At 57.8% G+C, this 280159-nt stretch overlaps 3 protein-coding genes across 12 annotated transcripts in view; 1 reads left to right on the top strand and 2 right to left on the bottom strand.

Moving 5' to 3' along the window:
* RNF220 (ring finger protein 220) overlaps nucleotides 1–629 on the bottom strand; it is a 330094-nt gene extending 329465 nt beyond the window's left edge. The window contains exon 1 of one of the 6 annotated variants that reach the window (XM_075935811.1): nucleotides 433–629. The gene's annotated coding sequence lies outside the window, so the exon portion shown is untranslated. The remainder of the gene's footprint in view (nucleotides 1–432) is intronic. The other 5 variants (XM_075935812.1, XM_075935807.1, XM_075935809.1 and 2 more) reach the window with 5 other exon arrangements.
* A 43020-nt stretch (nucleotides 630–43649) lies between these two features.
* On the top strand, nucleotides 43650–230912 carry ERI3 (ERI1 exoribonuclease family member 3). Of its 4 annotated transcripts, none has more exons than XM_075935805.1 (8): nucleotides 43650–43776; nucleotides 55291–55565; nucleotides 78674–78790; nucleotides 87897–87956; nucleotides 95219–95310; nucleotides 115788–115860; nucleotides 173645–173744; nucleotides 229749–230912. In XM_075935805.1, the coding sequence occupies exons 2-8, from the start codon at nucleotides 55314–55316 to the stop codon at nucleotides 229829–229831; spliced, it is 777 nt and encodes a 258-aa protein (XP_075791920.1). In that variant the 5' UTR covers nucleotides 43650–43776; nucleotides 55291–55313; the 3' UTR covers nucleotides 229832–230912. The 4 variants fall into 4 exon arrangements, 3 of the variants coding, with proteins under 3 accessions (XP_075791920.1, XP_075791921.1, XP_075791919.1); XM_075935806.1 differs by having other exon boundaries at nucleotides 43691–43776; nucleotides 55297–55565; XR_012905823.1 differs by lacking the exons at nucleotides 43650–43776; nucleotides 229749–230912 and adding exons at nucleotides 45170–46324; nucleotides 142869–143086.
* Nucleotides 230913–231488: 576 nt separating this feature from the next.
* DMAP1 (DNA methyltransferase 1 associated protein 1) lies at nucleotides 231489–276015 on the bottom strand. 2 transcript variants are annotated; one of them, XM_075935802.1, is made up of 11 exons: nucleotides 275892–276015; nucleotides 271438–271547; nucleotides 267324–267415; nucleotides 266420–266615; nucleotides 256964–257122; nucleotides 255872–256039; nucleotides 254646–254831; nucleotides 252901–252972; nucleotides 239406–239478; nucleotides 234879–235186; nucleotides 231489–231881 (listed from the first exon to the last, which is right to left on the bottom strand). In XM_075935802.1, the coding sequence occupies exons 2-11, from the start codon at nucleotides 271537–271539 to the stop codon at nucleotides 231822–231824; spliced, it is 1416 nt and encodes a 471-aa protein (XP_075791917.1). In that variant the 5' UTR covers nucleotides 271540–271547; nucleotides 275892–276015; the 3' UTR covers nucleotides 231489–231821. The 2 variants fall into 2 exon arrangements, with proteins under 2 accessions (XP_075791917.1, XP_075791918.1); XM_075935803.1 differs by having other exon boundaries at nucleotides 234879–235162.
* Nucleotides 276016–280159: the final 4144 nt, after the last annotated feature.

The following is a 280159-nucleotide window of genomic DNA, read 5'->3' as shown; positions in this document are numbered from 1 at the left end:
ATCGCGGCTGCCCGGAGCGGATGCCGCCGGGCGAGCCTGGGGCCAGCGAGGGACTCACTCCCCCGGGGCAACAGCGAACTCCGCCAGGGGGTTCACACGGCGCTGCAACCCGGTTCGGCGTAAGCCGGAGCCGCGCCGTTTTCGGTCGCACTTGGAAAGCTGCTGCCCTGGCACCTGACTCCCCCTTGTACCCCCTGGCTGGTCCGGCCGCGGACGGATGAGGCGCCGGGGGGGGGGGTCCTCTCTTTTCTGGTCGCATTTACCCCGTTATCATGATCCGCGCCCTGCCCCCTCCCGGCCCCACTGACCAGCTGCCTCGGCCCGAGGGTGCGGGGCCGCCGGGAGAACAGAGCAAAATCCGACTTGCAAAGTTTGGCTCCTGCAAAGTTCGTCCCGGATCCTGCCTCCCCCGCTTCGCTCGCCAGTACTCACAGTGGAAACGCCTGGGGCGGGGGCGGCGGGGTCAGGCGCGGGGGAGCCGCAGCGGGGCGCGGGGCATGGGAAGTCCTGGGCGCTGGAGTCTCCCGCGGCGCGAGCGAAGGCGGGTGCTGCCTCGCCGGGCTGGCTCTAATCAGTGAATGAACCTCCACTCTCCGGGGGCTGGAGCCGCGCACACACACACACAGCCCGGCGGAGCACGAATACATTAGGGCACTGGGGGAGCATGGGAAATGGAGTCCGCAGCGCGGGGCCAGCCCGGCCCAGCCTCCCCACGGACCGCGCCCTGCGCACGCTTCAGCAGCGAGAGCTGGTGGAAGAGCCGCGTCTGCACCACGGGCCTGCGCCCCCCCCCCCCCCCCCCGGGCTGTGCCCACCAGCGCGCCCGGCCCTGCGGGTGGGTCGGTCTCCCACGCGCCACGTTCCGCGCCCGACAGTTGTGACTCCAGCCACAGAGCACCTGGCACCTCTTCCAGATGCTGGGCCAGTCCGCGGAGAAACCCCGCAGCCATTCAGAAGTGGTAACTGGAGGGGCACAGCCCATCCCCCCAGCCCATGAAACAAAAGGCAGGACTATGCGGCGCTTGAAAGACTAACAAGCTGGTTTCTTGGGTGATGAGCTTTCGTGGGCCAGGCCCACTTCCTCAGCTCTACCGCTATCCTATGCTCCTGGGTGTCATAACAAGGCTTCAGCGGGATACAGAAGAAACTTAAAAACCAACTAGTCTGGTAGCACTGTAGAGACTAACAAAACATGCAGATGGGATCGTGAGCTTTCGTGGGCACCGCCCACTTCTTCAGATGTAATAATAGTCAGGCGCATTTTGGTTCACACACCTCACACACGTAGCCACTGCTCCATTCAGTGATGTAGCCCCACAACAGCAGGGGGAGGCAGGGGCAGGTTAAAAACACTATGCAAGGGGGAAAGATAGGCATGGAGAGTATAAAGGTCCGTCTACACTAGCCCCTTAGTTCAAACTAGGGAGGCTAATGAGGGTGACCAAAGTTGCAAATGAAGCACCAGATTTAAATATCCCGCGCTTCATTAGTATGTTCCCGGGCGGTAGCCATTTTTGGAAACTGACTAGCCCAGAATAACCACCTTCATCTACACGCGACAGCCAAACTGGAGTTCGAAGTAAACCCCTGACTCGAATTAGCTGTTACTCCGCGTGGAATGAGGTTTAACAGCTAATTCAAGTTAAGGGGTTTACTTTGAACTGCCATTTCGCTGCCATATGTAGACGAAGGTGGTTATTCCGGGCTAGTCAGTTTCCAAAATGGCTACCGCCCGGGGACCTGCTAATGAAGCGCGGGATATTTAAATCTGGCGCTTCATTTGCAATTTCGGTCGCCCTCGTTAGCCTCCCTAGTTTGACGTACCCTAAGTGACATGCCCAAATCCATGCAAAAAATCAGTGGCAGAGCAAAAAAAAAAAAAAACTCAGGTCCTTTGCCACTCGGTTGTTTTGCTAACTATATGCGCACACACACATTTGTGCCTGTTCACAAAGGAATTATATAATTCCCCTACATCAGAAACTGATATCAGAGACATTTATGCACTGATGGAGGGGAATAATTTTTTAACATTAAAAAAGTCAGGTCTTTCCTTTTTTTAAATCAAATAATACAGCGACACGTTGTTTTGCTCCCTCTTATCTGACTGCTCATCAACACTGTTGAAGAGTAATGGGGATGTGTTTGCTATCCGCTCTTTATTATAGCAATTTGGGTTGTTGTCTCATGTGAGTCTGCATGATGTGAGTCACACACCTGTGTGTTCCTGTCATCCTCACTCTTTCATGGAGAATAGCAACAGCTTTTGTGCAGGGTTACTACCGTTGTCTAGAGCTTCAGTTTTGTTTCACTATCCAAGTGTTACATAGGAGCCCAAAGTCAGTGGGAGTTTGGGGTGGGGGTGGGGGTTAAGAAATGCAAGTTACTCTCCTGACACGTTGCAGACCACAAGTTTGCTTCTCTTCTGGCCTGAAATCTACCCACCCTTTTTACAACACCTCCGACAGACCAGGTTTCTTAGCTAGTCAGCATGGTTGTGTGCCGGATGCATGATTAAACCTTAAAAGGCTAAGTAGCCAAACAAAGCCTTTCTCCTTATGCTTAATATTTCAAAATAAAAATAACCTCACATTCCAAGCCTCTGAAATCAGCAAACACCTGTGCCTAAGGATGCTGCACATGCTTTATTTGCACTTTCCTACTTCCGCTGCTCCAGGACCTGCTGTAGGCCATGTCCTGGCAGAGCAATGCAGATGTTGGTACTCCAGGAAATACGCGTGCGACTGTTTGGAGGTGTCTGCTCCACCATTTCTTACAGCATGTGGTGTGAGTCAGAATGGTCCTTGGACAGACAGCAAAAGGCCTTTGTATTCCCTGGATTAGCCCGCAGCAGGCCAGGCTGGGAGGCAGGGATTATTCCTGGCTCTGTGACACACTCACGGAATGACTCACTGCGTTGCCATTTGTAAAATGCGGATAAGGATGCTTTGCAAAACTCTTTTACCCCCATGGAGGGAAATCACACCCCGTACCACCCAGCTGTGCTGTGGCCGGACTCATTCTCCCTGGGCCGGTGTACAAATAGGAACCTCCACGCACTGATCCGGCCTCCAAGCCCCTCCCACAAACCCCAGACCATCCAATCAGGAGTGCCCATGCTCTGAGGCTGGTGCGGAGTTGTGGCTTGAAGGGGGATTCTGGAGCCACGTTGGCACTGACACGGAAAGACCAGCAGAGGCCCCTGACGGAGCCAGCCTGGAGTGCGTGGATTGCCTGGGGCCGCGGGGAGGGGTTCTAGGACTGGAAGAGTGGCTCCCCCTGCCCTGGACAGAAGAATTCAGGGAAATCTCCACGAGAACAGCCTGGCGCCCTTCTCCCTCCTTCCAGGCAGCTTATTCTTGTGGGGGCAGAGCTACAACGTACACCAGGTACTTCTGAGGCATCCGTCGCATCCTAAGAAGTGATGCTCGGGCCATGGAGAATTTGAATGCGTGCCACGTTTCACAGCACCCCTCCTCTCTGGTTCAACCTTTTCCTGCCGGGGTTCCTCGTGGAACCCGACTGGCCGCCTCCCAGGAATGCCTCGTGCCCACGGACGTGAACAGCAGCCAGATTTTCAGAAGGGGACACTGATTTTGGGGCGTTCTCAGGGTGCCCCCTTTAGACAGCTAAGGCTGGAGAGCATCCCACACCCTCTAGCTTACTGGCTTCAAGAAATCCGAAGTGAGGTGTCTTAAGTTGCACGGCCAACTTCAAAGGCTGCTCAGAAGACAATTAGCCTGCGTGTTCTGCCCAAATAAACACTGAGTCCTTAGCAAGAGGGCAGCCTGGGTGGGGCAGCCGATGGACACCGTTCTCTGTGCTCGTGAAGGCGTCAGACGTTCAAGCTCGAAGAACTGCGTTCAAGGTTTGGTATCTCCAGCCTGGCGGGAAATAACGCAGTGTCAGGGAGCTGGTTTCCCGCTCGCTGAGCAGATGCATGGAAAGCGGTTCGACGTGCGGCATCACCTGCCCAAGGCAGACGGCCGCGGGAGACTTTTTCAAACGCTCACCCCACTCCTACACGTGTGTAAGCACATGTGCAACTTGACACAAGAAGTAAGTATGTGTGCAACTTGACACATGCCATGTGAGTAACGGTGCATGTTTGATTGTTGGCAGGATCCAGGCCACAGACAAAGGATCTTTGCAAATAATGAAACATTGTAATTCTAGATTCCCTTTACGGAAGAAGGCCGGGTACCTCCAAAGTCCTGAGATAGTGTTCTACTGTTATGTAAAAATTGGTCTTTAACCATTCCAGCTGAAGCTCTTTTGTTCTCATGTTCCAGCTCTCTATGCACCGAATCTAGCTATTTGTAATAGCCACCCTTTACCCCTGCTTACGGTTGAATTTCTGCAACTGAAATATACATTCAGAACCATCTAAAATAAAACAGTGCTTTTCATGTTGCTCACTTCCAACATCTTTTTTTTTTTTTTTTTTTTTTTCCAAACCTAAGCTGCTAAAAAAGCTGCAAAGGCAAACACACACACAAACACAAGGGTGCTCTTTTCAAGGCACTGGTTTTGCAAAGAGCTCCATACCGAGAGGAATGAACAATCAGCTCCTACCAGAATTACTCCTCTGGATTCATATGTATTACCCACATTTTAAATAATGGTATGGCTTTGACACACAGCAAGGAAATCAAGTTACAAATCAACACATCCCTTCCAGAAACATTTACAATTATTCTTTGAGAAAAACACGACTAATCACATAAGAACATACTATGTCCGTATCTTGAATACTGCATACAGTTGTGGTTGCCTCGTCTCAAAAAAGATATCTTAGCATTGGAAAAAGTTCAGAGAAGGGCAACAAAAATGTTTAGGGGGTGGGAATGGATGCCATATGAAGAGAGATTAAAAAGACTGGACTTTTCAGCTTAGAACAGACACTATGAGGAGATATGCTAGAGGTCTATAAAATCACGACTGGTGTGGGAAAAGTGAATAAGGAAAAGTTATTTACCTGTTCCCACAAGAACGAGGGGTCACCAAATGAAATTAATAGGTAGCAGATTTAAAACAAACCAAAGGAAATATTTCTTTGCACAACACACAGTCAACCTGTGGAACTCCTTGCCAGAGGATGTTGTTAATACCAGGACTTTAACAAGATTTGAAAAAGAACTAGAGACATTCATAGAGGATGGGCTAATCGATGGCTATTAGCTAGGATGGTGGGAATGGGTGACGGGGAGGGATCACCTGTTCTGTTCACCCCCTTGGGGGCTTCGGGTATTGGCTGCTGTTGGCCTACAGGACACTGGGCTGAATGGACCGTTGGTCTGACCCAGCCTGGCCATTGTTATACTCTTATGAGAACAATGTTACTAATCACATTCACATTACAGTTTACGAGGACAATTATAGAATTCTGGTTTAAAAATGTTTTAGGATAATGTCATATGTTCAGGTAGGTACAACGTTCTGAAAAAAAATGACCTTTTCAGTGTAAATTTCTTACTCTTGTTCTCAGCCAAAAAGCAATTACAACAATTTTGTAAGTTTGTAGAGTTTCTTAGTATGGAAAAAGGGGGCAATTCCTCAGACACAGTTAATACCAGCTGAAGACCTAGTGCTGTGTTTTAGACTTTAAGAAAATCGCTTTAAAAAGTGCAGGGGGATCTTGGTTTTGTGGTTGCATATAATTAGTTACAACACGTAGAGTAAAAAAATACAAACTTGGCACTTATCTTCTGTGAGAAATATCAGCAATGGCAAACTTGAGAAAATTACTGAATTACTATCATTAGATTGTTTAAAAAAAATCCTTATCTGTGTTACCAATGAAGGTCCTGATCCTGTGATCAGATCCATGAGCAAGGACTCTCACCTCAACCAACAAAACTCCCTTGAAGTTTGGGCCAAGTTTGGGCCTATTGGGAAGGAAAGAATTTGCAGACCATACCGCGTTGGCAATAACTCTAGACTTGCCTTTGTCACTTTTGTTCCCTTTCAAGTCAGGGATAGCTGTCAGATCCCCAAACACTAGCAGAGGGATGCAATGTTTGGATTGCAAACACTGCACACAGGATGCTAAAATCTGAATTAAATTAGCATATGCAAGACCTGATCCTACAAAGATATATGCACGCGCTTAACTCTGTGCACACTGACGTCAATGGGACAGCTCAGGGTGTGCCCAGTTCAGCGCATGTGTGAGAGAGCAGGCTCAAAGCCTTTGATGATTTGTCATGTCTGCATACCAGTGCCTAGAACAGCAGAGCTCTGCCCCTGACTGGGACCACCATACAAATAACCAGCACAGTAATAATTAATTGAATTAATTAATTCTAATGTTATGAAAATATTTCTGCTCGACCTCGTGTATGTAATTCAAAAAAGAAAGTTAAAGTTTGTCCCTACGCGACTGGCGAGCGTTCTGTTAAGACAGTTTTTCAACCTTAGGGTCATGACCCAGGACTGGGCGGGGGACGGCGGGCGCTGGGGCTCGTGGCTGCAGTGGATCAGGTGAGCAGTGGGGGTGCTAAGGCAGCTCCCAGCCTGTCCTGGCTCCACAGACTCACTGAGCCCCAGAAGCCCAGCTCCTAGGTGTGTGTGGGGAAGAGCGCTTAGGGCTCCGCTCATTGCCCCTGCCCTGCACACTAGCTCCACACTCCCACTGGCTGGGAACCTGCTGCTGGGCACAGCATGGTCTGCGGGGCCAGGAGAAGCAGGAAGCTGCCTTAGCCCCCCTGCTGCACCGCTGCCCGGGAGCTGCTCAAGGTCAGCCCCTCTTCAACTTGGTCATGAGAAAAAAACTTTGAAACCTGCTGGGTTAAGAAACAGAGACGGTTTCCGTGAGTGAGGGAAGCATGCAGGGTGTGGCGCTCTGGACAGATCTGTACACAGACTGAGGCCAACACCCATCTGCACTAGAGGGCTGTGTCTAGACTGGCCAGTTTTCTGGAAAATCAGCCACTTTTCCGGAAAAACTTGCCAGCTGTCTACACTGGCTGCTTGAATTTCCGCAAAAGCACTGACTTCCTACTGTAAGAAATCAGTGCTTCTTGCGGAAATACTATGCTGCTCCCGTTCGGGCAAAAGTCCCTTTTGTGCAAAACTTTTGCGCAAAAGGGCCAGTGTAGACAGCTCAGATTTGTTTTCCGCAAAAAAGCCCCGATCGTGAAAATGGCAATCGGGGCTTTTTTGCGGAAAAGCGCGTCTAGATTGGCACGGACGCTTTTCCACAAAAAGTGCTTTTGCAGAAAAGTGTCCGTGCCAATCTAGACGCTCTGTTCTGAAAATGCTTTTAACAGAAAACTTTTCCATTAAAAGCATTTCCGGAAAATCATGCCAGTGTAGACGTAGCCGAGGTGTAATAGTCTAGTCCAGTGTTTCTCAAACTGTGCTCCACGGAGCCCGAGACATCTCCGGGGCTCTGCGAGGTCGACAAACTGGAAACGTTGATAGGTACAACACATATAATCAGTGGACCACTGGGGCGCCACATACATTTTTAGGCATGTAAAGGGCTCCGGAGCCCAAAACGTTTGAGAACTGCTGTGCTAGTCGATTAACCGATTAACCGATAAGTAAAAGGTCGTAGCTTAATGCTGTAGACTACACACATTCTCCCCTCTACTTGCCAGTACTTTTTTCAGCAGCCTAGTGCAGTTCTGGCTTGAAAGAGGTGTGGGCCCTACCCCTGCTGCGGCTCTGCATTTCAAGTTCTTTAGGACCCGGGCGGGTAGGCAGCCCAGCTCAGTTTTGGCTCACACCGGGTCTGGGAGCTCAGACCCACCCTAGGGTGTGTCTAGACTGGCAAGATTTTGCGCAAAAGCAAATGCTTTTGCGCAAAATCTTGCCTCCTGTCTACACTGTCTGCGAGTATTTGTGCAAGAACACTGACTTTGTAATGCATAAAATAAGTGGTTCTTGCGCAAATACTCTGATGCTCCCACTCAGGGATAAGCCCTCTTATGCAAGTATTCTTGCACAAGAGGGCCAGTGTAGACAGCCAAGTTAATTTCTTGCACAAGAAAGCCCGATGGCTAAAATGGCCATCAGAGCTGTCTTGCACAAGAGAGCGTCTACACGGGCACGGATGCTTTTGCGCAAAAGCACATGCCAGTCTAGACGCTCTTTTGCACAAACACTTTTAACCGAAAAACGTTTCCATTAAAAGTATTTGCGCAAAATCATGCCCATCTAGACGTAGCCCTAGACAGGGCTGCTGCCACTCTGTGCTGCTGCCTCTGTTTCAGAGGCAGCAGTGTAGGGTGATAGGCAGCTGGCCCGTGAGGGGAGCTGGTTTTTAAACTGGCGCCCCTCACAGACAGCTCCCGCCTGGCACCCCGCACTGATCCAGAGGCAGCAGCGCAGAATGGCAGAGGGCTCCTCAGAAGTGGGGCCGGAGCGCACTGGCTGCTGGCCCCACCTCCGGGAACTATAGAATAGTCGAGTAACCGATAAGAATTCGTGAGGTTAACCGACTATTCAATTAACTGATAGTTAACATCCCTGGTCTACCCAAGCCCTGGGAGTCTCCCGGCCTCCTGTAAAATGGAGTTAATGTGCCAGAAAAGTGACAATGTAAAATCGGCCCCAGTCCAGACTCTGTTCTCCTCTCGTTTAACCCCAACGGAGGCCCTGGGCTTACTGGGTGAGTCCACACTTCAAGGCAAGAACTGGAAGCCACTTGGATTTTCCTGTCTCAGCCTCAGGCCAGCTCCGCAAGGGCCCTGACGATGAGGCTTTTACCTCTGTAGTTGGGACCGTTTTTCTGATCTAAGCAGCGGAGCTGGGCTTGCTCTAGTGACTGACCTGTAGTTGCGGGCGTTTGCCGTACTCCCCTCCCAGGGGTGCTGTTCTCTGCCAGTCCGTGCCGGGCGGTGTGGTGGGGGCTGGCGGGAACAGGCTGAGCCTCCCCACTGCATTCCAAAGGTCTGGAATTCAGAGCAGGCCACCATGAGGCTCCCTGTAGGAGCTCTGCTTTCCCAGAGTCTGGTGACTGGTGGCTCTAGACCAACATCACAAGCCCGTTCCTTTTCTTCACGCCCTCTGCTGCTGCTCCTTTCCGGCCGGGCTGTGCATCGCACAGGTCCTCTGAGGTCTGGCTTTCCCGTCATTCTGCAAAGCTCCCGGGATTCCACCCGGCAGCCAGGTCCTGGCCCACGCTGTATCGCTACAGCACGGCAGTTGACGCCCGGCATTTTGTGAGGCCCGACTCTGCTTTATGGAGCTTTTCAGGCTGCCACCCTATAAGCCCTGGGGACACCAACATGACTGCCAGAGGCAATCGCTTGAATTGCACATGGCTGTCTTACTCAGTCCCAGTGTCCTGGGGTGTGGCGTCGAGTTCTCCTCCTGACTCCCCACAATTTGTCCACGTCTTTCCTGAAGTGTGGGGTCCAAAACGGGACACAATACTCCATCTTAGGCCTCATCAGTGTCAAGTACAGCCGGCCAGTTACCACCTGTCTCTTACCTATGACAGTCCTTTTAATACACTCCACAAGATACCAGCATTTTTTGCATATTGTCGGCTCATTTCAGTGTGTGATCCACTCTAATCCCTTTTCAGAAGCACAAACATCTCACCAGTTATTCCCCATTTTGTAGTGGTAGATTTTATTGTTTCTTGCAGTTAACTTTATTTAATATTATCTTGCATTATTAAGATCAATTTTCCAATTTGTCGGGTCACCTTGAATTCTACTTCTCTCTTCCAGAGTGCTTGCAACCCCTCGTCTCTTGGCGTAATCCACAAGTTTTATAAAAATACTCTGCACTTCGTAATCCAAGTCACGAATGAAAATGTTGACTGGCACCAGACCCACGGTTGACTCTCTGTGTGTGCTTCCAGTCTGAACACAAAGCAAGGATAGCTACTTTTAGTAGCTTAATAATGGGCAATGATTCATAGAACTGGCCAGAATTTATGAATAAAAACTTTCATAATTGCTGACGCAGTCAGATATTTCTGTTAGTTGTTTAAAATGTTAACAGACTTTTAAAATTAAAAATACCTTTGTTGCTCTGTTCCCCCCCAATTGGCAGCAATAGAGAGGAATGTTTTATTGCCCATTTTGATTGATCATCTTAGGGTACATCTAGACTACAGAGTTTTTCCAGGATACCGGAGGTATCTCGGAAAAGCTCTGCCGCGTCCAAGGAATGCATCTGCTTTTCCGAAAAAAATTTCGGAAAAGCAGAAGTGTTTTTTCAGCAGCCCTGTAAACCTCATTTTATGAGGAAGAAGGGATGTTCTGAAAGAGGCTTTTTTTCCCTACAATTGTCAGAAAAGCCTCTTCCAGAAGAAAAGCGGAAAAAGATACGCAGATTGCGTATTTTCTGATAGAATTTTGTAGTCTAGACACAGCCTTAGTCAGATGCTGTGATTTCTTTCAAAATTAAAACAAATTTCCGTTGTGAAACATTTGCGTGAAGCTAAATAGCGCTGTGGGAGAAATGGGAATCGGGCCATGCCGCAAAACCAGAACGGAACCATAGTTGCAATTTACAACCCTTTTTGCAGTTATTTCCTTCAATCCTTGACCCAGCTCTGATCCTGGCAGGCTGGCAAAGAGCTGTGACCCTGGTCGCTACGGCTATTTTCGGACCGTTAGCGCTGGTATTTTATTTATGGAGAGCCCCGAGGTGATACAGCATGGCACAGCACACACCGGGGGGCCAGGTCCTGTGACGTGCTGTGCTCCCTCACCCGTCCCCCCCGACTTCCCTGAGAAAGGAGCGTGCTCAGTTCCTCTCAGGATTGGGCCCAGGCTCGCCGTGCTGAAGAGCCCTGGCCCTAACACAGACACGGGGATACCTGGGACAGCAGCCGAGAGAGGTGCATGGGCTGAAACCGGCCTGGGGGAGGTGACATGGATGTGGACGAGGAGAGAGGGCAGCCAGCCACACAGGGACTCGGGGGCTGTTCCAGGCATAAGGGAGGCGGGGGCGGAACAGCGTGGAGGCAGGCATGCTGTGGGACTCCAAGAAGGGAGGCTGTGTGTGAGGCCTCTCGCAGGATTGGGCCCATGGAGGCGAGAGTCCAGGGAGCAGAGTTCTGGAGAGCGTGCCGGGGCTGGAGGAGGGGACGGCTGGAGCAGCAGGACAGGAAGCGGACATGAGCAGGGGCACTTTAGAAAGGGTGCACAGTAGCATGCAGAGTCCCCCCCCAAAAGAGGAGGCTACAGCGCAAGTGGTGGGCAGCTCACGGCCCCTGGGGGTTTCACGTGTGGCCTGCAAGCCATTTTCTGCACCACGCCCAGGGTGGCCAGACTCCGGGGGGTTTCGCCCGCGTGGTTTTCTCCTGCCGTTGGTACGGAAGTGGCATGCACGTAGCGTGAGGGCCCGTGCAGGGAGCTGTGAGCTGGCTGCATGCAACACTGACTGTAGAAGTCGGGGCGCCTCCCCGCCGTCAATCCCAGCATGGCTGTAGGTCAGTCAGCACCGCCCGCAAACGCTAGGCACGCCAGCGCCAGGACCACAAGCACCCCATCCCAGGGACCGCCTTGTAGCTGCTGAGACGCAGAGGGCCCCTCGCTGCTCCAGTGGCGTGGACACGCTACAGAACACTGTCCCCCGGGTCCTGAGGGACCCACTCTCCTACTCTCAGGCCTCGGGACTCAGCAGGGAAAGGGAAAGACCATTCCCCCAGGAGCTGGAAACTTTGGCGCCAGATTCCCTTGTAGCTCAGCCCACCAGACGGCAGCCGGGTAGAACTAGCCAGCTTTGAAGGCCTCTCTCCCTTGTGGGTAGCGAGGGTGGAACGTGAGGTCCCTCGGTGAAGGGAGAGCCCCGGGGATAACCGGTGTGAGTAGGGGCTCGTCTCCTGAACGAGATTTCGAAGGGCCAGGCTCACTGTCGCCAATCGTATTTGTAGGGCGCTGTCAGGTGTGCTGTTGCTTTGCCATAAAGACAAAGACGCAACGCAATTCAGGGCGGGGCTGGCGTCCGCGTTCAGCACAGCGGGAGGGTGTGACAAGCGAGGCGGAGAGAAGGGGCCGGGTTTTAGAGCCAAACCTTCCAGCCTCTGGTGAGAGGTTTTCCACGCTGCCGTGTAACACGCCGGGGTTCCCTGCCGGCCAAGTGTGCGCGGCTTCGGAGGGCGGCCAAGGTGCTCCGGCGCGAGGCCGGTGTCAGCAGGACTCCCCGGCTGGGAGCGTAGGTGACGGCCGCGGTGCCTCCGCTGTCGCTGGCCCCCTGCCCGGAGGTGAGCTTCGCCTCAGCGGGGCTGTCCGGCATGCAGCGGAGCTTCCCCTTAATGGCCGCGCTCCCCGCTGAGACGGGCTGGGATACCAGCGCCGCGATGCCAGCGAGGGAGCGCCGGGAACCCACGCACCCCTCCAGCACGTTGACTGACCAGGGCTCGCGTAATGGCCCAAGGCGCTGGTGCGGTGCTAATGAGCCAGCCTTCCTGGTAGCCCACAGTGCTGTTGTCATGCCAACAAAATGGTCTTCGTCCCTGGGAAAAAAAACCCCAAATAAGTAAATACTTTCTGTCGCTGGACGGATGTTTGTTTAATAAGATTGGAGGTTAAACCTGGAGGGGGGGGAGACAGGCTGAAAAACCAAACCGATGGCAGTTCCAGGGCAAGCAAAATCCAGCGTGCGTCTCGCCCTCTCCGAGGCTGCCAGGAGGTTCCTCCCCACCCCCTTTGCCAAGAGCCCGCTGGGACAGCCGCCTGGTAGCAGAGCTCCAGCTGCAGCCCCTGCACACCCCACCCTGTTCCCCAAGGACAGAGCCGGGGGCGAACACAAATTCTGTGGGGCATCTGAATCGCCCGTCGCCATGGCCATGCAGCCTCTACGCTGCCCGCAATCGCTGTGAGGGGCACAATGTGCCTCTCCTGAGTCTGCCCCTATCCAACACAGGCTGCCTACGCCCCCTGCCCCGCTCCCCGACCACACGCTATCCTCAGGGGGACCGGCAGACGGGAATGTTGTGGCTATAGAGCCTCCGGACCCCTTCCTCCATCAGGGAGCCTCCTTTCCCTGCACTAGAGTCATGGGCGGCGGGTACGCTAGGCAGGGACAGGCGTTGCCTTCCCAAAGCACCAGGCTGGCCCCGCCCACACTCCGCCCCTGGAAGGCCTGCTGTAGGCGTAGTGAGAGCGGAGTCTTGCTGCCCCCGAGCGCCCTCCCTGTGCTCCGGGTCTGGGGAGGCTGGGGTCTGCGCCCCTACCTCCGCATGGTGCTGGGGGTGTGGCCTGGCTCCTGCAGGGGGCGGGGCCTGGGCAGAAGGGGTGGGGCTGGGAGCTTGCCTCCCCGAGTCCTACCTTCACCCACCACCCATGGTTAGAGTCTGCCGTGCGGCGGTGTCCCGGCTGTTCCCGGTGGTGATGGAACCCGGAGCACTAGCTTTGGAGCCAGCTGGCGCGGTTTAGTCTGAGCAAGTGAAACTGCTGTTGCTCTTTGCATGGCGCATCCGGTATCTCTGCTCCGCAGGCCGGCTCGGAACAGCAGCCTCCGCCAGTGAGAGCCTGAGCCGGCTCCTGCTGACATCCGTGGAAAGCGCTGGAGCCGGGTTCAAAGTCCTGCCACGGAGCGCACAAATGGGAGTGTGAGTCTCAAGATGTGGTGCAAATGGGCCAGGGCAGAGTTTACACGACATTCAGCCTATGCAGGTTCTGCGGCCTTCCGCACCTTGGTGTCTGACCCCGGCCTCCTAAGGGATACACAGACCATTCCAGGGGCACGTGGCAGGACTTTCATATTGAAATAGACTCTCTTCATTGCCTCACTTGCAGGGACTTCACCTTTTCCTGGTTGCTCGGTACCTGGAGGAGTCACCTTCCTCTCGCACTGCTCTTCTCAGCCTTTCCTGACTCCAGTCTCATGCCTCACCTCAGTCCCTCAGTCTGGCTTGCATTACGCTCCCAAGACATTATTCACAACACCAACAAGTGTGGAACTACCACCCTGCATTCCAGACATCACAAAGCCAGTCATCATGACCCACAAACCCAGTCATCAGGACCCCCATTTCCATACTGTCCACCAGTTTTGGGTGCCTCGTTTGAGTGTCAAAGGAATCACTCCTTCACACAGGGCACTATTCGTCTGTGGAACTCATTGCCACAAGATTCCAGGAACGTAAGAGGATTCAGAATATCCCAAACTGCAACAGTAAATATGAAAAAGCCCAAAATCAGCTGAGATTTTTGGAAGGGCTATAAAGTCTTCTCTGCAGGAAAAATCAGGGTCTCTGGTGTGAGGAGGAAACTTACGCAGAGAGCGGGCTATCCCTGTTGTGTATTTGAATCCTGTGGGATTTCTTGCATGTCCTCTGGACCATCTGGTGGGGGTCACTGTCAGTGACAAGCTGTTAGTCTAGATGGATAACAAGCCTGACGCCATCTGAAAAGTCGTACGTTCCCACCTACCTCCCAGTCAGAAATCAGTGGGAGCTGCAAGGACCCCACAGTGCTGAGAATGAGGCTTGCACTATTCCCGGTTGGGCACCCAACAGGAGTGAACCTTGGACGCTGAAAGCCGTTACTTTGGCGCCGCAGCCTTACCCTTCGCCTTTGTCTGTCCTGCATTGGGAAACTTACCGAGGGAGGCCTGTCCCCACACACGCCTGCCAAGCGCCTGGCTCTCCTATGCGCCAGCACACCTTACTGTTTTAGACATGCCCTGACTCCTCTCTGTGGGTTTGCTGCTGCTACTCTGGCCCAAGCAGGCTACTGCTGGAGGGCTCTTTCACAGGCCACGTCACAGGGAAACCAAATCTCCTTGGGGAGACACCAAGACAGAAATGGGCAGCAATTCCCTTTGTCACATCACTGGAGCTTAGCTGCTTTACTTGGGGGGGGTTGGCAAGATGGGTAGAGGCGAAACCTTCTCTCTTAGCTTATGTGAACTGCCGGGTTAAGTCAGGAGTTCGGTTACCTGTTTTTTCCTTCTTTGATTTCTCACGGAGATGAATTCCTACTGCAGGGTGGGACCTGAGTCTGAGGTCAATAGGATGAAGTTTAATAAAGACAAATGCAAAGTGCTCCACTTAGGAAGGAACAATCCATTTCACACATACAGAATGGGAAGCGACTGTCTAGGAAGGAGTACGGCAGAAAGGGATCTAGGGGTTCTAGTGGACCACAAGTTGAATATGAGTCAGCAGTGTGATGCTGTTGCAAAGAAAGCAAACCTGATTCTGGGCTGCATTAACAGGAGTGTTGTGAGCAAGAAACGAGAAGTCATTCTTCCGCTCTACTCTATGCTGGTTAGGCTTCAGTTGGAGTATTGTGTCCAGTTCTGGGCACCACATTTCAAGAAAGATGTGGAGAAATTGGAGAGGGTTCAGGAAGAGCAGCGAGAATGATGAAAGGTCTAGAGAACATGAGCTAGGAGGGAAGACTGAAAGAATTAGGTTTGTTTAGTTTAGAAAAGAGAACACTGAGGGGGGACACAATAGCCATTTTCAGGTATCTAAAAGGGTGTCCTAAGGAGGAGGGAGAAAACTTGTTCATCTTGGCCTCTGGGGATAGAGCAAGAAGCAATGGGCTTAAACTGCAGCAAGGGAGGTTTAGGTTGGACATTAGGAAAAACTTCCTGCCTGTCAGGGTGGTGAAACACTGGAATAAATTGCCCTGGGAGGTTGTGGAATCTCCATCTGTGGAGATATTTAAGAGTAGGTTAGATAAATGTCTATCAGGGATGGTCTAGACAGTATTTGGTCCTGCCGTGAGGGCAGGGGACTGGACTCGATGGCCTCTCGAGGTCCCTTCCAGTCCTAGTATTCTATGACCAGTCTGACACGAGGCTTCTCCTGTCTACCATGAGTTAGCATGAGGCGGTGAATGTCTCCTCCCTGTTTTCCACCGACCGTTATTCCTTTATTGGGTGCTCTTTAATGAGAACGATAAAAGACACGCAGCAAGGCCCCGCTCCTGGCATGGGAGCTGCCTGGCTGATGCTCCCTTGGAGCCAACGGGCTCCCCACAATTCCAAGATTCTGGCTCCGAGAATCCAGGTGGAGGCATTGGAACCCAAAGGGTTAAATTCGTCCCATTTTGGGTGCCTGTTATTTTCTATTCAATTGTTATTCGGTGCTAGCCCATGACTGCCAGTGGCCCTGCACAAGAGCCTGGATAGGCAGAAGGATTGAAATGAGATGACTCAGAGGGGTGGCCGTGGGAGTCTGTACCTGCAAAACCAACGAGCAGCCCTGCGGCACCTTGGAGACGAACGGATTTATTTGGGCATCCGCTTTTGTGCCTCAAACCCACTTCGCCAGATGCCCACGAAAGCGGATGCCCAGATAAATCCGTTGGTACGTCTTTAAGGTGCCGCAGGGCTGCTCCTTGGTTTTGAAATGAGTATTTTAAAACCAATTCAATATTATTTTCAACCCCTCCTCAGGTGTCTGACTGTGGCCGCAGAGTTACTGGCACCAGGCGCTTCCCGGGCCTTGCTCACAGCTCAGTCCTTTGGGCCAAATTCTCGGCTGGCGTAACTCCATAGGACTGGACTAGCTTCTGCCCTCTAGTGGCCGTGGGAGGTGAGTTACCAACTGGCCTTGCTGAGATGCACTGGACGTTACGGTAACCAGGTTTTGTATCTGAGTGGAGAGCGCATCAGCCATCGGAGGGCTGCTTGGAGCCTCCAGGAATTAAAGAGGAATCTTTAATGAAAGATTTATGTCACGTGATTAAATCTCCGAGAATGCCTCCGACCAAAACTGGCAACCCCGTCCGGCCGTGACCTGTCAGGTCTAGGTCCTGCTTGGTCCTGCCGTGAGCGCAGGGAACCGGAGCAGATGATCACGACGGCTCCCTTCCACTCCTGGGGTTTGTGAAAGGCCAGCGGAGTTACTCGATGTGTGTTCGGACAGACAAAGGGCTTCACGCCTGTTCCTTCCATCCCCCCATCCCCACACTCACCGGTCTGTGAGCAGCGCCGGGGAAGAGAGAACATTGCCAGCTCTCTCCATCCCCTGCCGCCAAGAAGCCAGTGTAGGTTCGGGTGGGGTTTCGTTAACTCACCTTTAAACACGAGGGTCCCATTTGAGGAACGGAAGGCTGGGTCTAGTCCTACTCCCACCGATACGAAGGGGAGCGAGGCCAGTCCCGTGTGGGCTCGGTGATGAGAACGTTCCTGGTTCCCCACTGCTGCCTCCTCCCTCAGCTCACCTGACGCTGTGGAAAAGGCGTGAGCTGCCGCAGTAGGCCTGCGGACACGGACATGAACAGTGCCAGTCTGGAATGGTCGGCGGGGACCCAGGCCTCGTTTGCACCTTCTCCCGCACACCCTGCGAGTGCAAGCCGCTCGGCTGGCATGCCACATGGCCGTATTTCAATGGACTAATTACACACGCCATCCATCTTGCGTTAACTGGATGCGAGCACAGCTAGACCGACGGCAGGAGCCCTCAGCTCCTTCATTCACACCATGCGCCGCTCTCTCTTGCTGCAGGCAAAAGTAATTTCCCCAGCCTGGAAATGTGATTTAATTTGACCTTGTTCACACCGGTTCCAAGCCTTTTTACAGCTCCACCCCCCCGTTTAACATGGTAGCCAAGGAAATGACTTGGATTCCCAACGTTCTCTCAGAGCTCTGCTCCGCGCTTTCCTCCTCCGGGTGCTTATCCAGGGAGGCCGAAAGATCCGCCTGGTGGGTGAGGAGACTTCTGGGGAGAGCGGGGGCAGGTCCGAAGGGGGCTGCTGGGCTGTGGTGTCTCATCCGGCGGTGTCCGGTGAGCCAGAGGGCAGGGTGTTTCCTACAAGCACTTTCGGGAGTTGGATGCGAAGTGGGGAGCGAGGGGACCAGAGGAGGCGTTACCAGAGCCATGCCGGGAGCGTTAGCAGGCTCCCAGACACCCTGCTGGGGCAGAGACACTGCTTGAGTCCTGCTTTTGGCCCCCCAGGACTTGGGTAGCACTTGGGCCAGCTAGTGCCGGCCTGGCTTCAGTGGCTAGGCCCTCTGGCCAGCGACAGCACATGGGAAACAGGCACCTCACTACTGGAGGGAGAGGTCCCCGCTGTCTGAGCTGGGAGGAGGCATCAACGCCCGTATCAGGCCTGGTGACTTCTAGGCACGGAGGAGGGGGGCTTTGACGGGCGTGCCCACCAGCATGGCCTGCTGCAGTCGCCCCACCCCTGGCTGCAGCCATGTGGTCCTGCCAGCAGTGCTGAGCGCCTGCCATGGTCCCCCTCAGGTTTCAGTTGTACAAAGCTACGAAGGCTTGGCTCTTGGTTCTTTAAAAAAAAAAGAGCTAGCTGGATTCATGGCGGGTGGGTCCATCGATGGCTGTCAGCCAGGAGGGGTATCAGGGTGTCCCCCGCCTCTGTCTGTCAGAAGCTGGGAATGGGCGATGGGGAGGAACCATGTGAGGACTCCCTGTTGTGATTCCTCCCTCTGGGGCCCCCGGCACTGGCCGCTGTGGGCAGCCTCGGCTGGACGGGCGGTTGGTCTGACCCCATGTGGCTGGTCTTGTGTTCTCACATTCTTTAGTGCACGCCGCAGGAGTGGACGCTTCTCCCCCTGGAGGTCTTGGTGCAGCCGCGCTGTGCCGGCCAAGAGGCTGGCTCCCGCGCTAGGAGTCAGCTGGCCTGACCCACCCGAGGATACGGAGGCGCTAACCCGATCCTTCCTCTAGCTCACGGGGCTGGGAGGGAGAGGAGGACCGCTGGCAGCCTTGACATAGAGCCAACGGAGACAGGGAGAACAATGGGGGGAGGGAAGACGGAATGCGCTAGGTCCCACCGGAGAAAATCCGAGCTCATCACCTTCTGGGAGAGGGTGGGCACAGGGACCCTGGCAAGGACGAGAGGGGGAAGGGAGAAATCAATAGGGAGGGTGGAAAAGTGAGGCCATGCCCGGGAACGCCAGGAACGGAAAGACGGGTGGCCCCGCAAGACAGATAGGTTAAAGAGAGCAGCAGAGCAACGCAGAGAGATGAAAACTCACCTAACAGCCAGATTAATGGACTTATAATTACGCAAAAGAGCACGCAGAGGTCCGGCCAGCCCCTGTGCACGCCGGGCGGGTGGCTACCTCGACCAGATCTGTAATCTACTTGTGATTTTCCGTCGCCCAGGGAGAAGCGCAGGCGGACAGCGCGCGTTGCCAGCTCTGCAGGTGGAATAAGTCATGGGGCTGGCAAGCCATTTGCCACCCGTCCCCCTCCCCCTCCGGAGCCGAAGCCGTGGTGACCTGCGGTAATACACTGCTGAGATGCACGGGAACACACTCGCAGTATTTTTCCAATAATGGAGATGCTAGCAACTGTCACCAAGCCAGACAATCTGGCAGCACATGTGTCACTCGGCCTTGTTAACACCGAGGCTTCCAGTCGGCTGCGTTCCCTTCCCTGCTGAATTACTGCGACAGACTTGGAAAATCCACTGGCAACATTGCCAAGTGGTGTAGCTTCTTTCCCCCCCAATTCAGAGGGATTTGCAACTCGTTACTTTTTAAAAAAAATCTGTTTGTGCGCAGTTTTCAAAGCAGATCTACCCAGAACCATGTGAAGTCCCTAATCAAGAGGTTACTGGGTCTCCCAATAGACAGAACAAAACGGTAAGATCTGATTTTCCACGCTCTGCTCTGGTGCTTGAGATAAAACGCAACTTGGATCAGAACAGGGCAAAGCCCAAAGCAGATTGATAAACTATACAGCCAGAAGGGACACGTATGGGCCCTAATCTGACCACCTGCCTGACAGAGGCTATGGAATTTCACCCACAGATTCCTACATCACACGCAACATTCAGCTGAGCTGGTGTGTAACCATCTGCAGGCAGATTTGAACTTGGAACTTCTGGAGCTTAGTACTGGAGCCTCAACTATGAAGCCAGCTGGCTCTCAGCTTAGGTTGTAGAGCTCCCTTGTTCTTATCTCTCGCTGCAGGGCTTAACACAAAATAAGCTACGCAAATTGAGCTACGTCAATTGCGCAGCTTATTTCAAAATTGGGAGCTCCTCCTACAATGAGGGTTACAGGAATCGGAGTAAGAAGTCCTCTGGCTTGACAGTGTTTTGTAACTGCCTGCTGTGTAGATGCGGAATAAGTTATTTCGGAATAGTGTTGCAGTGTAGACGTACCCTAAGTGGTGTAAGTGCCACTCCATGGGACAGTGACCGCCCCTAGGGGTGTGGGTTCCTCTAGGGCATGTCTATTGGAAGGAGAGCTGATCTCCAGTACGGACGCTGGGTGCTGGCTGATCACACTAGCCCAGGAGAGCTGTCCGGTGGGTTAATTATCCTCCCTGTTAAAAAGCTGAGCCTCATTTCTCGCCTGAATTGAGCTATTGGATTCTGAGATGGGCTTCGCCCATCACGGGTCCCCATGAAACGGTTTGAGGTCACTCCCGTTTGATTTCACTCCCTTCCATTGCAGATGATCCACGGAGGTCTCCTGCTTCGGCTCCACACTGATTACCTTGTGCATGTTGGCACCAGCCACGGAGATCAGTGACAGTGGACAACAGCACCTTTTCCATCCACGCAGCCACCTGACCGACCTACTCACCACAGGCCCGAGTCTTCACTCCGTCCCTGCGCTGGGGTGGGCAGACTGAACCCCGTGCCCGATGGTCAGTGCCCGGGAAGTCCCTCGTGCCTGGAACCACTCGCGTTCCAGGAGAGGCCCATCAATGGCTCTTAGCCAGGCTGGGTCGGAATGGTGTCCCTCGGCGGAGGCTGGGAATGGATCACGTGATGATTCCTGGTTGTGGTCACTCCCTCTGGCACAGCTGGCCCTGGTGGCTGGCGGGAGCCAGGACACGGGGCTGGATGGGCCTTTGGTCTGAGCCCGTCTGGCCGCTCTGATGGTCTGGTGACCCATCTCTTAAGCAGCAGCCCTGGAGAAGCGACAGGTGGCGGTGGGCTGTGACACCAGTGACATCCACGGGGCGACTAGCATGCTGCCCCAGGTACCACCCACGAGAGGGAGAATGAGGAGCAACAGGCCGTCAGCAACTCGGAGCCTCCCCACGTGGCGTAGGCGTACCCCCTTGGTCCGGCATGGACGCTTTGCACGAGCTGGGGCGCTTGGCAGCGGCTGCTACTCGTCAGGGTGACCCCCGGGGGGAGCTCCAGACCCGCGCTGACGTGGCATCCCCTGCTGCCTCACCAAGTGTGATGGGCTGGAGACGTGTCACTCACGCTGGGAGGGTTCAACGCCTGAGGGCCCAGTGCTGTGTGACGACCACCTGCTCCACGGGCTCTTCGCTGCGGCAGGATCTGTTTCTTCCTCACAAACCCCAGTGCGTTTTGGAGCCTGCTGTAAGACTCCAGCAAGAGCCAAGCATGGCCCTCCCAGGACGGACGGTCCCGCGCTCCGGCACGAGACGGCACCGGGACAGACCCAACCTGAGCTTCCAGCGTTGTCCCAGACTCCCCACAGCACCTTGGGTCAATCGCTTAACCCTTCCGTGCCTCCCTTCGCTCTCGCCTGCCCTGTCCGTCCTGTCTGGATCGCAAGCCCTTTGGAGCAGGGACCAGCGTTCCTGGTATGCCGGGCGCTTGTGCGGCTGTGCAGGAAAGATTCCAGTGCTTCCCCGCTGACTAGCAGAGTGCCCCCAGCTGGGTTTTGTGTCTCTTCTGGTGGTGCACATTCCCACATCTCTCAGTGCGCATACACACATTTTATTCTGCACGTGGATGGAAAAAATCCGCATATGCATAGAAAAATTAGAGGGAACATTGGTGGGGACATGCTGTTATTATGTACAGCCCCTAGCGCAAGCCAGGAACTTGACAGAGGCTGGGGCGTTATTTACAGGTGGTCAGACGAGATGGTCACAGGGGTCTCTTCTAGCCTTGGAATCTATGAACCAATGTCCCAATGATGGTTTTTTATACTCTGGCTAGGACAACACATTGCGGGGATTCTGGACAATGCTGCACATGTTTCTCAGGAGCTACGAGACCACCAGTTGGGGACACAAAGCGTCCTAGGGGTCCCCTAAAGCCAGGACGTGTTATTTCCAGAGCAGCAACCAAGGAGCTGGCCTTGCCCAGGCAAACTTTGTAGGGACTAAAATCCCTTTATTCTCCTCCCTTTCCCTGTCCCAGGGGTTATTTTAAGGCAGAGCTGACAAGGTTTGCCAGGGCGAGTGTTTGGACACAGATTGATCAGAGGTGACTTTATAACAGTGTCTTGTTTTGGCAGACGGCTGCATGTTGTTTTAAATTTAAAGAGAAGGGCATAAATATCAGTGAAGAAAGAGGGTAATAAGAAAAATATTAAACTACTCCGTGCAAATCCCAGGGGAGTTTCTATTGCAACAACTGACCTCCCCTATAGCACCATTTATTTCAGACACTGGCAGCTTTATAGGTGCTTGTACGGCTGTAGAAGAACACCAATTTGCCACTGCAGTTTGTTTTGATAACTGAAACTTTCAATAAATCTATATTAAAATCAAAGGGAAAATTAAATAGACCAAAGTCAGTGACACTCAAGATAAGGTAGCACATTACTACCCTGGCCTCTTTGGCTGGGGGGGGACCTATCGCTTAGTTCACACCTGGGTCACAAGCGTGATGAATTGTTGGGGTCTCAGCTATATTCCTGGGTGGCAGCCAGCATCCCCACAGAGTGACGGTGTCTACGGGAGCGGTGAGATTTCAAACAGCCCTTCTTTCCAGGGAGAAGGGACAGCTTCGCACAGAGCCCCCAGGCCGGAGAGCGCAAGCGGATCTCTCTCTCCCTGGCACGTTTATTCTCTTGGTTTTAGAGGGATACTCCGGTCAGGCCTCAGGGGCAGCCCCCTGGGGCGGTGGGAAGGGCGCGCCTCACCGGGGTTCCAGCTACACTGGACTGTGGGTGCCACCACGCCGGCAAAACTGGGGATGGAGGGTTGTTAAATAAATCAGAGGGAGCTTTGGGCTGGCAGACAGGAGTGCCCACTTCCCCCTCCCTGGCTTCTGCCGGGAAGGGAGGGAGAGGCGTAGCCGGAGCACCGGGAAGTGCCACTGGAGGTGGGAGGGAAAGAGCAGCGGAGTTGCTGGTAAGCACGAAGGGGAGGGGAGTCAAGGAAAGACTCCAGGGTGGAGTGCAGAAAAGAAGAGGGCAAAATCCACAGTGGGTGGGGCGCTGGGGGGGGGGGGGAGAGATGCCGAGTGAGGTGGGGCATCTGCCCCAAACTGGCAGAGAAGAGGTTAAAAGCAGCGTAGGGAGGCTGCGCAGGGAGCAGCCAATCTGAGAGAGGCTGTGGGAGAGTAACCAATCAGGGCCCAGCAGGCCTCCATATAAAGAGCTGCAGGGACAGAGGGGGTCAGTTGCTTCAGGGAGCAGTCGGGTTCCTAGGTGCTGGGATTCTGGAGACTGCCAGAAGAGAGTGCCTCAGACAGGGCTGCTGGACTGGGGAGCTAGAGAGAGAGAGAGACGTACAGACTCACGGTGCCGGGGCCAAGGAGGAATGGTCCATGGAACGGTGAGTAGGGGAGGCTGCTCATGACAGGGACCCTGGCCGGGTTCTAGAGTAGGAGGTGGGCCCAGGTGTCCCCCTGCCCCTGCCGTCATTCACCATTGGGAAGTGCCTGGACTCTAGGACAGAGCTTCTCCCCGCCCCAGCCCCAGCCGGGGGAACAGGAACGTGACAAAGCTGGGGCCGAGGCAGGAAGAGGACGCTGCAGTGCTGCAGAGGACTGGGGCAGGGCTGCAGGGGGTGGCCACCAGGAGAGGGCATACAGGCCAGCAGAGCTACTTCCCATGACAGCCAGCAGGAGGCGCTGCAGGGAAGAGGAAATGGGAGACGGCAGACGCTGTGAGAGAAAGAAGCAGGGGGAAAAAAACAAGGCTGAAAAATGGGAACACGGATCAGACTGGGGGGAGGGGGCAGAACACAGAGATGGAGGCACAAGGACGCTCCTGCCCTCTGCACCATTCTGAATGAGGAATAACTCTCCTGCAGTCAGCCTCTGCTGTGCTCTCTCTCCTCCCCAAGGGGCATTCAATTACATGGGGAGCTGGCAAATCCAAACCCGATAAAAGGAAAGATTTCTTCCCACAGCCACCAGCCAGACTGCGGAACTCACTGCTGCAGGACGTCATTGAGACCAATAACTCGGGAAAGCTCCAGAAAGAGATCGGACCTTTAGACCAGTGGTCCCCAACCTTTTGGGGCTGCCGGGTGCCCAGGGGCGGGGCTGCGCACAGGGGCGGATATAGGGCAGGGCGAACGGGGCGGCCGCTCCAGGCCCCACGCTTCTAAAAGCCCCGCGCATGCGCCGTGGCAAAGGGGGGCCCCGCGGAATTATGCTGCCCAGGGCCCCGCAAAACGGTCATCTGCCCCCGGCTGCGCATGTGCTGCACGCCTGGGGCCCGGGGTGCAAGAATGGTTTGGGCCAGCCCTGGTCACTCGGCAGGCGCACAGCCTGCGGGCACCGCGTTGAGGACCACTGCTTTAGAGGGATAAAATGTACAGCCAGAGTAAGAGTAGCAAAGCTAACCAAAATGTTGGAAGGGCTATAAACCAAAGTCCGTCAGCTTCGAACTAATAGAGATGAGGAGACCATGGGGAGCTGACTATCCCATGCCTGCTATTGTGGCATTCTTGTGCCTTTTGCTGAATCAGGCGGTGTTAGTCACTGTGGAACTCCTCGCCACAGGACGCTGTGAAGACCAGGACTTTATAAGGATGTCGTGAAGACCAGGACTAGATAAATCCATGTAGGTTAGGTCCATCAATGGCTATTAGCCAGGGTGGTAAGAATGGTGTCCCCAGCCTCTGTTTGTCAGGGGCTGGGAATGGGTGACAGGAGAGGGATCACTTAATGATTCCCTGTTCTGTTCACTCCCTCTGGGGCACCTGGCAGTAGCCACTGTGGGCAGACAGTGGCTAGATGGACCCTGGGCTAGATGGACCATCTGGCCATTCTGAGGTTCTTTCAGCGACAGGATACTGCACTACCTGGAATATGGACATGACCCCAGCCTGGCAATTCATTGCAACATAGAACATTGGCCTTTGCTTGCCCTGCATCCCTTTGTTCTTAAGAAACAATGAGGAGTCCTGTGGCACCTTAGGCTGTCTACACTGCACTCTACGCTCAAAATAAGATACGCAAATTGCGCTATGCAAATTGCGTACTTATTTCGAGTCTATTCCAAAATAAAGCGCTATTTCAAGCCATCCCTTACTCCTCGTACAACGAGGTTTATGTGGATGGCGAAATAGCGCGTCCACTATATTTCGGGATAGCGGCCGTGTTCAAAAGACACCTCTGGTATCCCGAAATAACTTTGATGTGTAGACATACCTGAGGGCTATGTCGACTGCCCCTTCTTGTGCAAAAAATATGCAAATGAGGCAAAGCATGGCCTAGCGCCGCACCTCATTTGCATAATTAATTAGGCTCCATTTTTGCACAAGACGCTTTTGTGCAAGAGCCATTCTTCCTTTTTTTTTCAGGAAAAAAGGTCCCTTCCAGTCCTAGTATTCTGATATTCCACGCTTCCCCTCATTTGCATATTTTTTTAGAAGTAGCTTTAGAGACTAACAGATTTATTAGGGCTTCAGTGGGCACAGCCCATTTCATCAGATGAGTCGGAGTGGAAATTAGAGGCAGGGGTATATATAAGAACGACAAAAGAAGTTACTTGTCAAGCGTAGGACCAGTATTAATGAGGCTAATCAAGTCAGGGCAGAAGTGGCTCATTTGCAGCGTTTGATGCGGAGATGTGACTATAAAGAGAGGGGAAATTGCTGTTATAGTGCGTTGAGCAGTTAAGATCCTTCTTCAGCCCTAAACTGATTGCACTGAATTTGCAAATGAACTATCTGGGCCATGTGTTCTGTGTGCCATTGAGCACGCTGTCTGGGCCCAAGTCAACAAAGAATCCAAAAGGTTCCATGTCACAGCTGGTTGGCCATTTTCCAGCGGCACAGTTTTTTTCCCCACGCAGATTCAACAAAAATTAAAAAAAAATGTCTTGAGAACATGTTGCTTATGTCCACATCTTCAACAGAAAGCTGTCAGAACATGAGCTATTGATAACACCAAGAGGTTTCCTTATGACTGACTTACAGCATATCTTTCAACAAAACACTTCAGCCTTATGAAAAAGAACTATTTCATTTTCCAAAAAAGTCAGATTTTGATTTTTTTAAAATTCTGATTCAAGGTGAAAGGGCATTGAAAAATCTCAGCCGTTCCTGGGGGACAGAAGTTCCATTTTTCAGCCATCTCTGTTCTATATGATTTCATACCACAGGTATTTTATTTCAAGATAAAATCCTACACACACAACCGACCCTCCACCTTTCCAGAAGGTGTAGTTGTGCGTGGGAAGACTCATTCTATAAGAGGTTTGTTCCTCTAACAGAAACACTTTATTGTAGATGTTTTTTCCATTTACACTTAAAAGTTCAAGACGGGTGTGCGGAGTCACTCAGTCGGTATTGGGTGGCCTGACAAGGCGTGGGAACCAGTCCTTCATGCTCGGTAACCCTATTAGTTAAAACACTGGCAAAGAGATTTTGGCAGGGTGTTGGTTTTTTACCCTTTAAAAATCCCATTTCAGAGCCGATGATATGCTCACTTTGAAATATAGCTCTCCTGCGACAACGTAGCTGTAAAATGCATTCAACTTTTCTTTTACTTCATAAGCAATAGAATTTTTGCTATCACCATTACAATATAAAAAATAAACGATACCCAACTGAGCAATGTTTTTTCACTAGGATTCATAGTAAAAATATAAAGCATAAGGGTTGACTTTTCTTGACTTTTTTTTGGATGGTATTAGAATGTCAAGATAAAAAAGTAGCCTTGCATGTACCATATGAATGAAACCTTTTACAGTAAAACCCGTGTTATCTGGCACGCTCGGGGATTAGGGCATTCCGGTTATCTAAAAATTCCAGTTATCTAAGGGTCCCATCAACCAAGGAAAACAAAGGGACAATATTAGTAAAACTCAAGTTTTTAACATTGGTAGTTTTGTAGTGTGAGGTAGTTGGTCTCACATTTCTATTTTGAGTTAAAGATGATTAGTACTACTTAAATAAAAAATCGTTAAGCCAATCATGGTAAACTAAGCCAGGCCTGTGTGCCTGAATATGTGACAGTATTGTGGCTGAGGGCAATGCCGGTTAACAAAGTTTTCTGGGTAACAGAGTGCCGGATAACAAAGGTTTCACTGTATTATATAGACTGCACATTAAAAAGAGTTTTATTTTTTGCATATGTGGACATCACTGATTGTCTCCCTCTAGGGCTGGATTCACAGGAGTTAGAGGCTATGTCTACAAAGATAAATCAGAAAAAGAAACGTAATTTGTGGTACGCAAATTGTATATCTTTTTCTGAATTACTTCCGAAAGGCTTTTCCAAAATTTGGCCCATCTACACGGGGCCAAATTTTGGGAAAAAACCCTTTTTCAGAACATCCCTTCTTCCTCGTAAAATGAGGTTTACGGGGATGTCGACAAAATGAGTCCGCTTTTCCGACTTTTTTCTGGAGGTATCCCGGAGGTATCCCGGAAAAGCTCTGCAGTCTACACATAGCCAGAGTTGGAGAACAGGTATCAGAACCTTTCATCTAGCTCCATTCCATCTATCAAGGATTGGCCCTGCCAGGACATTTTACTGTGCTTGATCTGGTTTTGTTTTAAAAGTATCAAGCAGTAGCACTCTGATCGCTTCTCTGGGGAGACGATCCCACATCCTGACATCTCGGGGTTAAGAGGTTTCCCCTGAGAGCCACCTTACATTTTCCTTTGCTCAGATCTATCCCATTCCCATGCCTCAGTCTGTCACCCTGATCCTTCCTCTCCCTCTTTGTTGCTTGCACCCTCTCTACATACGGGTGTAAGGATCAAGGAAGCTTTTGGGTCCATGAAGAGTCATCACTTACTGAAAATAGATAGAGGTGGCTCTTTTAATCTTTTCTAATGACTCCAGCTCTGCCACCCCCCGATCTCTTGTGTTGCTCTTCGCTGAACTACTTCCCTTTGGTTAGTACCTTGCGGTGCCTTTCCTTGCATGCAGTCTTCCCAGGGTGGCCTCACCATGGCCATGCAGCTAGGGTGTCTTTGTCCTGCTCCACAGTATGAGGCTTCTGCGCCTGAGGCCCCAAGCCACACCGGTCTGGAAAAACAAACACAAACCAGCCAACAAAACGGAGTTTGGTACTAAGTGCACCCAGCTGTGCTAGATGGGAGGAGGAGGAGGAGGAAGCAAGGCAATCTTCTTCAGCTATGAAAGGGGCAAGCCCTTCCAACCAGGAGTCACGGGAAAAATTAAGAAAGGGAAAAATCAGGATGACTATCATGACCGAGATGTATAAGGCTGCGGAATGGTCGCCCAATGGGCATGGGGATTCTCAGAAGTAAACTAGAAAGACACTAGAAAATATTAGGTCAGGATCAACCTGCATTGGTGCCTAGATAGCCTGGACAAAGCAATGTGTCTCTTCCGCCAGCCATCTGTATATTTTCATCCTTGTTCTCATGTGGGGATTTACCAGCGTGGTAAGGGTGCATGTAGTGAGGCTTGCTTGGCCTCTCTTGGACCTGTTCTAGTACAGTGTGCCTCCTAACCTCTAGGGTCCATCAATCCACCGGCCACTTGGGTTTGTTCTCTATTGTCTTGCATTTCATTCTCCCTGCGTGTTCTTATAGACACGGGGTTTTCTGAAGCAAGGACCTGTTGGTGTGACAGATTTTTGAAGAGCACGACGCACGTTTAGTAGATTGTGTGGCCAGGAGAGAGCGTTATGATCACCTACTTGGATCCGCTGCGTGGCACAGGGATTTCACCTAGTGATTCCAGCACGGAGTCCAATCAACTGGGGCCGATCTTTTACAAAGACTCCAACGCACGAAGATACGTACTTTGTGCAGAGTCCACGGAGTCACAGCTCAAAGAACAGTAGTCTCAGCCCACGAGAGTCTCTAGCCAGAAATCTTCCTGCACATGTTGTGGACCTCACCCAGCCTTGAGAAGCGCCCCGTCCAGCATCCCAGCCAGGCAGCCACTGTACCCCATACACCTAGGGTGCGTCTACACAGCTGTGTTATTTCGGAGTAACGGCCGTTATTCCAAAATAACAATGCGTCGACACGGCAATGCCGATATTTCAAAATAATTTTGAAGTAACCGACAGCTTATTCTGACTTCTGTAAACCTCATTCCACGAGGAATAACGCCTCTTCCGAAATAGCTATTTCAAAATAGCTGTAGCAGGGACGCTCCATTGCTGCTATTTTGAAATAGCTCCTCCCCAGGGCCATTCAAACTAAGTACTCCCCAGTGCCTCCTGGGGCTCTAAATCGAGGTAGGGTGTCCACATTAGGGAAGCCTGCTTGGACTAATTTTGAGGCTTTCTTGAAATGTAGACATGCTATTTCTAAATATGCTAGTTTGGAGTATTTCTTCCGGAATAGCTTATTTCGAAATAAATGTGCAGTGTAGATGTACCCCTAGCGTGGTTCACTGTCCCACGGAGTGGCACTTAGACCACTTATAGCAAGAGATAAGAACAAGGGAGCTCTACAGCCTAAGCTGGGAGCCAGCTGGCTTCATAGTTCAAGCGGTAGAGGCTCCTATACTAAGCTCCAGAGGTCCCAGTTTCAAATCCATCTGGTGGTGGATACACTACATTATTGAACCACACTTTGGCTATGTCTACACTTGCGCCTTCTTGCGCGAGTAATTTGTAAATGAGGCTAAGCGTGGAATATCGCCGAGCCTCATTTGCATACTTAATGAGCCACCATTTTTTTCGGAAGAGGCTCTTGCGCAAGAAGGAGCATCTACACTGCCCCTTCTTGCGCAAGAAAAACCCTCTTGTGCAATGCCGTTCTTCCTGAAAAGTAATAGGTGTAACGGCATTGCGCAAGAGGGTTTTTCTTGCGCAAGAAGGGGCAGTGTAGACTCTCCTTCTTGCGCAAGAGCCTCGTCTGAAAAAAATGGTGGCTCATTAGGTATGCAAATGAGGCTCGGTGATATTCCATGCTTAGCTTCATTTGCATATTACTCGCGCAAGATGCCACAAGTGTAGACATAGCCTTACTGTGGGTGCCCTACCGCTGGCACTCGTCCATGCCAAGCTTGCTTTAGCAACCTTCCTCCACTCATCCAAACCCCGTGTCTCACACCCTCAAGCTGCCCTTGTCTGACTGTCTCGAGAACAGGCGTTGCTCCTGCAAGGCTGTAAATGTACATGCAATGTAGGGAAGGGGAAGCGATTGCCTGGAGCATTTCAGTTCCAAAGCAGGAAGCATCTTAATGTCCCATCTCTTTAACGTCGGTGCCTCTGAGGCAGCGAGCGAGATGCTGGAGACAAGAGACAGAAGCGGTTTCATTGTACACTTGCTGCTAATACCTTTGCGTCTCTGAGTGTGGCTGGGTGTCACTGGCGCAGCTGTCACGAGTCCATGTCAGTCTCTTCTCGGAGTGCTATTTAGCATACCTTGCAGTCACACTACCCTGCTATTTCAGGCGCTCTACGCACTCCAGATCGGGGTGGAATTCCTTTGCCTTTTCAGCTGCCTGAGACGTGATCACTGTCGGCTTCTTTGCGTGACAGCTTCTGGCCTAACTTCTTTCTGCTCTTTCGAGCACTGTTTGCACCTCTGCTTGCAATGATCCTGTTGAGTTAACATCGTTGGCAACGCGCAGATGAATAATCGTTCATCTACCAACAGGTAAACCCTGTTGCCAGCTTCCCTCAGCGGCACTTCGTATGGTACCTCCTAGAGAAGAGTTGAAGAGAGGCAGTGAGAGCAAGCAGCCCTGTCTGACACCCACCTGCAAACCAAACAAACTTTGCTCCCGTCCCAGCCCCCACCACTGCTGCAGTCCCACAGTCGTATTACCTTTCATCATGTGCAACCGGCGGCAGAATTTCCTAACAAGGCGCGTGCGATCTGCTGCCAAATGCCTTGGCAAAATCCACCCCCACCATGCACCGCCTCCCCCTGTCCCTCCACACTTCTGTGCATAGCACCTGCAGGTGGAGTTAGTCTTCCCTGGCAACTCTTGAAGGTCTTCACCCAGTTTGCTCTTCAGTCGGAAGGGACTCTCTCGGGCACAGTCCGCTGGAGGAAGATGGGCGAGGGTATTTTGCTAGGATGTCAGTGAGACTGAGTGGGAATTTCCAGAAACAGACACTTTCTTGGATTCCAAGGCTAGAAGGGACCTTTGTGATCATCTTGTCTGGCCCTCTGTGTATCATAAGCCATGGAACTGCCTCAAGAGGACTCCAAGTAGATCTTACTGTTATAGTTTGAGCAGGAACCATCAGAGATTATGTCCAAGTCTTGGGCCATTGCCCAGACCCCCAAATCACTTTGACAAAAATGTTGTGGTTGCCTTGCCACTCCTTTTAATTAGTCCAGCCTGTATGTTACCCACTCCAGGAGGTTTATTGCTCTTCAGTGTCCTCACCACATCCTCTGCTTCTTCAGTCATAGCAGGAAGTTCATCAGGGTAAGATGAACTTGTGTCGCTCTCCTCTGCCGCTTTCACTTCCGACTCAGAATCCATTTCACTCGCATGGTACGGGGCCTGGCAGCACCTACCCCAAGTGTTGGATGAAATGGATTTTTTCTTGCTAGAATCATAGAACACTGGAAGGGACCTCGAGAGGTCATCAAGTCTAGTCTCCTGCCCTCACGGGAGGACCAAGCACCATCTAGATCCATGGTGTCCAACTCATTAGCCACATGTGGTTATTTGCCTGGTTGAATGTGGCTATTTGGCCGGTTGAGTGTAGTTAGTTGAGCATGGCTAGTTTGCTATAGTGGCTACTGCTTCAGAACTGGTTGGACAACCATGGATCTAGATCATCCCTGGCAGGTGTCTCTCTAACCTGTGTAGTGTAAGCCATATGTGGGCCTGCAGGGGTTAAACTTGTATTCCTCTAGGCCAGCGTTGAGCACTGCTAGTGAAAACACCAGGGCTGTGTCTAGACTGGCAAGTTTTTTCCGGAAAATCAGCAGCTTTTCTGGAAAAACTTGCCAGCTGTCTACACTGGCCACTTGAATTTCCGGAAAAGCACTGATGATCTCATGTAAAATCATCAGTGCTTTTCCGGAAAAACTATGCTGCTCCCCTTTGGGCAAAAGTCTTTTTCTGAAAAACTTTTGCCCAAAAGGGCCAGTGTAGACAGCACAGAACTGTTTTCCGCAAAAAAGCCCCAATCACGAAAATGGCGATCAGGGCTTTTTTGCGGAAAACTGCTTCTAGATTGGCCATGAACACTTTTCCACAAAAAGTGCTTTTGCGGAAAAGCATCCTGCCAATCTAGACGCGCTTTTCCGAAAATGCTTTTAATGGAAAACTTTTCCGCTAAAAGCATTTTCGGAAATTCATGCCAGCGTAGACGTAGCCCAGGTGTTCTTTATCAGACGGCCTTCACCAGCCAAAACTTCCTTGCTATGCTGAGAACCCCGTATGGAACAGATAACATGAACTCGGGTCTCAGCCCCATGGGAACGTTGAGAGTGGCATTGGGCCAACTCGCGCACACTCGGTAAACAGCTAAAATATAAGATCATTGGGAGTCCCGCCCCTCTGGGAGTCTCACCAATGACCTAGACTTCGGAGGGTGCCCTGGATCCCCCTAGTTAGAGCCACATCTACTGCAGCGCGGTGCAAGGTGACCAGAAGAGGACTCCCCACAGACTGAAGGGGCGTAAGCATTTCCAAGTGCCTGTTGCTCACTTTTATGCATTGCTCTCCCTATGCTTATTGACGTATTGCTGTGCATGTAGCCACCTGGCAGTATTAACCCTGTAATAGTAACGACGTAGTAAGATTAATAAAAGCAACTATCCCTAATCAACTCTCTTGTGAAGCGAATCAACAACCCTGTTGGGCTCCGGCCCTGTGAGCTGACAACCTGCTCTTAAATATCTCCAGGGATGGAGATTCCACAACCTCCCTAGGCAATTTATTCCAGTGTTTAACCCCCCTGCCAGGTAGGAAATTTTTCCTAATGTCCAACCTAAATCTCCCTTGAGAAACCTTACAGTGCCGTATAAACCTGTGAGTAATGGTAATGTTAATTGTTGTAGCCCCTAACGTCTCCCGGGAAACTGGCATTCTGCAAGCCACCCCTCCCTTTCACTGGAAACATGGTCCTGACGCTGGCTCTCCATGACCTGCACACTGAATTGGTTTTGAACCAAGTCTGCACATTTTGAAGTTAAAATATCCCTCCCCACCGAGTCTGCACATGTTTATTATGAAGCAAAGAGAATCGAGAAAAACAAAGGGGATGAGAAAGTTTCCAGCCCAGACCACCCTGGTGAAGGGGGAAAAGAAAACGCTTGTGTGTGCTAAGGTAAATGATGTTTGTTGGGTTGTGTGAGAAATATCTCTCAGCTGGGAGAGGATCAGTTGCTTTAGGGATTTCTTGTCTTTACTAGGCAATTAGCCCATCATAAAATGGGATTTTCAGGTCTCTCCTTCACGTCCTGTTCCCTTTCTATCTCAGTCTTCTCTCCTGAGCCTCCGGTCTCTCACTCCATCTCTCTCTCTCTCCCCTCCTCCTACTGCCTCCCTCCCTCTCTCTCTCAGGTGCTCTTCTCCATCTCCTGAGCTCTTCTCCGTCTCCTGAGCTCTTCTCCGTCTCCTGCCTCTTTCGCCGTCTCTCTTTCTCTTCTCCCCCTCCTGCTTCTCACTCTCTTTCTCTTCTCCTCCCCCTCCTGCCTCTCATTCTCTCTTCTCCTCCTCCTCCTGCCTCTCACTCTCTCTTTCTCTTCTCCTCCTCCTCCTGCATGGGGAGTGTGGCACCCAAATGGCCGTTTGCGCCGCTTGCGCCCGCACGGCAGCCCAGCTGAGCAGCTGCCTATGAGCTCCAGCTGCCCCCCTGCACCGTTTTCCTTCACCCCAGCACTGATCCTGCAGCCTCCCAGTTGTCCTCCACCTCCCCCTCGTTTCCCCGCCCTCCCTCTGTTCATGGCCAGGGGCAGGGCTTGGAGCCGCTGTCACGCCGCACGTCACCACCTTCCCCCCCTTCACCTCCCGCCGTGGCGCTCAGCTGACTTCTGCACCGCTCAGCCGGGCCGCCGCGCGGGAGCAAGCGGCGCAAGTGGCCGTTTGGGCCCCACGCTCCCCATGCAACACGGGGGTGCTGCATGGGGAGCACAGACCCCAAATGGCCACTTGCTCCTGCGCAGCGGCCCGGCTGAGCGGTGCAGAAGTCAGCTGAGCGCCACGGCGGGAGGCAACAGCGCCACCCAGAGGGAACAGCCAGTGTTACGGCATTACAGAGTCATAGACATTGGGCTACTATATATATGATACTGGGGTGATTGTTCTTCCCAGGCCAGAGCAACTCTATGCTACTCAAAACCTCTCTGCTTCTTCGCCCCCTCTCCCCAGAGCCATGTGCCGTACCTCCCAACCTTCTGGCCAAAGAGAACTGGATGGGAATGTGTTAGGGGTCCCTCTCGAGCAATACGAGGCACCTGCCCCACCATGAAGACTGAGTGCATTGCTTTCCCTTTTCAAACAATGGGCTTAAACTGCAGCACGGGAGGTTTAGCTTGGACATTAGGGGTGCGTCTACACAGCAGGGCTTAACTCGAAATAAGCTACACAAATTGAGCTACATCAATTGCATCACTTATTTCGAAATTGGGAGCGTCTATACCGCACTTATTACAAAATAGAGCACTCTTGCTCCAACTTCTCTTGCGCCTCCTACAATGAGGGTTACAAGAGTCATAGTAAGAAGTCCTCCAGCTTGTCAGTATTTTGACATTACAGGTGGCCCCCGACTTGCGATGCGATCGGTTCCTGGGGAAGCATTGCATGTCGGGGGTATCGTAACTCAAACCCTCGTTTACGATAGGTGTCGTGCGCTGTCCTAAAGACGGGATGAGGACATAAGTCGGGGATTTTTGTCCCCTTCTGCACTTACAAAAATGGTTGTAAGTGCGGGGGCTCGGAACTCGGGCAGTTGCATCTCGGGGGTTTCCTGTGTTTCGAAATAACTGCCTGCTGTGTAGACGTGGACTAAATTATTTTGAAATAATGCTAGTTATTGTGAAATAATGTTGCTGTGTAGATGTACCCGAGGAAATGGGTTTAAACTGCAGCCAGGGAGGTTGAGGTTGGACATTAGGAAACACTTCCTGCCTGTCAGGGTGGTGAAACACTGGAATAAGTTGCCTGGGGGGTTGTGGAATCTCCATCTCTGGAGATATTTAAGAGAAGGTGGACAGACACCTGCCAGGGATGATCTAGATGGTGCTTGGTCCTGCTGTGAGGGCAGGGGGCTGGACTTGATGACCTCTCAAGGTCCCTTCCAGCTCTCGGGTTCTAAGAGTCTATGGAAAGACCCCTCACCTGACAGCTAGAAGCAGCTTCACGTGATGACAAACTGTCATTCGCATCGCTCACCAGGGGGTACTATGGTGATGTGCACAGTATAAATGTTTAGAGAGAGAGAGAAAATCATCTGCCAGCAAATGTTTAAACCAAATACATTAACTGAGTCATGGATACAAGAAACAACAACATGAATATAAAAAATGTGTCTTGTGAATATTAGTATTCCCCTAGTATGTGTTCAAGTTGGTTAATGAGTCCCTCCGGTGGTGTTAGTACTGAAGGATTTGGGTTGGCACATTATTAACTTGTTAAATAGAAAATAGTGATACACGATTACTCCATGTGTGTATTATAAGGCATGCGAGAGTCACTTTCACCGTAAGCAGCTAAACAGACTTGAAGCCCTCGCTTTTTAAAATGAAGTCATGTGGTGTTATGTGACGAGCCTATAAAATCTCAAAGCTTAATTTGAGTTGGGCAGCTCAGTGCCTGGATGGGAGAGTGTGACACAGGTTTGCCCAGACTTGTCCAGGCAGGCATCGTATGCATATCTGACCAGCTTCTCCATCCCGCACTGAAGCAACGGGCCAAGTGTAGCCTGTGCCCAAGGCTAAGAACGAGCAGAGTGCCATGATTATGACAAGCTGTTTGTATAGGATATATTTGATGGAACACGTACTCTTCTCCTCCAAAGTTGCTTGAGATCATAGAATCATAGAGCTGGAAAAGATCTCAGGAGGTCATCAAGTCCAGCCCCATGCTCTAGGCAGGACCCATCCCAACTAAATCAACCCATCCAGGGCTTTGTCAAGCTGAGACTTAAACACCTCTAGGGATGGAGATTCTACCACCTCCCTAGGTAACCCATTCCAGGGCTTCACCACCCTCCTAGGGAAATAGTTTTTCCTAATATCCAACCTAGATCTCCCCCACTGCAACTTGAGCCCATTGCTCCTTGTTCTGCCATCCGTCACTACAGAGAATATCCTCTCTCCATCCTCTGTGGAACCTCCCTTCAGGAAGTTGAAGGCTGCTCTCAAATCCCCCCTCACTCTGCTCTTTTTCAGACTAAACAAACCCAAATCCATCAGTCTCTCCTCATAGGTCATGCGATCCAGCCTCCTAATCATTTTGGTCACCTTCTGCTGGACCCTCTCCAATGTGTCCACATCCTTTCTATAGTGGGGGGCCCAGAACTGGACACAATATTCCGGATGTGGCTTCACCAGAGCTGAATAAGCACGTCACGTGAGATGGGGCCAGTCACTGACCCAAGCGTAAGAACAATCCACGTCTTTCACCCCAGCCCAAGCCTGTGTTTACTACTTTGACCAGATGCAAGCTTGAGTGAGCATCTACAGAGCAAGGAACCCCAAGAAAAGCCTCTGAACAGACTAACAAACCACCCTGGTGATGAAAAGAGACAAAAAGTCTGGGGCTGCCTGAGAGCAGGGCCGGCCCACAACATTTTGGCACGTGAGGCGGGGAGCTCAAATGACGCCCCCATACCCCCTCACTTGGGCCAAAACTTTGAAAGGTCTCAATTCTGCCTTCTTCCTGTTCTACTCTCATGGTACTGCTCCTCCTCCTCCTCTCTCTCCCTGCAGCTCCTGCTGCTTTCTGTGATTCCCTCTCACCTTTTCTCCTGCCTGCCTGTTATGTCTCTTGTGCCCTCCTTCCTCCAGCACAGCACTCCACCATCTCTGTGCATCTAGAGCAGAGAGGAGACATCTGCACCAGCACAGACACAATGTTCTACACTCTGGGTCCTAGTGGCACTCCCGCCCCCAGTCTGGCACCCGAGGCGGCCGCCTCAGTTCACCTCATGATAAGGCCAGCCCTGCCTGAGAGCAGAGGAGAAGGCACAAGATGTTATCCACTACAGAGGCAGCGCCCTGCCAAGGGAGTGTTTTGGGAGCAGCTTTCTGGACTGGACGCACATTGCAAAGACTGGTCATTGGAGGAGAAATACTTTACTAAGCCAAAATTGAACTTCTTAAGAAGTCCTGGCTCTAGATTGCATTGTGTTTTCTTTTACCTGCAACATTGGCTCCAAATCTTTTCACTTGCTTTTAGTTGAATCTTTAGCTCAAGCTTTGTCAAATTCACTTTGGTTCGGTGAGATCAACCTGTCCAAGTGCCTTGTGCTAAGCAGAGCTCTGAACTGAGGTGCAGACAGTAAGTAGGGGGTGCATGGATTCCATGCAAGCAGCAGATCAGTGTCTAGAAGACAAGGGACTGGACACTTCCCTGTATACGTCCAGCTGTAGTAAGCTGAGGGCCTGAAACAGAAGCACAGGCTGGTGTGAGGCCTGAGGCTCAGCCAACAATGGTCAAGATTTTGCTAAAATAAAGCAAAGCTAAGCTGTGAGCAAGAGGCAGGCCCCTGCTCACTGAACGTGGCACGAACAGGGTGGAGAGTATAGAACACTGATTGGCAACAGGCTCATGTGCAGAACAGGAATTGGCACTGGGCATAGGTTGAAGTTACATTCCAGAAAGACGGTTCCACCACTTTGCAAAGAAGCATCTTGGTACCCACAGACAACAGGGACATACTGGCCCAGGCTCAGGAAAGGGTCTAAAATGACAGCATGCTGGACAGAGATGTGCTAATCGAACCACCAGGTTGAGGGCGATGGGTTGTATCCAAGTAACGTCGGAAGGTGGCAACTTGATACATCAAGAATGATGTATAACATGCTTTACCTGCAGATCAAGCGATGTCTTTGTCCGGCCGAGGGGGCAGTGTCTCATTCCTGGCAGTGACTGAGCCACGTCCGTTGTCAGGAGGAACATCTGCATAGTGGTTCAGCAGAGTCTACTGACAACTATGACTGTACTTCGTTTGACAATAAACTTGGCTGGGCATCTTTGACCCTTATCTGATTGTGTGGTCTTTGGGGGCTCTCTTAGAGTGTGCTGTGTTGACTACTGAGCACACATGCCGCAGGATACCTGTCAGGACACCACAATGGTGAATTCTGCCTACTACACCAGCCTGCAGTGAGAAAGAGCAGGGCTTGTGATGGCCCCACGTGGGACATTGCTGTGGCCTGCAGCTGGTAGCTTGAGGTGAGTTTCCTCCAGTGGGCACAGACCAGACTCCCTCACTTCATACACAGGTGGCAGAGATTCACCTCAGGACACCTTGGTCAACCTCGAAAAGAGCACGGAGACCCCCAGGGAAGAACAGCAGGAATCAGAACTGGTCCTTCCTTCTCAGTCGGTATGGAGCTACTTCCTTTGCCTAGCAGGAGGCCCACATCTTTTGGATGGAGAGGTCCCAGCATCTTCTTGTCATTAGATTCCGTGGCCCCGCTCCCAAGAGGTGGGGTCGCTTCTGACCCGACTGTCTCTGCGCTTGCACCTGAAAGATTGAATTCTGTGCTTCCTACGCTGTGTGGAGTGAAATGCTCCGTCACGCAGGACGTGCGGATGGGAGGTAAATGCACGGTGGCAATGTGTTAGAGCGGAGATGAACTAACAGATTGCACACCCAGGTCACTAATGTGTCTCTTGGGGATGCTGCTCAAAGAATGGACAAGCGAGAAAAGGAAGCTTTAAGTCACCTTTTGCCACTCATATTTTTAATCCAGCCCCTGGTGTAAATTAGAGCTGTCCTGGGGGTGGCTCAGAATTATGACAGTTTGCTGCCTATGAGCTGTGTCATGTCCCAAAACCTCCCCAGCAGCCGAAGTGATGGACAGGGCCCGCTTGCTCCAGGTGGGGGCTGGTCACTGTGACCCTGCCTCCCAGGTGAAGTGGCCTGTGGAGCAGAGTGGATGGGATGGAGAGAAGAGGCAAGGAGAAGAGGTGGAATTAAGAAATGTCCCACATGCATCGACCCTGCCCCAAGAATCAGCTTTTGTGACCTAAAATCGACACGCATCACAGAAAATGCCAACAGCTGTGATTTGGCTGGGGCAATACTTCAGTCACAAAAATGGCGGGAAACGTGCTGGTCCTGACACCGTTCTGTTTGGGTGTACCTCGGCCAGGTAGCTGAGAGGGAGCGGTTGGTGAGCATACGAGGGTGCAGGAAGTTCACAAGGTATTTGTCGGGTCATGATTGCTTCAAACTTGTAGCCGATGACAAGGCACTTGAAGCATCGTCAAAACCCACAAAAGGTGCTCCTCAGATGCCAGATGGCTCACATGGCTGATTGTTTAAGCCTTCTGTCGGACATGTACCATGGAAGACCTTACTGGTGGGTGACCCCTTGTGTATATAATTTTTATTACAGTAGTGCCCAGGGGCCTGTCGGAATTAGGGGCCCGTTATTCTTGGATGTTGGACAAACAGCGTTTAGAGAGTCTCTGCTCTGTGGAGTGTGCCGTGTAGAGAGAGGTAAGACAGAGGCACACAAAGTGCACTGCGCCCAGGGCGCATGCGCACGGCAGCTATTCCAAGGCTGGCCTTTCTCGGGCACTGGAGCAAACCGCCAGGTGGCAGCGCTCTGACTAGATTCCAAAGTGTGAGGGGGAGGTCAGTGCAGGGAGACCGCAGAGGGACAGTGTGGTGGCTGCAATGTCTCCTCAGAGCGCCCAGGCGGGGACACCTCAGTGAGAAGGAATCTATTGCTGACAAGTCTCAGAATGGCCCCAAAAGCGGCCGGTGGGGGGAAGTGCACTTGGATGAAGGACACTTTGACCCAGGGATCGGACTGAAGAGCTATTGGGTGCCATTTTCTGGAGGGCTGCGGAGTGCCTGACACCCCAGGCTGAGAGAGAAACTGCTTGTTAGGTTCATACACTGGCCCTAGGACGGGGAAGAGTATCTCGAAGGTATCGTTGGGTGGCATCTTGACTGAGGAGGAAGCTGTTGTATTGGGGGAGCCCCTGCTCTGCTCTCTTGGCTAACTACACAATTTGGCAGCTGAATTGTGTCTTTTATTTACTAGTAAGAGTACCGCTCACTAAAGGCAATTGGGAAGAGTCCTGCTGATTGCCTACGCTCACCAGGTGCTCGGGCTACTGTGGAAATATGCTCAGAAGCTGTTTTGAATGTTTTCAAAGTAAGAATAAGACCCTCCGGAAAAGGGCACTTTTTCCGGAGGATCGGGGCCAGTCTAGACGCTCTTTTCCGGCTTTTTTAAAAGCCGGAAAAAAGCGGCGGACATTTTTATTTAAATGCCGCGGGGGATATTTAAATCCCCCACGGATTTCCCTACGACGACTAGTGAAATTTACATGCCCCTTCCGGAAAAGGGGCCAGTGTAGACGTAGCCCCTGGGTTTAGTGGGCCAATGCTCAAACCACTGAGCTATCCCAGCTTGCCCCACAAGGTATGAAGGAAGATGTTACCTGGCTAGCACACTGCATTCCACATCCTAATGACTTAAAAAACCAAACAATGGGTACCTAAAAACAATTTGCACCTTCTTTATCAGCTTCATGTAACACAAACACTCGAATGGACTTTTTCCTCCTTTTCCCTTCCTTCTCCCCCCCCAGCCCCTATTTATTTTGGAACTGGACCTTTAATACTCCTGTCATCTGAAGAAGTGGGTTGTGCCATGAAAGCTTATGATACCATTGATGTTTTGTTAGTTTCTAAGGCGCTGCCAGACTACTAATTGTTTTTTAAGTTTTTCCAGTGACAGACTAACTCAGCTCCCCCTCTGAAGATTAGAAACTAGAACTGAATAAAACTGACCCAAAAAAATCATGAATAGGTTTGCAACCATGTTATATTTAAACTTTATAAATAGGATGACCTTATTACCCCATAAGAAAATGGGACACTGTATGGGGCTGGTCCAAGCCCTCTCTCTTCCACCCCAGCAGGGGCTGCCTAAACACCCCTTCCTCACACTAGTCTGACCCAGGCTACTTGCCCGAGACCCTCCCCCTACCATCCTGGGGCCGGGGTTACTGGAACCCTGCCTACCCCCTGCCCCATATTGCAAAGGGCTAGCAACTCTGCTAACCTTCCTGCACGTTCCTCCACATCGCAAGCTGCTTTTTTTGACAAGAGAGGGTGTTTGTCCCATTGGCTGTTTATCGGCCGTCATAAGCAAATTGGACAAATGCCCATTTTTGCCAAAAAATTCAGCACGGCCAGGACTGGGCTTTACAAAGGGCCTGTCTCAGCCAAGACAGGACGGTATGGTCGCTCTACTTCTAAGAACTACACAACTTGTATCCCAGCTCAGAACGGTAGAACATGCTTACAGCAGAGATTGTTTCCTAATGCTGAAAATCATTGTTCACCTTGTTAGTGAACATGACATGCGAAAACAATACTGATTGTTTCACCAGCCCACAGTCATCACTTGACATTCCAAAAATGAGGCACGACCAGCATCCACGTTTACAAGGCCTGGTTGACCCAGTTACCTGTTGGGGGAGGGGGTTCAGCTTGTGGTTGCGGTACAACGGCAGGTGGGCTCTCCAAAGAGAAAGGTCCAGTTGCCTACGGCAGTTGTAGCATGGTTCCACACTCCTTATAGGATAGCATATTGGAAAGGACACATATCACATGGTAGGTCTCACAAAATGCTGCGCCAGTTCGTGTTGAGATGCAGTCTAGGGCAGGACCTACCCACAAGGTGGAATCATGTGAGTTTTGCAGAATGACCAGAAAGCCAGACCTCAAAGGACTTCTTCAATGCACAGCACTGCCGGACAGGCCGTGGAAAAGAACAGCAGCAGAGTGTGAGAAGAAAAGGAACATGCTTCCCTGAGAGCCTTTGCCTGTTAATCTAGGACTGACAGAAATTCTGTCCCTCACAGATCCACAAGTCACTAGTCCTAGAAAAAGTATAAGGCATCTTCACTTATTCTCAGAGACAAACTCACTGTATTTGCCAGCTTTGAATTCCAAATTCTAGGAACACGTTATGAGTCCAAGTATGTTACTGCCAGGCAGTATGGACTGGCAGTGATCAGTACGACTTGCTGAGAGAATTATGCGAGAGAGAGACTCCATCTCAGCTCTGCTTCTCACTTCTCGCTCACCAGAGTAAGCTGAGCTGCCTCTGGGCTGACAAGACTGGCACAAACAATGCTGTCGAGTATCAGAGAGGTAGCCGTGTTAGTGTGAATCTGCAAAAGCGTCGAGGAGTCTCTAGCCTGATTCTGGCCTGCATATTTATACCTGCCTCTGGAAATTTCCACTACATGCATCTGACGAAGTGGGTCTTTACCCACGAAAGCTTATGCTCCAACACTTTGGTTAGTCTATAAGGTGCCACAGGACTCCTCGACACAAACAATGCTGCCACCCTCAGAGGTAAAGTGCTAGTTTAAAGTCTTCACTTCACTAGAGCTGAGGCTCAGCGATACTAAATGTCAGGCTAGGTTTACATCAGCACTTTTGCTGGTGAGGGGCGTGAAAAACCACACCAGACGCACCAACTAAAGTGTCAACTTGGACAATAAAAACATGAGTTTTGGGATAAGACTTTCTACATCACTAGCCTCCAGGCCTGTAATCCCCAAAAACCCAGTTGCACGGCAGTTGCCAACTCTCACCATTTTATTGTGCGTCTGGCCACATTTCGTCTTTTCCTCTGCTGGTGGCCTGGGAGGGGAAATTTTCTACTTCTCCAGGTGAGGGACAGAAAAGCTTGAAACCCTAAAAGCTCAAGAACCCACAGGAAAAGGGAGAGGTCCTGGCAGTGTTTTCAAAGCCTCGTGGTATGTGACTATGTGCAGATGGCACCGCTGGTGCCCCAATATGTGATACCGGTGACCCCCCCAAAGCAGGACTCCAATTTCTGCCCCCCCCCCGGGACCTGCCCCCAGAGCCGGACCGCAACTCCCGCCCCCCGGAACCTGTCCCCAGAGCTGGACCCCAATTCCTGCCCCCCCGGGACCTGCCCCCCAATTCCTGCCCCCCCCGGGATCTGCCCCCGCCCCCCCAGGACCTGCCCCCTATTCCCGCCCCCCCCAGGACCTGCCCCCAGAACTGGACCCCAATTCCTGCCCCCCGGAACCTGTCCCCAGAGCTAGACCCCTGCCCCCCCCGGGACCTGCCCCCCAATTCCTGCCCCCCCGGGACCTACCCCCTGCCCCCCCCGGGACCTGCCCCCCAATTCCTGCCCCCCCGGGACCTACCCCCTGCCCCCCAATTCCTGCCCCCCCGGGACCTGCCCCCTGCCCCCCCCGGGACCTGCCCCCCAATTCCTGCCCCCCCGGGACCTACCCCCTGCCCCCCCCGGGACCTGCCCCCCAATTCCTGCCCCCCCGGGACCTGCCCCCTGCCCCCCCCGGGACCTGCCCCCCAATTCCTGCCCCCCCGGGACCTGCCCCCTGAACTCCCGGGACCTGCCCCCAGAGCCGGACCCGATTCCCGCCCCCCGATTCCAGGCCCCGCTGCCCCTCCGCAGAGGAGCTGCTCCCCGGCTCCCGCCCCGCCGCTGCCCCGCCCCGCCCCCTCGCGCGGCGGGCGGGAACTACAGCCCCCAGCATGCTCCGCGCCGGGTGCCCCGCCGCCCGCCGTCCGCGCGCCTGCGCGTGGGCCGGCGGGTCGGAAGCCCCGCCCCCGGCGGCGGGCGCGGGCGCGGCGGTTGGCCGGGCGGGCTGCCGCTCAGCGCGGGGTCGGGGGTCAGAGTGCGCCGAGGTGAGTCGCTGGCCCGGGGACTCGTGGGGCCGCGCGCGGGGGCCCGGCCGGCGCTGCCCCCGCTCTAAACCGCCCGGCGGCGCGCGGGGCGGGGGCCCGGCGGGGGGAGGGGCCGCGCGGGGCCGGGGCGGGCAGGCCGCAGCCAGGCCCGGCCGGGGGGCGCCGGGGGGGATGGGCCGGGGGCAGCGGAGTCTGTTCCTGCCCCTGGAGGGGGGGGGCTGGTCTCTTCCCTGGGGGGGGGGCTGGTCTCTCTTCGTGGCTGGTCTCTCCCTCGGGGGGGGATGGGGGCTGGTCTCTCCCTGGGGGGGGAGGGGGACTGGTCTCTCCCTCGGGGGGGGGGCTGGTCTCTCCCTGGGGGGGGCTGGTCTCTCCCTCGGGGGAGGCGGGGGGCTGGTCTCTCTCCGGGGCTGGTCTCTCCGGGAGGGGCGGTGGGGAGCAGCCTGGCCTCTCCCTGGGGCTGGTCTCTCTGGGGGGGGCTGGGGGCTGGTCTCTTCCTGGGGGGGGGATGGGAGCTGGTCTCTCTCCGGGGGGGGGGGCTGGTCTCTCCCTGGGGGGGGGGCGGGGGCTGGTCTCTCTCCGGGGGGGAGCCTGGTCTCTCCCTGGGGCTGGTCTCTCCGGGAGGGGCGGTGGGGAGCAGCCTGGCCTCTCCCCGCTGGGGCAGGGCACTCAGTCTGCAGCCTTGCAGCAGTGCAGACCTGGCAGTTGCAGCCCTGCATTCCATGCCCCCTCTCCCCATGTCACCCTGCTGCCCCAGCGCCCCTCTAGCGTGGAGGGCAGGGAAGAAACTCTGTAGCTCATTAAGGAAGAGGGGCCCAGCGGCGCGCACCTAGGTGATGTTTTGCCTGGACTTCACCTTAGCTCTTACCGCACTTGGCCATTCTTCATCTCTTGTGTTTGCACCCCCAAACCCTAGGCTGGTTTTGACAAAGTACCCTCAAATCTTTGGGCCCCCGAAGTTGATTGACCACTGAGCTGGGTGTTGTGGGAGATGTGCTTAAAAGGGGCAAAAAATATTAATAGGGATTTTGGACACTCCCTGTGGGGTTTGGAGGTTCTGAAAGGGAGTGGATGGGGGAGTTAGTTTGATATGTGCAGTTACACTGATTGCACGTCTTCTGTGTGCGAAAGAGCATGAGACTCAGAAGGAAATTTGAGAGTTAAGAAAGACAATGTGTATTTGCTTGTTGCATGACTGGTCACAGGAATTTCTCCTCCCTCCCTTTTCTTGCTACTGTACTGTTCCAGGTGTTTCTCTCAAACATGAAGCATGAACAGACATTGTGCCTTATTTCTCATAGCTTCAGAGGGGTAGCTAAGTTAGCTACCCCTCTGAAGCTACGATACCATCTACATGTTTTGTTAGTCTTTAAAGTGCTACCATACTGTTTTTTAAGTTTTTCTCCTACTCTGTCTGTTGCAAGCCCTGTACCTGGTAGCTTTGCCTGGAAGTGATTTGTTCTTATGAAATAAAATCTGATGCAGACATGGTTCTCCCCCTTGGACTTCTGGTTTTAGAAATAGGGTGGTGGATCACTGGCTTTAGTTTAGTCAGATCTCCAGTATTCTTAAGGCCATGGTGCTAAAGGCTGCTCTGATTGGTTAGCTTGCACCATATTTCAGCTCAGAAGAGAAAAGAAGGCTTTAATCAAATGCTTTGGGCTATGGTATTTCCAAAAGGAATTGGTCCCGTCAGACATTGTAAACAGCTATTTTGAATGGTAACTCAATACTGTGAGGTTTCATAGCACTTTCACTGTAAACCGGGCATAGAAGATTTCACACCAAGAATGGTTTCTTAAATTATGTGTTAGACACCCAAAGGCAGTGGCTCTGCAGGGTGGAGACAGGTGGTGAAGTGACTTCAGAGGTGTTGAGTTTGGGTCGGGCTTTTTGTAACTGAATTTTGCAGGCTGTTAATTTAGACTGTCGATGAAATACTCGTGGTGTTCTCAAGAGAGACCCTTTCACGGCAGTTGCTTCTCTGAAACGTAGGTTGCTTTGAGTACAATAGCATGTGTGCGCACATTCATCAAAAGCTTCTTAAGTGCACGTAGCCGGACTTGAGTCTCAGCAATATCCAGAAGACTAAAACCTACTGCTTTGAAAAGGAAATGCTAATTAATTTGGGCACTAAACAAAGAAGTCCCTGAATAAGTGTACACAGATTGATATGACCTTTACTTTCATAGTTTTGATTGAAAGCTATTCAGCTGGGATTTGATGCTTTTTGAAGGATTGCTATAGCTGCTACGTTACCTATCTTGTTTTGGCTGTGTTAATTTTAATAGGTATTGAATTTTTCCTTTATTTAATCTAGGAAATAAAGTTCTGAAAGACATTTGGCATATAAAGTTCTCGCACTCACACTTTCCCTATCTTGGTCTACTGATAACCTTTCCATGAACTGCACTGGCCTTGTACAGCATATGGGGATGGGGATCCATGAACTAAATCTGAATGGGACTGGACACCATAAACTGTATTCATAAGAGGCCATTGGAGACACATCTTCAATCCTGCTCTTGGGTGAGAAGGACACGGAGTTGCTGTAAGTCCTAGAGAAGCTCAAAAAGAGGGGTGTTCTATTGGTTCTGAACCATTTCCCCATCATCGTGCTGTGGGTTAGGGATGTTAAATTGTGGGTAATCAGCTAATCGAGTAGTGGATGGATTTTCCATTGACTGCTCAATTAGTCGATAAGGGGGGAAACTGCAGAGCTACAGCAGGGTTAGCTCCCAACCCAGGAGCTTATCCCACTGTGGCTCTGTTGTGAAGACTAAGACTTTAACAGGTTTCAGAAAAGAGCTAGATAAACTCATGGAGGTTGGGATGGGGAGGAATGGTGTCCCTAGCTTCTGTTTGTCTGAAGGTGGGTGACAGGGGAGGGATCATGTGAGGATTACCTGTTGTGTTCCCTCCCACTGGGGTAGCTGGCATTGGCCACTGTCGGGAGACAGTATACTGGGCTAGATGGGCTTTTGGTCTGACCTTCTATGGCTGTTCTTATGTTATGTTCTCTGCCGTTTAAAAAGTAGAGGCATAGCAGGGGGACCAGGCGCAAGCTGGGAATCTGCTGATTCCTGGCTCGTGCCTGGTCCCCCGTTACATGGTGCTGGAGGGAACCAGCTTTTAAGCCAGCTCCCCCAGCACTGGCTCCTATTCACTATCACCCTTGCTGTCTCTCTTTTCACCTTAGAGGTGGCTTGATTTCATTGCCAGTGGGAACTTTCTGTGCAGTACGTCTGCCCTGTGCCTGTTTTCCAGGATTATTGTGAATTGGTGTGGCTTCGCAACATCTGGTTTTACCTGCCTTGAAGTATCTTTCAGCCCTCATGACCTGCAAAGGACAAACCTTCTTTAAAAATGTCTAGACTATATGATTGTAAAAAGAACCTCCCAAATGTGAACTAAATAGAAAATGGTGCAGAAGTGTCAACCCCAAACTGTTGTCAGCTGTAACAGTTGAGATGTGAAATATTCCGTTCAGCTCAGAGCGGTAACTCTTGAGCCTGATTGTGACAAAGAGCCAGAGTTTCAAATAACGTAGTACACAACTGTGTACCCGATTGGTGCCACAGCAGTTGGTTTTGCAAATCGCGTAATCACACCTCCCAGGTACCATATAACCGAAGGGTAAAAAGGCACAGGGTTTGGCTATACTTCCACCTCAGCAGGGTCATCTGCTAGCCCTGGGAGAGAGCTCTTCCAGCACTCTAGGTTAACCACCTCGATGAGGGGAGCAGCTAACAGCCCTGGGAACCTGTTTGCACAGCTGCTTTAGAGCCCTGTAACTTGCTGTGATAGGGGATGGGTTTTTTTCACAACTCTGAGCGAGAAAGTGACTGTGCAGTAACTTGCCAGTGTAGACAAGCCCATCATTCTAAAAGTGCTTGGTATTTTTACTTTGTACTAAATTAAACTGTGTGCAGCAGCTCTACTGACTAACTCCATTGCTGTTAGTGGGAGCTCAGCTGTGGACTGAGTGTAGCATGTGCCTTTAAATGATAAGCCAAGCTCAAGGATCACAATTAAAAATATAACTTGGCTCTTTCTACAGAACACTCTGAGGTCATCTGACAAAAGGTGCTGTACCACGTACCAAATATATTCTTCCACTCTAGTTTTATAGTCTGCCTACTCATGCCCTTCAGTTTTCTTCCCTCTCTACTTTCTCATTAAGGGGCAGTCCAGCTGTCCTTCCACGTGCAGACCTCCCTCAATTTCAGCATGAGATTAATTTGTGTAGTCACTGCTGCCGTTGGGGAAAATTTTAAAATACACTGTAGTATCTGTTTTAAGAGACTGATCAAAGAGCTGACGAAAGTTGGCTGCCTTGCAGAGCAAGCCTAATAAGTTGTATCGTGTATCTTGGGGAAATACTTAGGGGACAGCCCTGGATATAGGTGGTCTGATGAGTTCTGCATCTTGATTAGGTGTCGCTGTATGTCAAGTAAGTGCTGGTCCCTGTCATTCCCAGCACGCTGATTATCAATGGACCGGAAGCACTCTTCTTTGGAATCTTGCTCCTCTTCATCAGTCCCTGTGATCTCCCAGACCATTGTGTCTGACATCACTATGGAAACAATTCGGATGGTCTGTGCAGTGGTTTGGCGTGCCACGTCCCTGAAGAAATGGGGGAGGAGCAGGCTGCCTACATAGGAAAAAGCATCCCTACTCAAGGAATTCCCCCCGTGTTTAGTCAATCCTCTCCTCCTTCACATCCCTCCTTCACTCATTTCCACCAAAATGCCAACAGTGACCAATGCCAATAGTGCCAATATGTCAATAGTGACCTAGCCATAATTTATTTTCTTTAAATTGAACTATCAAGCCAATCCAGTCTCGGGGATCTGTAAAAAGACAATTTAACATGCAGTTTAGGGATGTTAAGGACTAGTCAAGCTATCCAATAAGCAAAAGCTTATGAGATAGTCGACACACTAATCGACTAGTCACTCTTCTTCCCCTCCCTCTCCCCCCCCCCCCCGCTGCCTCTATCAGAAAGAGGCAGCAAGCAGGGGCGGGGGATGCTTCAAAGCATCAATTCTGCATGGAGCCTAGGGCCAGACCCTGGACTCCACATGGCGCTGCTGCTTTGAAACACCGTGTGGCGCCCAGGGCCTGCCGCTTTGAAATGCCATGTGCAGCCTGGGGCCAGCTGGGGAATCTCCCATGACCCTGGGCTCCATGTGGCGCTGCCACTTTGAATCGCTATGGAGAGCATGGGGCCAGCGGGGGACTGCTTGAGTCCCCCTCTGGCTCTGTGCTCCCCACAACGCCTCCACCTTTGAAGTGTAGCTTCAAAGGCAGAGGCACCCATATTGACTAATTGAAGTCGATGCAAATTGCATTGACTATTCGATTAATCGATTCATTTAAATTTAACGCCCCTAACGCAGTTATATTGGTGACAAATAACTCATAGGAACAGTACACAGGTATTTCAGAGGAGTGCTTTGGGGAAGTTATGTTGAAAGTGTCCCAGAATGTGGGTTTGCTACACCCCTCCCCTCCCCCACCCCCGTGGAATTAAACTAGTGGTGTGCCTTTACCTACCGGAGGATCAACGTTCTGGCAATCCATCTTCCGGGTTCAATTTAGCAAGTCTAATAAAGACCCACTAAATTGATTGCTGAAGGTGCCCCATGGCACCGATGCTCCTTGCTGTCAGGAGGAGTAAGGGAAGTCGGTGGGAGTGTTTCTCCCATCAACCTCCCATTGTGGAGATGGTGCCAAGCTCGGCTTAAGGTACGTCAACTCCAGCTACGTTACATAGCCTAAGTTGCATATGTTAAACCAACCCTTCCCCCCGCAATGTAGACCTGGCCTAGGAAAGTATGTTGAACTAACTGTAAAAGAACAAATGGCCTGGTAGCACTTGAGTGCTACCAGGCCATTTGTTGTTGTTTTTTTCTGTAACACACTAACTCGGCTACTCCCTGAAGATCCTAATTGTAAAAGGATACTATCAGATGCATCGGTTAAACAAGTTTACCTGCTTGTCTAACGCTACTTGACATCATTGCAGCTTTTAGAATACTATTTTAGTACATGTTTACTCTTTTTAAAAATAAGTTTAAACAGAGCTATTAGACTAATATTTGTTTCTTTCATTTTTGTGGCTCCCATGCCACGCCAAAGCGCTGCGAGGTTTCAGTTGTAAATGCTTCAAGAAGAGACTTGGTATTTAAAAATCTTAAAGCATAGTTAAAGTCATGGATATGTAAGTGTGAGTCTTACATCTGTACAACATCTAAATGTGGGGCCTTGTTTGGCCTGAACGCCTCCCTTTAAATGCCGACTAAAGTGTGATCATTCTTGAGCTCTAAATCTGGACTGCTGTTACTGTCTTAACTCCAGGGTTTGCTCCCTCATAGATCATCTCTTCCTCCCCCCCAAACAGAGGCTACATTTTCAGTACAGACTGCGAGTCTTTTGAACAGTGACTGTGCCGCCCTTGAGTGGAAAGCAGGCTGTTGAAGTTAACTGATGGTCTCAGTTAACTCGGTTTGGCCCTTGTATGATTTTGATTTTCTTTAATTATGCTTGCTCAGTCACAGCTCGCACTGGGTCCAGGAACTACCCCTGCTGCAGCTCTGCTGTTTAAATGTAGTAGGAGCCGCCGCAGCAGGGGTAGCGCCTTCCCTTATCGACTAATCACGTAGTCAATACAAATTATTGTATCGATTACCCAATTACCTGTCTCTTAACATCCTTACTACAAACCACAAGGCAGGCTGGGTCAGGTCTCAAACTTCTACCGCCAGAGGAGAAAGTAGCTGACTGACACTGTTTGGTGGTTCCCTCTGTGGTACATGGACTCTTGGGATACACCAGGTGTCTCTGGGGGAGTTTCTGGGACAAATTGTCATGATGGATTTTATTAATTTTGCATAAGAGGTTTGCATTTGCATAAGACGCAGCTTTGAAACGCTGTGGGAATTTGTTGTATAAAATATTTTACTTCAGGGTGTGTACCAGTGAGCACGCAGACGCATTGATGTGCCAAGCCCTCACTTCGAATCACCGTATAGCACGGGGTCAAGCTGCCCCGCAATTGTCCATTTGGAGTTCAGAGCTTAGTGGTTTTTCCTGCTTGTATACATCGTGCTTCCACTATCTCTGTACATTACCTGTCGTTGGGCAGGATACATATCTCACAGTTCTTTTATAAAGAACACACAAATTATCTGTGATGTGACAGGTAGGTGTACACAGGCAGCTGGTAGATCTGGACAGGGTATGTGTAGATTTGTCTCTAGGGAGCATAGGGCCCAGCAAAACTCATCCCCCTCTGCCCCCCCGCTCCCATTCCACCCATTCCCCACCTCTTCTCCCTCCTTCCCTATCCCACACCTTCCTCTAAGCTCCCTCTTCTCAACCGCATGGGTAGTGGGCTGGGGATGGGTCACTCCATTCCCGCTTGTAAGTGCACGGGAGAGCCCAGCTCCTGCTGCTGGCACCAGGGCACCGTCCCTCCCCCCCGCTAATCCTCCGGACCCCTCAAAGCGTTGGGGCCAGGGGCAGTTGCCTTGAACCGTCTTATGGACAAGACGGCTCTGGGTATGCTGGTCTGGCTGGGAGTATGCAATAGGAAACATTTGGGAGCCTCTACTGTAGCGGACACTTGTGGTTCCCAATAAGCAGTTCCCTCCGATTCATTCCTTCTGATGCCTGAAGTGAGAGAGAGGCTAGTGCCGTTTTTTCCTCCATGGGGTCTCTGGCAGTTAAGCCTGTACAGCGGGTGCTTGCTGTCTTTTGGTTTTCCTTTCTTCCCGGAGCTTCGCTGTGGCACGCTGCCATCACTTGCGTTGCCCGCTGACGAGCGAGAAATCGACTGGCCTGGAATTGCGCCACACCGTTCTGGAGACAGTCTGACAAGCAGTTATTCTAACTTCCAGCATTCTGTAAGCAGCAGGTACCGGTCACAGCTGGTGAAGTTGTGTGTGACATTCAGAAATATACGGCCCATCAAACTCAAAGCAATGTTATCTTCCAGCCGTAGTCCCCGCAGGTGGAGATTTCCCCTGTGATTGGAAGTTACCAATGGAAATGCTGTAACCTTTTGCTGTGCCTATGTACAATCTGCAAAAATACTTCACAAAGGCCAGCCACAGTTTATAGTCCCATTATAGTTTATATATATATATATATATATATATATATATATATATATAAATATATGTAAAGATTGTAGCTGGCTAATATGAAGTATTAAACTGGTTGGATTGAGTGCCAGATGTAGCAGTTGACACTGTCTGAGATTATAATCTGTCCCTGTGTGCATAAAATACATTTATCACACTTCATTTAGGGCTGGAAATTGAATCATTCAACACGTGAGTTGGTCTGGGTAGGATAGGGTTTGTATTTGCCTTTTAAAGCTGTGTTCTGACTCAGTACCTGCATTCCTGTGTGTTGGAATAAATACAGAAGAATTAGTAACCTCTTTCATCTTCTGTAGTAGCTGCAAATGCTTTAAATTGCATCTGCTCACCAGCTCCCAAATGCTCTGAGACATGTTGCAGCCTCTTCCCAAAATACCTGGCAATCTAGAGGAGTGACTGGCTAATACTCTAGTTAAGACTTCACTTGCCAAAAAAGCAGAGAGCAAACGTTTGCCACTGGATTGTCCTTAGTCATGTGCTGGCTGCTGGGGGCTTAGCAAAATGTCCCATTTACATGCTGCTTCTCAGTGCTTGGCTTTATCAACCCATTAAAATGTGTTAAGTGAAATCCAGGTCTTACTCAGTATTCCCCTAGCCATATATATTATGTTATTAGAGGTATTTGATATAGGAGGCTAGTGCCTGTCTCTCTTCACTTCAGCTGTATTTTTCCCTTTTCAGAATAGGCTACATCACAGAAGCATAGAAATGTAGGACAGGAAGGGCCCTCAAAGTCATTTAATCCAGCCCCCTGTGCTAAGGCAGGACCAAGTCAACTTTGCTTATCCCTGATAGCTGTTTGTCTAACCTGTTCTTAAAACCCTCCAGTGATGGGGATTCCACAACCTCCCTAGGAAACTGTTCCAGAGCTTAACGCCCCTGAGAGTTACAAAGTGTTTCCTAAGATCTAATCTAAATCTCCCTTGCTGCAGACGAATCTCATCACTTCTTGTCCTGTGTGCAGTGGACATGGAGTACAGCTGGTCACTGTACTCTTTCGAACAGCCCTTAGCGCACAAAGATTGTGATCTGTTCCCCTCTGTGTTCTTTGCTAAAGACCAATCTTTACCACAGGATATTTCTAGCTGCTTTATTCCAAGATGTGTTGCCTGCCCTGGTAGACCTTCAGGTGCACAGCTGACAGCTTTGAAGATTTTAAGCATCAATATCTGTTATCCGGGCTCAGATGGAAGTGATTTCAGTTAGGCTGTGATGAATTTATTAATGACCGTAAAAGTTCTAGATGGAAAAGTGATAGGTATTGCTCAACACCTTTAGGATAATACAATGTTAGGCTTGCAGGGCAGCTGTTTATTACGGTTTTTGTTGCTGAGGTTTTTAGTTTTCCAGGCGACTCCTGCTTGCTGTGCTGCTTTAATAAAATATATAGCCCCCCAAATGCTGATGGCAGGAGGTGCAAACCAGTCTATACCGTGAAAGTCGGCGTGCAGGAAGTGACTCCATATGAAACCACCACAGTCCCTGATTCCCATCTGTACTGTGCATGTGTATTACTTCAACACAAAATCCTTCGAAGGGAAGGTTACAAAATGTGTATTTACCTAATGCACCTGACCCGCTCAGCTGCAATTATCTCTTAATCTGGGCGTTCTGGGTCTCTCTGGTAAATACAGCTTTAGCTGTGCTTCAAGGCATATTACCTCACTAAGTGTGTGTTTTGGCACGTGCATTATTTACCTGATAGACTAACAGATACAAAGGAGCCATTGCTGTCTCTTGTGTAAATAACCACAGGTCATCCTTTAGTTTCTTTGAGGCAATTTTTGTTTTGTGGCGTAAATCTGGCTCCTCTTCCTATCCACCCAGGGGTGTTTCCTGCCCTCTGGGCCAGTGCCAGAGACACTGTGCTTGCACCAAGGGGAATCTGCGCTTGGTTCCTCTGCACTCTTAAGAAACTAAGCAAAAGCAAGACATCCTCACTTGCACATCAGGGAGGATGTGTACCGCTCACAGCTGCCAGCACCTAGCTGTCCTGTGTCTTCTCTCCAGTCTAGCTTGGGCGCTGTTTGGAAACAGGCTCCGTACCTCCCTGCAGGTGCTGTGTATGAGACACTCCAGGTGCCGCAGGGTCACGTGACGGCTGAGTGATCTGTAAAACTGCCACAGAATTTTTAGGTCTCAAACAGAGTATTGAAAAAAATCCCCCTGAGTGTTTTATTTCAGGGCAGTGGGTGGAATCAATCCACCTTAACCAGTTTGGGTTTTGTTGAAAGGAAAATTCACCATTTAATGTCAGCATGTTAGATCAGTTCCAAACCTCACCTTGCCCCCACATCCTCTGTCCGCTTCCTCCTCTCTGTGCTCCAAATCTGTGAGCAAGAGATTGTGTGGCACCTGAGCCCTTCCCGGCGCAGCCAGACGGCATGGCCTCTGGAGGCATGTTATCGAGAGGCTGACATGGGAGTTGAGGGCGCTGTGGGTAGTGGAAGGGTCTGGCTTGACTCCGGTGGGAGTTGGCGCCAAGTGGATTTTGAAGGGTGATTTTAACGGCATCTGCACTTGTCTCATTGTGCCTAACTCCTATTACGTGTCAGTAGTAGGGATGTTAAATATCGGTTAATTGAATAGTCGATTAACCTCGTGAGTTCTTATCAATTATTGACTATTCTGTAGACTCTAGGGGTGGGGCTGGCAGCCAGTGCACTCCAACCCCACCCCCGAGGAGTCCCCTGCCACCCTGCACTGCTGCCTGTGATACAAGACAGCAGCGCAGGGTGGTAGCAGCCCCTGGATCCGGCGCAAGCTGGAACTGAACCGGGCTGCCTGCCCGCCTGGCTCCTAATACACTGTAAATGCAGAGCTGCAGCAGGGGTAGGTTCCAGACCTGACATGAGCCAGGACTGAGCTGGGCTGCTGGCCAGCCTGCTAAAAAATTTACTGGCAGGGGAAGGGGGGAAATGCATGTAGTCTATAGCGTTAACCTATAAGCTTTTGCTTATCAGTTAATCGACTACACTATTACATCCCTAGCTGGTAGACATGTATCAGGAGGCCAAGGGTCTTTCCACAGACTTCAGTGAGCTTTGCACCAGACCCCTGAGCAAGCTGTATAATGTTCTGTAGGGTGCAGACCCTGGAGCAGAGAGCGTAGTGGCCCTGTCTGTTAATGCAGAGCTAGTCGCAGAGGTGCAATCCAGGTTGCTGGTGGGCCTAGATGCTGTCACTCAGTCCCATGCTGTCTAGTGTATTTGCAGTAGGTCCCTGTATTACCTGGGTGCCTTGCCAGAACCTTGCACCAAGGGCCCCAGGTAAGTCTCTTGGTGGCAGAGACAGCTGTGCACACGCGGTGTGTGTATGCTAGTAACACAAGCCTCTCTCTTTCAAGTTTCAGATGCTTCTGGATTGTCAATGGTAGCGCTCTTCCATACTGGAGCAGCAAAGATTCCTCCAAGCTTACTGCTGAGGGTGAGGCCAGCTCTGTGCTCCCACCGCCCACGCTGTTTTCTCCAGGGGTGTGGCTCCATCGTACGCAGGAAACTGGCGTCCCACGGCTTCGGCGCGTCCATGGCAGCAATGTCATCCTTCCCTCCACAGAGATATCACTACTTTTTAGTGTTGGATTTTGAGGCCACTTGTGACAAACCACAGATCCATCCTCAGGTAAATATCCAGCCCGTAGCCACATGTATTCTTCCCTTGCAAGCTCTCCCCCCCACCTCCCATGCATGCAGCGGGATGAATTGCCTGTCCCCTCACGTCCCCACCCACAGTTCCGAGGCTTACCCCATGTCTGCCTGTTCAGCCCTCCTCAGCAGCTGTTGTCAGCCCAAGGGGTAGGTGGTGAGCAAAGGAGGCGTTCCTACCCCTTAGAATGGCCCTTCTGCACCACTGCCAGGCCTGTCAGTCCAGAGGGAGTGAAACCCGAAACTCAGTCTCCATCAAGACAGTGATAAGACGTTTGGGGTATGAAACTTCTCCTGTCTTAGGCCTCAGATGCTTGTCAGCTCTCTGGCTTGGGGATGGATTGAGCAGGTGCTAGCGGGGAACGCTGTGTTATTGGCTCATTCCAAGTGGCCTCAGCCGTTTCCACAGGAAAACATGTTTCTAGCTTATAAAGTGATGAAGGAGACAGTGCAGTGGTGCATCTAGGGGTCTGCAGGTCCTTAGTAAGAATGCCTCTGAAAGGCGTGCACTTCTCCAGGCTTATCTTCTCTGGACGTTGACTCCGAAGTCTAACGAAAATCAAATGCTTCAGGGGGTAGCCGAGTTAGTCTGTACAGGATAAACTTAAAAAACAACAAATGGTCTGGTAGCACTTCATAGACTAACAAAACATGTGCATGGTATCATGAGCTTTTGTGGGCACAGCCCACTTCTTCAGATGACCGGAGTTATGAGTTTAGGATGTGCAGACCCAAAATAAATAGGGAAGGGGGGGAGGGGAGAGGAAAAAGAGAAGGGATTGGGAAACAAGGAAATGAAAATATCAAAGGGAAAAACAAGTAGACGGAGCTGGTGCCTATAAGCACCTGAAGATTGGATAGTTAAAAGGAAACCGAGAAGGATCAAAGAGAACTAACACAAGAATCCACACAGAGAGCCGTTGGCACCTTCATTGACTGTTAGGTTGGTAATGTCCCAGCCAGCCATTGTCCGATTGAGGAGATGATGATAATTTAAATAGAAGCCTCCACTGAATCTGGATCTTGAGGGTGCTACTTTCAGCTTCTCACCCCTGACACTAACACCTGATGTAGACCTGTCCACGTGTCTCCATGTGCAGATGGTGGTTTCCTTGGCAGTGAAATGTAAAACGTGTTAATGACTGAAAATACTGTTCTTCATTCAAGAATGGCCATAATGGGACAGACCCATGGTCCATATAACCTAGTAGTTTGGCTTCTGACAGTGACCAGTGCCAGACACTTGAGGGACTGAAAAGGCAATCGTGGAGTGATCCAAATTCTAGATCTAGACCAATTTCTGGCATTACATGTGAGGGACACCCAGAATGTGGGCATGCACCCTGTCTTGGCTACTAACTGTGCATGGGCCTAACCTTCGTGAACATCTCTACTTCTTTTTTGAATCTTGTTACAGTTTTGGCCTTCACAAAAACACCTGGCAATAGGTTCCCCAGGTTGACTGTGCAGTGCGTGAAAAAGTACTTCTCTTTCTTCCTTTTAAACCTTCTGTCTGTCAATTTAGTAGATTGGCCCCTGGTTCTTGGGGTACATGAAGGGATAAATAACACTTGCTTATTCACTATCTCCAAAAACTCCACTATTTTATAGACGTCTGTCATTCCCCCCTTGGTTGCCTCTTTTCCAAGTTGAAAATCCCAGGCTTTTTAACGTCTCCTCAGACGGAAGCTGTTCCGTGCCCTTCATCATTTTGTTGCCCTTCTCTGTACCTTTTCCATTTTAATATAGCTTGTTTGAAATGAGCCTACCAGAACTATACACAGAATTTAGGGTGTGGGCATATCAATAGAGTTATGATATTTTCTGTCTTATCTACCCTTTGTCGAATGGTCCCTAACATTTTGTTAGCTTTTTTTGACCGCTGCTGAACACTGAATGGATGTTTTGAGAGAATGGTCTCTTTGAGTGGTAACAGCTAATTTAGACGTTTTGTATGTATAGATGGGATGATGTTTTTAAGTGTGCATTACCTTGCATTTATCAACCCTGAATTTCGTCTGCCATTTTGTTGCCCAGTCACTCAGTTTTGTGCGATCCCTTTGTAATGCTTTGCAGTCTGCTTTGCACTTAACTATCCTCCTTCTTCAGCCCTCAGTCAGACAGTTGGCCATAGTGATTGTTTGCCATTTGGTGTGTTCCTGCTCAACTGCGAAGGCTTGATGGCTTAAGAGTCCAACATCAGAACAGACTTGATGAACTCATGTATTAGGGGGTCTGCCTCTGGGCTGCCACCACCTCTTGGATGATGGAATTTTATCCCAGATGTTACAAGCCACCCAGGGAATGTTTTTTGCTGGAACATCTTGTGGCATCTTTGCAACATGTGACATGTCCGAAAAGCAGAAGGCACCTCCTGTGGACAATAGCCCCAGTAGTCTGTAGACCCTAATGATCATAAACATCTGCTTACAAATGAAGTCGTTCCACTTCATGCTCAGTATGTGACGTTGACCTTTTGTGTGGAAAGCCTCCAGGTTTGGCCAAGTCTGCTCAATCAATGTTGTATCCATGTTGTGCAGCTGTACAACAGAATTAATCAAAGCAGTCATGGGAAGGATACAGCTCGAATGGAACCTGACGCTGGTTATCCTGCTAAGATGATGAGTCAATATCCATTGTAAAATGATTCGATGGTTTCATTGTTCAAAGAGATTGGAGTCTTGCGTGGACCTGGTCGTAGATTTAGCAGCTTTGTCTTTGACCATGAAACATGGAGACCAATCTGAGCGGACTCCTCCTCTGTATGCTGGAGTGCCTCACAAGACCTCTTGGGGGGGAGGGGTCTGTACTAAAAGAACATCCTCGTCAGGGTCTGTGAGCGAGAGATCACTGGTCTCATTGCCTGTGGACCTGACACGGTGCTGACTTATGAAGTCCATTGCCCGGCAATAGAGTGCAGGGGCCAGAACGCAACCCTGCCTAGCACCAGACACTGATTTAAAAGGCGCTGACATCTGGTTCCCTGATCAGCAAGGGCAGCTCGTCTCATCAAGTCCAGCAGAGTGGTAGAGACACCTACTACGCCCTTTATAGCCTTCCATAAGGCGACATAGTCTGCTGAGTCAAATGCATCCTTACGCTCAACTGACACCCCGTGCAGGTGATTTCTGAAGTCATGGTGTATCTCCGACAACAAGTCAACAGCCAAAATGGTGTCTAATGTCTACTTGTTCCTTGTAATGCCTAACTGTTCAAGACAACTCTTCTGATCTCATAGATCATAGATCTCATAGACTTTTCAGGTGTGCTAGAAAAATCATGCGCAAGCACGTTTCCTGGAACACAGAGCAGGGTGATCAGCCAGTAGCTCCTACATTCGCTGTACAGTCCTGTGCCTTTATAGAGTGAAATCACAATATCGCCCTTCCAGGCAGTTGGCAGGGTCCCACCTCTCCACACCAGACGAAAGATGGCCAGAAGTGATTCTGCTGAAGGATCAATAGCCCGTTTTAGCAGCTCTGAGGGGATGCTTTCAGTACTGGTTGCACGCCCATTTTTCAGTTTACAGCTGGCACGCTTCTCTTCAGTGTTGGTGCATTGGTACATATGTCTAGATCTGGAACTGTAGTGACTGCCAGATCATCCGGCTCTGAACTAGCAGCAGCCAGAGGCTGGTTCAGGACACTAGGATCATATTCCACCCAGCAGGAGAGAACGTCATTGTCCCACCTACCTGGATAGCCTCGGTGGTGTTCCGGATGCTGTTGGTAGTAACAACCTGTCAAGATTGTTCCCCATTCTGGCACTCTGAGTGCAGAAGAAGGGGGAACCTGCAAGAGGCTATAAAAACCTTGCCTCTGTAGTTTCTGCTTACCAAAAACTCCCCAAGGTCACAGATTTCCTGCCTTGGGGGGCAGCTGCCACCATCAAGTGTAAAACCCCTCTTTCTGAAACCCAGGAAGAAGCACTTGAACTTCTTCCAGAGGGGTACCCCCCCCCCCAGCTCTTTTACCTCAAGAGAGCTTGGGAAAAACAGAAAACAAACTGCAGTCTCTGATAGCTGACCTCTCAGTCTTAGGCATGTCCTGTTACCTTCCAGGACACAAGAATCAAACCCTCACTTTAAAAAGGGTGATTTTTATTAACAAAACAAAAAGATAGATATAATAAAGCATACTTGGTTTCTAGGTGTTACAGAGCAACTGAGTAAAAACAAAGTAAAACACAGAGAAACATAATATCTCTGGGTGCAGCTTAGATATAGCGAATGGGGGTGGGGGGTGGACAGGACAAATGGATTTAGCATGGAGAAGTTTAACCAAACAACAAAACAAAGAAAAAGATCCTGATCGCGACTAAATATACATTTCCCTATCTACTCATGAGCCGTACTTCCAGGTCAAATCCATTTACAAGCCCAGCATTCCTTGAAGGCATGGTAGTTTTGCCTGGATTAATTCATCTTGTTTCCCCCAGCTCCTAGCTTACAAAAATCACACAAAGGAATAGCAGGCCAGTATATCTATTCAATTTAAATGTCAACTGTTTTTCCCATTAGCTTTCCTGGCTTCCTGCCAAAACCCCCTAGCTACCTGAGTTTAACCCAAGTGCTGGTCAGCACTCCTCCTATCCATCCCACAACCTCTTGACCACTGTGGTTTTGAATGGTGCAAAATGCTGGCTTCCGGTTGCCCCTAGCTAAGCTAAATGCAATGACCTCTGCCCCTTTGTTATAATATGCCTCATGATCATGAAGAGCCAGAGTATTGCATTTTCATTTCAGCTGATTACGAGGGCACTTATCACTGTGCAGGGAGGCTGTGGCCCTCAGTTTAATGATCTGGATCAATGTGCTGGATGCTGATAGTCGATCCTCTGCTCAGCAGAGTGGTTGTGGGTATAAGTGAACAGGGACCTGGAAACCTCCATCTTGTCTGGCAGATTATCTGAAACCAAAAATCTGTTGCTGCCATCCATACAAAACCTGTTGGCTAAACATGGCACCCAGAGTGCGTCAATGTCAAACTCCATCATCATCTCAGGGCTCACCTGCTTGTTGGAGTAGCAGTGTTGCACGGGCAACTGCTAGGTGGTGATCTGGGTTCACCGCGCAGTCTGCACGACAGTATACTCTATATGATGCGAAGAGAGACCTACTGCATGTAACTGTGTGGTCTCAGTCCTTCCGAGTGATGCCATCATGAGGGATCAGTGACATCGGGTGAATGCGCTGCCACTTGAACCATGTCCCAAGAAGGGAAAGCTTCTAGGGCACACCGAACATAAGCAGGTAGCGAGAGTTATCGTTATGACTTGTTCACATCCAGTTCTTGGGGGGCGAGTGGCTGCATTCAGGTCACGTGGGGTCACGAGAGGAGTATGTGGAGGGACTGTGCACTCTGAATGTTCCAGTTGATGCTACAAATGATCTTTCACTGGGTCTACAGATTCCTCTCTGGGTGAGTAGACTCCTGAGACATGGAGGCAACTGTGCCAATGTTTAAGATGTGTACTAAGTAAATGAGGAGACACGGGCATCCAGGTTGTCGGGGGGGCTTGGCCTCACCTGGCAGTAGTAGTGCTACCGCACATACATGGTTGGGGCTGCCAGAGTCCAGGAGTAAAGACTCTTCCACCTCATGACCTCCGTGATCTCTCAGCCTTGCTTCTGATGGTCCCGCGATGGATATGTGAATATGGTCCATCTGCGGTGAGACAGTGATCAGATGGCCGTGCCCGGGAAGGGGTGCAACATTCCCAGTTGCAATTTTGATGCCACTTTGCAATTATTCTGAATAATTTTATATTATCTGCAAATGTTGCCACCTCACTATTTACCCCTTTTCCGGATCATTTATGAATGCTGAACAGCACTGGCTTCAGTACAGATCCTTGGAGGCCACCACTATTCATCTCTCCATTTGTTACTGTTTTTTGTTTCCTGTTTTTTAACCAGATCCGTGAAAGGACCTTCCCACTTCCCCCATGACAGCTTACTTTGCTTAAGAGCCTTTGGTGGGGGACCTTGTCAAAGGCTTTCTGAAAGTCCAAATACACTTTATCCACTAGATAGCCCCTGTCCGCATGTTTTTTGATCCTCAAAGAATTCTACTAGCTTGAAGGCCTGATTTCCCTTTCTAAAAGCTATGTTGACTTCTCCCCCCAGGAATCTGTGTTCATCTTTGTTTCTGACATTCTTTTCTTTAGTGTTTCTTTATCTGTTTTCTAGAGTTAGCTTACTGGCCTGTCACTGTCCAGATCACTTCTGGGGTCATTTAAAACCGTTGGTGTCATATTAGCATCCTCCAGGCATCTGGTCCAGAAGCGGATTTAAGTGATAGGTTACAGACCAGAGTGAGAAGTTCTGCAATTTCTTCAGAACACTTCCCTGATTATCATATGGTGCTGGGGACTTATTGCTATTTTAGTTTATCAATTTGTTCCCAAACCACCTCAATCTGGGCAGCCCGTCAGATTTGTCACCTCAGTAGAATGGCTCGGTTGTGAGACACTCCTTCACATCATCTGCAGTGAAGACGAATGCCAAGAATTCATTTAGCTTCTCCATGATGGCCCTTGTCTTACCTAAGTGCTTCTTTTAGCACCTCCAGCAGCTTATACAGTAGGCTTCCTGCTTCTGATGTACTTCAACCGTCTTTTGCTGTTTGTTTTTCAGTCTTCTGCTAGTTGCTCTTCATATTCTTTTTTGCCTTTCCCTAATTACATGTTTTCACTTGGCTTGCCAGGGTTTGCCATTGTGCGTCTTGAGGTTTCCGTTTATATTGAGCCATTTTCTTAATTCCGCTGCTACGCAGGGCCCAGGGTAGTAATGAACAGCCAGTATCATAGTGTCTCAAAATAGTCATTGGGTTTGGTACATGTAAACCACAACTATGCTGGGAATTTGACCAGGCATTGGCAGCAGAGGGTGTCGGGTGATATGCTAATGACCGGTCTCATTTGTACTAAAAGTTACACTGTTTTCAACTCCGAGACAGGGGCTTTCACACCTGAGAACTGTTGTAAGCATCCACATCTGTAGTTACTGCAAACATGCTTGCACCTTAGAATGACACTTGTAGAGAGAGGTTTGCAGGTCTGGATTTAGCTTTCGTAGCATCTCCAATCCAGTGCCTTGCTCTGGGCAGGGCAGCCAGTCACACCGTTCACCTGCAAACTAATGGGAAATGGCCTCGTTTGGGGCTGTTCCCGCCCGAGGAGATGCTGAGGCATTGCCTCTCGTTCTGCTGGGAAAGCCGTCCCTCTGTCCAAGTGAAGTGTCGGGTATTTCCTGCACGCCCAGCCTCCGGCGCATAGACCTGTCAAAACCGTAAATTGGTTTTCCCTTGTCCTTCTCAATATGGGGTTGGGCTGCGCACATTTTGATGCAAAACCATGATGCATGTGGAGCTGGTTTACAGCTGGCAGTAAAATGGAGCATGAGTGGAATATGATTACTACTGTTTTAAGGAGCTCTGTCCCCAAGTCCTTGCCGTGGCAGTAATGGTTTGGACCAGAGCAGATCGGCTATATATTTTGCTAGTGAGATGGAATCTTTAAGGTGGGGATGTGTTTTGATTTTGTTTTTTAATTATTTGTGTTCAGTGCCTGCCTGCATCGTGCCTTGTTTGACTAGGGCTGACAGTCCCCTACCTCTGCAAAAACAGATGAGCCTGGAAACTAAAGAAATGCTCCTTATTTTGGGACTTACTGCCCTGGAATCAGCCCAACTGGTAATGTGCAAAGAAGGTGTCCTCAGAAAAGCAGCCATGTAAAATGGTACCTTCCCATTCCCTGTATCTGAGTCAGCAGCATGCTGTTGTGTGTTTTACTACTGCTGGTTCTCTGGGCTCCTCAGTACTCCTGGTGAGTGCTGGCTTTGTGCCGCCTTAGGTATTTCCAGGGACAATGCTGGCTGAGTTCCTGTTCTGGAATCTTTTATCAGGGGCAACGCAAGAGGCAGAAAATTTAGTCTCCGAGCTTTGGTCTGAGTACGGCACTTGGAGCCAGGAACAGCCAAGCCCTAATCTTCCCTCTGCTGCTGGTTCCTTCTGGGACCTGGAGCAGCTCATGTACTGGCTCTGCCTCCGTTTCGTCACGTGTAAGAGAAGCTAAGGGGGTGCTGTCAGGAGAGCGCTTTGGAGATGAAGATGCTGTTCACATGCTAAGTGGTGTTGCAGCAGCCACGAGCCAAATCCATTGTTGTGGCATGTACATTTAGCCTAGAAGTCACTCATGCGCTCAATGTGGTATCCCACAGTATTACTACTTGTCTCAGTAACTACCCTTTGAACTGCTCTCACGCTGAGTGGTGCGCCACAGGAGGAGTGATCCAAAGTGCATTGTTACAACATCTGGAGACCTTGCTCTATTCATAGAACCCTAGACTCCCAGGGCCAGCAGATACCTCAGGAGTCATCGAGTCCAGCCCCCTGCCCAAAGCAGGACCAGCCCCAACTCAATCAGCCCAGCCAGGACTTTGTCAAGTTGAGACTTAAAAATCTCTAGGGATGGAGATTCCTCCCCCTCCCTAGGTAACCCATTCCAGTGCTTCACCACCCTCCTAGGGAAATAGTTTTTCCTAATCTCTAACCTGGACCTCTCCCACCGCAACTTGAGCCCATTGCTCCTTGTTCTGCCATCGGCCACCACTGAGAACAGCCTCTCTCCATCCTCTTTGGAACGTCCCTTCAGGGAGTTGAAGGCGGCTCTCAACCCCCCTCACTCTTCTCTTCTGCAGACTAAACAAGCCCAAATCCCTCAGCCTCTCCCTGTCCACCCATGGGGAGAGCTCTGCTGTGACCAGCTCATGCTTAACTTTTTCTGTCCTTCAACGAGTTCTTTGCTTCCTTTTTGAATCTCTGAAGATCTCTCATCTGGGCCCCTTTTCACGCTCCGCATGTCTCCCCTTGGGGACCTCGTGTCTTGGCCACCATGGATTGCCTTAGGAAGCCAGCAGTATTGCTCCTTACCTGGCCACGTGATACGTGGCAGCTGCCCTGTAAGTCCCACGCCTGCACCAGATGCATGGTCTGTCCCCTTCCCAGCTTTCAGAGCCTGAGAGCGATGGTAGGTGTTTGCATGGGCACAGAGCCCTGCCGTCACCAGCTCATGTTCCGTCCGATCATCGTAAACTCCCTCGACGTTGATGGCTCCTCCCGAGGGACAAGTGTTACCGATGATGAACCCAAGCGAGAGCACGCCGCCCCAGGGAGTGTGCCAGGTTGTGGATTCGGTGGCTATACCACCAGGTGATCAGAACAGCCTGCGGTCAATAAGGGCTATAATTTCCCCCACCCAATTGCCAAACTCAAAGTTTCCCAGCAAGGTGGGAAAGTCCGAGAGGAGAAGTGCACTGTGTGTGTTGCAGAACGTTTGGAAGAGCCCCCACCACCTAGGGTTTCCCAAGGCAGAGGACTCTATTGCAGCAATCCCATCTGGAGGCCAGAAGGGCATACAGTAGATTAGCCCCAAAGCCAGCACCAAAGGGAATGGTCACTGTCCTAGCCAAGTGCAGATTAATCTTATGCGAGCCCTGCCTTCCCCGCTCCACCCCAAGTCCCTGCCCCTGATCCAACCTGAGGCCTAACCAGCTGCTTGGGGAGAAGAGGTGGACAGGAGAGAGTGGAGGCAGGGGGAGTATAGGAGTGAGCCATGGGTGGAGCCTCGGGGGAAGTGACAGCAGTGGGCGGGGCCAGGGTGGGCCATGGTCTGGGCTTGTACTGTTGTAAATGCGGTAAGACAGACCGGGAGAGATTCCAGTGCCTGTCTGCTGCTCTGCCCAGGAATCGGTAGGAGGCAGGTTGCGTAGCCCAGTGTTCACGTGGCCGTTGGACTGCTGTGACTGCGTTGTACATTACCTGACAAAACCCGCATTAAGGATAATTTTTAATTGCTCAGAAGTAAAGAAGTTCAGACTTGTTTCCTCTGGTGACCTTAACTCTGCTGCCTCCATGGATAATGGTTACAAGGGGAGCGGTGCATGGGCACTTAATCTCTGTGCAACTCCGGTTACAGGTGTCGTTTAAACACACAGTCCCCTCTCCAGCGTGTTCCTTGCTGTTACTGGAGACGAGCTATTAAAGATGCATGTGATATGACGATTCAAATGGCTTTGCTTTGTTACTAAAGTGATGCTAAGAACCTATGAATTGCAGAAACACACAGCGCTATAGACGTACATCTGTGGCAGTCCCTTTGTACGTGGTTTCCCACATAGCATGTGTCCCTGTTGCAGTGCTGTGGGAACCCTTCTGCAACACGCTCAGCCTTTTAGCTGGCATCTTATTGCAACCAATTGCATATCATCTCCCTCCTGTAAGAGGGGAAAAATAAAACAAGGAAAAATAAATTGGGAGGGTTGGGAGAGAATACAACCATAATTTCAGAACAAGTTCTTTAGGGTAGGAAAGAGAAGCTGCAGTCTGGTGCAGAAAAAAATCTGTTCTCCCTGGCAATTGTTTTATCTTGGTAGTGAGAGTCGTGTTGTGACCTGTTTGATCTGACACGGGGTGTTATGGCTGCAGAATTAACTATTTATTTGAAGCCCTTGGAGCTAGATAAGATGACCGGGAATCCAGGTCTCCTGCAGAGCTCAGTCACTAACTCACCAGGCAAGACATCTGAGGTATGAAAGTATTCAAAGCAACTTGCTCTTTAAAAATGTAAACCACCATTATTATAGCAGGAAGCCTGGAATACTAGGTGCTCAGGTGATCACCCAGAAAAGTACTGATTGGTCCAGACCTGCTTCGTTATTCGTCATCCGCTTTAAAGCTTAGCGCTTGCTGGGACCAATGACTCATAGCAAGTCGGTATGACAAAATTAAGTCGACTTAAGTTCCATCAGCGTACTGCACTGCAGTGATTGTCGCTTTTGGATGGCCACGCTGTGTTCCCTGTGTCGGTGGTAGGTATACTCTGCAGAGCGTTTGCCCCGATTTCCCTGTTGCGTGGGGCATGGCGGGCCGGCGTTGGTTAGTGTAAGGAGCGCCGTGTCTGAGCTGACCTGGTGTCAACCTAACTATATTGACCTGAGCGCTGTGCCCCTCACCGAGGCGGAGTTAAGTCGGGGCAGCGAGTGAGCGATGTCAGTCGCCATGATGTTTTAGTGTAGATACCGACGTAGGCCAGGGTTAGCTGCCCCGGGTCTACTTTGTAATGTAGGCCGAGGCTAAGTTATGGCAGGGTGCGCTAGTTCCCCCCTGCTGTCTGAGCACTGTGCCGTTAGCTATGCAAACCTTAACCCTGGAACGGGTACTCAATTGCAGGGCTACAGAGGGGGCACGTTGAAGCAAAGGGTAGTTGAGCATACCCCCTCCAAGTCAACCCCCTTCACCACAGACCCTATGTCACCTATCACCCCATGCTGGCACCAATCTGGGGTATCCAACAGCTACACCCCACCAGGAGACCCTGCTGCAAAAGAAAGCTTCAGCCAACCAGCCTCTTCAGGCTCATCGTCGGAAGCAAGCTGTCGCCTGTAGGGAACGTTGTTCACAGGCAGTCCCTCCATAGCTGACCTGTCAGGCCTCATCCACAAAGGATACCTGCACAGCAAAGAACTTTGTTAGATGTGTGAAATTATGGTCTCAATAAAGATGCTGGATTTACGGTGTATTACAGCAAACTATAACCCACTGACCTCCCTCTTTGCCCTGTGATTATAGGGGTGTTCCTGGCCACTCCTCCGTAAATGGCCGCTGAGAATATGTGCTAACTACTTGTGCTAAACTATTGGATCTTGTATTGAGTGCCGACCCTCTCGGTACCTTTCCCTGGCCTGAAGAAGAACTCTCGGGGTAGCAGGCCTCTCTCACCAATGCGCTGCTGGCCCAGTAAAAGATATTCAAATTGCTTCAGTGTAAATCTATTATATGCTCACTCCATCTTGAATACTGAATGCAGATGTCGTCATCCCATCTCAATCAAGATATCTTGGCACTGGAAAAAGTTCAGAAAATGGCAGCAAAATTTATTAGGAATATGGAACAAGAACATGATAAAACTGGGACTTTTAGGCTGGAAAAGACGGCTAAAAGGAAATATGATAGAAGTTTATAAAATCATGACTGGTATGAAGAAAGTAAATAAGGAAATGTTATTTATTCCTTCTTGTAACACAAGAACTAAGAGTCACCAAGTGAAATGAATAGGTAGCAGGTTTAAAACAAACCAAAGGCAGTATTTTTGCATGCAGCACAGTCAACCTGTGGAACTCCTTGCCAGAGGATGTTGTGAAGGCCAAGACTTAAGCAGGGTTCAGAAAAGCACTAGATAAATCCAGCTGCTGTTTTGGACTGATACTTCCATTTGGGAGTCTTACCCAAGCTGTCTCATCCAGAGACATGGCTGTGGCTTGGGGCAGCAAGCTGGAAAGGGAAGATATAAAATTAACATGGCCCACTTTATATGAATTAAAACCTGGCTTTACTGATGGGTCTCAAAATGTAAATGTAGAGAGAGACTCATCATCCAGCTGGTGTGTTTCTGTGGGATTCTGCAGGGATCTGTGCGTGACCCTGTGCTGTTCAGAAGATATAAAATGACCCTGAATAAAGTTTGCAGATGACACCAACATTTGGGGCGTGGTAAATAATGAAGCAGACGGGTCACTAATACAGGTTGATCTGGATCACGTGATAATCTGGGCACAAGCAAACAATATGCATTTGAGCATGACTAAATGTACTTACATGTAGCAGCAAAGACTGGAGACCATATTTACCAGATAGGGGACTTGATCCGGGGAATCAGGGACTCTGAAAAAGATGTGAGGGTCATTGTGGATGATCAGCTAAACATGAACTCCCAGTGTGTGGCCAAAAGGGTGGATGCAGTTCTTGGCAGCAAAAGTGGGAGCGCTGAATAGGAGTGGGGAGGTTATTTTACCTTTTCACCTACTCCTCGAGCTCTAACCAAGGAGCAACGTCAGGGGCTTAACCTGCTCTCCTGGGCAAGGTGGCTTGCCTAGCTTTGACCCCATTCTCCTACTGGAAAACCAGGGGGCCGAGCTGGTAGTGGCACAGAGGCACCCATTTTTCTGGGGCTCCCCAATTGGCCTGGACCCCTTTGGCACACCCTTTTGGCCCAGTGGCTAATCCATCACTAGGAGGCGGTTGAGCCAATGAGCATTTTTGGCCCACTATACAATTTGTGTACTCAGATGTGGCCTTCAGGCCAAAAATGCAGCAGTCAACCTGTGGAACTCCTTGCCAGAGGACGTTGTGAAGGCTAAGGTTTTTAACAGGGTTTATAGAAGAGCAAGATGAATTCATGCAGGCTAGGTCCATCAGTGGCTATTAGGCAGGAGGGGTAGGAATGGTGTCCCTAGCTTCTGTTTGTCAGAGGCTGGGAATGGGTGACAGGGGAAGGATCACTTGATGATTCCCGGTTCTGTTCACTCCCTCTAGGGCATCTGGCGTTGGCCACTGTGGGCAGACCTTTGGTCTGACCCCGTGTGGCTGTTCGTATGTACCCGTGCTCACCCTGACAATAAGGCATATCGTTTCAAAGGTGAAAGTAAATCCCCAATGTAACAATTTCCTGAGAGTCCAGGTGAATTCTTCATCACTGGCAGTTTTTAACTCTGTGTGTTTCTAAGAGATCTGCTCTGTGAATGATTTGGGGCGAGTCTCCAGCCAGTGTTGCACAAGAGGTCAAACAAGATGATCATAATGATCCCTGTTGGCCTTGGAATCTGTGTTAAGCATGTTAAAGACTAGTCTATTTCCCCCTTCCCCATCAGATAGAGGCAGCAAAGAGGGGAGGGAAGAGGAGGTACTTCAAAGGGCAGCACTGCATGGCTGAGCCTGGCTTAGGTGTGTGGAGCTGCCCCTTTGAACGCTGCCTTGGCGTTTCAAAGGGGCAGCACCGCCTGGAGCCTGGGGTCAGCTGGGGGACTCTGCTCCTGGGCTTTGCATGGCATTTAAAATCGGCAGTGCAGCATGGAGTCTGGAATCAGCAGGAGACTCCGACCCTGGGCTCCATGAGGGCGCTTCCACTTTGAAATGCACAAGAGCCTCCACTGAGTACTCTTGTACATTTCAAAGCTGGCACGCCTGCTTGCAGCCCAGTCAGCAGGACTTTCCGCTGGCCCCAGGCTGCATGTGGTGTTCCCCATTCCTCCTTTGGAATGTACAAGAGCCCCAGCGGGGACTCTTGTATGTTTCAAAGGAGGAATGTGAAAGTGCCTATCGAGTAGTTGATGAAAATTCCATCGATTACTCGACTAGTAAATTAACCGCAGTTTAACATCCTTAATCTGTGTATCTTGGTGTTGCATATTTCAAGTTTGCAATATTTGTTGTCTGTCTTAATGCTCACGTTCCTGGAGTCATTTGATTAAATGAATGCTGAAATTCTCAAATAAATAATATTAAAAAAATCATCGTGGTTGTGGAGAAAAGCCTGAGAATATGACCCCAGTATGATCTAAAGGCTTAGAAACCAGAAGACTGAAGAAAAAGAACCTCAGTTTATCATTTAAAGAAAATGTCATGATCATTAAGAGACTCTCATGATTTTGGGGGGCCTGATTCATGCTGTTTGAATGTTTGGGGTAGGCAGTTCACTGGTTCTAGAACTAGGGCGGGGTGGCAGGATGAAAACCCTTCATATTCCAAGATCCTGGAGTGGAAGCTGGCATCACGTCAACCTTTTCTGTGGGATTCGTTATCTTGTGGTGATTTCCATTGTCCCTTTTGTTCTTCCTTTGGGTGAATCTGTGTGTGAACATCTAGGGTTCCCCCTAAGCCTCACTTCTTCTGCTCTTCTCCCAAGGTAGATTTGTTCAAATTAATTGAACAGGCAGATGTGTATGCATGTCTGATTCCAGGTAGCTGTGGCAGAAGTAATTGCTGCTGCCCCAAAGGTCTCTTGACCAGGGCTGATTAATACGCAAAGTAACAGGCCTCAAAACATATGCTGCAGCATCCGTGTGTGTGTGTGTGTGTGTGTGTGTGTGTGTGTGTCTGTGTTGTTAGTGTGAGATGGGCATCATTCAGAAAGTTTGTGTGGCCTGTGGTGATTTTTTTTGGCCCCCCCCATCTTTCTCCCCTTTTTTCCCCTTCTGTTACTGACATCTCTGATGATATGTGTTGGTCAGTTTAATCGAAATGAGGTACTGGGGATAAGACCTATGAGATCATCTTCCAATTGCCCCTGGAGGCCAGTACAGGATTGCTCAACTTGAAAACAGCTTTACTTAAAATAATTAAGGAAGGGAAAAAAGACAAGTCTGTTAGGTTTGCGTGGTCCTTGCTCTGTCCTTTTTTTCTATTTTAATTGCTTTGGAAAAAAGGGAAAAACAAGCTTTTTAAAAGCTCTGATTCTTCCCCCTCTTTCCACCTTCCCCCCTCCCCTCCGGAAACTTGGAGGCATCAACTCTCATCTGTCAAAGTGTAAATCAGCAATTAAAACACAAACAGGGAAATGCCAAAGATGACCCGAAGCACAAAGCAACTGACAAACAAGTCCGGACAAATCGGTGGATAATTTATAAGCATTGCCCTAAAATCTAATTATTTGGCAATTCGAATTTGCAGCCGGCCATGGCTGTGCAATAAATTTAACCCGCCATAAATTATTTAGGAGCAGCCCATGGTGTAAATCAAAACCACGAGTGTTTGTTTAAGAAATAAACCCCTTTTGCATAAAATGACTTTTTTCTTGGATAGAAAAACAAGTGAACAGACTGCACTACCACTGAGCTTGTGTTCCCTCCATGGAGGGCCCTGCTGCGTCTGCCCCCTTTGGAAGGTGTAAATGGAGGGACTGTCCTTTTTCTTATCAAAAAATCCTTTTCCCTCCTTGGCAGCACCCATGGGTTTGTATTGCATTTTCAACAGTTGGCTCAGATTTGGACTGGTATCTTTTATCCTTTGTATTTATTAAACTTCTTCAGTTGTAGGGGAGCGGGGGGGACAGGGAGGAGGGCTGGAATGAATTGTACTCCTGGATAGTTTTTTAACGTAATGAGCCATGGTCTCTAACCTAAATAAATCCATGCGTGGTTTTGAGCGTGCCTTGCCTGCGTCTCACCTAGATGCTGGTTAAAGGGTTTGGCTAGTCTGCAAGATCATGCTATGTCTTTTATTCTCGTATTCTAATTATGTTAAGATTCCAAGATTATGGGCAAAGGATTCTGTGAATAGCAGTGTAATCTTGCTGTTTTATTTCTATACCCAAGAGGTTTCCCCATTGTGGGAGCATGTTTAGGGAGCGCAATTGTTAATTTCTTCATTATCAGCAGCATTAAAATTGCTAATTTCCCCTCTTCCTACATCCCCAGCTTGGTGTTTTAGGCAGGGGGTTTCCCTTAACTCTGGTGAAGCTGGAGAAGCCTGAGTTTGTAGAGGGGATTTCACTGCCTAATCCCTCAGAAAGGGAAGCCCTTTTTAGCTTTGCAGTTGCGATGCAGCCTATCTGTTGTTTCAAAGAGAACTGTCGTGAGACAGGCAGGTTATGCAGCATGCTTGCATGTGGTGTCTCTTTGGGGTGGCTGGGAAGAAGGGAAAAATGATCAGAGCGCTGTGATGCAATTTAAAGAAATGCAGACTCCTATGTCTGAGCAATCGGATTTGATAACAAGAGGCTTACACTTTTAACTTGTCCCATATGTGCATATTAGCACAATGTGGGGGGGGGAGAGGAAATGAGGGGGTCTCTTCAGACATGCTAAAATCAGTTTTGTTTCACAGTGTAATTGCAGCTGCCTGGGCCAGCGATTTGGAACTGTGTGCCAAGGAATTTCCCCATTCCAAATGTATTCAACTTTTCATGACATTTTTGGAAAGGCAAATAAAGAGTGTGTAACCTGTGTCTCATGTCAGTCTTGATTTCGGACATTGGCTTCAATTAAAACATTTCAATCTGGTTGTATCCCCAGCAATTGGAGTTCCAGCTTTTCTTTGAAGTTAGGCTACCCTGCTAAATAAAAGATACAGCTGAAGTGGGAATGGGCATTCACCATGGGATTGTTTGTATTCCTGGTAGAACATGGCTGTTTGCAGCCTCCAAAACAATTCCAGTTCATAGAACTCCTTGCGTGTGCAGTTCAACACGGGCTGCAGGAAATCCATGAGGAGAGAGAAGAGAGAGGAATGCTGGGTGGAACTGGAGCTGGGAGATACTGAAGTCAGCATTAATGCTCTCTTTGGTCAGTATTAGATGCGGATGCGTGTGACCGTTCTTACATTCATCTACAATGACCAATTTCCAGTATAACTGTAGCTTTACTGTTTTCCCCCCAAAATGGTTTGACTGTAGCTGTAACCTCGACAGGGGAGGGATTCCGTGAGGATTCCCTGTTGTATTCCCTCCCGTTGGGGTATCTGGCATTGGCCACTGTTGGCAGACAGGACACTGGGCTAGGTGGACCTTTGGTCTGACTCAGTTTGGCTGCTCTGATGTTCTTCTGTTAGAACTTCAGAGTTAGGCCATGTCTGTATTGGGAAGGTCGGACGACAAAAGTGTTGTTGATGCAAAAGTTGCCAAAACTAAAAACCAAACCAGTTTTCTGACTCCCCTTGTCGACATTTCATGGCCATGTAGCTAGCTCCCGTCACCAGATAGAGCAGAGCAGTGTGGGTGAGCATTCTACATTACTCATCTAACTGAAGGCAAGGGCGAAACCCACAGTGAGGTGCTCACCAGGTTCCAGGCTGGGGGCAATGCCTAGATAGCCAGAATCCTGGGTTGGAGATCCTATTACTTCCTGGGTGGTCACGGAACACAAGGGTGAAATCCTGGTTTATACACGTCCGTGGGAGTTTTGCCCTGGATTTCACCCTTGATTGTCCCCCACCCGTAGTAGCCAGGTTCCCCACACCCATCTCCACCCCACTCTGCTCTATGGGCTCCCCCCAACCTGTGGCTCCAGGGGGCCTTCCTCCACCAGGGAACAGCAGAGGAAGTATAAAGAGCGCCCTGAGGGTAGGGAGGTGGGGTGGATTCTCATGTGGCCTAGGGGTTAGGGCACTCACCTGGGGACCCCAGGGTTGTGGGTTCAAGGCCCACCCACCCATGAGCATCACCAGAGCCAGCCCCAGCTTCCTCCCTAGGAAGGTCAGATAAGGGGAGTCCTGAAGGTGGTGGGAAGGCAGAGCTGATCCCTGCGCTTCCCTCCCAGATCTGGGAGTACTCCATGCTGAGGAATGTCAAAGCAGCACAGTAGTCTCTCTGGCCCTCCCCCTGCAGCAGCAGTCTGCCTGCTGCTCTGTTCCTAGCAGGGCAGAACAGGAGCAGTCCAATGATTTGCTCTTGGTTTGTCCCCCAAACAGAGCAGCTCACTCAGTTGTCAGGCACTTCCCATAGCTTTGAAAGGGGAGGGTTTGCATGCCTGCAGGGCAGCAAAGATCACAAAACAGTGAGCACAGACATCAGGGCAGGCATTGTGGGACACTGGTAGAAGCCAGTTCTCTTGACAAAACAAACAAGAGAGTCCACACTGGCTCTTTGTTGACAGTAAAGGGAGGGGAAAAGACAAAAGTCTCTTGCAGAGGTGGAAGCTTTTTGTTCCCAGACTGGCTGTTTTTTTGCAGTGTAAATGCTCTCACTGTTTTGTCGTCAAAAGGCAGTTTTTGGCCTCAAAATGTGCCAGTGTAGACAAGGCCTTAGGCCACTTGTGAGAGTGACCAAGTGTCTAGCTGCCTTTCTGAATTGCAGTCTGTGGGGTGGAGAGAGATTTGACTCACTGTTTCGTAATAATTACTAATGAAATTCTAGATCTGTAATAACATTGTGGATATCTAAAACAAACCATTTGCTTGCTTGCTTTGTTTTTCAAAAGTGCAAACAGATCAACTTTAAGCCATACGTTCTTGGTAATAGAGGTCTTTTCCCCATTTATGTTTGATAGATATTTTTGTTTCCGCAGGAATGTCAAATCCTAATTTCATGATGCATCATGGGCTTAAGAAAATTGAATTTAATAAAGGCAAAAGATGAATGGCACTTTTAAAGGTCCCAACACTTGTCTTTATTAGTGGGACAAGTTGCAGGGTTTCCAAACACTACTTCTCTGCCAATGAAAGTTTAAATGAAAAGTACAGTGGTGTCACAGGTTACATTTCATCACAGGACTGGCTAATGTTGTTAGTGAAGGACTGGAGCTGATTTCATGGGGCTGGGATCTGTTGCCTTAGATACCAGCGGAGCAAACATTGCCAGAGACTGGAAAAATCTCTACTCTAGGGAGCGTTCGGATAAACAGCCTTTGGGAAGGTCCTTGCCACACCTTTGAAAAGCTGACCAAAGAAGCACCCCCCACTCCCCTTTCTTTCTCCCAAAAAAACCCAGCTACGTTGCTCGTTTTTTTTCTCTGTGATCATGTGCTTGTCATAGACGCGTGTTAATTCTTGATAGCATTACATTTCCCAGCTTTCTCCGTCAGCTTTTTATTCTCCCAGTCTGTTTTAATCTGGCCCTCCTGAAACTCTTTTTTGCTTCTAGTCTGGAAGCAAATGACAAACACCCTTGTGCATCAGATGCTTGGGTTCTCTTTTCAGCTCCTCTTTGGCTCCTGGTGCTTGGAGGGCCCCTCGGGGTCCGTTCCCTCTGGATAGCTCTCTGCATTGCAACACAAAAACGGTGGCTCTCTCTCCATCCGGGAGAAGAGCAAGTTCTTTTCGCTTCAACCTGTGATGGAGGTATCCTTTTGGACAGGCGTGCCTTCTGTGGAGCCCAGCCCCAGAAGGTGCGGGCTTCCTCAGCACCTGTTGAAGTCAGTGGTGTCAAAGGGATCAGCCCCTGGAAGGATGAATGGGTCCTTAAGCTTGAGAATGGACGGCTGGGAAGTAGGAGAGCAGTAGCTGCTAGCTAGCCCTCTTTTTAGCGAAGGCTACAAGATGCTTCCATTGCAACTCCCTTGTCGTGCTTTTTAGAACGCTCTCCTCCTGAGCTGGAGCGCGCAGGGCTCGGTGTCTGCTCTGCGCAGACGGTATAGCGGAAGAGGTCGAGCCAGACGCGTTCAGCCGTTCCAGAGTTACACAAGGGGGAAGAACGAAGCCCTGTTTCCTAGTCTGAGCGCGCTCTATTGCGGCTGAGTTTGGTGCGATCAGATTTACAATGGGGCTAGGTCTGCATGGTGCATGGGACCTTTGTGAAGTACCTGCTGCGTATCTACTAATGATCTGGAGCAGAGAAACGTTAAGCCTTCACTCAGGGCCGAGGCAGAGAAATCGTGTACGCCACAGTCAGGAAACAAAGTGCCTCCCGCTGCAGTGCTTGTTGGTAAGGCGTGGCATGGGGCAGGCTTAGCGTGGTGGGTGAGCCAATTGCTTTGGCATTTCCTGCTACTTGATTTCTCCACCTTAACTTTGCACTGAGGATAAATGTTGTGCTTATTTCTTCTTCAGTTGTCATGCCTTGCCCACACTTTCTACCCACCCCTTTCTATTCTCTCGACACCGTCTGCCCCCATCCTTGGATCAGGAACCATCAGGGGCCATCCATGCTGTAGTAGCGTATTTGGGTATACAATGCGAAGTGGATGTCGGTGTTAAGGATGTTAAATTTAGATTAATGAACTAATTGAATAGTCGATGCAATTTGCATCGACTGTTCGATTAGTCAATCAGGGCACCTGCGCCTTGGAAATGCAGTAAGAGCCCTGCCGGTTGTTGCTACATTACAAAGGCGGGAGCACCGTGGGGAGCATGGGGCCGGTGGGGGACTGCTTGAGTGCCCCCGCTCGTCCCTGCTCCTGCGGCGCTTCTGCTTTTGAAATGTACCAGGGACGGGGCTCTTGCTACGTTTCCAAGGCGGAAGCGCTGCCAGTTCCCCGCTGCGCCCCTACCCCCCTCATGGAGATGGTGCTGGGGGGAGCCGCCCCTCCTGCCTCTCTCTGATAGAGGCAGCAGGAACGGGGGGATTAGTTGAATGGACTAGTTGCTTACATCCCTGGTCTGTGTTGGGCGGTGGTTTCTTTCTCCCCTCACCCCCCTTCTTTCTCCCTTTGGCTTAAGCCAGCGGTGATGTCATAGATACGAGAGGATGACCTCACAGAGATTTCCAGGCCTGGGTCCCTGGGGTTGCAGTCAGGGCTCTGAAAGCTACCGTAGCCGCTCTGCAGTGGCTGTGGTTGGCACATGCTAATTTTATTCACGAGAGTTGCTTTTTATTTATTTATTTTGTATTCCTTCTTATTTGTCTCTTCCAGATGTTTTCAGGCAGTTTTTTGTTGTTAAACTAATTCCATTCATGTTTTAAAAATTTATGAAAGCGCTAATAAAAATGTCAAAGTGGTAAAAATGTTAGCTTTTGCTGTGCTTTGATTAAATTTTGCAAACTGTTTTTGAATATTAAAACGCAATATTTTTTTATTCTCTCTCTCTCTCCTGCTTTTCCCCCTCCTCTCCCCCCAGTGATTTGAGAGCCTTGGTGCGTGGTTATCACTCAATGGGCTCATTTGCACTCCAGAGCCCTGGTGCCATGCATCTCTATTAAACACAGAGACAAATTATTCTTTAAAGACACCAAACAAATTGTCACTTCTCTTGCATTAAACTTGGGGGGAGAAGGGGGGGCAAACACAAAGGATTTTATCGCCTTTATACAGCGGGTGGATCTTTTAATTTCAGATGTATATTTTTAATAATTGAGAAATCCATCGTAACAGGCTTTGTTTAAACTTTTTATTAACAGGCCCATGTAAATTTTTGATTGCTGATTATTCCTGTAATTGAACTCTCTCCTGATGAAGAACGTTTCTATTTCTCTATCAGCATAAATTCACTATAAGGAATAAACTGGCATTTGCTGCAGAGCTCTAACGAGCCAGAAAGGTTGCATTGGTGAGGAAGCGCCGGGTTTATCACAGAAGGATCTGTGTATTGCGGTGGTGGGCGATCTCCGGTCTGCAGGCCACCTGTGTCCCATTAGGGTTCGGTGTGTGGCTCGTGAGACTTTTTGTTTACTGTTGTCTCCCCCTAGGGTTGCCAGATTCCGATGTTCTCTGTCTGCGTGGATTTTTTTCCTGAAAGTATTACTAAACACGAGTCAACAGTGTGACACTGTTGCAAAAAAAGCAAACTTGATTCTGGGCTGCATTAACAGGAGTGTTGTGAGCGAGACACGAGAAGTCATTCTTCCGCTCTACTCTGTGCTGATTAGGCCTCAATTGGAGTCTTGTGTCCAGCTCTGGGCACCACATTTCAGAAAAGATGTGGAGAAACTGGAGAAGGTCCAGAGAAGATCAACAAGAATGATGAAAGGTCTAGAGAACATGAGCTAGGAGGCAAGGCTGAAGGAATTGGGTTTGTTTAGTTTGGAAAAGAGAAGTCTGAGAGGGGACATGAGAGCAGTTTTCGAGTATCTAAAAGGATGTCACAAGGAGGGAGAAAAATTGTTCTCCTTGACCTCTGATGACAGAACAAAAACCAACGGGCTTAAACTGCAGCAAGGGTGGGTTAGGGTGGACATTAGGAAAAACTTCCTGCCTGTCAGGGTGTTTAAACACTGGAATAAGTTGCCTAGGGGAGGTTGTGGAATCTCCATCTCTGGAGATATGTAAGAGCAGGTTAGACAGACACCTGCCAAGGATGATCAGACAGTGCTGATTCCTGGCTTATGCCCCTGCTTTTTAAATGTATTAAGAGCCATCATTTAAAAAGCAGAGGTACAGCAGTGGAGACCAGGAATCAGCTGTCCTGGCTTCACTCCTGGTCCTCCCCACTGCCTCGCTGCGCGTCTGCTTTTTAAATGTATTAAGAGCTCTGGTGGCTCGTAATACATTTAAAAGTCAGAGATGCAGCAGGGTTAGGACCTGGGCTGGGAGATAACCCTGCTGCAGCTCTGCAGTTTCCCCCCTTATCGACTAGTTGATGGAAATTCCATCCACTGCTCCATTAGCTGATTACCTGCCACGTAACATCCCTATTCCTTCCTGGGTGAATCTCCTGCTGGCGGTGCCCGTTGGGCCTAGCTCTTTCCTTTTTAGAGCTGTGTGATGCCTCTTCTTACAGTGGTGATGTGCTGGGTTGTTTCTGTGACCGTGGTGTCTCGGAGCCCCCATATGGGCTAGATCCATTGTGCTTGGTGCAGTCTGAAGACAGGACCCAAAGAGCTTTTCTTGCCAGCTGTTGCCTTTTTGTAACAACCTGTTTTCTTTTGTGCCTTGTGCAGGAAATCATTGAGTTCCCCATTCTGAAGCTAAATGGCAGGACGATGGAGATTGAATCCACCTTTCACATGTATGTGCAGCCGATGGTGCACCCTCAGCTTACTCCCTTCTGTACAGAGGTAAAACACGAGGGGCGCCCAGTGCTCTGAGTCGCGCTCAACCCGGGACACGGGGTTACCTGCTGCATGGGGCCTGGGGGAGCACAAAGGGTCACTCCAACTCCTTGTCGGTTATTAGAATAACAAGTTTGTTACATGTCTTGGCGCCTCAGTCCTGGAGCAAGGCTCGTTTGTGCGCTGCGGTACAAACAGCACTAACCGCTCTTGTGGCAAAGCTGTTGTTTTTGACTCGTACACAATGGCTGTCGACAACCTCTTTAATTGTGTGGTTCCTCAGTGCAGGGAGAGGTACTGGGGATCCTCTCCAGAGAGCAGAGAAAGGTACGTGTCAGCCTGTCGACACAGCTCCAACCCTGCAGTTTGGGGTGGAAGGTTAAATAGAGCATGTTCCAAATAACGCTGTGAGTCGAGGGATCTGCTGTCCTATCCCATGAGTCTCACTGCTCTGGGTTGATGACACCAGAACCCTCTAATCTTGTGATAAGACAAATTTTAAAAACTTAAAGATGATTTTCTTTGCAGGATGTGACTGTGTTCTTGTTTACCTGATTGCGTTCACCACGAAGGGCCATTGTTCACCTAGTCCTTATCCACCTCTTCCCAAATAGGGCACTGAGAGGATGAAAATGACACAAGGTCCCGAGGCTGAGACCCTTAGCCTCTAAAAGGGAGGGATAAGTGACCCTCTAGGAAGGAGTACTGCAGAAAGGGATCCTGGGGTCACACTAAATACGAGCCAACACTGTGACACTGTTGCAAGAAAAGCAAACGTGATTCTGGGCTGCATGAATAGGAGAGTGGTGAGCAAGACACGAGAAGTCATTCTTCTGCTCTGCTCTGCGCTGATTAGGCCTCAGTTGGAGTCTTGTGTCCAGTGCTGGGCACCATGTTTCAAGAAAGATGTGGAGAGGGTCCAGAGATGAGCAACAACAATGATGAAAGGTCTAGAAAACATGAGCCTATGAGGGAAGGCTGAAGGAATTGGGCTTGTTTAGCTTAGAAAAGAGAGGACTGAGGGGGGACATGATAGTGGTTTTCAAGTATTTAAAAGGGTGTTACAAGGAGAAGGGAAAAAATTGTTCTCCTTCACCTCTGTTGATAGGACAGGAGCATTGGACTTAAACGGCAGCACAGGAGGTTAGGTTGGACATTAGGAAACACTTTCTGCCTGTCAGGGTGGTTAAACACCGGAATGAATTGCCTGGAGAGGTTGTGGAATCTCCATCACTAGAGATATTTAAGAGCAGGTTGGACAGGCACCTGTCAGGGATGGTCTAGACAGTATTTGGTCCTGCCATGAGGACAGGGGACTGGACTTGATGACCTCTTGAGGCCCCTTCCTGTTCTAGGAGTCTGTGATTCTCTCTCTCTCTCTCTCTCTCTCTCTCTCTCTCTCTCTCTCTCTCTCTCTCTCTCTCAAAGAATTAAGAATTAGCATTAGTATGTACACTGAAGGTTTTCTCTAATACAGCTGTCAAAATGAAATAATAATCATATTTACAGGTTTGTGGGTGATAGGAGAAGCCTGGAGAAGGGTTAACATGGTGCCCATCTTTAAAGAGGAGCGTGGGTTTACTAAGGACAAATCAGGCCAAACCAGCATGATTGCCTTCATTGGCAGGTTAGCTGCTTTGGTTGGTTAGGGGGAATGTGGTGGTTGCAATATACCGGGACTGTAGCAAGGCTTTTGGCGCAGTCCCACGTGGCATTTTGCTAAGCACGCTGGAGAAATGTGGGCTGGACAGAACTGCCATGAGGTGGATACAGAATTGGTCATGTGGCCGCAGACGCAGAGTGACTATGGCTTGAATGGTGCTGGAGTGGGAGGAGGTCTCAAGTGGGGTCCCACAGTGGGCCTGGTGGTCTGGTGGTGTTTAGCATCTTTATTAAGGATCTGAGTGTAGGAAAAGAAGGCATGCTGATCAAATTTTGCAGCTAACACAGCGCTAGGGAGGGTTGCCAATGCTTTGGGAGAATCGCGATAAATTGGAAAACTGGGTTATCGAGGACAAAACGAAACGCCACAAAGTCCAAGGTGCACAGCGCCGTCCTTCGGGGAGAAAACTCCGCTGCACAAATACAGAATGGGGGATAGCTGGCTGGGCAGCAGCACGGCTGAGACGGATCTGGGAGTTGCGGTGGGTCACAACCTCAACGTGAGTTGGCTGTTACAATGCTGTTACAAAGAAGCAAATGCAGTGTTATGTTGCATGCAAGCCATGGGATTGTCAGTACCTGTGGATGTGACACATTGGAGAGGGTCCAGCGGAGGGCAACCAAAATGCTGAGGGGGCTGGAGCACACGACCTATGGGGAGAGGCTGAGGGACTTGGGTCTGTTTAGTCTGCAGAAGAGCAGAGTGAGGGGGAATTTGAGAGCAGCCTGCAACTTCCTGAAGGGAGGTTCCAAAGAGGATGGAGAGAGGCTGTTCTCAGTAGTGACAGATGGCAGAACAAGGAGCGATGGTCTCAAGTTGCAGTGGGGAAGGTCTAGGTTGGATATTAGGAAAAACTGTTTCCCTAGGAGGAGGGTGAAGCCCTGGGCTGGGTTCCCTAGGGAGGGAGTGGAATCTCCATCCCTAGAGGTGTTTAAGTCCTGGCTTGACCAAGCCCTGGCTGGGATGATGGAGTTGGGGTTGGTCCTGCTTTGGGCAGGGGGCTCGACTCGATGGCTCCTGAGGTCTCTGCCGGCCCTGGGATTCTATGATCCTATGATGATACTGCTCTACTTGGCGCTGATTAGGTCCGAGCTGGAGGACTCTGTCCGATTTCTGACACCAATGTACAGAAAGGATCTACAGGAAGTGGAAGGGGCTGAGAGACGAGTGAGACAGATGATCAAAGGGCTGGGATGCCAGCTTCTGAGCTGCGGCTGAAGGAAGAGGCTGTGTTTCGTTGGAACGAGAAGAGTCCAGGGGGATATGTTAGTGGTTTTTGAAGCCCTTGCCATTCGCGGTTTCATATTTTCGTGGTGTACTGCACCAGCCCAAGCATAGGATGCAGTGTGATGGCGCCTTTTCAGTGCACTCGAGGAACAGAGCCTGAACATTAACAAGGAAATGGAAGCTGCGGTGAGGCCGGACTGGAAGATTGCAGCTATTCTGTGTGTTTATTGCAGTATAACATGTAAACATTAATCTCTTGCATCATTACATCATTTTATATGGAAAATGTGGTGATGTGACGGGAACTCCCTTCCCCAGTATTCGCGGATTTCACTTTTCACAGCCATGTGAAGAACGTATCCCCCACGAATGACGGCAACTGCCGGTACTAGGAAGGTAGCCATAAAAAAGCCAAAGGTCTCGTACTCCTGCCTCTTGCCACAGAGGGCAGAAGAGGAGGCAGACGGCTCAAAGCACAGGACAGCAGAGTCGGATTAAACCTCGGGAGAAGCTTCCGAACTAGAAGAACGGGGAGACGATGGGACAGAGGTGTAGGGAGGTCGTGGAAGCTCCTTCTCTGGAGGTTTTCAAGAGGAGGCTGGAGCTATCGATCTTGGACGGTTCAGACACCACAAACCCTGGAGGACCCTCGCTGGCCCTGCTAGCCCCCTGGCTCTGTCACTATGGGCTGTTCTGATGTGACGTGTCCCACTGGCTAAAACCTTGGGCTGGGCTCTGTTCCCACTCTTCTTTTAACTCCGTGTGTGATTTGGCAAGTCGTTTTCCTCCTGGGTGCCTCCGTTTCTCCTTTAGAGGGATTAAACTTACCCTCACTAGTAAAACACATTGAGCTCTCTGGATGATATACACGCTCTGCTGCCCTGCTCACGTCCTCTACCCTCCCTGCCAGCGGTAACTAACCCTCATCCCCCAGCAAGACCCAGAGCTCCATTTGGCCCCCCAATTCAGTGGCAGATGGATCGGGTACCTTAGTGCTGGTCCCGTGCCTTGCAGCGTGTGGTCCGACAGGCTGCACTGGCTTGTTTCTGCCCGAAGAAGAGCTCCGTGTTAGCACGAAAGTCTGTTGGTCCAGTAAAAGTCTTTTCTGCCCACACCTTGTTTCTCCCTCCTGCAGGCATAAAACTCTCCTCAGAGACCATCCCTTCTTTCCCCAGCGTGAAAACAAATGCTTTTGTATTCCCTTCTCTGTAACTGAAAGCCATTCTGGGGGGGAGGGTTGTTCAAACTTTCCCCAAACCCTTAAGCATAGAAAACGGAATCCCCCGAGGGCGAGTGCTTCCAAAAGTTATCAATGGGGGAGAACAGGAGTGTAGCAGAAACGCACTGCAACCGCCGTAATGAGCATTGTGGGTAACGTACGTGTGTGTGTGAGAGAGAGAGAGAGAGAGAAATCTATAAACAGGCACATGCTGTACAGTATATTTAGAGGGACATTGCCTCGAGGATTTGGGTCCAAACTATGGGTCTGTACAAATTGACCTACATTTGCAAGAAATCCTCTCATAAAGTTTTAAATTGTGCAATAAAAATTGGAGCTGGGGGATTCAAACATTCCTTTGCTTTCCCCCTCCAAACTAAACATTGCAGCAGCGTGTTCCCGCACGAGTCCCCACAAGTGCAACTATTAGTCTTGCTTCCTCGTCCAAGCCGAGTGTGATCTAATGCACTAAGTGACCAGCTAGGGGCTGTCTGGCGCTGCCTTGGGAAAACACCTGCAGTGCTTGGGTGGCACTGCAATGGAATAAACGGCACGCTCTAGCTCTGGCGTGATGCAGGGATCCCGGTGGGAGGGTCTCTGGTCTGTGTGATGTAGGAGGCCAGGCGGGAGGGTCACAGAGGTCCCTTCTGGCCTTGGAATCTACAGCACTGGAGGCACAAATGTGTTTGACTCTGACCGACTCTCTCAGTATTAATCATGTGAGGATTTGTCAGAAGCATGGCCAGGGAAAATGATTGTGTACGTGCTAAATAAATAAGGCAACATGTCTTTAAAATATGGCTTTTGTTGTGGTCTAGAGACCACGCGGTTTGTGGAGGTGAATGTAGCCTGAACCCTGTGTTAGGCACAGGTCTTTGGGCCTTAAGAGATTTCCGGTTTCAGCCCTTTTGCTCTGATCATGGAGGCAAATCCCAAAGGACGTTGCCTCATTGGAGATTGAATACCATCTGGCTCCACCTGGCTGAATATCCAGTGTAGATCCGTCGCTGGCCGCCTTCTCCCACCACTCAAGAGTTTGGCAGTCGTGTGGTCGCCAGCCGTGCAGTGGCGTTTCTGGGTGATCGCTCTTCTGTTGGAAGTGGGACAAGAAGTTTTGATAGAGCAACCTTCCTTCAGCCAAGAGGAGTTCCCGCTTGCTGCCCAGCCCTTCCCTCTGCTGTCATGTAGATGCTCCTCACAGCTGATTTGTAGATTCCAAGGTCAAAGGCGGTCACTGTGATCAGCTAGTCTGACCGCCAGGATAACACGGGCCAGAGAACTGCCACAGAGTAATTCCTGGATCAGATCTGTTAGAATACTTGACACTGTGCTCCAGGCCTAGCCATTCCAGAAGAGTGTCCTCCGGATGTTTGGGTCTGGCCCCTCTGCCCAGGGACAAATTTTGCCTGAGGCATGTTCCCTAAAAACGGGGACACGGACTGATCGCCCTCGTCGTTTTACTAAACAAACCAGGGTGGATTGATTTAAATCATGATTTAAATGCCCCCCCCCCATCATACGTTTTCATATATTTCTTCAAACAATGGCACAAATCTGATCACTAAAATGTGCTAATGTGCAGCCCAGCATTTTACTACACGGAAGAGGGTCTACTTTATCTGATTTGTTTTAAAAAAAAAAGTGGATTTTTTTATCAATTTAAAAAATAGTCCGTAATCCTCATGACCTGTGTGGAGCTGTGGATGCAGCAACAGTCCATTAGGAATGGTAAGAAGTAAATCACACGCACAACCACAATAGCCCTTCCCTTTTGTTAAACTTAAGTCTGAAGTGTTACAGAAATGTTTGACGTGTGCAGTTGCAGCAGTCTCCCGAGTTGCCGGCTGACAGCTGTCCTTAGACCCTTTAAAGAAAAATTCTGATTGTATTAACCTAACGGAGGAGTCCTCAGAACACTAAGTGTACAGTGTCCGTAAAACTTCTGCAGCGAGCGAGCTCCCCTCTGCCCCACTCCCACGTTCATTGGGTTGCAGCTCTGATTCCAAGCTACCAAAACACCTGAAGACCGACTGTGCTTGGAGTACGCTCAATCGGGACGTAATCCCCACTGCCATCATGTAGTGGATGGGCTTCCTTTGGGCAGCTGAGTTCTGCTGAAGTAACACAGGGACTAGACTTACAGCGTCAGCGATGTGGTCTGTGGCCGCAATGTCCCGGGAGTGTGTGACATCGTATGAAATAAGAAAATGACACTCTGGCAGCTGGCAACTCGATTTCTCTCGCTGGTAGACTTGGGCGGTAGAGTCTGACCCTAGCTAACTAATTAAATAAGCACTAATGCCGTGGTCACCAACCAGTAGATCAGGTGAGCCTGGGCGTGAGAGCCCATTGGCAGGGCAGAGGGCTGTCTGTGACTCAGGCGCAGGTGGGGACAGCTGGCGCCTGTGGGGTTCGCGCTTGGGGATTGATTGGCAAGGCCAAAACTCAAAGCCTCAGTGGGGTTTTAGCCCCGCTGCCCCGTAGGGCAGCATAGCAGAGAGGGGGAGGTGGCTTACCCAGGGTCATACAGTGAGTCTGTGGCAGAGCTGGGAATAGAACCCAGCTCCCCTGCACTGCCTGCACTGTCCTCACTCCCTACAGTGTGCCCAGCGGTTCAGCCTGTGGCTGTAGCCCCCAGACGGTGTCATCTGGCCATGTCCCCATCTAGCCACATGCCCCTTCCTGGCCCTGCGCCCCTTTCCGGTGCAGCTGCAAAGTCAAGGACCTGCCAGTCGTGCCCGGAAAGCCGTGGGAAGCCATTCCTGAGGACAGAGGTCATGTGAGGTTTCCTCTGCCCCTTTCCAGAGCTTCAGCATGGGGCTCTCCCCACAGGGCTGGGGCCAGCTCTCCCACGAGGCAGTAATGGTGAGGGGTGAGTGACCCATTCACGCTGAGTGAGCGGCAGGAAAAACTTCCCCTAAGAAAGGAACAAAACAAGTCAAGCAGACAGAAGGCTAGAGAAGAGTGCGGTTCATCTCTTAAATGTATTTCCCTTTGGTGCATGGGGAGTCTGAAGGCAGCAGCGGCTGTACAATTAAAAGACAGATTAATATAAACGCAGTTTCTGGAACTCTAACAGTGTCTGTGTTTCTCCACTTCCTTAAAATGCCGCCTAATAATGACTTGATGAACTTCAGAAACCCACTTAGAGGAACTCAGCAGCCTTAGAATGAAAGTGTATTCCCCCAAAGGTATACGTTGCCGTTGCGTGTGAGTTGCCACAAGAAAATACTTTTCCCACTCAGCCAGCTTATTCTGCGAGTTAGGTCCTTTGCAGTCAGTAAATGTAATTACTCTTTAATTGGAGTTTAATCGTTTTTTGGTGGGTTTTTTAAAGTTTTGATGCTGTAAGCCAAGCAGCCAAAGAAGCATGGGGTGGGCTACATGCACAGGCTTCTGTCTGCTTAATAAGGCACCAAAGCCCCGGGCTTGTCGTAAGGCTCATGTTCTCAGATGGGGCTGAAATCTTCTACAGTCTAAGAGCTGCTCCTGGATTGGAGAGAGCCTGTCAAGAACGCTTCCCGGCTGCAGCTCATGACGAGACTGTCACGGCTTTGTGAATGGGGGGGTTGTATGTCTGAACAATCATTGTCTTCAGCCGTATACAATCTTCCCTGGACTGGGGTTCTGCTACGTTCCGAACACAGCGATACTAAATGAAGTAACACGGCTGGGTTTGGCTTTCCCACATCCCCGAGCCGTGTCATTAGACCGACACAAGTGGTGGTGTATACCATGTCCAAGGGCAGTTGGGGCTACCCTGCTCTGCCCCGGCCGGCTGGAGCGAGTCTGGTGAAGCCGCGTCGTGCCGATAGGTGTCGGCATTAGGGATATGACAGTGTAACCGTGCACACGGTTAAATGAAGAACCCGGGTTCATGGGTTAACCTTCAGAGTCACGTGCAGGCCGCTGGTGCGGCGGGGAGCCAGCTGTGCCCCCATGTGGAACTGTGGAATTTTCCTCCCCCAGTAGTTACATATTTACTTAAATGCATTTAAGATCCCAAGTCGGCATAGTTACACCACCTCCGTGAGAGGCAGAAGCCACGCCCCCCGACATAGTGTGGTGGGAACTCCACTCTCAGTGGATGTAATTTATATCGCTGGGGAGGGTGGCTTTTTACACGCCTGAGCGATGTAACTTCCATCACCTTAAGCGGTAGTGTGGACAAGTCCTAAGCACTCCCAACGCTGCCAGGCACTTTGTGGACACCCCCCGCCCCCAGCCTTGACCCTAAGGACACTCATGCATGTGCTGTGTGCGAAATATGCAAGTCATCCAGCTGACATCAGTGATACAGCGGATGTGCTTAAATGTGTGCAGGGTTAGCCCCACAGTCCGCCTCTGTCCCAAAGAGCTTACAGAGAAACCTTTACAATGAAATGGATTTTCCTCAGTTGGAATTACGTTGTTTTAAATATATATTTTTAGTGCCTGAGGCTTAGAATTTACAATTAGGGCGTTTTAAACTAAAATAAAGCACGAATACGCCTTTCTCTAACGGCAGTGGCGGACAAACGAACTCACCTCATTTGACGAGGAAGGTTTATTTTATGTATCAGTTGCGAGGCATTTCGGTTGTGTCCTCACCACAGCATGAGAATGCTGGAGGGCGGCTTGTGTGTATAATCAAATCTGGCTTTGTAACTTATGGCAGCAGCAACACTGATACTGAAAAGATTGGCCTATTGAAACGGGGAGCGTTCAGGGTATTACTGACTGGAGGGCTGGAAAAAATGATCTATTGTTCCCCGAAGCCAAGCCGTATTTCATCGCGGATGTGGAAGTGGTCGTTGCATAATGGTTTCGGGAATCGCGCTGTGTTCTTGCTTACCGAGGGGACGGTTCCCGGGGCTGCTGTCCTGCAGGTGACAGGGCGTGGCATTGCTCGAGCTGCTAACGAGAGTGCTGTAAGATTTCCGAAAGGCGGGCAGGAGAGGGGACCTTCTAATTATCAGTGTGATCTTCCCTCTGACTCCTATTTTCTCTCTCTTTTGTCCCAGCTGACTGGAATTATTCAAGGCATGGTGGATGGGCAGCCAAGTCTCCAGCAAGTGCTTGAGGTAAGCAGGATAACCTTTAGCTCCTGAACTTTGACCTCTGCTCCCCCTTCCTCACCCCCTCCTGGGAATCCAACCGCGTAATTTGACTATGATTACGGCTTCATTAGAATAACATTTGCTGTCACGTCGGTGACATGCTGTTGAGAGTATTGAACCATTGATCTGTCATTCCCAGCTGTTGATGTCAAGGGGACTGACAAGATGTCCAAACGCCTGCCCGGAGACAGGCGAGCTGGCGGGTCGGGCTTGAGCCAGGCTTAAAGAGCCAGGACGTTGCTTTACAGCTTTGCAGGGGAGCCGGTCCCCCCTTCACCATTAAAGTAATGCTCCTACCTATTTAAGTGCTCAATAAGACACAAAGTATAGGCCTCTAAAACCTAATCTGTGCGATGTGCAAATGCAGATAAAGTCCTAATAATGCCATCTGCTTAATGTTGAATGCCTGCCGCCTTTAGGATTAATTAGCTTTAAAGTATTTTGCCATCAATAGCTTTTGTTGTTAGTCAAACACTGAGGAGAGCCTCCTACCGGAGCGCGCACGCCGGCTGCCGCTCAATGCGCTGTCTGTCAGGAGGTGCGCTGCCGCGGGCCCTAATTGGTCCTACTAATGCCAGCGCCTGCCTGGGCAAGGGAATCGAATTGACGCCTTTCGGGCCCTCTGCGGAGACGGCACTTCCTAGGCCGGGAATGACCAACCCAATATGCAAAGAGCCAAAATAGTTGTGAATATAGCGCAAAGAGCCGAGGGGGGGAAAAAAAAACTTGCCCCTTTAAGAAACACGTGTAGAGGCTTTTTGGCTGCCACGGGCTCCCGCCGGCCGACGCCATCTTGAAGACACCATTTTTAATGGCCACGCTGGACGGCTCCCCTGCCCTGGTGAGCACAGGGAGCCAGGAGCTGTTTGCAGGGGCGTCTGTCCTAGGCTGTGAGAGAGGTTACGGGTGCCGTGTCCTGCTCCTGGGGCCCACGGGCGCAGAGGCAGCTGCAGAGGCCACGTGGCAGCCCCGGGACTCGAAGTGGGGCTGATGAACAGTCCTGCAGCAGCGGCAGCTGCTTTGACCAGCCTTGAGAGGCGCCTCCCATTCCACGCCCAGCCTGAAAGACGGGGGTCAGTGAAATAGGGTCGGGGGAAATTTGTGCCTGGCCTGGCCCTGCTGGCCAAACCGAACCCCTAAGCAGTCTGGAGGGAAGGAGCGGGACTGGGAGGAGCTAGCAAGTGCCCGAGTTAAAAGTTGGGGCCGGGGATTCTGCCAAGCCCTGCCAACGTTGAGGGGGAGCAGAAGGAGATGCCATTGGCATGTCTCTCGCCCAAGACCTGAGGTGACGCGGCAGGTTTTCTGGGCCAGGCTCCTAGAAGGGGAAGAGGGTTGGGTGGGGAGGCCTGTCACACTCTTTGGAACATGGTGGGCCCTGGGTCCCCAGGGTAAGTGGGAAGGAGAAGCTCTTTAAATAACACCAAGTGAGCAGCGAGCTCCCCCTGCCCTGGGGCACTGCAGCGAGGAAGTGCTGGTCACCTCGCAAGCCTGGCTCCCTCGCCGCCACACGGGCTCGCTCAGCACCTCAGCAGTCTCAGCACCGTTTCAGCGGGAGGTAGCGGGGGCCATTCTCCATTAAATGTACATGCTGTAAAACCACAGAGCTCACGGCATGCTCCCTCTGGTTCCTGCCTGCCAGGGCAAGCCCACGCTGTCGTGTGCTCCTGCTTTCATTCATTGCGCTGGTGCCAAAACTTCTGTCATTACAGAGAAGTTCAAAGTGTATTCAAGTTGAGTTGCTCTGGTTGTGTGTCTGTCTGCCCACTGCTGAGTGTATCCACAGGTGCACGCCAGCACCCCCACTGCAATAGCCTTCCTCTGAGAGCCCGTGGAGTTTTGTAGACATTACGTTCACAACGTGTCATAGAGAGTGAAACCCTCTCTGCAGGTTTTGGAGGCACTCAGTGTTCCCTCTCGTTTTCTCGGTCCGTGTGTGGAATGACTTTTGTTATGTGCACCAAAATGGGTATGGTGCACCACCTGACAAAAGGGCAGTGTGTGGTGGGGCTGGTGCCGAGGGGTTAGCATGGGGGAGGGGACTTAGGGCCAATGGTCCCACTAATATTTTCCATCCAAGTGCAGATTTTTTTCTGTCCATGTGCAGAATAAAATGGTTGTGTGCACTGAGGTATGTGTGACTGTGCACCACCAGCAGATACAAAACCCAGCTGTGGGCTTTCCGGTAAGCAACTGGGCAGCACTGGAACCACGCCGCGTGGTCGCACAAGTGCACAGCGTGCAGGGAACACTGCTCAGGGCTGGGGCAGAGGCTTGGGGGACGGGGTGAGGGCTCTGGGGTGGGGCGGGGGAAGGGGTTCAGGGTGCAGGTTGCCCCGGGGAGAGAGGAGATGTCCAGCCCTCTGTCACTGCAGTAGCTTGGGCCCTGGGGTGGGTTGCCTGTCCCCCAGCCAGGCAGGTCCAGGTTAGGCTGGGTGGGGGCCAGGGAAGCGGTAGCTCTGGGCTGGGGATTGTGGGTGGGGGCGAGGTGCGCTCCTCCAGCCCTAGCATGGAGCTGCTGCAGCTAGGGGGAGGAAGAGGCCCCTTCTTGCTGGAGCTGGTGGGGAGAGGCGCTTTTGCCCCGGCTGGGGCTGATGGGCAGAAGTAACCCTGAACCCCAGTGCGGGGCTTGTTAGGCTGCATTTTAGAGGAGACTTAGGAGGCATCCTGTAGAATTCTGTACCAGGGAACTAATTCCCTTGAAATCCTGTGCAATGATAAAACAGCCAGAGAGAGTCCCCCGCCCCCGGCAAGGTATTTTCTATTGCATTATAGAGCCTGTTTCCATAACTGTCTGGTCTGACTGTCCAGTCCTGCCGTGGACCCGCGCCTGCGCCCGTTGGACCAGGGACTGTCTCCTTTGTTCTCTGTGTCTAGTAGGGCTGGCAAGCAATTAAAAGAATGAATTGCGATCGTTCACACAATGAATCGTGCTGTTAAACAATAATAGAATGCCATTTCTTTACGTATTCGTGGATGTTTTCTACATTTTCAAATATATGATTGCAATTACAACCGAGAATAGCAAGTGTGCAGTGCTAACGTTAGAGGTAATTTTGATTAAAAATATTTGCACTGTAAAAACCATTCACCTAATACAAGTGCTATAGTGCGAGCGCTTTATCATGAATGCTGAACTTGCACAGCTACAAAAAAATAACTGCTTTCAGAAATGAAGCAGGGTAGAACTTTAGTGCCTCCAAGTCCACTCAGTCCTACTTAATCAGGCGGTTGCTCAGGCACGCAAGTTTGTTTACATTTGCAGGAGAGGATGCTGCCTGTTTCTAGTTTACAGTGTCACCTGAAGGCGAGGACCAGTGTTTGCATGGCAGGGTTGTAGCCAGCACTACAAGATGCACTAAAGAGCCATAGACTCCTAGGGCTGGAAAAGATCTCAGGAGTTGAGTCCAGCCCCCTGCCCAAAGCAGAAGCAACCCCAACTCAGCCGTCCTAGCCAGGGCTGTCAAGACAGAACTTAAAAATCTTTAGGGCTGGAGATTCCACCCCCAGGAAACCCATCCCAGTGCTTCTCCGCCCACCCAGGGAAATAGTTTTCCTAATATCCAATTCACCTGTCCCTTCAAGCTTCAGCCACCATTGCAGAGGACGGGCGTCCGTCTGCTAATGGGCTCTGCTGGAGAACGATCCAAGGCAGAGCGGACCGACGTGTGTTCATTTGCATGATCTAAGTCAGTTGCTACCAGCAGAAGGTTGAGTTTCTTTTTGGTGGTTCGGGTTCTGCACTTTCCACATCGGAGAGTTGCTCTTTTAACACCTCTCAAAGTAGGGTCCACACCTCGTCCCTCTTGGATTTTGGAAGGCCCTTCAGGTTCTTAAACCTTGGGTGGAGAGATGTAGCTATCTTTGGAAATCTGGCACTGCAAGCTGTTGCTCGGCCATCACCCGAGTCTATTGTAACAAAATATGTGGCAAAATGCAGGTAAAACCTGGGCACGGGAGACACACAATTCTCCACCTCAAAGTTCAGTCACAAATTTAATTAATGCATTTTTTAAACAAGAATCGTAAGCATGGAAGCATGTCCTCTGGAGTGGTGGCTGAAGCATGAGGGGGCATATGAATGGTTAGCATATGAGTCAGCAGTATGACTGACGTTGGTGCGAAAAAAGCAGACAGGATTCTAGGATGCATTAACAGAAGTGTGGTGAGTAAGACATGAGAAGTCATTCTTCTGCTCTGCTTTGTGCTGATTAGGCCTCAGTTGGAGTATTGTGTCCAGTGCTGGGCACCACATTTCAAGGAAGATGTGGAGAAATTGGAGAGGGTCCACAGAAGAGCAACAAAAATGATTAAAAGTCTAGAAAACATGAACTATGAGGGACAACTAAAAGAATTGGGCTTGTTTAGTTTAGAAAAGAGAAGACTGAGAGGGGACATGATAGCAGTTTTCAAGTACCTAAAAGGGTGTTACAAGGAGGAGGGAGAAAAATTGTTCTCCTTAGCCTCTGAAGTCAGAACAAGAAGCAATGGGCTTAAATTGCAGCAAGAGAGGTTTTGGTGGGACATTATGAAAAATTCCTGCCTGTCAGGGTGGTTAAACACTGGAATAAATTGCCTAGGGAGGTTGGGGAGTCTCCATCACGGGAGATATTTAAGAGCAAGTTAAATAAACATCTATCAGAGATGATCTAGATAGTGTTTGGTTCTGCTGTGAGGACAGGGGACTGGACTTGATAACCTCTCAAGGTCCCGTTCAGTTCTACTGTTCTATGATATCAGGCATGTAAATACCTTGCAATGCCGGCTACAAAAATGCCACAAGAACACCTTTTCTCAGTTTCAGGTGATGCTGTAAACAAAAAGTGGGCAGCATCTCCTCTAAATGTAAATAAACTGGTTTATCTGAGTGATTGACTGAACAAGAGGTAGGACTGAGTGGACTTGTAGGCTCTGAAGTTTTACATTGTTTTGTTTTTGAGTGCAATGATGTAACAAAAACATCTGTTTGTGTGTAACATACACGTTCATGATAAAGAGATTGTACCACAGTACTTGTATGAAGTGAAATGAAAGATACAGTTTACTGGGTCATTTTTACAGTGCAAATATTTGTAATATTAAGTGGGTGCTGGACACTTGGTTGTCAGTGTAGTAAGTGAAATCAATATACTTGAAAAAGTAGAAAAACATCCAAAATATTGAATGCATTTCACTTGATATTCTGTCGTTTAATAGTGTGATTGATCGTGATTAATTTGAGTTAATTGGGTGCGTTAATGGCAATGAATTGACAGCCCTCATCTGTACAGCTCCCAGCACAATGGGGCCTGGGATTTGATTGGAGTTCTTAGACTTTTTTGCAAAGCAAATAATCTACCTGTGTCTGGATTAAAATGTTGTTATGTATAAGAACCCTAGCACACTAGGACTGCAAGGGACCTTGAGAGGCAGCGAGTCCAGCTCCCTGCCCTCATGGCAGGACCAGGCCCCATCTAGCCCATCCCTGGCAAGTGTCTGTCCAACCTGCTCTGAAATATCCCTAGGGATGGAGATTCCACAACCTCCGTAGGCTTCTCTGGGACTTGATGGTTTATGCAGCATGTCTGCTGCTCCCTGTATTTCAAGTGTGGGTAAACAAGGAAGCTGTCGGCAGCCGTAGGTGGCTGTGTCCATTCCCCTTTCCTCCTGGGCTGTGTCTACATTGGCACCCCTTTCCGGAAAAGGGATGCTAATGTAGCACGTTGGAATAGGCAAATAATAAGAAATCTTCCGGAAAAGGCTTTATTTTCCGGAGAATAACGTCTAGACTGGCACTTTTCCCCGGCTTTTCCCCAAGCCGGAAAAAAGCGGCAGCCATGTTAATGCAAATGCCGCGGGGGATATTTAAATCCCCCATGGATTTGCCTATTCCAACGTGCTACATTAGCATCCCTTTTCCGGAAGGGATGCCAGTGTAGACGTAGCTCTGGAGTCCTGGAGGAAGTGTCTGAACGGTGAGGGTCAGGTCATAGCAGCCACTGTGCTGAGAATCCTGCACTGCCACTGCCTAGAATCTCTCCACATGCCATAGCCACCTGGCTGCCTCCGGGGGAAACATTGGGTTCCAGCCAGTGCATCCCGTCCCAGATGGGAGAGAAGACCCTTGGCCCACTACAATGTTCCTGGGAACGTAGTCGGGCGCAGTGCGTAACGCTGACGTGTGCAGTGCCCGCCTCGGAGGATCTCTGAGCATTCCACAAACACACCACCGATTCCCGCTGCCACAGTAGGAGTGGAGAAGGGAAGGAAAAGGGGCCCAGGGGTGTATTGGGTTTGTAAGAGTGGGATGCATTAGGGATAGGAAAGTGTAACCGTGCACGTGGTTACTCACAGGCTGCCAGTACGCACAGGGAGCCAGCTTAAAAGCCGCATCCCTGCACGCACCAGCTCCCAGGGAGCCTCACCCCACGTTGCGGCCTCTGCATCAGAGGCGGGAGTGGAGGGTGGAGGGAAGTGGGAGCCGCTACATGTGGTGAGGCAGCTTAAAAGCCGGCTCTCCACATGGACCGGCTCCCAGAGAGCCAATTCCCCCCACCCCGCGTATAACCGTGTGTCCACTGAAAATGTCAGCAGCTCCACGGTTACTTACGCCAACCCATTGTAACGGCCCTAGTCTGCATGGCTGTGCACCCCTAAGTGTCCCTCTGGTGCGTCCCCTTCGCTGCTCCCCAGGTTACGTGCTGTAGGTGAAAAACCCCATCCCACAATGGTTGTCCCTCCGAACTGGGCTGATGGCAGCGAGACTCTCGTTTGTATCTGTTCTGTTGCCTATTTTCTTTCCGTTTTCAGTCTGTGGGGGCTTCTCTAGGGGCTCTTGGTCAATTTCTGGCTTCCTTAAGAAGTCAGACTGTGCAGGACTCAGGGCCCGGCTGTATTGGAAGCAGTGTGGCACTCTCCTGGGACAGCTTCTTTGGGGAAGGGCTGCGAGAGGGGTGCCCCCAGCACTGCTGGAGCTGTCTTGCCCCATACACACTGCTTGGAGCAGAGCCATTGCCGCGTCTGATAAGATCGTCTCTGCGCCGGCCGCCTGATGCTTCCTGCTGGAAATCTTCAAAGGCCCAAATGTCTCTCGTTGAGCCGATGCGAGTGAAGAAGGGGGGGGCTCGGGGCAGCTGCTGGATAAGATCACAATTTTCTCCTTGTCTGATTGCGAGCGGCTTATCTGTGTTTCACTGTTGTGCCTCTTCCCTGCCTACAAAGCTCATCTTCGTTCCCTGCCTTCCTTCCAGAGGGTCGATGAGTGGATGGCGAAGGAAGGCCTCTTAGATCCCAGCGTCAAGTCGATTTTTGTCACCTGCGGAGACTGGGATTTGAAAGTAATGTGAGTATGGCCGGGGCAGGTGCCCAGGGCTTTGTACTGCATGCAAGTGGGGGGTGTTTCCTCCGCTCCTATTGGCTGGTGCTGTGGAATGAGGCGAGTCACTTCCCCCACCGATTGGCGGGGAGGGACAGAGCATGTGGATTATTCCTGTCCCTTAGTTCTGCGGGGGCGTGGCTCAGGTCAGACACCCACCTGCCTTCACAGGGGCTTCAGGGGATGCTGAGAAACCCCCATGGTCCCTCCAGACCAGCCCCGATTCCAGCAGCATGCCCTGTCTGCCTCCAGCCCCGACTGCTACCCGGCAGGGGCTCGGGCTGTCCCTGGTCTCGGCCCCTGGGGTGACCCTTGAGGGCCAGGCGTGGTCCGAGGTGAGAGCAGCCAGGGGAAGGGGAGGAAGACTGACCAAGGAGAAACGTGTTGTGCTTGGGCACTGGGGAGGGTAGCAAGCCCACGCCCCTGGAAGGATATAAACTGTGAACATCAGGGTGGTTCCTTTTTTATCCGTGATTGACGATCTGGTGAAGGCTGAAGGATGTTCCTCCTAACCCTTGTCACGGGCGCCTGGAGCCACACCCCTCTCCTGAGGGTGGCGTGTGGTAGGCTTCCCCTCCCTGGAGCCTGGGTCCACGTGCAGCCGCACTCCGTGGGGGCTGGCGAGTGCGACCGTGGCATGCAGGAAGAGGGCGGGGACGGGGGCTGCACAGAGGTAGGGCAGTCGCTGGCCGTAGGCTAGCTCTCCGAGGCAGGCCCTTCTCTCTCTCTTCCCCCCGGTTGCTGCCAGGCAGTCGTGTAAAAGGAGCCTAAAAGCGCAGGCCCCGAGCTGGCGTGCTAGATGGGGCTGCTATGGTTACAGGCTGGCTGGTGCTGCAAGTGGCCAGGCAGGCGGCGATGTCGCCATTTGCACACGTGCGTGTCACTGCACGCTGGGTTAAAGAGGGGCCCTCGCTGTCTCCGAAGGAAGTGACTGGAGCCCTGAACTCAGCGGGGTGCCCAGCATGTCTCTGCGGCTCTTCATTGCTGACGTGCTCGGCACAGGGCGCCGGTTTTACCGCCTGGATCAGGCCCAGGCATGGCACAGCACCGCTGACCGACACGGCTTGTGAGTTGAGCTGGGCTTGGCTTTGGGACATCCCTCCCCTGGTGCTAAGGTTCAATAAAACATCCGCGGCCCTGGGGAAAGCTCCCTTGCCCGTCCGGGCTTGGCGGCACTCTGATTAGTGAGTTCTTGTGAAATGGGGCCTGAGGCTGCGGCAGGAGCCTTGCGGAGACAGCAAACGAGCTCTCATCCAGGCAGGGTCATTGCTCTCTTGCCCTGTGTCGACAGCGTGCGCTATCAGGGCTGTGCTGAGGGTTTACTTGGCCGAGGGACGAGACTGGGTGATCGGTTAACCGGTTACTGGTAAGCATCACTCTTAACGGGAGATCCTTACCAGTTAGCCGGTACCCAGAACAGCGCTGTGGGTTGAGGGCTGCGCTAATCCAGCCTGCCCTCCCCGCGAGCCCCCATCTAATTGGTTAACCAGCTAACTCCAGCGTTTAACAGGTTAACCCATTGAATGGGCTTTTACATCCCTAACTTGGACACCCGTCCCCTGGGAGCGCTGCTGCGGGGTTTAATTTCCATGTGATTTGATATTCTGGGCACCTCCCGTGCGCGCAGTCCCACTGTCCTCTTCCTGCTGGTGTGTGTCGTACGCGGGCGCCCTCTGCCGTGGGCCTGACCCACCAGAGTCAGCCCCTCCCATGGGAAGGAAGGAGCCACCGTGGGGTGAGCGGGTCTCCCTCCGCCGGAGATGAAGCCTCTCTGCGAGCTGGCCAGCGTGCTGGTGACGCGGCGCGGTCTCCTGTTGGGAGCGCGGGTCCCCAGAGGGGCGCGGGGCATGGGAGGAGTGGTTCAGTTCTCGGCCTGTCGTTCTTTAACCATTCACACGAGGATTTTGTGTCAGCCTCTGCGGGGCACAGCGGAACGTGCCTTTCATGCTCCCAGCCTCGCCGACACGGCCTCTGCCTGGAGCCGGCGAGCGAGCCGCACGCCAGGCCGCAGCGGCGCCAATTGGACACAGCCGCGTAGCGCGTCATGTCTGATTAGCGGCGTGCCGGGGGACGGGGCGTGAGTGAGAACTCACTGCCAGCGCAGGCTTGTCTCATTTCCTATTACTTTTATCCATCACCTCAAATGCCAAGTCTCCCCCCTGAAGTAATTAAGTGTGCCTGAGTTCCGACACATTGCCAAATAGGGGTTAGCACGGCAGAACGGAGTAACGTCTCTCTCAGCAGTGACGGCAGCGAGCGCCGGGCCGCATGCAGCTTCTGGACTGCAGCATCCCCAGGAAGCGTTCCAACGACTAGCCTGGTGCTGCCGGGAGGGGTTCCGGGAAGGGCTGCCCCTTGGGCCTGGCTCTTCTCTGGTGGGCAAAGGAGCTGGCCACCTGTCCCAGCGTCGGTGGGGTGCAGCGCTCGCTGTGGAGCACCCTGGCAGCGTTAGCGGGCGCTGAAATCCTTGCACTCCACACTAGTAAAACTAGGTCAGACGCCGCTGAGCGCACATGCAGCCCTGCACAAGGAAGGGGCGTGTGTTTGAGGCTATGGCGGACGTTTCCGCGCGTCCCCCTCTTGGTGGACATAGTGAAATACCCTCTTGGGTGCATAGCCCTTTAGCCACCGTCTCCCTCGACAGCCCCCGGGCGCCTTCTCACGTGCCTCTGCCCACAGGTTCCTTCAGCTCTCTGCCGAAGCCAGGCCCCGTCTGGGGAGGAGCGTGGCAGCTGTCTGGGCTAGCTGACCTGCAGCCAAGGGGGCGTGAACCAGACTAACCTGCCGTTGAAATGACAAGGGGAATCGGCCAGACATGGAGCTTGGCCAGGACACCAGAATGAACCCCACTCGCGCTGGTGGAAGTCGGGATAGGGCCAGAACCTCAGCCCGTCGGGCAGCACAGTGCCCCTAGCCTCAGGGCCGTCTCCCTCAGGAGAAGAACGCCACCTGCTGAGTTAACACCACCATGTCACGCAGCGTCTCCTCACTTCTGAACTCGGCAGCAGGCCGAGCCAGGGTTTGGCCTGGCTTCCCACCCCATGGCGCCCCTCCTCAGGCGTCTGTGTCAGTGAAACGTGCCGCTTCTCCGGCACCTTTCGCCTGCGCGGCTCAAGTGCAAACCCGTCGAGGCCATCTCTGCCCGGGGGCAAGCACCCGCCTTTTACCCAGCCTCCCTCTACAGCGCGCTGGTCTCCTTTCCCACGAGGGGGAACGCGGGAGAGCCCCAGGCCTCGGACCCCCTGCAGCCCGATTTCATCCCCTAATGGCCCCTCCCCACTGAACGAGGCCCAGTGGGCATAGGACGATGGAGGGGAGGGGATGCTAAGCAGGTCCCTGCTGCAGGAGTTATAACACCAGACGTGCGCTGGCTCCCTCCCTGCCACCTGGTACAGGCACGGGGCTGGCAGGCAAGCAAGCAGGCTGGGCGGCAGCAGCTGTGGGTAGGAGGGGCAGTGCTGGCGACGGGGACCGGGTGGTAAGTACAGAACAAGCCAGGTGGGAAAAGCCAGCAGCGGGCTGGGGCTGCCTGCCCAGCCCAGAGGAGAGGTGTGGAGCGGCGCAGGAGTCCCTGCGGAGCAGGCAGCACCGTGTGAATGTGGGAAGCCCTGCTGCTTGGGGCTTGGACCTCTGTGATTGGCTTGCAGCCTCTCCGGTGACACGGGATCACTTGGCTCCCAGCCCTCGTTTCTCTTGGGAGCTGGAGCTCGCTTGACGGGCCCCCGATCTGGGCGTTTTCTGTTCCCTCCGCCTTCGCCAGCCACGGACGGGGATCGCAAGCACCCAGAGGCGGGGAGGGCCCCACCGCCACTCTGCAGAGCTCTGACGGGCCGCGGAGTCAGCGCGCGCAAAAGGGGAGCAGCGCTGTGCTTTGCCGAGGTGGCTCAGTGCTCTAGCAGGGATGGAGCGCCACGCTGGAAGGGGGGCTGGCAAAGGAGACGCTGGTCCTGTCTTTGTGTTTGGATCGGCTGCTGATGAGCACGAGCCGGGCTGGAGAGGGAGAGACGGCTGTTCTCCTTCCACCTCTCCCCTTCCCTCTTGTTAAGATGCAATTTCTTTAATGAGGAAAACCTCTTGAGTGGGAACATCACCTTTCTGAAGGCTTGTCCTGACAAGGCAATTCAAGCCGACAGTCACACATCAGCTTCAACAAATACGAGTCACTCATTATAAAACCTCCCTCCTCCCTCCTCCCATAGCTGTGTAAGACTCTCTGTCCCCAGACAAGGAAACGAATCCTGCTCCTGCGCTTGAATACATCATGACAGTAGTGGTTCTAATGAGAGAGGGCCATTCGTTCTGGGTGTAAAGTTCCCGGTGCCGGCACAGAAATGTTACTAATTAAAGAAGAGCTACCTGAAGCAAAGGATGAAAGCAGCCCCAGACCTGCCAAGCTAAAACACGCGAGTGAGGATACAGCCTCGTTAGGCGCACAGGCCCTTGACGAGAGAATTCCTTTCGCCACTTGCCAGGCGCGCCTTGAAGAGCTGCAGGGGCGTTCAGACCGGGTAGAAGCAGGCCCGGGTTCAGCCGCATTGCACCGGAGATGTAACTTGCACCGGGGATTAAGTGAGAAAACGTGCCCTGAGGTAGCATTTGACGACAAGTGTAACATCTGCCATGGGGGGTCAGAAAGGAGGAGCAGCTTGTGGGGGGTGATTTCCACGGAACTGGGCAGTGCTTGATTCTTGGCAGAGGTGAGGTCTTGTTCTGTAAGCTCCTTGGGGCAGGGGATTGGGGCTAGCATATTTTCCCTCTTCTAAAGTGCTGTCTTTTCTGTCGGGATGTGTGCACCCCATTGCTTCTCAAGCCTTCGTGGATATATCCGTGACCACCCGCCTGGCCTAGAGAAGTGTTCTCCCCCTTTTCTAGGAGTGAGCCACAGTGAGGCTAAATGCCATGTCCAAGGTCATCCGCAAAGTCTGTGGCAGAGCTGAGAATTGAGTCCCAGTATAGAGCTGTAGCCACAAGCCCATTCATCATGTCACTGAGGGGTGGGGAGTCACCAGGTCCCACGCTCCCCTCCACAGCCAGACATGTCTCTCAGCGAGCAAATCGAACAGGGACACAGCATAGCACAGACTTGCTGTTAACACAGGAACCAGGAGCTGTCGGGACAATCGAACTTGGGGGTGTCCTGCATCCTAAGCCAGTGGCGACTCACTCACGCTCTCAGCAACCTGCCCTAGCTCTGCAGGCCCCCCCGCCGCCTCCTTTGTCCAGCTTCCTGGGCAATAGGTGTCAGCTGAATGCATCTCCCCCCTAGGCTCCGGTTACAAGCCAGCCTGAGCCATTGTGTAGTGCTGGCCTGGACAGCCGGGAGCATCCTCCCTCACTGAGAGTCACACCCAAACCTCCCCTCCCCGGGAAACTGACACACACAGTTACTGCAGAACAGCACAGGACAGTAGGACACTCATACAACAGAGCGAACACTGTCCCCCCGCGTCACAGCATGGTGACAGCATTACACTGCGGTAACAAGCACATCAGGCCCCTGAGCATCCGGGGAGCGGCGCCGGCGGAGGCATTGCTGGCTGGTGTGCTCCGCAGCGGAGATGCTGACATAACGCGCCGCGGCGGGTCCACGGGGACGAGTCCACTGGGCAGAGAGCCACGTGCACAGAAGTTTTGATTGTGTGAAGTACGTGGCCAAAGGCAAGCGCTCTCCGCGATGGCGGTGGGACGCAGGGAAGTGGCTTGAAGTGTTGACAGCCCCAGTGCTCTTCTTGGGATGCACGCTGGTGAGCTCTTCGCAGCAGAAGCGGCCCGTGGCTCTGTCTGTTTCAATCTCCTTCGGCGAGTCGTGTGGCCAGTCAGTGGCACAGGAGAGCACACAGGCCCTCGCGGGAACAACAGCAGCCTGCCTCGGCGCGCTCCGGGGAGGAATGCTCTGCCTCTCTCAGAGCTGGGATTTAGCAGTTCTGGCGACAGCACCTTTTAGCCTTTGACCTCTAGAGGCTTGGGCTGGGATCCTGGTTTGGTCGTGAGGGAAAGCGACGGGATGGTGGCCGCGTTCCTCCGTGGGCGGGCTAGTCTACGTGGCAGTCTGTGATTGGCGGGGTGCTCGTAGGCCACGGTTCGGGCGCATTGACAGGGCCTGGTGCCGGCAGAGCTTGGGGTGTGGCAGGGCAGCGGGGAGGTGCGCACAGGCTGAGAGCAGAGCAGCATCGGCAGAGCTCGTAAGGGAGCCTTCCCACAGGCTCGGTTCTAGGCCTGCGGCGAGTCCTTCCCCGTCCGCTGAGCAGCAGCAGCACTAGCCAAACGCGCGTCCCCCTCAGCATGGCCCTTCGTCCCCCCTCCCAGGCTGTCTGAATACCGCCAGCACGGAGACCACATGCACATGCAAGGGCTCGGGCTCTTCGTCCGGGGAGTGCGTGTGCCTGTGAAAGCTACAGCGAGGGAGCCGACTGACATCGGACAGCCACATCCTCTGAGACAGCTTCCAGGTGTCAGCTTTGTCCTCAGGGCGTCCCGCCTCTCTCTCTCCCCATGCCTAGGAAGAGCAATTGTGTAATGCTGGGTGGGGAACCTCAGGCCAGGAGCCAGATCCGGCCCCCGAGGCTCAGGGCTTCTCGCTTGTGTGCGGCCCCCGACCCAGCACAGGTCCCCCACCCTGGCGTGATGGTACTGCCTTCCCGGTGGCGTGACCGCCAATGGCTTGGCCCGGCTCCTCTGGCTCGGGGACCTCCGGAACGGAAAAGGCTGCGCTGCACTCCCGTCCCTCCTGCTCTGCGGTCGCCAGGCAGTCAATGAGGCTGAACAGCTTGCCACTCGGACGCGGGCTTGGCAGAATTTTGTCCTTGTCTCCACCGCCGGCGGGGGCCCGTTCTCCGGATGGGCCCCGCGCCCTCCAGCCCTTTTCTCTTCACGCTCCTCGGTGAGCCGCCTCCCATCCGTCTCGGTGCTTTCCCTGCCGAGTGCTGGTGCCTGACCCGCCGCCTTGCACCCTGAGATGAAGAGCGGATGCTCAGGGCCCTTTAGGGTCCAGGATGGAGAGGTAGCCTCCCTCGTAACTAGCTGTGCCTGGCCGGGGCGCCTGCCCCTTGCTGAGCCGAGCTCTCCAAAGACTGCACCCCCGACCCAGACTCAAAACGGCTGCTCGCGACACACCGAGCAGACAGGGAGGGAAGAGGGCTACAGCGTTACGACGGGCTGCAGGGGAAGTTCACTCCGCCCCAGGTCGCATGATTGGGCACCAGCATTCCTCGGTCCTTTGGCTTTCTCCTCCCTGCTCTCCACAGCGCCCTCCTTCGGACGTGCCCCGAGTAACCTCCTCCGTGGCCGCCTCTCTCTGCACATTGGACCGTGGAGCCGGCTGAGCCAGTGCTGGGTTGGTCTGTCAGGCGGCCAAGAGGAGGCCCTTAGGCAAACGGGCCATGTACGTCCTCTTCACGCCGCAGGCTGGGGGAGGTTGCCTTGGCCTCTCCTGCATGGCGGCGTGCTGCGCTCCCTGCTCTGGGGGCCCCCTGGCGATCCCGTGGCGATTCCCTTCCCAGTGGCGATCCTGATTCCTCCCAGCATCTGCATGCCATCCCTTGGGTTTTAGAGAGCCCATGAAAGGGAGCTGCCCCTGCCCGTAATTCCGGGAGAGTCTGGCTTGTTTGGTGAGGTTTAATCTCTCCAGCCTCTCTCTCTGCTCGGAGGGTGAAGTAGCGCCCGTCAGAGCACGGCCCTTGTGGGGGGAAGCCCGTTCCTCTCCCGCGTGACACGACTCCCGAGTCGCTCAGAAGGAAATCCGCCGGCGTCCTGTGCGGAGATCAAGGGAGCGTCCGAGGCCGGCCGGCCGGGTGTGTCTCTTTCATCTGGCGACGCTTACGCTGTGTGACGCGTCGGGAGCCAAACCGGCTTCCGCTGCGCCGGGGCCTGAGCAGGCGTCCCGGGAAAGACTGATTGCCGTTGGCTGGCAAGGGAGCCGAAGGAGGGCTCGCGGGTCTTGCGTAGCAGGCCCATGCTGGGTGGCCGGGGGCGGTGAAGGGAGGCACCCGACCCGTCAGCGTGTTGTGGAAAACCCGTTGTCCGGCTGCCGCGTTTCAGGTGTAGCCAGCCTGCCCAGGCCACTGGCCTTGTGGAGTGTTCCTGCCCCGCGCAGCGCACGAGGCCGGCCCAAGGAGCACACAGGGCGGGCGCTGTGAGCAGCTCGGCCCCCGCGTGGGGGGCTGTCAGTGGTGTGGGGTTTCATGGCAGGCCGCTGTGCTTACGGAGAAGAGGCTCATGGCGCAGCCACAGGACGAGACCGTGGCGCTTGAAAGCTGAGCGCTGCGGCGCCGGTAGCCACAGGTCCCCGGGGTGGCTGCGGCCGGAAGCAGACAAACAGTGTAAGGAGCTCTCACCTGTCCCGGGGGGGGCTGGCTAAGGTGGAAATTAGAAGAGGGGGGTGGTTAATTCCCACCTCAGTGGCCAGGGGCCGCAGACTCTGCCTTGCCCCCGAGATGTTCCTTGAGAAGCTGGGAAGGTCTCTGGGGGTGTCTCCGGGTGCCTGCCAGTCCCTTTTCACTGCCGCCTGTCTCTCTGTTCAGAGAGTGACAGCGGCGTGACACTGTGAAAATAATTACTAACAAATCACCGGGCTGACTGCAAACAGCTCGCTCTCCTCACAGGCATGTCAGGGAGCATTAGAGCAGGCCTGCAGGAGCCGTCCCCGTCCCCGTCCCCGTCTCTCTCCCTCCTTCCGTCCACCCCTTTCCCCGGGCGTTACGCCTGGTAACGGCGCTGTCAGCAGGGGCGGGGGGCAAGGGTGGTAAAGCCAGATGCAAACACTCTGCCGCTGAGCTGGCCCTGGAAGAGCCCCCCCCTTCAGCGGGGGCCGGGTCTCCTCTCTCCCCCCGCGCTCCTGTAACACCAAGGACAACGGCTCTTGCTGCCTGCGAGTTGCCAGGAATTTGGGTGCCCCTTTATTGGCCCTGTAGCCAGACCCAGTCTCTGCCTTGGTGTGCTTAGTCCAGGCAAGCCGCAGGCGGGTGGGTGCGGGCGCGTGACTGGCTGGCTCCGTGGGGCAGCGTGCCGTGGGACGTGGTGGCGGCGCTGTCCCCGGGAAGGCCCGGCGTGTGAGCTCCGCTGAAGGCAGCATGGCCAGTGGTGGGCAGGGACGAGCTCGGGACGGACGGACACTACGGCGATGGAGGCGCGCGCGGAGGCCAGCGGGTCCGCATGGAGGCCGGCGGGTCGAGCCGCCATTGGGTGTTCCCGAGTCCGTCTCGGGGCGGAGTGAGTGGAGCTGGGCCGGGGGGCTCAGAGGGGAGGAAGCTGAGTTGGTCGGTGAAGGCTACCCCTGGGTGGTGGCTGCCTGCGTGTGGAGCGGGTGCCGGGGGCGGGCGCACTTACCCTCCCACTATGCGCATCCGCCCTTGTTTGCTGGGTGGCTGCGGGGGAGCTACAAGGCGCGGGGCCCCGTGTGCGCAGTTTGCGGCTGGGAAGCCGTGTCCCCAGGAGCACTGGGCCCGGGTGTGGCTGCCGCTGTATACGGGCTGGCGCTGAGGGAACGCAGCCTCTGCCCCACCTGGGTGCTCTGGCGAGCCAGGCAGCCGTGGCATGGGCCCCGGGGCCGTCTGTCCCGCACACGCCTTCCTGCGGCTTCTCTGCGGCGCTGGCTGCTCGCGGGGCCTGAGGCCGGGCCTCGGCGGATAGCGGATGGGAGGGTGCGTGTGGTGGGGAAAGCAGGGAGGCCTTTGGGATCCTGGTCCCTTAGCTGCAGTCGCCGGCTCCAGCCAGCACCCCTCCCCCCGCTCTGCCCCCTTCCCGGGTGATTCTTCCGACTGTCAGATGGGTAAGTAATGTGGCCGGCGTGTCTCGCTCCATGCGGTGGTGGAGGGGGAGGGCCGGCGCTTCGGGTGCTTGCAGAGGCCTCGCGCTCAGCTCATACAATATTTATACAGGGGCTGGGAGTCGGCGGCGGTGACCTGGCAGGTCGCGCAGTTAAAGAGCTTCTGCCCCCCCTTGCATTCTAATTGCTGCACTTGTCCTTTGCTCTGCAGACTCTGCCCACGCGGCGGCTGGTGAAGCACATGCTAATGGCAGCCGCTCGGCGACGGCGGCGCTCTGCAGGGAACGCCAAACTTGTTTACGCTCACACCGAGCTAAACGGGGCTTTGCGCGCCCATGGACAATCAGATTCACCCGCTAGCCGGGGGGGGGGGCGGAGCAGCGGGCAGGAGACGAGGACGCTGGCGGGGTAACCATGCTGCTTAGGGATCGCCTTCTGCCTTGCCTGGCGCAGGTGAGAGACGCTGTTCTGGTGAGAAGCCCGTCTCTGCTGGCTTTCCTCCCCGCCTGGCGTTGCTCCAGCTGCCTGCCGGGCCGGCGCACAAGCTGGGCAGGAGAGGGGAGCCTGGGTGGCAGCGGAGATGAACTCGCTGTGCAAAGGGCCGTGCCAGAGGAGGGCCTTTGTGTCGGGTTCAGGGGGGCAAAGGAAGCGCCTCTTCTGTGGTAGCTCATGCGGTGCTACTGCGGGGAGAGGAGGGCAGGTACATGCACAGGCCAGGAGAACTCTTGGTGAAGGGGCAGAAATGCCCCCCCTTCCGCCAGCAGCTGGGCGCGGGGCGTCCCTAGAGCGGAGCGTCTTTCCTGCTGAAACAGCTCCCCCCGCTGAGCCCACAGGGACCGCGCAGGCCCCCGGCCTTCAGTGGAAGAGCTGGGGGGAGTTTCCTGGTGTCCCTTTTCCGCCGGGGCTCCACGTGCCCCCAGGGACTCGGTGTTCAGCGCCTGCCAAGGGAGAGCCGACAGATTTCAGCGTCCCCTTAGTTAGTTCTGCTGTTGGCCGCTCCTCCCGGGCTGAGTTCTCTCCAGGTCACTCGACAGCTGCCACGGCCTGTCCCTTGTCTGCGAAGGTTTCGTGCTCACCCCACAAGATCTACATTCCTCAGAGCTCTCTGAAAAACTCCCCCCGGCGCGGGATCTGGCCCTTGTCGCGAATGGTTTTATGAGCCCTCTGGCTAGCCGCTGTCACGTCCCCCGTCTGCGGGAGCGGCTTTCGTCGTGGGGCTCACGATGGCCGGAGAACTGGGGCTTTGCCGGCAGATCCTCCGTTTCCAGCGTTTTCCAAAGCAACTTTTTTGTTCTAATCACATCGTGAGTTTCTACTTCACGTGTCTCCGTGTGGCGGCGCGTCGGGGTTCCCCTGCCTCCTGCACCCCCGTAGTGCCACGGACAGACTCCACCAGCCAGTAGAACAGAGGCAGTTTATTGCTTCTCCAGGATACAGCACAGCACAGATGTCATCTGGTCACAGGGCAGGCCTAGGATGCCTCAGCCCCCCTTGAGATGGGGGAGCCTGGGCCCCTAAATCCCAGTGCCTTTCCCTAGGCTGCTTCCTCTATGATCCCAGACAGAAACTGCCCAACTTCCTACCCTGCCCCCTGCACTCCGCCTTCCTCCCTTTGTTCCTCTCCCTGGGAGGTAGCCGGTAGAACAGGTTACCTACCTGACCCATCAGCTACTCGGCTGGGCCATGGTACAGACAGCAGCCAGTGGGGGTCACCCACGGCCCCAGCCTAGCAACCAGCAAGGTACCCACACTGCGTCACAGTCCGACACTTCCTGTTCACGAAGTCCCTCAGCTTGTCATGGGTTTCCTGAACCCTCATCAGTCCTGAAAAAAACCCGCAATCTCCACCCAGAGATTCTGAAGCCGGGGTAGGTTTTGGGTTACGTGTCTCAATATCCAGCCTCTTTCTGAGAAGTTACCTCATTCTGCGTGGCCCCGGCTGCCCCTGTGGCATTGCTCAGAGATGTTCCGGGCATTGCAGCTAGCAGAGCTGGCCGTCAGGATACACTTTTCCCAAACCCTGCGCTTTGGTTCATGCCCTCGGGCAGGTGCTGCCAGAGGCGACGCAGTTCTGGCTTCAGCCTCGGGCCTGGCTGTGACGCGCCTTCTCCCCAGGATGCTGCTCGGGAATCACCTGGAACGGATCACCCAGAGGGGCGTGACTGGAAGACGGAGCAACTACTCATGGGAGGTCTTTGAGATGTGTGTCCCTGGGGCCGCACCGCTTCCCTCCCTCCTTTTCCTCGGCTTCGGCGTTTTCTTTCATGAGACTAAGTGGCAGAGAAGTAACCGTGGATGGTTCAGCCCGGCACTGGGTGCCCTTGCTATTGGGCACGAGGATTCCTGGGAGGCATGCGTGGGCCAAACGGGGGTTGCTCCTGAAAATCCCCATGCACCTGAAGTGGAGCAGCCATGGAGATACGCATCTCACCAAACTCCAGCTCTCCCTCGCAGCCCCTGGACCTACCTTCCTCGATTTGGAATGGTGCAGAGTTGCTGCTGGACTGCGGTGCACAAGCCCAGATCCATGGTAATGTTCTTCGGTAAATGAAAACCAAACCCCCATTTTGATCTCCCTTCCACCGATACCTCATTGACTTCCCGTCCCAGAACTAGGCCCAGCAAACAGAGCCACGAGTCTGCGAAAGAGACGCTGCTGAGCGTTCGCACGTGGATTTAGTGCGGTGTCGCTTGGATGCAGTTCTCGATGAACATTCTCCTCTGAGCTCTGAACACCTGCTGCGCTGCAGCCCTGCTTTTAGCTTGGAGGTAGCAGCACCGCTCGGCTCCGGACAAGGCGCCTACCAACGAAGGGCTGGATCCTTCGAGTACCTCCGGATCTCGCTAGACTGAATGGCAGCTCCGGGCAGGCTGGCTTTTCTGGGGGAGGCCCGGAACTAATGAGTTGGATGGCGACTTCTCAAGCCTGCTGCCTTTGTGCATTCACCAAGTGGCGTATGAATCGCTCAGGGTACGTCTACATTACAGCGCTAATTCGAACTAACTTATTTCGAATTAGTTAATTTGAAATAAGCTTGCCGACGGCTGGATCCGCGCGGGAGAGGAGCGGCGGCGGCGAATGCCGACGGCTGGATCCGCGCAGGAGAGGAGGAGGAGGAGGGGCGGCGGCGAATGCCGACGGCTGGATGCTCGCGGGAGAGGAGGGGCAGCGGCAGCGGCAAATGCCGACGGCTGGATGTGCGTGGGGGGGGGGCAGGAGGAGGAGGGGCGGCGGTGGCATCCGCGTGGGAGAGGCGGAGCGGCGGCGAATGCCGACGGCTGGATCCGCGCGGTAGAGGAGCAGTGGCGAATGCCGACGGTTGGATCCGCGCGGTAGAGGAGCGGTGGCGAATGCCGACGGTTGGATCCGCGCGGTAGAGGAGCGGTGGCGAATGCCGACGGCTGGATCCGCGCGGTAGAGGAGCGGTGGCGAATGCCGACGGTTGGATCCGCGCGGTAGAGGAGCGGTGGCGAATGCCGACGGCTGGATCCGCGCGGTAGAGGAGCGGTGGCGAATGCCGACGGCTGGATCCGCGCGGTAGAGGAGCGGTGGCGAATGCCGACGGCTGGATCCGCGCGGTAGAGGAGCGGTGGCGAATGCCGACGGCTGGGTCCGCGCGGTAGAGGAGCGGTGGCGAATGCCGACGGCTGGGTCCGCGCGGTAGAGGAGCGGTGGCGAATGCCGACGGCTGGGTCCGCGCGGTAGAGGAGCGGTGGCGAATGCCGACGGCTGGATCCGCGCGGTAGAGGAGCGGTGGCGAATGCCGACGGCTGGATCCGCGCGGTAGAGGAGCGGTGGCGAATGCCGACGGCTGGATCCGCGCGGTAGAGGAGCGGTGGCGAATGCCGACGGTTGGATCCATGCAGACTGGCTGGCTAATGGGCGTCTTGTCCAGTGCTGTCGTGGAATCCCAAGCAATGGAAACCACAGCCCGTCCCTCCGGCCATCTGGCAGAAACCCCCTGCAGCTGTAGAAAAGTGGCTCCCAGGACAAGCTGTGGAGGGGACAGGATGGTTCTAAATGTGAAGATACTAGCAGAGAAGAATTGCTCCAGCCTGGGCTTGTTGGCCTCATTCAGTTAAGGATGAAGGGGAAACGAGCACACGCCAGGGAGGGGGGTCGTGCCGAAATTGTTTCCCCTCTCGGGCACTTGGCCCCTGATCTCATGCATCACCACACCTCCCCAGGCCCTCGGGGACACTGGTGTCTCCCCACGCTATGTTGTGGGCTCTGCCTTGCCTGCCGCCTCCTGCCTCTCACTCTAATGGGGCCTGGATGCCTGGGCGCTGCTGGCCAGCCCTCGTTAATGTCTGGAGGCGGCAAGTTGACTTTTGTAGGGAAGATTTTCAGTGACGTTCATCTTGTGTGTGTCATACCGGACTCGGCCGCCCGCTGGGGCCTTCGGAAGGCACCTTGTCCCTTTTCAGACTCCTTACCAGGAAGGTACGTGTCTGTCTGTCTATCTGTCCCTCCAGAAGGCCCATTGGGTGCCTGGCACCCAGGCATGTGCCGGGGTGTGGCTGCTGTTGGTGCTCTGGTGCGGCCGTGTTGCTGGAAGCACAGTGGGGTGAAGCTGGGTGCCAGCCGGGGCTGGTCGCAGAGAGAGCGTTTGGCGAAGCCCCTTGCGAGGATGGGAGGGTCTGACGGAAACGCTTTCGAAACGAAGACGCCGCTGTGGTGCGGTTGGAATAATAGGCCTGGTGTCCCAAAGGTCTGCCTGTGGCCCCGATTGCTCCCCCCTCTCTCCAGGCACTCGGATCCCCTTGGCCGTCCGACACCATTCACTGCCTGTTGGTCGGTAGCTGTGCCGCCCCAGCCCCTGCTTCCTGCCACACCATCCCGGTTCCAGGACTGCAGCTGCCAGCCCAGCAGCCACATTTCTGAACGGGGGCCCCAGCTTTGAAAAAGAGCGCGAGGAGCCCTGGCAGCCGTAGCTGGTGGCTCTGTCTCCTCGCCGTAGCCCAGCCGACGCCGGGCTGCCGGATTGAAATTCATTAGTGTTCCCTGCCAGTCGGCAGAGGCCCGGGCTGTCTGCTCCCATACCTGGCTCTCGTGTCCCTGCTGCGTGCGCATCCACGTGCAGGGCTGATGGGCAGCGTCACGGCGTGCGGTGCTGACTGGTTCGGGGGTGGGGAGGGTGAAAATGCTGTCGCGGGTTGGCATGAAACCAGAGTGCTCTCTGACCCTGGCCAGCGTGGCGTCTTTCCCCAGCTGCTTAGTGGAGGGCAGGTGGGAAAGGCTGATGGCAGATGGGTGTGTGGCGTTGGAGCCACACAGTACGGGAGCCTCCACGCCGGATCGCTCCTGTGAGGGGGATATCCCGCAGATGTGCGTGTAACCCAGCTACGAGGCGTTGTGCTCCGATTGTAACTGGGACTGCCCAGGCCTGACCCGCTCAGCTCCACTCTACAACAGGTCTCGGAGGTGCTAGCGGCTCTGTCGTCACTCGGGCGGTCACATCCCGCGCCAGCGGTTAATCATGAAGCCACACTGAACTGGTGAACCAGTTAAGGGGGGGCTGCTCCAGCCTAGCTGGGCTGGAGACATTTCCCCCCCCACGGCGTGGCCAGGCGGGAGCGGCCCCTGCCTGCAACGTGCTGGGCTCTCCGTGCACAGGGTCTGCTCCGGCCCCCACCAGTGAACCGGATCCGTAAGCATCACGCTAGTTGGTTCTCATTGGCGCCTCAGGGGAAGGAGCATGCCGGAGCAAAGCGCCCTGCCTCCCCATCTCCGGAGTTCCCACGTGGGCAGGAGGAGCCCCAGCCCTGCCTTCGGCCCTGAGTTTGCACGTGGTTTGTGGGCTCTCAGGTGTGGGCCTGGCCCGTGCGGGGGGGCAGCAGCACCCCCGGGATTGTAGGCCGTTGGCTTTAGGCGCAGCCTGGGGAGGGAGCACAGAGCCGCAGGCTCTGCATGCCAGGCGAGTCAGAGCTGTTTCCCTCCTGCTGGCTGGAAATGCACAGACCAGCCTTGGCCCTTCTGCTCTGTACCTGTCAGCAAGCCCCCCCCCTCCCACACACACACACTCGGCGCAGAGACCGGGTGGAGTCGAAGTGCGCTGCCCCCGCCTGTCGAAACAGCTCCCTGCCCGGACTGGTGCAGGCGTGAAGGCAGAGCACCCCCCTGGCAGTGAGCCCTGCCGGAGCTTCCAGGCTGGGTGCCTCGGGAGCCCTTGCCCGGGACACCACGGCCCCGGCGTGCTGCGTGACGTTTGCTCTGCACTTCCTGTGGCGTGCCGTGCTTTTCACCACTCCCCGTGCGGCCGAGTCGCAGTGAGCAGCGTCCCTTGGGCAGAGGGCGCTCTCCGCGCCGGCTGAGTGTTTCGGACCAAACGCTGGGCCTGTGGAATCGGCAGAGGGCATGCGGTGCAGGCTACGGGTACCACGTGTAGGTGAAGGCCTAGGCTCTCTCCAAACATTTCCATGCAAATGTAAACATGCTCAGTTCATCAGCTTCTATCATAAACTTGTGTAAAGGCTGCGGGCTACACACACAGAAAGAAAGGGACCCAATAGCAGTAAAGAAGCAAAAGATCATTCGCTTTTTTGTGACGTGCTAAAACATACAGTGAATAAGGATCTGAAACTATGAAGCTATATAATAGTGTAAATAAGTGTGTAGCTACCGCGTACCCTCCTACATGGCAAAAAGGTGTGCGAAATGTCGTCTCACGGCTCTAGTTACTTGTGAACCGACATGGTTTTAATGCTGCACCCACCCACTGCGTGTGTCTTTCTTTAGAAAACAGCGCAGCACAGGTGGTGAAGTAGAACAAATGGAGGATTGAAATGGCTTTGGTTTCAACGAGTCCGCTCTGAGCCGAAATAAACCCGCTGTGGGATGTGGAGGTGCTTCGGATGGTTTTAAACTCGCTCCTTCTGTTAAACCGGTGCAGCTTTCTAGTGTAGACAGGCTCTTCGCTGTCCACGCGGTTCCTGGTCAGACGGGGCTCTTTTCCCCGCACTGTGCACCCTGTGTTAGGAAGGGAGGTGTGCCCAGACCTTCCCCGTTGGGCAGGCTTCTGAAGGGTCGGGTCCCGCAAGGGGACGTGCGGCTACCCCTTCTCCTCGTGCACCGAGGAGAGTCCGCCAGAGATCGGCTGCCACCCTGGGAGCTATAGGCGTAGGCTGCCCCACCGTAGGAACTCCTCACTCTGTGTTCTGCAGGGAGCCGTCAGGCCGTGTCTGGGTTGCCCTGCTCTTGTGTGCGGTGTTCCAGATCCCCCTGCCCACGCCGTCACCCTGCACGGAGCACCCAGGCTTGTTGCTTGGGTCAGCTCTGCCAGTTTCCCTCGGGAAACGCTCGGCGCATTGGGAGAGGAAGCGGCCTGATGGGGCATGCGAGGCTGGAAGAGGCTGAGGGCTGCTGCCATCTCCTCTCCAGCACTGGCTAGGCTGGAATGGAAGCCCTCTGCGTGCGGTGCACAGTGCGGCCTGCGGACGGGGGGCTTCAGAGGCTGAGACCAGGTCTAGACGATGGAGATGCAAGTCCCTTTATCTTTCCCCGAAGAGGGACGTGTTCTTCTCCCCGGCTCAATCTCAACGCACCCTGGGGAGCAACTGGTCCAATTCCGTTGTCTGCTGACACCCTGAGCCCGGAGGCAGGTGGAGGTTAGCCAGCGCCCATTTGCCGGGAGACTCCAGCATTAATTTTTTATATACTAGGATCACCTGCGTGACTGAATTCAATTATCTCCCCCCGTGCTAATGCGGTGGCTCATGAGAGAGGCTAAGGAACCTGTTGCAATGTGAAACCCCTATTTCTCGGCTTGACCCCCTGGATAATTAGGGTTAAATGGATACGCTATCGCGCCCGTCACACCTTTTATCTGCCTCTGTTTGTACAAGAGGATACAATGGTGGGGGAAGGACCCATCTGTGTCCTGCGCTAGCTCCCCAGCCGGAGATAAAAGGTGTCAGGAGCGCGATAACGTCCGAGCCCTGCGTGCCTCTATTGTTGCTCAATTTGCTAGTTTTTAATCCCCTCTTTCTTTCTTTCAATACCCCTGGTCATATTTTAGCTCCATGCCGTCGCATAATGACGCCCTGCTAAGTATGTGCGGAGATAGGCGATTCTGGCTGACAGCCCTGCCTGATAACCAAATTCCTGCCCATCCATCACTCGCCGGCCCCCCTTCGCTCCAGGGCCGTTTATCACCACCCAGTGCCGTGTCTTCCGGCTTGGCTCGCCCGCTTCCCGGGGAGGGCTCCCGCCATGTGCCCTCGCCTCCCGTTTGCATGCTGCTCCTCTCTCAGCCCCGTTTACCGGGCAGCACGACGGAGCAGGGCTGGCGTGGGAAGCGGAGCTGAAGCAAGACTGGGAGCTTGGCTTGGCTGGCGGAGGGCAGCGGGCCACCCACGGCCTTTCGGCGCATGTAGATCCCTCTGCTCTGAACCCCTGGCAGCCCCAGGCAGGCTGCGTTTAGAGCCGCTGTGGGGAACGGCAGGCGACCCTCTAGGCCGGCGTGTGCGGAGCCACGGGTCTGCTCTAGCGCGGCTGGAAGAAGGTGGGCCGGGCGGGGTGTTTCAGGTGCCAGCAAGGCCAAGGACCGTGCTGTGTCAGTCCGGGGCCCGCGGGTCATGGCTGCAGGCTCCCTGGCGGGTTGTCCTGTCGCCATGTGCGCGGGGCAGGCTGGGAGAGGGGTTGCGTCCCACTTGCTTGGGCCCTGTGGAGAAGCCGAGCCGCACAGCCTGCCCCGGGCGAGCCTGGCTCGACGTGTTAGCCGCAGGCGCAGAGCTCACGGGAAGAGAATGCTGCTCTGCCCTTGCCAGCGCCTGAAACCGGCCCCTGCCCCTTCGGCAAGCAGGGACCCTGCCCTCCGGACCAGTGGAGTGCGGGCTCTGGTCAGCGGGTGGGGAGCAGACCCCCAGGGCCACCGCGCCTAGTGCTCACACCGTGGGGCGCTCTGCCGCCTGGGCGCTCACGTGGCCGAGGTCCTGGGTCCGATCTGGTCCATAGAACTGTTGCCATCCCCATGGGGACGTTGGGCAGCTCAGAAGAACTAGGCTGACCCTGGGAACGTCATTGGCTTGAACTGGGGCGGGTTGGGCCCGCTGTGACTCAGTGCCCCTCGGGGGCTGTTGGCTCTAGAGGGGGCCTCGATTTGGCAAGGCACCTGCTGGGCTCCGGCTCAGGCCGGCGTGGCAGTGTGAGCCCTAGTCCTTGCACAATGGGAGGGAGTGAGCCCGGGGCGTTTTCAGGGCAGCTGGCTCGAGGCCTGGCCAGAGAGGAAGGGGCTGTGTGTCTCGCTGCTGCCCTGCCAGCTCCTCTCGACAGGCTCCGGGGGGCGGGGCCCTGTCTGGGGCACCTTTGCGCCTGGTCCCGAAAGGCGGGAGGGGGAGCCCACCGCAACGCAGTCAGCGCTGCTCTCGGCCAGAGCCGGGGCTGGGGTGGCCACTGTGCTGCTTGGGAGCCTGAGGGGGCGCAAAGAAGAGCAACCAGAATGATGAAAGGTCCAGAGAACATGGGCTAGGGGAGGCTGAAAGAACTGGGCTTGTTTAGTTTAGAAAAGAGCAGACTGAGGGGGGACATGAGAGCAGTTTCTCAAGTATCTAAAAGGGTGTGACAAGGAGGAGGGAGACAAATTGTTCTCCTTGGCCTCTGGGGATAGAGCAAGAAGCAATGGGTTTAAACTGCAGCAAGGGAGGTTTAGGTTGGACATTGAGAAAAACTTCCTGCCTGTCAGGGAGGTTAAACACTGGAATAGGTTGTCTAGGGAGGCTGTGGAATCCCCATCCCTGGGGATATTTCAGAGCAGGTTGGACACATGCCTGCCAGGGCTGGTCTAGCTGGTGTTGGGTCCTGCCATGGGGGCAGGGGACTGGACTCGGTGGCTCTCGAGGTCCCTTCCCGTTCCAGTGTGCTGTGATTCTATGTGCACGTGGCTCTCCTGAGTCTCCGTGGATCCCGTCTGTGGGCTGGGATGTTCCCGCTCTCCAGCGGAAGAGCCCCTGTGCAGCGCAGGGCACGGCGCCAGCCACAAACCAGCAGGCCTGCTGAGTACCTCGTGGCAGATGGGATGGGCAAGGAACGTGACCGACGCCCCTGGGGAGGCCCCGCTGAGTCGCACACGCTGGATCCGGCCCCGAAGGCTGACGCACTGGGCCGTGGCAGCAGCTTCCCCAAGCTGGGGCCGTAACGCCCTCGCCGTGGCCTCCTGCCTCTCCCCAGGGGGCTGTCAGCTCCAGCGCCTGTGGCCGAGGGAGGCAGGTTCCTGGGGTGGGCCCCGAGCGCCTGGGGCCTAGCCACGCCGTTACCTGAGCGCACGTGTGGAAATCCCCCTCCCCCTCCCAGAGCCCTGGGCTGCCGCGCCCCAAGGCTGGCCTGCTGCCCGTCCAACAGCTTGGCAAGGGACGTCACGTAGGAAAAGTCTGAACCCCCCTCTCCCCCGCAGCTTCACTGAGTCGTCTGTGTCCCGTGGCTCCACGGTCCCATTGCCTGTCAAGTCTCTGGCGGGTCAGGGAGCTGCCCCAGCCCCGGGCGGACTGGGCCTCGTGCTGCGGGGACGCGTGGGTAGCTCGGCAGCCTGCCCGTGTGGCCAGGACCTAGGAGTTCGGCTGCGTCCCCCGCCGGGCGGCGCTTGCCCAGCGGCTTGGGGGTGGGGCTTTGTCCTCGGCGCCGAGCGCTTCCCCACGGCGGAGTTTGAGCGCTGATTGAACGGGGCCTGTTCTCTCTCTCTTACAGGTTACCTGGACAATGCCAGTACTTAGGGCTGCCGGTGGCTGATTACTTCAAACAGTGGATTAATCTGAAGAAGGTACTTGTATGCAACCCCCCGGCCCCTCCCTCTCCCCGCTCTTCCAGGTGGCGCGTAATAACTCGGGCTGCTCTGCATTGCAATGAAGGAGTTATTTTCTCGGCGAGGCCGGGGCCGAGCGCTGCCGCCGCTCCCTATTGTGTCCCCGCTAATAGAGTCTTACTGTACTTGATGGAATGTGCCGTGCAGCTGGGGACAGTCCCATTGTGCGGGCCCGGCGCGGTCTGTCTCCGGGCACAATCGGCCCCCTCCAGCTACGGCTGTGTCCGCTTGTGCGCTGCTCGCCCTGGGCTTTCTCTTCCCCGTCCCGGGCCGAGAGCCCCTCCCACCAAACTCCCGCCCGCGTTCTGGTTACACGTTTCACAACAGCCCCCACTCTGCACCCCCCGACCAGGGGGCCCTGCGCCGCAGCTTGCATGGTCGCACCAGACCCGCTTGGAGCCATCTTGCCTCGCTCTGGCTGGGCGGGCTCTGAAGCAGAGGCGGGCAGTGACTTTCACGGGGGGGGGAGGCCACTTCATGAATTTTGCTAGGTGGTCCTGGGCCAGCTACCCCCTGGATGGGCAGGGCCTAGGGTGGAAAGGGCGGGGCTTGGGATAGCCTCTCCCCCACAGTTGTCTGGGGCTGGAGGCTTTGAATTAAATGCACAGCAAAGGGCTCGCAGCTCCCGGCCTCACTGCTGCCACGTTGCCTGCCAGCCGCCGGGGTCGCTGCAGCTGTTTAAAAGGTTCCCGGCTCTGGCCCCTGCCAGGTAGCGCCACGGCTGTGAGCCGGGAGCCATTGAAATAGGATCCTGCTGCCTGAGCCCCTGCCTGGAAATGCAGTGGCACAGGCAGCAGGGTAGAGGAAGCAAGTGGCCAGATGTGGCCCGTGAGCCAGATCAGACTGTTAGGCGGCCGGATCCGGCCCATCTTGTTCGTGGTGCCGCAGGGTTTCGGTGGCTCGCGCTGATCGCTGGGGACCGGGGAAACGGCTCCTACGTGAGCATCTCCGCAGAGTGTGGGGGCTGGCGTCTGCTGTGCTTTGTTTGCTGTTTTAACCGAGAACGTGAGAGAGAGGCCGGGCAGTCTGTGGGGTCTCGTCCGTCCAGCAGGGAGAGCAGGAGCGTTAACGAGGGCTGCGGGCAGCCCGTCCCCCATTGAACCCGACACGGGGGTGGTGCGGTCCCTGCTGTCAGAGCAAATCTTTTGGCTGATTGCGGGGCTGGGTAAATGGCATCTGAAAGCACGCTGGGGCATTGTGCAGTTCAGTGACCATTAATGATCGCCATTTGAAGTTCACTAAACTTCTGAGCACCGGAGAGCAGCTGCATAACCAGCCGGCTGACTGGTGCAGCAATCACACACCGAAAACCCAGCGCAACCCCCCGCCCGGCGAGGTCTGCTGTTCGCTGCCTGAGCCCCGAGCCGCGCTCGGCCTCCTGGCCCTGCGATCAGTGGCGGCTGTTCGCAGGAGGCCCGGGCTACCTGGGTTAGCAAGTGAGGCGTCTGGGTTCATCGTAATCTGGGTAGGCGTGTGAGCGAGGGGCTTTCGTGGATCTTGTTTCAGCTGATACTCTGAGCCCCGCTGAGCACTGCTAGCGATGCAGCAAGGCACAGGGCTGGGGGGGAATTCGCTCTGTCCAGCTCTGCACTTTGTGCTGGGGGTGGGGGGGACAGGAGGCTGACTGCCCCAGGCAGGAGCTCCTCCCTTTCTGGCTGTTTAATGCTGAGGGATCGTTAGCTGGTCCCATGCATCCTCTGCCTAAGGGGGTGGGCAGGTAACCTGGCTGCTGTCCCCCAGCACGGGACTAAAGCTCACCAGGGGCTGGCGCCTCTCCTGCCACACAGCCCCCAGGTTCTGAGGTGCTCACGTCCGGGGAGCTTAGGGGAGGAGTAACTGGCCCCGGCGCGCTGCCTGTGCCCCTTCCCCAGAGCTGGCTCAGGCCCCCTCCTACTCTGGGGAGCGCAGGAGGCCACCAGGGGCCTGGATTTCCTTCCTCAGGTCTCCTGCTGTCCCCAACACATGGCTAGCCCCAAGCCCACAGGAAGGCTGGGCAGGGGACTACCCGGGGCATCGGAGCCCTTGCCACTGCCCTGCCATGTGACCTTTGGCAAGTCCCTTCTCTTAGGTCCCTGATTCCCCTTGTCTGGCTAGTGTGTCTGCTCTTCAGGGCAGGTGTGCCTGTGTGTCGGAGCCCCGCCCGGCACAGGGCCCTGTCTCGTTGGGGGCCTGGGGCCCTCGCTCTTGCAGAGAAAAGTGAGAGCCAGGTAGGACTGCCGCCTGACGGGGCTCCCCTCAGCGGCACAGACAACCCGCTGGTCCCGCCTCCTACCCCCGCAGTCCCAAGCCGTCCGCCTGCGCTGCTGGCCCGATGCCCCGGAGAAAACCTCAGCCCAGGTGAAATGGCCAGTTGCTGGGCTGGGCCCGTCAGAGACTCAGGTGGTGCAGACATTAGGCAAACTGTGCTGGGGTGTAAATGCTGGATGGTGCTAGAGCCGTCTTGCAGCGCGGGAATCCCTCTGCTCCGCCTCCTCTCGTGTCGGCCAGCCTCTGTGTGTGTGTGTGTGCGCGTGAATCGGCAAGAACAACACGCTGGACTCACTGCCGTGTGTGTGTGTGTGTGTGTGCGCGCATCAGCAGGAAGAACATGACGGACTCACTGCCGTGTGTGTGTGTGTGTGCGCATCAGCAAGAAGAACATGACGGACTCGCTGCCGTGTGTGTGTGTGTGTGCGTGCGCGCGCGCGTGCGTGTGCATCGGCAAGAACACCACGCCGGACTCACTGCCGTGTGTGTGTGTGTGTGTGTGTGTGCGCGCATCAGCAAGAAGAACATGACGGACTCGCTGCTGTGTGTGTGTGTGTGTGTGTGTGTGTGCGCGTGTGCGCGCGTGTGCATCGGCAAGTACAACACGCCGGACTCGCTGCCGTGTGTGTGTGTGTGTGTGTGTGTGTGCGTGCATCGACAAGAACAACATGCTAGACTCGCTGCTGTGTGAATGTGTGTGTGTGTGCATGCATCGACAAGAACAACACGCCGGACTCGCTGCCGTGTGTGTGTGTGTGTGTGTGTGCATCGACAAGAACAACACGCCGGACTCGCTGCCGTGTGTGTGTGTGCGCGTGCGTGCATCGACAAGAACAACACGCCGGACTCGCTGCCGTGTGTGTGTGTGTGTGTGTGTGTGTGTGTGCGTGCATTGACAAGAACAACACGCCGGACTCGCTGCCGTGTGTGTGTGCGCGTGCATCGACAAGAACAACACGCCGGACTCGCTGCCGTGTGTGTGTGTGCGTGCATCGACAAGAACAACACGCCGGACTCGCTGCCGTGTGTGTGTGTGTGTGTGTGCGCGTGCGTGCGTGCATCGACAAGAACAACACGCCGGACTCGCTGCCGTGTGTGTGTGTGTGTGTGTGCGTGCGTGCATCGACAAGAACAACACGCCGGACTCGCTGCCGTGTGTGTGTGTGTGTGTGCGTGCGTGCATCGACAAGAACAACACGCCGGACTCGCTGCCGTGTGTGTGTGTGTGTGTGTGCGTGCGTGCATCGACAAGAACAACACGCCGGACTCGCTGCCGTGTGTGTGTGTGTGTGTGTGCGTGCATCGACAAGAACAACACGCCGGACTCGCTGCCGTGTGTGTGTGTGTGTGTGTGCGTGCGTGCATCGACAAGAACAACACGCCGGACTCGCTGCCGTGTGTGTGTGTGTGTGTGTGTGCGTGCATCGACAAGAACAACACGCCGGACTCGCTGCCGTGTGTGTGTGTGTGTGTGTGTGCGTGCATCGACAAGAACAACACGCCGGACTCGCTGCCGTGTGTGTGTGTGTGTGTGTGCGTGCATCGACAAGAACAACACGCCGGACTCGCTGCCGTGTGTGTGTGTGTGTGTGTGCGTGCATCGACAAGAACAACACGCCGGACTCGCTGCCGTGTGTGTGTGTGTGTGTGTGCGTGCGTGCATCGACAAGAACAACACGCCGGACTCGCTGCCGTGTGTGTGTGTGCGTGCATCGACAAGAACAACACGCCGGACTCGCTGCCGTGTGTGTGTGTGCGCGCACATTGGCAAGAACATGACGGACTCACTGCTGAGTGAGTGTGTGTGCGCGCGCATCGGCAAGAAGAACACGACCGACTCACTATACACACACGACTGCAAGCAGAAGTAGACTTTGGTGCCCTGGTCAGTCCCACTTGCTCTGTGATCCCCTTCCCCCATCCAGAAACCCCTCTAAGCAAGTCCCCGAAACCCACCATTCAAGCCGTGTCCCCGCCGTGCTTAGGAACGGAGCAGAGCTGGCCGGTGGAAATGCAGGCCCCGTGCTAGCCTAATCATTCTGCCAATGGAGCCTTTATCTGCGGATCCAAAGCAGCAGCCCGGTCGCAGAGGCCTCGAGGAGTCGGGTGGGAGGAAATGACTCCACGGTGGTTGTTGGGCTGGGCTCTGTTTAGCAGTGGCCCGGGGCACAGCCAAGCAGACTCAGCAAGGCAGGCAGCGCGCTCTCTTGTGTCTGGCCCCACCTGCACCCACTCGCCTCCCCCGGCGTTCGCGCCGTGCGGGTCTCATGGCCGCCAGGGCTGCTCGTTGGCCTCCGGCGGTTTGCTTGGCGGCGGAGGCTCCTCTGCTGACTGGGGGCCGCCGGGGAGCTGGGCCCCCCGGATGGGGCACACACGAGCGCTCGTGTGGCAAGAGGAGTTGTCCACCTGCCCCTTCATAGCCCCCCGAAGCAGGGTATTTCTGCCTCGCCCGCGCGGTCCCTCTGCAGGGCGAAAGAGCGTTAGCGCCGCGTTACCCAGAGCAGGACACGCCTGGACCCGGGCAAGTCCCCGTGCGCACTGCGGGCCGGCCTGGCTGCTTGTGCTGGCAGGAGGGGGAACGGGGGTTCGCTGAGGCTCCATGCTGGTTGCGCCGTAGCAAGCCTTGCGTTTGCAGCCCCAGCCATGGGGGGAGGGCAGCTGCCTCCCTGGCTCTCCTCTCCCAGGGAAGGGTGCTGGGACGGGCAGAGCTGCCTTTCACAGAGGACAAAAGCCAAAGGAAAAATGGCTCCATGCAACTGAACGCGCTGACAGAAGTTTGACTCCCCCCCGCTAATGTGTCCCCTCCACCAAGCCCTAATCGCTGCTTGCTGACATTTGTAATGTCACTGAGCGATCTTGTATCTTTAGTGAACTGTCAATGCAGAGAGGACTCGGGGCAGGGAGTTATCGCGCCCTTTGCGGGGAGGAGATAAGTGTTCAGGGAGGGCTGCCAAGGAGACGGGTTTTATTAGAGTGTCTGTGTATCAGATAGCCCCTCCGCCCCCTCCGCCTGCTCCCGTCACGCTGCTGTCGGAATCCTTCCCTGAGCAGCCGAGCCTCCGTGGGTCAGGATTCAGCTGCCTTAACAGCGGGGCTGCAGGCCTCCAGCCGAGCGCGGGTGCAGGGTGCTCACAGAGCGAGGCTCTGGGTGGCTGGGCCCAGGAGGCAAAGCTTTGCCATGCCTCTGCCGCCCCCACGCAAAATTCCGCCCGGAATCAAGCCGGCAGAGTTTACGGGGCTGGAGTCGGAAGGACGTCTTGTGTGCCTGGGGCGCCTTCCGGCTTCTGCTCTGAGAGCCCTGTGCCAAGGCTGCGAGTGTGTCCTTTCCCCGGGACAGGTCGGGGAAACTGAGGCGCAGTGAGTGCCCTGGGTCGCGCAGTGAGGCAGAGTTGGAACCCAGCCCCACTGGCTCCCAGCCCTCGTCTGGGGCCGCCAGAGCTGTGGTTCTCGAGGGCTCCTCCTCTGTCGGCGGGAATGTCTCCTCCCACCCCCGCTGCCACGCTAGTGGGTGCACCGTTCTGTGCCGGCAGCGCTTCACTTTTTTCTTGCACAAATGAGCCCACAATCTCGTGTAAGAGGAGCACCAGCAGCAGCGGGATTCTGGGGCGTGTGTGCAGCTAAGCGTGCCTGCGGCGTCGTAGCAAGTGGGCTCCGTCCGGCTGGCAGCGACATGGCCGCGGAGAGGTCAGAGAAATGGGTCAAACCCAATGCACAGCACCACCGGACGACCTCACGTCTGGCACAGGGCTCCCGACCTTTCCGACGACTGTGCCCCTTTCGGGAGTCGGCTCTGTCTCGTGTGCCCCCGACTTTCACCTCGCAGACAGACTTACAAAATCAGACGTAACTCTCCAGCCGCATCCCAGCACCGTGCTACTGAAAAGTCGCTTCGTTCCTTCTTTTCACATGCGATGCTAAGAGAAGCCTCGACCCCCCGGAGGAGCCCTGATGAGTATCTAGAGCAGTCGGAACAAGCCATTGTGTGCAATTGCAGCTTGTGCGGATTTCACTGGTGCTTTTTATGTGGCCTGTTCTAAAGCGAGGCAAATCTCTCGATGAGCCGCTGTAGCCCTGAAAGAGCCCTGCATTAGGGATGTCAAAACGTGCGTGTTTTAAACAGACCTGTGACTGCTGAAAATGTACATGCCAGGTGGGCTGGGGTGTCTCCCCAGGAGCCGGCGTGTGTGGGGAGCGGGCTTTTAAGCTGGTTCCCATCTGCCCTACCCCCCCACCTCTGATACAGAGGCAGCAGCATAGGGAGGAGAGGAGGGAGGTGGCTCCCCGGGAGCTGGCTTTTTAACCTGGCTCCCCATGTGTACCAGGAGCCTGCATGTAACCATGAAGCTCTGTAAGCTGAGCTCTTGGGCAGCCTCTCAGGAGAGATTCGGGTGCCACCCAACTGATTAGCAGAGCACCCTCAGCTGGCAGCAGGTGTTTCTCTTGGTGGTGCACATCCACACATGCCTTGGTGCACACAACAACATTTATTCCACACACAAATGGAAAAATTAGAAGGCCCATTGCCATGAATGTTAACGGATGAGTCCAGGCATAGCGGTTCCCTGTGTGCATGGTTACACTTTCCCATCCCAACTCTTCATACCCCTGGTTGACAACCACTGGTGTGAGGAATCATCTTTGCAAGTTATTCATGGCTCCGGGTACATTGGGTGCACTAAGCGTTTTTCCTGAAGCTTCTCAGCCTCTCCCCTTCCACTCGCCCGCCCCATCTGAGAACCTCTGCCCTAGACCACAGCGCTCCCATCCAGCAAGCGACAATCCCGTTATTTCCCAAAGGGTATTGTCAGGTAGCTTAGACTCTACTAAAACTCTGTAATGAATATGTATTGTACACCAAGCATGATTTTTGCTCAGGCTCCCCCCAACTCTTTCCACTGGCTTTCCAGTTTTTCATGACCACTCCTGCTTAGGTTGGAGATTGTGAGGTTAGGTCAGGCGTCCTGCCCGTGGTACCACCCCCCTGGTAAGGATTTAGAGCCTGGGTCACGCTCGGCTGCAGCGCCCCTGACTTGCGGTGTGAGGGGAGCCTGGAGCCTGCCAGCGCAGCCCGACAGGAAAGGCTTGTCCGAACGCGTCAAAGGAGGGGTAGCGCCAGAGAGCAAACCCCGCAGTGCACGGAGGGGCATCCGGGCAGGTGAATTAGTGGTGAGTCGGATGCGATCACCCGGGGGCTCTTTAACAACTGGCTTGCACAGCGGAACAAGAGGCGTGGGCAGCTCAGGAGGTAGCGAAGGCCACAGCACCCGGCCCGAGCAGCGGGGGTGGTCCTGCTGGACCTGAGAGTCCCCCGGTCAGTTGGGGGAAGCTCTTCCTCTCCCTGGCGCCTGCTGCCTTGGCGTCACTCTTGGGAAGCACAGGCAGCCGGGAAGCGGTTTCTCTCTCGGGGCTGGTTTTGGGCGAAAGCATCCTGGCCGGTCTGGTCGCGGTGCCGGACCCCTGTGGGCAGAGCTTTGAGCACCGGCTGTGCGGAAATGCAGCACGCTCAGGTGGGGATGGCGCTAGCTGCGAGGGGAGCTGGTGCTTTAGGATGACACTGGGGGTGGGATCGTGGCCCCGTGGAAACCAGTGGGCATTTGACCTTCGCTTGGGAGATGCCCTTCTAATGGTGATCTGCTACACGGGCTGGCGTGTGATCCAGGCCACCAGGAGCGGCTGGAGATGTTTGGGGGGGGGGGGAGGAGTCCCCCCCAGGAGCCCCTCGCCCCGATCCTGTGCTGCAGAGCCAAGGGGCAGGTGGTTGTGAGGCGTAACAGTCTGCGGTCCTAGCGCCGCCGCAGATTCCCCTCGGGACACCCCGAGAGAGGTGCCGCCTTGCACCGGGTGAGGGGTCCGTGGCGATTGGGTGTTTTCCAAGCAATATGAGCCGTGGCCCTCGGTGCAGAGATAAGGCAGTGGCAGGCGCCGTAGGAGACCCTCAGGTAATGTGCAGCGGCTTCTTTGCTGGAGAGCGTTTCTATTGGGGATGTAAAAATGGACAGAAATAGGAACCAATCAAAGTTCTGTCGGGCACACGGTTAAAGGTTTTCCCCAGGGATACAGGGCGAGCGAGGGAAGGGTGCTGGAGGGGTCCCGGCTGCTGGCCCTGCACCGTGGGTTCTGCTGCTGGCAACAGCCCAGCACGCGCGAGGTCCTGGCTGCCAACCCCTCTTGGGACCCCGGCAGGGTTCAGTCGTTAACAGGAACCGTTACCCGTCGGCTAACTGGTGACGCGGTTAATCTCTTACATCCCTATTCGTTGAAGCAAAATGCAGGACAATGTAGCACTTTAAAGACTAACAAGATGGTTTATTAGATGATGAGCTTTCGTGGGCCAGACCCACTTCCTCAGATCAAATAGTGGAAGAAAGTAGTCACAACCGTATATACCAAAGGATACAATTAAAAAAATGAACACATATGAAAAGGACAAATCACATTGCAGAACAGAAGGGGGATGCGGGGGGGTGGAAGGGGGAGGAAGGAAGGTAAGTGTCTGTGAATTGCTGATATTAAAGGTAGGGAGACCCATATAGGTCACAACAGTGGATTCATTTTGATTAAGGAACAGCAGAAGTGTGTGTGTAGCTGCAGAGAGAGGGGTTTTCAGGGAGTGCAGGGGCCAGGCATTGCAGGCGGAAACGGGTACAAGAAAAATCAAGAGCAAATGCCATCGCTAGACTTAGCAGATGAGGCTGGGTTTAAGGAAAAGGTCTCCCCACTGCATCGCTGACCAGCCTTCCCCGCAGGATCCCCCCACAGTTTAAAGAGCTGGATTCCTTTGTTGTCTTAGCAAGAGACGGGCAGGGAGAGAGACCTTGGGGTGGGTTTGCCCCTCTCTGGTGTAGTTTGGTCTCCCTTGAATGCATTTTCCTCAGGAGCCGCCCGGATGAAGCACTTTCCAGCGCGGCGCCAGGAGACAGCGAGTCTCACCACGGGGGCGTTCGCTACGTTGTTTGGTGAGATGCAGTTTGCTTCCTTGCCAAAGAACAGCTTCTTGCGAGGTGACTTTGGTGGCAGCTGGCCAGCGTCCAGTGTCCTTTGTCTTAGAGAAGCAGGGTTACCTGTTCCCCAGACCTGCCTGGTGAACACGCTCCAGCCACGACTGTGGCTTACGTCCATACCGTGGCGTGTAATGCTGCTACGTGCGCATCACCGGGGTATTATTGACCCGCAAGTGATCAGTTCTTAGCGGACACCTTACAAGGCATGTTCTGTACAAAGATCAGGCTCTCGTGTGTCGGGTGTGAGCGCAGGGGTGCTGTCATTCACGTGCAGATCCCAGGGTTGAAGGAATTAGCTAGCAATGTTACCAAACCATTGACAGGTATTTCCCCAGTCGCAGGGAGCTAGGGAGAGATCAGAGGGAACCAGCAGGTCTAGTCTTGACCTGCAGGATGGGAAAGGAAGGTGACCTGGGCAGCTGGAAACTTAACTTCAGTCTCGAGTTAAAACCAAACTCTGCAACCAAGTAACGGGAGAGGATCTGTTGGGTGTAGCGACGGGCATGTTATTCCTGCAGGGATTCGATTGGATGCCCGGGGGAAGGAAGCTTCATTGCTTGGCTCATCTTAAAACAGAAGTGGAGAAAGCTCCGGAGAACATGTTGCATGGGGGGATCTGTGCTGGCGGGAAGGCAGGGCTGTGGGACTGAACGGATCTTTTCCAGGTCCGGTTTTTACTGAGCTTCAGCCTGTTAAAGATGTATCCAGCTGAGCGTCCTCCTCTGGAGACGATGGGTTCTTTTTTGGCAGGGTGGAGGTGTCGGTATTTCAAGCAGATCAACCGCTTTTGGAGAGGGCCACTGAGAAGGGGACGTGTCTGAGAAGCAGTCCCTGCGAGTCTCTTCTGCGCTTGAAAGTTGCTTCCAGGATGTGTAGCCCAGGAGAACCTGTCCACAGTGAGAGCTGTGATTTCATGGGCCGATGCCTGTCTTGGGAGAAGCTGTTGTTACATTTGTTGACTGTGTGGCGCGCCTAGAAACAGAAGGGTACGGCGCATGCCACGTGAAGCCCCAACCCCCCTTCGGGGCTAGCTCTGCTAACCGCGTACGCTCAGGCTTAGCTTTAAGCGCGCGAGTAGAGACTTTGGCTTAACGGTGGGTGCCTGTTGACGGGCTTTGCCGGACCCATGCTCAGCTGCCGGCTGGATCGATCCCTCGCGGAGCACGGCGAGGCGCTGTCTTTCTGCGCTCGCTCTGCCCGCCTCCTGGAGTGTGCAAGCCCCGGCTGCGAGTGTGTCATAGGCATCGGGGGTCTGTCAGTGCGGCTCAGGCTGCGTTGTCGCCTTGTACCCCCGTGCGGCCTTGGATTCCCAAGCGTGCTGAAGCTCAGTGCACATGCCCAGTGCGGTCACGTGTGGCAGCGCACGGGGAACGGCCGGCAGGCGAATTGCTCCCAGGGCGTAGGTGCGTGGCTCTGATCCGCGTGGCAGGTAAGCCCCTTTGCCTTCCGGCGGCTGCACGCGGCCAGCCTTCTCCTTTAAATCTGCCGCACAGCTGTCTGAACTCTGAAATTTCTTTCACTCTCTCCCTCGCCTTGTTAACATGTGTTGCCTTTGGGGTAATCAGGGAAAAAATATTATGTCCTTTTACAATTACCGGGTTTTGGAATATTAAAATGTCTCTCTGCATCGGCAGTGTTATTTTGATTGGTATTCTAACCTTTGACTAGCCCATAAAGCGAGCCGCTCTTCAAGCCAATATTGCAGGACTGAAATTTAATTCCGAAATGATTCCAGATAATAGGGAGACAGATAATATATGCATGAAGGATATTATGTTTGGACTAAATGCAGCAGGGCCAGGGCTTGGGAGTTGAATAATAGCCCAGAGTGAGTTATAATCTGTGGGACAGAAATACCTTACTGTCAGGGCCAGGAGAGGATCTCTTAAATCAAAGGGAAGGAGGATTGCAGAGGGCCAGGGGACAGGAGCTGAGATGGAAAGGGCATGCGGGAGAGGCCTTAAAGGACCAGCCCTCTGTGTCCGGCTGCAGAGGGACGGGCACTCGGATTGCCGGGTAACGGGTAGTGCTGGCTAAGATGACCTGTTTCCAGGGAAACGCCGAAAGCAGGAGGGGGGGGTGGCATTCTGGTGTAGACAAATCCCTCCCTCACAAAATAGTTCCACGAATGTCGTGCCTCAGTTTCCCCAGGGGCTCTGAGCAAAGGGCCGTAAGGGAAATACCTCGCTGGGTTGGAGCTGGGAACGGCTGCTTTGGGTTGCTGGTTTTGGTCAGGGCTCCAGCCTGAGCCCCTCCCCAGTCAGGCCTGTCCCCGTCCTCTCTCGTGTCAGTGGCTGACAGGTACCGGAGCTTGCCGGAGCCGAGGGGGCGCCTCGGACGCGCTCAGTGCCGAGCGGGGCCGTTACCCGCCCCTCTGCGCTCTGGGGGCTCTTCCCAAAGCCGGGCTCTCAGTGCCCGGCCCCCCTTCACCGAATAGTCGCCCTGCTGAGGAGAGTTCTCCGGTCGCCTGCTCTCCAGGGGGCTTGGACACTCTGCAGCCTCTCGCCGTCCGTCTGCCAGCGGTTCCCTTCCCTCCACAGCCCGAGCGCCTGCAGCGGGCGGGAGCCTGTGCCTGGGAAAGGAAGTGCGGCCTGCCCCCCCGCTACGCTGCCTGTGGGTCGGAGCGAGGGGGCGGGAACAGAGGAGCCGGGGGCTCGGTTCCCAGCCCGTCCCCTGCTGGCTGTCCTGCTGCGGGGGGCGCGTGCCCACTTGCTGAAGCCCTGGCTCCGGGCAAGCACGCTCTGATGGCTGAGCACGCCCCTCGCCACCAGGCCCTGCCGGCAGCCCCACGCCGAGCTGCTGAGGGGCCTGGGAACCCGCCGTGGTGAAACCCCGTGTGAGTGCAAAGCCCAGCGCAGCCCCGACCCAGCCAGAGCCGCACAGAGCTCCGGCCACGGGGCGAGGGGCTGCGTTACCCGGCCCGGCGCCTTGGGCTAGAGCTGAGAGGGGGCTGGGCTGTCCGGAGAGCGCCCTTGGCAAGGCAGTGGCTTTGGCGGTGGCGTAATCTCCCAAGGAGAGTGACTGTCACCCGTCCCTCGGGGCTCCTCGTGGCTGGGCAGGGCGGTGGAGGCCACCCAGCTTTGGGCTGGCGTTGGAGCGGGTGGTGTGGTAGACCTGGGCCACGGGGAAAACACGAGGGGCTTGGCTCAGGCTGGTCAGTGAGAGCCCCCGTGCCAGCCTAACAGGCCTCTTCCTGCAGTGTCAGGGCCGGGCCCTCCCTGGTGGGACAGGGGCTTCGGCTGCAAGGGGGGCCTGTCTGCCGGCGGTGGAGTTTACACGCCAGGTTTCCCGGCACGCAGGTCTCTGCCGCAGCACTGGGACGTCGGCTCTTGCGGGGCTTCCATCCCACCGCGCAGCTGTGTGGAGCGGGGGGGTGTGTCTAGCGACTCTCCGAGAGTGAGAACAATGGCCTAACTCCGCACCCCTCGCCCGCCTGCCTGAGCTGCCCGGAGAGCGGACAAGAGACCGGAGGGAGCCGGGGGTTGTATGGGGCCGAAGTAGCTGGATGAGATCCTCTGGCTTGCGCCCGCTAGGCCAGCATGGGTCCTTCTGGCCTTCAACTCCAGCAATCTCTTGGAGAGGCCCTGGCCACACAAAGGCGGGGTGAGCAAGTGGCAGTTATGGGGCAGGTGTGGTGTCCAGTCTTCCCAGTACGTGCGGGGCTGGTTTGACTCTGTGCCTGCGAGGACAGTGCCGGTTCTGAGCTACGCGAGGGCCAGAGGGCTCCTCAAAGCACGACCCTCGTGTAGGCTGGTTGCTGCTGCTGTTTAGCCCGGGTCTACTCGGGGAGGGGGCTGTTTTCTCACGCAGCCTTCTGTTGGTGACAAGGCAAATGGTCGTCCTCACGGGTTTGCCGGCTCAGTGTTGTTTGCTCCCAGCTCCGAAGGCAGCACAGAAGTAAGGGCGGTAATGCTGCGACCCCCTAAGTTAACCTTTCCTTGCGGGTCGGGACCCTCGCTGTGAGGGACGCTGGTCTCTCCCTGGGGAGTCTGCCACACGCATAGGCCAGCGAGGTCCATGACACGTTTTTCATGGCTGGGAACGGGGTCGGGCCCTAGCTTTGTTTACCTGCCACTTTCATGCCCGAAGTGCCATGTTGTTTCTGGTGCCCAATGCAGAGGGGCTGGCGCCCGTTTCTTACACGCGTGTTGCCAGAGTTGGCGGGTGAAAGGCAGAGAAGCACGTGTGCAGAGCCGGTGTCGTGCTTCCCGCTCGCGGTGTGCCCAGAGCCCTGCTCCCGGCGGTACGCAAACACCTCGCGTCTGTCCCGGACAGCCGCCTGCTCCCGCCGGGCTGCCGCTCAGGTTAATTGCACAGCACAGACCTCGGCACGCTGAGCCTGCGCCGCCCTCGCCGGGGTCGGAATATTCATCGGCTTTTGTCCAGGCCTCGGGTCTGCGGAAGAGCGCTTTCCGTGGGTGCCGGGCGGAGCGCTCCCTGAGGCGGATAACTGTGCTCGCGCCCCGCAGTCTGCCCCTCGCGTGGCAGGAAGGACGAGAAACTGGTACCGGTCTGGTCTGCTCCTCTTTACGCTGGCTGCAATCAGGAGTCCCCGGAGGGAGACTTAGGGGAGCTGAGTGCAAACCTGGGGTCAGTGGGTTCAGAATTAGGCCGGGAGCCTGGTGATGAGACTGAACCGAGCAGCCCTCTGAGAGTCTAATTTGTGCCCAGCCATTTGCTGCCTGCCCTGGCTGGGACCCTTCACTCTGCACGTGTGTTACTGGGCCCTACAGCCCCTGTTCTCGGTGCCCGCTGAAACCTGGTGGGGGAGGTCTCGCGACAGGCCTTATTCCACCAGCACCCGGCCGTGCGGCTCTCTGGCCAGTGTCGCCTGGGCCTCACCAGGCTGCCAAACCTCCGAGCAGCCAGCCAATGGTCGCTCCAAACCCAGAGGCCGGCAGACCCCACAGAAACATGTTTCCTGCTTCCCCCGCTGGGCTGAGGCTGCCTTCCGAGCAGCACTGCCCCATCCCGCGTCCAGCAGCCCCCGGGTTCTCCGTCCCGGCCTGTGTCGTGGGGAAGAGGTGGTTTTCCTGCACTGCGTTTCCCTGTGCACGGCAGTGTGCTGAGGCGGCCGCGCCGTTCCCAGCCTCCTCTTGAAAGGCGCAAGCTTGACCCCACCCCTGACACAGCCTCCCCCGCAGTCGATACGGGAGCAGGACTGGAGAGGGGATTAATGGCAGGGCATGTTTGACAATAATCCCGCGACGTGGGTTGCATTCTTGGCAGCAGGCAAGGGCGCAATGCCGGAGAGCTGGCCCTTTCCTGAATCAGCGGGGCCTAGAGAAGGGGGGAGGGCACCCCCCAGCTCAGCCGTGCCCAGTGGGGCTTGCTGCAGAGACCGGAATTTCTTCCCACTTGCAGCCAGCTTGGTTCTGTTAGATGCCGGCTGACAGCCTGGGGAAGGCTGGGAGATCGTCCAGCGATCTGCTGGCAGCGCTGAGCCAGGAAAGCAAAGGGGCTGGTGTCTGTTTGGGGGAGGGGCTGGGTGCGGAGGGGGGGTTAGCAAGAGACCTGGACGTGAGCCACACTCCCCCCGCCCTGGGGAAAAGGCTGCTTTCTGGGCAGGTCTCCGAAATGCGACTGCGAACGTGCCCGGCTGAGATGTCCCCCATTGGCTCGGACTTCCAGGGGGGCCTGTAGCTGCTCCTCTGGCTGTCCAGGCCAGTGGCACACTGTGTGGCAGCCAGGCAGCCTCTCTTGCTGCGGCGTGCTGCGTAGGAGCAGCCAGAGGCAACCGCGCCGGGGCAGGGGCAGGGGAGAGGGGCCTGGGCCTGGCTTTATAAAGGCTCCCCCTGCTCCTTGGCTTCGGTGTGTCTTCCGCCACTTCCTCCTCCTCTCCTCCTGCTGGGCTCAGGAGGCCATGGTGTGTGCTGCATGGAGGAGGGCCTGCCTGCTCCCTCCCGCTCCGTGGGACCTGGGAGCCTGTCAGAATCCTGGAGGGAGGGGACAGCTTGGCCAAAACCATCTCGATTGACTGGAGCAGCAGCCATTAGACACAGAGCTGAAAGGCGTTCGGTGGCTTGAAACACAAGAGACGCTTCCTCATCTAGAGAGCGCTCGTCCCAGAAGCAGAGAGACATCCGGAACAGTGACATGATAAATTACGCCGAGGCAGGGACAACCGAAGTAATCTTCCCCAGACGTGCACGCGGAAACGCCGCCAACGCCGCCAGCAGCCCGGCTCTTCTGGGCACGCAGCACGGCGAGGCGGACGTGAGAAACACTTCTCGGGGGTGAGCTGCTAGACAGAGCAGACTCCTGCAGCCCATCCACCAGGGAGGGAAAACGGGACCGCATCAAAATCTACTTCCTCTCCAGCGCCAGCGGCCCCAAGCCTGGACGCATTGGTGAGGAAGATGGTGACATGAGTGACAATAAAAGTCTCGGGGGGAGGGCCGTGTTAGTCTGTAACTTTAAAACAATGAGCAGTCCTGTGGCACCTTGGGGTGTGTCTAGACTACAGGGTTTTTTCGAAAAAGCTTCACCTGCGTCTAGACTGCCGCTGCATTCTTTCGAAATTAAATCAGAACAGCGTGGCGGTTTTTTCGACTGCGGAAAACCTCATTTTACAAGGAATAACGCCTTTTTCGAAAGTGCTCTTTCAAAAAAAGGCGTTATTGAGTGCAAACGGCTTTTTCGAAAGAGAGCGTGCAGACTGCCTGGGTGTTCTCTTTCGAGAAAGCAGCTCTCTCTTTCGAAAATACTAGTTGCTGTCTAGACGTTCTCTTTCGAAAAAGGCTTGTAGTCTAGATGCAGTATTAGAGACTAACAAATATATTATCGGTCACACGGCAAGTATAATCTACAAAGGGATTTCACCAGCCAATTACAGAGAGTGTAGAATTGGTCCTCTACAAATCTGAGATTCTCTGGGCTTGAACAAAGATGTTAACTGGATGTCGCATTATAAAGCCAGTCTCCCCTGCCTCTAACAATGGCATTTTTGCATCAAAAGCTAAGAATAGGACACTTCCAGCCCCCTTAATTAGCCTCATTAGCACCAGTCCTACGTTTGACAGGTATATTTTCCCCCCTCTGTTATAAATATCTTGGTTCTGTTATTTCCACTCCGGTTCATCATCTGAGGAAGTGGGTTTTACCGACGAAAGCTCGTGATACCAGATATATTTTGGTTAGTCTCTAGGGGTAAGTCTACACTGCACGCTTATTTCGAAATAAGCTATTCTGGAAGAAATACTCTGAAATAGCTTATTTTGAAATAGCACGTCTACTCTACAGGGAAGCCTCAAAATGAGTCCGAGGCAGGCTCCCTAATGTGGACGCCCTACCTCGACTTAGAGCCCCAGGAACTACTGGGGAGTAATTACTTGGAATGGCCTGGGGAGGAGCTATTTCGAAATAGCAGCAATGGAGCGTCCACACGACAGCTATTCCGAAGTAGCTAATTCGGAGTAGACGTTATTCTTCATGGAATGAGGTTTGCAGAAGTTGAAATAAGCCGTCTTGTTATTTTGAATGTATTTCAAAATAACGAGATTGCCGTGTAGACACTTGCATTGTTATAATGGCTGTTGTTCCGAAATAACGCTGCTGTGTAGACTTGCCCTAGGATGCCACGGGACTCCTCGTTGTTTTTAAAGTTACAAACTAAGACGGCGACCCCGCTGAAATATGCCATGAACTTTTGTGGGTAAAAGCCACTTCCTCACCTGAGTACATGTGGTGAAGTGGGTTTTACCCGCGAAAGCTCAGGATAGAATATATTTGTTAGTCTCTAAAGCACCTCAGGACTGCTTGTTGTTTTAATGAAAACGAAGCTAAGTCAGCTTCTTCATCTTCTAAGAAGAATTTTGCTACTTCCTCTGCTTCAGTTTTGAAAGCTCCTTCTCCTGGAAAGACTTCAGATATTCATGAGAGCGGTGCCTAGAGGCTTTTAATAGAATGCCGTATGACCAGAGAAATGGAGGTGACCGTACATGGGCAGGTAATGCACCATTTTGGACCGATGGAAATCCTTATATGCTAGACCGTGTTTCAGAAGGTGCCCCCCGTGTTCTGCGCACCCAGGGAGAAATGGCCTACAGGGAGTCTGGCTGGACACAGACACTGTGAAGGGGAGTTGGGATTCTACTTGTGCAAGCGTCTCCCGGGTCTCCAGTGTAATGTGGATGGCACAATATTTACGATGAAGGTGCCAGGGTCTGGCTCGTTGCGATGCCCAATCGGGCCTCACGACACAGCCCGGTCCGCTCCTGACCTGTTTGAAAATGCAGCCAGTGCATTGGGCCTCTGGGGGGCGATTTCAGTCGGGGCGGGCGCGATGGCTACGAGGAAAGTTGATAAATGTGTATCCGCACCTCGGGTGTTCTGTGGGTGCTGCCCGTGGGAGGCAGCTGCTCCTTGGCAGTGGTGAAGACCTGGCGACTCTCCCATCACACGTCAGACGTTAAAAGCGTTGTCAAGTTTTTAAAAACAAACAAGTACCAGCCGCCACTTTTGCAGCCACGCTTAGTGCGGCACTCAATTTCATCCACGCAGAGCATGCCCTGTTGCGCTTGATGGGCCTCTTCTATTAAATGTCTCGGGGCTCTGTGGATATGCAAGAAAGCTCCGTCAGCTGCTGCGGCAGGCGGGGTGGCTGGGTGTTGTCGGCACGGATTTACTCCGGGACGTTTTTGTGACTGCCTTTTGAATGCAAAACTCAAAATTAATTTCACCGGTTGAACTTCTAGCTTGGTCTTTTCAGAAGGTGGAAAATGATCGTTCCGCATTGTGTGATGCCAAGGGCAAGTTCCTGAATGTTGTTAAACACATTTGTGCGAATTCGGGAGGCAGCCTGTTTCTGCGAGCTGGAGAGAAAAAGATAATGCATACCCCGCTGATCGGCGCGCCCAGAGCTAAGACCTTTCTGAGGATGAATTTAGGTCAGGGTGCGACCTCCTTGTGGCCGTTGCAAACTTGAAAGACGATACAAGTGAACAAACAATTCAGAGGAAGGTAGCAAATACCATCTCCGCACTGGAATTGAAACTGCCGGCTCTTTGGCTGAGGGAAACAGGTTGTTTCCTTCATTTTATGCTCCCCAGTACAGCAGAACAGGTGCAGGACCAAATCGGTCGGCTTGGGGAACCAGCTGTTCAAAACTAGGAGGGCCGCTGCTGAGAAGGCGTCCTGTGTAGTGCAGTGTAAGGTTGGACAAGCAAATGGCAGGCAAAGAGAAAGAAGGGGATTCTCAGGTGGTTGAGGACAAACTGTATGGAATGAAACTCTTCAGCCTGATAAAGAAAAACACCAAAAAGCAACTTGCTGGAAGAGTTGGCCTGCTGCCGCCTGCCTTAATAAATGCCTTTATAACTGACTTTTGTCTTTTATCCTTGCTAGGTGTGTTTTATTTCTAACTTCGTTTTGCTTTTGTAACGTTTCAAGTCTTGAATAACGGGCCTTTTGAATGCCTAACCTAACATGATGGCAAAGGCAATAATTATTCTTATTTCACGTTTTAGAACTTCCTTTCATTGCCTTTCACATTTGTCTGAGTTAAAAGAACTCTTAGGAGCTTGTTTTTGTAATGAGGCATAAGCATCTATTTAATGCGAAACCTATTGGAGATCATGAAGTCTTTCTGGTTTTTGTTCGTTATTGTTCAGATAAATTAGTGCTTTAAAATATTTGACCATTTTTAACTATATATGAACAATGTTTGACCAATCCATAGACGGTAATTTTTAGACTGGTCAGATGCCCACCCCTAAATTATTTGCAAATATGCAAAATAGCTCAATTGATTTTGCATAAAATATTCAAAAGGATCTCACAAAATTAGGTGACTGGGCAACAAAATGGCAAATGAATTTTAATGTTAACAATGCAAAGTAATGCACGTTGGGAAACAGAATCCCAGCTATTCGTACAAAAAGATGGGGACTAAATTTGCTGTTACCACTCAAGAGAGATCTTGGAGTCATTGTGGATAGTTCTCTGAAAACATCCACTCAGTGCGCAGCAGCAGTCAAAAAAGCAAACAGAGCAGTAGGAGTCATTAAAAAGGGTAGAGAATAACAGAGGATATTGTATTGCCTCTGTATAAATCCATGGTGCGCCCACATCTTGAATACTGTGTGCAGATGTGGTCGTCTCATTTCGGAAAAGTTTTCTTGGCTTTTTTGAAAAAGTTGGAAAAAGTTCAGAAAAAGGAGTGTGGAGTGGCTGCTATATGAAGAGAGATTAAAAAGACTGGGACCTTTCATTTTAGAAGAGAGGAGATGAAGGGGGGATATGATAGAGGTCTATAAAATCATGACAGGTGTGGAGAAAGTGAATAAGGAAATGAGTGAATAAAGTGTTTGTTGTTCCCATAACACAAGAACTAGGGTCACCAAATGACATTAATAGGTAGCAGGTTTAAAACAATCCAAAGGAAGTTTTTCTTCACTCAGTGCACAGTCAACCTGTGGAACTCCTTGCCAGAGGATGTTGTGAAGACCAGGACTGTAACAGGGTTGAAAAAAGAGCTAGATAAATTCACGGAGGTTAGGTCCATCAATGGCTGTTAGCCAGGATGGGTAGGAATGGTGTCCCTAGCCTGTTTGTCAGAGGCTGGAAATGCACAACAGGGGATGGATCACTGGATGATTCCCTGTTCTGTTCATTCCCTGTAGGATACCGGGCATTGGCCACTGAGAAGACAGGATAGTGGGTTAGATGGAGCTTTGGTTTGACCAAGAATGGTCTCTGTGTTCTTATGGGTCCTGCAGGGATAAGTTCTGGATCCAGTTCCGTTCGTCAGTGATTCCGGTGGCGGCGTAGAGAGTACACTTGTAAAGTTTGCAGAGGACCCCGAGCTGGGAGGGGTTGCAGGTGCTGTGGAGGACGGGATACTTGCAATTCGAAATGATCTGGACAAACCGGAGAAATGGTTTGGAGAGAATAGGATGAAGTTCAATAAGGCCAAATGCAAAGTGCTCCCCTTCTGAGCAACCAATCCGTTGTATGTGCGCGCACACGGCACGGGAAGTGGCTGTGTAGGAAGGAGTACCGCAGAAAGGGGAGGGTGTCACAGTGGGCCGCGAGCTAAACAGGAGGCAAGCGTGTAACAGTTGCAAAAAAAGCAAGACACGAAAAGCAGTTCTTCCGCTCTACTCTGCATGGACGAGGCCTGAGCTGGAGGGCTGTGTCCAGTTGCGAGGGCCGCATTTCAGGGAAGACATGGACAAAGTGGAGAAAGTCCAGAGAAGAGCAACCAAAGTGATGACAGGTTTGGAAGTCACGAGCTACGAGGGAAGGCTGAGAGAACCTGGCTTGCTTGGTGTAGAGCAGAGAAGGCTGAGAGGGGACATAACTGTTTTCAAGTACATAAAAGATAGCTACAAGGAGAGAGAGATTAATGGACAAGAAGCAATTGGCTTAAACTGCAGCAAGGGAGGTTTAGGTTGGACATGAGGAAAAACTTCCTGCCTGTCAGGGTGGTGAAACACTGGGATAAATTGCCCAGGGAGGTTGTGGAATCCCCATCTCTGGAGATATTTAGGAACAGGTTAGAGAAACACCTGATCTAGCTAATACTCAGTCCTGCCTCAGTGCCGGGGACTGGACTAGAAGGAACTCACTGGCTCCCTTCCAGCCCTACAATTCCATGATTTCTGGCTTGGCTCACTCAGCACAGCAGTGGTTCCCCGTTGTGGCGGGCGGGCGGGAGTGTAAAAGGCTGGTTGACAGCGATAGAACAATCCACACCCTGCGCATTGTAGCCGTGCCGACCACGTGCTCAGGGCGGCGGAGTTCTGACAAGGAAAGCCCTGTTGCTGTGGGATTCTGCTGGCTTAGTCGCGACGTCCTCACTGTGCTGTGATAGTCCCTGTGGTGTAACCATGCCCCGGCTGTATTCTAAAAACGTGGCAAGAATTCCGCAGAGACAGCAAGGCCCGCAGCGCGCCCTGCAGAGCACCGCCTCAGGCAGCCCCTGGGGGCAGGATTTCCCAGAAGAGAAGCCATGTAGCCGTTCTTTGCCTCTCCACTGAGAGTACCAGCGAAGGGCCAGCCGTGATGCCACCTGCCTCCAGGAGGCATCTGCACAGTAGCCACAGCTGTGGAGATGGTTGTCATCCGGCAGACTCGGGAAAGGGGCGCCTGTTCAGGTCAAACTTTGTGACAGAGTTTGGTTTAGAAAAAAGTGGGGTTGAAATCTTGATTTCCCCTGTGAAGGATGGGAGGGGTACTACCCCTTTCTAAACATCCCACCGCTGGCACCATGGGCTGTTACCCACTCTGGTGCTTCGAGTGCAGAAGTGGGGAACAGCCTTGACGTGGTGGCAGCGGTGGGATGTTAGTGCCTCTCCCGTCCATCGCATCCCCCAGTTTCTGGATTTCCTGATCTCCCTTTATTTCTTTCCCAGCATTCTGACAGTTTTCTCCTTTGGCCAGGTTGCCGCTGGCGAAAGGAGAAACGACAAACCAGAAACCAACTCGTTTGCCCTTTTCCAGTTTTGCCAGAAATGGAAGCTTTCGAAAAGAGAACATGGCTGCAAACAGTTCTGGCTTTGTCCAAGGGCTTGCACTGGCCCCCAAGCGTTGGGGCTGTTTGTTTTTAGTTCAGGATTGTTATTCCGTATTGAAATTGTGGCATTGGCCAGCGACCTCAATCGGACTGGCTGTCCCATTGCGTGAGGCCTTGCGCAGACATTGCGAGGAGCCCCCTCCTGAACCTCACTCCGGCGCTGATGCAGGTTTGTCATTCCAGTAACCCGCTGCTGCCCTTTGTTGTGCCCCGGTGGGGCCAGGCGTCTCGCCGCGCACTGCCCACGGCATCAGGGCGGAGCAAAAGCGCCCTTGACTGTGGTCTCTTCTCCTTACAAATGTTATTTTCATTGCTGTAGAACAGCAGCGAGTTACGCTGAACTGTAACAGCCTGCAGGCAGAGGGCTTTTCTCTTCTGACCAACATCAGACACAAAGAGAGGGCGAGAAGGTGGAAGACAGAAGAGCTGGGTAAGAAGAAGCGAGGAGAAGGGAAGTTAATAAATTAGGGTTTCTTTAAAGAAAGTTTCTGGTGCTTTTGGTATAACCGTTTGCAGAGGGCACAAGAGGATGCGCCCTCGAGGAACCTAGCCACATGGGTTTGTACAGCCGTGAGCTCCCGGCCTGGCCAGTGTGTTGCAAAGCTGGGGAGAGTCAAGGTTTTCCCATCTCGGACAAGTTCCTGTCTGAGGAAGGTGACAACCGAGCTAGCATCCAGCTGTCTCCATCCCTTCCTGTGAGGTTCTGAGTTCTGTGGGCCTGGGCCCCAGGAAAGCCGGGGCTGTTTCAGCGGGAGCCTGCACAGGTGGCCAGGAGGAAGTTAGTTTGGGGCAGGACCAGAGGACCTGAAGTGCCGGGTTCTGTGTTTGAAGAGAACTGGAATAAGTGGGGCTTTCTTCCTGTCACGGTTGCCATGCTGGGGGTTGCCATGCCGCCGAGGTGTGGTTGCCGGCCATGGCTGGACGCCCGGCCTGGCGTGGAGGTGGCAGTGGCCGTGCTGGTCCTGGAGCGTTGCAGCGCAAGCGTGGCGGTTCGGACGAGCTGGGCCCCCCAGTGCTCTTGGAAAACTTGGAGTGATCTGTAACAAGCCACTGCAAGGGCCTAGAGTGGGGAGTTAGTTGGAACAAACGCTGGGTATCAGGCCTGCAGGCCCGTGCCAGGCCTGCGCTCCAGGCGCACGGCGAGTCACCTCTGGCGGGCGGCCTCTGATTGACTTGATTAATATTTTAAAGATCATTTAGGAGCTCTACCTCGGCTGTGCTGCTCGCTCGGGGAGCCGGCTGTCGGGGGCTCCGTAACCTTTGCAGCAGACGCGTGCGAGCGCCTCTTGGCATATCTGACAGGAGCCGGGGCTGCAGGGGAGCCGGGCCGTTGGGAGCGATGTGCTAACGGGCTTCCAAGAGCTTATTATTAATCTCTGACAGATGGGGGCTCGCCCCTGCCACCGGGGAGGGCTTAGAGCCTCGGCTGTGTTCAGGCTTCGTTTCCGGATCCACCACCCGTCAGCCTGATGGGCTGGGGGCTCTTTCCGCGGGTCAGCGCTGGGCAGGGCTCTGGCTCTACACAGCCGCAGGGCAGCGCTGAGACGGGGGCAGCCCCATGCTTTGCTCAGGGCATGCTGGCAGTGCCCCGACCCACAGGGCAGAGGGCCCTGCTCCGGCTTCCACCTAGCGGTGTGGCAGAGACTCGTGCGTTTGGCTCACGAGGGCCCCACTTCAAATCCTGCCCCCTAATCAAGATGGAGTCACTAAACTTGCGCAGGGTCGCGTGGCATGTTGCCGGCTGCGATGCTGCATCCTGTGGGGCGTGGGCTTCCCTCCTCTCTAGCCTCAGCCCACGGTCGTGGGTGGAGCCTGGTGGGTTATCGGTCCCTGCGGAGCCAGCAGGCCCACCCCAGGGAGGCCAGGCCAGGGCAGGCGGGCGGGCTGGGTATGCATGGGCCCATGGCTAGAGCGGATCCAGGTGGCTGAGGGAAGCGATGTGCCGCAATCCCAGACCGCGTCTGCGCTGCTTAATTATCAAAAGTCTGAGTGTGTTCTGCTAGGTGCACATTATGCCTTTATTGTGGTGTAATTATGCTAGCTGCCTCTGTTTAGTGTCATAAAAAGGAATAAAATGCCCATTACTCGCCTACAGGATCCTTCTTGTGTGTTTTTTTATTTTATTTTTATTGCTCTGGAGTACACAGTGGGGCTGTCTGTGATCAGCCAGTCTCCCGGTGAAATAGCGAGTGAAATACGGCTCCTGGTGGAGCAGCAGCCCCCTGCCAACCCGCTTGTCCCGCCAGTCTCAGCCGGGGCTGCCCGTCTTGCTGGTCGGGATGGTGGGACGGCCCTTCTGGCTCCCGGGGCCCTGGAATAACCACCCTGCTTCTTGCAAAGACCAGACCAGGCATGGGTGGGGCAATCTGGGCGTCCCACAGCACCCAGTGTGTTGGGCAGGGGGGAGTGACCCCTCCCAGCCAGTGGGAACGCCCAGACGGAGGAGGGCGTGGCTGGTTTCACTAGTGCTGGCTGCGGACTTTGCTTTGAGGGGACGGACTCTTTACTGACCGTGCGGCCTCGTCCCGGGGCCCGAGTCCTCGTGCTGGGCGCTTCCCACGCGGCTGCCGCTGAGGCTGGCAGGTGCCGCCGAATCTGGGACGTCCTGGAGGCAGAGGGTGAATTCACCACGTGGGAGGGGCTGCGGGTTCAGACATCGCAAACCGAGTCCCGGGTGGCCAGGCCAGCGGCACCGCTGCAGGAGCGGGGTTGGGACGCCCAGTGCCCCAGCCGCACGGCAGCCCCGATTGTGTTCTGCAGCGTTGGGGTTTCCTGGTATCCCTTGTTATCGCTGCCCGGGGGGGGTTCCCCTGGGCACGGCTCTGGGACCCTCCCAGACTCCTGGGCTGTGCCACTGTTGACTATCGGGACAGCCTGCCCAAGGGAGCTGTTGCCCGCCCTGCGAGGTTTGCCTTGCTCGGGAGCTGATCCCTTCTCTTGGGAGAGCCCCCCGCCTGTCGGAGACTGTTCCAAGCTGTTTCACGCCCTGTCCTTTGCTTCCTCATTGGGAGCTGGCTTTATTAGCCGCTGCTAGTGCCCGTAGATAACTCTTAGATTGGGGGGCACCTTTTCTGGTCGGGGGGCCACTGACCCATAGGAAAATCAGGCGGGGGGGGGGGCTGCACACATGGGAGAAGCACTCCCCCCCGACTGAGTAGGAAAGACACTTCCCATGTTCCTCTCTCACCAGAGCCAAGGGGCCCAGCCTAGTAGATTTTGTGTGCTCCAGCCCCGTGGTGGGGTAGTTGGGGGTGCACTAGGGCACCAGCACGGGCTCCCCAATTCTGGGGGGCGGCTGAGCCTTGGGGGCTGGACCTAGGCAAGCCAGGGGCCACGTCCGGCCCTCACGCATTAGGTTCCCCACCCTGTCTTAGGCGCATGGTTCCGGTGTACGGCAAAGCGGATTAGTTCCTCAGTCACACGCCGTCTGAGCGTGCGCCCGGGGCCTGCGGGCTGGCTGGGCCGCCCACTCCCTGCCTGGCGTTCCCTGCTTTCCTGTGCTTCCCGTGCCTCAGGTGTTCCTTGAAGTGGCCTTCACAGTTTTGTGCCCTGCCAGCCAGCGCGTGCGTCAGCGGGAGATGGACTCGCCTAGGTAGCACCTCCCCTCAGCTTCATTGCATATGCACATGCTGTCTGCCCGGGCGCGGGACGCGGGGGCTGCCGAGAGCCATCATTGATTAAGAGGGTAATTGTCCTGAAAACGCAGATTGATCAGGAGGCAGGAGCGAGCAGTCGGGCGGGTGCGTTCAGACCCGCGGGCCTGTCGCCGGGGGAGAGAAGCGGGTGCGTGAGGCGGCGTGGCTCGGGGAGGAGAGGAGCCATTCTTCTTTGGGGTCCGTCTCAGGATGTTTCTTGTCACTGACGCTGGGCTATTGGAGATTCAATCACTTTTATCTCCCCCTCTCTCTCACTCCAAATGCCTTTTCAGATTAGAAAATTAGAATCCGCTCTGCTCATGCAAGATTTATTAGCTCTGCTGAGCAGTAGCACCGAGGAGTAAATGATGTCGCATTTCAGGGGCTTTTTACACATTATGACCAAACTCACAACTTCTTAAGTATTCTCCCACTGAGCCACTGCGGGGCGCGAGGGGGGGAGCCTCACACCGCCCTGCACCGCTGCAGCCGTCCCTGGGTAGGCGCATGAGGAGCCCGGGGCGCTAACGGGACCCGTCCCTGGTTCTGGTTCTGCACTGACCTCCCTGCAGACAGCCCCTTGGGAACTGAACACACGCCAGCACCTAATTTGGACCCTCCCCCTTACCAACACTTTCCAGTGCTAAAATGTTTGTGTGCTGCTCTCCCTGTTGGGAACCCACGCTTACGCCCTGGCCGCTCGCCTCTTCCCTTGCACTTTGCAGACACCAATTTTTCCACCTTCTCGCTTTGCATCTAACAGAGCTTAAATAATGCACAATGATGGTGCCCTTGGAGCAGAACTTGGGGCTGCGGGCATTGGAAGGGCGGGCGCCAGCGCCCTGAGCCCCACGGGTCGCTGCACGGAGTGTAGTATTGTGGGGAAACTGAGGCACAGGGGACTTGTGACTCTTCAAGGTCACTCTGTGAACTGGCGGATGTTCCTGCCTCCTGGTCCGTGCTGGTCAGACTTACTGGTTTCCAAGGGTATATCTACACTAGCTCGTTAATTCAAGCTAGGTAGGCAAATGAGGCGACCGGAGTTGCAAACAAAGCCTGGGATTTAAATATCCCGAGCTTTATTTGCATGTTCCCGTCCGGTCGCCATTTTGAATTTCCACTAGCCCAAACTCACTGCCGCATGGCTACACGCGGCAGTGAAACGTTAATTCGAACTAAGTCCTTAGTTTGAATTAACTGTTACTCCTCTGAGTAACTGAATGAGAAGTAACAGTTCATTCAAACTAAGGACTTAGTTCGAATTAACGTTTCACTGCCACGTGTAGCTGCACAGCAGTGAGTTCGGGCTAGTGAAATTTCAAAATGGCAACTGGACGGGAACATGCAAATAAAGCCCAGGATATTTAAATCCGGTCGCCTCATTTGCCTACCTAGTTTGAATTAACAAGCTAGTGTAGACGTACCCCAAGGGTTTGCCAGCCTCAGCCCTGGCACACCTGCGTGAGTGGGGTGCACTTCGCAGGGGGCGGGCGGGCTGACGTCACAGCAGTGACGCCCCAGGAGTTCTAGGCCGAGACCCTCAGACCAGATTCCTTTGTACCCCAGCCAGGCTGTTCTGCTGAGCTCTGAGCACCCAAGAGAGGCCGTCCATGAGGCCAGAGCACTCTTTGTGCAAACACTGTCCAAAAATGGAGGCGAGTGTGAAGAGGAACACCACCTTACGGCTCCCAAAGAGGAAGAAAGCCCCATACACAGCAGCACCCTGCCGGGACGCCAGCGGGCCTTTCAGCTAGGGCGACCGGCGTGGCAAGGCTGGGAATCGGGTATGGCACAGGGATGGGAATGGCTAATGGGTGAGTCTCACCCTTGTGGGGTGAGGTTCACTGCTCTGGTTAGCTAGTGGGGGCTGGAGCAGCTGCCCCGATGGCGAGGGGGAGGAGAGGCGCTCCAGCCCAGCTGGACTGCCCCCTTTACTCGCTTATCCAGGTGCACACTCGGTGTGGCCGCTTAGCCAGTTCAATGGGGTCTCCTGTCCCTAGCGCCGAGGGAGCTGGGTGGTTCAGATTTTTGCCGCCGGTCGTTGCCACAGCCCTTGCCTTGGCATGGAGACCTGGGAGCCTACAGCTGAGGTTTCGTGGGCCCGGGCTATGGCTGTGCACACCTTTTGGGGGGCTCTCCCCTGTGGCTGAGACTGGCGTAGACAGGGCTCCAGGCAGCGCAGACCACGGGGCGGTAAAACGCCTGCTTGTGCGCATCAGCGCTAACCTAGGTGGAGCGCCTGTTGCCGGAGCAGCCGGGTGGAGTCTCCCAAGAAAGGCTGGGGTTGCGAGCGCCACCGAGGGGCTGAGCAAGAGGGCACTCAGCTCCGCTCCAGGCGGGGCCCCCGGGGAGGTGATTCTATTAAAAGCCCCTCTAGCGACGTGTGAGACGGCGCCAGCTTGTTCCCTTCCTCGGGACTCCAAACACAGCCGGAACGGCCGTCAGACCCTGTGCCGGGAATCTCAGCCGGGGCTGAGTAGCGCTTAAATATGGAGGGAGGAGACGCCCCCCTAGAGTTCACCGGCTTTTAAAGACCCGACAAATTTGGAGGGGCAAGGAGAAGTACTCGCCTTTTTTTTTTCGCTTCAAGTTCTTAAGTCTATGGAAGGGTATTAGCTGCTCACTCCTCTGCATGCTAAATGTGCTGCTGCTTTGAAGAACTGGAAGTGGAATACAGCTAGCAAGTGGGCCAGCTGCCATGGGAGTTTTCCTGCCCTGCGTCTCCGGTTGCCTTCGGACCGGTCTGTGAGCCTGGGTCTGCCCTGTGCTCTGCTTCACGTCGAGGTGTCGTGACGTTGGGTGCTCGTTACAACAAGGAGCGGAGACTCACCTGAGGCCTTCGGAGAGAGAGGATCTCCTTGAGCTCCAAGTGGCCACACGGATGCTTCTGGTTTCCCGTTGAAATGCTAAAGAACTCGAGCCTGGCATGGGCACGCAAGTCGTGGTCTCTGGCGGCAGAGTGTGCGATGGGCGATGCTCCGTGTGTATGCAGACACTCTCCAGCTGCAGGCCTTGCGAGGGGAAATTCGTGGCCTTGAGGAATGCCCCCACGAGGCCTGGGCACCACGCACGGTGTCGGAGATGCCTCGCCCGTACGCAGCCTGGCTGCATGGGGATGGATTGATTTCACCCTGGAAGCAGAACGTGGTATTCTCCCGTCTTTGGCTCCCCCTCGGTTTTTCAGGAGCTGCCTGCGGGAGTTGAGAGAAACCCTGCATATTTTCCGCTGGCCCTGCCGTCCTGCCGCAGGGCCTCCATGCCAGTTCTCCGCGTCCCTCGAAGGGAGTGGCGCTGTGACGGCAGCCGGCGAGCCAGGGAGGGCAAGAGCCGGCCCGTGTTCCGGGAATCACGTCAGCTGTCATTCCGTACATTACCTTGATTGGGAACAGTCACTTGTGTCCCCATCCATCATCGTGTCTCTCGCGGGAGACGTCGGGGACGGAGAAGGGGCCCGGAATTATGAGGCATGTCTCCGGGTGCCCAGCCAATCCCGCGGCTCCGTTGGCCCAACAGCTGTCATCAGCCTGCTGTGATGGATCGGCCCATTGCAGCTCCGCGGGAAGGGAGCCTTCGGCCGCGATGGACTGTTCCATTGTAATTGCCTTTGCGCCAGGAGGAGCGGCGGGGCCTGCGCTGGGGACCCCAAGGAAACAGCTGGGAAGCGCTGGGCTTGCGGGGCAGGCTCAGGATGCTGCTTTGCCTCTCCCGCGGTGGGGGTGGGTGCTGTCTACTGCTGAGCAGGTGCTTGGCAGCGTGGGGCAGGCCAGATGGGTAGCACAGGCCCCTGGGTTGGGCCGGAAGAGGCTGCCAGGCTGCTGAAGGCAGGTGTTAGCTATGCGCACCGCCCCGCCTGCAGGAACTCCCCAAGAAGAGCAGCTCTCCGTGGGCCTGTGAAGGCACCCGGCCCCCCACATCACCCATCAGACGTACAAACTGCCGAGCCCCCCGCCATGGTACCAGGAGCGGCAGAGCAGACCTGCAGGATTCAGGGCGGGGGGCACAAGACGTTTTAATCGTAAATCGTAAGGATACAACTTTAAATCCTGCTCCACCAGGGCTAGACTGCGGCAGCCGCTCCCCGCTCTCCCAAACCGCCTGCTCCCAGCCCTAGCGGGTCAGGAGAAAATGGACTGTACCCGTCTCTGGCCTAGGAGGGAGCTTTGCCCGGTTGCCGGTCAGAGCAGTGGAATTGGAGCAGAGGAATGAACCACGTGAAGGGTGCCCCCTTCTCTCCCTGGGCCACGTTCTGCCCGGCATCGCGGTGGGGCTCTCGCGCTGCTTGCAGGGGGCTAGGGGAGTGCAGGAAGGAAAGGGTTCCGTGGCAAACGGCAGGGCCCTGGTTTATCACAGCACCCGTGTGCCGCGCACCCGGCCCTGCCCGCCAGAGGTTGGCTGAGCAAAGCGATACTTCGGTGAGCAGCCGGCGGGGTTATTGAGAGGCCGAAGTGTTGGGGGGACCGGCCCATGTGCTGTAAAACCTGCGGCTGTGTCTGCAGCACCTCGTGGGGGGGGGAAGTCTGGCACGTTGGGCGAAATCCAGGCCACACTGAACATCCCCCGGCGTCAGTGGGGCCCGGCTCTTGCCCTTCGTTGCGCTTTCAGCATGGGCGTGGGAGGTTTGCAGTGGCGTCGGCCGGCTCCCGGGGGTAAGGCTGCCGGGGTTTGAGCTGTAATCACTGGCTCTGCGCCACCTAACGGGCTGCACCCCCGGAAGCTGCCGCCCCCGTTTTACTTCACTTCTATCGTTTCTTATTTCGAAATCGAGGCTCCATCACCCTGGATGGTCCTTGTCTCACAGCCTGTACTGAATAAATACAGGAGCATGGTGGGTACGTGCGGCCCGTGGGGAGCGGGGAGGAACAGCCAGGAGGTTAGAGAAAAAGGTGCATTTCCGCGGTGACATAGTAGTGAGTCTGGTGAGTAAATATGTGCCACAAACACCCTCTAACACCTCTGCTCAGGCCCCGCAGGCCCGGGCAGCCAGCCTGGCCTTGGGAGAGAGGAAAAGGAGAGCGGAGGTTCAGTTAACGTGTCTGTTTTCTCTTCTCTTTTCTTCCTTTGGCCAGCTCTGGCTGCAGAGAGGAGTTTTCTGTTTGAAGTTCAGAAGGGAAGGGAAATCCATTGTTAGAAGAGGAGACTTTCTTTTCACTTGCTCGCTATCGCCAGCGCCACAGAGGAGAGAGATTTGCTGCGATAAAAGCAGCATGAATAAAATGGGCACCTGAGTGTTGCTATTTTCTGTACATCAAAGGCTGCTGGGCTACGGAGCAGTTTCAAACCCAGCCAGCTCCCGGCTACGCAGCCGTGGATGGTCACTGCACAGATGGACCTTCCTCCCGGGCGCGTGTGGCAGAGCCTGCGGCGCGCCAGCCGGCAGCGTGGTGTGTGCCTCGGGGCCGGTCGCCCCCGGAGCGGGCAGCGCTGGGTGGATACCGGGTCTCACCTCAGGGCCGTGCGGGCGCTATGGCTGGGCGAAGAGCCTGCAGAGAGTTGCCGCCCCAGGCGGGACTTGAGCAGGGAGGGGTCGGCCGAGCGGAGAGGCGCGCTTGCTAGTTACAGTGGCATGCCGCGTCAGAGCCCCGGTGCAGCGCCAGCCAGGCGAGGTCACCCCCGCGGGGGGCGCGTGAGTAGAAGGAACAAACCCTTCTGCAGCCCTGGAGGGCAGCAGCAGAGAGCTCACAGCTTCCTCCCACCACTGCTGGGCAGCATCCCCACCCCGCCAGCGCCTGCCTTGCTGGCGGCAAACCCCTGTGCCTTGCGCCACGTCCCCGGGCTCCGGCAGCTGTGGGCGTGCAGACGCCAAGGCCCCTCAGGCTGCCCCGGCCACTGGCCTTGGTATCGGAAGGGCCTGCGCCGGGTGTCGCGGGACGACTAAGACTCTGGCTTGCGTCAGAGGGACCCACCGCCACTGGGAATTCAATGGCCAGTCCGTGGGCCCCGCTCAAGTGTGTGCGCAGGCCCTGGGCTGCCCCCGGGGGTCGCGCTGAGAGCTCTGAGGGGGGCGGGCCACTGGGCGAGGGGGTTTCCCTCAGAAGCTTGTGAGCGGTGGGCCTGCGGAGGTGTTGAGGCCGGTGGGACCGGCTAGTGGAGGCCCGGCACAGAAGATGGTTGAAGGAGGGAAGGTCTCGTCCGCTTGGAAGCGGGCCTGCTGTCTCAGGCTGTCCGGCGCGGCTCTGGGGGCAGGCCACCTTCTCTGGCCGTGCTGGGCCCTGCTTCAGAGGGCAAAGCTGGGGAAAGGGCATGGACGGCTCTGCCCACGCGGCTGACAGGGACTAACTCCTGCACACTCGGTGCTGCTGTCCCACCCCGTCCGTCTCCCTGCCCCGTCCCAGCCCTGAGCACCTCCCCCCAGCTCCGCCGGCGCCCCTCCCTTCGGAGCTGCAGCCCTCCTGCTGTTACCAGCCGTCCTAAACCCCCCGGGCTTGGGCCTGGCCTGCAGCCCCCGTCCAGGCTTCTCCGGATCAGCCGCGGCCGGGCAAGGAGAGCGAGCCAGCGAGCGCGCACGGGAGCCGGAGAGGCGCCGTCGGGGAGTGGGGCGGGAAGCCGGCGAGCTCGTTTTCACTGTGACCCCAAGCGAGCCGGGCAGCGGAGGGAATGCCGACACACGGGCTGGTAGGACTTGCTAACGAGCCTTTTCTTTGAGCAAGGTTTAACGCTCCTTAAAGAGCGCCGCCGCTTTGCCGGCTGGCGTGGAGATTGTGTTGAGGGACACGGCAGAGCAGAGTGTGCCCTCGTCTTTTCTTTTCCTTTTCTTTCCTTTGCTTTTTTGTGTTCCTTTCCCCTTTCTTGGTTCCCGTTATTATGTGGAGTTGCTCTGGCTCTTTCTCTCACTTCTGTTTCTCCTTTTGTTCTCTCTTTGTCTATTTATCACACTGTGAAGGTTGAAAGAGATGTTATTAATCTGGGAGAATGAAGGCAGGATTAGTGGTATGAATCGGATTTTGAGAGGTGTAATGATAGAAAGACTCGCTCTGCTGGCGGGCGGCGTGAGCTTGATAAATGGGGAGCACTCCAAACTGACTCTCGCATTCCTCCGCACTGCGCGCTTTGCCCGCTGGGGCGTGCCGGGCTCTCAGATCTGCCAGCCATCCCACGCCGCTCCTACCTGAACCAGAGCAAAAAGCCAAGGGTAAATCAGAGACAAATATCTCCCATTGCACTGGAAGAGATCATTTCTTTCAGCAGCCTTTTCCCGCAGCGTCCTGTCAAGTTCTTGGACAGCCTTGTGTGGAGGGAGGGCTTTTTCTGGGGGCTGCTGCTTGGCACGGAGCCCCGTGATGCTGCGTTTGGCTGGCGCCCATCGGCGCACTCCCCTCGCAGGGCAGTGGCAGCGTGGGACAGGCTGCACCTTGGGAGCCCAGTCCCTGCCCAAGGGCTGGCCGTCCGCTCGGGCTAGGGAGCTGCTCTGACGTTGCTTGGGGCATAAGAACGGCCAGGCTGGGCATAACAGAGGTCCTGCTAGCCCAGGGGCCTGTCTGCGGGCCCTAGAGGGAGTGAACAGAACAGGGATCTCTCCCCGGCCGCCCATTCCCAGGTTCGGCCTGAGATGCGGGACGCCAGTAGTCCCAGCAGGGTGGAGGGAAGGGGGCGGATCCCCCTCTCAGGGCCGAGTTGCGGGGCAGGCAGGCGGCTGTGAGATGGGGTGGAGGGCGGCTGGCACAAGCAGGCCTGTCCTAGGACTTTGGTTTTATCCTCCTGGTCCCTCCCCTTGCTAGAGCGCCCACGTGCCCATCTGGCACGTTACCGCCCCCGCCCACACCTGGAGTGTGCACTCACGCCCCTTGCACGAGGGCTGGCACGCTCTGCTCGTCAACGTGCGTGTAGCTCCCACTGCCTTCACCTCCGAGGCTCCTGCTGAGGGGACCACGCCCTGTCCTGCCAGCCTCCGTCTCCGTTCCCGGGATCGGGGGGCGCAGCGGCCTGGCTGGCTGTGAAATCAGAGCCCGCCGCGGGCAAGATGGCAGTGGAGCGGCAGACAGCCCCGGAGGGAACCGGTTGCTGACGTGCTTGCAGGGGGCTCCTTTGTGAAATGCTGTGGGACTTTTATACCGTCTTCGAAGGCAGGTCTCCGGCTGCATGAGCGTGCTAGCGACCGCCGGGCAGGGCCCCTGGGAGCCTCCGCACAGCGGCAGGACAGGGTGAAATTCCCTTCTCCAGCACGTGGCCCTTCCCAGGCTACCCCCTCCTGAGCCAGAACCGTCCCTGCCCTTTCTGAGGAGAGGCACAAACCCTGCTGCCCGTGCTGCTTAAACATCTCCCGCCCTTTTCCTGTAGCAGTGTTGGGGGGAGACTCCTGAGAGAAACCCGCTTTGCCTGCTTCCGTTCGCCCTGCGGGTCCCTGGCACGCTGTATGCTGCCACGGCGCTCGCGTTCCGCCGCAGAGGTGGCTGCATTTCGCTGCAGGGGAAGGTGACCCCGGGTGCGGTTGATCAGATGAAGTCTGCAGAACGCTGAGGGGCCCCTTTGTCGGGGGGAGGGGGCTCCCTTAACGCAGGACCCCCACACCCCTATTCTCCGAGTAGGCTCTAGCCTGGCATGTGGCGGGGCAGGGGAGCCTCAGGGGTAGCCGAGGGGAGGATGGAAGAGTGGCTGTGGGCCCTGGGACCAGGGAATTTGGTTTAGTTTGGGCGGTGGAGAGCTGAGCCCCAGTCACCTAGCAAACACCAGGCCGCCTGCTGTGCGGGGCCCTGGGTCCGGCCTTGCGGGAAGGGTTGGCGTGCAGCAGGGAGGGCGCGATGTGATGGACTGCCTGCAAGGACCAGCCGCGCTGTTCAACTTCACAGGCTGAATTGGTTCAGAGCAGCCAAAATAAATGAGGAGAGAAATGATCAGTCAAATCTTTCTGAAATCCCATTTCTAAGCGCGCGGCTGGAACTGGAAGGCAGGTAATGAGGCTCTGCTCAGATCAGCTGGCCGTGTGGAAACGGCTGGATTGACCAGCTTGTAGCTGGAACACGTGTGCGAGCGCTGCCGCAGCCGGAGTGGCGCAGGGGCTCCTCCGTGCGCCATTCGCCCCAGAGCTCACCGCCGCGGGCGGGAGAGGCTGGGAGACCCGTTCCCAACGCTGCTCCCTCCCGGGCTGGCTCCCTAGGCAGCCACGCAGCTATTTAAGGCAGCCCGTTCCTCTGTGCACCACAACTGGGGTCTGCCTTAGTGCGCGCGCACGGAGTGCTCTTGTGCACGGTGAACACGGCGCTCGCACACCGAGGGCGTTGGCGCTGGGGGCTGGAGCTCTGAACGGGAGAGAGCGCTGCCTAGGGACATGTGGCCAGGCTGGGTTAGCCCAAAGGTCCATGCAGCCCAGGCTCCGGGCTGTGTCTAGAACCGTCAACAGAGAGGTAGAGATTAGGCACGCCGAAATTGCTAACGAAGCCGGGATTTAAACATCCCGTGCCTCATTAGCATAAACATGGCGGCTGCTTTTTTCCGAAACCGAGTTTTTAAAAAAAAAAACCGGCAGTCTAGACGCGGATCTGTCGAAACCGAAGCCTTTTTTGACCGATCCCGTAAACCTCATTTTTTGAGGAATACAGGAACTGTCGAAAAAGGCTTCGGTTTCGACAGATCCGCGTCTAGACCGCTGGTTTCCCCCCCGGAAAAGAGTGGCGGCCATGTTTATGCTAATGAGGTGCGGATATTTAAATCCCGGCTTCATTAGCAATTTCAACGTGCTTGATTTGCATCTGTCGACAGACGCGTGTAGTCTAGACGTGGCCTCAGTGGCCAATGCCGAGTGCCCCAGAGGGAGGGAACAGAACTAACGAGGTGCGGCTGCCGCAGTCAAGGGCGCTTTTGCTCCACCCTGATGCCGTGGGCAGTGCGCGGCGAGACGCCTGTCCCCACCGGGGCACAACAAAGGGCAGCAGCGGGTTACTGGAATGACAAACCTGCATCAGCGCCGGAGTGAGGTTCAGGAGGCGGCTCCTCGCAATGTCTGTGCAAGGCCTCATGCAATGGGACAGCCAGTCCGATCGAGGTCTCTGGCCAATGCCACAATTTCAATACGGAATAACAATCCTGAACTAAAAACAAACAGCCCCAACGCTTGGGGGCCAGTGCAGGCCCTTGGACAAAGCCAGAACTGTTTGCAACCATGTTCTCTTTTCGAAAGCTTCCATTTCTGGCCAAACTGGAAAAGGGCAAACGAGTTGGTTTCTGGTTTGTCGTTTCTCCTTTTGCCAGCGGCAACCTGGCCAAAGGAGAAAACTGTCAGAGTTCTGGGAAAGAAATAAAGGGAGATCAGGAAATCCAGAAACTGGGGGATGTGGTGGTCGGGAGAGGCACTAACATCCCACCGCTGCCACCATGTCAAGGTTGTTCCCCACTTCTGCACTCGAAGGTGCCCAGGGCTTGGCTGATCGACCCACAGCTGCAGTTCAGGGCTCATATTGTAGTAACACTCAAGGGTGCTTAGCCCTGTTGTGAGCTCATGGTGCGAGGCACGGCACGAGAGATGCGTCTTGCTGCGTAGAGCCGTGTCCTGCCCCTTCCGAGCTGTATGTACGTAGCTCAGATGACGTGAGCCATTTCTTTAGCAGTGGGGCTGTGGGCCCAGGTCAACGTAAGTCCGGGCGTAGGTCCCTTGGGGCATGTGAAATGCTTGAGGGAGAAAGATTCAAACCAGCAGGTGCCATTTGTGAAAACACGGGCACATTTGCAAGTAGGGTTACCAGGTGTCCGGTTTTCACCCGGATAGTCCGGTATTTGTGGCCCCTGTCCAGTAAAAAAAACCCAGAAAATACCGGCCATGTACAATGTTTTTCTTGGACGGAAAGCCGGCAGCAACGTTAGTCCCCTGCGGGAACAGGGATTTAAAGGCGCAGCGACCCTTTTTTTTCCTGCTCAAGAACTTTTTTTGCTCAACCATTTTTTTTCCCTGCCATGTTCAGGATTTTTTGTGAAACTATCTGGCTACCCTATTTGCAACCTTTCCTAATAGTAACGAGTTCTCCCCATCACCTCCACCCCGACTGCCCATGGTTGCCTGTCTGAGACCAGGGAAGATGGGCCTGAGGGCTGTGGCAAGGGGAGGGTAAATGGGCCTACAGATGAGTTCAAGGAGGCAACTCTAGGCCATCCCCGAGGGCAGTGGGTAGCCAGGCGGAGGAGGTGGGAGCACAGCAAGGAGGTGGGGGTGCAGCGAGGAGGCGGAGGCGCAGCGGGGAGGTGGGTGGAGGAGGCGGGAGCACAATGGGGAGCCGGGTGGAGGAGGTGGGTGAAGGAGGCGGGGGGCGCAGCGGGGAGCCGGGTGGAGGAGGCGGGGGCGCAGCGGGGAGCCGGGTGGAGGAGGCGGGGGCGCAGCTGGGAGGGGAGGCGGAGGCGCAGCGGGGAGCCGGGTGGGGGAGGCGGGGGCGCAGCGGGGAGCCGGGAGGGGAGGCGGAGGCGCAGCGGGGAGCCGGGTGGGGGAGGCGGGGGCGCAGCGGGGAGCCGGGAGGGGAGGCGGGGGCGCAGCGGGGGAGCCGGGAGGGGAGGCGGGGGCGCAGCGGGGAGCCGGGAGGGGAGGCAGAGGTGCAGCGGGACCCCAGGGGGAGTGGGGCTGCCCACCGCTCTTGCTACATTGAAAAAGCAGAGGTGCAGCGGGGACCCCAGGGGGAGCGGGGCTGCCCACTGCTCTTGCTACGTTGAAAAAGCAGAGGTGCAGCGTCTGGGACCAGACACAAGCCAGGACAGCTGAGTCCCAGCTTGTGCCCGGTCCCTGTTGCGTCTCTGCTTCCCTGCCCCCTCGCGGAGACGGTGCTAGGGAGAACGGCTTTTAAGCTCCCCCCCCTCCCCCCCCCCCGCTGCCTGTCTCTGAGAGAGGCCAGAGGGGAGGAGAAGCGACTAATCGAGGCGAGTCAACTGCCCAATGAGCATCCGCTTCTCGGGTAGTCGCCTGCGCGACTCGTCTCCTGCAGCCCTGTCGAGGGACCCCGAACGGCAGTGGCAGGCCCACTCCGAGCGCGCCAGGGCTGTGATTGCTAGGCAGCGCTGCCTTCCTTTGTGGCGGGGGAAGGGGCCGGCTCGCGCTCAGAAGGTGGCCGTGCACGACACCGCAGGCAGCCAGGGGAGGCGGATCTGGCTCGTGTCTCCCGATCCCTGGCCAGCGCCGGCCGGCTGCTCCGTGCCCGCTCTGCCCACGGGCTGCCGTCCTGGACTCCAGCAGCCCTTTCTCAGGCGGAGCCAGGGACCTGGCAAGCGCTCTGCTGTGTAGCCGAGGTTTGGGGCCTTCTGTTGTTAATTATTGAGATGTAATAATGTGATTAGTGCGCTATTAAAAAAATTGCTGATATGATTACCATGGATTTAATATCACATGATATATCATTACATCGTTACGTGGTGACAGATGTAATTGAAATACACTTATTGGAGCCGGGGGTCGTGTTTCATTCTATCACCCGGGCACCTCGGGGGAAAGCAGAGACGGCTAAAAATAAGCAGGAGGAGAGGAAATTGTAATGAAAACAAAGAAACTTGCAACCTTGCTCATATCCGGGGCAACTGCTTCTTGGGCGTTCCTCAGCCCGTCCCCTCCGCCTAAGCCGCGGGCTCGGCCTGCGGGGAGAGGGGCTGGCCAGAAGGCAGGTTAGGGGCTGAGTGTGGCAGAGGGGCGATGGTGTTACAGATCGGCGCCCGGAGGCCTTCCGGCAAGGGTGGGCTTTGTGCTGTGAGTGAGCTAAGCCTGCCCCGAACGCCGACAGGCGGAAGGCCGCAGCCCGTAGGCCATGGCACGGCCAGCTGGGGCGCCAGGGGGCTTGCTGCTGGAACGTGGAGGCTCTGTGGAGTTGCTTGTTCCGTGGATGGAGCGCCCGGCTGCCCCAGCGTGTGGGGGGGCAGACTTCGCTCGCCCACGGGGCAACAGCCCTGCTTGGGTTTCTCGCGCTGCCCCAGGGAGCGGCGGCAGCTGTTGCGGGTGGCTTATCCTGGCGAGGATCTCCACGTGGGCAGGAGGGAGCACGGGCCGTGTGCTTGGGAGAGACGGCAAAGCCGAGCCAGCTGCCGCTCCACGTGAGCCGGCGAGTGACTCCTGCCGTTGCCGCCACCCGGACTGGGAGGGCCGGCTCAGCACGTGCTGGCAGGAGAGCAGCCCGAGAGCTTTGCTTGGGAGGAGTTTCGGGGGGGGGCCAGCAGGCCCTGGCTCTGAGCACTAGGCAAGATGGCTTCTCTGGAACACAGCTGCAGTTGCCACGTCCCAGCTGGCAGGTACATGGGGGATGTGGGATGAGCCTTGCCCTGCACCGGGTGGGGGGTGTGATGGGTTGGCCCCCAAAGGTCCCCTTTAGACTGTTGCCCGATGATCACACCACTGAACCTGCCTGCCCTCTGGGGCGCCCCACCCCCATCCTGCAGGGCCAGAGCCTCTGGTCCCCCCCAGCAAAGGCCCAGAGTTGGGTCAGGCCCACAGCAGAGCAGCTCCCCTCTGGGAAGGCTCAGTCCCGGGGACTTGGCACAGGCCCACAGGGACCGAAAGCCCCGAGGAATCCGTCTTGCTGTGGCTCAGCAGGCCCGGGCAGGGGGGAGGCCCGGCAGGCTCCGTGATCTGACCGGGGGCGAGCTCGCCGGCTCTGAAATCGCGGTGGTTCTGCGCTGCTGGGCGAGGCCCGATGCCACGGGGACGGGCGCTGTGGTCAGACCCTCGCGCCATCGTGGGAGTCGCTGAGCGCTTTGCATGCGGTAGTGCCAGGTGTCCCGCTCGGACTCTGCCAGGGAGCTCCTGCTGCCGACGCCCGCGCACTTTCTTAACGCTGCTGTTGCTCCGTTACTGCCCTCGTGTCTCTTCTAGCGAACGGCCAGTTGGAGGAGACACACGGGTCTGGAGAGTTTGTGAGATCTCCATGGCTTGGCCTGCTGCGCGCCCCACACGCTCTGTAAGCGCGCCTGGCGTGAGCCCCACACGCAGAGCAGCCCCGGGGCACTGCGGCCCAGCCCTTGCTTTCGGCGTCGCGAGGGCCCAAGTGGACACGTCCTTTGGGATGTCCGGGGACTGGAGTTTCCAGTGCACTCCAGCTGCTGAGACGGGCGCGGACAGGCTGGCCCCTAGGCACTGAGCACCGAGTAGCCGGGATGCTACGGGGGCTGCCAGTACGGCAGTGCCCTGGGTCACGTGCAGAGCGCTCCCTCTGCTGATGGTGCTGTGTAACCCGGGCCGGGAGCCCGGCACGCCCGAGAAGCAGCCGTCTGCTTGCACAAACCAGCGGGTGCGGTAGAAGCTGGGTGACGCTTTCACAAGGGACTCAGGGCTGTCTGCGGGGGCCTGACTGTCCGCCCTGCGTATTGTCCCTAGATTTCAAACGGGACCCGGCGTTGCTGTGAGCAGGGCATGCAAAGTCCTTCTGCCCCTCGACTGCGCTGAGCAGGCCTCAGCTGGAGTGTCGCATCCCCGTGTGGGGCCGGCCGGGGGCTTCTTTCTAAACTCCCTGGAGAACGTGGGGGGGAGGAATAGAAAACTTCCCCCGGAGCACGGAGGGAGAAGGGTCTGTTCCCTGGAGACTGCTCCTCGGCGCTGCCTTTCCCAAGGGCCCCTCGCGGCAGTGCCCGGCAGCAGGGACACTGCAAGCGCCCACGCGGGCTGGGACGTGCTTTGGCCTGGTCTTGCCTTTGCTCATGATTCGGGATGAAAAAACCGTTGAAACCTGGGACCTGCCTGCAGCACAGAACCAGCTCTGGTACCCAACGTTCTGTGCGGGGCACGTGGACACGTTCCTTTTGGGCGGGGGGGGCACGTGGACACGTTCCTTTTGGGCGGGGGGGCACGTGGACGCGTTCCTTTTGGGCCAGGAGGGCACTTGGACACGTTCCTTTTGGGCGGGGGGGCACGTGGACGCGTTCCTTTTGGGCGGGGGGGCACGTGGACACGTTCCTTTTGGGCGGGGGGGCACGTGGACGCGTTCCTTTTGGGCCAGGAGGGCACTTGGACACGTTCCTTTTGGGCTGGGGGGAGGGGGCACGTGGACACGTTCCTTTTGGGCGGGGGGGCACGTGGACACGTTCCTTTTGGGCTGGGGGGAGGGGGCACGTGGACACATTCCTTTTGGGCCAGGAGGGCACTTGGACACGTTCCTTTTGGGCTGGGGGGAGGGGGCGCATGGACACGTTCCTTTTGGGCGGGGGGGCACGTGGACGCGTTCCTTTTGGGCCAGGAGGGCACTTGGACACGTTCCTTTTGGGCTGGGGGAAGGGGGTACGTGGACACGTTCCTTTTGGGCGGGGGGGGCACGTGGACGCGTTCCTTTTGGGCGGGGGGGCACGTGGACATGCTCCTTTTCGGCTGGGAGGGCACGAGGACACGTTCCTTTTGGGTGGGGGGGGCACGTGGTCACGCTCCTTTTGGGCGGTGACTACAATGATTCTCTCCTCCCCCCCACTTCTCTTCTGCTCCATGCCCAAGCCTGGCTCCCCCAGCCCCACCCGTGCACAACAGCTTCCCTATTGGGGGGTGTAATGAGCTGCTGGGATCACTCCTGGACGAGAAAGCGTGAGCGGGCGGAAAGACCTGGGGAGTTTGGGCCGGTTTCGCTGGCGGGTGTGTCCCTCTTCCACGCTGCCTTTGAATATCTTCCCAGTCTCCCCTAGCAGTACTGGCCGTGCTGTTCAGTAACCAGCCGATTTCCCTCAGCCAGGGCTGCCCCAGGTAGTCTGCATGGCCGCCAGGCCCCTGGCCTCGGCCGCGGAGCAGCGGGCTGGCGGCCGGCGAGGGCTCTGCGCCGGGGGTGGAGGCCACGGCTGCACGTCGAGTCCGGCGCACGAGCGGAAGGCGAAGGGCCTTGCACGTCCTGATGTGCAGACACGTAGCAGGTTTTGTGCTAATTTGAGCCGCTGTCCACCTCCGTGCTGGGCTGCCAAGCAGGGCTCCGGGGCCCCCTCGCCTTTTGACAGGTCTTAGCCTCGCCTTTCCGCCTCCTGCGCGGATGCTCCAGCTGTCGTTCTGCAGCTGCGGGATGTAGCCCGGCAATTAGTTCCTTCCTCGGGTTGCTATGATACTTGCTAGTGACTTAGCGGTTCCTCTCGCCGCTTGCGCACTGCCGCCTCCGTGGGCCGAGCCGGCCTGGCAAACCACGGATCCCCTGCTCCACGTCGGGGGGGCACAGCCGTGGGGGCAAGCTCTGCCACGCCACGCCCTCGCTTGTCACTGGCCAAGCGCTCAGCGCCTGCTCCCCCTGGCCCGGGGCAGGAGCGTTAGGATAATGACCTGGCCCTCCCTGATCCGGGGCGGTTTCTGCCCTCTCGGTGCACTGCCCCTGGGGGCCAGCCTGGTGTCGGGGAGCCTCTCTGCACGCTCGGTGCGCTCACCAGGCCTCAGACTGTCCTGTTTCCAAGCCCTCTGCCCACTGGGCCCGCTGGAGCCTGTGGCAGCAGCCAGCTGATGGTGCTACCCATGCTGGCCTTGCTCTCACTCGCCCTGTGGCTCGGGGGGAGGTCTCCTTCTGTCCCCTGCCCTGGCCACCATGATTCTCTCTTCCCACGTCCCCCCATCCCACTTCTCTGCTCCAGACCCACACCTGCCCTAGCCAGCTCCTCCCCCATGCAGCAAACGTGGCTCACAAGTCACGTCCCCCACTCCAGCCTCTGCTTCCCTCCCCGCACTGGGCCCTGCTTCACCCTGTTTCCATAGTTAGCTCTTTGGGCAGGACCCATCTACACTGACCTGGGCATCAGGGGAGTTCCACTAGGCCCCACACCCCTGCAGCTCTAGAACAGGGACCAGGCCCCAGGGGCTGCTGAGAGGTCCCTGGGCCTGGCGTTCCCACACACAACATGCCACGGCTGTGTCTGCGCGGTACCTCCGCCTGGCGTTCCCACGTACGCCGTGCCACGGCTGTGTCTGCGCGGTACCTCCGCCTGGCGTTCCCACGCACAACGTGCCACGGCTGTGTCTGCACGGTACCTCCGCCTGGCGTTCCCACGCACAACGTGCCACGGCTGTGTCTGCACGGTACCTCCGCCTGGCGTTCCCACGCACAACGTGCCACAGCTGTGTCTGCGCGGTACCTCCACCTGGCGTTCCCACACACAACATGCCGTGGCTGTGTCTGCGCGGTACCTCCACCTGGCATTCCCACACGCAACGTGCCACGGCTGTGTCTGCGCGGTACCTCCGCCTGGCATTCCCACACGCAACGTGCCACGGCTGTGTCTGCGCGGTACCTCCGCCTGGCATTCCCACACGCAACGTGCCACGGCTGTGTCTGCGCGGTACCTCCGCCTGGCATTCCCACACACAACATGCCATGGCTGTGTCTGCGCGGTACCTCCGCCTGGCATTCCCACACGCAACATGCCATGGCTGTGTCTGCGCGGTACCTCCGCCTGGCATTCCCACACGCAACATGCCATGGCTGTGTCTGCGCGGTACCTCCGCCTGGCATTCCCACACACAACATGCCATGGCTGTGTCTGCGCGGTACCTCCACCTGGCATTCCCACACGCAACGTGCCACGGCTGTGTCTGCGCGGTACCTCCGCCTGGCGTTCCCACGCACAACATGCCACGGCTGTGTCTGCGCGGTACCTCCACCTGGTGTTCCCATGCACAACGTGCCACGGCTGTGTCTGCGCGGTACCTCCGCCTGGTGTTCCCATGCACAACGTGTCACGGCTGTGTCTGCGCGGTACCTCCGCCTGGTGTTCCCATGCACAACATGCCACGACTGTGTCTGCGCGGTACCTGGGCCTGGCGTTCCCACGCATGCCGGGCCATGGCTGTGTCTGCGCAGTCCCTGGGCCCAGCATTCCCACACACAGAGTACCACGGCTGTGTCTGCGCAGTCCCATGGCCTGGTGTTCCCATGCAAAACATACCGCGTCTGTGTCTGCGCAATACCTGTGCCTGGCATTCCTACGCACAATGTGCAACGGCTTTGTGCAGTTCCTGAGCCTAGCGTTCCCACTTACAACGTACCACGGCTTTGTCTACGCAGTACCTGTGCCTGGTGTTCCCATGCACAACATGCCACAGCTTTGTGCATTTCCTGAGCCTGGAGTTCTCACGCACAAGATGCCACAGCTGTGTTTGCGCAATACCTGCACCTGGTGTTCCCACGCACAACGTGCTGTGGCTGTCTGCGCAGTATCTGGGCCCAGCATTCCCACGCACAATGTGCCATGGCTGTGTCTGCACAATACCTGGGCCTGGCATTCCCACGCACAACGTGCCACGGCTGTCTGCACGGCCCCTGCCCCGGCGCTTCCACTCACTACATGCCACGGCTGTCTGTGCAGTCTCTGCCCTGGTGTTCCCACGCACTACGTGCCACGGCTGTCTGCGTGGTCCCTTCCCCGGTGTGCCCACGCACTACGTCCCATGGCTGTCTGCGTGGTCCCTTCCCCGGTGTTCCCATGCACTACGTACCATGGCTGTCTGCGTGGTCCCTTCCCTGGTGTTCCCACACACTACGTGTCATGGCTGTCTGCGTGGCCCTTGCCCCGGCGTTCCCACGCACTACGTGTCACGGCTGTCTGCGTGGCCCTTGCCCCGGCGTTCCCACGCACTACGTGCCACGGCTGTCTGCGTGGTCCCTTCCCAGGTGTTCCCACACACTACGTGCCACGGCTGTCTGCGTGGTCCCTTCCCCGGTGTTCCCATGCACTACGTGCCACGGCTGTCTGCGTGGCCCTTGCCCTGGTGTTCCCACGCACTACGTGTCACGGCTGTCTGCGTGGTCCCTTCCCCGGTGTTCCCACGCACTACGTGTCACGGCTGTCTGCGTGGTCCCTTCCCCGGTGTTCCCACACACTACGTGCCATGGCTGTCTGCGTGGCCCTTGCCCCGGCGTTCCCACGTACTACGTGTCACGGCTGTCTGCGTGGTCCCTTCCCCGGTGTTCCCACGCACTACGTGTCACGGCTGTCTGCATGGCCCTTGCCCCAGCGTTCCCACACACTACGTGTCACGGCTGTCTGCGTGATCCCTTCCCCGGTGTTCCCATGCACTACGTGCCACGGCTGTCTGCGTGGCCCTTGCCCCGGCGTTCCCACGCACTACGTGTCACGGCTGTCTGTGTGGTCCCTTCCCCGGTGTTCCCACGCACTACGTGCCACGGCTGTCTGCGTGGCCCTTGCCCCGGCGTTCCCACGCACTACGTGTCACGGCTGTCTGCGTGGCCCTTGCCCCGGTGTTCCCACGCACTACGTGCCACGGCTGTCTGCGTGGCCCTTGCCCCGGTGTTCCCACGCACTACGTGCCACGGCTGTCTGCGTGGTCCCTTGCCCCAGTGTTCCCACGCACTACGTGCCACGGCTGTCTGCGTGGTCCCTTGCCCCGGTGTTCCCACGCACTACGTGCCACGGCTGTCTGCGTGGTCCCTTGCCCCAGTGTTCCCATGCCCACTGCTCTTTTTGTCCATGAAACATTCCATGACGCAAAGCAGCAGTCCAGCCGGCTGTGCAAGCCTGGAACTGCGGGAGGGCTCCCTGGGTTAACAAGTCCTAGTGCAGTCGCCTCCTAAACCCGAGGCTCTAACGCGGCCCGTGCCCTGCTAATGTCTGTGTGTTAACGGAGCCGCGGCACCGGCAGTGAAACGCCGGGTTCCCCCCGCCCTGGGCTGTGTGTGGCTGCTATTCCCCGCGTCCCGCCTCGCCCTGCCGGGGAGTGGAGCTCTGTCCCCTCCCTCTGTTCGCCAGCGATACCCAGAGAAGCCGGAGGTCTGGTCCGACCACGCAGCCGCCCCTCGGCGGGAAATGCTTTAAGGAAGGGATTCTTCATCCAGCTACACATACGCTGGGAGGCGCGGCTCCGCCCCACCGCAGGCCTGCTTGGCGCCGTGTTTGTGATGGGACTGACAGTGCATGGCCCGGGCTGATTATACACAATTCCAGCCGAGCAAGCGGGGCGATGTAATTTCACAGGGCGATCAGTGTTTGAATGTAATAGCAGCCTGCGCGAAGGTGTCAGAATATTAAAGGCGCTAATGGAAAAGCTCCCTGATACACAAGGGGCACCGCATTACCGGAGGCGTCGCAGATGGCTGGGCACTAAACTAATGGGGCAGGAGCCAAGAAGGGGAGAGGAACGCTCGGGAGGGGAGAGCTCCCGGGAACGCGGGCACCTGCTTTCTCCTCGCTCGGAAATGAAACCCGCCTGGGCCCTCAGGAAAAGCCAGCGGCCTGGCGGGCTGCGCCGTCGTGACAGCGACCCCCTGCCAGAGCCGGGCCGGCCGTGAGCTCTGTATGGGCTACATGGGGGGCGGTGTGTTGAGTGTGTGTGTGTGACGGCGTGCGTGCGCGTTGGGGGGGCACAGCTGGGTGCTGACATTCCAATCTTGCGACGGCCAGAGGCCGAGGAACAAGCCCTGGGCTGCCAGACGCTGTGACCTGGCTTTGGATAACGGGGTAACGGTGGCTCCCTTCGGCAGCTGCTAAGCGCTAGCCAGGTTTGGGGGCACCCCGGTCCAGCTCCCCACGGTCCACGTGCTCTCCAGAAACCTCCGCCCTGCCTCCGTGTGGCCCGGAGTTGGATGCCGGAGTTGGAGCTCCGGAGCAGCCAGAGCGGGGCGGGGCGCATACAGCCTCCCTCTGCCCACGTCCTCCCCTGCAGACGCCCAGGGCGAGAGGCTGCGGAGGGATCAGGGGGGGCGGGACGCAAACCTCCACCCTGTGCCCGGCCGGCCTGTCCCACCGAGCGCCAGCGAACGGCGCCTCGGCCAGCCCAGGAATCGGAGCCAGGCCGGGTTGGAAGAGCCTTGCTCCCCACACGTGGTACGTTTGCCCTGGTGACAGGGCGCGTGGGTACTCAGGTCCGTGTGGTTATTGCCCCTTCCCTGCCCGCTCCCCGGGGCTCTGCGTGCGTGTCCCAAGGTCCAGCGGCGTTGCTGGGATCCAGCCCCCATGCAAACAGCCCCAGAGGGAAAGTGGGAGGCAGGAGCAGGTGCTGGTGCCTCGTGGCTCTTGGTGTCGAGGCCCTGCCAGCCTCCCCAGGCGTCCCGCGCCCAGCTCCAGGCGTCCTCGGCCAGCAGTGGCTTGGTGGCCGCACCCAGGGCAAGCGCTGCTCGGCTGGAGCAGCAGAACCGGCCACCCCGCTCCTTGGCGGGTGCTAAGCCAGGACTTGGCGGGACGCTGCAGCCGTGGGGCTGTCCAGGGACACGGTGGAGGCCTGGCCCACGGGATGCTGTGTCCTGTGGGCACGGGGAGCCCTCCCTGGCAATGCCGAGGCTGCCAACGGGAGAGCTGACGACACTTCGGCGCTTCCCGGGAGGGCTGCCCCCGCAGGCAGGTCTCGGCTGCTCAGACCAGGCCGTGATGCCCAGCAGCTGTGCACCTGGCACATTCCTCGGGCTCCAGCGCCGCAGAGCTCCCCTTTCCGGGGTCGGGCTGAAGTCAGGCCCGTGGCTCTGAGAACGCCCGAGGCTCGGTGCATTCCCAGGAGAGGTGCGCCGGGCTTCTGGCTAACGCACTGGCCTGGCTTCTGTGCCCAGTTGTGCTGCAGATGCCGTGCCTGGCCGTGAGCATGTCAGCCAGTTGCCCCCTGCCTCGGTTTCCCCCCTTTGTATGGGGCGAGCAGCCTTTGGCCTCTCCAACCCACGAGCGCTCTGACCCGGGGCAGTGGCTGGGCCCCGTAAGGTGCTGCAGCAGAACAGCTAATTGCTCCTCCCGGGGGTGGCGGCTCGCTGTAACCGTGCCCACGAGCCGGGCGGGAGGGGGTTGGGTTCATGCTGTGGATCAGGTCGTTCCTCTTGGACGACCTCTCTGCCGAGCCGGGGGAAATTCCCGCTTTGCAGCCTTGCCCGTGAGCCGGGGAGCCTTCCCGGCAGTGCTCGAGCGTCGGTTCCCTAGCGTAGCCGCCTCTCGGCCGACCCACGGGGGGACACGGGCCTGGTGGGTGACCGTGTGCCCCACTCCTGTCAGGCGTGCGGGGGGTCCCTCTGAGAGTGTCCCTCCGGTCGCAGGCGAGTTCCCCGGGAAGCACAGGAGACGCCCATGCTGCATGCTTGTGGGATTGGCCCCCCGATGGACCCTCCCCGGAGCCTTTCGCTGAGCCCCATGTGGGTTTTGCAGGCCGCACAGCCCTCCTGCCGGCCCCATGACCTGCGCTCCCAGCACGGGGAAAGGGCCTGCTCCGTGGGGCCCGAGCCGGGGGGTGGCATGCTGGAGAGTGGCGTCACGTGGCACAGGGCAGGGAACGCCCGGATGTTTAATCGGGAGACTGCAGGACGGAACCCACGCTGCTCTGCGCTGATCAGGCCCCCGTCGGAGGATTGGGTCCAGGCGTGGGCTCCACATTGCACGACACGTGGAGAAATTGGAGAGGGTCTAGAGAAAGCAACAACCAGGATGAAAGGCCCAGAGAACAGGAGCTAGGAGGGGAGGCGGAAGGAACTGGGCTTGTTTAGTTTGGAAAGGAGAAGACAGAGGGGACACGAGAGCCGTTTTCAAGTACCTAAAAGGGTGTCACAAGGAGGAGGGGGAAACTTGTTCTCCTCGGCCTGTGAGGACACCAGCAGCAATGGGCTTAGACTGCAGCAAGGGAGGTTGAGGTGGGACATGAGGAAACACGTCCTGCCTGTCGGGGTGGTCAAACACTGGGGTAAATTGCCTGGGGGGTTGTGGAATCTCCGCCACGGGGGATATTTCAGAGCAGGCTGGACATGCCTGTCAGGGATGGGCTAGACGGGGCTTGGTCCTGCTGCGGGGGCAGGGGCCTGGACTCGCTGCCCTTCCCGTTCTTGGATTCTCTGCCACGCGCCATGTCGGGCGCCTACCCCAGGGCCCGCTGAGCAGCCGGCGCGAGTGCGCATGCGTCGGGGGGCCCGGAGAACAGCCGGAGGCACCCCCAGCCTCCGTGCCGCTAGGGCCTTCTCCTGCCCCCCTCCCGGCTGCATCTGGGGAAACGAAGGCCTGCTCCTCGCGGCCGGGCAGAGCTGCGCACCAGGCACCCGCCCGGCGCGTGCACCAGCAGGCAGGGCTGGATGGCGCTGGCATGAGGGCCGCAATTGCTTATCGTGCCTTATCTGGGAATATGAAACTGTATTGCATGACATCCAGAGGCAGGCTGAATAGATATGCCAATTCATCTCCAGCCCGGGCTTTGACAAGCTAGACTGCCCTTGTTGAAAGGCATCAGTCAAACGAGAGCTGGTGGCTGCTTTCCCCTTTCTTAGCCTTCCCTCGCTCCAGCTCCCGCTCGCCCGCCGCCCTCCCTCCTCCTCCTCCTCCTCAGCTAAGCTTTCTCCCCACCAAATTGAAAAGCTTTGGAAATAATAATAATAAAACCCCGGCGCTAATACCATTTTAAGTTGCCCCCCCGCGGGATTGATAAGGAAGCCCAGTGTATGAAGGCATGTTTAGATAACATTGAGAATATTAGAGTGAGCGGAGGAAAGTAGGGAAAAAACCCTCCTGCCATGCCTAAGCCGGGAAAGGCGCCGGCACCCCGGCTAATACGAGTGTTTAATATTTGATGTGTTGGGATAAAGCAGGATCACCTTTGAATTGAATTGAGTGTCAGAATGAGAATCTATTACTGCAAGTCTTGTGTGATTTGACAGCAAAGCAGACGATGTTATTCTTCACTAGTTACCGCAATCTTCTCCCCTACACCACTTAAATATTTTTTTCTTTGCTTGAGTAAACACACATTCCCCCTCCCTCCCGGCCTTTTTTCCTCCCTCTCTTCTTTATTTATTTTTTGGAATCCAGCCCTGCCTCGGCGGCGCTGATGGAGTCGATTGTTATTTCTTTATTTGTCCTATTAAATGGGATTTCGGGTCGTTTAATCCTGCTTTTGTAAGTGATTTGAAAACACTCGCAAAGCCGCCAATGTAGCCGTGCATCTGACTAAACTGCTTAGACGGGGCAGCCGTCCTGGGGCCGATACCTGCCTCTCGCCGGCCCGCCTGGCACGCAGCGCCGGACAGAGGCTGCTACCGCGGCGCGGGCGCCCCTCCCTCTCGAGGGGCAGTCTCCTCTCTCCTGCCCATTGGCGCTCGCAGCGGGGGCGAGGGATCCGCCCGGGAGGTGGCAGCCCGCATTCCAGTGACTTGCGTATCCATTCCGGGGATTGGCCCCCGCCTAGCGGCCGTGAATCCAGGGCTGCGGCTTTGCGGTCCATACGCCGGCGCCTCGGAGCTGCGGGGGACCCTGATCAGCGGAGCTCCGGCTGGGACGTTTCCGTGGGCAGACATACCCCGGCTAGCTCCGCGCCGGCCTGCCTTGGACCACTTCGGATCAGACGCCCCAGTGTCCCAGCAGCGCCTGCAGGCTGTCGTGAGCGCTTGGCCCCGGGCAGCCCCTGCCCTGGAGAGCTGCCTGGGGACGCTGCCGGCTTTGATTGAAAACCTTCTCGTGTCTCTTTGAAAAGCCTGTTTGGTTGCAGACGCGCAGGCCTCCTCTCGGCATCCCGTCCTGCAAACCCCGCACCGGCAGGTCACCGGGGATTTGCGCTTCCCCCCCCGGAAATGGATGTTTTTTACCAAAGCGTTTAGAAGGTTTTTACTTTGTTTTTTACAAACTTGGAAGAGAGCTGCCGCCGGGGCGTGGTGCTGTTCCTCCTTGCGCGATCGCCGCGGTTCTGCGGAGGGGCTGCAGCTAGAAAGAGCTCGGCTTTGGGGTGAAGACCCGAGTTCGGCGATGGCAAAAGATTTGGTGGCCGACTCGGAAAGTGACAAACGCAAAGGGACAAAGCACAGATTTGCCCCAATCTTCTCGCTGTTTCCTGCTCAGCCCTGAGGGGGAGGGACCGGGCCTGCCTTGAATGGGGAGGTGTGTGCCGCTGGTGAGGTACCGCCCATGTGCGGTTCGTGGAGGCAGGGGACCCGGCTGCAATGAGGGTCGCCCCAATCTCTTAGGGGGCTCTGGAAGGCGGGGCTGGGGCGAGTGGGGGTGGGACTCACTGGAACTTTGGCCGCTGAGGATGGGGCCGAGCTAGGCCTGCGAATGGCGCTGCCCTTTTTACATGGAGCAGGGCCCTTGTCCCCGCCTGCCCCCTCCTCGGTCCGTCGCAGCGCTGCCGGCGGCGGGCCGGGGTCTCTGCGTGGGGCGTTGGAGCCCGCCAGCGTGTGCAGCTGGTGTCCGGCTTGCCCGAGACAGGAGACGAATGGCGGCGGCGTGTGGGAGAAGGCCGTGGGCACTTGCCCAGACACGAATGACAGCGCGCTGTGCGGGCCGGTTACATCCGTCCCCTGGCCTGACCGGGTCCAGCCCTGGGAATTCCCTGAGCTCCGGAACACCGGCCTGCAACGGGGCTGCTTCTCACCTGCGGCCGCGTGGCCCCCGAAAGCCAGGCAGGCGGAGCAGCAGTGCGGTCTAGCCTGGCTCCGCTCCACACGCCGTGTGTTTGCTCCTGGCTGGTCCCAGGCGTGAGGGGCTGTCGGGGGAAATTGTGGTGACGTCGCCCCCAAATCCAGCCTCTGGGAGCGCTCACCTCCTCCTCCCACACCCGCCCCCCCACGTGTCGCTTGCCTTGCCCAGCTCTTTGCTGTGATTCCTGGGTTTGCTTTGTAATTCTTTTCTCTTAAAGACAAGTTCCGGCCCTGAGAGCTCCGAGTGGCTCTGTGCATGCGGACAGCCCCACTGCCGTGACAGGGAGCTGTTAAACTCCCGTGGGGAGGGAGCGCGTACCCAGGCCTGCATAGCCGTGACACCCCCCTCCCGCCCTCGGGCCTTCTCCAGGCGACTGGGGGAAACTGAGGCACTGAGCGATGGCGTTGGGGAAGGAAGTCCATATCTGTGACTAGCAGCAGAGAGCGTCTGGGACCTTCTCCCACCCCAGCGGGGCCCCAGCTCAGCGCCGTGCCTCAGAGGGAGGCGCGTGTGTGTGGCCTTGCGCGGCAGCGCCTGCGTGAGCCACCGGCCGTGCTGCCACGCTCCTGCTCAGACGCATTTCCCAAGCTGCAGGAAGCCGAGCCCCCTTCGGGGAAATGCCCCTCCACCCGGCTCCACCGTGCGTTGTGACAGCTCCGCTCAGCCTGATCCAGCCCCTCCCCCGGCCCGGCCGCTGGGGCGCCTCCCGCAGTGGGGACGCCACACGCCAGGGCGCCCTGACACCCAGCGCGGCTGCAGCAGCTGGACACTGGCTGGGAGAGCAGCGGCCACGAAGCCGCTCACGGAGTTTCCTTTCCTGTAGGCGCTGTTCCTGGCCCCAGGCGGGCTGGGGTGACGCGGGGGCCGCCAGCGGCGTTCCAGCAAATGCCCAGCGCCTCCCGGTGGCGGGAAGGGGTTGGACGGTCCCGTTAGCCACCTTCACTGCGTCCTTGCTGACTTTTCCCGCGGGCTTTGAGAGCTCACGTGATGGGGGGCAAAACCCCACGGTGACTTGTTCTGTGTCCCCCAGGGCTGCCCTGGCACCTCAGAGACTAACCAGTCTATTGATCATACTCATTTATATCAATAGGATTAATCCAATTAATACTATACTATTTATGATATTTATTATATTCATTGTATTATAATTAATGCGCTATTTATTAGACATGTAAAATAAATAGTCTCGTGAGCTTTCGTGGGCAAAACCCCCTTCTTTGGATGAGCTGGCGAGGGCTAGCCGGAACCCAGAATTAACAACAGAAGAGGAGGCGGGGGGCGGTGCCTGTCAGCTGGAGGCCCGGTGCTAACGAGGCCAATAAAGTGGGCCGGAAGGATGCCACGGTTGGTTTTGACGTACCCATGTGGTGTAACAGGCGGGGGAGACGGGCGTTATGATGCCACAGCCAGTTCATGGCTTTGTTCGAGCCCAGGGAAACAGCGTCCGATTGGCAGACGAAGGGCCGTTCCGCCCTTTCTCGCTAATTGGCGGGTGAAATTGAAGAACGGCTGCTTTCAAGCCCGCGGCCGAGGGCCCGGGCAGGCCCCTCCAGGGTCAGCGTGTTCCAGACACGGTGCCGGAGAGGGCAAGGCCCTAGCCCGGCTCCCTTGCCCGAGCCGATGCAGCGGCGAGGGAGACCTCGCGGCAGCTCTGGAACGCCGTCGGCAGCGCCACGCCAGAGGACAATGGCCGGTTGTTTCCCTGACACGTCCTGTGCCCCTTTTCGAGCGGCGCGCTGCGGAAGTCTCCCTGGAGCTGTCGCAAAGGCTCAACCTGGAGCCGCAGGGCAGCGATGAGTGTCACTTACAGCTGTACTTAGTGGCTGGCTGCAGCCGGGAGCTGGCCTCCTCTTTGACCCTGACAGAGTGGGAGGCCCTGGTGTCTGCGGCTGTAAAGCTCCTTCCGCCTGACTTTAACAGGCAGGAGAAGAACTTTCCTGTTTAAAGATTAAACGCCGTGTTTAAATATTAACCAGCCAAGCGCCTCGCTCCTGATTGTGTGGCTGCTGCCGGCCGGCGGCTCAGAATTGCCAATTTTAATTAAAAAACTTTATTTTCAAATGCAATTCGCCGATCCCGGCACAGTCCGCCTCCTCCCCTCCCGGCGGGGGCCTGTTTTGTTTGCTGTCGCGGTGCGCTGCGCGCTCCCCTCCAGCCGCCTGCGCCGGGGACAGGGCCAGCAGCCCTGAAGGGTGAGCGCGCTCGTCTGGGGCTGATCAATGCCCCGAGCGGCTCCTTCCCAACCCCTCGGAAAAACAATTAAAAGCCCATCGATCCGGCCGCCAGCTTTGAATATGCAGAAGGGCGCACTTGACCTTCAGCGCCGGCTGCCTTCCCGCTGCCTGCTTAGCCAGTTTGCTCAGGTCCTGCGGCCGCACGCTGTGACCTTGATGAGCGCAGCAAAGTCCTGGGCAAAAGCCAGGCCGGTGCTGCTCCCCAGGGCGGAGAGGCATGGCGCAGCCTTCCGGCCCCCGGCTGCCCCTCCTCCCGCGCCCCTTCCTGCCTCGGGGCCCCTCCCTTCGCTGGCCGGGCGGCCAATTGGCTGACACAAAAAGGTAGTGCCGGGTGGAGCAGTGGTGAGTTCCCCGAGCCCACACGGCCGTTCCCCCGTCTGGCCCTGGCGCCTCTCAGCGCTGTGCCTCGTTGCCCCACAGAGCCACGGGGCTGGGAAGGCTGACCCCATCCTAACCGCCGAGCCGGGACGGGCACTTCCAGGGACTGCACCTCGGTACCGCTCCGCAGGTGCCACGTCCCCCCGCCCGCGGGCGCCGTGTGCCCGTTGGCGTGGCGGGTACCCGTGCCCGCCCGGGGCGGAGCTGTGAGGAGCCGCCCAGCCAGCCGGGCACTGGTCTGACGTGGGAGCCACGGCCCCGGGGAACGTACCGAACAATGAAGATATCAGCGCATGTTTGTCGAAGGCCAAGGAACCCTCTCCGTGTGTACACAAAGTGTAATTTCAGTGAATTATGCATAGACTTAATTAGGAGTTTTAATTGCTAATCATCTCCCAATAGGATTAGCAGTGTTGTCTATTAATTATCGGTGGAGCCCTGTGTTTTGCTAAGGCAGGAGTAACAAAGCAGCATAAATGGTTACAGATGCCGGCAATAAATTAACTTCCAAAAGCCGGCAATGCCCCAGAGACTGCCTGGCTGGGCGGACGGCACGGAGCTGGGCAGCGCGGCAGGGGGCTGGCAGGGCTCACCTGCGGTGTTAGCATCTGGCTCTGACTTCTCCCTCGGCCTGCTCCCGCCTTATCCGCCGGCTTGCGGGGGAACTGGTCCTGTCTCGGCCGGGCAGGGCGCAGCTCTGACTGCAGGGCACAAAGTACCAGGCAGGGGGACGACACTGGAGTAGTATGGGGAGCGGGAGAACATGGTACCCGCCGCGCCAGCGGGGACAAGTACTGTAGCACACGGTGCCCCTGTGCCGAGGGACGTGGTACCCGCCGCGCCAGCGGGGACACGTACTGTAGCACACGGTGCCCCTGGGCCGAGGGACGTGGTACCCGCCGCGCCAGCAGGGACACGTACTGTAGCACACGGTGCCCCTGGGCCGAGGGACGTGGTACCCGCCGCGCCAGCAGGGACACGTACTGTAGCACACGGTGCCCCTGGGCCGAGGGACGTGGTACCCGCCGCGCCAGCAGGGACACGTACTGTAGCACACGGTGCCCCTGGGCCGAGGGACGTGGTACCCGCCGCGCCAGCAGGGACACGTACTGTAGCACACGGTGCCCCTGGGCTGAGGGACGTTGTACCCACCGCGCCAGCAGGGACACGTACTGTAGCACACGGTGCCCCTGGGCTGAGGGACGTGGTACCCGCCGCGCCAGCGGGGACACGTACTGTAGCACACGGTGCCCCTGTGCCGAGGGACGTGGTACCCGCCGCGCCAGCGGGGACACGTACTGTAGCACACGGTGCCCCTGGGCCGAGGGACGTGGTACCCACCGCGCCAGCGGGGACACGTACTGTAGCACACGGTGCCCCTGGGCCGAGGGACGTTGTACCCACCGCGCCAGTGGGGACACGTACTGTAGCACACGGTACCCCTGGGCCGGGGACGTGGTACCTGCCGCGCCAGCAGGGACACGTACTGTAGCACACGGTACCCCTGGGCCGGGGACGTGGTACCTGCCGCGCCAGCAGGGACACGTACTGTAGCACACGGTACCCCTGGGCCGGGGACGTGGTACCTGCCGCGCCAGCAGGGACACGTACTGTAGCACACGGTGCCCCTGGGCCGAGGGACGTGGTACCCGCCGCGCCAGCAGGGACACGTACTGTAGCACACGGTACCCCTGGGCCGGGGACGTGGTACCTGCCGCGCCAGCAGGGACACGTACTGTAGCACACGGTACCCCTGGGCTGAGGCACGTTGTACCCACCGCGCCAGCAGGGACACGTACTGTAGCACACGGTACCCCTGGGCTGAGGCACGTTGTACCCACCGCGCCAGCAGGGACACGTACTGTAGCACACGGTACCCCTGGGCCGGGGACGTGGTACCCGCCGCGCCAGCAGGGACACGTACTGTAGCACACGGTACCCCTGGGCCGGGGACGTGGTACCTGCCGCGCCAGCAGGGGCACATTACACTGTGCCATTTTGGCTCGGATAGCCGCTGTCAGCCACAGCTGTGCTGCTGGACCAGTGCTGGCTGGTGGCCAGAGAGCCCGGGGTCTGCCTTGTGCAGCCGCTACCCACAGCTCCCTTTCCGTTTCCCCAGGGCCCTGCCACAGCTGTAGCCGTCCAGGGGCTGCGCCTGCCTGAGCCTCGCCGCGGTGCCCTGGCTGGCTATGGCAGCGCCCTCGTGCCCAGCCCGGCTGCAGCGTCTGCTTGCAGGAGAGGGCGCTGCCAGCCGGCTGCCTTTGGGCTAGTCAGTCTGGGGCTGGCTGGTGCCTCCTGCCCGCGTGGGGGTCTGCTCCCGCTGTGGGTTCTCCCGGGGGGGCCTGTCCGGGGCCGGGGAGCAGGGATCTCTGCGGGAGCAGCGGGGCGCCCGGCCGGAGACTGGCTGTCGGGTTCCCAGGCTGCTCTGCGGGCCGGGCCAGCCGCTGTTTGCCCCACGGCGGGAGGGGTCGCTCGGAGACTGCCTGCTCGCTTCCCTCCCTCCGGAGGGCTGCCAGCGTGGCTGCTCCAGAGCCAGGGCCGTGGCCTGTGCCCCGCCCGAGCTGTCCGCTGTCAGGCCGTGGTTGAGGGGGAAGCCCAGCCTGGCTGTTTGCCCTCCCCCTATAGCCTATTTCCTCTCCGCAGGCTGCCCCGCGGTGCCAGGGCCGCTGGCAGGGGCGGTTCCGGAGCCCACGCTCGGCGCCGGGGAGCTGGGCCCCCCCCCGTTGGGAAGGGAAGGGAAGGGTGGCCGGGCCTGGCCGTGGCAGTGGTGAGCGTGGCGGGAGGGCTCCCCCAGAGGGTCCAGTCCCCAGTTCTCCCTGGTGGAGAGGCTGTGGGGCCCAGGTCACCCTGTGGCGGGTCCCAATTGTAACCCCTTGTGCCCCCGGGCAGCGGGGCCTTGCCCTCAGCCCCTCCCCCCGAACCCGCTGCCCCGGGGCCGGAAGTGCCAGGCCGTGGCACTGGGGGCGTGGCGGGTGCTCTGGTGGGTCGGGCCCGGAGGCGCGGGGGGCGACAGCCTCTCTTCCCCGGCTGCTGGAGCCCCCGAGAGGCGTCTGGGTGTCTGGGCAGGGACTCGGGCGCCAGGAGACCGTTCCCTCTGGACGGAGGGCGGGGGGGAACCAGGCAGGGGCCCGGGGGCGGGGGCTGAACCAGGCGGGGGCCCGAGGGCGGGGGCTGAACCAGGCAGGGGGCGGGGGGGAACCAGGCGGGGGCCCGGGGGCGGGGGCTGAACCAGGCAGGGGGCGGGGGGGAACCAGGCGGGGGCCCGGGGGCGGGGGCTGAACCAGGCGGGGGCCCGGGGGCGGGGGCTGAACCAGGCAGGGGGGCGGGGGCTGCACCAGGCAGGGGGGCGGGGGCTGAACCAGGCAGGGGGGCGGGGGCTGAACCAGGCGGGGGCCCGGGGGCGGGGGCTGCACCAGGCAGGGGGCGGGGGGGAACCAGGCGGGGGCCTGGGGGCGGGGGCTGCACCAGGCAGGGGGCGGGGGGGAACCAGGCGGGGGGGCGGGGGCTGCACCAGGCAGGGGGGCGGGGGCTGAACCAGGCGGGGGCCCGGGGGCGGGGGCTGCACTGGCGCGAGGTGCCTAAGCCTGCGTGTGGATCTGGGCGTTGGGCCCACAAGTGCCGAGAGCCACGAGGGGCTCGGGTCTCCTGCCAGGGTGGGGCGAGCGGTGCAGCGGGGGGCCCCTGTGGGCGTTGGGGAGGGGCTGGACTCGGGCCCAGCCGGCAGCTGCCGTGTCGCCTGGCGTGGCACCCCTGCTTCCAGGAACCCAGCGTGACACGGGCCGGGCCGGGCCTCTGTCCTGCTTTTGTGCTTTCTCGAGGGGACTGGGGCCCCCCCCCGCCTTGGGGCAGCCAGGGCCAAACGGGATTTAATGGCGGCAGGGGTGCACAGAAGTCTGGGGGGGCCCTGCATGAAGGGGGGAGGGGGGGGGACTTGCACCGAGGGCGTCAGGCTCGTGGCTGCTGCCTGCCTTCCTGAGCGTGAGCCCCGTCAGTGCCGGCTGTGCCCCCCGCTGGTCCCCAGCCGCGGCCCCTCCTCCTCTGGCACTGACTGGGCAGCCGCCTGCCCCCGGCCGCGACTCGCCCGGTAACGGCCCCCACCCTGGCTCTGCCCCAGCACACTGCTGCCGGGCTGGGCACAGGCCTAGCGCCAGCCCTGTGCCGTCCGCGCCACCGCCAGCCTGCCCTGAGAGAGCCCCCCGCATCCCGCCGCAGGCCCTGGTGCAAGATCCTGCGTGTCGGGCCGCGGGCTCCACGCCAGGGCACGGACGAAGGGCTCTGCGGGCAAATGTCGAAGATGCTCGGGCGGCGAAAGCGCCGGGTCGGTGCTGGGCGGCCCATGGCCGGGGGCTCTCGGGTACGGAGCCGTCTGGTTGGGCTCAGAGCTGTGCTCCGGACTGGCCTGCGCCCGCGGGACACGCCGCCCACGGGAGCGCCCCGGAGCCCTGGCACGGGGCAGCCGGAGCCTGCGGAAGGCAGCTGCCAGCCGCCCGGCGCGCTAACCCGCTCTCTCTCTTCCAGGCGTACAGCTTTGCCATGGGGAGCTGGCCGAAGAACGGGCTCTTAGACATGAACAAAGGACTCAACCTGCAGCACATAGGCCGGCCCCACAGCGGGATCGGTGAGTGGCGCGGCCGGGCGACGGCAGGCTCAGGCGGGGGGGGGGATACACCTGGGTCATGTAAACTAAGGCCGGCGAGAATGTGGGCCTGCGCCCCGGCGGCATTCTCAGCAGCGTCAGCTGCCGCCCGTGTGCCAACTCCGTGTCCACAGGTGCCCCCCTCCCTGCATCCCGCTGTGACCTGTGACAGCTCCCCTCCGTCCACGGGGTGCCCCCGCCCTGCGCCCCGCCGTGACCTGTGCCAACTCCGTGTCCAGGGGTGCCCCCCGCCCTGCGCCCCGCCGTGACCTGTGCCAACTCCGTGTCCAGGGGTGCCCCCCGCCCTGCGCCCCGCCGTGACCTGTGCCAACTCCCCTCCATCCACAGGGTGCCCCCCGCTCTGTGCCCCGCCGTGACCTGTGCCAACTCCCCTCCGTCCACGGGGTGCCCCCGCCCTGCGCCCCGCCGTGACCTGTGCCAACTCCCCTCCGTCCACGGGGTGCCCCCGCCCTGCGCCCCGCCGTGACCTGTGCCAACTCCCCTCCGTCCACGGGGTGCCCCCGCCCTGCGCCCCGCCGTGACCTGTGCCAACTCCCCTCCGTCCACGGGGTGCCCCCCGCCCTGCGCCCCGCCGTGACCTGTGCCAACTCCCCTCCGTCCACGGGGTGCCCCCGCCCTGCGCCCCGCCGTGACCTGTGCCAACTCCGTGTCCAGGGGTGCCCCCCGCCCTGCGCCCCGCCGTGACCTGTGCCAACTCCCCTCCATCCACGGGGTGCCCCCGCCCTGCGCCCCGCCGTGACCTGTGCCAACTCCCCTCCGTCCACGGGGTGCCCCCGCCCTGCGCCCCGCCGTGACCTGTGCCAACTCCCCTCCGTCCACGGGGTGCCCCCCGCCCTGCGCCCCGCCGTGACCTGTGCCAACTCCCCTCCGTCCACGGGGTGCCCCCGCCCTGCGCCCCGCCGTGACCTGTGCCAACTCCGTGTCCAGGGGTGCCCCCCGCCCTGCGCCCCGCCGTGACCTGTGCCAACTCCGTGTCCAGGGGTGCCCCCCGCCCTGCGCCCCGCCGTGACCTGTGCCAACTCCCCTCCATCCACAGGGTGCCCCCCGCTCTGTGCCCCGCCGTGACCTGTGCCAACTCCCCTCCGTCCACGGGTGCCCCCGCCCTGCGCCCCGCCGTGACCTGTGCCAACTCCGTGTCCACGGGTGCCCCCCGCCCTGTGCCCCTCCGTGACCTGTGCCAACTCCCCTCCGTCCACGGGGTGCCCCCGCCCTGCGCCCCACCGTGACCTGTGCCAACTCCGTGTCCACGGCGTGCCCCCCGCTCCGTGCCCCGCCGTGACCTGTGCCAACTCCCCTCCATCCACAGGGTGCCCCCCGCTCTGTGCCCCGCCGTGACCTGTGCCAACTCCCCTCCGTCCACGGGTGCCCCCGCCCTGCGCCCCGCCGTGACCTGTGCCAACTCCGTGTCCACAGGTGCCCCCCGCCCTGTGCCCCGCCGTGACCTGTGCCAACTCCCCTCCGTCCACGGGGTGCCCCCGCCCTGCGCCCCACCGTGACCTGTGCCAACTCCCCTCCGTCCACGGGGTGCCCCCGCCCTGTGCCCCTCCGTGACCTGTGCCAACTCCCCTCCGTCCACGGGGTGCCCCCGCCCTGCGCCCCGCCGTGACCTGTGCCAACTCCGTGTCCACGGCGTGCCCCCCGCTCTGTGCCCCGCCGTGACCTGTGCCAACTCCCCTCCGTCCACGGGGTGCCCCCCGCCCTGCGTCCCGCCGTGACCTGTGCCAACTCCGTGTCCACGGGTGCCCCCGCCCTGCGCCCCACCGTGACCTGTGCCAACTCCCCTCCGTCCACGGGGTGCCCCCCGCCCTGCGTCCCGCCGTGACCTGTGCCAACTCCGTGTCCACGGGTGCCCCCGCCCTGCGCCCCGCCGTGTCCTGTGCCAACTCCCCTCCATCCACGGGGTGCCCCCGCCCTGCGCCCCGGTGTGTGCGTGGTCAGCAGCGCCAGTGATGGCTTGAGGGCATGGCCCAGCTGTTACGATCCCGTGGGCTGGGGGCCCCTGTCGGCCCCCTCCAGCCCATGCTGGGGATTGGCGGCTGGGGTCGTGCCGGGCTGGTGCTCTGCAGCCTCCCCGTGTCTTCCAGCCAGTGGCAGTCGGACACTGCAGGGGCTGCCTGTGTTGGCCCTGCGGGACCTGCCATAGGGTGGGGGAGCAGGATGCAGCGCGGTGCGGAGCCGGCCGGCTCATTTGCATCCGGGAGGCACGTGGTGTCTGGAACCGCAGGGGGGCATGTCCGGGTCAGTGGCCTTGCTGTGCGGGAGTGAGGGGCGCCAGGCGGGCTGGGGGCAGGAGGCTGTGGGGCAGAGTTAAGGGCTGTGTGTGGTCAGGAGCTAGTGCTGGGCCGGCAGGGGGCTGCTGGTGGGAACGGAGCCCTGGGCTGTGGGGCAGAGTTAAGGGCTGTGTGTGGTCAGGAGCTAGTGCTGGGCCGGCAGGGGGCTGCTGGTGAGAACGGAGCCCTGGGCTGTGGGGCAGAGTTAAGGGCTGTGTGTGGTCAGGAGCTAGTGCTGGGCCGGCAGGGGGCTGCTGGTGGGAACGGAGCCCTGGGCTGTGGGGCAGAGCTGTATCCCAGCCCCCCAGTGTTCTGCTCCCCCAGGTTAGAAAGGTGCTGCAGTTTCCTGCCCCCCGGCCTGGGAGCGTCCCTGCACCCGAGCCTGGAGGAAGCTGTTTAATATTGTTCCAAGGCTCTACCCACTAACCTCGCCAATCAATCCGCGTTAAGGAGATGAATTATTTAACACTCACCAGCTTTTAATTAGCAGGCTCCTTTTGAACTATGGATCTGGTTCCATTATTGACAGAGGGAGCATTAAAATTTGCTTCCTTGCCCGGTAGCACATTCATTTCGCTAGTGCGGGGCGGGGAGGGGTGCTCAGAATACAGGGGGTCTGGCAACTGCCCTCTCCACTTGGGCTCCGGTGTCTGAGCCTGGAGCCGGGAGCGGTGCAGGGGCCAGCGGCTGCCGTGGGCGCGTCTCCTTCTCCTGGCACATCCTGGGAGGGGCTGCTCTGCCGGCAGTTACCGCCTGCGTTTAGCAGAGCCTCGTTCGCTGGCCCCGCGAGGAACCCTTGGCAAGAGAGGTGTTTGTCCGCCCCAGTCGCTCTGCCCAGCCTGGGGGGTTTCCGCGAGGCAGCCTCTGGCGGGGGCACAGCGGCTCCGGCGTGACGCACAGGCCCTGAGGCTGGAGAGCCACCGTGGGGCGGCCACGGGGCCTTCTCGGAGCCCGGCGCGAGGCCCTGCGGAGCGCCCCTTCACAGCGCTGCGTGGAGGAGAGCTGACTCAACGGCTGCCCAGATCGGCAGGCCTCTGGCGTCCCCAGGCAGCCCGCGGGCCCGTGCCAGACTGAGCGACTGGGCGACAAAATGGCAAATGCAATTGAATGTTGCTAAATGCAGAGGAATGCCCGTTGGAAACCAGAATCCCGCTCTGCATACAACCTGATGGGGCTCATGTAGCTACAGCTGCGTGAGCGAGATCTGGGAGTCAGCGTGGAGCGTCCTCTGCAAACCCCCACTCGGTGGGCGCTGGCCGTCCCTCTTGGGGATCCTTAAAGCGGTGTTTCCCGCACGGCCGGGGTGCCGCACAGACACTCAGGGTTCCGCGAGGAAGTTCCACGACAATCACATTTTATGATTTAAAAATAACGATGAATCTTTACGCATGTCTGAATTGGAGTGAGAACCATTTGCATTGGTGTGTGCCACGATAACGCCAGCGTAGCCAGAGTGTGGGGCGATGATGAAACTACTCAGCACTGCGTGCACCGGCAGTTAGGGGTGCCATCGCCTGTTAGATACCCCCGTGAGTCCCCGTGCTCACTCTCCGGGAGCGTGGCTCACGTGGGTGACTGAATACAAGTGTGCTAGCGCCGCGTCGCACAGTCTGCTTTTTCAGCTCCATAGATGAGACTGTTCTTAGGGGTTCTGCAACATTCTTTCACGTTTAAAAGGGTTCCATGGCCAGATAAAACTGGGAAATAGTGGGACAGAGAATAAGCCCGAGAATATCTTAGTGCAGGGCTACTCAACACGTGGCCCGTGTGTTTGCGGCCCGCGGGGAGGTTTGGGTTTACACGGGGCTCAACATGCGACCCGCGGGGGGGATCCCTTGAACACGGCTGCCCCGGGAACACGCCCCACGACGGCGAGTCAATAGAAGGGTCTTCTGTTGATGCGCGCTTTAGTAGTTACGTTACTGGACGTCATTGTTCACTACAAGACTGTCATACAGGTGGGAATCGGGTGAATATTAGTACCAGCGGAACTGACTTCAATGGGGCCTGCATGATGGGTAGTCTTGCCTTAATCTTTGTATTCATGCCCATTGGTGTGAAAGAAGCTATTTGCATACATTTGCATATATATTTGCATGTACATGCAACCACACTTGAGTTGCGGCCGTCGCCATGTGCTGTGAGTATCATTATGGCCCTCCGGGCTTCCAAAGTTTTTACTGCCTCTGTATAAATCCATGGTATGCCCTCATCTTGAACACTGCCTCACCTCAACAAAGAGATCTTGGCACCGGGAAAGATTCAGAAAAGGGGAACACAAATGATGAGGGGTTTGGAATGGGTCCCGGATGAAGCGAGATTGAAGAGACTGGGACTTGTCCCCTTAGAAAAGAGGAGACTGAGGGGGGATAGGACAGAGGTCTATACAATCATGACTGGCCTGGAGAAAGTGAGTAATGAAGAGTTATTTACTTATTCCCACAATATAAGAACTAGGGGTCACCCAATGAAATTAACAGGCAGCAGGTTTAAAACAAAACAAAATTCCAGTGGATGAGAAGCTGGATGAGTCAACAGGGGGCCCTAGTAGCCAAGAAGGCGAATGGCATATTGAGGTGCATTAGGAGGAGCATGGCCAGCTGATCCAGAGATGTCATTATTCCTCTTTACTCGGCTCTGATGAGGCCACATCTGGAGTATTGTGTCTAGTTCCGGGCCCCCAATTACAGGAAGGATGTGGACGCATTGGAGAGGGTCCAGCGGAGGGCGACCAAAATGATTAGGGGGCTGGAGCATATGAGCTACGAGGAGAGGCTGAGGGAGCTGGGCTTGTTTAGCCTGCGGAAGAGAAGAGTGGGGGGGGGGTGAGAGAAACCTTCAACTTCCTGAGGGGAGGTTCCACAGAGGCTGGAGAGAGGCTGTTCTCAGTGGTGACAGATGCAGAACAAGGAGCAATGGGCTCAAGTTGTGGTGGGAGAGGTCCAGGTTAGAGATTAGGAAAAACTATTTCCCTAGGCGGGTGGGGAAGCACTGGGCTGGGTTACCTAGGGAAGCGGTGGAGTCTCCATCCCTAGAGGTGTTTAAGTCTCGGCTTGACCAAGCCCTGGCTGGGATGATTAAGTTGGGTTGGTCCTGCCTTGGGCAGGGGTTGGACTCGATGCCCCTGAGGTCTCTTCCAGCCCTGGGATTCTATGGTTCAAAGAAATGGACGTTTTTCTTCACTCAGCGCACAGTCAACCTGCGGGACGTGGTGAAGTCTAGGCCTTTAGCAGGGTTCCAAGAAGCGCCGGCTAGATCCATGGCGGTTAAGTCCGTTAAGGGCTGTTAGCCAGGCTGGGTAGGAACGGTGGGAATGGGCGACGGGAGGGATCCCTTGGTGATTCCCTGTTCTGTGTGTTCTCCCTGGGACACCCGGCCCTGGCCACTGCGGGCCGACAGGGCACTGGGCTGCATGGGCCCGTCTCACCGTTCTTGTGTTCATGACAAGTGGCGGCTGGAAGCAGGCGGGCGCTGGGGTGGCCAAAGAGCTGGCAGCACGGGCCCGTTGGCTAAGCAGCCCTGCCCAGCCCCAGCTGGGTGCAGCGAGAGAGCAGCCATGGAGCAGCTGGGGTCTTCCCACAGCGTCTGTGCCGCCTCCTCTTTCACAGGGTGGTGCCGCCCATAGAGACTACGAGTCCCAGCATGCAACAGGGCCTGCCCCTCCGCTCATGAGAGCTTGGATTCCCATGGCCCTGTGGGGGGAGACACGGCCCCTCCCCCGGCGCTCCGAGGGGCACTGGATTAAGGAGAATAGGGTCAGGCCTGAGCTTCCCAACGTATCCGAGATGGGGGGAGCCTGGGCGGGGGGGCTGGGTTGGGGGAGACTCAAGACCCCCGTTGGGCGTGTGTTGATGTGGGATGCTGGCGCTTCCGGAGCTCTGGCATGGAGGGCATCAGCCAGGGTCCGGGGACGTGACTTGCGCTCGCGGGAGCCTCCCTCCCTGGGCACGTGGCAGGAGAGCCCCCAAGGGGCCTGGCGCTCAGCCCCCAGCCCGCCGATGGGGGGCAACAGGGGCAGTTGCCCACTGCTGCTCTGGGAAGGGAGGAGGCGGCACCGTGGTCCAGGCGGCACTAAGTGCTGACAGCCCCTGGCCCCACCCCTTCTGCCTGAGGCCCCGCCCCTTTCGGGGCGTGGAGCCACAGTCCCCCCCGCGCCTTGCTCGGGCCCCGCGTAGGCTGTTGGCTCCCCCGCTCAGCACTGTGGGCAGGGCACCTCCAGCGTGAGCACGCTGCTGTTGTGCCACGCGCGGCCGGCGAGGCTCCGGCGCCCGGAGTCGGATGAGAGGTGGGTGGATGCCGAACCGCCCTCGCAGTGCTGCCACGGCCCCGCCCAGGCCCCCAGGGGTCACATTGCGATGAGCTGCGTCCCAGCGGACAAGGAAGCCGTCGTGAATCGCCACTTCCAGGCACACACAGAGCAGGGATTTTGCCCTCTCCGTGGCTCCCGTGTCCCAGTTCGTTCCATGCTGGTTTCCTTCCCCACTGCTCGGAGACTCGTGGCCACCGCCTGGTGCCTGCCCTGCAGGCTGAAGAGGGGTGTGCCGGCGCGTCGGGGACCCCCGATCCAGCACCCCCGTAGCAGCGAGATGGGACTCCGCCCGCCAGTAGAACAGGGGGGTTATTGCTTCTCCGGGATCCAGCCCAGCACAGACGTGATGTGGACGTAAGGAGGCAGGGGCTGGCTGCCCTAGACCCCTGGGGGCAGCGCTCCACCGGCCCCTGGACTCCCAGCACTCTGCTTAGTCTCTTCTCTTCATGGTTTCCCTGCAAAAAACTGCCCTGCCCCCAGCCAGGGGCCGTCTCCCCCTCCCTCCCTTTGTCTCCCCCGGGAAGAGCCTTGTTCCCTGCCCAGGCTGGGCCCAGGTGTCTGGGCCAATCCCCGTGTGGGGGAGTCTGTGGGAATCGCACAGCCCAGCGCAGGGGACCCGGTCACAGAGCAGACACCCCCCCGCCCGGCACAGGGGGTTTTACCTCCTCTCTGCCCCTTGGCAGCCTCCCTTCCCGCTCTGCTCCTGGGGCGCCTCCCGTCCCCCTCAAGCCTCCATTCCTGTCCCTCGTGGGGGGGCCTCCGACAGCCTGATCCGCACGAGGGTCTGCCCCCCGCCAGCTGAACCCCCAGCCCCAGTGCAGGAGCCCTTGCGGCCATTCTGGGTTCCTCTGGAGCCAGGCTTCGGTTCCGGACTGGCTCTGGCTGCGGGGGACGGAGGCTCCCGGGCGGCGGCTGTCCCGGGGGTCCTCGGCGGGCTGTTGCTTTGTGGGGGCGGGGTGACTCAGGGCTGCGAGTGGACCCGGCAGGTGTGTTTAGCACGGGGACCCTGCGTGCCGACCCAGGGCTGGCCCTGCCGTATAGCACACACAGCAAGCGCTGTCCCCCCGTGGCCACCGGCCTGCCGTGGTCGGACTGAGCCGGTCCTTCAGTAGCAGCCAGCTCCCGGGGCTGTGACTGGCGGCCGTGCACTGCTGCGCCCCTGGTGGGGCCAGGAGCAGGCGCTGGCTCGGGGCTACCGGACCTGGAGACTTTGGGCTCCAGTGAGGGGAGGAGGCTGAGAGGGACCTGGCCCCGGGCTGCACCTGCTGTGCCGGTACGGGAAGGCCAGGGACCCGGCCAGCCATGCTGGGCATGCCCCTTTCTTGGGACAGGGCCTGGACCCGGGTCTGTGCCGGGGAGGGGAGGGGTTCGCGGGCCTGGGTGCTTTGGGGGCTGAGCGAATGGGGGCGTCTGAGGCCGAAGCGCTGCCGCTCCGCACGCCGGTGGGTAAAGCCTGGAGTCACTCGTGAGCCTCCCGGCGCCGAGCCCCTCCCCCCAGGCCCGCGGACAGGCTCCGGCGCCATTGGACTCGCTCCCTGGAGTACCCCGAGCACTGCCGACATAAACGGCAGCCAGGCTGCGCCGCCGGCCCCACGTAGCTGGCCCGCCACGTGCCGTCCGCCTCCCGGAAAAGCCTCCCTGTTTTCAAGGGTCAGCGGCCCGTCTGGCGAGAGAGGTGGCGTGCGGCTCTGCCTTTCTAGCTCCCTCCCCTCGGGCCCTGCGGGGTGTGGGGCGGCGAGGGGGGTGCACTGTTCCTGCGCCGGAGCATTAATTAGGCCTCGCGCGGAAGAGGAATTGCCTGGTTTTAACAGGGAGGTTAATGGGCTGCTCACAGAGTAGACAGTTTTAATGAGCTTCAAGTCGCCGTGCAGCGAGTGTACTCTGCGTGCTAAAAGGGTCACGCGGCAGTAGTTTGATGTGGATTGTCTCCTGGCCCCCGGTGTCAGAGGTGAGCGTCTGTCAGAGTCCAGGCAGAGCGCGTTTACTTAGTGACACGATTCTAATTAACTCCCCCGGAGCCGGGGGAGCCGGGGAGCCGGCTGGGGTGCAGCCCGGCAGCTCACAAACCCCTCGCCCTGGACGGGCCTGAGCTTCCCGGCTTTGCGTCAGCTCTCCGCCGCCCTTCCTCCCTCGTTAGGGCCTGAGCTCCCTCCAGCTTTCTGCCCCCTGTGCGCACACGCCGCCCTTTCCTCTGCGAGCTCTCACACAGCACACCTGGAGCCTCCGCTTGCCTGGGGCGCGTCACACCCAGCATCTCTCTAGCTGGACCGGCAGGGGCCTGGCCATCTGACGCCAGCACCCATCCTCAGCAGGGATGGTTCCCACATGGGTGTGCACACCGGGAGGGCGGCCTGTGCGATGGGCTGCGAAGAGAAACCCTTAGGTAGCTACGCCATGATAGGCAGCAGGTTTAAAAGAAACCAAAGGAAGTACTACTTCACGCAGCGCACACAACCTGTGGAACTCCTTGCCACAGGATGTTGTGAAGACCAGGACTTGAACAGGGTTCAAAAAAAGAACCTAGATAGGTTCATGGAGGTTAGGTCCATCAACGGCTGTTAGCCAGGATGGGTAGGTATGGCGTCCCCGGCCTCTGTTTGTCTGGGACTGGGCGGCAGGGGAGGGATCACGTGATGAGTCCCTGTTGTGATCCCTCCCTCTGGGCCCCCGGCACTGGCCGCTGTGGGCAGACAGGACCCTGGGCGAGATGGACTTTGGTCTGACCCAGCCTGATGGGGACGGCTCTGATCCCAGCTGCCCAGGCTGCCCGGCCTGTGCCTCGCTGCTGATTGCTCTGTGGGGGCCCCGAAGGACCCACGCCCGAGGCAGCCCCGCCCAGGTGCTCCTAGTCACAGTGCGAGGGCCGACAGCCAGAGGGCACGGGCAGGCGGGGCCCGGAGCACACGGAGCCGGTAGCTGGGTCTTGGCCGGCCCAGGCGGATGCGCAGGATCCTGGAAGGAGGATGGGTGCAGGGAGGTGTCCCTCGACCGTGCTCCCCTCCCGCCTGAGTTCCCCCGATAGCCGTGTCAGCCTTGGCTTTCCCTGCAGGCCAGTGTCTCCTGGAGGCTTGGCCCGGAGGCAGCGGCAGTGGCTGGGTAGCAGGGTTACCGCCCAGCCCCCGGCTGCAGGAGAGTCCCCGTTGCCAGGGCATGGCGCTGCCGGGGGGGACGCAGGCCCATGGATGGGACAGGGCTGGTCGGGAGCCCCTGAGAACAGACTTGCCCTCTCGGGGCCTGAGGGCCCCTCGTCTGAGGCACCGGTTGGCCCCTGGGGGGGTATCCCTGGACACAGGCGGCCCCCAGGTGCAGGTATCCCTGGTGCCCAGCTGCTGGTCTGACCCGTGGGCCCCACACGGATGCCGGCCCCGTCCCACGGCGCAGCCTGACGACGCTTGGCCTGGGTGCCGGTGGCGTCATGGGGAACCGGCCCGGCCCTGTGTCAACGGAGGGAGTGTGCCAGGCCCACGTGGAGCTCCGCACCACTCCGGGGCTGACTGCGCCGCCATGGGGCGTGGCCACGGGTGGCTCTCCCATGCACGTGGCCCACGGTCCGGGGGGGGCGGGACACGACTCCCAGTTAAATAATTAAAAGAGACTCGAGTAAAACTCCACAGAAATGTCATCAAACGAGCAGTGTCATGTTGAATTAGTGCTTGCAAAGGTCAGCGGCGCCGGAACAGGTGGAGCGGATGCGCAGTGTGGCGGGCAGGCGAGCGAGCCCGCGCAGGCAGGCGGGGAGGGGCGAGCCGGGCGGGCGAGGCCGGGCCGGGGGGCGCTGGGCCCGCGGTGCCCTGGCGGGGGCTGGGGGGGAGGCAGGCGGGCCTGGCCGGGGTGGCGGGACGCGGGCGAGCGATTGTCAGAGTCCAGTCAGAGCACATTAACGTGGTGACATGATTCTAATTAACTCCTGGGAGAGGTGTCACAGCTGGGAAGGCAGCGAGCGGAGACGAGCTTTTAGAAAAGAAAAAAGCAACGTGCCAGTCCCCTGTCTTTGTACTCCCCGCGCCCCCTCCGCGGAGGAGAGCATCTAACAATAATTAGGATGTCTGGCTGCCTGGGAACCTGAGCCGGGCTCTTGTGCTTTCAGTCATTTCAGTTTTCGACATCTCTCTGAAGGGACTCGGTGGCACAGCGCATTCCTGCGCCTCACCGCCAGCCCCTCTCCCACCGCGCCCGCGCCGCCTTTTCCCCGCCGCGGCGGGGGGCATGTTCTGATCACGGCAGCGCTGTTCCCGGCCGCGCCACAATGGGAAACTCAAGGTCTTTCAGCTGTTTCCTGCCGCTCACAAAGGAGGCGCGAGGAAAGAAAGGGAAGGAAAGGAAAGGAAAGGAAAGGAAAGGAAAGGAAAGGAAAGCTGCTGGAGTGCGTGTCGGCTGCGCGCGCCCCTCCGGCTTCCCCGGCCGGCAGTGGAGTGTCGCTTGCGCCTGCCTGTGCCAGGGATGCGCCGGCCGGGTCCCGCTGGGGTGGGTGGCGTGCGGCTCCCTGCGGGCGCGGCATTCGGCCCCGGGGCCGGGATGTCTTGGGACGCTCCTTCCCCTGGTGCAGCGCTGGCTCCCTCGGGATGCCGGTGTCAGCCCCTTGTGCCGGCATCCCCTTGCCCTGCCTCGCCCCCTCACTCTGCCTCACCCTGCCGCCCCCTCACTCCTCGCCCTGCCGCCCCCTCGCCCTGCCTCGCCCTGCCGCCCCCTCGCCCTGCCTCGCCCTGCCGCCCCCTCACTCCTCGCCCTGCCGCCCCCTCACTCCTCACCCTGCCGCCCACTCGCCCTGCCTCGCCCTGCCGCCCCCTCACTCCTCGCCCTGCCTCGCCCCCTCGCCCTGCCGCCCCCTCACTCCTCGCCCTGCCGCGCCCCCTCGCCCTGCCGCCCCCTCACTCCTCGCCCTGCCTCACCCCCTCGCCCTGCCACCCCCTCACTCCTCGCCCTGCCTCGCCCCCTCACTCCTCGCCCTGCCTCGCCCCCTCGCCCTGCCGCCCCCTCACTCCTCGCCCTGCCTCGCCCCCTCGCCCTGCCACTCCCTCACTCCTCGCCCTGCCTCGCCCCCTCGCCCTGCCTCGCCCTGCCGCCCCCTCACTCCTCGCCCCCTCGCTCTGCCGCCCCCTCACTCCTCGCCCTGCCTCGCCCCCTCGCCCTGCCTCGCCCCCTCGCCCTGCCACCCCCTCACTCCTCGCCCTGCCTTGCCCCCTCACTCCTCGCCCTGCCTCGCCCCCTCGCCCTGCCGCTTCCTCACTCCTCGCCCTGCCTCGCCCCCTCGCCCTGCCACCCCCTCACTCCTCGCCCTGCCTCGCCCCCTCACTCTGCCGCCCCCTCACTCCTCGCCCTGCCTCGCCCCCTCGCCCTGCCACTCCCTCATTCCTCGCCCCCTCGCCCTGCCGCTTCCTCACTCCTCGCCCCCTCGCCCTGCCACCCCCTCACTCCTCGCCCTGCCTCGCCCCCTCGCCCTGCCACCCCCTCACTCCTCACGCTGCCTCGCCCCCTCGCCCTGCCGCTCCCTCACTCCTCGCCCTGCCTCGCCCCCTCGCCCTGCCGCCCCCTCACTCCTCGCCCTGCCTCGCCCCCTCGCCCTGCCACCCCCTCACTCCTCGCCCTGCCTCGCCCCCTCACCCTGCCGCCCCCTCACTCCTCGCCCTGCCTCGCCCCCTCGCCCTGCCACCCCCTCACTCCTCGCCCTGCCTCGCCCCCTCGCCCTGCCACCCCCTCACTCCTCGCCCCCTCGCCCTGCCACCCCCTCACTCCTCGCCCTGCCTCGCCCCCTCGCCCTGCCACCCCCTCACTCCTCGCCCTGCCTCGCCCCACCTCGCGCCGTCGCCCTGCCTCACCCCTGCTGATTGACCTGCTCCCCACCTGGGGTTCCCCCCAGCCCTGCCGGTGCCCCTTGTTCTGACCCACAGCTCCCGGCTGGCCCAGCCCGGGCTCCCCCTGCAACTCCACCCTCGCTCTAACCACTGCTCCCGGCTGTTGCGTGAAGCCCCATGGCTGTGGCTCTCTTCCTGCAGGCAATCCCGGTGCAGGAGGCCAGGCCGGCTTGGCCAAGTGCCGCTGGGCGCCAGTTTCAGAGCAGGCCTGGGGCGCGGCGCGTGGCCAGGCGAGGATGCAGCCGGGCCGGGGGAGGGTCCCTTTTACCACAGTAGTGATGGGCGCGGGGCCTCCCTCCTTCCACCGCGGCGCAGCAGGGCCCTCCCGCCGGCTAGCGTGGGGAGAGCCCAGGTGCCACGCACCGGCCATGCACGGGGTTCAGAGATGCCGCAGAATAACCCCGTGGGGACGCACACGGGGGGGCCCGTCAGCCCCCCCAAACGCCCCCCTTTGCGCTGCCGTGCCCGTTGCTAACAGCCCAGGGGGGCCGCCGGGAGCCCCCATCGTAACGTCCGCGCTTCAGGAGCACAGCTGGGCCGGGGGCCTGCAGGACACGCCGGCTTTGAGCTGGGGCCGTGGCCGCGCAGCCTGGGACAGTGTGGGGAGCCTCGTTGGAGGGGCGCGACGGCCAGGCGCTGGCAGCTGTCCCCGGTCACCTTGGGAGAAAGCTGGCAGAGGTGCGGGGAGAGAGACTCGTCTCCTGACAGGCCCCCTCGATGGCCGTACGGGGACTCTAGGAATCAGATCATTAGGACGTGTGAAAGCTGCGACCCTCAGCGGAGTCCTTGGCTTAATCTGTGTTTTCCCTTAAAGACATCGGTAGCTACAATCTCTGCCCCCCTCCCCCCCCGCCCGCCCCTGTCTGTCTCCGTATCTCCTGTCAGCCCCCCGCAGCCGTAACTGACAAAGAAATCAGAAAGCGAGATCAATGCCGTCCAAATTAGCACTTGGAGATAGACGGTGCTGGGGATGTCAGAGCCTGACCCGGCTGATCCGCCAGCCCCCGCCAGTGATATTATGCAAATTGCATCCATCTGGCAGAGCCCACGCCACGGAGCGCGGAGCCGGGCGGGCGCGTGCCGCCGTGTGCTGGGCCGGGGATAGAGCGCGAGGTGATTGACAGGGCAGATAAGGTGATGCACTGCGCATTTGTGCTCCTGGGCGGATTAAGACCCAAACTCCAGATGAGAGATAACCAGGCTTCAGTCTGCTTTTATTTGATTCCTTATCCCCCTCCCCGCCAGCGTCCTTCCCGCAAAACCCCTCTCTGCTCTGATCCTCATGCCATTAGCCCCGCTGGCCGTTGTGCAGGAGAGGAAAAGTTGGAGAAGGAAAGCAACCGGAAAAAAAAAGGCAGCTGCTTAAAAGACAGCGATAATGGGAGCCCAGATAATAGAAATCTCAAATGACGGTGATCGCCTTGTTAAGAAGTTTGAAAATACTGCCAGCTAGTCCTTAATGAGAGAAATATGGCTGTTAGTTAGTGAAGGAGGAGGGATTGGACCTTGTTTCAAGATCTGTAGCTCCCGCATCAAAGAGGTGCTGGCTGTTTCATTTCCAAATCTCGCTCCTCTGCCTGGTATTAAAAATAGTTGTTAGAGGCTTTGGCTTGCCGGGCTATTCCTTTGGCTGCCTGCTCTCCCTCCGCCTCCCCCAGGAGACGTGGCTAGGAGAGGCATTGGGAGGCTGTGATGGACCGGGCCGGGTCTGGGCACAGCTGAGGGCGCCCGCTCAGGGCGAATTGCTCAAAATAGGGGCTCCTTATAGCCCCCAGACTGGAGACCTCTCCAAACCGGCCACACACCAGTTCCACAGAGCGCTCCAGCCACCTGTCTGAAGCCTCACAGGCAAAACCCCTCCGACACCCCAGCAATATCTGTGCCCCAAATGGCCCCGGGCCTCATACACAGGTGGGGGGTCCTAGCACCCAATCCCACCTACCCCGAACAAGTTCTGTCCAGTCCCAAGAAACCAGCCACAGATCCCTGGTCAATTTACCCTCTGGACCTTACCCACAAATCACGCTAGGCCAATCCTTTAGTATCTAACAACTAAAGGTTTATTATCACAAGAAAGAAAAGCAGGAGAGTGAGGTTACTAAAGTATCATACGTTACATGCATCGAATCTCCCAGTTCTCACTGCAGGCTCCAGCAGAGATGTCACAGCTGCTGGTTTAAAAGTCCTTGGTGCACATCCTATGCCAGGATGGGTCCACAGTTCTTCCCGGCTCGTGATTCACTGCGAGGCCACATCTGGGGTCAGGAGCAGATCTGAGTCCAACATGGAGTCGGCCACCTGGCATATTTATCCCTCCTTCCAGGTTTCTTCCAAGCTGGAGGGAGTCACGTGGCCAGTGGCCAGGGGTGTCTTTGGCCTTCAGAGGCCCATTGCTGGAGCTTTGCTCATTAGCACGTCCATAGGCAAACAGTCCTATCCCATTACTCAAGCACATTCAGACCAGTCTCCACACCGCGTCCAGACCCCTGACTCCGCACACAGACATTGTACAGATCTATGAAGAGCAGACACAGAGTCAGAAGAAAGTAGCTTTTGTTTGACCCCTCACATGGCCCCTTTGTGCCACTTTTGGGACAAACACCCCCCACGGGTGCAGCAGTGACCCGGCTGCGCCCCTCACAATCCAGTAACGTGACAGAGACTGTTCCAGGCCTGGGGTGGATGGGGGGGACTATCTCACTCCTGCCAGGGGTGAAGCGCTTGTGCCAGCCCGTTGGGTTGGGCGATGGCTGTGACCTTGCGCAATGGTCTGTCCACCCCGTGTGGCCCTGCGCCCCCAGCAGAGACACCGCACACGGCCACCCGCGGCCCGGGGCGTGTGTGCCAGGGCGGGGGCGCTGCTGGGTCCCGGGTAGGAACAGGCCTGCGTTTGCGAGGGGGTGGATAGAGCGGCCTGGGTCTCTGCCTCAGCTGCCCAGCTTGGGAAGGGCTCTCCTATCGCTGCAGCGTCCGTGTGTCGCCGTCTTGGCTTCTCACACTGACTCGTGACAGACCCGCGGGGGCCCCGATTCCTTCCTTCTCCATCGGTGGCCACGGTCCCGTCTCCTCAGACTTGAGGCCTGGACACGGTCCCCCTGGGGAAGGGGAGACAGCTGGGGGCCCTGCTGCTGTCCACGGGCATGGGCCTTTCTTTGTCTGCTCCCTTAGGAGCCGTCCGAGCGGCCGGCCGACGAGTGGCCGCAGGAAGCGGAGACAGAAAGGAGCCCAGGGAGAGCGGGCAGCCGACGGACTGTGGGGCAGAGGCCGAGGGGAGAAAAGGGCCGGCGCTAACCCAGCTCGGGCAGGCTATGGGGCAGCTAAGAACAGCCGCCCCCTGCCACACCCAGGGTGGGCAGAGACCTCGGGTCATTGAGTCCAGCCCCCTGCCCAAGGTAGGACCAGCCCCAACTCAATCAACCCGGCCAGGGCTTTGTCAAGCCGAGACTTAAACACCCCTAGGGATGGAGACTCCACCCCCGCCCTAGGGAACCCAGCCCAGCACCTCCCCACCCGCCTAGGGAAATCGTTTTTCCTAATATCCAACCTAGACCTCCCCTACTGCAACTTGAGCCCATCGCTCCTTGTTCTGCCTCTGACCCCACTGAGAACAGCCTCTCGCCAGACTCTTTGGAACCCCCCTTCAGGAAGTTGAAGGCTGCTCTCAAATCCCCCCTCACTCTTCTCTTCTGCAGACTAGACAAGCCCAAATCCCTCAGCCTCTCCTCATAGGTCATGTGCTCCAGCCCCCTCATTTTGGTTGCCCTCCGCTGGACCCTCTCCAATGTGTCCACGTCCTTTCTATAGTGGGGGCCCCAGAACTGGACACAATACTCCAGATGTGGCCTCACCAAAGCCGAATAAAGGGGAATAATGACATCTCTGGATCTGCTGGCAATGCTCCTCCTAGTGCAACCTAATATGCCATTAGCCTTCTTGGTACAAGGGCGCCTTGTGGACTCATGTCCAGCTTCTTATCCACTGTAACCCCCAGGGCCTTTTCTGCAGAACTGCTGCTTAGCCAGTGGATCCCCAGCTTGTAACTATGCTTGGGATTCTTCCACCCAAGGGCAGGACTCTGCACTTGTCCTTGTTGAACCTCCTCAGATTTCTTTTGGCCCAATTCTCTAATCTGATCACTCTGGACCCTGTCCCTGCCCTTCAGCATATCTACCTCTCCCCCCAGCTTAGTGTCATCTGTGAACTTGCTGCGGGTGCAATCCATCCTCATCCAGGTCATTCATAAAGATGTTGAACAAAACTGACCCTAGAACTGATCCTTGGGGCACTGCTAGAAAGCGCCCGCCATCCTGACATGGAGCCGTTGGTCACTCCCCGCTGGGCCCGACGGTCTAGCCAGCTTTCTATGCACCGTACAGTCCATGCATCCAATCCAGACTCCCTTCACTTGCTGGCAAGGATATTGTGGGAGACTGATCAAAAGCCTTGCTGAAGTACTTCGCCTCAGTGCCATCATGTGGCAGACAGTTCTGCAGGGTGATTACATGTGGGGCGAGTGTTTCTCTGTACCTGTCCTCAGCGTGACGCCTTTCGATGTCTGACGCACGCACCCCTGCAGGGGTCAGTGCGGCGACGCGGGGAGAGCTCCGCGGGGCTGGCGAGGGCGCGGCAAAGAGGGGCTGGCTATGCTCACCGCTCTGCAGGGTGGCGCCGGTACCCGGGGAGGCAGAATGCAGGCTGGGTGCTCTTGGCGTAGGGACTGGTTCTGCGCTTCCTCCGGCCAAAAGAGGAGCATTGCGGGGAACCGGAGGCTCTTGGGGCTGGTTGTGCCCGTCCAGCAGCTGCCCACAACCCGAGCGGAGATGCAATGGGCATGTGGGGGGCAGCATCCCCCGCCCTTCGCAGGCTCCTTTCCTGTCCGTGGCTGACTCGTGCCTGGCCTACATCCGCTGCTGTAGGCGCCCATGGGGCGAAGTGAGCGTCGGCTCCGATTCCCAGCCCCACCCCCTGCTGACATCACTGCCAGGGCGCCGAAGCCTCTGCCCCGATCACGCCGCGCTCGCCCGCCTGGCTCTCTGTGTCGTGCGTCTGACGTGCTCCGTGGGGCTGGCCCTGAGCTGGGCGGGGAACAGCCCCGTGCCCCTTCCTGGCACCGCCGCAGGGCGCTTGTCACATCCCTTCTCCAAGCAGCCGACGTGGGAATCGGCACAGTCTGCGTGACAGCGCCGGCCCCACGCCAGCCGTGTCTGGTGAGACAGGCCCCCGGGGCCCCCTCTCCGGGCTCAAGTGGGAACCCGCTGCTCTGCAGGCCAATTAGCGCTCGATTAGCACGTCCAGGCCCGCGCTGACAGCAGCCTGCGGCGCGCTGGGAAGCAGGGAAAGCAAAGGGGGAGCAGAAATGTTCTGCCCACCCGGAGCCTGTCGCAGCCGTGGGAAATGCTCCTGGAGGCAGCACTGCCCGGTGGTCACAGCGGCATCCTGGGTGGGACAGATCCTGGGTGGGCCCCTGCCTCCCTGGCCCAGCCTGGGAACTCAACCCCCGCACCCACGTGGCGAGAGGGGGCTTCTGGCCTGCGCTGGCTCTGGCGGGGAACTAGCTGTGGGGAGGCCCACGTTGGGCAGGGTGTGACGGACCAGGCCGGGTCTGGCACCGCTGAGGGCGTCTGCTCAGGGCGGATCGCTCAGAACCAGGGCTCCTTACAGCCTCCGACTGGAGACCTTCCCAACAGGCCACACACCAGCCACACCGAGCGCGCCAGCTGCCCATCCGGCCGGCAGGAACCTCACGAGCAAAACCCCCCAGGCACCCCAGCTCCCCCTGTGCCCCAGTCAGCCCCAGGCCTAACACAGGTGAGGGGCTATAGAACCCGATCTCACCTACCCCCAATGGGTCCTCCCCGTCCCAAAGAAGCAGCCCCAGATCCCGGTCAGTTTACACTTTGGATCTTACCCCCAGGATCTCGCTGGGCCCGTCCTTTAGCACCTAAACTCTAAAGGTTTATTAACAAAAGACAGGAAAGGTGGCGCGTGAGGCTGCTCAGGAGAACACGTTACATGCGCCAGTCGCCCAGGTCTGGACGCAGGCTCCTAGCAGACCTGTTCCAAGCTGCCGGCTCCGAAGTCTCTGGCGCGCATCCTACGTCAGGGCGGGTCGGCAGCCCTCCCGCGCGCTGCCCCCGCCAGGCTGCGTCTGGGATCAGCAGTGAGATTGGAGACAGGGTGGAGTCGGCCGCATGGCGCTTTATATCCATCCCTGGGGTCTCCCACGCCAGAGCGGGTCACATGGCCCAGTGACCTGTCTCTGTGCCACATGCCGGCAGCCATTGTGCCCTGGCTGGGTGCAGGTTTCCAGACGCCGCCCTCAGGTGTGTGCTGGGCCCCCTGAGAGCTGCTGTCCTTGGGGCCCTGCTAATTAGCACAGTCATTGGCTGAACAACCCTTCTTTACAGCAGGCCCACGGCTCTGTCCCAGGCAGGGACCCTCAGCACCAGCCCAGAGCCCACGCTCAGCCCCACACGCAGACGCCGCACGAGTAGCGGACGTAGGGTCAGTAGGACAGGAGCTGTCACGTGACACCTCCCGTGGCCCCTTTGTACGGACTTGGGGGCGCACCCCTCCCCCCATGGGTGCAGCCGTGATCTGGCTGATCCCCTTAAAATCCAGTAACGTGAGGCAGGGCCGGCAGCAGTTTGACATGAGTGAGCAGATCCCGTGGGAGGAGCCAGCCTGCCGGCCCCGGTGAAGGTACTAGCCCCACCCCGGGCTCCCCGGGGACGTGGTCGCTGCCTGGAGCGGAGAGGCCCTTGGCCTGCCCGGGCTCTGCTCTGGCCTGGTTCGATCTGTTCCCCGTGGTGGCCACTCTCCCCGCGGCCCAGTGAGCACCTGGCAGCGGGGCCGGAGAACCAGGCCGGGGGCCGTCTAGCGGCACGCTGGTGGCTAGGCTGTGCCCAGGGCCCGAGAGCTCGTCAGCCTGGCCAGCAGCGGCCCCCGTGCCCCCCCCATGCCGCAGCCCGGCCTTACGGCTGGGCCTCCCCGCGGCGGCGCCGACAGCCGCCTAATGAGAAGAATCTGGCTGCTAGTTAGCAGAGGGGTGGGGCCGGGGCCGGGATGAGGTAGTTACTCGGCGCTGATTGAAGGTGGAGGTGAGAGGGCAGCTCAATTATGCTCGGTTGCATCAAGGCCTCGTTTGATGCGGGAGTTCTAAGCGCCCAGCCGGTGTCAGGAGCTGGCGGACGGCTCCGGGCCCGCGGCGGGAAGGAGGGAGCGCTGGGAGCGCGCTGTTACTATTATTATCAAGTGGGGATTTTAACAACCCCCCCCCCCATTAACTGTTTCCTGGTCATTAGGGTTTAAGCCTCTTCAAGGGAGGAAGGAATCGCCGCCCCCGCCCACGAGCAGCCCTGCGCCGGCCGCGCCTTACGCACCGGCCGCCGCTCGGCGCTCTGATTAGAGACCAGCACAGCAATTAGCCGCTCAGATTAGGCCGGGGCAAACCCTTTGTCTCGGGAACCTGGCTTCGGCGTTGCAAGGGAACCTAATCGCCTGGTGCTGGCCCTGCGGGAACAGCGTGGGCGCTGCTCCGCCGCTTGGCGCGGGGGGGGGCGGCAGCTTGCACCTCTTCGCCAGCCACCGCAAGCAGCCCTGAGCACCCCCGGCCCAGGCACCTGCCCCGTGGCCTGCTCCCAGCCAGCCTGCCTGCGCCCCTCCCTGCCGCCCGCTCCTCCGGCGCCCGCCTGACACGGCTCTGCCAGGCCACGCGCAACGGGCCAAGAGCCCCACCGAGCAGGGACCCCCCGCTCAGCAGCCCCCCTCCCTGCTCGGCTCTGGAGCCAAAGCCCCCGGCCGCGGCGAGCCGAGTGCAGCCTCCTCCGGTTCCTCTAACGGACTCAGCTGGAAATGTTAATTCCTCCCTCAAGAAAATGTCTCTTCCCAGGAGCTGCCCGTCAACATGTGCAGCGCGTTGATCTGGGCAGCAGGGGGCGGGCTTTTGGCCCCGCCCCGCCCCGCCCCGTCTCTCCCGGCTCAGGGCCAGAGAGGGGTCCGTGGGGACCCCTCGCGGGGGAAGGGAGGGAGACGGCTGTGCGGCCCCGTGGGGCAGCAGGCGCCCCATGCCCAGCGACACTGGAGGGGGCAAGGGCCCGGCGGGGTCTCAGCGGTGGCGGATGGGGCACGTGGGCTGGGCTGGGGGCTGCTGAGGGGGCCTGGCCCGGCCTGGCCAGGAAGTCTCCTGCAGAGAGGTCCCCAGGGCATGTCACACACGCCCCTCCCTGGGCGCAGGACTGACAGCTGCGCTGTCCAATGGAGCGGCCGCTAGGTGTGCCCAGCCCGCCCCTGGCAGGGCCGGGCCGCTGGAGCCTCCCCTATGGGCAAGGACCTGTTCCCCAGCGTCCCCCAGAGGAGAGTTTTGCAGGGCCCAGGGTGTGGGGCCTATTGAAACGCGGGGCCCAGGGCAGCTGCCCTGCTCACCCTGCCCTATATCCGCTGCTGCAGGGGGCAGCCTCTGGGGAGCATGTTCTCCTGGGCTACCTGCCGACATGGCCGGCCCGGGGCTGCGTGTTCCCTGCCGACGTGGCCGGCCCGGGGCTGCGTGTTCCCTGCCGACGTGGCCGGCCCGGGGCTGCGTGTTCCCTGCCGACGTGGCCGGCCCGGGGCTGCGTGTTCCCTGCCGACGTGGCCGGCCCGGGGCTGCGTGTTCCCTGCCGACGTGGCCGGCCCGGGGCTGCGTGTTCCCTGCCGACGTGGCCGGCCCGTGGCTGCGTGTTCCCTGCCGACGTGGCCGACCCGGGGCTGCGTGTTCCCTGCTGACGTGGCCGGCCCGGGGCTGCGCGTTCCCTGCCGACGTGGCCGGCCCGTGGCTGCGTGTTCCCTGCCGACGTGGCCGACCCGTGGCTGCGTGTTCCCTGCCGACGTGGCCGACCCGGGGCTGCGTGTTCCCTGCTGACGTGGCCGGCCCGGGGCTGCGCGTTCCCTGCCGACGTGGCCGGCCCGTGGCTGCGCGTTCCCTGCCGACGTGGCCGGCCTGGGGCTGCGTGTTCTCTGCCGACGTGGCCGGCCCGTGGCTGCGCGTTTCCTGCCGGTGCTAAGGCACGGCCCCTGCGGGGACTCCTGCTCCGGGGCAAGGACAGTGGGAGCAAGGCGCCAGCTGAGCCCGGGCTCTGTGCTCCAGGTGCCCACACGGGGTGCCTGCAGCCGGCTGCGCTCTGTCTGCGCCCTGCTGGCTCCTCCGCCACGGCCGGGGCCCCCCGCCACGCCAGCTGCAATTAGGGCCTGATGGATTGTCCCCGAACCGCCCCCCGCCATAGGGCTGTTGACGGCGCCCGGCCCCCGCGCGGGGCGGTGGGTGGGCGAGATAAATGTTAGCTCATTTCTTAAGTAATTAGTTGCCTCCTCATCCCCGGGTTGTAATTGGGAACAAGCTGTAACGTTTAATTAGTGTGTAAATGAAACCCCGGCTCCATAATGGCCGCGGTGACAGCGCTAAGTGAGGCGGGCGCAGCCGGGGCTGCATTGTTGCGGCAGGAGATGAAGCTGTCGCCCGGCCAGCCGCGCATCTCGGGGAGAAAATGGAAATGATAAACGAAGTGAGGCTAATTAGCAAAATCCTACAGGCCCCACTGATGCCGCTCATCAAGGGAGGTAATGAAGCGGGCGGGCCGAGTGGAGAGGGGATTAATTGGAGCTGATTCCCGCACGCTGGGAGATGCAGGGAGGGCCGCCGAGGCCCAAACTCGCCGCTTTGCTTTTCTCGCCCTCCCCGGGGCTGCCGGGCCCGGCTCGGGGGACCCAGCAGGGCGGGCGGTGGGGGTCCAGGCGCACAGGGGCGGGCGGACTCTGCAAGGACCCTCTGTGCCGCCAGGGCCCGAGCACAGCCAGAGCCGGCTCAGGGAGTGAGCTGGGGAGCTGCCTAGACAGGTGGCTTCGGGAGGTCGCTGGAGTGGAGTGGGGCCGGGCGGGGGTGTCACTCTCCGTGGGGCAGGAGCATCGCTCTCCACGGGGCGAAGGCGTCACTCTCTGTGGGGCAGGGACCCTGGTGGGCATGGGCGCTGCTGTCCATGGGGCAGCTGTCTGGGTGAGGCTCCGGTGGGCAGGGTCTTCTCTCCCCTGGGGTGGAGGGCTAGGCAGAGTCCTGAGCCCCCCAAACAGCAGGTGCGGGGCCTGGATTTTCGACTCACCTCTGCCGCCCCGTGACTCAGTTTCCCTCCGTATGGCGGCTTGAGGTGGGGAGTGGCAGTGTGACCAGGTGTGCACTGCACGGGGGGAGGGGCTCATTTACCTCCTGCACCCCAACTCCTCGGCCCCCCGGCAATGGAAGATTTCCCAGGCCACGCGGCGTGTGCGCCGGGGTTGGGGCACTATTATTTATTCAGTTGTTTACAGAAGCGTTTGATCAGGAACAGTTCTTCACTGCCAGCCTGGTGTGTATTATTCATTGCAATAATCTCCGCAGATTGTGATAAACTGTAACGGCGCTGGGGCTGCGCCCGCCCGCTCTGCTGCCGCTGCGCCCGGCTCTAACGTATCGGCAGCCGCGCTCATAAATCTCCATTTGCACCTCTGCCTCTTGCGCGGGAGTTCGGCTTGGACTAATGATCGCCTCGCGCGCTGATTTCTCATGTTGCAACCGAGCAATAAATTTTTAAGAACAGCCCGGAGAAGCGGGCGCGCAGCCGGTGTCTCCCTCGGCGCGGCAGCCGCTCGCGCGTGGCGCAGAAAGCGCGCCGGCGGGGCCTTGCAGCTGCTCGCTGGCTGCCGTGGGGAGGCCTGGTGGAAAACGGGCGGGGGGTGCACAGCTGCACAGCCTGCCTGGCCTGTGGGGCAGGGAGCCAGGCCTGAGTTCTGTTCCCTGCCCTGCTACCCCCAGGCCGTGGGGGGACACAGCCCCGCTCTGTGCCTCAGTTTCCCCGTCCCCACGGAAAGGTAAGGATCCTGAGCAGTGTCCCCTGTAAGATTCAGGTGCCACCCAGCTGACTGGCAGAGTACCCTCAGCCAGCAGCAGCAGTGCCTATTGATGGTGCACATTGCCCAGGCCTCGGTGCACATAACATTTATTCCGCACATCGATGGGGAAAAAATAGAGGGGACGTTGGTCCTCACCCCCAGGCCAGCGGTCGCATTGCTGCATTAGCTGTTGGCGCTAAGGCTCTTGGAGCAGTGGTGATGGGAGGCGCCGGAGACGGTGGGGGTGCACTGGGGTCTGTCCCTCCCCCCATCCCACCTCCCCCAGGGCAGGGGCTGTCCCGGCGGGCGGGGGGTGTCCCGGCTCCAGGAGGCCTCGGCACAGTGCCTGGCCCGGCGGCGCGGCTGGGCTTCGAGGGGCGAGCGGCGGGGCCCTGCAGATCTCTGGCGGGCGGCGGCTGATGGATGCCTGCGCTCAGAGACTTGGCATGGTGATGTACAGGGGGCCTAGGGACATATCGATTTTCAAAGTGGCCACTTGGAGCAGAATTATAAATTCCTGGCCCCTTTCCGGAGTAAATTGCTGCCAATAAAAGCGAGGCTCGGGGGGCGGAAACCCAGGTTTCCCGCGTCCCTTCAGACCACGGCCCAGGTGGGGCGCGGCACAGCGCGGGCGCCCCGTGGGGCAGCCCCCCACACTGCCTCCCTTCAGTCTGCCCCCTGGGGAGCACCCTGCTCATTTGAGTGGGCTCATTTCAACTGAACGAGCGACGCCCCTTCTCTCGGGCGCAGTCCCGTGGCGGGCGGCGGGAGGCCGGACACGCAGCGGCGGGCGAGAGGCGGGCAGTCTGCCTGGAGCAGCACCTGCCTTCCTGGCGTCAGGGTGTCCTGGGCAGGCTGCCCTAGGCCGGGCGCCGCTACGGGGCAGGGCTGGGGCCACAGCCTGCCCGCCCTGCCCTGCCGTCTGGACGGGATGGGAGGATCCTGCAGGACAATAGCAGGCGGCCTGGTCCTGAAGGACTGGGTCGTAGCTCGTGGGCAAGAGGCCGCGCCCGGGCGGAGCGGGCACCCCGAGCTGGGGCCTCTCGGCGCTCCCGTTGGGCCTGGCCGGCACCCGACCACGTTCTTGGCCTGGGAACAGCAGCCGAGAAAGCGAAACGCCGGCCCATTGCATTGTCTTGAGCCCTGCGTGCGGTCGGGGCGGAGCCGGTTGGGGCACTCTGGGGGCAGCAGTAGCATAGAATCCTAGAACCACAGAGCTGGAAGAGACCTCAGGGGCATCGAGTCCAGCCCCCTGCTCTAGGCAGGACCAACCCAACTAAATCAACCCGGCCAGGGCAGTGTCAAGCCGAGACTTAAACACCTCTAGGGATGGAGACTCCACCCCCTCCCTAGGGAACCCAGCCCAGTGTGTCCCCACTCTCCTAGTGAAATAGTTTTTCCTAATATCCAACCTGGACCTCTCCCACCACAACTTGAGCCCATTGCTCCTTGTTCTGCATCTGTCACCACTGAGAACAGCCTCTCGCCAGCCTCTTTGGAACCTCCCTTCAGGGAGTTGCAGGCTGCTCTCAAATCCCCCCTCACTCTTCTCTTCTGCAGACTAAACAGACCCAAATCCCTCAATCTCTCCTCGTAGGTCATGTGCTCCAGCCCCCTCAGCACTTTGGTCACCTCCGCTGGACCCTCTCCAATGTGTCCACGTCCTTCCTGTAGTGGGGGCCCAGAACTGGACACAACACTCCAGACGTGGCCTCCCCAGAGCTGAGTAAAGGGGACTAATGACACCTCTGGATCTGCTGGCCATGCTCCTCCTAATGCCCCTAATATGCCATTCGCCTTCTTGGCTACAAGGGCGCCCTGTTGACTCATGTCCAGCTTCTCGTCGACTGTAAGAAGTAGTAGGTTGTGCTCTGCTGGGGACCCGCATTCAAAGCGCAGGATTCGCTCTGCCCGAGGGCTGCGCAGCCGGCTGGCGGGGAGCCCCCGGGTGCTGGAGGGGAGTGTGCTCGAGTGGGCACAGGCTTTTCTGCTCAGTCCCCCCAGCTGGACTCCTGCTCCGCCCCCTCGCCCTGCCCCTCCCCTCATGCAGGGCGAGCTGGAGCTGCTCAGAGAAAATGGGGTTTTTTCACATGGGCAAAACGTGTCTTACCAGCCGCGTTCTCCGAACCAGCTGGAAGCAGGGGCCTTCCAACAGGGAACGTCAGACACCCGCGGACCAGGCACTGCTGCGGTCCCCCCATAATACACGCCCCCCGCCCCCGTCACCCAGGCCCAAGACATGAATTAGCGCTGCCCAGCGACCCTGGGCCAGCCTGCTCCCGAATGTTTGACTGGCAAGCGGGCGAGTGGTAGAGGCAAGTCGCTTGGAAGCTGCGGCTGCCAGCGGGCTCTGCTGCCGGACAGAAACCTTGCCACCAAGGCATGTGACTAACGGAAAGAAGCGGAGGCAGGTGGACGCGCTGCCCTGCGCTGTGTGGTGAGGCTGGCAGCAGGGGCTGCTCGTGGGGGCCGGGCCGCGGAAGACCTGGGTGCGGGAAGACGGAGCGAGAAAGAAAACGAGCTCCCGTTCCGTCACTTCTACTTACTGAGTCCCACAGGTGCGGTCCAAAGCAGGGCCGTAGAGGGGAAACTGAGGCACAGAGAAAGCCCCACGGGGTCACTGCTTAGAGCCCCCTGGCCGAGCCCCTCGGTCAGCTCTCCCCCCCCTTCTGCACAGGTACGCGGGGCTTGCCTTGGGCCGCAGGTGGGAATTGCTGCTTTCGGAGCTGCAAACAGTGGAGTCAGAATCGTCCTGTTCACGGAGACGCTCCCGAAGCCGCCGCCCCCGGGCCTGGGCGGAGGCTCACGCTGTGCCAGTGGCACGGGGCACTGGGCGACTGGCCCCAGCGGGGCGGATGCGTCATCGCCTGCCCTCAGGCTGGGCTGCCTCTTCCGAAGGGTGCTGCACCGGCCGGAGGCGACTTCTCCCGCGTGATGCAGGAGCCCAGACTCCGCGGGCCCCTCTGGCTGGGCCGGCCCTGGGCCCTGGCCTGGCTCCACCATGCTGTGTCTGGGGCGGCGAGCCGTAAACAGCCCCACCCGCCCTGTCTCACGGCCTGTGCCTCTCGCTGCAGAGCGGGGGCCCAGGGGCGCGGCCGTTGCTCCAGACTCAAATCACGGCTCTTTAATTTCATGGGGGGCTCAATCCCGGGAGCGATTCCGCCCCCATTGTGAGCCAGTCGCCTGCGGCACCTCGCAAGTGTCCGTCCATCCGTCCGTTGCAGCAGCCCGAGCCGAGCCCCCCAGCTCTGGGGAAATACCCCGATTTCCACGCTCACGCTGTGTCTGGCCCTGGCCTCCCAGAGTGAATTTGGACACGGGGAAAAACCCTGAAAAACGGGACCTAGGTCGGGCAGGGGCTGGGCGGCTGCTGAGAATCGCGGCACGAGGCTGGCACCACGCCAGGGAGGAATGCCGGGAAGGCCCATCACCATGAGTGGGACGTGTGCCTGACCCCCAGCTCGGGTCTGAGTGTAGCCCAGGAGCGGAGCCGTGCACGTCAGCGTGCGTGTGTGCGCACGTGGGAGCGGCATGTCACGTCGGCGTGCGTGTGTGCGCACATGGGAGCAGCATGTGCACGTCGGCGTGCGTGTGTGCGCACGTGGGAGCGGCATGTCACGTCGGCTTGCGTGTGTGCGCACGTGGGAGCGGCATGTGCACGTCGGCGTGCGTGTGTGCGCACGTGGGAGCAGCATGTGCACGTCGGCTTGCGTGTGTGCGCACGTGGGAGCGGCATGTGCACGTCGGCGTGCGTGTGTGCGCACGTGGGAGCGGCATGTGCACGTCGGCGTGCGTGTGTGCGCACGTGGGAGCGGCATGTGCACGCACGTGCCCTGTCCTCTGGAAGAGCCCGAGGCTCTGGGCACTCTGAGCTGTGCCCATGCGGGTGGCTGCCGGGTGCCCCCCGCAGAGCCCGGCCAGGGCAGTCGCTTGCAGGCCAGCGGAGCCAAGGCCCCAGGAAGCCGCCCCCGGCTGAGCTCGGCCGTGTGTGCCCAGCCTGGAGCAAGGGGCAGGCTTGGCCAGGGCTGCCCATCCCAGGCCCCACCAAGCTAGCAGGGCAGCAAAGGCCTGGCTGAGCCCTGCCAAGTGGGACCACCCGGCGCCCTGGTAGCAGGGGGGTTGCCCCCGGCTGTGGGGGGGGGCTGTCCACTCTTGTGGCCCTGGGCTCGCCGGTCGGGTTTCACTGGGGGTGACCCCTGCTGGCCGCAGGGAAGGGACCGTGTGTCCGTGTGCAGGGGCTGGCCTGAGGGGGGCCGTAGGCCATGGCCCCTCCGCCTGACTCCTGGGCGAGGTGGAGCAATGGGAGCAAAGCCGGGGCGCGGCCGCCTGGGGGCCGTGAGCAGGCGCTGGGAGGGCAGGTTACCTGGGCGGGGTAGGATGAGGAGGGCAGACTGAGAGCAGGACAGGGGGGTTCGGGGGCCCCCGAGGGGAATAAGGCGCCTGCTCTCGGTGTCTGTGCTAACACCGTTTGGCTGCTCCCTGCTCAGGCCCCCGCCCGGCATTAGTCCTCATGGCTAATTGGCGGGGGCGGGCGTGATGAACGGCCCCTGTCCCTGCGCCGGGGCCGCACGCTGAGCGCTACCTGCTAGCGGCAGACACGCCACGCGGCTAACGAACCCGTCGCTGAGACGCGGCCGCGCGCTCGTTACCTTAATGGGGACTGGAGCCGCCATCTGTGCCAGGCTGGGGACCGGGAGCATTCGTCACCCGGCTCCTCCCCCAGGCCGGCGCCTCGCCAGCTTCCAGCACACGGCCCCCCCAGCTGAGCCTGCCCCGAGCCATGGCAGGGCGGCGGGTCTGTGCCCCTCACTGCCCTGCGGGACGGGGCCGAGGGGCTGGGATTTGCTAGGATCCCCTGCCCCTCTGGGGTGGGCGCCTGGCCGGAGGGCGGGGAGCGGGCGGCCAACCAACCAAGGTGTCCCTTCCCGTCCGGGGCTCTGGGCTCCGGGCGCTGCGGGGCAGGGCGGGGCTGGGCTGGCCGGGTGCCGGGGGCAGTGATCCTTGTGTGGAGGGCACGCGTGCTGCGTCGGGGCAGCGTGAGGCGCGTTGGGGCAGCGGTGGGTAAAATCTTCCAGGCAGCCAGGACTGAGGCCTGCTGTGGAGGGGTGTGTACGGCTGGGCTGTAAGCACCCTGTGTCCTGCAGCCCCAGTATGCCAGCTCTGGGGGTGCAGGGCAGGGGGGCAGGCTGCTGGGGCAGGAGCTGGGGGACCCCAGAGTCCAGGGCAGGGAGGGAGCGCAGGGCGAGAGGGGCAGGAGCCAAGGGGGCCGCCTGTGCCCAGAGCATGCTGATGCCAGGCAGTGATGCTGGGGGCCGAGGTACCACAGGCCAGGCCAGGCCAAACTCCCCGCACTGGCTGGGCTCCCTGCTCCGCCCCAGGGAGGCGGGGGTAGGGGCGTGGTGCCGGCGGGGGAGGTGGAGAGAAGCTGGTGCCCAAGGCCGGGTGAGGGGGCATCCACCCTGCAGGGCTGCGCAGGGACTGGGGACGCCGCAGGCCCCCACCGGCCAAGGGGCACCTCCTCCTGCACCCCAGCCCTGCCGTCTGGGGGGAGAGGGAAGCGGGCGGCTCCGTGTGTCCGTCCAGCCCGCAGGCCTCTTGCGGGTCCCATCCGGGCAGCCCAGGCCGGGCCCTGCGGGTCTCAGTGCCGTGCCGCCCGCCTGCCGCGGTGTTTCCCCTCGGGGGACACTCACCTCCTCTGGCAAGGGGAGCCTCGGGGGGGACGAGGCTGAGTAGCTACGGCCGCCCCGGGTGTGCAGGCAGCAGGACCGGGTCCGAGGGAGAGCTGGGTCCGGGGGGTCCCGAATACTCGGCCTGCTCTCGGCGCACAAAGCAGCATTCTCACCCGCCATGGCCGCTGGGGCCGCGCTGAGCCCCTTGGGGGACCCGTCCCGTCACCCCGGGGAGCCCGGGACCCGTCTGAGCCCCTTGGGGGACCCGTCCCGTCACCCCGGGGAGCCCGGGACCCGTCTGAGCCCCTTGGGGGACCCGTCCCGTCACCCCGGGGAGCCCGGGACCCGTCTGAGCCCCTAGGGGGACCCGTCCCGTCACCCCGGGGAGCCCGGGACCCGTCTGAGCCCCTAGGGGGACCCGTCCCGTCACCCCGGGGAGCCCGGGACCCGTCTGAGCCCCTTGGGGGACCCGTCCCGTCACCCCGGGGAGCCCGGGACCCGTCTGAGCCCCTTGGGGGACCCGTCCCGTCACCCCGGGGAGCCCGGGACCCGTCTGAGCCCCTTGGGGGACCCGTCCCGTCACCCCGGGGAGCCCGGGACCCGTCTGAGCCCCTAGGGGGACCCGTCCCGTCACCCCGGGGAGCCCGGGACCCGTCTGAGCCCCTTGGGGGACCCGTCCCGTCACCCCGGGGAGCCCGGGACCCGTCTGAGCCCCTTGGGGGACCCGTCCCGTCACCCCGGGGAGCCCGGGACCCGTCTGAGCCCCTAGGGGGACCCGTCCCGTCACCCCGGGGAGCCCGGGACCCGTCTGAGCCCCTTGGGGGACCCGTCCCGTCACCCCGGGGAGCCCGGGACCCGTCTGAGCCCCTTGGGGGACCCGTCCCATCACCCCAGGGAGCCTGGGACCCGTCTCAGCCCTTTGGGGGACCCGTCCCGTCACCCCAGGGAGCCTGGGACCCGTCTGAGCCCCTTGGGGGACCCGTCCCGTCACCCCAGGGAGCCCGGGACCCGTCTGAGCCCCTTGGGGGACCCGTCCCGTCACCCCAGGGAGCCTGGGACCCGTCTTGCCTCCTCCCGGTCACCCCGGGGAGCATGGCGGGCGGGAAGGGCCAGGAATGGGCCCGAGCGCGGAGACTGTTCATAAAGCGTATTTCACTTTTAATTTTGACATAGAATGTAATGATCTTTTTTAAGGCCCTCTCGTATTATCTGCATGGCTAGATTATTGAGTCTTCATCATCTCCAGATAAATTTATGGCCAGGCCGATGCTGGAATTTCTCATCAGTCAATAGCGCTCAATACGCTAACAAGGCGTGTAATAAGATATACATATTTAATGATCCGGAGTAAACCAGCCTCCCTAATGGGGAGGGCGAGGCGGAGGCTGGAGCGTTAATTTCCGTCCTCCCCCGTTTGAGAGCTGGCGGGGAAGGCCTGGGTGAGCTGGGCTGGCTGGCAGCCGCAGTGAGAGCAGACCCCGGGCGGGGGACAGTGCCACCTCCCAACCGGCTCTCCCTGCCTGGCGCTGGGCGGGGCGTGGACCAGACCCGCGTCCGCGCCGGCAGCATGGGCAGCGCCGCCATCTGGGGGGCGGGCCGGCGGCTTGAAAGCAGCCGTGTGAGGCGCCGGTCTGTCCAGCGTCTCCGTCTGTCTGTCTGTGGGCATGTGCCAGGCCGGAGGGAGTCTCCGCCTCCGGAGCAGGGCACGCCACGTCCCAGGGGCACTGAGCTCTGGCCGGGCCGCTCCTGCAGAGCGAATTGGAAGGAGGCGCAGTTCTCCCCAGCCACCAGCTGCCCCCAAAGAGCAGCTGCCCTCGGGGGCCCTACCACAGCAGCCGTGCCTGGGGACAGACCGCTCCGGCCACTCTGGGCCCGCAGCGGAGCCTACGCAGGGTGGGAAGCTGGGGCAGGGGCCGCGCCCGGCCCGCGGGGCAGGACCCGGCCAGCCAAATGAGCGTTTCCAACTGGGCTGTGGGACCCCCCACCATGGGGCAAGTGAGCATCGTCCCCCTGGTACAGGCGGGGAAACGTCTGCTCAGTGCTGAGGCGCCCACTGCTGCCGTGGGGACGCCCCGACCCTGTGTGCCTGGCGCCAGGGCTGCCCGGTGGGATCTGCCCCCAGGGCTGCCCGGCTGCTGCCCTGGCCCCATGCCAGGCCCCCTTGCTGCTGAAGTTGGTACCTTCCCCCGTTTCAAAGGGTCCCATTTCAGGTGCGTAAGGAGCCAGCTAGCGTGCGCTTGCCTGCTCCGGACTCCTCCGCTGCGTAGAGTCAGTACAGCCCCACCCTGTGTCATAGGCCCTGCTCTGCCCACAGCTGTTGGGGGATCCGCCTTTTAGAGCCAGTGGGCAGGACTGGGGCTGCAGGAGGGTGTGAGCACCATTGTCGGTGAAGAGGCAAACTCCCAAGAGACGGTCGCGCACGGCACGGCGGCAGCTCATTGCCCTCGCGGGTTTGGGGTCGCGGCAGGCAGGACGGCCCCTTTCTCCAGAGCCCCCGTTAATTCAGAGATTTAACAATTCCCAGCTCGGGTGTCTAGTCTGAGCGCCCGTAGCCCCCAGGCCAGCGTCCTGCCCCAACGAATTTGGAACCCCCCCCCCCATTTAAACCCGGACAGCGATGGAGAATCCATCACGCCTTTGGGAAACCATTCCACTGGGTAGGTCCCCTCCCTGCTGGAAGGGTGCCTCTTCCCCGCCTGGCTGTGTCTGGCTGCCGCTCCGCCATGGCTCGCGTTAGAGCTGCCTCTGCTCGCCTGTGGCGCGTTGTCAATGATCTGAGCACCCCGGAGACACTTCCAGTCTGTTATCCCGTCACTCCTTCTCCTGGCCGAACACTCGGGCGTCTTCCGCCTGTCGCCGTGGGCAGGGTCTCTAACCCTTTAATCCTTCCCGTGGCTCTTCTCTGGGCCCCGCCAATTCGCCCGCATCCTTCTTGACTTGTGGGCCCCAGCACTGGAGATGGGATTCCAGCAGCGGTTGCACCAGGGCCCAGCGCGGAGCGAAAGCCTCTCTGCGTCTGCTCGGTGAGCCCTGTTTGTGCATCCCCGGGTCACATTCTCCCTGTTAGACATTGGGCGCGCGTGTTCAGCTGATTGTCCACCACGACCCCCAACGATTTTTCAGAGTCCCTGCCTCCCAGGAGAGAGGCCCCCGCCCTGGAAGTATGGCCGAGTGCTTTGGTCCCAAATGCGGACGTTTATGTCGAGCCACGAAGAGGGAAAACAACAGCAAAAGATGGAAATGGCAGAGGTGCCTCATGTCTTCTTTGTGTCGGTGTGACAGCGCGTTGGGGTCCCCCGTCTCCTGCACCCCGAAGTGGCACAGACAGACTCCACCGGCCAGTAGAACAGAGGGAGTTTATTGCTTCTCCAGGATACAGCACAGCACAGATGTAATCTGGTACAGGGCAGGCCTAGGATGCCTCAGCCCCCCTTGAGATGGGGGAGACTGGGCCCCTAAATCCCAGCCCCTTTCCCTAGGCTGCTTCCTCCATGCTCCCAGACAGAAACTAACTCACATCCAGCCCTGCCCCCAGCCAGGGCTCCACTCTCCTTCTTCCCATTGCTCCGTTCCCTGGGGCAGAACTCGTCAGACAGGTTCCAAGCCCCCTTTGCATAATGACTCATCCCCTGCCCTGCTGGGCCGTGCTGCAGACAGCAACCAGTGGAGGTCACTCACAACCCACTGCCCAGCATAGCAACCAGCAAGGTACCCCCCCTACGTCTGTGACGTATTGGGGCTACCTGGCTGGTTTCTATGCTACTGGCTCTGGGGTACCCCCCACTGGCTGCCGTGGGTACCACGACCCAGCAAAACAGGATGAGTCACTATGCAAAGGGACCTCTCAACCAGTATGGCCAGACACCCCCCATAGAGAGGAACAAAGGAAGGGGGATGCTGCCCTGGCTGGGGGGCAGGGCTGGAAGAGGGTGGGTTAGTTGCTGTCTGAGAGCATGGAGGAGACAGCCTAGGGAAAGGGGCTGGAGTTTAGGGGCCCAGTCTCCCCCATCTCAAGGGGGCCTGAGGCATCCTAGCCCAGCTCTGTGACCAGATTCCATCTGTGCTGTGCTGTATCCTGGAGAGGCAATAAACTTCCTCTATTCCACCGGCTGGTGCAGTCTGTTTGTGCCATTTCGGGGTGCAGGAGACGGGGGACCCCCAACGCGCCGTCACAACGTCACAGTCGGTTTTCACCAAGAAGTCTGGTGGCGGTTAGACACCTACAATAGTGAATGCTGGAGAAAAGGAGGTAGGGTCAGAAGTTACATTAAGAAAGGAACAAGTTAGAAATCACTTAGAAGAGCTAGATGTCTGCAAGTCACCAGGGCCTGAGGAAATGCATCCCAGAATACTCCAGGAGGTGAGAGAGGAGGTGTCTGAGCCTTTAGCTATCATCTCTGAAAAGTCATGGAAGGCAGGAGAGATCCCAGAAGACTGGACAAGAACAAATCTAGCGCCCATCTATAAATAGGGAAATACGAACAACTCACAAAACTACAGACTTGTCAGCTTAACTTCTGCACCAGGAAAGATAATGGAGCAAGTAATTAAGGAATTAATTTCCAAACACTTGGAAGATAATAAGGTGATAGGGAACAGCCAGCCTGGATTTGTAAAGAACAAAACATGTCAAAGCGATCTGAGAGCTTTCTTTGGATAAGGGGGAAGCGGTGGATGTGGTATACCTAGACTTTAGTAAAGCATTTCATACAGTCTCGCATGACCTTCTTATCAATAGACTAGGGAAATGCAACCCGACAGAGCTACAAGAACGTGGGTGCATAACTGGCTGGATCACCATTCTCAGAGAGTCATTATCAATGGTTCACAGTCATGCTGGAAGGGCAGAACAAGAGGGGTTCTGCAGGGATCCGGTTTGGGGCCGGTTCTGTTCAATCAGCGATTTAGATGATGGCATACGGAGGACACTTATTACGTTTTCAGATGACACCACGCTGGGAGGGGTGGCAAGTGCTTTGGAGGGCAGGGTCAGACTTCAAACTGATCTGGACAAACTGGAGAAATGGTCGGAGGTCAACAGAACAGAGCCGGCCCAAGCTACAGGCTGACCAGGTGATAGCCCAGGGCACTCGATTGTAAGAGGCGCCGCGCAGTGCTGCCGGGCCAGGTGGAGGAGGGGCTCGTGGCGCAAGAATGGCTCAGACCGGCTCTGCAACAGGATGAAGTTTAATAAGGACAAATGCAAAGTGCTCCCCTTAGGAAAGACCAATCCGTGTCACACAGAAGGGGCAGCGACTGTCTAGGGAGGAGTCCGCAGGAAGGGATCTAGGGGTCAGAGTGACCACAAGCTAAACACGAGTCAACAGTGTGAGGCTGTTGCAAAAAAAGCCAACACGACTGGGCTGCATGAACAGGAGAGTGGTGAGCCAGACACGAGGAGTCGTTCTGCCGCTCTGCTCTGCTCTGCGCTGATCAGGCCTCGGTTGGAGTCTTGTGACCTGTTCTGGGCGCCGCATTTCAGGAAAAGTGTGGAGATGTTGAAGAGGATTTAGAAAAGAGCAACAAAAATGACTCAAGGTCTGGAAAACAGGGACCTACGAAGGGAGATTGAAAGACCTGGGCTTGTTTAGTATGGAGCAGAGAAGACAGGGGGACAGGAGAGCAGCTTTCAAGTGCCTAAAAGATTGTTAGAAAGAGAAGAGAGAAAACTCGTTCATCTCGGCCTCTGAGGACAGGACAAGCAATGGGCTTAAACTGCAGCCAGGGGGGTTTAGGTTGGACATGAGGAAAAACTTCCTGCCTGTCAGGGGGGTGAAACACTGGGATAAATTGCCTGGGGGGAGGGGCTGTGGAATCTCCATCCCTGGGGATATTTCAGAGCAGGCTGGGCAGACACCTGTCCGGGATGGGCTACTCTAGATCATGGGTTCCAAAACTGGGGGGCTTGCAGAAATTCCAGCAGGGGCAGGAGGCGACCCAGCCCCCCTGCATCAGGTTTTGCTGCCCCGGTCAGTTCCTTTTATTTTTGCTCAACAACTTTTGCTGCTATTTTCGGGGGGGAGCATGAAAGTTTTTCAAAAAAATCAAAAAGGGGCGATGCCAAAAAGTTTGGAACCACTGGTCTAGATGGTGCTTGGTCCTGCAGTGAGGACAGGGGACTGGACTTGAGGACTTCCTGAGGTTCCTTCCAGTCCTAGTATGCCATGTGAAGACGCAGGTTGTTTCCTTGAGCTCAGTTTCCCAGCCGATCCGGATCACTGTCCCAGTCCGCTGCGTTACTTACCCCCCCACTTTTCTATCTGCCACGTTTATCGGTGAAGATTCTGTGTATTCTCTCAGGTCATTGATAAAAATGTTCAGTGGTGTAGGGCCAAGAACCGCGCCCTGGGGGTCCTGCCGGAAACGCACCTGCTCACTGATGATTTCCCAGTGACGTTGTTTTTCAGACCAATCAGCTAGCCGGTTTTTAATCCATTTAGCATGTGCCTCAGTCGCTGCACAGCTGGACCGTTTTAGGCACAATGTGTGCAGTACCAAGTCTTAGAGAAGTCTGTCGAATCAGCACCATTGCCTGTAACAACCAGACTAGGAATCATCCAAAAAGGTATCTGGTTACTTTGCGAGGAGACCTATGCGGAGTGGCATTGATTGCATCACCCTGCTTTAATTCTTCATTAACTGAGCACCATGTCACCCCCGCTCCGTTCTCTTGCCCCGGATCGATGCCGGGCTAAGAGGCCTAAAATGACTCGTATCATCTCATTTACCCTTGTTAAAAATTGGAACAAGCTTGGCTTCCCCAGTGCGCCAGGACTTCCTGAAAATCATTTACGGTCCTGTGCCCTCCACTGGAGTATTGTGTCCAGTTCCGGCCCCCCGCTACAGAAAGGGTGTGGACACGTTGGAAAGGGTCCAGCAGAAGGCAGCCAAAATGATTCGGGGCCTGGAGCACATGGCCTACGAGGAGCGGCTGAGGGATTTGGGCTTGTCTAGTCGGCAGAAGAGAAGAGTGAGGGGGGATTTGAGAGCAGCCTTCAGCTTCCTGAAGGGGGGTTCCAAAGAGGCTGGCGAGAGGCTGTTCTCAGGGGGGTCAGATGGCAGAACAAGGAGCGATGGGCTCAAGTTGCAGTGGGGAAGGTCTAGGTTGGATAGTAGGAAAAACTGTTTCCCTAGGCGGGTGGGGAAGCGCTGGGCTGGGTTCCCCAGGGAGGGGGTGGAATCTCCATCCCTAGAGGTGTTTAAGTCCTGGCTTGACCAAGCCCTGGCTGGGTTGATTGAGTTGGGTTGGTCCTGCTTTGGGCAGGGGGCTGGACTCGATGACCCCTGAAGTCTCTTCTAGTCCTGAGATTCTATGATTTACAGCCAGCTCTTTTAACACTCTTGGAGGCAAGTTATCTGGACCTGCTGATTTGAAAATTTCTTGACTTTAGTTGCTGCTTAACACCCTTCTGAGATGCTCTTGGAATGGACAAGAGTGTTATTATCACATCTGAGGACACTAGCTCCCCTCTTTTGCCCCCCGATATAGAGTAGGAACAGTTGTTGAACATGTCTGCCTTTTCTGCATATCAATGATAATTCTACCATTTCCATCTGATGATAGACCAGTATTGTTGCCAGAGTTCTTTCTGTCCCCAATATATCTTTAAAATTCCTTCGTCTGGTCCTTAACTCTGCCCACCATAGATTGCTCCTTGCGTCCCTTTGCTTCTCTTATCAATTTTCTACAATTCCTAACTTCTGATTTATATTCATTGCGACAGCTTCACCTTTCTTCTGTTGACTGTATGTTATTTTTTAAAAATATATTTTATAGCTGCTTCACTTCCCTGCTAAACTATGTAGCCTTCTTCCTCAATTGTGGCTTTTTTAGGTGTCTAGTGAGTTCTTAAATGATTCCCAGTCATCTCAAATGTATCTGATTGCATTTTTCCTCCCCCAGATTTAGCTCGTAACTGCTTTCAGCTTTGTGAAATGTGCCCTTCTTAAGGCACCTGGTATAAACACATGGATCTTATTGGGCTTACACATTGTACATGTGATCGAGTCAGATTCGTGCGTTCCTGAGCTACCACGGATTTTCCCTTCCGTGGCTTGCCCCTCTGTGTCTGTGAGGATGAGGTGCAATAAAGAACCCCGCCCCAACCCTTCTGCTGTGGGACATGAGGTCCCCACAATCCCCAGCTCATGGCTAGAGGCGTACGGAGGTAGCGGCCCAGCGCGATGGGGGCTCTGCCGCTGATCCCAGCTTGCCCCTGGCAGGTTGTTGGCAGGTTGACCCGGGAGCATTTCCAGTTCCTCCAGCAGATCCGTGGCTTGGCCACAGGCATTGTCCCGCCCCGCCAGCCCACCTGGCCCTTCCCACGTGAGCCATGACAAAGGCCACGGATGGTCCAGTCACCGGGTCTTCCAGCAACCTCCGTGACTTCACACTTCAGCCGCTGCAGCCCCCAGCCACCACGGGCCCCGGAAACCACCGGCAGCAGGGGCGCCCCACAGCTTCCTGCCCCCGCAGGGGATCCCCAAGGTGCCGGCAGCAGGGACACCCCACGGCTTCCCGCCCCCGCAGGGGATCCCCGAGGTGCCGGCAGCAGGGACGCCTCACAGCTCCCCGCCCCCGCAGGGGATCCCCGAGGTGCCGGCAGCAGGGACGCCTCACAGCTCCCCGCCCCCGCAGGGGATCCCCGAGGTGCCGGCAGCAGGGACGCCTCACAGCTCCCCGCCCCCGCAGGGGATCCCCGAGGTGCCGGCAGCAGGGACGCCCCACGGCTTCCCGCCCCCGCAGGGGATCCCCGAGGTGCCGGCAGCAGGGACGCCTCACAGCTCCCCGCCCCCGCAGGGGATCCCCAAGGTGCCGGCAGCAGGGACGCCCCACGGCTTCCCGCCCCCGCAGGGGATCCCCGAGGTGCCGGCAGCAGGGACGCCTCACAGCTCCCCGCCCCCGCAGGGGATCCCCGAGGTGCCGGCAGCAGGGGCGCCTCACAGCTCCCCGCCCCCGCAGGGGATCCCCGAGGTGCCGGCAGCAGGGACGCCCCACCGCTCCCCGCCCCCGCAGGGGATCCCCGAGGTGCCGGCAGCAGGGACGCCTCACAGCTCCCCGCCCCCGCAGGGGATCCCCGAGGTGCCGGCAGCAGGGACACCCCACCGCTCCCCGCCCCTGCAGGGGATCCCCGAGGTGCCGGCAGCAGGGACGCCCCACCGCTCCCCGCCCCCGCAGGGGATCCCCGAGGTGCCGGCAGCAGGGACGCCCCACCGCTCCCCGCCCCCGCAGGGGATCCCCGAGGTGCCAGCAGCAGGGACGCCCCACCACTCCCCACACCCGCAGGGGATCCCCGAGGTGCCAGCAGCAGGGGTGACCCGCAGTTCCCAGTTGCTGCAGGCGGAGGGGACCCGCAGACACCCCTTTGTCCCCAGTGTTTCAGTCCCACCTCGCCGTGGCCCGTACCTGGCGCAGGCTGAGCCCCGTGGCGGCCGTGGCTGTGACCGTCCCGCCAGGGCCCGGTGCACCGAGCAGTGCGCCTCGAGCCAGCCAGCCCCTGCGTTGTCCCGCTCCGCGCTGTGTCCAGGCCAGTCCAGAGTTTCTTCTCTTCATCCCCTTCGCCTCTCGGCTGCCTCTCTCCTCGCCGCCTTGGTCCTGTGCTCCCCAAGGGCCGAGGCTGGGACGGTGACCCCGGCGACGCGTCAGCCCCCCACGAGTACGGGGAAACCCTCTGGCTGCTCTGGGGTCAGACCAGAAGCTCTGCGGGATCCATGGAGCCAGGGGCCGGGCCGGGCCAGCGGGGCTTCTCCTGGCAAGCGGGGCCAGGCCTTTGCTTTCTGGGGGCATGGCTCAGCATGCAGTCTGGGGGCGCGCGGTGCCCGGGGCCTGGCTTGCAGGGACGCAGACGAGAGGGCTGGCGCCGTTCTGCGCTCCCGGCCCTTGCGAGCTGCTGGGCCGTGCGGCAGGCGCACGCTGGCCTGGCTCCCCTACGCCCACTCTTCCTGGAGCCCCTGGTGCCGGGCTGGGGAGGGAATTGGCATGGGGCATGGGGAGGGGTCTCTGCGCTGCACCGTGCCACGTAAGCCCCAGGGCGGTCCCGGAGCATCGCCCAGGGGAAGCAGCCAGCCCAGGCTCCGAGAGGCCGGTTGGGGTGCGGAGGGGGCCTTGGGCGAGAGGAAGGGAGCCCAGCCCACGCCGTGCATGCGTGGGGCCTGGGCCGCGGGGCGGCTCCCCCAGCAGGGGTCCGGCGGCTCGGGCAGGCTGCCTGTTACCCGGCGGGACGAGGAGGGAGCGTATGAATAGGGTTGTCTGGCTGATGGTGATGTATCGTTTTTCATTACCGCCTCTCCAGCCCGCCCTGCTCCACGGGTGGAAATTCTATTTATTCCCTAATTTGTAAAAATTCCCTCCTTATCTGATCCCAATCAGGGAGGGGTAATTGGCTCTCCAGGGCGAGCGGCTGGGGTCCTGATGAAGAGATATGTCTGTCTGCGCCGGCTGTCCAGGCACCCTGCCCCGCTCACCGAGCGCCTGGGCTACAATTAATAATGATTTGCAAATGGCAGACAAGCAATAACACAGAAAGATGTCCAGCCGGCCTCCTGCCCGCCCCTTCATTTCCTTCCCCGTAGAAATGGCTCGGGAACGAGGACCCAGCACTATCAATTCTGAAATTAGTTATTCACCGTAATAAATGCTTCCTCTCGCGGCGCGCGCCCCCGCCCCCGCCCGGCCCCCCAGCTCCTCAGCTACCTACTTCATTGGAGCCCTAATATGCAAATTCCGTAATTTAACGGGATGGTGAAGTTGATTTTCATGTTAACTTAATTACTTTGATTTATGAAAGTCTGGCTCGCAGCCCCTGCGACGGCTTGACGGGTCCTTCCCCCTTGGCCTCGACGGCCCCGGCAGCCCCTTCCTCTCCTCCGCTCCCCTTCCCCTCGCTTTCCCCGGCTCGCTTCCTTTCTCTCACTTTTCTTTCCCAACTTTGGTGGTTTATTAGCTGGCGTTAAGTGGACATAAGTCCTGGCCGCAAATGCATGATGGGGAGGACAAATTCCCCGTGCTGCCTTGTGTAATCGTGCCTGGATAATGGATGTATAATTGACTCATTTGAATGCTTTTGCCTACAGGAGTGCATCGCATTAAATGTTTGATTGCCTTAATTTCCAAACACATCATTATGCCCTTCTTACCCGCTCTTAATAAACACTTTATGAGGATTTTTTTTTTGTAACGGGGAAAAAAATCTCCCCTCCTTGTACTTCTCAGAAGTGATAAACTCTAATTAAGTCTAATATTTAAAAATATGGTAATGGTGACTTGTTTGAATAAGTGGCCTGCATTTCCATAATTTCATTATTACGTAAAACACGCTAATTATTTGAAGTGCGCTTATTACTAAAAGAGAAATGGCCGTCTAATAAAGATGAAATTGGCTTTTCCCCTTATTGCGGAGTTAGTGGCTATCCTTCACTCTGCCTCCTGGCTAGGCCGGGCAGTGGGGGCGCTTCCGGGGGGGGGAGAGCCGCGGCGGCTTTGTTTGGCCAGGCACCCGCCAGTGGAACGCCACGACCGCGGGGGCCACGCGCTCCGCTCACGGAACCAGGCGAGGCCTGCGGGGCTGCGACAGGCAAATAACCGGTGCTTGGACCAGGGCCCGGCTTGCTTGTGGCCCCTGGGCGTTGGCTCGCCCCTCGGCGCTCCCCTGCGTGGACAGCGGGGCCTGTTGCTGGGATCGCAGCCACCCCAAGCACGGGGCTCAGGTCCAGACAGGCAGCGTGTCCTGCGGGACACCAGAGAATCCGGCTCCCTCCCTCCTACCCGGCTGTGTTTTGTCCCGGGGTTCATCGTGCCCGCCTGCCCTGCTCGGCTGGAGGCCTCCCCGGCGTGCCAGTGGGGCAGGGCCCTGGGGGGTGACCCCGAGGACACCCCCCCCCCCCGCGAGGTGTTGGCCTTACACCGGCACTCACAAGAGTCAGCGTGAAGCCAGCCCTGATGGTCATACGGCTCCCGGCAGCGCCGATGGATCCGGTGCCCAGCCCCGCGCCCCCGGGTGCCTGTGGCCTGGGATGGACGTGGGGGGGCCGGCCTGTCCCAGGGGCCCTGTCGCAGGCTCCTTTGGAACCCACCTGCCCAGCTGGGAGAGTCTCAGGGTGGGAGGCTGAGCGTCGACTCCCGCCTGAGGCCGGTAACCAGCAGCTGCCTGCCCTGCCCTTCCCGTCGGAGGGGGCGGCGAGCCAAGCGCCTCCTGGCTCGGGAGCGACGGGAAGGAAGCGGCCTTCCCGGCCACCAGCCGGACCCAGGGCAGAGACACGGCCAGGAGGAAGCAGGTGCCTGGAGCCAGCCGGCTAAGTGCTGGCAGGGTCCCCGGCGTCCTCTGTTGCCCACCAGCCCAGCTGTGTCCTGGGCCCGGGGCCGGTGGGGGGCAGATTACCCACCGTACACCACTTGCATGGCGAGCCCCAGAGAGCAGCTGTAGCCCTCAAGCCGGGCGGCCGGGGACACCGAGCTGCAGACTGGCGCATGGGCCTGGTGGGGGGGGGCGAGGCTGGGGAGAGGCTGGGTCAGTGTTGGCTCTCCCGGGGGGGCAGGGCCCGGGGGGTGAGGCTGGGTCAGTGTTGGCTCTCCCGGGGGGGCGGGGCCCGGGGGGTGAGGCTGGGTCAGTGTTGGCTCTCCCGGGGGGGCAGGGCCCGGGGGGTGAGGCTGGGTCAGTGTTGGCTCTCCCGGGGGGGGCGGGGCCCGGGGGGTGAGGCTGGGTCAGTGTTGGCTCTCCCGGGGGGGGGCGGGGCCCGGGGGGTGAGCCTGGGTCAGTGTTGGCTCTCCCGGGGGGGCGGGGCCCGGGGGGCGAGGCTGGGTCAGTGTTGGCTCTCCCGGGGGGGCGGGGCCCGGGGGGCGAGGCTGGGTCAGTGTTGGCTCTCCCGGGGGGGCGGGGCCCGGGGGGCGAGGCTGGGTCAGTGTTGGCTCTCCCGGGGGGGCGGGGCCCGGGGGGTGAGGCTGGGTCAGTGTTGGCTCTCCGGGGGGGGCGGGGCCCGGGGGGTGAGGCTGGGTCAGTGTTGGCTCTCTCCCGGGGGGGCGGGGCCCTGGGGGTGAGGCTGGGTCAGTGTTGGCTCTCCCGGGGGGGCAGGGCCCGGGGGGTGAGGCTGGGTCAGTGTTGGCTCTCCCGGGGGGGCGGGGCCCGGGGGGTGAGGCTGGGTCAGTGTTGGCTCTCCCGGGGGGGCGGGGCCCGGGGGGTGAGGCTGGGTCAGTGTTGGCTCTCCTGGGGGGGCGGGGCCCGGGGGGCGAGGCTGGGTCAGTGTTGGCTCTCCCGGGGGGGCGGGGCCCGGGGGGCGAGGCTGGGTCAGTGTTGGCTCTCCCGGGGGGGCGGGGCCCGGGGGGTGAGGCTGGGTCAGTGTTGGCTCTCCCGGGGGGGGGGCGGGGCCCGGGGGGTGAGGCTGGGTCAGTGTTGGCTCTCCCGGGGGGAGTCAGGGTCCGGGGGGGGGGCATGGCTCAGCCGGGAGGCAGCTCCACGAAGTGGGGTAGGAATCGGGGCAGTGGGGCTCCCACGCTCTCCAGTAGGGTGCAGGGGCCTTGTTGCAGAGAGCACTGGGGGGCCTGTCCAGCCCCCCCGGTATGTCCTGGCCTCGAGGGGGGAGGCGATTCTCAGTGCTAGGGCCCGGCCCCGAGAGCCCTGGGACAGAGCGCTGACCCAGACCCAGCCGGCGCCGGTAGCAGACGCTGCGTTGTGCCCGTGGGTAGCCTGGCAGCACGGGGGGCACCAGACCCTGACCCCCTCTCCCCGCCGCAGGCAGCTGGCCGGGGGGCAGGCTCCGTCCCCGGCCTCCCGCCCAGAGCAGGGGCCAAGCGGCACAGGCAGGCGGGGGGCTCCCGGGGCGTTGGCCAGGGCCGAGGCAGGAGGCCGGGCGGGTTCCCGCGGCTACGGCAGCGAGCGGGGCTGTTACTCAGCGGCAGGGAGCTGCCATTGGAACAGTGACAGATGGCCCCACGGCCCCTGCGCGCCGGTTCCTGTGCAGCCCATAAAGCATGGGGACAGCTTAAACACGGCGCCGCTCAGCGCCGGCCCGGGTGATCCGTCTTCCCCGCCGCCACGCGGCTGCCGGCCTCGGCCGCAGGGCCCCAGCCCGTGTGCTTCCCAGGATCGCCCTGCACCGGGGCTCAGGCTGGCGCTGCCTCCACCTGGCAGCCCCGTGCTGAGCCGCGCAGCCACCGGGCAAGCAGGGCGCTGCCCCCTGCGCGGGCCGTGGGAGGGCCGGGAGGGCTGGGGGCGTGTCTGACGCCAGGGCAGGGCGAACCAGTTTAGTGGTGCCCAGGCGCAGGAGATGGGGCGACCCGCTAGCCTCTCGCCCAGCCCGGCCCCCCGGCCCTGCAGCATCAGCTGCGGGAAATTCCCCTCCCCATTGCAGCTGCCTCCTGCCGCCCCCGGGCACTGGCGCAGCATCCCCAGCAACGCTGCCTCCCGCGGTAGCCCGTGAATCGCAGTGGCTGGATTCCTGCACGGCCGCCGTGGCCGCCTGTTTGGGTGGGATCAGCCTCTCTGGCACCCACCCGGGCACTGGGGGCGCCGCGCCGCACGGTCGTCCTTGGGCCCGGGCGCTGCCCTGTTCCACTAGGCTGGCTCTTCACGCGCGGGAGCACTGACCCAGGGGCCCAGGTCTGGCTTTCAAAGCCCGCTCAGGCTGGCGGGACCGCGGGGTCACCCCTGAGCCCAGCTCCCACGTGCCCAGGTGAAGCGTGATGACGGGAGACGCGTCTCGGGTGGGCGCAGCTCCTGGCAGAAGGGGAACCGCCCTGGCGACGGCTGTGACGGGAGAGCGGGTGGGCCTGGGGGAGCCTGTGCAGTCCCGGAGACTGAGTGGGGCCCGATTCAAACCTGGCAAGGGAAATGTTTTCTCTTGCCCTGTGGAACTCACTGCCACAGGATGGCACTGAGGCCCAGAGCGTCATGAGGTCCCAGGCAGGGCTGGGCATGGACACAGGGGCAGCCGGAGGAGTTACAGCAGATAGTCCCTTCCAGCGCCGGGGTAAGCCAGGCTCCAGCTCCGAGACAGGATGGCTGCAGGGCTCTCCCGTGGGGGTGGCGATGTCAGAGCCACGCACAGGACTAGCTGGACTCAAGTCCTGGCCATTCCTAGCTGCCCCCCGGCGATTGGCGCCCCACAGCGGCCAGGGTCTAAGTGGGAGAAGAGGGGTTCTCCGGGAGCAAAGCAGCCACTCCAAATGCAGGAGCCGGTCCGGGTAACCCCGCGCTGACCCCATTCGCACACACCACACCACAGCCCCGAAATCAATTGCATCTTATTATTACAATATCAATATACAATATTCCTACAATAACACCATTGATTTTCTCGTCAGAGCCTGCACCGACGGCTGCTTTAAAGAGGAGGGAGTTAATAGTGGCCTCATTAAAAATCTATAGCTTGCCCCCTCCCCAAAAAGCAGAAGCAGTTTATATTCATTAGGGCTATTGAATATAAAGTAATATGTTTGTGTAGGACATTGGAGTAATGTGATAATCCGTCCGTGTATCAGGGAGAAATCCACTTAGCAACCCTGTCAGCTTGACAAGAAAAATGTGCCCATAAAGTCAGGAACACATTGCGGGGGAGAGCGAGCGAGAGAGCGAGCCGTGTGTGTGTGCGTGTGCGGGTGTGTTTGTGTCATCGGGTGGGCATGCGTGGCACAAGGTGTGGGGGCACTTGTGAGTGTATGTGGCATCAGCGTGCCACACGTATTCACGGTGGGTTTGTGTATGTACGTGCATGTGGCACCAGGCATGGCCATGCATACAGGTACGTGTGTGGCACCCGGTGTGGCTGTGCGTGCATGTGGCTCCAGGTGTGGCCTTATGTGCCCATATGCGGATGTGGCTCCAGGTGTGGCCGTGTGTGCCCGTACGTGGGTGCAGCTCCAGGTGTGGCCGAGTGTGCCCATATGGGGTTGTGGCTCCAGGCGGGGCTGTGCGTGCCCATATGCGGGTGCGGCTCCAGGCGTGGCCGTGCGTGCCCATATGGGGGTGTGGCTCCAGGTGTGGCCGTGTGTGCCCGTACGTGGGTGCAGCTCCAGGCGTGGCCGAGTGTGCCCATATGGGGGTGTGGCTCCAGGCATGGCCGTGCGTGCCCATATGGGCGTGTGGCTCCAGGCGTGGCCATGCGTGCCCCATATGGGGGTGTGGCTCCAGGCGTGGCCGTGCATGCCCATATGGGGTTGTGGCTCCAGGCGTGGCCGTGCGTGCCCATATGGGGTTGTGGCTCCAGGCGTGGCCGTGCGTGCCCATATGGGGGTGTGGCTCCAGGCGTGGCCGTGCGTGCCCATATGGGGTTGTGGCTCCAGGCGTGGCCGTGCGTGCCCATATGGGGTTGTGGCTCCAGGCGTGGCCGTGCATGCCCATATGGGGTTGTGGCTCCAGGCGTGGCCGTGCGTGCCCATATGGGGGTGTGGCTCCAGGCGTGGCCGTGCGTGCCCATATGGGGTTGTGGCTCCAGGCGTGGCCGTGCGTGCCCATATGGGGTTGTGGCTCCAGGCGTGGCCGTGCGTGCCCATATGGGGTTGTGGCTCCAGGCGTGGCCGTGCGTGCCCATATGGGGTTGTGGCTCCAGGCGTGGCCGTGCGTGCCCATATGCGGGTGTGGCTCCAGGCGTGGCCGTGTGTGCTTGTATATGCACGTGGATCCAGGCGTGGCCAAGTGCATGTGTGTGTGTGTGGCACCAGGTGTAGTGAGCAAAACTCCCCCGTCCCAGGAGACCGTCTTGGCTCCAACAATCGTGCGGCCCCTGAGATGCAGGAGGCCTCTTGTGTGGCCCACTCACTAGCCCATCGCCGCGCTGGCAGCTCCGCCCTGGGAGTTACTGTCGGGCAGGTCCCTGGCAGCGCTATGCAGGTCAGACCAGCTTGCCGCGGGGTCCCTTTGGCCTAGGACCCGGGAGGCCAGATCCCATGGTGACGGGCATCAGCCCGAGCCCTACGAGGCACCAGCAGTTCTGCATTTGGGCTTAGGGGTGTCAGGGTCCTGCACTTGGGAGGTTTGTGAGTGTCACTGGCCTGCCCCAGAAGCGTCTCTGAGCCCCGCGAGAAGGGCCTGCCTGGCCGGAGAACGCCTAGAGGGTAGTGATGGGCCGGGGGCATTAACCTGCCACTCACATGGGCTGCGTCTAGACTGGCAAGATTTTGGGCAAAAGCAGCTGCTTTTGTGCAAAAACTTGCCGCCTGTCTACACTGGCCGCGGGTATTTGCGCAAGGACACTGACTTTGTACCGTACAAAATCAGGGCTTCTTGCGCAAATCCTCTGACACTCCCGCTCAGGGATAAGCCCTCTTGCGCAAGAGGCCAGTGTAGACATGTTCATTTCTTGTGCAAGAAAGCCCGATGGCTAAAATGGCCATTGGATCTTTCCTGCACAAGAGAGCGTCTACCCTGGCACGGATGCTTTTGCGCAGAAGATGTCTTTTGTGCAAAAGCATCCATGGCAGTGTAGACGCTTTTTTGCGCAAATACTTTTAACGGGAAAACTTTTCTGTTAAAAGTATTTGCGCAAAATCCTGCCAGTCTAGATGCAGCCATGGGGGGTAGGTAAGGCCCCATGGGAAGCAAGACTAAGAGGCAAAACAACAGGGCTACGTCTACACTGGCATGAATTTCCGGAACTGCTTAAAATGGAATACTATTCCGTTTTCAGTTTTTCCGGAAAAGGAGCGTCTACATTGGCAGGCTGCTTTTCTGGAAAAGCCCTTTTTCCGGAATAGCGTCTGTGGCCAATGTAGACGCGCTTTTCCGGAAAAGAGCCCTGATCGCCATTTTCGCAATCGGGGCTTTTTTCCGGAAAAGACTACTGGGCTGTCTACACTGGCCCTTTTCCGGAGCAGTGTTCTGGAATAAGGACTTATGCCCGAGCAGGAGCAGAATAGTTTTTCCGGAATAGCGGCTGATTTTGTACAGTAGAGCATCGTTGTTTTTCCGGAAATTCAAGGGCCAGTGTAGACAGCTCGCAGCTTATTCCAGAAAAGCGGCTGATTTTCCGGAATACGTGGCCCAGTGTAGACACAGCCCAGGAGAGAGTTGGCAGTTTTTCCAAGGGACATGATTAAGGGCTCAAAAGCAAACTATTCCGCTGCAAGGAAAGATAGAAAGTCTGGCTGGAGACCACCTTGGATCAACCAGGAGATCTTACACGGTCTAAAAATCCAAACGGAGTCGAATAAAAAGTGGAAACTCGGCCAAATTACAAAGGATGAAGATAAGCAAACAACACAGGTGTGCAGGGGCAAGATGAGAAAGGCGAAGGCACAAAACGAGCTCAATCTAGCTAGAGACATAAAGGGGAACAAGAGGACATTCTACAAATACATTAGAAGCAAGAGGAAGACCAAGGAGAGGGGAGGCCCATTGCTCAGCCAGGAGGGAGAAACAACAATAGGAAACTTGGAAATGGCAGAGGTGCTTAATGACTTCTTTGTTTTGGTTTTCATCAAGAAGATGGATGGTGAGGGGATGCCTGACAGAGTGAATGCTGGTGAAAATGGGGTAGGGCGAGACGTTAAAATAAAAAAACAAGTTAAAAATCACCTAGAAAAGTTAGACGTCTGCAAGTCACCAGGGCCTGCTGCAGTGCTCCTAGAATACTCCAGGAGCTGAGAGAGGAGGTATCGGAGTCTTTCGTGATCATCGTTGAAAAGTCATGGAAGTCGGGGGAGATTCCAGAAGACTGGAAAGGGAAACAAGAACAACCCAGGAAACTACAGACCAGTCAGTTTAACCTCTGTGCCAGGGAAGATACTGGAGCAAGTAATTAAGGAATTCATCTGCAAACACCTGGAAGATAATAAGGTGCTAGGGAACAGCCAGCATGGATTTGTAAAGAACAAATCATGTCAGACCGATCTGAGAGCTTTCTTTGATAGGATAATGAGTCTTGTGGATAAGAGAGAAGCGGTGGACGTGGGATACCTAGATTTCAGTAAGGCATTTGATATGGTCTCACATGATATTCTTATCAATAAACTAGGGAAATACAACTTAGATGGGGCTACTATAAGGTGGGTGCATAACTGGCTGGATAACCGTACTCAGAGAGGAGTTATGAATGGTTCACAATCCTGCTGGAAGGGCAGAACAAGTGGGGTTCCACAGGGGTCTGTTTTGGGACCGGTTCTGTTCAATATCTTCATCCACGATTTAGATATCGGCATAGAGAGGATGTTTATTAAGTTTGCCGATGATCCCAAGCTGGGCGGGGTTGCAAGTGCTTTGGAGGATGGGTCATAATTCAAAATGATCTGGGCAAACTGGAGAAATGGTCTGAGGTCAATAAGATTAAGTTTAATAAGGACAAATGCAAAGTGCTCCACTTAGGAAGGAACAATCCGTGTCACACACACAGAATGGGAAGCGACTGTCTAGGAAGGAGTACGCAGAAAGGGATCTAGGGGTTATGTTGGACCACAAGCTAAATATGAGTCAACAGTGGGACACTTGCAAAAAAAGCAAACATGATTCTGGGCTGCGTTCACAGGAGTGTTGTGAGCCAGACACGAGAAGTCATTCTTCCGCTCTGCTCTGTGCTGATTAGGCCTCAGTTGGAGTATCGTGTCTAGTGCTGGGCACTGCATTTTAGAAAACGTGTGGAGAAATTGGGGAGCGTCCAGAAAAGAGCAACAAAAAATGACGAAAGGTCTAGAGAACATGAGTTATGCGGGAAGGGCCAAATATCTGAAAAAAAACCTCTTCCACAAAAAGAATCGGAAGAAGATATGCAAATGCGAGTGCAATTTGCATATCGTCTTCCGAAAAAAAACGGCAGTGTAGCCGTAGCCTGAGAGGGGACATGAGCCATGTTCAGGTAGCTACAAGGGTGTCACACGGAGAAGGGGGAAAAAGGGGTCTTGGCCTCTGAGGACAGGACAAGAAGCAATGGGCTTAAACTGCAGCCAGGGAGGTTTAGGTTGGACATTAGGAAAAACTTCCTGCCTGTCGGGGTGGTGAAACACTGGGATAAGTTGCCTGGGGGGTTGTGGAATCTCCTTCCCTGGGGATATGTCAGAGCAGGTTGGACAGACGCCTGCCAGGGCTGGTCTAGCCAGGGCTTGGTCCTGCCGTGGGGGCAGGGGGCTGGACTCGCTGCCTCTCGAGGTCCCTCCCGGTTCCAGTGCGCTGTGAGCACATCTGCCTGCACCTTCCCAGCTGGCGCCTGATGTCCGGGCTGTCGGCGGGTAGGACGCGGAAATCCCCGTTCTCTGGGTGCCTTCCCACTTTGTCCGGGCACGCGGCTGCGTCGCGCTGCGGCATGGGGCCTGCCCGCGGCTCCCCCAGGCCATCAGAGGGAAGCCGGGGAGGCTGCCCACCTCTGGGCAGTCGGTCGCCCTTGGCAGAGCACTGCCTTTGGGGGCCGGGCTTGGTGGGCGTGAGAGGCTGCCAGGCCCCACGCGGCCGCCCAGTGGGCCGCCTTCAGAAGCTGCGGTGGGTTTTTGGTTGGAGTTTATGAAAATCTCCCGCTCTAATATCCCGAGAGCCAGCCTATAATTGTGTTATTAAATCAATCGGAGCGGATTACATTGTAAAATCAATAGCCGGCTGTAATTGCATATTAGAAAGTTGTTCTGCTGTTGGGGAGGTTTTTACATGGATAATTGTAATAAGCGTGTTTGTCTTAGCGCTGATTGGGACTCAGCCGGGCGCGGTGGCTGGTGACACTTTGCACGGTGGCGTGGTCACAGGCTTGTGAACGTGGGGGGCACGAGATGGGCGTTGGGGGGCGTCTACCGCCTGCGTCCCACAGGCCCACCCAGCCCCCAGCGCGCCCGCGGGGAGCAGAGGGGCGTGGTGGGCGGCGTGGCGTCCGTCACGGGAGTTCACGGAGCACAGCCTGCGCCCAGCTCGTCTGCGCCGGGACAGCGGGCGGGCGGGTTCTGGGTCCGGGGGCCGCCCGGGGAGCTTGGGAAACCTCCAGAGCGACAGGTTGTGAAGGGAGGAGCCCAGCCAGTGCTGCAACCTCCTGCATGGGCCGGCCTGGCCCCTGCGGCGCTTGAGTCTCTTCTGCTTCCGACTGGTCGCGCTGCCAGCTGTGAGGAACGCAGCGGCCGCCTGGCCCCCGGCCCAGCTCCCCTGGCCTTTCCCTCCGCCCCTGGCCGGCCGTCTCCAGCGTGGCACATGGGGCGGGTGTCTCGGGCCGCAGAGCCGACGCTGGCGGCTGGGGTAGGGCGGCTGTTCCCCTGCGTGGGGGGGGGGGGGGGGGTGACGGGTTCGGCGTGGGGCCAGCTTGCCCCCCTTGCAGCACTGCGGAGGGACAGCGCCCCACACGCGCCCCGGCCCCCTCGGGCCCAGCCTGCTCTCGTGCAGGTCGCGGCCCTGGCCGATCGCCCCGCCCAGGGGACGTGAGCCCAGGAGGCTTCCTCCCAGGCTAGGGACTCAGCCCCGACTTCCAGGAGCTTCCAGCAGCCTCCGGCGGCTCCCCGCCCACAGAATGGGTGTCCGGCGCCAGAGACCAGCTACAGCGGTGTCAGGGGAGCTCCCGGGGCCAGGGGAGCGGTGTCAGGTCTCCCGCAAACAGCCCTGCAAGCTTTGGGGGCCCCTGGAGGGCGATGGCCCATCTTCTCCAGCCACCTGCCTCTCGGTCTCCCCTTGCCCCCCCCACAGGGCACCCGCCGCTTCCAGCAATTGCTGGGGAGAACGGAGAGAGCGAGCGAGTGTGCGCGCACGGCCTTGTGCATTCACGCTCGCACCGAAAGTGTATACGAGTGTACACATGCTGAGCAAGTGCATGTGCTCAGTGCGTGGCAGGGTGCACGCTGGCTGCAGGCGTGCTTTGGCAGCTGAGTGTGCCAGGGCGTTTGACACTTGTGTGTTGGTGTCAAAAGCGGCAGCTGCGCTCCAGCTGCTTTCTGCTTTGCTGTGAATGGTGTAAGTAGAATCATAGACTCAGGGAGCTGGCAGGGACCGCGAGAGACATCGAGTCCAGCCCCGGCCCTCCCGGCAGGACGCAGCCCCGTCTAGACCGGCCCTGGCAGGTGTGTCCAGCCTGCTCTGAAATATCCCCCGTGGTGGCGATTCCACAACCCCCCAGGCAACTTATCCCAGTGTTTGACCAGCCCGACAGGCAGGACGTGTTTCCTAATGTCCAACCTAAACCTTCCTGGCTGCAGTTTGAGCCCCTTGCTGCTTGTCCTGTCAGCAGAGGCCGAGGAGAACAATTCCCCCCCCTCCTCCTTGTCACACCCGTTTAGATACTTGAAAACTGCTCTCATGTCCCCCCTCAGTCTGCTCTTTTCCAAACTAAAGCCCAGTCCCTTCAGTCCCCCCTCCTAGCTCCTGTTCTCTGGGCCTTTCACCATCCCTGGTGCTCTTCTCTGGACCCTCCCCAATTTCTCCACATCTTTCCTGCAAGGCGGTGCCCAGCACTGGCCCCAATCCTCCACCTGAGGCCTGAGCAGCGCAGAGCAGAGCGGGAGAACGACTCCTCGTGTCTGGCTCCCCACACTCCTGTCCATGCCGCCCAGTCACGTTCGCCTTCCTGCAGAGCGCCTCCCCCCCCCCCCCCGGAGGCCTGAGCCGAGCCTGCGGCCAGAGCCCAGCAACACCTGGCCCCACTCGGTGACCCTGCCCTTTGCGCTCGTTTGGCTCCTCCCCCTGGGAGCGGTGGGGGACACGTGTGCCCCACAGCGGCTGCCCCGAACTCACGGGAAGGCATCCCTGGCAACCCAGGGCACGGGGCGGGCACAGGGCAGCTCCACACAGCCCCTGGGGAGGGGGTTCGTCCTCCCGTCCCGCCGGCTGGGAGCCACAGGCAGCGGCTGGCTGGCGGTGGCCTGGCCTTGTTAAAGGGGAGGGAGTAGGGAGTAGTGGTTAGAGCAGTGGATCTGCTGTGACACCGGGGCTCAGGCCTGGCTCTGGAGCGGGGGGGCAGGGCTGCTCCGCAGTGACTCCCCCACCAGGTGCAAGTGGGCGCCCTGCACGGGGCTGGGGGGGCGCTCTGTACCGGACTCCCGGCTCTCCCCGTGCGTGTCAGCCGAGAGCGCTTGGCAGCGCCCCGCCCCGCCCCGCCCGCACACTCCCACCCCGGCCTGTCCTCTGGCCTTTGGGCCGTGTGGTACCGGCGGGCCCCTGGCGCGCCCAGACCCCCCCATGCTGTGCAGCTCCGCGAGCTCCAGCCCCCCAACGCCCGGTGCTTCCGGAGCCTCGCTGGGCCCGGGCAGTGCGGGGTGCTCCCGGCTGGGGGCACGGCCGAGGGGCTGCCCATGCCACCTGGCAGCGCGGGCAGGTGGCTGGGCCCGGGCCCGGCGCTCTCACCAGCCCGCTGCCGTCTCCCAGACAGTGAAATATGGGCACAATTAGCCCGGATACAGTTCAATTATGATAAACAGCGTTTGCCCCCTTTAAGCTGTGATTAAAAGGCCTCCTCCCGTTGATAGAGAGACCTAATTTCACATTAGCAGCGCCGCTCAGCTCCACGGCGCTCCCTGGATTTACCCGCCCCAGACGGCTGCCGAGGCTTCTTCATCATTTCCAGCTCAGTAATAACGTGGCTTCTCCTCGCCCCACACCCTTCCGGCGGGGCTGGGCTGGGCTGGGGGCGCTGCCCCCCACCGGGGCTCCCTCCCCACGGCCGCCGGGCCCCGCTGCCACCCACACGTGGGCAAAGTCACCCTTCCGGTGGGAGCGTGATGAATGGCCGGGCGGTAATGAAATGGAGACATCACGGCGCGGGCGAGGCGGCGGGAGCGGCGCTGTCCCGACACGGCGGGCGCAGGAAGAAGGATCGCCTCTCTGCCGTGTGCTGTCAAGGGAGAAATTACACATTTACTCTTGCTTTTTCTTAAGGAGACGGCCCCCATAGATCAAAACAGGGATTTACAAGCCAATTTTCAACATGAAATATAGACACCAGGAATCAATTTAAGCCCTGCTTCTATTTTAGCAAACGCTGCCTGCGCTTAGTCCCAGGTAAATAACAAGCAGGCGCCCTCCCCCCGGCAGCCTCTGCCCACCGGTGCCTTCCTGCGGGCCAGAGCCAACCACAGCCCCCTCGGAGCCGGGCAGTGGGGCACGGAGCCATTTGGGGAACGCGTCTGCCTGCCTGCTGCCGGAGCTGGGCGTGGGGTCACCACACATGGGCCCCACAGCAGTGTGGGGCGGGGGAATGGGGGGCTGAGCTCAGGGGCGGGGGGGCACTGCCCAGGCAGCTCCCAAGCGCACAGACAAAGCAGGCGAAGGATGGGAGGGAAGGGCCTGGCCCGTGGGCACCTAGCCCGCTGCAGCCTAGGCCAAGACCGGGGCAGGACTCGGGCCTGGGCCGCCTGCAGAGTCACCCAGCTGGGCAGGCACATTGCTCCCGGCCGGCGAGCCCCGGGCTGACACCCCTGCGGGGCTAGGGAGGGGAGCACCGTCCAGGCGCCGCACACGCAGGGGCCCAGGGAGAACGGGGATAGGAGTGGGGAGTGAGAGGTGCTGGGGGGACAGTTCAGCGCTCCCCAGGGGGCTGGCGTGACCCGTACCCCCAGGAGCTGAGGGGGGGCTCAGGGTGTGGCCATTGGGGTGAAGAGGGTCTGGCCAGGCCCTGTGGGAGCTTCGTGGGAACCCAGGCCCAGTGCCTCGGTGAGAGCCAGGTGCCCATGGACCTTGGAGGCACTGCCCCCTCACTCCATTTGTGAGTCACGTGTCTGAAGCAGCACCCCCTGCTGGCAGCTGTGGGACTGGCCTGCAGGGACCCTGTGGGAAAGCTACATGCAGCACCCCCTACAGGAGCCCATCTGCACTGAGCACTGGCTGAGGGGTGGGGCTGCGGCGCCCCCTGCTGGTCCCGTGGGCGCTGAGCACTGGCTGTGTGATGGGGTTGTGGCGCCCCCTGCTGGGGCTCATGGGCGCTGAGCACTGGCTGCGGAGTGGAGCTGCGGTGCCCCCTGCTGGTCCTGTGGGCGCTGAGCGGTGGCTGAATGATGGAGTTGTGGCGCCCCCTGCTGGGGCTCATGGGCGCTGAGCGGTGGCTGCGGGGCGGGGCTGTGGCGCCCCCTGCTGGGGCTCATGGGCGCTGAGCGGTGGCTGCGGGGCGGGGCAGTGGCGCCCCCTGCTGGGGCTCATGGGCGCTGAGTGGTGGCTGCGGGTTGGGGCTGTGGCGCCCCCTGCTGGGGCTCATGGGCGCTGAGCGGTGGCTGCGGGTTGGGGCTGTGGCGCCCCCTGCTGGGGCCCCTGGGCGCTGAGCGGTGGCTGCGGGGCGGGGCAGTGGCGCCCCCTGCTGGGGCTCATGGGCGCTGAGCGGTGGCTGCGGGGCGGGGCAGTGGCGCCCCCTGCTGGGGCTCATGGGCGCTGAGCGGTGGCTGCGGGGCGGGGCAGTGGCGCCCCCTGCTGGGGCTCATGGGCGCTGAGCGGTGGCTGCGGGGCGGGGCAGTGGCGCCCCCTGCTGGGGCTCATGGGCGCTGAGCGGTGGCTGCGGGGCGGGGCAGTGGCGCCCCCTGCTGGGGCTCATGGGCGCTGAGCGGTGGCTGCGGGTTGGGGCTGTGGTGCCCCCTGCTGGGGCCCCTGGGCGCTGAGCGGTGGCTGCGGGGCGGGGCAGTGGCGCCCCCTGCTGGGGCTCATGGGCGCTGAGCGGTGGCTGCGGGGCAGGGCAGTGGCGCCCCCTGCTGGGGCTCATGGGCGCTGAGCGGTGGCTGCGGGGCGGGGCAGTGGCGCCCCCTGCTGGGGCTCATGGGCGCTGAGCGGTGGCTGCGGGGCAGGGCAGTGGCATTGCCCTGCAGCGCATGCAGCCGGCACGGGGCGCGTGGCACATCTGCAGCAGCTGGCCGCCTGGCCGGGTGCCGACTCGCCCTTTGCTCACCCCCCCCCCCCCCCCATTGCAGATTTCCTGCCTGGGCCCAGCGGAGCAGGACGCGGGGCCGGGCCGGGAGCCCAGCGGCAGCTGCTCCAGCCGGAGCCTCCTGCGGGTTGCCCGGCTCAGCCTGTGCGAGTGCCGGCACCCTGGGCCAGGCACGCTCCGGGCAGGGGCAGCGAGCTACTCTGAGAGGGGGAGCAGCCCCGTATCGGGTGGGACAGCCGGGGGTCCGCCTGGGCCAGTGGGGGGCAGAGGCCCTGGAGTCCCACAGGAGCCGTGGGGCTAAGTTGGGGACACTGACAACACGCCTGCCTGTGCCCTGGCCAGACATCCGCCGGCTGGACACGCCCTGGGGCTGCATCTCACCCCGGGCGCTGCCGGCCCTGCCCTGCTCCCCGGCCCCCGCGCACCCTGCTCCCCGGCCCAGCCCCCGCGCACCCTCCTCCCCGGCCCAGCCCCCGCGCACCCTGCTCCCCGGCCCGGCCCCCCGCGCACCCTGCTCCCCGGCCCCCCGAGCACCCTCCTCCCCGGCCCAGCCCCCGCGCATCCTCCTCCCCGGCCCGGCCCCCCGCGCACCCTGCTCCCCGGCCCGGCCCCCCGTGCACCCTGCTCCCCGGCCCGGCCCCCCGTGCACCCTGCTCCCCGGCCCCCCGCGCACCCTGCTCCCCGGCCCGGCCCCTGCGCACCCTGCTCCCCGGCCCCCCGCGCACCCTGCTCCCCGGCCCGGCCCCCCGCGCACCCTGCTCCCCGGCCCCCCCGCGCACCCTGCTCCCCGGCCCGGCCCCCCGCGCACCCTGCTCCCCGGCCCCTGCGCACCCTCCTCCCCGGCCCAGCCCCCGCGCACCCTGCTCCCTGGCCCGGCCCCCGCGCACCCTGCTCCCCGGCCCCCCGCGCACCCTGCTCCCCGGCCCGGCCCCCGCGCACCCTGCGGCCCGGCCCCCCCGCGCACCCTGCTCCCCGGCCCGGCCCCCCGCGCACCCTGCTCCCCGGCCCGGCCCCCCGCGCACCCTGCTCCCCGGCCCCTGCGCACCCTCCTCCCCGGCCCAGCCCCCGCGCACCCTGCTCCCTGGCCCGGCCCCCGCGCACCCTGCTCCCCGGCCCCCCGCGCACCCTGCTCCCCGGCCCGGCCCCCGCGCACCCTGCGGCCCGGCCCCCGCGCACCCTGCTCCCCGGCCCCCCACTCACCCTGCTCCCCAGCCCGGCCCCCCACTCACCCTGCGCTGCTCTCTCCACAGACGACTGCAAGAACATCGCCAACATCATGAAGACGCTGGCCCATCGAGGCTTCATCTTCAAGCAGACCTCCAAGCCCTTTTGATCGGCGGGGCGGGCCGGACAGGGCTGCATGCAGCCGGCTCCTGCGCCGCGGGAGGACGGGCGCTAGCATTCGCGCGGCGGGCGGGGACAGCGGCGGCGCCCCACCCGCCCAGCTGGCACGCCAGGAGAGGTTGTATATATGGAAAGGAAAATCTCTGTGTAGACCCGACGTGGACCCCCCGTCTGGGCTGCTCCGGCCACCGCCCGCCCCGCTCCCGGAGCCGCCTCGGGCGCTTGCACCACATGGCTAGAGCTGTAGCTCCTCCCTTCGGCCTCCTGATTGCCGGTGCCCCTCGCGCCCCCCTTTCCTGTGTGTGTCCCTCCCGCCAGGCCCCCCGCCCCGCCGTGAACACTAACCCCCCGCCCCCGCCCCTCGCGACAGCAACCCGGCTTCCTGTGCTCTGCCGCCGGCTCTCCCCTGCCCTGAGCAGGCCCAGCGCTGGCAGCGGACACACCGGCCTGGCTCAGAACGGCGGGCGCGCCTCTGCTCCAGCTGAGCCCCCTGCCCATGCCTGCCCCCTCCCGCCACTGCCCGGGCCCCTCCCCGCCCCACGAACCCACCTGCCCCCTCCTCTTCCCAGGAACCCACCTGCCCCCTCCCGCCCCACGAACCCACCTGCCCCCTCCCGCCACTGCCCGGGCCCCTCCCCGCCCCACGAACCCACCTGCCCCCTCCCGCCACTGCCCGGCCCCCTCCCCGCCCCAGGAACCCACCTGCCCCCTCCCGGCTCCTCCTCTCCCCGAGCACCTGCCTGCCCCCTCCTTGCACCGCAGCTCTGCCCGGCCCCCCCGCTGCTCCCGCAGGCTCCCAGCTGAGCCCAGCAGCAGCCGGCTTCTCGCCTGGCGGGGACGTGAGGGCAGCAGGGCCCTGGTATCGCTTCAGCCACGACTCCAGGTCCCTGCTGCCAAGCCCAGGCCGGGCCGAGGGGCATGGTGACCCCGCCGCCCCCCGGCTGAGCCAGGCCCTGAGCCCAGCGGGAAGCGACTGCATGGTGTGTGGTGTCCAGCTCGCGCAGCCCCATCGCCCAGTTACTCTGCCCTTGCTGTAAATGTGCCACATGAATAAAGTCGGGGGGAAAAGGTGCCTGCCTGCCTCTGGGGTGCGTGGGCAGGGGCGACGGGGGGGGCTAAGGGAGGGAGGTGGGACGTGCCCGGGCTGAGGTCGGAGGGTGTGCCCAGGCTGAAGTGGGGGGGACCTAAGGGTGGTACGGGGGGTGCCCAGGCTGGGAGGGGGCTAAGGGCAGGGGTGCCGGGCTGAGGGGTTGAGCGGGGGGGGAGGTGCCCGGTCTGGGGGGGTGCTAAAGCGCCTGCCCCCCACTCCGCTCTGGGCCGGGGGCTCTAGCCAGGCCAGGCCTCGGAGCTGGGCCCTGCCCTCCCGTCCCGTCCCAAGGCAGCCGGAAGCAGGAAGCCCCAGCACAGCCCTGCCCCTGCCGCTCAGTGGCTGGGGCCAGGGAGCCGTGGGGAGGCGGTGCCCAGGAGCTGCCAGCAGGGGGCGCTGGGTGGCAGCACGAGGCAGAGCCCAGCTCTGCAAGGCGCCGTGGGGCAGCCCCCCTGCGCCAGCCAGAGCCCGCCTAGAAAACCGCTCCCTGATCTGGGCAGCTCCGGGGAGCCACGGCTGGAGCGATCGCACCCCCAGGCCAATGACGACAGACGCGGGGTGTGGGGGACAGGCCTGTATTTAGAGCACAAATCCAGCACGTCGGAGCCCACGGCCCAGCCCCCCAGCCCGACGTGGCCAGTCCCGCCACGCCCAGCCCCACACGGCTCCCGCCCGCTGCTGGCCAGTGCGGGGAACGAAAGCAGGATTCTTCCCTGGGCCAAGGCCTCTCCCTGCCTGGCTCCCGCAGGCCACTGCCCCTGGAGCTCGGGCCGGCCCGCTGCTGACCCGGCCCAGCCCGGCGCTCTGCGCTGACCAGGCCGGCGCTCCGCTGCTGACCCGGCCCAGCCCGGCGCTCTGCGCTGACCCGCCCGGCGCTCTGCGCTGACGGGGCTCACGGCTTCTTCGCCTTCTTGATGGAGGAGGAGCTGGAGGCCGACTCCCGGCGCTTTCTCTGCTCGGGGGGAAGGGAACAAGAGGAGCGGGGTCAGTGGGGCTGGCGCCCGCCTGGCTCTCAGCCGCTCCCGCCGGCCAGCCCTGCAGGCAGCGCTGAGGCCCGTGCGCCCAGGCCACCCTGGTACCCGCCGAGCCAGATGCCAGATGAACTCTACAGTTGAGCCTCGGCGGGCGGTAGGCAGGGAATTCCCCTCCTCGACCCGGAGGGCTCGGGCCTGGCCAGGCGGGGGAGTGGGGCTCGGTACCACTCTAGGTGCGTGACGGAGGCTCGGCAGAGCTGCCCCCCGCCAGGAACCAGGTCCCCAGGCAGCTAGCGAGAAGCTCCCAGAGCCCCACACGCTGCACCAGGCGCCCCCACGGGGCGGTGGGGGGGGGGCAAAGCAGCCTGTGACACCATTCTGCCACCACGCCGCTGCTGGCCCCACCCCGAAGAGCTCCCAAGCCACACCCACCCGGAAAGGACCCATCCCCCGCAGAGAGGAGAAACCGAGTCGCAGACCGAGCCAGTGACCCCAGCCCTGCCTTCCTGCCTGGAGGAACCATCTCGGGGGCAGGGCAATGGGGAGAATTCAGCAAAGGAAAACGGGGGTTACGTGTTGGGACTGGGAGGGGTCTGGGCTGGGGCAGTCTCCGTCCATTGGGCTGGCCAGAGGCTGGGAGCCCAGGGCAGGCTGGGCTGCGCTAGCCCCCAAGGCGTCCCCCCAAGGCAGACCATGCCCCCGGCCGTGCCTGCTCCGTGGCACGAGTAAGAACGCCCCCCGGCCGCGAGCCAGCCGCCCAGACCAGAGCCCCCTGAACGAGCCAGCCCTGCACCCCCAGCCCCCTCTCAGCCAGCGTGCGCAGCTGGGCGATAAACCCGCCTGGCTTTCCCCAGAGGCCTCGGCCCGGCCCCCCCTCTGGCTCCGTTAAGGGGAGCGTGCGCCGGGCCCACGGCACAAACAGAAGCCCAATAAAACCCAACGGCACATGCCCAGCCGTGCCGGCTGCACTGCCCGGGCGTGGGACGGGCGGCGAGGAGCCACCGTGCAAAGGGGTCACCCGTTCCGAGGAAGCCCCCGGCTCTCGCCGTCCCGGCGCAGCTCTGGGCACACCCGGGCACGGCGGGGTTAAGAAACCGCTTCCCATTGTCATGCCCAAGCACCTGCAAGTCTGGCGGCTCTTAATGGCGAGCAGGCGGACAAAGGCCCGGAGTAATGTCTATATAAATATATAAAAGGCTGATATTCTAACTCCATCTGGAGCGGAAGGACGATTGATCTTAACAATGTAACTTCTAGCTCTCAGAGCAGCGCCGAAAACAAGGAGTCAGCAGGAGTTCAGATGAAGGAAGCTTAAAAGTCAAACCATTCCCACTCTGAACCTGAGACTTCTTAGACTCGAGGTCTTTTCCTTTCCCCATTAATGGGCTGACTTGTGAGCTCAGGAACAAAGGGAGGAATCTGAGAGTCAACTCGTTATGGCTCAGCCAGTGGAGTCTGAGGCTCACAAATCAAAGGGTCCAATCTGGAGTAACTGGCTGAACTTCGGCTTGGAACTAATTTGTTCCAAGTTGGGCTCACCTCTCACCTCCGGAAGGCCTGCCGCCACTGCGCTGGGGGACCCTGGCATGGCCGAGCCGGGCCCCGTCCCGCCGTGGAGGAGGGGGCCAGGCTGGAGCGGCCGGGAGAACCGGGGGCACGCGGCAGGGCTGGCCTGGTCCTGGACTTCCCACGCGCTACACAGCTGGGCTGGCGGGCTCGGCCCTGGGCAGCTGCGGGCTGGGGAGCAGAGGGGCCCAGGAAAGGCTCCCGGTGCTGCCCGCAGGGCGCGAGGGCCTGCAGCCCTGTCCGTGGGGGTGGGCTCCCAACAGGCTTCCCGCCTCCCTGTGCCGCGGATAGGGAACAGGCCCGGCCACGCCCCCGTGGCACAGCTGAGCGGGCTCGTGCGCCAGTGGCGGGTGGCTCCGCCCGCCGGGAGCCCCTCCCTGAAGCCAGCCTGGCCCACGGCTGCAGCACTGCCCTGCTCCGGGCACACGCTCGGCGCTACCGGGCCCATCCTGGGAACACGGCGCACGGCTCTGCCACCCGCTCCCTGGGGCGCCCTGAGCAAGTGGCTTCCCGGGCCGGGCGCCCCCGCTGCGCCGCAGGGGCAGTCGTGAGCTCCCAGGAGACTCCGTCCAGGCTGCAGAGCCGGGCCCTGACCCTGCCGCACAGGCCGGCGGGGGCAGCGTCACACCCCCCGGTCCCAGGCCCTGCGCCAGGCACGCCCCACAGCTGGAGGGGCTCTGCCAGCTCTGTGCGAGGGAGCCCGAGTCTGCCTGGCTGAGCCTGCGCTGCCCAGTCTCCGGTATCTGCAGTACGGAGCCAAACCCTGCTCCGGCGCCAGCTGGCAGCAGTAGGGACGGGCACTGGCAGCCACCGGGGAGCACCTTCCCCCAGCTCACCTGCAGCCAGGGAGAGCGGCGCAGACGCCCCGGGGGGAGGGAATTTCTCCTCCTCCAAAGGGAGCAGGGAATGGTCACAGTGTGAATGCGCTTGACCTTTTGTCTTGGACTAATCTAATTGTGTCGTCTTTGTGTAATCAGCCGGGAAAGGTCAGAGCTGCATTTAACGGGGCCCTTTAGGTACCCAGCCCGCCTTGCGGTGAATTAACGGGATATTTCTTTCCAAAGAGCCAGCGCCCAGGTCATGTTAACCCCCTGCGTGCCGCCGGCCTGGCCTCTGTCTGCAAACCGCCGCCGAAGGGCCCCGCCCGCCCCGTGGGCTCTCCGGGGACAGCCCGTGGCTGCGGATCTGGGCGGGGCCGGGACGTCACGCTGAGCCCCGCTCCGCAGACATGAGCCTGCCCGGCAGAGCGCCGCCTGCCACCGCCAGCCTGCGCCCCTCTGGTGCCGATGAACGTGGCGCCCCGTGGCCGGACACCGGGAGCGGAGAGGGGACAGGCCCCGCCTGGAGCGGATTTCTGGCAAGCACGCGGCTGCAGCCGCAAAGGGGGCAACCCCCCCGGATGCACTCACCGAGTTGGGGGTCAGCGGGGCTCCCACCACGTCAATGATGGGCTCCTTGGGCTCTCCCCTGCCCTCCTCGGCGCTGAGACCGAGCGGGCCGTCCAGGCGGGGCCCCTCCACGCCGCCGGGGCCCAGGCTGCCCGCCTTGGCCAGCGCCTCGTGCCGGTGCCGCAGCATCTGCAGCTCGTATTCGCAGTTGGCGAAGGCCTGCTTGAGCTCGTAGAGCAGCACCAGGTCGCTCCGCAGCTCGTTGAACATCTGCACGATCTCCTCCGTGGGCATGGGGCTGAGGTCTGGGGCAGCAAGGGGAGCCAGCGCTGGGGAGCCCAGACACACACACACCCTGCAGGCCAGCGCTGGGGGGCCCAGACACACACACACACACCCTGCAGGCCAGCGCTGGGGGGCCCAGACACACACACACACCCTGCAGGCCAGCGCTGGGGGGCCCAGACACACACACACACCCTGCAGGCCAGCGCTGGGGAGCCCAGACACACACACACCCTGCAGGCCAGCGCTGGGGAGCCCAGACACACACACACACCCTGCAGGCCAGCGCTGGGGGGCCCAGACACACACACACACACCCTGCAGGCCAGCGCTGGGGGGCCCAGACACACACACACACACCCTGCAGGCCAGCGCTGGGGGGCCCAGACACACACACACACACCCTGCAGGCCAGCGCTGGGGGGCCCAGACACACACACACACACACACCCCTCTTTCCCTCCCCCCGGCAGGTTCCCCATGGGCCTCGGTCCCATGCTCCGGGCTCTGGCCGGGGGTAAAGAGCCGTCCAGCCAGACGAGGCCTTTCCCCTCCAGGGCCTGGGCCCCAAGCCAAGGCAGACCAGGAGGGCGCTGAGATGAGCTGGGTCCCAGGCCAGGCCCAGCAGGTGGCTTGACAACCCGAACCCGCGAGGGCCGACAGACCAGGACTGACGTCTCCTTGTCAGCCCCCACCCCGGGGATCCCATGAGCCGGGGAGGGAGGGGCTCTGACAGCGCCCATGGGGATCCCGTGGACGGGGGGGCTCTGTCAGTGCCCGTGGGGATCCCGTGGACGGGGAGGGGGCTCTGTCAGTGCCCGTGGGGATCCCGTGGACGGGGAGGGGGCTCTGTCAGTGCCCGTGGGGATCCCGTGGACGGGGAGGGGGCTCTGTCAGCGCCCGTGGGGATCCCGTGGACGGGGAGGGGGCTCTGTCAGCGCCCGTGGGGATCCCGTGAACGGGGAGGGGGCTCTGTCAGCGCCCGTGGGGATCCCGTGAACGGGGAGGGGGCTCTGTCAGTGCCCGTGGGGATCCCGTGAACGGGGAGGGGGCTCTGTCAGCGCCCGTGGGGATCCCGTGGACGGGGAGGGGGCTCTGTCTGTGCCCGTGGGGATCCCGTGGATGGGGGGGCTCTGTCAGTGCCCGTGGGGATCCCGTGGACGGCGGGGGGGCTCTGTCAGTGCCCGTGGGGATCCCGTGGACGGGGAGGGGGCTCTGTCAGCGCCCGTGGGGATCCCGTGGACGGGGAGGGGGCTCTGTCAGTGCCCGTGGGGATCCCGTGGACGGGGAGGGGGCTCTGTCAGCGCCCGTGGGGATCCCGTGGACGGGGAGAGGGCTCTGTCAGCGCCCGTGGGGATCCCGTGGACGGGGAGAGGGCTCTGTCAGCGCCCGTGGGGATCCCGTGGACGGGGAGAGGGCTCTGTCAGTGCCCGTGGGGATCCCGTGGACGGGGAGGGGGCTCTGTCAGCGCCCGTGGGGATCCCGTGGACGGGGAGAGGGCTCTGTCAGCGCCCGTGGGGATCCCGTGGACGGGGAGAGGGCTCTGTCAGCGCCCGTGGGGATCCCGTGGACGGGGAGGGGGCTCTGTCAGTGCCCGTGGGGATCCCGTGGACGGGGAGGGGGCTCTGTCAGTGCCCGTGGGGATCCCGTGGACGGGGAGGGGGCTCTGTCAGCGCCCGTGGGGATCCCGTGGACGGGGAGGGAGGGGCTCTGACAGCGCCCGTGGGGATCCCGTGGACGGGGAGGGAGGGGCTCTGACAGCGCCCGTGGGGATCCCGTGGACGGGGAGGGGGCTCTGTCAGCGCCCGTGGGGATCCCGTGGACGGGGAGGGGGCTCTGTCAGCGCCCGTGGGGATCCCGTGGACGGGGAGAGGGCTCTGTCAGCGCCCGTGGGGATCCCGTGGACGGGGAGAGGGCTCTGTCAGTGCCCGTGGGGATCCCGTGGACGGGGAGGGGGCTCTGTCAGTGCCCGTGGGGATCCCGTGGACGGGGAGGGGGCTCTGTCAGTGCCCGTGGGGATCCCGTGGACGGGGAGGGGGCTCTGTCAGCGCCCGTGGGGATCCCGTGGACGGGGAGAGGGCTCTGTCAGCGCCCGTGGGGATCCCGTGGACGGGGAGGGGGCTCTGTCAGCGCCCGTGGGGATCCCGTGGACGGGGAGGGGGCTCTGTCAGTGCCCGTGGGGATCCCGTGGACGGGGAGGGGGCTCTGTCAGTGCCCGTGGGGATCCCGTGGACGGGGAGGGGGCTCTGTCAGCGCCCGTGGGGATCCCGTGGACGGGGAGAGGGCTCTGTCAGTGCCCGTGGGGATCCCGTGGACGGGGAGGGGGCTCTGTCAGTGCCCGTGGGGATCCCGTGGACGGGGAGGGGGCTCTGTCAGTGCCCGTGGGGATCCCGTGGACGGGGAGGGGGCTCTGTCAGCGCCCGTGGGGATCCCGTGGACGGGGAGAGGGCTCTGTCAGCGCCCGTGGGGATCCCGTGGACGGGGAGGGGGCTCTGTCAGCGCCCGTGGGGATCCCGTGGACGGGGAGGGGGCTCTGTCAGTGCCCGTGGGGATCCCGTGGACGGGGAGGGGGCTCTGTCAGTGCCCGTGGGGATCCCGTGGACGGGGAGGGGGCTCTGTCAGTGCCCGTGGGGATCCCGTGGACGGGGAGGGGGCTCTGTCAGCGCCCGTGGGGATCCCGTGGACGGGGAGGGGGCTCTGTCAGCGCCCGTGGGGATCCCGTGGACGGGGAGGGGGCTCTGTCAGCGCCCGTGGGGATCCCGTGGACGGGGAGGGGGCTCTGTCAGCGCCCGTGGGGATCCCGTGGACGGGGGGGGGGCTCTGTCAGTGCCCGTGGAGATCCCGTGGATGGGGAGGGGGCTCTGTCAGCGCCCGTGGAGATCCCGTGGACGGGGAGGGGGCTCTGTCAGCGCCCGTGGGGATCCCGTGGATGGGGAGGGGGCTCTGTCAGCGCCCGTGGAGATCCCGTGGACGGGGAGGGGGCTCTGTCAGCGCCCGTGGGGATCCCGTGGACGGGGAGGGGGCTCTGTCAGCGCCCGTGGGGATCCCGTGGACGGGGGGGGGCTCTGTCAGCGCCCGTGGGGATCCCGTGGACGGGGAGGGGGCTCTGTCAGCGCCCGTGGGGATCCCGTGGACGGGGAGGGGGCTCTGTCAGCGCCCGTGGGGATCCCGTGGACGGGGAGGGGGCTCTGTCAGCGCCCGTGGGGATCCCGTGGACGGGGAGGGGGCTCTGTCAGCGCCCGTGGGGATCCCGTGGACGGGGAGGGGGCTCTGTCAGTGCCCGTGGGGATCCCGTGGACGGGGAGGGGGCTCTGTCAGTGCCCGTGGGGATCCCGTGGACGGGGAGGGGGCTCTGTCAGCGCCCGTGGGGATCCCGTGGACGGGGAGGGGGCTCTGTCAGTGCCCGTGGGGATCCCGTGGACGGGGAGGGGGCTCTGTCAGCGCCCGTGGGGATCCCGTGGACGGGGAGGGGGCTCTGTCAGTGCCCGTGGGGATCCCGTGGACGGGGGGGGGCACTGTCTGTCCCCGTGGGGAGGCTGCAGCAGCCAGGCAACACCAGCATGGCACAGGGCGGCTGTGACAAGCCTTGAGAGCCACCCATCGCCACGACAACAGGCCGCCGGCCGTGCAGCCTGAGCACTGCCCGCTTTGGCCGTGGAGCTACTGAGCGTGCCCAGCGACCTCTTCCAAGCCTCCAGATCTCTGCTTGGGGGGCTGGCGCCACGCTGGGGGGGGTTCAGCAGCCCAGAGCTTGGGGGCTGCGCTCTGGCTCCCCCCAGCGAGGGCTGCGCGTGGCCTGCGGGAAGCCGAGTCCCCGGGGGAGGGGCGTGGTCCCGCGCCCGCCGCAAAAGGGAGCCGCCCGGCCCCCGGCGCTTTGGGGAGCGGCCCCCCCGGCGCTGAACTAGGAGGAAAGCGAGACGGGGCACCCTGCTCGCACCCGCCGGGGCGACTGGCGCACTCGGCAGCCGCCCCGGCCCGGCCAGCCTGGCCCCGCAACGCCGGGCCGCGGCTCGTGATGGCTGAAAAAGCCCCAAACGAGAGAGACAAAGGCCTTTTGAAATCCTGTTTCTTCTGGGAGGGGAACCAACCCTGCGCGTCCTGTTCTGGCTTCTACCCTCTTTAAAGAGCCAGAAGAGATCATTTGAAAACCCATTCGCACTCTGTGATTTGAGAAAGCGGCGGTATGACTGGGGAAAAGTAGCCCATCCCGACTACAAAGGCCTGCTCTGTGTGTCTCGTCTCTCGCATGCCCCCGTTACTCACCTACTCCTAGTTCCATCAGCATCTGCTCCAGGGCTTTAATCTTCTTCTGTCCCACCGAGCTTGGCAGTTTCATCTGGAACACAAAGGTAAGAGAGCCACACAGCTTCGAGTTAGCCCTCACTCGCAGCCGGCTAGTTCAAAAGGCAAGAGCTCTGCTTTTTATAGTGCGGGGGAAGAAAAAGAAAGGAAGCGCGAGAAAGGAAAACCAAGTGGCGGAAGAGGGAGACGGGGGCTGAAAGTTTTCAGACTAGGTCCGAGGGCAGGCGTTGAAAAGCCCGGGCGCGAGGCTGTTCCCCCCCTCGCGTGTGTGCGCGCGGCGCGGCGCTTTGCAGCTCCCACATGTCACTGAATTAACAACCAAAGTTCTTCTTGGCTGCAAACCCTCTCCCGCCGAGCCCGGCCCATCAAAGGGTTCATTTACACAGCAGCTAATGTACCGCGCTGCCCTACTTTATTCGCTCTCGCCGCCTTGATTAGACTCAGGCGCTAACAGACTCACTTCCCCTGGCCCCCGCTGAGCCCTGGAGCTGTGGGGTTCGTTTACAGAGCGGGCTCTCGAACAAAGGCAGACACAGAGCGCAGGTACTGGCTGGCGGAAGTAGGAACACACATTCACGTCGGGCCGCGGGGCCAGGGGAGCGAGGGAAGGGGCCCCCGGGCCGGTCTGCATGCCCGTTGGGCTCCAGCTGCTCCCCCCACCCAGGTATTCGAACAAGACCCTGACGACTCGCTGGGGGAGACCAGGATCTCGGGGCAGCACACGAAGGGGCTGGCCCAGTGCAGGGAGCATGGCTCTGGTGGAGGAGGGAGCTGAGACCTGCCTGGCGGCCAGCCACAACGCAGCGCACGCCTCCCCTGCCAGAGCCCTGAAAGTTGCCCCGCACCTTCATCAGCGGCAGTGAGCACAGGGGGGCCAATCTCCCTGCTCCGCCGCCGGCAGGTGACAGACGGGCCACTCGCGGGTTCCGAGACGGGCCAGGGACCACGTGACAGCCGGCGGGGGCGGGGGCGGGGGCGTCCGAGCACTCCCGCCCTAAGGATGTAACTGAAGTTGATTAACCCATGAGTAAAAGCGTACGGGCTAACGCTACGGACTGCACGCATCTCCCCCCTGCTTGCCAGGACATTCCTTAGCAGGCTGGCCAGCAGCCCGGCTCAGTCCTGGCTTGAAACGGGTCCGGGACCTCCCCTGCTGGCGCTCTGCATTTCAAGTGCATTAGGAGCCAGGCGGGCAGCCCGGCTCAGTTCCGGCTCACACAGGGTCCGGGAGCTCAGACCCCCCCCCCCCCCACACAGGGGCTGCTGCCACCCCGCGCTACTGCCTCTGTATCAGAGGGAGCAGCACAGGGCGACATGCAGCCGGCCCACCAGAGGAGCTGGTTTTTAAACCGGCTCCCCTCGCTGGAGAGAGTCACCTCAGCCTCAGCCAACCCGTCAGGCACAAGGGCGAGGCTCACACGCCACGGGGACAGGGCATCGTTACACGGCCACAGGAGGGCCACGTGGCACTGGCGGGATCAGCCCTCGGGAGCTGCAAAGCAAGGTTAACGTGAACAAAGGGAACAAGGCCGGGCCAGCGGCGCTCGCGAGATGGAAACGGACGAGGAGTCAGCCGGGTAAAGGGCCCACAAGCCACATGAGACTGTGCAAACCCCCCTCACCGAGGCTCAGGCCAAACCACAGCCCGATCCAAACCGAGGGGGGCGCTGGAGAGCGCTGCCGGGGCAGCCCGCTAGAGGCACAAAGGCAAACACGCAAGTCAAACCCAAGTGAGGAGAGCAGGAAGGGCCCCCGCGCGGGCAGGTAACAGGGTCGCTGGCCAGGCCAAGGACTTGGAGAAGCCACGTGCTGAAGGCCCAGACTCTAACAGTAAAGCAGGAAACCCCAGACAGGCGGTGCAGCCACCGCGCCCAAAGGAGCCACAGGAGCACGCCAGGAAGGGCCGGATGCTGCCGAGACCCGTCGCTTCGCTCTCCACTTAGAGGAGGTGGGGGGACATTCCCTCCCCACACTTGGTCTTTGGGCGACAGATCTGAACAGCAATCCCAGACGGAGCTCTCTGTCCTACCACTGAGGAGTTCAGCAGCCGTAAGTCCCCAGGACCAGGCGGCATGCGGAACTGCTACGTAACTGAGGGCGCAAATCAGCCTCGGATGACGGGCAGATAGCTACCGTGACGCCGATCTTTCGAAAGGCCCCCGCTGCGATCCTGGCAAAGCAGCAGAAGCTGCAGCCAAGAGCAGAATGACCAGGCACGGGGGTGAGCGTAATTCACAGCGGAAGAGCCAACCCGGCTTTGTGAAGAGAAACCAGGCCTCGCCAGCTCTTGGACTCTGCGGAAGCCAGCAAGGACGTGGCGACGGGAACCCAGTCGACGCAGCATACTTGGATTTTCAGAAAGTCGCTGACAAGGTCCCTTGCCAAAGGCTCGTGAGAAAACCAAGTAGCCCAGGATACAAGAGAGGGGCTCTGATGGATCAGTAACCAGGAGACAGCAGAGTAAACGGCACGTTCCCAAAGGGACCCGTCCCGGGACCAGACCTATCCAGCATATTCATTACTGGGGGAAAGGGGTGAACAGAGAAGTGGCAAGTTAGCAGACAATTCAAAATGGTCTGAGCTCATTGTTAAGTCCTAATCAGACTGTGGAGAGCTTCAAAAGGCTCTCACCCCACTGGGCAACAAAATGGCAGATGAAATTCAATGTTGAGAAATGCAAAGTCAAGCGCAACTGGAAAAAACTAATCCCAAGTAACGCAGAGTGAGAGTTCGAAATTAACTCTTACACCCCAAGACAGAAACGGCGGGAGTCACCACGGATAGTTTTCTGAAAACTTCAGGTCAGGAACCAGCAGTGGACAAAAAGGCTCCCAAAATGCTGGGAACTATGGAACCAGGGATAGAAAATAAGAGAGAAAAATCTCTCTGTGCCACTAAATCAAGCCCTGGTGAATCCCGTCTGATTCTGTAGCCTCACCCCACAGAGGCTCGAGGGAAACGGGGAAAGATTCAGAGAGACCCATCCAAGAAGAAACTGAAAGAATGAGGGCGTTCCGCCTTGAACGGAGAGCACTCCGGGTGGGGAAGTCAGAGGTCTATAAAATCACAGACCGGGAGGAGAAAGTGAGCAGAGATGTGGGTTTTGCCCTCTCCCACGGTACAAAACCCAGGAGTCAGCCAAAGAAACTAACAGGCAGCAGTTTAATACAAACACGAGGAAGGACTTTTCCACACATTGCACAGCTAACCTGTGGAACTCACTGCCATGGGATGCAGTGAAGGCCAAAAGTGCAGCTGGAGGATGGGCCCATTGATGGCTGGTAGCCAGGAGGACCAGGGCTGGAACCCACGCTCAGGGCAACCCTACGCCCCTGTCTGCCAAGAGCTGGGAGTGGAAGATGGGGCGGATCACTCCAGAATTGCCCGGTTCCATACACTCTCCCTGAAGCTCCGTACCAGTCACTGTCAGAGATGGGATACGGGGCCAGAGCGACCCTGGTCTGACCCGGCCTGGCAAGCTCTTATGGGCCTTCGGTCAGGAGTCTACAGATGTGGCGAGGGGTCGGGGGGGGGGGGGTGGCCAGAGCACTGGATCTAAGGAACTATCGGGCGTGCCAGTGAACAGAACCCCCACAGCGGCCCTCAGATCGGGATGCGCTGCACACACCAGTGTGGTCACAAATGTGCGGGAAGGGGACGTGAGGAGGTGAGAGGCAGGAATAACCCAGCGAGGCGCAGAGTGCAATAAAGCAGCCAGCGCACGGAAGACACGGCCACGTGCAGCCCCCATCCCCGGGGCAATGAGAGAAGCTGAGACGCGCCATGGCCAGAGGGCGCGCAGCACTATCCGGCAGGTCGCGCCGAGGCCGGGGGGCCACATCTCGGGGCTGGGAGGGCTCCGTCCCTCTTCCCACGGCTCCGGGGAGCCCTGCAGAGATCTCAGCAAAGAGCCACGCCTGCGGGCAAGCAAGATGAAACGGGCCCAAAGACATCTCCGCTGGCTGGCAAGCGGGGACCCCGTGGCCGCCCCAGGCTGCGAAGGGTACGAATGCCCAGGGAGAGGAAGGACGTCGTGCGCGTCACACGGGCCCGGGGAAAGCAGGCAGACTGCGCAGCCGGCCCCAAGTGGAGTTTAGCCCATCCCTTGGGATCAGGGCACAGTCCGCCCCAGGGGGATGGGCCAGACAAGCCAACAGACCTTTGCTCTGCCCAGCTCCTGAGAGACTCGCGGGGCCCTTTCGCCAAGGTGCTGCAGCTGGTTCCCTCTCTCGACGCAGAGTTTGTAGCTGGGCATTTTCTGCCTCGCCGGGGCCCAGGCCTCAGTCTTTCTAAGGTCTGCACTGCGGCCGCTCTCTCTCCAGCCAAGACAGGACTCTCATGTGAGCCTGCGGCTCTCCTAGACAGGCAGCTGCCCTAGCCCAGTGCACGGCGCAGGCCTGGCCCGGCTGCTTGCTAGGCACACGCCTGAAGCAGCAACTCGGCGCCTATCGGCAGCTCCCCCAATCACTCTGGGCAACACACTCCTGGCAGGGAGCACCCAAGAGCACCCCTCTGTCTCTCAGCGTCGCGCTCCTCGGCCAAGTGACAGGAGGCAGCGCTCACTGAACCGGGCGCACCAGGGGAGCAGGGCTGTCTGGGATCAGGCCGCCTGTTCAAACCGAAGAGCCAAGCCACATCGCCATGCAGAAGAGGCGGACGACGCCCCTGGCAGGAGGGAAGATACACACTGACAGGACGGTTAATAGGAACGGAAACGGACCGTTGTGCTCACAGACTTTACTGAAGGGCACTTTGGCTGCTGCGTCTTTTTGCGTATTTCTTTGAGGTTTACACCACAACTGGCCGCCCCCCGGTCCCCGCACTTTCCAGCCCCAGGGGGGCCCTGCGCTTGGGAAAAGCTGAATTCACGTTTCCTTGGGAAAGGTGCGTGGGTTTCAGGGATGTCAAAAGAGCCAGAACTTGGTTCCGCACGGAGCCAGCTTGGGCTCGAGAGCCAGAGGTTGCAGACCCCTGGCGTAGGCTAAAAGCCCATCAATTAAGCTTCCCTTTAATTCCGGGGGAGGATCTGGCTGTGAACAGGAAGGCTCCATCGGTTTCGCAACGCAAGAGTATATTTTAATTTTACCATCATTAAGAAAATGTTATGATTGATGTGGCTGCTGTCGGACTAATATCTTTAAAATTTAGCTGGCTAAGCCAATTCATCTTAAAGACTGATGAAGGTTGATTGCTCTCTATGCAAAATGTATTAAAACTAAATGAGGAGTCTATTACTCACAGGCCGCTGATAATCTGTTAGGGAGGCTCCGTTAGCTCGGCTGCCTCGTGGCAGGGGAAAGCAGGAGCCAGCCCTGGGCTGGGCGGATACAGACGTGGGGTTTTCAGCAGATGCCGCGTCCTCAGAGCTGCACCACGCAGACCTGTCCGGAAGGCGGACGGAAGCAGGCAGCTGCCCAGGAGGCAGGCGGAGGTTGAGGACAAAAGGACACGTGTCAGTCTGGCTTGCTGCTGGGCCCGCGGAGATGGGTTCAAGCCCCGCTCCGGGTGCTGGACTGATGCCCAGTCACGAGAGCTGCAAAGGTAACACGACCCCGGGTCCCAACACGACCCCGGGAGAGCAACAGGACCCCGGGTCCCAGCACGACCCCGGGAGAGCAACAGGACCCCGGGTCCCAGCATGCATCGGGAGAGCAACAGGACCCCGGGTCCCAGCATGCATCGGGAGAGCAACAGGACCCCGGGTCCCAGCATGCATCGGGAGAGCAACAGGACCCCGGGTCCCAGCACGACCCCGGGAGAGCAACAGGACCCCGGGTCCCAGCACGACCCCGGGAGAGCAACAGGACCCCGGGTCCCAGCATGCATCGGGAGAGCAACAGGACCCCGGGTCCCAACACGACCCCGGGAGAGCAACAGGACCCCGGGTCCCAGCACGACCCCGGGAGAGCAACAGGACCCCGGGTCCCAGCATGCATCGGGAGAGCAACAGGACCCCGGGTCCCAGCACGACCCCGGGAGAGCAACAGGACCCCGGGTCCCAGCATGCATCGGGAGAGCAACAGGACCCCGGGTCCCAGCACGACCCCGGGAGAGCAACAGGACCCCGGGTCCCAGCACGACCCCGGGAGAGCAACAGGACCCCGGGTCCCAGCATGCATCGGGAGAGCAACAGGACCCCGGGTCCCAGCACGACCCCGGGAGAGCAACAGGACCCCGGGTCCCAGCATGCATCGGGAGAGCAACAGGACCCCGGGTCCCAGCACGACCCCGGGAGAGCAACAGGACCCCGGGTCCCAGCACGACCCCGGGAGAGCAACAGGACCCCGGGTCCCAGCATGCATCGGGAGAGCAACAGGACCCCGGGTCCCAGCATGCATCGGGAGAGCAACAGGACCCCGGGTCCCAGCATGCATCGGGAGAGCAACAGGACCCCGGGTCCCAGCATGCATCGGGAGAGCAACAGGACCCCGGGTCCCAGCATGCATCGGGAGAGCAACAGGACCCCGGGTCCCAGCATGCATCGGGAAAGCAACAGGACCCCGGGTCCCAGCACGACCCCGGGAGAGCAACAGGACCCCGGGTCCCAGCATGCATCGGGAGAGCAACAGGACCCCGGGTCCCAGCATGCATCGGGAGAGCAACAGGACCCCGGGTCCCAGCATGCATCGGGAGAGCAACAGGACCCCGGGTCCCAGCATGCATCGGGAGAGCAACAGGACCCCGGGTCCCAGCATGCATCGGGAGAGCAACAGGACCCCGGGTCCCAGCATGCATCGGGAGAGCAGGGCTGCCTGGCTCGGATGAGCGCAGTGCATGTGGGGCGGAGGGGTCTGAACGCCACCTGCAGGCCTGGCTCTTGAGCGCCGGGTGAGTTCCCAATGGCCCCGCACGGAGCTAAGCCAGGGCACCACCCCAGCCTAAGACTGATGAAAAAACATGGCCCTAGCCGGCTCCTGCCCTTTTCCCTCCCTCCCCAGAGGGAGCTGGCCCAGTTCGTTATTGTTTGGAAAGGCCCCGGTAACGGATTGCTCCAGTCACAAAGCCGATGAGCTGGGATTTGGGAGGTTAAGATATCTGGGGCGCTTTCCTCCTCTGCCAGCGTCTCCTCGCCTCTCTTTGGGCAACACAGCCCGCGCCTAATTGCACCAAGCGCTTCTCATTTAAGGGCTGCGATTCTTCCTCCCGCGACAAGCCCCTGCGTTAAACGCATGATCTGGGGACACACAAGCAGCGGGCGGCACGCCCCGGTGCGACGAAGCCGCGCAGCTGCGGTTCCCCCGTGGCCTGAGATGGCGACAAGGAGGCCTGGGCCCTCGAGGCCGGGGAGACAATGCGCCGGGCCGGGGAGCTGCAGGGCGCCCCCAGACGCCTGCCTGCTCATCACCCTTGCTGGAGCAATCCCTGGTGTTGGGGGGGCGGAGGCCTGGTGGCAAAGCCGAGCACCCGAGGGCAACGGGGATATCCACGCCTCTGGTGCGGGCCTAGCCACACCTCTGCGGAAGCTCACAGAGTCGTGCTAACGAGCGCCAGACCCGCTGCAGAGGAAACGAACAAGCCCAGGGCGGAAGAGGTGCAGACACAGCCCCACAGAGCAGACCGGGGTCGTTTGTGTGCGTCGCCTCCTTCTCCTCACTTCTAACACGACCCAGCGGTGCGGCAAACTGCCCCGGGAGACTAACGGAGTCTCCGTAACACGAGCCCTCCCACAGAGCCCCGGGGGTTACATCTTTGCACCCTGCTGGGGGGCTCGTGTGGACCCCGCTGCGTGGAGATCAGACCAGCCGGGACCCCCCGCCACGGCCGGCTCTCAGCGCAGGACTTGTGTTAGGCACCGGCCACTTTCGGAAGCTCCCGACTTCCTCAGAAACTCGACTCGGGGGCTGAAATGCCCACGCGGGGGCTCTCGCTAAAGCGCTCTGGGTCCCTCTACGGTTTGAGCAGCCTTTCTCGAGTCGTTCCCCCGTTTCATTCACAGCCAGCAGCCGCAAGCAACCCGCGCCCGCCGAGCTGGGACTCCTCCGCCCCCGGCCCTGCCACCCTTTCGCAAAGCGAGCCACCGGCATTCGAAGATCCAGCTGTGCCGGCAGAGCGGGCCATCGCTAGCACGGCATAGCTCCCCGCAGCTGGGAAAGGCTTTCCCCACAGCCGGCTCCCCGTGGGGGAAGGGGTCTGCTCTGATGTGGGACTCCTGCGGCGGGGAGGTTTGCAGGAGAGCGCCCAAAGTAATACTCTCTTGTCCCTAGGACGGGGGGCTCCCTCTCGCCCGCTGCCAAGCAGCTGTGGAGTGTTGAAGGCACAAGAACCTGCACTGACGGGCTGAGCGTTTAAACGCAGGGAGGAAATCAAGTCTGAATGTGCAATCTGACCTTGGCCGCCTCGTGTGCATACATTATAAGGCCTTAATTACACAATCACATTCTATTTCTCAAATCAAACACCACCCTGCCCCCCTTCCGGCCTCAGCTCCGCCAGGCAGAACGCCACAGTCCTACAGTGACATGGCGGTGCTGGGAGAACCGACTTTGGGGGGGGTCTTTTAAACGACGAGACAACAGCAAAACGTACTTGCATTCGAGATGGTAATGGTTACTGCTTCTAGTTAACTGGCAGGGGCTGGAGCAGCCCTCGTCCGCGGTGGGAATCCCACCCACCTAGCCTGTGATCAATTAATCGATTAAACTTAGCGTTTAGCCAGTTAACCAATTAAACGGGATTTTACACCCCACCTTGCATGCTGTTTGCACTGTCTGCTGGCCCACAGGGTGGCTTACAATTAAATGACAGCATGAGCTCTCACTAGCTACGCCTCGGGACCCGCGGGGCTCAACACGGTCCCAGCCGGGGCAAAGAGACTAGCATTCTTCCAAACAACCCTGCAAGCGTGCACCTACAGAAATGACCATTTTAAAGTGCACCTGGCTTGATGGCAAATCACAGAATCATAGAACTGGAAGAGACCTCAGCAGGTCACGTCCAGCCCCCTGCTCTAGGCAGGACCAACCCCAACTAAATCAACCCGGCCAGGGCTTTGTCAAGCCGAGACTTAAACACCTCTAGGGATGGAGACTCCACTACTTCCCTAGGTAACCCATTCCAGTGCTTCACCACCCTCCTAGAGAAATAGTTTTTCCTAATATCCAACCTGGACCTCTCCCACCGCAACTTGAGCCCATTGCTCCTTATTCTGCATCCGTAACCACTGAGAACAGCCTCTCGCCAGCCTCTTTGGAACCCCCCTTCAGGAAGTTGAAGGCTGCTCTCAAATCCCCCCTCACTCTTCGCTTCTGCAGACTAAATCTATGACTCACGTTCAAGCAGCCGTGTAAAAAGTGCAAAGTCTGTACACACCAAACTCTTCTAGGACACGAGAGAGAAGGTTTTACTAGCGAGATTTCCGTGAGGCAGTTGTAAAAGCTGGATCGAGAGCGTGCGTGAGACTCAACCAAGGGAAGAGGAGCACATACAGAAATTGCACGGAACAACAAAACACACTTTGAGGTGTCTGACGCAGCATTTCTCAGATACACAGGCTGAGAAACTACGTGCAATTAAAAAACTGCAACAGCGTCTATCTCCAAGGAGAACGTTTGCTTTCAGAGTCCGATACTTCTGGTGACAGAATTACTAACACAAGGAATACTTGGTGCATAACGCATCGTGGGCCCCAAAAGGGAGCGAAGAGATGGACACTAGAGGATAACTCACTGTACACAGCACAAGACGCCACAGACATGTCCCTAAGGTTGAAACAAAGCAATCGCTGCCTGAGAAACACCGCAATGGTGACACCAAAGACGAGACGACCGTGAGCGCGCATACCAGGAGGCTGGCTGCACACTCAAAGCTTTGCTCGGGTCCATTTCAGCAGTACCACATTTCCTTTGCTAAACGCATTTTAACACCCTGCTTCGGGAGGCAGGTCCAACCAATCTTGCAGCAGGATGTTACGAAATAAAGGACCAATATTCTCCCTAGCCACGTCAGTCCTGGCCCTTTCCGGTTCTAGGTTGCTTGACCCTGAAGCAAGAGCGTGTGCATCGATTCGGGGGGGTTTAACCCTTGCTATTGTTACTCGGCGCAATCTCGTTAGCCACCTCACATTCAACCTGTTTGGTATTTCCTTCTTGCAATTTTTAATTGGCTGCCTTTCAATTCCACAACCTGGCTGTCCTCCCTTGCGCTTGTATTGCGAGCAAAGACTGACAGAGCCACTTGTTTAGTATTTTGTATCCCTGTATCTCACACAGCCTCGCGAAACCCCTCCCAAATCGGCCACTAGCTGTTAGACTCGGACATCTGCTAAGCGGAGGGGTACTCGGAATGCACGCACCCCCCCCGTACCCCTTGCTAGGTACGCCAGGTGTCCTACACCCACCTGCAACGCCACAGACATGAATCTGGATCACCTGCACAACCTGCTCCCTCCCCACTCCTGGGCCTCGAGACCCCCATCGGAGCGCCGGGCCCCGGCGAAGGGTAACGTGGCGTTCCCACGTGTGCTCTGCCGCGGCGTGCAGCCGGGCTGTGCGTGGCCATTTCACCACAGGAGACGTGCCGAGAGAAGCGACAGGAACAGCCCGGCTCTCTAATCCAGAGGAAGTTTCTGACTCGGAAACATATGCTTTCCTGCCTGAGACGGACGTGCTGATTGCCATCAGCTTATCTCACCAAGATGCCTCGGAGTGCAATCAATAGCGAACAAATAAATTATTAATTGCTCCAAGTAATTAAATTTATCAAACCCAAATAAATATAACGGATATTTTATGGAGCTGCGTTCCAAGCCCCAGCTCTGAAAGGCCGGTATTGATCATGGGAGGGAGACAGATGTTTCACATGTTAGCAGCTGATGAGGTCTGGGCTTGCATTAATGTCAGGCAAGAAGCAGCGTCAAGAGCCACTGACGGGGAGTAAACAGGCAGCGTGCTTGGCCATTTAATTGTGGGTCAGATCAAATATGAAGAATAAACATTTTAAAAGACACGCACACAGCCCTCCACCCTCCCCAGCCTTTCACTGCAAGCCTCATTCATCTTGGAGCGGTGGCAGGAACCCAGCCCCCGCCCCCAAGAAAAAAAAAAACAACCACAGTAAATTGTAACTCATTAATCAGTGCTAAAAAAATGCTCGGCTGGCTAGTAAATATTTAAAAGCCAGGGAGGGTGAATATCTGAATCAATGGGAACTAAAGCTGTGTTCAAAGCTTTTCTCCCCCTATTTCTTTTTTAATTGGCCCGACCGGCAATTTGTCTACAGGATTCTAGTTAGCGGGGAGCAAGTCAGCACGCTGGCTGGACGCCTCGTTTGGAGGGAGGTGCCCGGCTGTGAGCTCGCCCGGCGAGCCCCTCGGCAGCTCTGCACGCTCCCAGGGCTCCGCTTTACGCCCGGGTCTAGCGCTGTCCCCAGCGGAGACAACCCGCCTGGCCCCCGCCCCCACCGCAACCCAGCAGGGCGACCCCACCAGCTCAGCCCCCGCCCGCCGCCGCCTCGGGACACTCCTCGTTGCCAGGCTGCACGGCTACGGCAGAGCGAAGGCCGAGCGCCCAGCTCAGCAATTGGGTAAAGGGGATGTGACAGGTAGCCCCAAGCCACGCACAAGCCTGGGAAAAGTCAGAGTGGGGGGGGCACTCCAAGCCCAGCCAGGCCCGACAAGCAGCGATGGCACCCAAAGCCCCCTGACTCTGCCCTGCAGCGACTCCACACGAGAACCCGTAGGGCTCTGGGGCAGTGCGACCCGTAGGGCTCTGGGCAGTGATCTCCGTGAGGAGTGGGTGACAGAAGGCATCTTTGTCTCTGGCCTCGTCCCCTGAGAACAACAGGCCTTGCAGCCATGGCGTAGGCAGCGTGGGAGTCCCTGATCAGGCTGCTTCAGCCTCTGCAGAAGGAGAAACGACCAGCTGCAATAACCGACCACGGACCCTGTAACCCACGTCTCCACCTGCAGCCGACGCACCCGATTCCGGGGGCTTGGGCCAGATGGGACGTTTGAAAAGTCTGGGTCAGCCTGTTAGCACGGCCACTGAAGACGCACCACACCCAACGCTGGAGGCGCATGTTCTGCGAGGGCCAGGCTACCGTTAATTTTCAGTAACTAACCAATTCGTCGCAACCCACGGGTGAACGCTCGGCAATCCACTCGACGGCCCAAAGTAAGCGCTGTCACCGCGAGGAGGACCGGGGCATTTCTCATACACAACCAAGAAGATGAATCCCTGCTTGGTGTGAAAAATTCAACTTAGCCTTAGCGGAGGAGCAGCCACCAGTGCCTGATAAAACATAACGTAGAAGGTGCATCTGGCTGCAAACACCACCCCCTAGGGCCGAAACGGCTCTTCTCACACGCCTGAGGAGCAGACAGGCAGAGAGCAAACCCCTCACAGCCAGCCTGGCCAGTAGCCACGGGCGCTTTGGGCGCTTCATACCAACGCCACCCCTCGTCACATTCCCGCGGCGGGGCCGGCTGCGAGTGGCGTAGAGAACGGTCCTAGCGCTGAGCCCACTGCAGCACCCTACAGGTTCCAAAGCGCCGCACCAACTGCGGCTCACCCCCCCCCCCCCGTCCCCCCCACACACACACAGCTCCGTCATGCACGGGAGACCTCAGAGGTCCCAGGGAGCGGGCAAAGGCCGCAGAGTCCCACACAGACTCAAATTTCCATCTTCCGTGTCTCCGTGAACCGTCCCGTGCATCTCGCTGCCCAGAGCCTGGGAGCGCCCGACCACCCGGCAAAGCTGAGCGCAGGGGCAGCACCCCAGAAAACGGGACCCCCAGCCTGCCTAGGCAAGGCCGCAGCTCACACACACAGGCCCGAGTGCTCTCCCCCGCCCAGGGCACTGCCCAAAGGCCCTGCACGCCTTCTGGCCTCAAAGGACCAGCCCCCGAAGTGGCGCTGGAAATTCACCCAGTGGCGCCACTCGCCCGCTGACACCATGGCAACCCCGAAATAGCGAACGGTGGGTTTTCCCCGCCGACACACATGCTCTTTTCCCAGGCCAAGGGGGTTTGCGGGACTGGTCCCCAGCTGGGTTATCTGGATCAGGATCTGGCTAGGAGAGATGTCGACTCTTGCACCTAAAACCAGGCCGGGGTTTGCTGTTTGCTCACCCTGAGGGGACACCAGGCACTTGGGGCTTTTCAAATGACGCGTTTCTGAAGCTAAGATATGGTGACTGGGTCAGGCCAGGGCGTGCAAGTCGCCACTGGAGGCCTGGCGGACACCTTGCAGCGGGCTGCTCGCAGAGGCATGGGGCATCTGGCTGCAGGCTCCGTCTGGGCCAGGCGGGAGACATCGGCGGGTTCAGGGCTCTGGACGCTCTGCCACAAAGCAGAGCTGGCCGATAGCCCACAGCACGCCCGTGTGCCAGGCTACAGCCTATGCGGCTGCACCAGGCTGCTTAGTTTAGAGGCGAGAACTTATCACAGGAGACCGGCTCGGGACAGAGACAGGGAGACCGACTGGAACAGCAGCCCCAAGAGGCCATGGCAGCAACCTACCCTCTGGCTCCGCAGTGTGACCCCTGCAGATTTGAAGTCTGGAAACTTGATGCCAGCAGTCTCAGGAACAGCCTGAAAGAGAGGGAGGCAGGATGTGTTGGCGGAGGAAACACAGGGGCTGGCCCAGCGGCCGGGAGGGAAACACCATTTCCTGACACCGCCACCTGCCAGACGGAGGGAGAGGAAAATCCCAAGCCAACCTCAGAGAAGCCCTGAGGCGAGCCCTCAGCTCCAAGGCCCGACGCCCACCTTGTGCAGGGTTTGCCACCAATGCACCTCTGACGGGGCCCAGGGCTAACATACGGCCCAGGAGCTGGCCTTCCCACGCCCCGCACGCCAGGGCAGGAGCCGGGCAGTCTGCGATTTGTACCGCTCCGAGCGCCCGGGGAGGCTCCCCATACGTGCAGGACTGCTCTGGAGCGGGGCCTGCACTGTCCTACACACAGTCTCGCCTGCACATAGCCTGCCACTCTGCACGGCTTGCGAGGTGCCAGGGGAGCAGGAGAGGCAGGGGCGGGCGGGTTTCAGTGCCAGCCTAGCAGATGCTTGGGGAGGGCCTTTCACACGAGCACGCCAGCCAGAAGGCATTCGCGGGAACGAAACGCCTGCCGGACCCTTCCAGGCTGGGCTCTGGCCCTCCTCAGTCACTGCCCCAGAGAGCAGCCCCACGCTGCTGGAGGTGACCGCGTTCCGCCCCAGGCAATCGTTGGGCCCCTGGGGCGAAGAAGCGCGAGGGAGCCCAGCCAGGAGTCCCCAGAGCACACGCAAGGCAGTGCGCCAGCTCCACTTTCCACCGTGGGAGAGTCCCGCCGTGCGCCCGGGGTCACGCCAGGGCCGTGGCTCGGCCGGTCGGTGCCAACGGCGCGGCGCGCAGAAGCTATTAACCGGGCTCACCGGCCTCGCACGCTGCACAGGCTGTAACCGCGTCCACCTCAACTGACTCTTTGGTAAATGATTTTCCTTTGTTGGAAGGATGCTGATGCAGCCCCTGATTCTCACGCGTAGTTAAAATGCAATTTTTTGTACCGTTTCCCTGCTCGAGTTGGTAATTGACTCCTAATGGACTCTGTCATGGCTGAAATGACGCTAGTGTAACAACAGGGACGGCCGGGGCGTGCGCAGGGACAGACCCCGCCCGCCGGGCCTCGGGCGACGCAGAGCAAACCGGCTGGGACGCCACTTCCCATCAGCCCCGTCTGCGCCCAGCACTCTGGCAGTGGGCCCGCCGAGGCAAGCTGCCCCACAGTGCCCTGGCTTTGGGGGCCCCTTCCTCATTGCCCACAGGCCCCCTTTGGGAGCCAGAAAGGGCACGAGAGAGCTGGGCCCTCCTCCTGCCGCCACCCGAAGGAGAACAGCGCGGGCTGCGGCGCCGCGCACCCACTGCTCAGACTTGGCGGGCTGGCACCAGCAGTGGAGTGAGATTTTCTAATGCAAATAGCCCCTAGCACTTCACACACATGGAGTGACTCGGTGCCAGGGCCCCCGGGAGGAGAGGAAGTAGAGTCATTCCCATCCTATCTGGGGAAACTGAGGCACGGGGGGAAGGCAATGGCCCAAAACTGCTGAGCTGAATTGAAACCCGCCAATCCTGGGCTCCTTAGTTTCTGAACCCCTTTGCTACCAAAAACGGGCCTGACTTAGGGTTAAACAACCTCCCCCAGCCCGCAGGAGCCGAGTGCCTGGCCCCGGCCGGAAAACTTAGGGGCCCCATGTTCCCCAGGGCAGCAAGGACAAGAAATGTTTACAGGCTTCTCGGTCTCCTTCTTCTGCGGCAGCTTCTTCTTGGGAGCCTTGCGCTCCGCCCGCCTCTGCTCCGTGGTGGTGTCGGCAGCCGTGATGAGCTTCTGCAGGTCCTGGGTTCTCTTCTCTCGCTCCTTCTTCCTGGCCTCGATTTTCCGCAGCTCCTGGATCAGATACTCCTCTTCTGCCACCTGCCGGCCGGCGCGGGGAGAGGCAGTCAGAGCCGCAAAGCGAGGCCAGGGAGCAGCTCCGCTCCCACGCCAGCCCTGCCCCCGGGCGCTGGCTTCCCCGCCCTCCCCTGCACAGGCAGCTCCAGCCCAGCCCTCAGGGGCGCTAGGTCCCCGGGTCAGTCGCTCTCCTGGCAACCCCGCGCCTTGCTCTCCCCCGGAGGAAGAGGGCAGAGTGACCCGTTCTATGGGGGGCAAGCTGGGCCCTGGGAAGGCGGCACCTGGCAGCGCGCTAGCGGCTCCTGCTGCCCTGCACTCTACAGGCAGATGCCCCACCCATTGGGCCAAGGGGACCCCTCCCCACCCCCCTGCCCACAGCTGCTGCCTCATCCACCCTACCCGGGCTGGTGCCCGCTCCCGCCATGGGGAAGCTGATGGGGGATGCCAGGGTGCCAGCTCCAAAGCCCAGGGCAGCGGCACAGGCTGGGCTCAGCCGGGGGGCAAGGGGAAAGGAGCAGGCGACAGGGTAGCGCAGGGGATGCGGTTCCTCCCCACGAGCTGTCCCAGCAGCACCCCACCTGGGGCGGGGGCCTCTGCAGCGAGCTGCCAGCAACTAGCCAGAGGGCAGACACTACCGCCCACGGACGCACACTCCCGCCCAGGGCCCAGCTCCTGCCGGCTGCCCTCACGGCTCCGCACTGCCTGCACCCCCAGGAGTCCGGGCCCCCGGGCCCGCCCCCGAGAGTGCAGAGGGTGCTGGGGGCTCACGTCCACTTCCGCCCTTCCACCCAGGCTCGGCCCAGGCTGTGAAGAAGGGGGAACCCCCCCCCCCCGGCACCCTAAAGCAACCACTGTCAACCCTCAGAGCCCAGAACCCCGCTCCTCTCGCCCCCACCGCCCCCAGGCACTTGTGCCCCCGCGCTCGGCGTCTCTGACCCACAGGGGCGTGGCCGTGGGGCTTTGCCACGTGTGTGCGGTGCTGAGACGTGCCTGGCCCCCCAGCTCCATAGTAACCTGGGTGAGGGTCTGGAGGGGTGGCCGGGCGGCCCTCCCGCACTCCCTACCTGCTCGGGGGTGCGGTTGTACAGCCTCTCCAGCTGCTCCTTCCGACGTCTCTCGTGGCCGGCGTCGAACACGGGGACTTTCAGGTCGGTGCCGGGAGCGGCCCGCGCGTTGGCCAGCTTGGCGCAGATGTGGTAGTACCGCTCCTTCAGGTCCTCCACCGACCTTTTCTGGGGAGCACGCAGCAGAGCGGGCAGCGTTACGAGGGAACCTCCGCAGGGATCCCCGCCTGCGGGGGAGGGGGCCAGGCCTGCAGACGCAAGGCTTGGGCAGCACGGGGGCAGGCCCGTCCCTCCGGCGCGGAGCCGCACAGGACCCAAATGCTGCCAGAAGCACCTTCCCCTCCATGCCTGCCCCTGCGACTGCCTCGGGGGGACAGGAGAGGAGCGGAAGCCAAGAGACCTGGGTTCCAGGCGGGGCAGCTGCTGCCTCATTGTGAGACTGGGAGAGTGCACACGCTGTGCCTCAGTTTCCCTGGCCCTATACCGAGACGATGACACTGTCCCTTCCTTTAATGTGCTTTCAGATGCTCTGGGCAGCTGCTCTGTCCCTGGGGCACGTGGGTTCCCTGCCACGCAGCTCTCTCCTGCTCGGAGAGACTGAGCCGGCAGCGAGCCCACAGCTCCTCCCGGCAGCCCCCACGCGGGTGCCAGGGCCTGCTGGATGAGCCGCCAGCTGCGGGCCTGGCTTTCCCCCGGGGCCTCTGCGCGGCCTGGACTCACTCAGCCCAGCTCCCTGCCCTCCATCGCAGCATCTCACCAGGGCTCCCCCGACACTGCCCACCCCCAGGGCTGGCCAGGCCTCCGTGGAGCAGGCTACGCGTCAGGGGCCACAGGCGTCTGCAAGGTTCCGGAGCAGCCCGAGGCCACAGAGACCCTTCCCCGAGCATTAGAGCTTCCTGCCCAGCGGTGAGACTCTGAGCCGGGGGTCCTGGCAGCTCAGCCTGCCTCCCCGGCAGGGCAGGGCCAGTTGTTTCCCCGGCAGGGTATTTGCAAGGGACTCTGGCTCCTGCTAACTCGAACAGGGGTGGTGGCAGCTCTCATGAGAAACGGGCGGAGCAGCAGCGCCCCTGCCCCGCGGCAGCGCCCGCTCACCTTGAACTGCTGGTGGTCGTAGCGGTCGTGGATCACCACGAAGCGCAGGTCGAATCTCCGGGAGAGGTCGAAGAGGTGATCGGTCTCCGCCTTGGTCCAGGCATCGTCGTGCAGGTACATCTGATACTCCTGCTCCGAGTACACGGGCACCTGCACCGTCTGCACGGGGGGGGGGACCTGACTCATCGTGCTGCCCCCCGGAGGCGGAGCCTCTCTCCAACTGCTCCCGGCGGCAGCGTCGGAGAAACCAAACCCACCCGGCACAGGAGGGCCAGGGGCCGCCAGTCTCCGCCCACCTGGTGCCCATCCCCATGTGGGCCCACGCCCCGGGGCAGCGGCTGCCAGGACGGAGCTATGTGGCAGGCTCACGAGGGGCCCCCCAGGGGCTATTTGGTAATTGTCCCGAGGCATTTCCAACGTGCCTATCGCCAGGGGCCCAGCCCTGGCCAGACCGCCGAGCAGTCTCACTTCCTCCAATCACGGGGCGGCACTCCACCAAGGGGCCCAACCACCGGCTCAGCCGTGGCCCCCTCCCCCTCTCAACTGCAGCCCTCCCGCGTGCCCCTTTCCACCTGCTCTCCCAGCCCCAGGAAGCTACATGCCAGGCTGTGGTCACTGGCTCAGGCCCGGCCCGAAAGCAAGCAACCTTGCATTCTGCAAAGCCCTTTCCACCCCAGTCCCTCCCCTCCCGCAGCAGCACCCCGGCACTCCCGGGGACCTAGCAACCAAGGGAGCCTCGTCTGCTGTTGCATATTCCCCCCCCCCCACCAACTGGGAGCCCCCCCACAGCCAGCAACCGGCCCTCTATTCCCCCAGCCCACGAATTTGTACGTTGGATGTGGCACCGCCACGGGCCACCCACCCAGCAGTCACCTGCTCTCTTGCCCACCATCCGTGGCCTTTCCACGTGGCCAGCTGGCACTCACTCCACATCTGGCATCGGCCGCTGCCAGAGGCAGGACACCGTGTGGGGTGGCCCTGGGGTCTGCTCCAGGCTGGCAATCCAGCTGCCTGGCTCCCTAGTGGGGTTTTGGCCCGGAGCTCGACAGGCTGACCCGACATCCAGCGAGGGAGAGCACGGAGACTGGAGGGGGTCCGGAAGCAAGTGGGGATGGAGAACTCGGGGGAAGAGAGATCAACCGAGGGCCCTGGGGGGAGGAACTGTAACCCAGAGGGTGATGAAAAACTAAGGAGAAAACAGACAGGCAAAAAGGTCCAGCTTGGGGAGACGGGACAAACGAGGCTGCGCCCACTAGAGCACGCTCCCCTGAGGAGCATGGAACAGAGGCCAAGATCCTGGGGTCTCTTCCCCCCCGCCTCAGCAGCCCCTCTTGTGCTGGTCCACACAGAGAGAGGACGGCAAAGCCTCCTGCATGGCCCCCCAGCCCTAGCGGCGGAACCTCCACGGTGCTAGCCCTGCCGATGAACCGCGTGAGCGGCGCTGCGAGGCCGGGCGAGGAAGCCCAGGGAATTCCACACACCCGACAACGAACGGCTGCAAAGCCAGGGACGCGAAAGGCCAGAAGTCAGGCGGCCTCCTGGGCACACGCAGGACACAACCTGTACGTAGCGAGCATGGGCCCACTTGTCCAGCTCGGCCGGGCACGCCCCGGGATGAATCACCCTGTTGCTTGAGACTCTGAGGTCTGATCTGCAGAAGCCAATGGAAGCTGCGTTTGGATCACAGCAAGTGTCATTTCATGCTACCCGAAAAAGCCAGGTCTTCGCTGGCTCACGTTGAGCACCCAGAATTCGGAGCTACTTCTGGATTTTAACCTCTCTCGGGCCTCAATTTCCCTGCTGTGAATGGAGAGAAGGACACCCCATCACCTCGTATCACCTGGGAATACTGAGATCCTCCAGCAGTGAGCCCCACAGCAAAGCCGACGAGGAAATTAGCCAGTCTGGTTTCCCAGGAGGGTTTGAATGGCGCGCGCGCTGTAAGGCAGGGGTGACAATGAGCCTCGGCTCATGAAGTATCATCCACTCTGCAAGATGAATGAAGCAGAGGTCCTATGGACAAACAGTATGAGCCAGGGAGCCGAATTAAGGTTGTTCAGGCAACCTTGATTCTGGCATTTCAGTGCTTGATTTTGCAACCTTCATCATGTTCCTTTAACAGGGGTTTGTGAGTGTGGCGTACATGAAGTAAAAACACTCCACACTGATCTGAAGCTGACGACAGAAGCTATTTATAACAGCACACAGCAGCATTTCCCACTGCACAGGGAGGGCGCGTCTGCCCAGCACCTTAAACTTGCAATAAGATGCGCTATTTGCGCTAGGCAACTTGAGTATCTTATTTTGATTGTATTTCGAAATCACTTATTTCTAAAAGGGGCGCATCTACAGAGTGCCAAATTTTGAAATAATGCGCTATTTTGACATGCCCTTTAACCCATGGAACGAGGGCTACAGGGATGTCGAAATAGCACACCCGTTATTTCGAAACGGGCGTGTTTAAAAGAGGCGGGGTATCCCTTAGCAACTTACACTAGCGATGCACTCTAGGACAGGAAGGGGAGTATACGATACTCACTGCGCCACATTTTCAGTTTTATCCATTTTCACAGGCAAATTCTCCGGGTTTCTAACCAACAGGGCTCAGTTTTTCCAGATTTATGCCCATTTAGCTATCAATCCACTCGGGATTTTCTCCGGGGCTTCTTTCTGTTAAACGCTAGCACTTTCCGCGACAGACACTGCAGCAGTTCCGCTGTGTCAAATGCAGCCCCCCACGGCGGCGGTCGGAAGACCCGAGCGACGGCAGCAGCGTGCAAAGCCTGGCTCACGAGGAAACACTGCCTGCCTGTTTCTCTGCACCCGTTTCGTGCGACGCGGAATTTGCGCAATCACGCCTCTACGGATCAAGGTCAGGTGCCGGGGGACAGGTGAATGCACACCCTGATACCAACAAGGAAACGAGTGCTGAGACATTGCACAGGTAAAGACGGGCGCGGGGAGGCTGCCTGGTGCGGCAGCACCACAGCCGCGGGGTCAGTGTTCGTCTTGACAGAATGAGAGAGCATGTTAAAAGCAAGCAAGGCAGCAAGCCTGAGGAAGAAAGCGAGCTATGGTCCACAGTCAACACCCGGAGCTTCCACCGGGGCCTTGCAGCCTGCCAAGACAGATCTTCCCTATCCTATCCCTGTCTCTGTATTTTAACAGGAATGCCGCGAACACCACAAAGCCTGCAGGACTGATCCTGTGGACTTAGCTTTGGCAAAGTAGAGCGATACGGGAGGGTTACGTCATTTTTAAAAAGAATGCCGTGTGTTTGTATAGATCGGTAAGAACGATGCAAGACCCCCCGTGGGGAAATCTCCAGTCGGGCCTTCGGTACACAGATGCTGTGACTCTGTCTAGTGGTGCTCAATAAGTCCAAAACCGGCCAAGCTTAGCTAACTGCAGAGAGCAGGGTTCCTGGTACCTAACCACAAGATTTCCCACTTTTCCTTTGCTGGGAACCATTCCAAGGAGGCGCCAAGTGATGTCACCATAGATGCCCAGAGATCACCCTCCAATCAAGGTGTACTCACAGAATCTGGGGGTGCAACAGTCCAGCTCTGGTGAGGGGTTGGACATTATGACGCAACGAGAGGGATAAAAAACTATGGAAGTAAGGAAGCTCGGTCTGCTGCGGCCACGGCTCTCCGGGGGTGCTCCCTTGTTCTCTCTGGAGGCCACACTCCTCTCTCAGTATCTCTCTGCCTTGCGTCATCTATTCTGTCCCAGTCTTGCTTCTAAATATTCCATACTCCACCCTGCACCCAGGTCCCTCGGGTTCTCCCATGCTCGGCCGTTGGGCAGAGGATTATGCGCGTATGGTATCATATCGGGTAACTAGATCTGTACACTTAGACAAGTACAATGTATACGACAAATCTGATGAATGTTATCATCAGAGGAGAGTCCGTTAATCTGCACACTCCGGGTTGTATGCCTTGTTCTCTCTGCCATTTTAATACCTGTCAGCATAAGGCTTGTTTTAATGTGGTATTGCCTGCTGTTCTGGACCCCCCGGCCCTCTAGAAACAGAACTCTATGCTTCTGCCAAGCTGCGACCTGGCGTACGGAGGACGAACCTAGAACCTTCGAGTCAGACTGGCGAGACTTACCCACAGAAATCTCGCTATAAACCCTGCCCAGGCTGAGAGTCAATGAAAGGGAGGACGCAGCGCTGCCACGGAAACGAATCTGTCATATCACCCCACCACTGCGCTTAACTGCAGAGAAGCCTAGGGGTGACTTTACGTAACAATACTGTCCAGCAGCGAGCCCCCTTCCTAATGGCAGACCACCTCACGCATAAGCATCCGAAAGCAAATGACGATGCCGGAGGAGCTAAATTGATGGGGCGACTTGACGGAAATGCAGCGTCCAGTCTGATTTCTGATGAGTCTCCTGATGCTTCGGACTGTCAGATTCTTGGCCTTTTGTTTTCAGGTTTTGATTAAACCTGCATTGGCTTGTGCTGACGTGACATTCCTCTCCTCTCTGACACCTGTTCTCTCGACGCAGCAATAGCTGGCATGTTTGAGACATACCCGCTAACTTGGGAAAACACTAACATCGACTCTGCTTCCTGCATAGTTGGCCTGGAGATTGAACTCACTCAGAAATCGGAGCTGCTATATACGAGCTGTCCTGCCCAGCTGATTACCATTGCACTGCCCGAGGCTACGGCTACAGAAGGCATGAAAAACACAGAGTCTCGCAGCGTTAGCTATCATCTTTGGAAAATCATGGAAGACAGGAGAGATTCCAGAAGATTGGAAGAGGGGAAATCCAGTGCCCATCTATAAAAAGGGAAATAAAAACAACCCAGGAAACTACAGGCCAGTCAGTTTAACCTCTGTGCCAGGAAAGATAATGGAGCAAGTAATTAAGAATATCGTCTGCAAACACTTGGAAGATAATAAGGTGATAGGGAACAGCCAGCGTGGATTTGTAATGAACAAATCATGTCAAACCAATCTGATAGCTTTCTTTGATAGGATAACGAGTATTGTGGAGAAGGGAGAAGCGGTGGACGTGGGATACCTAGACTTTAGTAAGGCATTTGATATGGTCTCGCATGATATTCTTATTGATAAACTAGGGAAATACAACCTAGATGGGGCTACTATAAGGTGGGTGCATAACTGGCTGGATAACCATACTCAGAGAATAGTTATGAATGGTTCACAATCCTGCTGGAAGGGCAGAACAAGTGGGGTTCCGCAGGGGTCTGTTTTGGGACCGGTTCTGTTCAATATCTTCATCCACGATTTAGATATCGGCATAGAGAGGATGCTTATTAAGTTTGCAGATGATCCCAAGCTGGGAGGGGTTGCGACTGCTTTGGAGGATGGGTCATAATTCAAAATGATCTGGACAAACTGGAGAAATGGTCTGAGGTAAAGCGGATGAAGTTTAATAAGGACAAATGCAAAGTGCTCCACTTAGGAGGGAACAATCAGTTTCACACATACAGAATGGGCAGCGACTGTCTGGGAAGGAGTACGGCAGAAATGGATCTAGGGGTTATAGTGGACCACAAGCTAAATATGACTCAACAGTGTGATGCTGTTGCAAAAAAAGCAAACACGACTCTGGGATGCATTAACAGGAGTGTTGTGAGCAAGACACGAGAAGTCATTCTTCTGCTCTACTCTGCGCTGACTAGGCCTCAGCTGGAGTACTGTGTCCAGTTCTGGGCGCCACATTTCAAAAAAGATCTGGAGAAATTGGAGAGGGTACAAGAGAAGAGAAGAGCAACGAGAATGATGAAAGGTCTGGAGAACATGACCTATGAAGGAAGACTGAAAGAATTGGGCTTGTTTAGTTTGGAAAAGAAAAGATCGAGAGGGGACATGATACCTTTCAGGTATCTAAAAAGGTGTCTCAAGGAGGAAGGAAAAAACTTGTTCATCTTGGCCTCTGAAGATAGGACAAGACGCAATGGGCTTAAATTGCAGCAAGGGAGATTTAGGTTGGACATTAGGAAAAACTTCCTACCTGTCAGGGTGGTTAAACACTGGAATAAATTGCCCAGGGAGGTTGTGGAATCCCCATCTCTGGAGATATTTAAGAGTAGGTTAGATAAATGTCTATCAGGGATGGTCTAGACAGTATTTGGTCCTGCCGTGTGGGCAGGGGACTGGACTCAATGACCTCTCGAGGTCCCTTCCAGTCCTAGTATTCTATGATTCTGTGATTAGATCGGGGCCGTTTTCAAGAATGCGAACAAGCTGAAAGCTTTGCTTTACATCGAGCAAGATGAGAGCAGGACTGACTAGTGATTACTTACCCCTGTTGTGCCACATTGATGGGTGAGCATGTAGTATGCTGCCTGTCATATCAAAGACATATGAACTGTGCTAACATGTCTCCTAGATCGCCCTGAGTTTGTTAGTTCTTAGGCAAAAACTCTGCAGATCACCAGAATGCACCAGATTCTGCACACCAAGATAATGTTCACTGCTGAAAACTTGGAATCACAGTGTGACACAGGAAACCCTGGAGTTTTCTCTGACTACTGTCCAAATGTTTGTCAAGACAGACGTTTATAGGATCCTGACAACCAAGGTCTCCATCGAACTTAGCACAAAAGCTGCAAGCGAAAGTTACTGTGAGAAAACTCAGCTGTTTTTAGAAATCCTTTCAGCCGCAGAACATGAGAGAACAAAAAAGCATTCAACCCCTTCCGCGCAGTACTCAGCGTGGAACGGGAGATGGCCGCGGCTCGTAACCCGAACCTCACAGCATTCGGGGCCAAAGAGTCTTTTTGGAAGCTCACTCAGGAATTGCACCAGCCTATTATGTAAGAGGGTTTCACCCATTTGCCGCGAGAGATGACATCAAATCTGAGAGGGGACTTTCCTACTTACTTGCCTAACCCTGACAATGCAAAATTGGAAGTGCTGGCATTTTGGAACAGTCACCAAGACACTTGCCAACTTCAGTGAGGTGGCACCATGCGCTTTGAGGGTGCCCTTAGATCTATCAAGGCAGAGCGCTTATTTTGGATTACCTCCAAGACAGCTAGAGGCTCAACATGAGTGAGGATACTTAGAAGAAAAGCATGCAAACCAGGATTTCGGGAAAAACCACTAGCTGACAGAGATTAAATGCACCTTTATACATTAAAAAAAGTGTAAATTATACTGTAGTAAAATATCGATATTACAAAAGGTTTTTTTGTTTTTCTTCTCATCTCTCACCCCGATTTTCTTATCCTTAACCCAATTTAATACCCGTTTCAATGTTTGGAAAATAAATACTGAAAAATTCCCCATTTTGTTTAATGACAACTGAGAATGTGGAACACATAACCAAAACCCCAGTGATAGAAATGTAGCCGTGTTAGTCTGGGGTAGTTGAAGCAAAATGCAGGACAATGTAGCACTTTAAAGACTAACAAGATGGTTTATTAGATGATGAGCTTTCGTGGGCCAGACCCACTTCCTCAGATCAAATAGTGGAAGAAAGTAGTGAAGCAAAATGCAGGACAATGTAGCACTTTAAAGACTAACAAGATGGTTTATTAGATGATGAGCTTTCGTGGGCCAGACCCACTTCCTCAGATCAAATAGTGGAAGAAAGTAGTTCTTTCTACTTTCTTCCACTATTTGATCTGAGGAAGTGGGTCTGGCCCACGAAAGCTCATCATCTAATAAACCATCTTGTTAGTCTTTAAAGTGCTACATTGTCCTGCATTTTGCTTCAAAAACCCCAGTGGAAATTTCTGGCAGATGGAGCATAATTATCTGATAGGTGGGTGCATAACTGGCTGGATAACCAATCCCAGACAGTAGTTATTAATGGTTCACAGTCATGCTGGAAGGGCAGAACAAGTGGGGTTCCGCAGGGGTCTGTTCTGGGACCGGTTCTGTTCAATATCTTCAGCAACGATTTAGATTTTGGCATACAGACTACGCTTATTAAGTTTGCAGACGATACCAAGCTAGGAGGGGTCGCAAGTGCTCTGGAGGATGGGTCATAATTCAAAATGATCTGGACAAGCTGGAGAAATGGTCTGAGGTAAAGCGGATGAAGTTTAATAAGGACAAATGCAAAGTGCTCCACTTAGGAGGGAACAATCAGTCTCACACATACAGAATTGGAAGTGACTGTCTAGGAAGGAGTCCTGCAGCAAAGGATCTAAGGGTCATAGTGGACAACAAGTTAAACATGAGTCAACAGTGTGACATTGTTGCAAAAAAAGCAAACAAGATTCTAGGATGCATTAACAGGAGTGTTTGTGAGCAAGACACAAGAAGTCATTCTTCCGCTCTACTCTGCGCTGATTAGGCCTCCGTTGGAGTATTGTGTCCAGTTCAGGGCACCACGTTTCAAGAAAGATGTGGAGAAATTGGAGAAGGTCCAGGGAAAAGCAACAAGAATGATGAAAGGTCTAGAGAACATGAGTTATGAGGGAAGGCTGAAGGAATTGGGCTTGTTTAGTTTAGAAAAGAGCAGACTGAGGGGGGACATGAGAGCGGTTTCCAAGTATCTGAAAGGGTGTCACAAGGAGGAGGGAAAAAATTGTTCTCCTTGGCCTCTGAGGACAGGACAAGACGCAAGGGGCTTAAACTGCAGCAAGGGAGGATGAGGTAGGACTTTAGTAAAAACTTCCCAACTGTCAGGGTGGTTAAACACTGGAATAAATTGCCTGGAGAGGTTGTGGAATCTCCATTGCTGGAGATATTTAGGAGCAGGTTAGACAAACACCTGTCAGGGATGATCTAGACCAGCGGTCTTCCTGGAGGGTCACAGCTCTGGGCCAGCCGCCATTTGTTTTCCCGGCTCGGCACCCAATGTATGCGTGGCGGAGGGAGTGGCAAAAAAACCCCTCTTGCGCAGAGCCGTTCTGCCGCTTATTTTCAGGAAGAACGGCTCTGCGCAAAAGGGGTTTTTTTGCGCAAGGAGCAGTGTAGACAGCTCCTTCTTGCGCAAAAGCCCATGCCACAAAAATGACAGCTCATTAGGTATGCAAATAAGGTGTGGCAATATTCACCCCTGCGCCTCATTTGCATATCTTATTGTGCAACAATGCGCAGTGTAGACGTGACCCCAAAGTTTGCCATGGGATCCAGGATGACGAGTTAAGAGCTTGATTTTAAGTCTCATTCATAATGTGAGCCCTCTTGCTACGCAGCACCCCCGAACCGTAATGGGGGGTCCTGCTTGTGCAGAGGGAACAACAGCGCCCCCTACTGAGTGCCCCACAGCACTCCCTGGGGCACCCCGGTTGTCCTGCTAAGCTCTGAGCATATTCCAAAGGATCTGGGGAGACGGCCGCCTGAGGTCGGTGGTCGCGGGCCAAACCGCAGTTTGGAATGTGATTGCAGTCGGAGCTGGGGTGCGGGAGGAAGGGGCTGCTCCCGCTCTCGGTGGAGTCACTCTGCCTGCTGTGCAGAACAACCAGCCTGCCCACTTCCCCCACCCCCGCCCCCGCCCGCTCCCACTTACTTTATTGAAGCGGGCAAAGGGATAATCCTTCCCCTCTTCCGCCGCCCTCCTCCAGTGGTAGAACATGGCCCCGTCCTTCCTCGCAGGGTTGGTGAAGGGCATCCACTTCCAGGGCCGGACCTTCTTAGAGCCCAGCTTGGCCTTGACTGTGCGATAGCCCTGCGCCGTGTCGCTGGGCAGCAGCGGAGGCGCGTCCCTGCCGAGAGGGAGGCAGCTGTCAGCACTGCATTCCTCTGGATGCTGGCAGCCCGGGAGGCAGGGCAGGAGCCCCGGGGTCAAGCCCCATTCCTGGAGTCGCCCTCCCCAGGACGCAGAGACGCCCTGCGCAGCGCCGGGGCGACACTCCCACTTTGAGGCACCCCAAGGCAGCCGCCTCCCCAGGCTCCTGAACCAACGTAAGCTCAGCACAGGCGGGCTCTGAAGCCAGCGGGCGTAAAGGGCGCAGGCTGAAACAGTGACAGAGGCAGAGTCTCCATAACTTAGAGCTTTACGCCGCGCTCTGCGGCCATCGCTAACTCTGCTGGAGCTTAGGGGCAGCGGTTACGTGCAGGTCAGACTAGACCATGATGGTCCCTCCTGGCTTTAATGTCTAGGGGCCTGCAGCATCTGGCAGAGTGGCTGTTAGTCACAAAGGGTGCACGTGCTCTCTCAGGGGAGGCAGCTGCGAGGTGACTGCACCTCCCTCCTCACCTGCCCAGGGCAGGGCCTCCCCGTTTCCGAAGGAGAAGGAAAACCAAGAGCCACAGAAATGACGACAGGCCGGAGGAGACGAGACTGCCGGAGTTACATTTTAGGGGCTGTTGTGTCACAGACTGAGTGTGACAGCCCGGGCAATGACAGGCTGGAGCCAAGGGGGGCCAGTTCTCCCGTGACACCCTGCAGAGCACTACCCCGACACCCTTACTTTTTATCGGAGTAGAGAAGTGCATAAACCTCTCGGTGCATCCCCTCCGGCCTCTTGAACGTCAGCGTCTCCGAGGATTTCTTCGACTTTTTCTGAAACAGAAGATGGGGGGACAGACTTAGAGTTTACAGCAGACGAGACCATTAGATCACCCAGTCTGACTTCTTATAGCCCACCGGGTATTCTCTGCCGCCCCCTCTTCCCTGGATGGAGCCCAATCACTAGGGTTTGGCTTCTAGAAATGTATCCGGTCTGATTCAAAACCGCCAGGAGATGGAGAATCCACCACTTCCCGGGGTAGTTTGGTCCAGGGCTTAATGCCCCTCGCTGGTTGACCATGTGCCTCATTTCCCATTGACTCTGCCCGGCTTCAGCTTCCAGCCCCATTTACCCCGTGCTCTGCCTGTCCCTGCCAGATAAGGAATTTTCTCCCCGTGAAGGTATTTATCCACTCAAGTCACCGCTCAGTCTTTTCCCCCGGAAATGAAGCAGACTGAGCTCTTCAAGGCTCCCATAAACCCCAAATCCCTGTTGTGGCTCTTCCCTGCACTGACTTCAGTTTTTCAACAGCTTTTTTAGAATCATTGAATCCTAGGGCTAGAAGAGACCTCAGGGGTCATCCAGTCCAGCCCCCTGCCCAAGGCAGGCCCAATCCCACATGGGGACACGAGGCCTGGACTGGTATTCTGGGACTGATCCCACCAATGCTGTACACAGAGATAAAATTCACCGTCCTGCTCCTTTTAGCGGGTGCTTTTTGGACACGGGGACATTCAATTCTTCTGGAATTATCCTAGTCTTCCAAGATGTTTAAAATCTAACAGCAGTGAGCCAGAGAGCACCTCAAGACAACTCTTTGAGGACTCTTGGGTGCAAGTTATCCAGGCCTGCTGATTTTCAAGTTCTTATTTGTAGGAAATGTTTAACATACTCCTGAGTGACACAGGGCATGACTACACAGCACACTTATTTTGGAATTTTTTTTCTGAAATAGCGTTCGGTACTTCCTCATTGAACACGGTAGATACGTTTCAGAAAATGATCGTGCTAAGTGAAAATATGTTATGCGGGGTCAATTTTCCCATTGAACATAATGGAAAAGGTGGGGGTTGCGTTTCAAGCACACGTGCACTCGCAGCTCCAGCCTGCACTTGTTAGCAGCTGGGACCGGGACATAAGGTTGGGGGAGAAAGGGGACTGGGTTTTAGCAGGGAGGGGAGGTGTTTGGCTCTGGAGAAGGGAAGGAAAGGACAGGGGAGGGGGCTTGCAGCCGACGGCTAGGTTTCCCCAGCAGGCCGGTCACTGGCAGCTGCGCGGGGCTTCCCCTGCCTCCTTACAAAGCGGCGGAGGTTTGCCGCTCGGCGCGCAGTACCCGGTGACCCCCTCTGGCCAGATGCCTTGCTTCCAGCCAGAGGGGGTCACTGGGGAACGGCGCTGCGAGCGGCAAACCTCTGCCACTTTGCAGGGAGGCAGGGGAAGCCTTGTGCAGCTGCCGGCCACCGGCCGGCCCTAGGGGAAAGCGTGTTATTGCAGGGACGGGGTCGTGTTGTTTGAAAATGTTCCCTTAAAAAAAAATCGTGCTATCGCAAAAACGTGTTAAGCAGGCGCATGTTAAGTGAGGAATTACTGTATTTCAAAACAGCACGTCTTCACTACAGGGAAGCCTCAAAATGAGTCCGAGGCAGGCTCCCTAATGTGGACGCCCTACCTCGACTTAGAGCCCCAGGAGGCACTGGGGAGTAATTACTTGGAACGGCCCTGGGGAGACAGCAACAGTCAAGCGTCCACACTACTGCTATTCCAAACGAGCATTTTGGAATAAATATTATTCCTCAAGGAAGGAGGTTTACAGATTTCAAAATAAGCCGCTTGTTATTTCAAAATTATTTCGAAATCACGGCATTGTTGTGTGGACAGTTGCATGGTTATTTCAAAATAACTGTGCTGTGCAGACACCCCAAGCGCATGGAAACTACTTCACTGCCCTGCATCTTCCAAAATATTGAATAGAAATATGTATGGACACTTCTGCCTTTTCTGCATCATTAGCAGTTTTACATCTCCACCCACTAATGGGCCTATGCAATTCTTGGAATTTCTTTGGCTGCTAATATACTTTTCAAACTCCTTATTTTCCTTAGCTCTGCCAACTGCAGATTTTTTTCCCTTATGACTTTAGCTTCCCTTATCAATTTTCTACTTTTCAAAGCTTCCTAACTTATACTGATTGTTATCTACTTACCCTTTACTCTATTTGTTATCTATTGCTTGCCCCCTACCCTTCACATTACAGATGGGAGTTTAAGGAGTAACTCATCCTGGTCTCTAGTTTCCTTTGGTGGCATAGAACAGATCTGTACCAATACCCCATCCCTGGTAGGGATGTAAAATCCTGGTTAATCAGTTAACCGATAAACACTAGGTTTAAATGATTCACTAATTAAGTGTGAAATCCTAGTGGGGGACTGTTCCAACCCAGCCCTTCCAGCTGCATGGGGGCTGCTGCTGCCAGCCCTTCCCATCTTCCCCTCAGCTGCGCAGGGGCTGCCATGGCCAGTTTCAAACTGCTGCACAGGACTGCTCCTGTACCTGGTTACCCAGTACCTGGTAAGCATCACCCAGTAAGATGCAACAGCTACCTGTTCACATCCTTAGTCCCTGGCTTTGTCAGTTAGCACTTTTGATCCATATGCATTCAAGATCCTCTGGTTCTGAGTTCCCACTAACTTTAAAACAAGCAAGGGCGTCTTGAGCTTGATCCTGCCTTGAGGGCGGGGGGCTGGACTCGATGACCTCTCGAGGTCCCTTCCAGTCCTATTATTCTATGATTCTATGAAGGCAGAATGCCAGCCTGTGACGATGTAGTCGGGGTTCCCCCGGTCCTGCACCCCTGTAGCAGCAAGAACAGGGTCCACCAGTCGTAGAATAGAGGGGGGTTTATTGTTCCGTCAGGATACTGCACAGCACAGATGTGGTGTGGCTATAGGGGCCAGGGCCAGCATGCCTCAGCCCTAGGGTTAGGGGTCCATCGCCCCTAAGCCCCAGCTTAGTCTCCCCTCTCCATGCTTCCCAGACAGCCACTAACTCCCGCTCCCGGCTCCTGCCCCCCCCCACCCCCCATACACACCTCCCCCAGTCCGTCTCCACCCCTCTCCTATTGTTTCCCTGCCTGCCTCAACAGGTCAGACAGGTTCAGGAACCTTTGCCTATGTGACTCACAGGCTATCCTGCTGGGCTGTGTCACACACAGCCACCAGTAGGTGTCACCCACAGCCCACCGCCCAGCATAGCAACCAGCAAGGTACCAACGCTACATCACAGAGTCAGTGAGAATCTCCCATCACAGCGCAGGGGGACCCCGGGTTACAGAGCAGACAGCCCCCCACTACGCCACACAGCCCACAAGTCTTTTACTCCTCCTAGCCTTCCTAGACAGCCCATAGCTAGGGATGTGAACATTGCAGCCACACACACGCTCCCATCAGAGTTCAGTACATTAGTCTTTGCGGAGCCGAACGTTTCGGTGGAGAGGGCACAGTGGCTGATTGCAGTGGCATTTTATTGCAGTGGCATTTTATTATTATCTAGCTTCAGCGCACATTGGACAGTCTGGGACCTACACTACACCCTTGGTCCTTTGGGATGTGGGTTCCCGTCCTTTTCTCTGTCTAGAGTGCCCCACTCCCATTGTGTCTGAGCATCACGAACGCATTTAACTTCACAATACCCCTGTGAAGCATGGGAAAGTATTAGACCCATTTAACAGGTGGGCAACGGAGGCACGGTGTGAATTCGGTGCCTTAACCCCAAAGCCATTCTTCTTGAGTCTGCCAGACGTGTGGCATGTGACCGTTCAGAATTCTGACAATACATCAGGGTTCTGCGAACACAAGGCGACGGGTAACTGGAAACGCAGGGAACCCAGAAGATGAAGGTACGCGTAAGATGCCAGGCACTGCCCAAAGTGAATTACTAGAATAGCGAGACGTTTGTTTTCCTCATTCTTGTCATGTGAGAGGATACTTGTGAGAACAGCAGGTGAAACGTTTCCAGACCCCAGTGTGGTTTTCAAGTTGGTGCGTAGGCCAACGAGATTGGCCCATCACCCCGGTACCTTATCAGAATTGATGATGTCCTTCTTATTGATGGTTCCCGTGTTCTCCGACTCCACACCCCCAAGCTCCAGAATATCCCGCACGTCTGCGCCCGTCGCCATCTTGCTCTCTGGAGACAGAAACACAGCGGTTAGAAGAAGAGGCCTAAGAACAGGCAGCCACAGGGCCGACGTGCAGCTTGTTCTCTGTGAAATTAACCCCTCTGCTCAACTCCCTCCAGTCTCCAACAGCCCTTACCCCTCCTCCCCACAGACTAGCACATGCCTCCTCATTCAGCAGAAACTCTTCTGGAATCTAAAATGGGCAACTCTGTTATTCAGATGCTCAGCTATAGAAAAGGAGGGATACCGGGGTGGGGTGTCTGTTCCCAGAAGAGAACAAAGGAGTTGCTATACTGGCTCCCAGCTGCGTATTTCTAGCCCAATAACCTGTCTGGAGAAGGCCAGCCCAAAATGATGCAGATGATATCTTAAAAACAGCCACGTTATTTTGACAAGACAGAGGCCAAGGCTGAAAACTACCAGCAGGCCGAGGGGAAGACATGCCTTTTCCAATGTAAAATAGTGCACAGTTCATCCAATAGTTTCAAATTCACACCAACTGCACCAGTGAACATGCAGCCTCCTCCGGAGAGGCACCCACCGTCACCCAGTAGGGATGTTAAATTTCGATAAGTCGAAACGCGCCATTTCCTCGCTATGCCTCTGCCTCCCCACAGAAACGGTGCTGGGGGGAACCAGCTTTTAAGCTCCCTCCCCTTGCTGCCTCTCTCTGACAGAGGCGGGAGGGGAGGGGGAAGCGACTAGTCAAGTCACTACTCAACTACCCGTTAAGCATATGCTCATCGGATAGTCGACTAGTCGCTTACATCCCTAGCCCCCAGTGTACTGCACAAGAGCTGAAGAAAGGGACACTGCCAGCCAAATGGTCCCCCACTCTCCAGACAGGTACCCCTCTGGATCTCTAGTAACCACACAGAGCACAGAAGACCAGCGTTGTTAAGATCTTACCCAAAGCACCACACGCAATACAGTGCCCAGAGTTCTACTGATTTATTGTAGCTCTGGGGATGTTGGGATTTGAACAAGTGACTCCAGGGACATGAGCCACCGCAAACCTGATCGTTTGAGGGCTAAATGGCCCTTCCCAGAGCTTCATCTCCTAAGAGTATAAAAGATGCCCATGGACAGCGGCTCATCCACACCAATACCCAGCCAGATGCAAGAGGTTAAAATGCAGTTTACTGACTAGTCAACTAGTCCAGTGTTTCTCAACCGTTTTTTGCTCATGGCCCCCTTCTGAGCCTCATTCATCATACGCCTGGCAGTTAAGTTTGGGGTGGCCCCCTCAGAAATTTACTGTGGCCCCCTAGAAGTAAGGCATGGCCCCCTGGGGAGCCATATGGCACACGGTGAGAACCACTGAACTAGTCGATGGAATTTCCATCTACTAGTCCATAGGCACTTCCACATTCCTCCTTTGAAATGTACAAAAGCCCCCGCTGGAGAATACGGGGGGACATGCTAGAGGTCTATAAAATCATGACTGGTGTTGAAAAGTGAATAAGGAAAAGGTATTTACTTATTCCCACAATATAAGAACTAGGGGTCACCACATGAAATTAACAGGCAGCTGGTTTAAAAGAAACTAAAATAAGTTTTTCTTCACTCAGCACACAGTCAACCTGTGGAACTCCTTGCCAGAGGATGTGGTGAAGGCTAGAACTTTAACAGGGTTCAAAAAAGAGAGAGCTAGATAGATTCATGGAGGTTGGGTCCATCAATGGCTGTTAGCCAGGAAGGGTAGTAATGGTGTCCCTGGCCTCTGTTTGTCTGGAGGTGGGTGACAGGGGAGGGATCACGTGAGGATTCCCTGTCATGTTCCCTCCCTCTGGGGCACCTGGCGCTGGCCACGGTCGGCAGACAGACACTGGACTGGATGGACCTTTGGTCTGAGCCCGTCTGGCCATTCTTATGATTTCCATAGGGTGCTGAGATGGTGGCTGAGGCCCAGTGACCATGGTGGAAGCATTTTCAAATCATGACTGGATGTTCTTCTAACAGATCTGCTCTAGGAATTCTTGGGAGCAGCTCTCAGGCCTGTGCTACATAGCAGGTCAGACCAAATGATCAGAATAAGACCATAAGAACTGTCCCACTGGGTCAGACCAAAGGTCCATCTAGCCCAGTGTCTCTCTGCCAACAGTGGCCAATGCCAGAGGGAGTGAACAGAACAGGGAATCAGCCACTGATCCCTCCCGTCACCCATTTCCAGCTTTTAACAGAGGCTAGGGGCACTATTCTTGGCCATCCTGGCTAATGGCCATTGATGGACCTGTCCTCCATGTATTTATCTAGTTCTTTTTTGAACCCTGTTAAAGTCCTGGTCTTCACTCCTCTGGCGAGGAGTTCCACAGGTTGGCTGTGCGCTGTGTGAAGAAAAACTTCCTTTAGTTTATTTTAAACCTCCTGCCTATTCATTTCATTTGGTGATCAGAGCCCATCGGACGGCCCGGAACAACAGCCCAGGGCCCTGTGCTTGGGGGAGGTCTGCAAGGCCCAGGGTGGTCCCTGGGGCTAGCAGCAGACCTCATGCTGGCAGAAGGGTTTGGGCCAGCCCCCACAGTCTCCTGCAGAAGCAGTAAGTGAAGTGACCTGGCCCCAGCCAGCTCCTCTTCCCCAGATCCCAGCCTTGTTGCTTGGGAAGGGGTGGAGCTGCCCCTGGCACTCACCAGTGGCAGTAAGTGTAGCAATGTGGCTGGGAGCCAGTGCCACGGAGCAGGCTGGGTCGCTCCACTTCCTGCCAGTCACTGCAGGGGCAGGCTTAACCCGCCCCTCCCCCCCCCCCCCCCCCCCCCGCTGCCACTGCCAGGACACATCACTCTGGACGGGGTAAAATAAGGGCAGAGGGAGGGCATAGCAGGGGGAGGGTGGAGCCCGGACTGGATGAGGGGGCGTGTTATTCCAGGCCCCGCACCCTCCTAGGGATGGTCCTGTTGGTGACCCTAATTCTTGTGTTATGAAATCAATAGCACTTCTTTACTTTCTTTACACCAGTCATGAATTATCATATCTCCTTAGTCAACTTTTCCAAGCTGAAAGTCTTAGTCTGAAGAATCGCTCTGCACACAGAAGCCATTTCACACTCCTAATAATTTGTTGCTCTTTTCTGAACATTTTCTAATTTCTGCTTGAAAATTGGGCAACCACGTCTGCACCCAGTATTCAAGATGTGAGGGTACCATGAAGTTATGCAGAGGCAATAGGATATTGTTTTATTCTCTATCCCTTTCTTAATGATTCCTAACATTGTTTGCTTTTTTGACTGCCGCTGCACACTGAGCAAATGTTTCCAGAGAACTGTCCACAACGACTCTAAAAATCTTTTTTCTGAGCAGTAACAACTAATTTAGCTCCCAGCATTGTATATGGATAGTTGGGATTATGTTCAACGTGCATTATTGTGCATTGATTAACACTGAATTTCTTCTGCTATTTTGTTGCCAAGTCGCTCAGGTTTGTGAGACCCTTTTGAAGCTCTTCACAATCTGCTTGGGACTTAACTATTTTGAGCAGTTTTGTACCCTCTGCAGACTTGGCCACCTCGCTGTTTACCTGCTTTTTCAGATCATGTATTAATATATTGGTCCCAGTGGGGACACCACTAGTTACCTCTCTCCATTCTGAAAACTGACCATTTATTCCTCCCATTTGCTCCCAGTCTCTTAACCAGTTATCAGTCTATGAGAGGCTCTTCCCCCGATCCCATGACAGCTTCCTTTGCTTAAGAGCCTTTGCTGAGGGACCTGGTGAAAGGCTTCCTGGAAATCTAAGTTCGCTGGATCCCCCTGCGCACCCCGTCACACATTCCATCCGACTGGGGAGGCAGGATTTCCCATTACAGAAACCACGGTGACGCTTCCCCCAACAAATGACGTTCGTCCTTGAGTCTGACAGTTCTGTTCTGTACTAGAGACTGAGCCACTTCGCCTGGTCCCGAGCCAGGGTCACTCGCCTGCAACCGCCCGGATGAGCGGAGCTTTCTGGCCTGGCGTCTGTGAACCCCTCAGGACACCCCACCCAGAGGCAGATTCCCCAGGGCCTATGATTGCACCGGGGACCGACTGAGAGGGGGCAAACTCCCCCAACCTGCCCAGCCCCTCCCTTCAGGACCCTCCCCCCAGCCCCTCCCCCAGTGCCCCCTCCCCCAGCCCCTCCCTTCAGGACCCTCCCCCCAACCCCTCCCCCCAACCCCTCCCCCAGTGCCCCCTCCTTCAGGACCCCCTCCCCCAGCCCCTCCCCCTCAGGACCCTCCCCGAGTGCCCCCTCCTTCAGGACCCTCCCCCGCCTCCGACCCCCCAATGCCCCCTCCCTCGGACCCCCCAGTACCCCCCCAGCCCCTCCCCCAGGCCCCCTCAGGACCCTCCCCAACGCAGCCCCCCCCGCGCTCCCACCTGGGCCGGTCCCGGTCCCGCCAGGCCTGGTGTTACAGCGATTCGGGTCCGACCGCGGCAACTTCCGGTCTCCGCCGCGCCGAACCGGAAGTGTCGAGGCCGCGAGCAGCTCGGAGGGGCCGGGAGGAGGGGCCGGGGGAGGGGCCTGAGCGGGGGCGGGGCCTGCTGTCCCCCGGAGCCCCGCCCCCCGCGCTAGGGGCCCGAACCCGGCCCGCGGCCCCTCCCCGCCAAGGGGCGCCCTCGCCCTGCCCTGGACCCCCCGGCCCTGCCCCCCCCCGGCCGTGGGGCAGAGGGGAGGGGCTGGTCCCGGGGGGGGGGGGGCTGAGAGGGTGGGGAGAGGCTGGTCCCAGCGGGGGGGGGGGGGCTGAGAGGGTGGGGAGAGGCTGGTCCCAGCGGGGGGGGGGCTGAGAGGGTGGGGAGAGGCTGGTCCCGGGAGGGGGGGGGGCTGAGAGGGTGGGGAGAGGCTGGTCCCAGCGGGGGGTGGGGCTGAGAGGGTGGGGAGAGGCTGGTCCCAGCGGGGGGGGGGGGGGCTGAGAGGGTGGGGAGAGGCTGGTCCCGGGGGGGGGGGGCTGAGAGGGTGGGGAGAGGCTGGTCCCGGGGGGGGGGCTGAGAGGGTGGGGAGAGGCTGGTCCCAGCGGGGGGTGGGGCTGAGAGGGTGGGGAGAGGCTGGTCCCAGCGGGGGGGGGGGGGGCTGAGAGGGTGGGGAGAGGCTGGTCCCAGCGGGGGGTGGGGCTGAGAGGGTGGGGAGAGGCTGGTCCCAGCGGGGGGGGGGGGGCGGCTGAGAGGGTGGGGAGAGGCTGGTCCCAGCGGGGGGGGGGGGGGCTGAGAGGGTGGGGAGAGGCTGGTCCCACCAGGGAAAGCTGGGGAGGGCTAGCCTCCCACTAGTTTGAATTAAGGGGGCTACACAGCCCTTAATTTGAACTAGTAAGTTCGAACTAGGCTTAGTCCTCGTACAATGAGGTTTATTTAGTTCGAACTAAGCGCTCCGCTAGTTTGAATTAAGTTCGAAGTAGCGGAGCGCTAGTGTAGCGCCTAGGAAAGTTAATTCGAACTAACATCCGTTCGTTAGAATTAACTTTGTAGTGTAGACATACCCCTAGAGACTAACAAAACATGTGGATGGCATCGTGAGCTTCTGTGGGCACTGGCCAGTGGAAGAAGTGGGCTGTGCCCACGAAAGCTCATGATACCATCTACATGTTTTGTTAGTCTCTACGGGACTGCACGAGTATTTCTTGTTTTTTAAGGTTTTCCAGTTACAGCCTAACACAGCTTCCCCTCTGAACCTTTGGGAAGTATAGATGCAGTTCTACTGCCGCAAAAAGTCCTTTTGTGTGTTTTGCTTATTTCATCTAGGGAACTGGTATCAGTCCAGTTTGGGTCCAGTGCAGCTTTGTCCACTGAAACAGTGTAAGTCTGTTAGTCACAAATCACACCTTTCGCACCCCTGACCAACATAGCTATGAAGGCAAAAGCTTGTAGTGAAGGGAACAACCAAACTCTTAATTCTAATGGGGACAGATACAGCTGGGAGGAATTCCAGGGGAAAGGAAGACAGAACTGCAGAAAACTGACAAGGGAAAGCAAAGGGATATAGGGAGAAATCTATGGCCAGCCGAGCGAAGGACGGTCAGAAGGCGCTTTTAAATGCAATAGGAACACAAAGAATTCTGTCAATGTTATTGGTCTAGTAGTAGGTGGAAATGGTAGAATTATCAATAATCATGTAGAAAAAGCAGAAGTGCTCTGTATTTAGGCAGAAAACAGATGACGCCCATGGTGATGTTAACACGCTTTCCATTCTACTCATAATTTGGGAGGGTATTACACTGCAGCTACTAAAGGTAGGCATTTTTTTAAATAAGTAGATCCCGATCACTTACACCCCAGAGTTTTAAAAGAGCTGGCTGAGGAGCTAATGTTGATTGTCAATAAGTCTTGGCACCCTGGGGAAGTTCCAGAAGACTGGAAGACAGTGTGTATTGTGCCAATTTTTTTAAAAGGATAAACAGGATGAGCCAGGTAATTATAGGCCTGCCAGCTTGACGTAAATTCCTGGCACGCTAATGGAGCAGTGAATTCAGGCCTTGATTAAAAAAGAATTAAAGGAGAGTAATATTTTAATGCCAGTCAGCATGGGTTTATGGAGAACAGATCCTGTCAAATTAACGTAGTGTTTTTGATGTGACTGAAACTTTGGAAACAATAGTGGTGATGCAATAAACTTAAACGGCTGTAAGGCATTCGACTTGACACTGCGCAACGTTGTGCTTCCAAAGCAAGGAGGGTGTGAAATGGCCAGGACACACATTATATGGATCGACAGCTGGCAGGTCTCATCAGGGAATTTCTCTCACCAGCGCTCTTTCCCTGGGTGTCCTGCAGAGAGCAGCACTCGGCCCTGCCCCATGTGCCAGCTTTATCCGTGAGCTGGCAGAAAACATAAAATCTCCACTCAAAAAGCTGACATGCCCCTCACCGACGGGGAGTGGGGGATTGCGACGAGGACAGGTCACGATTCACAGCCATCCTGCTTGCGTGGTCAATGGGCGCAATGAAAGAACGTGCGCTTAACCCAGCTCGCGGTGACTGCTTAGGAACACGAAACGCAGGCCATGCTTAGGAGATGGGCATCTCTCCTGGGAGCAGGGTCACTGCCCAAGATGTGGAGGCCATGGTGGAAAATCAGCTGGCCATAAATTCCCAGCGTGCTACTGTGGCTGGAAGAACGAATGCTATGCCAGGATGCATGGAAAGGAACATCCATCCGGAGGCGAGTGGTTATTTTACCCCTGGGGCAACAGCTGGAATAATTTGCCTGTTCTGGTGCCCACATTTCAAGTGGGGTATTGATATATCGGAAAGGGCTCCAAGAAGACCCACAGCGAATCACAGCTAGCTGGGACTGGAAGGAACTTAGGTGTTCCTTCCTCAAGGCTAACCAGGCCCTGTGTTGTTAACCAAAGGTCCATTTAGCCCAGTGTCCTGTCTACCCACAGTGGCCAATGCCAGGTGCACCAGAGGGAGTGAACAGAACCGGGATCCCTCTCCTGTTACCCATTCCCAGCTTCTGACAGACAGAGGCTAGGGACACCAGTCCTACCCATCCTGGTTAACAGCCATTGATGGACCCAACCTCCATGAATTTATCTAGCTCTCATTTAAATCCTATTATAGTCTTGGCCTTTGCAACATCCTCTGGCAAGGAGTTCCACAGGTTGACTGTACATTGTATGAAGAAATACTTCCTTTTGTTTGTTTGAAACCTGCTACCTATTAATTTCATTTGGTGACACCTACTTCTTGCGTTATGAAAAGGAGTAAATAACACTTCCTTATTTACTTTCTCCGCACCCGACATGATTTTATAGACCTCTGTCATATCCCCCCTTCATCTTCTCTTTTCCAAGCTGAAAAGCTCTACTACTTAGCCAGTTACTCCCCATTTTGTCATTGCACATTTTATTTTTTCTTCCTATGTATAGTGCTTGTCTGTATTGAATTTCATTTTGTTAATTTCCAATTCTCCAATTTGTCAAGGTCATTCCGAATTTTAATCCTGTCCCCCAAAAGTGCTTGCACCCCACTCTAGTGTGGTGTCATCCGCAGATGTGGCAAGCATGCTCTCCAAGTAACTGATGGAAAATGTGGAAAAGTGCTGGACCCCAGATTAACCCTGCCACGGGCTGCCTAGGAAAATCCACCTCACCCCAGTGAGACAGCGAACCTGTGCTCAGTACTCTTTGAATGTGGCCTTTTGACCAGCTTTGCAGCCCTCTTCCACCAATTCCATCTTTCTAGAGCACATTTCCCCACCTTGCTTAGGAGCCTGTCCTGTGGGGCGGTGCTAAGACCCTTTCTGAAAACAAGATGGGACAGAGATGGCTTGGCCCATCTCCAGTCTCAGAGAAACATTAATTAGGCCAGTTAGGCAGGGTTGATGTGACTCATGCTAGTTAAGCTGGCTACTCCTTATAAGCCCATTATCTAGGCACTCACACGTTGATTGTTTCAGAATTTGTGGCCAGGAATTGCAGTTCAGGGCCTAGTGTAGAAGGCAGAGGTGAGGTTTGCGCTTCCCAGGCCTCTGGGATCTCACCTGTCCTCTGGGAGTTCTCACAGAAAGTTGCTAATGGGTCTGGGAGGGCTGCACCTCCTCCTTACATACCCCTGGGATGAATCCCATCAGGTCCTGCCAAGGCCAATGCAGCTGTTATTTAACTGTCCCTTGCCATGTGGCTTGCATTCCTCCCCTCTTGGTGCTCACA

Source organism: Pelodiscus sinensis, chromosome 9, assembly GCF_049634645.1.
Source record: "Pelodiscus sinensis isolate JC-2024 chromosome 9, ASM4963464v1, whole genome shotgun sequence".
NCBI classification, from domain to species: Eukaryota; Metazoa; Chordata; order Testudines; family Trionychidae; genus Pelodiscus; species Pelodiscus sinensis.
This window is presented reverse-complemented; position numbering and strand designations above follow the sequence as displayed.

Excerpts from the sequence above, each read along its gene's own strand:
- DMAP1 (XM_075935802.1), bottom strand. The coding sequence starts at position 271,539 with ATGGCGACGGGCGCAGACGTGCGGGATATTCTGGAGCTTGGGGGTGTG. Across the intron at positions 256,040-256,963 it reads ACGACCACCAGCAGTTCAAG|AAAAGGTCGGTGGAGGACCT; the intron begins GTGAGCGGGCGC and ends CGTGCTCCCCAG. Across the intron at positions 235,187-239,405 it reads GCTGATGGAACTAGGAGTAG|CGCTGGCTCCCCTTGCTGCC; the intron begins GTGAGTAACGGG and ends TGGGCTCCCCAG.
- ERI3 (XM_075935804.1), top strand. The coding sequence starts at position 46,234 with ATGGGACTGGACACCATAAACTGTATTCATAAGAGGCCATTGGAGACA. Across the intron at positions 78,791-87,896 it reads TTACTCCCTTCTGTACAGAG|CTGACTGGAATTATTCAAGG; the intron begins GTAAAACACGAG and ends CTTTTGTCCCAG. Across the intron at positions 87,957-95,218 it reads GTCTCCAGCAAGTGCTTGAG|AGGGTCGATGAGTGGATGGC; the intron begins GTAAGCAGGATA and ends CCTTCCTTCCAG.